The sequence below is a fragment of the Erythrolamprus reginae genome, chromosome Z (assembly GCF_031021105.1).
Source record: "Erythrolamprus reginae isolate rEryReg1 chromosome Z, rEryReg1.hap1, whole genome shotgun sequence".
NCBI classification, from domain to species: Eukaryota; Metazoa; Chordata; class Lepidosauria; order Squamata; family Dipsadidae; genus Erythrolamprus; species Erythrolamprus reginae.
Genome location: NC_091963.1, coordinates 106,064,196 through 106,352,553, shown reverse-complemented (window position 1 = coordinate 106,352,553; position 288,358 = coordinate 106,064,196). Strand labels below are relative to the sequence as shown.

Sequence of the window (288,358 nt, the reverse complement as noted above, 5' to 3'; positions counted from 1 at the left end):
CATCAACCATGCCAAAAATGAGATCTATATTTTGGAGTAGGGAGTCAACACTGTCTGGAAACAGGGCCCAGTGGGTTGAATTATGGAAGCAGCAATCTAAGAAGCTTGCCAGCTCCAATTCAACAGTCTGCTTCATTTTCTGAGGATCTCTAGGATGTATTTTTCTTGATTTTGCTCCATTTATGTTAATCTCTAACCCACTATCTCCTGAACATTTGAATTTTAGAGTGAATCACTGTTGCTGAGGTAGATTTAGGAGAAACATCCTAGGCCTCAGCAGGCATTGTCCAGTTTGTGTCCTCCAACTATGTATACTGTAATCCCAAAACACTTGGAGGGCATCAGGTTGGGGAAGCTGCCAGGACCATATGTCAGATTCAATATCTCTAGGCCCTGTCTAGACCAGTGTTTCCCAACCTTGGCAACTTGAAGATATCTGGACTTCAACTCCCAGAATTCCCCAGCCAGCATCCACTGGCTGGGGAATTCTGGGAGTTGAAGTCCAAATATCTTCAACTTGCCAAGGTTGGGAAACATTGGTCTAGACAACAAATGCTTTCTTAGGATAGTGCAGGGGAGGGGGAACTAAGGTTGAATATAAAGGAAGATAAAATGGACAGGACCTTCTTAATTTGGAAGGGTTGAGGTGCCTCAACACAAATTACTTGTGAGATTCAAGAGGAAAGACCCCCCAAAATGGCAATGCTGACATCTAAATAATAAAAGAAATGAGTGTGTTAAGTCAGCAAATATTAAAATAAACAAGGAGGATGAATTTACACTAAAATCCTGATAATTGTCACAGTCACATGATCATTTTGAGCCCTTTGCTACTTTCTAGTCACACTTTCTCATCTTTTGGAAAGTGACCACTGACCTCACAGGTCATTGCAAGGAAGGTTGTAATTAAGAGAATTTAAACAAGTTTTGTAGATAATGAAATGCATATTTTGTTTTCACTATTGCAAAATACTTAATTTTCAACCATTGTTTGAATTAGGCACTGTTCTGGAGCACAATTAATTATGACTAGGGTAAAGCCCTACATGTCACAGGACCAGATTATCTCCAAGACCACCTTCTGTCGCACGAATCCCAGCAACCGGTGAGGTTCCACAGAATTGGCCTCCTTAGGGTCCCGTCGACCAACCAATGTCAGTTGGCGGGACCTAGGGGAAGAGCCTTCTCTGTGGGAGCCCCAACCCTCTGGAATCAACTCCCCCCAGAGATTCGCACTGCCCCCTCCCTCCTTGCCTTCCGAAAGAGCTTAAAAACTCATCTTTGCCGCCAGACTTGGGATTTTAGATCTTCCCGACCACTGAATGCCTTAAATATGATTGCTGAATGTTTGGTTAATAACGTGGGTTTTTTTAGGTTAATCTTCTCTTTTAGTTGTTTTTAATATTGTAGTACTAATTGGATTATATTACTTTTCTTTTTTTATATATGCCGTGAGCCGCCCCGAGTCCTCGGAGAGGGGCGGCATACAAATCCAATTAAATAAATAAATAACATTAAATAAACTACTCCAGGAAAAAAATATTGAGGAGGATTAAATAGGTATTACTGCCGTGAAGTCCCAATATGGGGTTCCACATGCCATAAGGCAATTCTCCATACCCTAAATTAGCCTTCTCCTTTCTGGGGTAATGAAGAAAATTGTTCCCTTTTCAGTGTTGATGTCAGTTTCTGCCCATGATTTTTGACTCTGACAGCATGATGTCTCGAGATAGCTCTGCAGAACAGACTGGAGAGGTGAAGGCTAAACAGATCACAAAGCTATAGAGATAGCCAATCTGTTGGGAAGACAGAGATTTGGAGAATAATGTGCAGAAAGCAAATCAGATTATAGCAGCAGCAGCAGCTAAGGGCATCATCTTGAAGAGGGCATTTTATGTTACTACAACTTGAGTGTTTTTTTAATAGAGTACCTTGGTTAATTGTTTAATTTAAAATACTTCTCCCTCAACTTTTCAAAATATAGATTCTGTTTTTTTTAAATATAATTTTATAAAATATTTTTTACAAACGAAGATTAAACTCCGAGTCTACGGAGAGGGGCGGCATACAAATCCAATAAATAAATAAATAAAATAAATAAACCAGTACACGCCAACATAAAGAACAAGAAGTAAATGTTAAAAAAGAAAGTTAAAAGTGCAAGAAAGGCAAAAAAGAAAAAGAAAAAAAAGTACAAAAATGATTTCTAGTCTTTGTCACAGCAGTACAATCATAGATTTACCTCTAAATCTATGGCTACAACATAACTGTCTTCTATTTATAATCTGTTCTATCCGATCATCAAAACCATAAATCACACTTTTCTTCTGTTTCATATAAAAAGTCTGTAAGGGCTTTCGAGTCAGCAATAAATGAAGATATTATCTTTTGTCTCATTAAATAAGTCAATTTAGCCATCTCAGCAAGTCCCATCATCTTCAACAACCATTCCTCCATTGTGGAAAGTGCCAAATCTTTCTATCTTCCTGCGTACTATAACCTTGCTATAGTTATCAAATATGCTTGGTTTTTAGCCTTTTTTTCAGTTCAGTCCCAAAAGAAAGAAAAACCTCTGGTTTCAGTTATACATTGTTTAAAAATGTACAAAAGCTAGGAATTTGAATCCATTTTGTAAAAGCTGTTTTACACATCCATGAAGCATGATAAAATGTCCTTTCTTCTTGTTCACATTTCCAACATAAATTTGAGGTGGTTATATATATATTCCAGGCAATTTCTCTGGTGACATATATAAATAATTTTATAAAAAAATATCTGTAAATTTGTAAATTTCAGTGCTTTCAGGCACATATTTTTCCATTGTTCCATCTGTTGTATTGTAATGAAAATTTTCAGCCCACTCTATCATACATTATTTCAGCTGTTCTTCTGTTTCAAATTTCAATAAAGTTTATACAACTTAACAATAATATGTTCATCATTTGTACACAATTCTGTTGAAAGTCGGGTATTACAATGTTCAAAACCATACATTCTTTGGTCTACTTCAAAGGAAGGCTACTCAAAGACTCTAAGTAGTTTGGTACAAAGAGCATAGGGAACAATAAAGTCTTGCAGCAACACAGTAAACCTCAGCTCAAATACCCAGGATGACTAATTGTCCATTAAACAGCTTACCAACAGCTTCAGTGAAGAAAAGCCCTGACACCTCAAAGGTAAAAAAGGGAAACACTACAAAATGTTTCAACAGAAAATGTTCCATAATCAAGGCACTGCCACAGAAAAAAAGCCGTGCCTTATTTTTATCCTTCTCACTTTATGTGGGGGATATACTCAGGACATAACACAGAGCCTTCTCTGTGGCAGCCCCGACCCTCTAGAATCTACTCCCCCCGGAGATCAGGCTGCCCCCACCCTCCTTGCCTTTCGCAAACTCCTTAAAACCCAAAAAATTGATTCCCCTGGGCCGTTCTGTTTTATGTATGGTTTGTCTGGGATGTATGACTGTTTTTATATTAAGGGTTTTAAACTGTTTTTTAATCATTGGATTTGTCTGTGTATTGTTGTTGTGGGCCGCTCTGAATCTCCGGAGAGGGGCGGCATACAAATCTAATTAATAATAATAATAATAATAATAATAATAATAATAACAACAACAACAACAACAACAACAACATCAACGTTGGTTCAGGTTCACCTGAAGAAGGATAGGCAGCTTTAGGGGTGGGTCGCATCCCAGGAGTCTCCACATGGCCCGTTCAACATTCCAGGTTAGTACAGAAACCACATGGAGGGTCTGGGAGAGTGAAAAATGGGCCGCTGGAGATCCCGGAAGTCCAAAAACAGGCCTCGTGAGGGTTTCTAGTGCCTAGGGGAAGCTGTTTTTGCTCTCTAGAGCTTAGAGAGCTTCCAGAGCTTGGAGACAGCGAAAAAAACCACCCCTCCTTCACTCCTGTGGTGCAGGCAGCTGAGAAGGCTACCATGGCCATAGCCATCTAGCAAAAGAGCAGTAAACCCATCGCTATAGGGTCTGACTACTTCAGCTTCAACCACAACAACACAAGAGCACACAACAGATTTAAACTTAATATTAACCGCTCCAAAGTAACCGAGTTGTCGAAACGTGGAACTCATTACCGGACTCCATAGTGTCATCCCCAAACCCCCAACACTTTACCCTTAGATTATCTACAGTTGACCTATCCAGATCCCTAAGAGGTCAGTAAGGGGCGAGTACAGGTGCACTAGAGTGCCTTCCATCCCCTGTCCTATTGCTCTCCTATATCTCCTATACCTTTCTTCTATTCCTATATCTCTTCTTCTATTCTTTCATTGATATGTTCTATTACTATATCTTCTTTTCTATTCTTTCTTAGATATATATTTACTATGAGTATCTCTTCTATAACCTTCATCACATATTTTACTATGTGTATATAGATATATATCCACTAAAACCCTCATTGTGTATTGGACAAAATAAATAAATAAAAATAAATAAATAAAATAAATGAATCCCATCCCTGGCTAAATTGCTTCCAGGAACTTTGAATGGTGTAGATGTAAAGATCAAGATTTGTAGCTTTGTATTGTACCTAGAAAGAATGAGAGAGAAAGTGCCTTTCTTCTCCTAAGACAATCTGTCTTGAAAGGAAGTATCTACAAACGTTCCACTAGGATTTCTTCTTCTCAGAAAGTTGAGTATCTATTGTATGACTTCTCAGAATGATATCTTTTTTGTCTCCTCCACAACTTAGCACCTCCTTCTCCAGATTTCTCTTTAACTTCTTCTATATACATGATGGCGTCACACTTCACAGCATAAGAAGACTGGTTATTAACTCAATTTTAATACTGGATGCAGGATGCCTTGTTCTGCAAAGAAGGCTAGCAAACTAGCCTATATACACAGTTGAGGTCACTGCTTCCCTCAAGTCTCACTTAGGACTGCCCTTGCTTTGACCAGCTAATGCTAATGCTGATCACTTCCAAATCAATCCTTCCACAATAATTGTACCCCCAGTTCAGCTGCCTCTTCATCCAGATCTGTTGTTATCTCCAATGATGGTAGAAACTCTAGATTTATTTAGATCTAAGTACTGTACAGTACTGCATTTTTGGATTATAAGACGCACCGGTGTTTAAGACGCAACAAAATTTCAAAGAGATAAGTAAGGAAAAATAGTTTTTGTCCTCCCTGGTCCCCAGAAGTACTCTGCAAGCCTCCCAAACCTTCTGCAGGCCTGGTTTTACGCAAAAATACAGGTGTTTTTGCCTTCGCCAACCTCTATAGGCTTTCCAAACCCTCTGTGCAACCCCTTTTTTCCCTGTAAAAATAGACCCATTTTTCAGACGTGTTTGTGAAAAATAGAACATTGGTCTGGAAACTCTGCAGAGTGCTCCTGGGAACTGGCGAAAGGCAAAAACGTCCCCATTTTTGCAAATAAAAGGGCCCATTTTACGCCTATTTTGTTTGCAAAAATGGGGTATGCAAAGGGTCTGGGAAGTCTGCAGAGTGTTCCTGGACGCTGGGGGAAGGAAAAAATGCCCCTGTTTTTGCAACCCTCCCCCATTATTTGCCCACTTTTTTCACAAAAATGGTGTGTTTTTGCTTTCCGCCAGCCCCCAGGAGCATTCTGCAGGCTTCCCAAATCCTCTGCACACACACACCCCTTTTTTTGGGGGGCAAAAATAGGTCAATTTTTCACAAAAATGGGATGGGGGACTTTGGGAGGCCAAAAATGCCTGTATTCAGTGTATAAGGTGCACCAACATTTCCACCCTCTTTTAGAAGGGAAAAGGGTGCATCCTATACTCCAAAAATATGGTAAGTGTTGAAAAAAGGATAGCCTTTTCCGGGTCCCGTCGACTAAACAATGTCTTCTGGCGGGACCCAGGGGAAGAACCTTCTCTGTGGCGGCCCCGACCCTCTGGAACCAGCTCCCCCCGGAGATTAGGATTGCCCCCACCCTCCTTGCCTTTCGTAAACTCCTTAAGACCCACCTGTGCCATCAGGCACGGGGGAACTGAGACATCTTCCCCAGGCCTATATAGTTTATGTATGGTATGTTGTGTGTATGTTTTTTTTAAATTATGGGTTTTTAGTTCTTTAAATATTAGATTTATATTTTACATTGTTTTCTACTATCTCATAAGGCTAGTGATTTTCCACTACATTCAGCTATATCTATATATATGTCAATAAATATTCAGTACATAACACCACATATGGTTTTATCATGAGGCTATCTTGACAGAAAAGTCCCAGCCTCTGTGCATTCTGTATTATTGAAAATGATATAGAAAATATTGTTTTAGAATGAAAATAAAACCTTTTATTTTTATGAGAATTGCGGAGAGGAGCGGCATACAAATTAAATAAGTAAATAAATAAATAAATAAATAAATAATAAATAATAAACAAACAAACGAACAAACAAACAAACAAATGTATATTATGTGTCTTCTCCTTCAGTTTTTGCCCCTAATCCCCCTTCTAGTTGATGCAGTTTTGTGCAGGGATTCCCCAGGGCAAAGCCAGTCTCCATAGCAGCCAGAGGGAATGGTGGGATGTGCCAAGCAGTTGGCATACAACCCATTCCCTGAAGAGGCCAGAATCCCGATCTGAACCTGGCATGTATTTCCTTTCCTCCTTGCTCACCTCTTAGTCTGTCAAGCACGTAATGCACACACGTTGGGGACTGTGTACTATTAATAGCCACTAGGGGATGTTATCCGCTTAGGAGTCGACGGAATGTGGCTCAGCCTATGACACACAGAAGAGCAAAAACTTTTGGGTTCTCTCTGTAGAGGAGGGGGGCAAGGGGTGGACATTAAGGGCGACAAGGAATAAATGAACCAGGATTTTGCTACTTCTTTAGAATAGCAGCAGGGAGCTTTAGATACAAATGTCACCCGACAAACAGTCTATCTGGAATATTGAGGACAAACGTACAATTAACAAAGCATTGCTAAAATAGTTTACAGAGAATTGGAAGGCCATGATTACGAGGCACAGCACCCAAGGAAGGAATCTCAGTGTGAAACATCTGGAAGGCAAATCTAGTCTCCTGACTTAGAACGAAAGCTTGCATTTCTGGAATGAAACGATGGTGCAAATGGTGCAAACAACGAAATGTTCCTAGAGCTAGCGAGGCTTTTGTGTCCACTAGTGGGTTTTGATAGGAGGGAGCAGAATCTTACCCCTTCCCCCTCTCCTAGAAAGCAAGGTTTTAAGATGGTCCGAAAAAGGGTCTTATGGATAGCAACTAGTTAACTCTGGGCTGGGAATTCTCCCCCTTCCCCAAGTTTTCCTCCCAATCAGGCTCCAAGCCACAACGTTCACTCACTGCCAAGTTGGACAAAGGTCAGCAAGACAGAGAGGCTAGCTGCCGGGAAGGGAGGGGTGGTGGTGCTGGGGCGCCAGGCCAGGAGAGCTGAGCCTAAGTTTGAGTCCAGGATGACCCGCGGAGGCTGTGGCCACACAGTACAAGCCAACAATGCAACAAAGGAACACTGACGGGACACAATGCCTGAGTCCATGCAACACACTAAACAGATCAACAAAACACAGTTGCTGGGTTCAGATAGCATGCTATGTCCAAACAAATAAATCATATTATGGCCTAATGTAATGGCCAGCTTGTACAACGTACGGAGTCAATGGCTGGGCTGCCTTGATGGACTGAGTCACAGAATTACCTCAACTCTATTTTATCTGAGGCTAACGTTCCAAAATCTACACTAAACTATATTTATTGGAACACAGCAAACTACAGTTTTTTCATTGTTCTAGGCAGTCGTAAACGAAGCAGAAAACTAAAAACAAAAACAAATTTTAAAAAACCAAATATTATTATGACCGCAGGAATACATCTGGCCAACGTTCCTCTTTAAAAAGAAATTGGGGAACTGAGGAGATAATCCATGGATCTACTTTAAAATCCAATTGCATCAGTCTGTCAAATAGATATGCCCACCCCCAAGAATCCCTACCCTAAAACATTCCCTCTTACCCTTAGCAACAGTGGCACCCAGTGGCTATTCTGCCTCATTACAACCCTTTTCACCTTCTTCAGGCTCCTGGCCCTTCACAGATGCTCTCCGTGAAATTAAAAGTTATTTTTAAAAAGTATGGACATAAACTCCTCCAGACTTCAAATACAGTACTGCGGTTAGACAATTTACAACTACGTCGCTTCCTAACAGATTTAACTGTTGTTCATAAGATCATGCACCATAAGGTTGTTCCTGTTAGTGACTACTTCACCTTCAACAACAACAACACAAGAGCATGCAATAGATACAAACTAAATGTAAATCGTTCCAAACATGACTGCAGAAAATATGACTTCAGCAACAGAGTGATCAATGCCTGGAATTCACTACCTGACTCTGTGGTTTCTTCCCCTAACCCCAAAATCTTCAACCTTAAATTATCTACTGTTGACTTCTCCCCTTTTCTAATAGGTCTGTAAGAGGTGTGCATAAGCGCACTATTGTGCCTACCGTCCCTGTCCTTCTGTCCCATTATCCTTTTTATCAATTCTTTATACTTTGTTATGTTAACACAAACTATAATTCTATACTTGTTTGACAAATATATAATAAAATAAAAAAATTAAAATAAAGTCAGAAGTCCAGCCAACATTTCAGTATTCAACCTTTTAGTTTCACATTGCCCATGCCTGCAAGTGCCAGTGTTTGCATTTTCTCTCACCCTGACATTGCAAACACAGAACATAAAGCAAAGAGCAGTAGCTTCTGTGCAGCTTTTTCTCAATATGTGTGCTGGGCAGGCATATTATTTAATAATCAATTGACATTTTGGAGTACATATCTTACAGTCTTAATGTTCCCAGAACTCTATCTGTACTATGAAATCCCCCAACATCTCCTTTTTTTCACAATGTGTTTTCTATAAAGCGTTTGAATTTGATTTGATATAACCTGCCCTTCCCCTTCACAAAATCATAAGAGAGTTGGAAGAAACTGTTCAGGCTTTTGAATCAAATACATACAATGCAAGAATCAAAATTAAAGCATAGAAGTTAACCTCACAACTACACTAATTAAGACAAAGGGGAACACGCCATCTCTTGGTTCATTGTTGATCTACTCTTCCAAGAAACTAGAAAACTAGGAAAGTTTTCTTAAACTTCAAACAAAATTTGCATTCTTATAATTTAAAATAATTATTCCATGTCCTCTCCTCTAGGATGATAAGAAACAATTTTGGACTTCAAACTGCAAGTTCTTCAGGTCTGAGAACTATTCTAAAAGGGGGTAAGAACACATACCTCAACTAGAATAATATTTTAATATTTGACTTGAAACTACATTAACATTTCTAATTGCACCAGACCACTGAGGAATCTGTGTATATGTACCAAGAGTGATAACACTAGTTATTTCTTCTTTTTCTTAAAACAACAGTGACCACAAGTGATTGTGATGGTTCCTACTAGATCAGGGGTGTCAAACTCATGTCATCAAGGTGACATTACATGACATATTGGGATCCCCCCCCTTTGCTAAAGCAGGCACGGGTGTGACCAGCATGTGGCACATCTGGCCATGGGCTAGGAGTTTGACAGCCCTAGCCATTGAATTTAGTACTGTCTTTGGTCAAACACAAGAAAAAATAAATGTGAGGTCTGGAGGAAAATGAGCTTTAATGTTTAAAGTTTTCTAGACAAAGTTCACCTATTGGCCCAGTTAGATAATAGGACATACAGCCCAACACATGTTGAGAACATTTGAGAAGATGACGGCTGAGGTGAGTGGCATAGACATTCAGTTAAGGGTCTGTAATACAGTGACCCCTCATTTATCACGGGTGTTACGTTCCAGGACCACCCGCAATAAATGAAAATCCGCAAACCAGGGACAATAAATACTGTATATATATATACAGTGATCCCCCGATCATTGCGAGGGTTCCGTTCCAGGACCCCTAGCAATTATCGGGTTTTCGCGAAGTAGCGCTGCGGAAGTAAAAACACCATCTGCGCATGCGCAGATGGTGTTTTTACTTCCGCAGCAGCGAGGAGCCGAAGATTGGGGTTTCCCCACCGCCCACGCAAACTCCTCGCTGCCGCTCGCCCGCCCTTCGCCCGCCCACGCCGTTCGCTTGCGCCGCTTCCCAGCTGAGTCCTGAAGGCAATTCGCTTCAGGACTCAGCTGGGAAGCGGCGAGAATGAACAGCGTGGGCGGGCGAAGGGCGGGCGGGGCGCGCGGGCAGGCAGGCGGCGGACAAGCCGTTCGCTTGCGCCGCTCGCTCGCGCCGCTTCCCAGCTGAGTCCTGAAGGCAATTCGCTTCAGGACTCAGCTGGGAAGCGGCGAGAATGAACGTCGTGGGCGGGCGAAGGGCGGGCGGGGCGCGCGGGCAGGCAGGTGGCGGACCAGCCGTTCGCTCGTGCCGCTCGCTCGCGCCGCTTCCCAGCTGAGTCCTGAAGGCAATTCGCTTCAGGACTCAGCTGGGAAGCGGCGAGAATGAACGGCATGGGCGGGCGAAGGGCGGGCGAAGGGCGCGCGGGCAGGCAGGCGGCGGACAAGCCGTTCGCTCGCGCCGCTCGCTCGCGCCGCTTCCCAGCTGAGTCCTGAAGGCAATTCGCTTCAGGACTCAGCTGGGAAGCGGTGAGAATGAACGGCGTGGGCGGGCGAAGGGCGGGCGGGCGGCAGCGAGGAGTTTACGTGGGCGGTGGGGAAACTCCTCGCTGATGCCCGCCGCTCGCCCTCCCGCCAGCAAGAGGGGGAAGACCTAGGGAAGCCGCCCAGCAGCTGATCTGCCCGGTGCCATCTACGCATGCGTGCCCATAGAAAAAAGGGCGCGCATGCGCAGATGGTGTTTTTACTTCCGGGTTGCAAAATCGCCATATAGCCGTTTCGCAATGATCGGGATCGCAATACCCGGGGGATCACTGTATATATATCTCCCACATACATTGTCCCTCTCTGGGGACTAGCCAGCAGCCTATCCCACTTCTTCTGAGCTTATCCTCATGCAGAACTGCACAGCTTCCTGGTTTTACAGCTGGTTTTACAGCAGGATTGACTCTTCTCCTGTGCTCTGTGCTCCGATTCTCTCTGGCTGGGCTCCGCCCCTGAAGCTCCAGTTTCAGCTATCGCTACTGGGACTCCCAAAATGCGCGGGAGGAATGCCCTGCCCATTCCCCACAGCTGCATGCGGGGAATCCTCCTCGCGAGGGGCTCTGCTCTGCACCAGGTTAAGTCTCAGCAGCAACCCGCGATGCACCGAGTACACGAATGGTGAACCGCGAAGTGGCGAGGGATCACTGTAATTACAATATCCAAAACGGAAATTTCATTTTCTCTCTAATTCAGAGAGGGCAAACCATAACCGCCCTGAGTCTCCAGAGAAGTGTGGCATAAAAATCCAACCAAATAAATAAATGAATGAATAAATAAATAAAATAACCAGGGAATCTCTGGAAGCCCCAACTCTTCTTTTTTGGCATTCAGAATAAAATCATGAGGCAAGGGAATAAGTTTGGCGGGACCCAGGAGAAGAGCCTTCTCTGTGGCGGCCCCGACCCTCTGGAACCAGCTCCCCCCAGATATCAGAGTTGCCCCCACCCTCCTTGCCTTTCGCAAGCTCCTTAAAACCCACCTCTGTTGTCAGGCATGGGGGAATTGAAATTTTTTTCTCCCTTCCCCCTAGGCTTATAGAATTTATACATGATATGTTTGTTGGCATGATTGGTCTCTTAAATTGGGTTTTTTTAGATTACTTTTTAATATTAGATTTGTTACATTGTTTTTTATTGTTGTTAGCCGCCCTGAGTCTTCGGAGAGGGGCGGCATACAAATCTAAATAAACTAAACTAAACTAAGTTTCCAGTTAGAGGGGGAGGGACATGAAGGAGAACATAGCTTAATGATAGTGGGACAAAATTAGACCTGGATTTGCAGCTTTGTAACTTTGTAGTCCTTTTTAGATATGTAGACATGGATAAAGACACTAGAAGCTGAGAAGACTTTCAGGGGGGAAAATGGGCTTGCCCTATCTAGAAAGTCAGAGATGTTTGAGGTCCACAATTACTCAAGTACTGAGCCAGAGTTGGCATTCAAAATAGAGGACTCTCACTATAATTCTAGATGATTTTTTTCTTTACTGTTTCACAACAGATGCTCAGTTCCTTACGTTAACATGGAACACTTTCCACACTGAAATCTTTTCTTTGTAAGATGTTCCACAAATTTTTGCACTTGTGTCAGAATACACTTATTTGGCAGAACATCATCTTACAAAAGTTGCTAAAATACATCCCATTATGCCAGTCAACATGGCCTGTTATCAGAGTTTAGATATAGCAACAGCACTTAAACATATATTTACCATAATCTCTGGGCAGTTTACAACAGGCCTGTCAAACTGATGGCCCATAAGCTGGATACGTCACATTCAGGCCACGTCCACAGTAGTGGGGGGGGGGGGGAAGTCATGATACGTCACGTGACATGATCGAGTTTGACACCCATGGTTTACAGCATCAGCATTTTGCCTCCAATAATCTGGGTCTTCATTTTATCAACCTCAGAAGGATGAAAGCCTGAGTCAACCTTGAGCTCTGTCAGGATCGAACTCTAGGCTGTGGGCAGAATTAGCATTCAATACTGCATCATCTGGGAACCCTCACTTGGAAAAGCCTAGCACTGCAATAAACTTTTCCCAGTCTGATAACTTTTTGGGTGGACCAGATGTCTTGTATAAATCCTTGAGTGAGAATTACAACACAACACACCTGGAGGGCACCAGTTGGAGAAGACTATTCTAGCATTTTTGTAGTTTATAATCAAGTGGACAGTAAGTGATCAATCTGTACTCTATGTATTTCTCCTTTTTCCAGATGGCCTCTTCCACCCTCCCTGCTGCCAATTTCTGTCCTTAAAAGCCAACAAAGTGTTTTTCAGCTGTCAGATCTGATTAATTCACACACGAGGATTCAATTGGTCAACTGAAGCCCAGAGACCCAGAAGCAGTGAGTAGGAGGAGAATGGATAAGCCATCCATTCCCTCTTCCTCCACTTGTTCTCCCAAAGTGCCCAAGAGTTTTGACCTTCCATGGAATCGAAATGCTAGCACCCAGGGGAAATCCCACATTCTGCTCAGTACTGGTAGTAAGAACTGAGATGCCCTGCAGAAGAGCGGTCAAGCTTTTTAAAGTCCTTTTTTATTTGCTTTTGAGAAACATGTAGGGATGGGCAGCAGGCAGGATGTGGCCCCCATTTGCCTAGCTACCCAGCCTGAGGCAGGGGGCGACCCAGGAAGGAGAGCACGCAAAATGTGAAGCGAATTGTCACCCCAGAGAGTGACACTGGTGACGTTGTAAATCAAGGACTTAACAGTTCACTTTAACGATAATGATCATTCAAGCCACTCCCACCTGGTCACATGGCCAGCAATCCACTCCTACCCAGTCACATGACCATCAAGCCACCCCACCCCCCAAAAATAAGCCACACCCACAGTATGGCAGTAAAGATTTTGGCTGCCCATTACTGGACACATGTATACAACCTGCTCCACAAGATGGTAATGAGATACAACAATAAAATTATTAAACACATGATGGACTAGAAAGCAGCCATCATCAGAGTTAATTTAATTGATATACGTATAAAGATAAAGTTGATTTTTTGTCCAGAAGAAAAATGATATATCTCTGCTATAGGACATTGCGAGATCTGGATGATAAATTCTGAATAACTGGAATGCTTGCACACTATTTTATTTCATTTTAATACACATGCATACATATCCATCTCTCTCCCAGCTGAGAATGCAGAAGATGGGAGACATTTGATCATTGAGAGGAAGCCTAAAAAATAAAATATTCTAATCAGTTACACCCCGAAATTAGATTCATTTTCAAGATAAATTCCAGCTTATCACTTAATACTAGCACAGTCGGTGTTCTAATGTAGGAATGAGCCACCATAGATATCATAAATTTTTGAACACTGATATGTATTAAAATCATGCTGTTTACACCAAGGTCTGTTGTTCTAGTGGGAAAATGAAGCCGGATGATTGGTTGAGCCATCTGACAGCTCTGTATAAAAGGGAGAGCTGTCAGCCTGACTCTGGTAGAGCTTACTTGTTGCTGAATAAAAGAACTGTGTTTTGCAAGCCTAACAATAAATAAAAATAAATCTCCAGTCCCAGAACTCAATAACTGGCAATGAGGATGGGATACTGAAGAGGAATTTACAAAAAGAGCTGACTAAGTCAACGAGAGAGCCAGCCTGGTGGGAAGAGTGAACCGTGGCCATTTTGCATGAAAAATTCGAACCGCAGCAAAATGAGATGTCAGTGTTCCACCCACCAACTCCCTTCGACCCAGCCAAGGAAACATGGGGGCCCTACATGATGAGATTCTGTTGTTTTCAAGGCTTAGCAGAAAACAGAAAGCAAGCCCTGTTCTTCAGCCACTGTGGGCATGAGGTTTTCGATACTGTTGAATCCCTGGCTGAGCCAACATCAATTGAAACAGACAACTAACTCTACAAAATATGCTACAAACACACTACTCTCCATTACCATCAAAAGTTGTCAGATGCCATTCTAGCAGTGCTTCCAGCATGATGGAGAATCCATAAACCAGTACCTAGCTGCATTATGCAAGGCACCATGCATTGCGATTTCCCAGACATTGATGACATCCTATTAGACCAGCTAATTTGCTAGGTACATGACATTCAACTAGAGAGAAGGGTCTTTGACAAGTCCTATTATTATTATTATTATTATTATTATTATTATTATTATTATTATTATTATTATTATTATTTATTGGATTTGTATGCCGCCCCTCTCCGCAGACTTGGGGCGGCTAACAACAATGATAAAAAATAACATGTAACAATCCAATTTAATAAAACAACTAAAAACCCTTATTATAAAAACCAAACATACACACAAACATACCATACATAACTTGTAATGGCCTGGGGAAGGAATATCCTAACTCCCCCATGCCTGGTGACAAAGGTGGGTCTTGAGTAATTTGCGAAAGACAAGGAGGGTGGGGGCCGTTCTAATCTCTGGGGGGAGTTGATTCCAGAGGCCTGGGGCCGCCAGAGAGAAGGCTCTTCCCCTGGGGCCCGCCAAAGGACCGCACTGGACAAAGCCAGGACCACAGAGTCCTCCCATAAAGCCGCAGAGTCACTCCATCGCCGGAGTATGTTGTTCCCCCGCAAAAAGACAACAGCGGCCCATGACAGCCCTGGGGGTGACTGGAATTAACACCATCTCCAATGGGTGTGCCAATGACCTCTGGGAATTTCAGAATGTTTTCAATCATGGGTTCAGCAAGTATGTGGGCACCACAATTTATTTCAGTCTAGATCCTAGTATAGCTCCGATAAGATTAAAACTAGGTAAAGTCCTTAACTAGCCAAGCCATACTTGGATCTGTCGATTATGTGACGTGGGAAGCACCAATAGTAACTCCAGTCGAAAGCAATGGGTCAATAAGGATATGCGCTGACTATAAATGCATTTTAAATAAAGCCCTCCAGCAGAGTGCATACCTGGTGCCAGTATTTACTACATTACATAGGCCCGGGAGCAGAGAAGAGCTACCAAAATTTTTACTACCACACTGTGAGTGTGGCTTATGCAGGACGCCCTACATTTTCTTTCAACATCTTTCAGTGCAAATTGGGTGCTCCGGGGTGGAGTTGCATTTTTGCTATACCACTGCCTTCCTCTCTGTCCAGGAAGCAGCCCACCCCTACCCGGGAGACATTCCAGGAGGTTCCACAGACAGAGTCAGAGACAACGGACCCCATCTCTCTGTCCAAAGCCAACTCCCCAACTGAACCATGCAGATCTACTGGGGTGTGTACTCGTCCCACCTCCTTATGGGGCTGTGTATGTTAATGGTTGGACCATACCAAAAAGAGAGGGGTATTATGTATTAAGATCCTGCTGTTTACTCCAAGGTCCCCTGTTCTAGTGGTAAAATGAATCCTGATAATTGGTTGAGTCATCTGACAGCTCTGTATAGAAGGGAGAGCTGTCAGCCTGGCTCTTTGCTGGATCTTACTTGTTGCTGAATTAAAGAGCTGTGTTTTTGCAAGCCTGTCTCCTGCCTCTTCAGTCCCAGAACTCAACAAACACAATGCTTTTCACACCTTTTGGTGGGAAGGCAATCAATTTTCTGCTTCAAAATACATCAAGTGGGAAAATTATAGGAAGCACAAAGTACGTTTATCAAACTACTCTGAGCTTTTCTTTCCCTTCTCCCTATATCACAGTTGCTATACCTATAACAACAGAAGAAAGGGTTTCAAAGCAGAGGGTTTATTTTCCTGCACATTTACTATAGCATCTACCCTACCATCAAACATAAATCTTAAGTTTCAAACTATAAGTGTATAATACATTTAATACAATTACAGTGAGCAGATTTGCATTCTATAGCACTGAATTGTAAATTAACTAAATTATATTGATTCATATGATACATTAAACCCAGAGCTGGGTTCCTCCCGTTTGGACCACTTCTTTAGAACCGGTAGCAGGAATTTCCCCCCATTTGCAAACTGGGAGCGATGGCCAGCTGCCCACACCCCTGATCCAACTCTCTCAGCAGCACAATAGGCATTGCCATCTTGTTTTTTGCTTCTGTGCATGTGCAGAAGCTGGTTTTTTTTACTTCTATGCATGTGCAGAAGCCAAATTTTCAGCACTGTGCATATGTGTGTCCAAGCAGCACAGGAGGAAATGAACCGGCAACAAGGTAAGTTATAACCAACCCCTGATTAAACCCAAAATACCCAATCAAGATTACAGATATCCATCCAAGCTTAGTATGTTATGCAAATATATTTATTAAATATTTAACTGATGTGTTAAACATATCCATTGTCAGTGTACCATTTACTTCAAGACAACCAAAAATATATTCATCACAGCTATAGTTTCATCAAAAGTATAGGAATATAATTCCATATGGGGGGAAAAACTTTTTAAAACTAATTCAAAAACATCTAGCCATGATGGATTGAAGAAGTCAACTTTTCCAGTTTGTTCATCTCAAGCTTTAAGAAGAAACCAAGGTTTGAGGCAATCAGAGGCAACATGGGCTTCCGCATTGAAACCTGGTGCAGCACTGAAGCTCAAGCTTTGACCATTAAATCTTTGATCCATTAGGGACCACAGAACCACCTTTCACTCAATCTCAGCTTCTCCAGCAAATTTAATAGCCCAGTTTCCACCTGACAAGAATGCATTATTTTCAATCTGGCAACCAGCCATCCTTGATTACTTATTCCTTTCCTTGTGAGTTAGATAGTTAAGGCACCCCTGCAACAATGTGAAAAGCATCAGATGTCCTCTCCCTCCTACTAGAAAGACTGAAGGGAAAGCATCTGTCCAGCTGGCCCAATAGAAGTGGGCCATATGTGCAGATATTATCCTATATGATGCTAGTGGCACGTGAAGGTAGGACTATGTGACTATATTGACAAATCCCTGAAGTCAGGGGTCCTCAAATTTGGCAACTTTAAGACTTGTGGACTTCAACTCCCAGAATTCATGGCTGGCTGGAGAATTCTGGGAGTTGAAGTCCACAAGTCTTAAAGTTGCCAAGTTTGAAGACCTCTGCCTTAAGTTTTCATATTAGCCAATTGTGCCCTAGGAGAACAGATACTAATGTAAAGAAGGAACTCTTTCATAAATAAGCTATTATTACCATACAAGTTGATGTTTATTTTCCACTAACAATAAAAAAACAAGCACTTCTTTCAACTCTGCTCAGTTTCAGCTCTCTTCTTTGCAAAACCAAGTAATTATGAAGCAATAATGCCACAAAACTAAAACAAAACAAAACCTTTCTACATTGAAGTAAATAATTTAGTGCAGTAAATAACCCAGTGACTACCAATACACTATTTTGGTTCTATTTAACCTCTAGCAAAATGAAACAATTGGTAAGGATTTGGATGAGCAATGATTTTCCTCTAGAAAAGAGTAGCAGAAAAATTGCAGTCAGTTAGCGTGTTAATTATTATTATTATTATTATTATTATTATTATTATTATTATTATTATTATTGGATTTATATACCTTGAGATTCAGTGATAACTTCCCATCATCTTCAGCCAACCAATGCTCTGTCTCACATTTTGTATTGGCAAAAAAAAATCAGAACACAAAATACAAGCTGGATGGATACGATCTCGTAGATGACCCTTACTCTGTCAAGGACCTTGGAGTACTCATCTCTAATTTTATAAGTGCCAGAGTTCACTGTACCAACATTGCCAAAAAGGTATTAAAAACTGTTAACCTAATCTAATCTAGCTTCTTCTCTGGTAAGTGTTAACTAGAGCGTGCAAAACATTTGCTAGACCAATTCTCGAATACAGCTCATCTGTCTGGAACCCACACTAATTATCGGACATTAATACAATTGAGTGAGTTCAGAAACATTTCACACGAACAGTCCTCCACTCCTCTGCTCACAAAAGAATATGTTACACCACAAGGCTTGAAATTTTGGGCTTAGACAATTTAGAACTACACCGCTTTCGGTCTGACCTAAGGGTAGCACACAAAATTATCTGCTAAAATGTCTTACCTGTCAATGACGAGCACACAATAGATATAAAGATTCGAATTGCCCCTACTCTTACCACCTTCCGCAATATGTTGAAGACCTATCTATGTCGCCAGGCATGGGGGGAATAACTATCTCTCCCCCACCACCACCTTTTTTCCTGACTGTAATACATGAGAATGGTGTGATTGTGCAGTAACGATTGCTTTTAATATCTATGAGTTTTAAATTTCGTTTTTTATCTAATATTGGATTTGTACTGTATTGTATTGTTGTTGTTGTGAGCCACCCCCAAGTCTTCGGAGAGGGGCGGCATACAAATCTAATAAATCTTAAATCTTAAATCTTAAATTTAAGATAAACTTCTCCAAACCCAATAGCAGAAAATACTTAAGCAACAAAGTGATCAATGCCTAGAATGCACTAACTGACTCTGTAATTTCATCCCCAAACCAGGAGTGGGGTTCTAACTTACCTCATTGCTGGTTTGCTTCTTCTGGGCCAAGATTAAATGCTAGCATTTGCAGTAACAAATAAAAAAAAAAAATTCACCCTCCCCAAAAACCAAAAACAAGATGGCGGTGCATTATTTAGACTTGTATACTGCCCTTCTCCGGGGACCCGGGACAGAACTCACAACATACAATGCAAACAATAAGTATACAAATCCAATAGTTAAAAATATAGCTAAAACCCCATTAATTAAAAAAATTAATCAGTCAATTTACTCAATCATACCCACACATAACATTAATGGTCAGAACAGAGGGGGGGCATATACTAGTTGCCCCACGCCTGGTGACATAGATGGGTCTTAAGGCTTTTGCAGAAGGCGAGGAGGGTGGTTGCAGTACGAATCTCTGGAGGGAGCTGATTCCAGAGGGCTGGGACCACCACAAAGAAGGCTGTTCCCCTAGGCCCCGCCAAATGACATTGTCTGGTTGACAGGACCTGGATAAGGCCAACTCTGTGGGATTCATGCGGCAGAAGGTGGTTCCTTAAGTAATATGGTCTGATGCCATGTAGGGCTTTATAGGTCATCACCAACACTTTGAATTGTGTTTGGAAACAAATTGGCAGCCAATGCAGGCCGCGGAGTGTTGTAGAAACTTGGGTGTATCTGGGAAGACCCATGACTGCTCGCACGGCCGCATTTTGCACGATTTGCAGTTAAATTATTATTCCCATCATATTGAATGAACATGGCTCATTGAATAGAGCTATAGCCCAGAAAAGACTAGTTAGAAGAGGCTGACCTGTGGACCAAATTCTGGAGAAAAGAAAAATTTGTCAAATGAAGCAAGGTTGAAGACACATGTTTTGCCTACAAATCAAGCAAGGAAGAACTTTAACTCCATTGAGACTAATCATGATTTCTCACCTATCAACAGAAAAAATCTACTTTAAATCCTGTTGGGAACCAATAGAAGTCTATGAGATTGTCTAGGAACAGCATACCTAGTTAGTGGATGATGCCAATTTTGGAAGCACCTCCTTAGAGGTTTGAATGAAATAGCCTGACAATTGAGAGTGAAACATAGCTATAATTCATCCAGCTATTTTCCTAAACAACAACAACCTAACCACTATCCAGATAAATTTTATTGCACAATTTGTTCAGGGTAGCTTAGACATTTGTGCTGTCTTGCAAAATATAAAGAATGCTGGCAAATAAGCAAAGTAGCATCAACAATCTTTTTTTAGAACTGAACTTTGAATCCAGTCTTGACCCAGAAATGCTTCTGGAATTGCACAGGCCTAAAAAAAAAAAATCTGGGTGAGGATACCCTGCCCCACGCAATCAACTTGATGTGCTGCCTTGTCTTGAATTACTACATCTATAAAATTTAAGTAATAAATTTAAACTCTTAAAAAAAAAAACCAAATGTGAAGCCTGCTGTTTCTCAAAGAATATAGAAGAGACATTTATACAATTATCCCATTACAGTATTGAGATTCAGCTTACTGTTGTTGGTCCCAAGTTGTTCTTCATTAAACTCTGACCTCCGCTGCCTGAGCCCATTAGGTTCAACTTCAACCATGCTAACCTATACTCTGCATTTATTTTTTTATTTTTTATTTGCCCTCGGTATCAGCTACTGTAAAAAAGGGGGGAACAAATCCACCCCAAGCCCGTCCCAACTTTGCGAGCCACCTCTAGGCTGGCATCGTCTGATAAATAAGGGGGCTAAGAATCTCCCAGAGAGATTTTACGAGTGTTACACAAACCCGACCGTCCTCTTCCCACGCACAACTTTCCTGGTGGGCAGCGGCGCTTACGTCGGCGGGAGCATCTGCTAGCTGGAAACCCCTGAAGGGAGAGGAAGCGAAGATCAGACGGGGGGAGGGTCTTACTAAACGAAAAGCGGCCAAGGCATTCTCTTTCCATCCGGAGTGTAGATGCTTGTATTTAAATATAGTCTACGTACATGAAGGAGAGAGACGGGGAGAGACGACAGGCTGCTTACCTGGTAAAGGAGACGGGCTGCCAGGGGAGCCGGGACTCTTCAGATCCTCGGGGAAGCCCTTGGTGGAAAACAGGATTCCCCCTCTGTCTCGCTTAGGGTATGGACTGTCTGCCAAGCGGCAAACGAAATCCCGCTCCCACTGGGTCCTAATACCCTTCTACGCCAGTCTTGGCTTTCGCACAGCCGCCACAAAAGCAGGTAATGACCCTGCTCTGGATTTGTTTTGGAACTTTCTTTCCATAGCAAAGGTCACTTGGGAAAAAGAGGGATGCGGCGGGAGGAGAGTACAAAGTTTTCTGCCGCAAATTGGCGTTGGAAATCAATAAACAGGAAGCTTTTATTCTCTTTAACTTTCAAATTGTATTGGACAAAATAAATAAAAATAACCTGATGAAAGCGTTCTGCGACCTATTTCCCAAGCAAGCAGGGGGCGGTTTATTTTAAAAAAAACAAAACTTGGGAGAGGCTCTTGCCCATCACTGAAATCCTCTACTGGTTAAAAAAAAAAACTCCACACGGTTTTTATAGGTCACCCTGCGGTGTTATGACTTCCACCAGAAAATAAAAATTATAGAAATGTAAACACAGGACCTCTTGGATTTTAGCCATCTCAAAGGTGACCCATAAGATGGGTTTAAAGCAAAAAAACGTCTAGGATTGTTATCCATTAATTACATTAACCGGTGTATTTTTTTTCCAACAACTCCTTTGCCTGTAAGCAAAGTAGTTTTGCACATGATTTTACATTGTCTCAGTGGGATGCAATGTTCATGCCGGAAGCTTTTCTTTTTCTCCCCTCTTGTAGAAGAGGGAACATATGTTCAAAAGTAGGGCACATAGCTTTGGAAAGTACTTCTATAAAAATAATTTATTTGGAAATCATACAATTAATGGAATACTTTTGTAATTTATACCATTTTATTATCAAAGAATGGCAGCCAATTTAGCTAACCATGTAAAATTAAACATCATTGCTCCATTCCAACATTTGGTGGCTCAGTGTGCACGCAGTGTATAGAATTGTTACAATTCTATCATCTTCCATACATACCAAATCATGTGGCAGGAATGGCTAAGCTCTATGTTTGAACCATCTGTTCCTGAAAAAATTGGTGGATCTGACAAAGTATTTTCTGATATTTCAGGAAATCTTCTTCATCTTACGAGATTCAACAGCAGGAACGTTTCCAAGAAAAAGGTGTGAAAATCTTGTATCCAAACCTAGCCTGTTGTATAGATCTCACAGTAAATCTAAAGACTGATGCAGCAGCTATGCTATGCTGGCTGGCGAATTCTGGGAGTTGAAGACCACAAGTCTTAAAATTGCCAAGTTTGAAGACCAGTGGATTAAAGGAACAATAAAGTTTAAGCAAGAAGAACCAATAGCTATTTTGCTTAAAGGCGAATATGAGATAATTGTGGGATTTCTTATTTAAGAAATGGGGAGTCATCCATTGCTTTGCTTGTTCCTTAATTTCAGTAATTTTGTGAAACCCAATACCGCTCTATACCTGGTAAGACCTAATATACAACATTCCTACAGACTGAAACTAAACTCATACGAGTTGAAGATTCCCCTACCCTATTTTTGTTTCCATTTACCATCTTTGCGGATGACATGTCAGCAAACTCAGAAGCCTACGTTTTATAGCAGTTTTGAGAGATGTTGTTAGACTCCTCAAATTGAGACAGAGGTTTACAACAAATTGAAGTATGCAAATGGGCAACTACATGGGAACGTGATAGCAAACCCTTGGCACACAGAGACATCTCTGCAGTCACACAAGCAGTCTCCTGTTCTTCCAGCAGTCTTTGCAGGTGCATGCGTGTCAGAAACCATTGGCACACACCAGAAACCAGATCATTTTTCCAGTGCATGCATGCGCACCGGGTGGCTGCTCCTCCCGTTTCTGTCAGACATTCCCATTTTAGCATGCAGTGTCAAAAAGGTTCGCCAACACCGACACAGGGCATCATAATATCCCCTGTATGACCTTGAGTGGATGCATTTGGGGGTAGGAGTTGAGATATTTGAATTGGGTGTTAATGAACAAAATGGGTTCTTTAAGCTTTGCAAAATCTCAAGAATCTCCAAAACCAATATTCTACTGATTTCTGGAGCAAGGATCTCAACCTGACAATCTTAACCACTGGTTCAGCTGGGCTCTTTAGCAGAATGTTTCTTTCAGGAAAAAAAAGTTTTAAATCCTCAGAAACACCCATCTCTAGAAGGTTAAAATTAACTATCAGTAGCAAAGTCCATGTGTCTTTTTCTCCCTGAGCAGTTACTAAACTCCCCATCACTTTAGTTTTTTGGTCTTAAGTGCAATCATGTAGAACTCCCCACAACTCAAATTAATATTGCCATAAACTTGAGAGCTGATTCTTATAGTTTCTTAAAAATAAGATCAAATGAGAAGGATGATTTAAGAATTGCTGTCTTAAAGCAAATGGACAATGGATAAAAAACTTCCCCAATGCACAAAATATAACCAGTGCATCAGACCTGGAATACTTACTGGAAGTATTTTCTTAGGTATAGACCAACATGCACACACACACACACACACCACATGAAGACAATAGATCTACACGCTATTGCAGTGAGTACTAAATCACTTTCAAGGTCCTAGGAGGAAGAAAAATATGATTTAAAATCCAGCTGCCCATCTGCTCCCAATTCTTTCTAAAGTCTGCTTTCTATTAGCTGTGGCTGCTCTAGGCCATTAACTCTTTGAAAGCTGGCTTATATGAGCTGTGTGCTTTGATAATCTTAGAAGTCCAAAGACTAATTTTGGTTCTCCAAATCCTGTAGACAGTAGCGTATCAATTAGAACTTGAGATCTCATAAGTTAACATTTTATTTCGTATTAGCAGGCTCCAACATTTTCCTATTGTCGGATATATTGCAATGGTTAACCACTCACAGTTAGTGGCCAGGAGAGACAACCACAAAATCTCCCTTTGTTTTTATGGGGCTGGGCTGGTTTCTCTTAACACTGTCATGGATTTTTAACATTTGATGCCATTGTGGTTTACAGGAGTCAGCCATCAGGGATGCAGATGGGCAAGTCATCCCATTCTACCATAACTGAACAAGAAGGCCATAAAATGCATATGCAAAAAACCCCACAAGTAACACATCTCTTGCTATGGTCGCTTGAACAGCTTTGTGGAAAATTAGAGAACACTAATTAAACTGAAACACCCCCCCCCCCCACACACACTCTTTTAGGATTCTCAGTAAAATTTAACAATATTATTCACAGAATTACATATGCCGAAAATGATGTAGTAAGTAGTCTTCCAAAGTCCAAGGGAACAATAGTTGCTAAAATATGCATGATGTGAACAAGCTAATATGCATTAGACATATAAATTCCAAGTATATTTAAAACTGAGCATAAGACAAGCCCACAATTAATGGGATATGTATATATCCTCACCAAATCAGAAAGCTGTAACGCAACTCCAACTCTAATGAATATTGCTAAACAGTGTAAATGAATAAATACTGAAACAAACATATATCCTAAACTTCAAAACTGCAAGATTGATTTAATCCTTCAATTAAAACAATAGCAAATAATTGCAACTGTTAAAAACATCTGGTTGTATATATTTCAACAAATCAGAACAATTCTAAGTTAATCAGTGGAGGAAATCACTGCAAGTGATATGTAAATATAAATGGCTTTGCAGTTAAAACAAGTAGATTCCAATTCAGAAATGCACTGTGCTTAGTAAAAAATGTATTCATACAAATCAAGCTATTCAATTAATTCAACTTTTCAAGAGATGGCCCCGAAATAAAATTGACCCTTTGCTCCCGGTCTAAAACTAGTTTTGGTGCTAAGATTGTAGTCATAGTTCAGAAATGTTAAGATGTTCAAGGGCCCTCAGCGGTGTGTGTCTCTGTGTGCGTATGGCTAAGCCTCTTTGTAGCTCTCAAGAGGCTAAGCCTCAGTATGAATGACATCTAGTTCACTGAAGCAGTCCAACTTCAAAAGAACTCAAGCTTCTTATTTTCTATTGCAACATTAATGGCTGCATCTGCAAATGGGCTCTCTTACTGATATCTTTCATCCTTTCTCATCTCTGCTGTTAATAGGTAAATATCACATTGGCAGTTCCATATTTGTAGAGGGAAGGGGCAGCAGAGAAAGGGAAAAATATTTCTGGGATATAAAAATAAATCTCCAAATGAGAAGTAAGAACAATGCATAATCAAAGGATAAAAAGTTTTAAAACCCTTAAAAATAGGACAATTTTTATAACACTGACATTGCTTAAAAATAGTAAAACCAATGGTCCAAATATTTCGCCCGTTGCACTCCTGTGTATGTCTTGATGAAGTCTGTTCCTAAAGTTAATAGACATATGAGGCATTGTATTGTACAAGTGAACAAAGCAACAGTTCTAAAGGCCCCCAGCCAAAATGTTTCCAACCAAGATTCCATCCTTGAGGGCATGTTCCACGTCCTTCTCTTCTATTTTCAGAAAAACCTGGTGGAAGAAAAACAAACATGAATCTGTTTCTTGGACATTACTGAATATCAAGATTAAACTATAGCTATTGGCAATTTCTAACTTTTCCTTTATAAAGAAGAAAAAGTTCTGTATCAACTTGTCACTTAAAAAGTCCAACTTCCAACATACATTGCTTTCCAACTACTTTACAACAGGAACAGAAATATTATGATCGTTACAAGAATCAACAATCTGCCAAACCATTTCCATTGCCAGTTCCCATAGAATTAACATTGAAGGAAGAGGAATAGAATGAAGATTGTATTCAAATGCCTCAAATATCTGAATTTCCCTTTTCTCCAATTGTAAAAATTTAGATGTGTACAAGCAGAAACAAGGAAATGGTGTAGACAGATTAATAAGCAGTTCTTTCAGTTGTACAACTTCTCTATTGTTCAAACTGTACAACATTTCAAATCAATTATATCCTATACAATTCCGAGCATTAGCATGAATTAATTTCCACAATATTGCAGTTACTAGCTTTCTCATCGTAGAGTATTTGCATTCCAGAAAGTCATAGGACTTTGGAAATTTAGGCAAATTTCAAAGAGGTCAGAGCACACTATGACAACTAATCAAATACATTATGATATGTCTGAACTTCTGACAGTTCTTCCAGCATAGGCAAGAATGACTGGTGTTGCACATGTAAGTTCCAACTGCTCTGGTGAGAAAGTAATTCAACTCTATTCTCTCTTTATTGTTTTTACCGTTCTGCAAAGAATAGATCTGAACAGAAAAAGTTCTACCCTGAGGATATTCCACAGGAACACAAGAAATGAGAGCTGGTAAACCTATCATGTCCATATAGCTAAGATGTTTAAGATGTCTGCATCTAAAATTAAAAAAAATCCCCAGGCATAGCAAAGACCTTTCAGGCACCAAAGAACTCTAGATAATACATTTTCCTAGGAAAGCCAGGACAAGAATCACTGGCCAATTTTTATCACTGTTATTTTCATTATTATAATAGAGTAAAAGCTAACCTCTCAAAGGGTTTCCTCTTAAAAGCAGCAGAGAATGGAAAATGTGTACATTAATTTTAGATCTTTCAGATTAGGAAGAGCATGTGATTAATCTAAACTGCCTTCCCAGCCAATATGAAGAAATACCTTAGACAGCCGTGCTTCTTTAGCCTTTTTGAGTCCCACAATGCCCCTGGATTCCAAAAGAGATGAGAGCGAGAGGCATTCCGATTGGTCAACAGATCCTACTTTCTGTTTCTGACAAATTCTGCTGTAGGCTTCATGCAGCTAGAAATAGGGAAGGTTTAATGAGTTCCAGTTATTATTGATTATAATAATCACACAGATTAGCATAAATGACAAAGTTCATCCATTTTAGCTTCATTTTATTCCATTATTGCAGCTTTTGACAAAAATATTTACTTCATAATCATAACCCAAAGTGCAAAAAAAATGCACTTGCTAGCATACTTCTATATTTGATGTAGCTACTATATTTTTACTTCTTAAAGAAAAGGGTAGCCAGGGGAAAAGATTTAGAAATCTCTAAGATGGTATATTGCAAAAAAATCAGAGTTTATGCTAAATCTCACTTACGGTAAGTATAATTTTACTAGAAATAATGGACAAATAATTGCTCTGACTAGTTTTATTTATTTATTAGATTTGTATGCCGCCCCTCTCTGTAGACTCCGTAGTTTAAGCATTTGTTCCTGTGGAATAAAAGAAACACCCAGAATTTGGGAGGAATTTGAAGTATAGGCAACTATATTTACTCTGCTACAAAAATGAGGAATTATTGTATAGAACAAACTATTTTCTCCTCGACTTTTCAAATGCCCTAAGATAATAGGATGAGAATATTAGTAGGTGCTTTATAAATAGTACATGTTCCTTAGAGTTAGTTCTCAACTTACAATCTCTTATTTAAAGTTGCATTGGCACTAACTTACAACCAGTCCTCACGCTTAGACCTATTACAGCAGCGGCCCCCAAACTACGGCCCGCAGGACACATGTGGCCCACTGAGGCCATTTATCCGGCCCGTGGCAGTGCACGAGATTTTACACACGCACGTGGGCAAAACCAATCCCCCGCGCAGCCTTTTCCAAGGCCGCACAACGGAGCCGGGTGTTGGAGTTGGGGGCAGGGAGCGACAAAAGTGCAGAGGCCGGCAAAGATTTTTATTTTGAATGTCCCCATTTTCTTCTCCAGCTCCAATCCGTAGCATCTGTTGCTCCCCATCCCCCTGCCAGTCCGCCTGGGGGGCGGGGAGGCTCAGCACCGGCACATCCGCGGCGGGCAGGGGCGGCCGCGGCTCCCTTTCCTTCTCCCACTGCCTATGTCTACCGCCGGCGCCTTGAGGAACCTGCGGCAACAGCCGCGGGCAGTAGACATAGGCGGTGGGAGAAGGAAAGGGAGCCCTGGCCGCCCCCGCAGATGTACCAGTGCCGAGCCCCCCCGCCCCCCCAGGCGGACTGGCAGGGGGATGGGGAGCAACAGATGCTACGGATTGGAGCTGGAGAAAAAAAGCCTGAACTGGCTGCCAAGAATAAGAACTCTACTCCCCAACGCCGGCAGGTGTGAGCAATGGGTGCTGGTTGCTGGTTTGGTGGCAGAGGTTCAGTATTTGAGATGGGAGCCCCAGGCTACAACTGAGCTGGCCAGTGAGAGTGGCCGGCGGGAAAGGTAGTGCCAAAGACATGGATTGGAATGGATTTGAACATATTGGAGCAGGAGAAGAAAAGCTTGAACTGGAGTCCCAGATTACAACTGAGTCGACCAGTGAGAGTGGCCGACGGGAAGGGTGGTTCCAGAGGAAATTAAAAAGCATTAAAGGGACATTCAGAATAAGAAAAATCTTCGCTGGCCTCCGCAGAGAAGAAAAGAAGAGCAAACAAGAGAGAGAGAGAGGGAGCGAGCAACAAATAGAGAGCAAGACAGAAACAGAGAGGGAGAGAGAAAGTGAGAAAAAGAGAGAGAGAGCAAGAGAGATAGAACAAGAGAAAGAAAGCAAGGGAGAGAGAAAACGAGAGAGTGAGAGAGAAAGAAAGCTAGAGAGAGGGACAGAGAGAAAGAGAGAGAGGGAGAGAGAGAAAAAGAGAGATGAAGGAAGAAAGGAGAGAGAAAGAGAAAACTGGGCAAGGAGTTGGGGACTTGCTCCACTTTGCCTCCTCTTCCTCCTCCCCTAGGGCAGCGTTAAGAAAACCACAGGATTTTCTTTATAGTCTGGCCCTCCAACAGTCTGAGGGACAGTGAACTGGCCCCCTGTGTAAAAAGTTTGGGGACCCCTGTATTACAGAATCTGCAAGGTCACATGACCAAAATTCAGGTCCTTGGCAACTGACATGTACAGTATTTACAACAATTGCAGTATCCCAAGATCACGATTTGCAACCTTGCCAGCCAGCCTCCAACAAGCAGTCAATGGGGAAAAACAGATTTGCTTAATGACTGCATGATTCACTTAACAATGATGGCAAAAACATAGAAACATAGAAGATTGATGGCAGAAAAAGACCTCACGGTCCATCTAGTCTGCCCTCATACTATTTCTTGTATTTTATCTTAGGATGGATATACAGTATGTTCATCCCAGGCATGTTTAAATTCAGTTACTGTGGATTTACCGACCACGTCTGCTGGAAGTTTGTTCCAAGCATCTACTACTCTTTCAGTAAAATAATATTTTCTCACATTACTTCTAATCTTTCCCCCAACTAACCTCAGATTGTGCCCCCCTGTTCTTGTGTTCACTTTCCTATTGAAAACACTTCCCTCCTGAAGCTTATTTAACCCTTTAACATATTTAAATGTTTCGATCATGTCCCCCCTTTCCCTTCTCTGTCTCCAAAAAGGTAGTAAAATCACTCATCTAACAACTGCCTTGTTTAGCAACATAAATTCTGGTCGTAGGTCATGGGCTACCTGTATTGAACATCATACTATGTTTCATGCAATTATCTTTCATTCAGACCAGGGAAGATTGAAGACTTTAGTTCCTAAGTAAACAGATATTTATCCTCAATATCTTCTTTAAAAGATAAGGTACAGGATACGAAGAGCAGAGAGCAGCAATCTTTTGATATCACTTTATTATAGAACTTCCAGAACACAAATTTTCCATAAAAATATTATATTAGCCGATATAAAGATTTTTTCAGATTCATTCCTCATGGGACCCAGGTGAAGAAGAGTGAAGCAGGACTAAATAAAAGTACTATAGGAGAGTGGCAGTGAAGAATCAATACTCACCTTTCCTAGGCTAACTTCTTTGGTATTCTGTTGCTTGGCTAAGAGCAACAGAGAACAGACTAAAATCTTCTGTTGCAGTGGGAAGGAAGAAGAATCACCGTAACTGTTACCAGTTGCCATCCGGTCACCATACACATCGGAGATCACTTGCGAGACGTGACACAGGCCCACTCGTTTGAGCACTGCAGTGTCTGCAGCTGTAGGGCTGGAATCAGCTGGTCAGAAGACAAAAGTATAGCTGAGTGGAAAATCCATTGTTCATATAATAATAATTATAATTATAATTATTATTAATTGGATTTGTATGAAGCCCCTCTCCGTAGTCTCGGGGCGGCTAACAACAATGATAAAAACAGCATGTGACAATCCAATAATAAAACAACTAAAAACCCTTATTATAAAACCAAACATACACACAGACATACCATGCATAACTTGTAATGGCCTAGGGGGAAGGAATATCTCAACTTCCCCATGCCTGGCGGTATAAATGAGTCTTGAGTAGCTTACGAAAGACAGGGAGGGTGGGGGAAATTCTAATCTCCGGGGGGAGTTGGTTCCAGAGGACCAGGGCCGCCACAGAGAAGGCTCTTCCCCTGGGGCCAGCCAAACGACACTGTTTAGTTGACGGGACCCGGAGAAGGCCTACTCTGTGGGACCTTATCCGTCACTGGAATTTGTGCGGTAGCAGGCGGTTCCGGAGGTAGTCTGGTCCAAAGCCATGTAGGGCTTTAAAGGTCATGACCAGCACTTTGAATTGTGACCGGAAACTGATCGGCAGCCAATGCAAGCCACCGAGTGTTGAGGAAACATGGGCGAATCTTGGAAGCCCCACGATGGCTCTCGCGGCTGCATTCTGCACGATCTGAAGTTTCCGAACACTTTTCAAAGGTAGCCCCATGTAGAGAGCGTTGCAGTAATCAAACCTCGAGGTGATGAGGGCATGAGTGACTGTGAGCAGTGACTCCCTGTCCAAATAGAGCCGCAACTGGTGCACCAGGCGAACCTCAGCCCATGTAATTCTTGAAATGTACAAATCACACATTTTGTTTGCTTTCTATCTCAGTTGAAAAAAATTCAGCAAACCATATTTGGTATTCTCAGACAGTGTCCCACTAAAGATGTAGATCTTAGTTTTATCAGCATTGTTGCATCATGTGATTTCAGACCATGCAAACATGCAATTTTTGCACTCTAATTTTGATCCTCCACCGCAGGGAGGGGAGCCGATTAAGTATTTCCGTCCCAGATGCCTAATGGACACCGAAGGGTTCCAGAAGGAGCCTGGGGAAATTCCTGACTCTCTTACCCACAATCTGGCTGAGTCCCTGGAGGTTGCCTTGAATAAGGCATCATTGAGGGCTCTGGACCGGATTGCGCTTTGGCCACCTCTCTGGCAGTGGATCCAGGAGATCTCTTTGGTTTACTGAGGAGCTCTGGGAGATGAAGTGCCAGAAGAGACGTCTAGAGACACTGGACAACCAGTAAATCCGAATCTGACCAAACACTGTTAAGAGTCTTTATTAGGACTTATCAAGTGGCGATATGGGTGGGAAAATGTTAGCATTTTTCCACAATTATTGCGTCTGCAGATTTGACCCCAGCCACCCTTTTAGGGTGACCCAATGTGTTCTTAATTTGGAGGGAGCGGAGAAGCCCTTACAGCAGTGGTCCCCAAACTATAGCCTGTGGGACGCATGAGCCCCGCTGAGGCCATTTATCTGGCCCGCAGAGGGATGAGGGTGGAAGGAGGGAGGAATAAGGTGGAAGAGATCGAGGCTGCGACAAACGCACACAGAGAAAGAGGGGAAAAAAAAGAGGGAAGAGGGTCAGTCATGGTGTTGGCGTGCTCAGGGACGCCCCTCCTCCCCCTCCCCCTCCCCTGGTCTCCTTCACCTGCATGCAACACGCAACCACAACACCGCACCAACAATATCCCACCCATGCCTTCCTCTTAAGAACACGTTTGCCCAAGTTCGCCTGGTGCACCAGTTGCGGCCCTATTTGGACCAGGACTCACTGCTCACAGTCACTCATGCCCTCATCACCTCGAGATTCAACTACTGTAACGCTCTCTACATGGGGCTACCTTTGAAAAGTGTTCGGAAACTTCAATTCGTGCAGAATGCAGCTGCGAGAGCAATCATGGGCTTCCCTAAATATGCCCATGTTACACCAACACTTCGCAGTCTGCATTGGTTGCCGATCAGTTTCCGGTCACAATTCAAAGTGTTGGTAATGACCTTTAAAGCCCTTCATGGCATCGGACCAGAATATCTCCGGGACCGCCTTCTGCCGCACGAATCCCAGCGACCGATTAGGTCCCACAGAGTTGGCCTTCTCCGGGTCCCGTCGACTAAACAATGTCGTTTGGCGGGTCCCAGGGGAAGAGCTTTCTCTGTGGCGGCCCCAACCCTCTGGAACCAGCTCCCCCCTGAGATTAGAACTGCCCCTACCCTCCTTGCCTTTCATAAACTCCTTAAAACCCACCTCTGCTGCCAGGCATGGGGGAATTGAGACACCTCCCCCAGGCCTATACAATTCATGTATGGTATGTTTGTGTGTATGTATGTCTGTTTTAATAACGGGTTTTTAAAAATGTTTTTAAATTATTAGATTTGTCTTGAATTGTTCTATTGTTGTGAGCCGCCCCGAGTCTACGGAGAGGGGCGGCACACAAACCTAATAAACAAACAAACAAACAAATAAATAAATAAACAAACAAATAAACAAACAAGGGATTCCCAGATAGACACACACACACAAAACCAGGAGGGGGGAGGCTTGTATCTTTCTCCCGGGTGGGGGTGAGGGCGCGAAACACCCACCCCCTGCCAGCCCTCTGCAGGGAACCCCCAGCAATGCTGCCAGCAGCTTCTTTCCTGGAGGGAAATCCTGGGTTGGAGGGATGAAAGGGTGGGGACGCACGCTGGGGAAGCCTTTCCTCCCCTTCCCCCTTCCTGCCTTTTCAGCTGGGGAGCGAGAGAAGCAGAGACGGGCAAAAGGTGGGCAAGCATGCTCAGTTCCCTTTGGAAGCTAATGAGCTGCCAGGGCAGCGTCGCATGTGGAAGGAGCCCCCTGGTGGTCAGCCACGACCACAGCAGCCCCCCTTGTGAGCCCGAGGCAAGAGACCTCTTCCTGCTGAGGGAAAGCGAAAGGTTCTGCTGTGTAGAGAAAGGGAGGGAGGATGGAAGAGAGAGAAAGAGAGGGGGGGAAGAAAGAGGGAGAGAGAAAGGGAGGGAAGGAAGGAAAGAGAGAGAGTGAAGTGACTCTTGATTTAAATAATAACAGAGAAAAAAACCCCCAGCCCTCACCTGTTTTTGGAAATGGTTCAAGAGTTCACACACACACATACACACACACAAGGGGGGGAGACAGGGATGGAAAAGGAGAGAAGTGAGAGAGGGAAGGAATGAGAGAAAAAGGGAGGAAGAGGGAGAAATGAGAAACAAATGAGAGAGAAAAGAGGGAGAGACAGGAGAGGTGCCCAGAAATGAGAACAGTGGTAGAAATTTGAGGAGGGATGATTATTAAATATGGATTGACTATGAAATATTGGTAAAAGATATGTTTAGGTGTTGGTTAATATTAGGATGTATTAATTTGTAAAATTAGATTAGAATTTTAGAACTATAGAACTATAGGTAAAATTAATGGAAGATAAACAAGGTTTTTATGATTTTATGAGTTTGCATTATGAATTTAAAATATACTTGGAAATGTAGAAGATTGATGAAAGTTAATAATAGTAAATGCTAAGAGCCTGAAAATTAATTGAGCTTGGAAATATTGAATGAAATTACAGAAAAATATAATTTATGGAAATATATTAATTGATGCATTATTTTTTTATTGGTATTTTACTTTTTCATAGGGTTTTTTTTTCATAGTTTGCTTTTTTTGAGGTTTAGTGAGATAAACAATATCACATTATTCTAAGTAAAATTTCACTCCAGTTCTAAATGAAAGCATTAGCAACTTCACTTTTTGATTTTCTTCTTAATGATTCCGACCCTGTTTTCCCCAAACTAAGACATCCTCTGATAATAAGCCTAATCGGGCTTTTGATTGCATGGCAATACAGCTTATTTCAGGGCTCAAAAAATTAAAGACAGGGTTTTCTTTCCAGGGGAACAAGGTAATATTTGCATTTTCCCATAGTAGCTACAAATCAAACTGCCATTTGCACCAATTGCAAAATGCCTTTCCTCTTCAGTCAAATTGTATACTCAAATAATTACAGCAAATGTTTCAGCAGGATCCCTCAGCAACGTTAAGATGTGTGAACATCATATGCTGGCTGGTAAATTCTGGTAGCTGAAATCCACATCTTAACATTGCTTCAGAAGTGTTGGCCTAAGTTTCAAGATGGGTCAATACAAACCTCTATACACCATCTTCACTGCACACAATCCTTAAGATACACAAATTTTTAGTTTGCATGTAGCTGCTTTGGAAGAGGCATAACTGCAGCTATTTCATACTTGGTTTTCTGCTGTAACCTATATGTAGGATCAGGTATGGAAGAGGGGGAACATGTTCAGCTTCTTCTACAGGGATGCTTTTGTAATGGGGGAGCAGAAAATACATTTGTGTCAGCCAACTTTACCATCATTTTCATTCCCCCAGCTTGGCCTAAACTTAACTTTCTGGAAGAAATGCTCCCAAACTACATCAGGAAAACTCTTAAGGAAACCTAGTATTTTTGCATAAAAGTACATGATCTGCATAAAGTAGAGAATGAGAAAAAATCTACTTACCGGCAGGCATTTGTTTAAGTATAGCTTGAGTCTTCACATCTGACTCCACAATTTCAATGGCTCTCCTAAAGATAAAGGTAGTATTTCAGATCATGGTATTAGAACTTTACCCCCAATATAGTGATGTGCCACTCCAAATTTTCTCACATAATCAATGTGCTACCCATGCTATAACATATGAAGCATTCTGCCAAGATTCAGAAATAACTCCCAGCTGTTTCAACTTAAGCAGAAAACAGATCAGCTGCAACCGGTTGTATTATTTACATTCTTTTAGTTGCCTCCATAGTGTAGGGCACACAGAGAAGATATCTTCAGCTTGTTCTTGCTATCAGATCATACCATCCATTACAGTCACCTTAATATCCCTCCAGTCTTAATTGGGATCTAACAAAGCTAAGAAGAAAAAACTTCCAACCGCAAAGCCAATTAGCAGAAAAAGCTATCTCCCCTTATCTGGAGTATTTATTTTAATTAGAAAAAGTGTAAACTCAATTTCTATTATCTAAAAAAAATGGGGATTTTATACAAATGTGCAAATAGCTTATCAAATGCAACACAAAAAGAGAGTCATGAAGGTCCATCAGCAGAATTAATTAAGCTCAACAACAGAAAAGCTTTCCTGCTGATGACATTTCGTACATCAAGTCATTGTATTGTGATGCCAGTAAAGTGAATATAAATGTTAGGGATTTTCTTTTTCCTTTCTTTATAAACATTGATTGCTTTCTCCAAAGGCTATACCATCTGCAAAGTGCCATTTTTGTTGTGTGTACTGCTTTCAATCAAGTTGCACCAATAGTAGTTTAAAGGAAGAGAACAGAACAAGGTTGCAAAGAGATCTAAGTAAATAGTAGATTAAAGGAAGAGAACAGAACTTAGATCTCCAAGGGATCTAAACAAATTTTTTTTTTTTTTTAAAAAGAATGTTTACTATGTTGGCATCATTTTGGACAGAAGACTGATCTTCATCTAAAGCAATAGCGATGGCATGTCCCAGTCTTCTAGTTTATGTTTATGCATTTAAACATAACATTGCAATAGGATAATTCATCTAGTTCACTGGCCAACTAGAAGAAGGACAAAAAGCTGCAAGGTAATGTCCCATTTTGGCTGTTGTCCTATTCCCTGAGCAAAACTCTTTTAAAGAAGATACACTTACTATATTTTTAGATATATAAACAGGCTCTGCCATTTATATAATAAAAGTGTTTAATAAATTGTATTATTTTATATATTTCTAAACTGTCTATCCTGTAAAGGGGAGAAAAATAAATACTTTATAATCTACATGTAATTTTTGAAATCTTTAATATCAATTCTCTTGACTTCCTTTACAGAAATCTATCTGAAGCATGCAGTAAGAGAAGTCTTTGATTTTCAATAGGGACAATGTTTGTCTCAGTGTTCTATCTGGATTTAGTTTCGTGTGGCAGCACCACCTTGTGGACAAGGAGTTAGTTACAGGGAGGTTCCACAGGGAAATCTAAAAAGTCAAGATAGAAAACTGCAATTATGCAATGAAAATCCCACCCACAAGGGAACACAAAGATGGTCCCAGAACTACCATCTTAATTTCTTAACTACTCAGATGTCCAAAATCAATCATTTTCCACCTCAGGAAATAATTTTATCTATTAAATAAATTGAACTGTCTACTTTTGTGATCTTCATGAAAGCTAGGCAAAACATTTGGCAAGAGTGATACATATTGAGATTCTACTTCAAGAGCAAGTGACTTAAACAAAATGGTTGATTTAGTTGCCTCCAATCCCATTAACAGCAAACTATTCAATTCTTTTTAAATGATTTCTTTTCACCTACTTCCTTTCTGTATCTATGCGTTTCTACACAATTCTACTCCCCTTTCCTATTATACTGTAGTTCCCATTTCAAAAGTATAAGAACAAATACAATTTCAAAAGTATAAGAACAAATACAATTATTGCCATGACAATGCCCACTTTAGCTAATTCATGAATTTATTTTGGACTTGACCCATCAGCTGAAAATCCAGTAAAATGCTATGGCATTTATTATTGGTACAAGAAACCTATACTGGCCTAGCCTTCTCACAGTGAACGTTACTCTACTTATACCAGTTCCTGATTTTGTCTTTTCATCCCAATGCTCTAAAGTAGCTCTAAAGTCACAAGGGAGAAACTATGCTATAATGAAAGAAGATCTAGTATAGCGTGCATGGCCCATTAATGGGATTTCATTACTATCTTGCATGTTAATGAGATGAATGCTCTATTTGTTATATTGGAAGTAGTGCCAGAGGCAGATTTTGACCCTCTGTGCTAACTTATGTCTAATTTGGGCACCACCATAAATGGATGGAATCAGAACTTAATCTATGTACAAGCTGACATTTACTCATAGCTAAACCAAAGCTTAAGTTTCAGATCCAAAAGTTGGTTGGCAATTTTAGAACAAAAGTCATTTTGAAATGGAACCAGGTACGTTTAAAGGCACAAAATAATTTTCATCAATGAATTTGTTTAATAAAATTAAATATTGTTTCTAATAATGTACAATTGTACAGTTAACTAAACAAAATAGTGGTGAAAGAAAAGCCAAAAACAAAACTAAAAAAGCAAATTAAGCAAACAACATCTTTCCTTCAACCACATAAATATTATGTTTCTCTTTCAAGTAACAAGTAAAGCTTTAGAATGATGTACCAAGATTATTTTCAATGTACCGAGATTGCTCTGAAAGCATTCACTTAACTCAAGTGCATAGTGTCAGGGAGATGAGCACCAACTGTCTTTCACTGAATTGGTTTCACATAAACTTTAATTGTATTTCTACTTCTTCTAAAGGCTGTTTTAGGAGCAATTAACTTTTAATGCTGATTTTGCATTAGTATTATTACTGTTATCATTTCTTCCTCTACATCCTATGTGTAAACTCTTTTATGTTTATTTCTGTAGTTCTTAACTAAGAGAAATAAAATATAATCCAGTTAAAGAAAAACTCCTACAATAATCTTCTGCATGAAAATGATGCAACAGGAAATTAAATTGTAAGGGTTTTATAGATTAAAATCTCAAGGATTATAAAGGTAACAGAGTTCAAAATGATTTGCACAGTTCAGGGGCTAGCAAAAGAAAAGAAGGGGCAAGATCAATAGTAATATTTATGTGCCTAGCATATTTCAACAATTTTTCCCGAATGAAAACACAAGCTGTATAATAAGACAAATTTCTTGTGTGTCCAATCACACTTGGCCAATAAAGAATTCTATTCTATTCTGCAGAAAGGTCTATGTAAATTCCTTAAATGACACCAGATTACTTCACATTTTGACTCTTTGTTAGAGGACATTTTACCTATAAAGGTAAGGGAATAACAGCAGACCAATGGCATTCCAGAAGCTTTCCTTATTCAAGTTTTCCTGGTTCTCTTGGAATGGCCCACTATAGCGCACATTCTCTGCTTCGCTTCTTTTCTCGCAGTCTGAATTACTTTGCATGTGGCTTTTGTTTTCGGTTATTAAGTTAACATATATTATGCTTTCTTTTGCTTTTCAAATACTAATAAATATCTAGACCCTAATCAAAGATCTAGATTGGAATCCTCCCGAAGTGACAGCTAGCTTTTCTTTGCCTGTGTGAAATCTCTATTATTGTTTTATGCTGTAAATATCCCCCCTAAGATATACATTGCTCCTACCCTAATAACCTACAATTATTAAGACCTTCAAATTTATTGAAGATCTGACTCTTCTCCTAAATCTAGACCTTGAGATTAGTTGATGGTCAAGCCTCTTCAGGACACAAGATTTTTTTAAAAACTGTAACGCTTTTACTTTTTAAAATGTAAGCCACCCAGAATTAGGACCAATTTCTAAACTGACTGATATAATTAAATGCATGCATTACTGAAGCAGGTGTATTTGCCCTGCATTTGAGTAAACATAAGATCAAGGAAGATGGAAGACAACTCAGATAAACTCTGTGTGGGAAAAGATAACATTTCCAAGCGCCATAAAGATGTCTGCTTGAGAGCTGTTAATGAGAGCCTTTTGCAATCTAAATGTAATTAACCAATCTATAATCGCTGCAGGAGGACCAATTCCTTTCACCCTTCATAGGTAATGGGCTGTAAACATTTCCAGACATTAGCACAGCCAGGAGACACCACCCTCCCCTATCACCACAATGACAGGAAGGTTCTGTCTCCCCCCTCCCCTTCTCAGTCAGGGGCTCCAAACACCATAATGAAGCTTTAAATCATGTTCCCCATCCAGCAATTAGCTTAGAATTTAGTTCACTATATATTTGTCACCTGCAGATGTCCAGTGCTTTACGGGCATCTCCAGAGAAGGCAGAGACTTTTCTAGCACAGAACTGGATAGCAGCATTGTCCAACACTTGCTCCCCTGACACCTAAAGGAATAAAGAAGAGAAAACATGGTAACAAAAGTAATGCCGCCCTACATTTTTGGGGGGGGAGGGAACATGATCTCGGCATGTATAGAAAGCAATTCTTATACTTAGTTCAAAACCTCTCATTTTGCTCACATTAATATCCTTAATCAGTTAACTTCCTACCTTACACTTTGCCATTAGGGATTAGCCCAACAAATTAACTAATTTGTTCTCAGCTGCAAGGAAACTGAAGGAGCTCCTAATGCAAAGCAGAAGATGCTGAGAAATTCAAATTCAAATAACACTTCTCCAAGTGAAATCAAAGATAAATGCAGCTTATTCCTTCTATACCTTGCTTAGGGCCTAGACAATTCATTTTTGAATCAGGCTACTGACGTATTACCTTCTTCAAGCGTTCCTGGAGAATAGAAGCCAGCTGGTCTTTGCTGTATGGGGGAAAGTTTAGTAGCTGTGGCCTGCACAAAGGTCGGGTCTGCAGGCGAGGCAGGATGCGATCGGTGAGATCCAGAGCATTAGCAATACCTGTCAAACAAACAAACCTCATTTATATTATCAAAACATTCCATACCCAAGGTTTCCCTAAGAATTAAAATAACATTTCTTTTAAAAGCTTGGGGCAACTATACTTTTATAGTACTTATCTATATCTGTCATCATGAGCTATGTACAATTCACCTCTAATGCCATTTTTACTTGTTCTAAGTAAATGCACAAGTAAGTTGAAAAGGAATGTATTTCATATTTTCTCAGCAACCCACCTCTTCGGAGAGGGGTGGCATACAAATGTAATAAATTGAATTGAATTGAATCTCTTATTTTGCACAAGGAAATGTTTGTTAAATTTAGGCTTGGGTGAATTGTCCTATATGCTACATAGAGGAGTGGGCTAGTTAGTTCTGATTTCCCTTAGAATGTTATATATCTTTCAGACAAACAATTAATTAAAGATTCTTCTACGTAGCAGATCAGTGGGAACGCACAACTCTAACAGAAAGAGACAGAAAATAATCAAAGATCCACATTCTTTGAAAACTTTCTCTTTCTGCTTCTAACTTAAATATACCTTGCTTTCCCTTCCAGTAGTTGAGAAGGAAGGTGACAAGAACCATAATAGCACAGCTAAGCAACGGTCAACATGGATGAGTAGCAGAAGAAACAAACAAACTGAAATCAACAGTGGGCAAAATTAGACTTTGGAAAATACTCAGAACCCAGATAGGTATTTTCTTGCAAAAGTATATTAAGACTCTTCCTTTTAATCTATCAAGCTTAAGCTTTAACATCTCTGATACTCACCAATGAGAACAAGCCGAGAATTGGGGACAGAAGGCCACTCAAATACTGTATAAAGAACATCTTGTCCCTTGCTATCCAACTGATCCATCTCATCTAATACAACCAAACTGAAAGAATGAAAAACATCAAGATTGAATACTACCTTCCTGGAAAGAAGAATATGCAAATATAACACATAAGCAGAGAATAACATATTTCCCCTTCAAATTAACAAAATATACTTTAGATGCAGGCAGTATCTTTAGATATTGAGTGAACTGAAATAACACTTACAAAATCTCTGACCTTCAGAAGATTGAATAAAATGCTTTAAAAAAAAGAAGAAGCACATAGTTTGGTATGTAAGCCAGTGGTAAAATCTATTATTTTTGCTTTATGTGGATGTGGCTAGGTGAGCATGGCTATGTAGTCATGTGATTTTAACAATGTCCTGCTGAAATAGAATTGAACTAGATGACAGCCAGGTCCCTTCCAGCCATGCATGAAGCTGCCTCTAGTGCCAGGTTTGTAGGCCTATCGTCCTCTCCTTTTTCCCTCCCTCCCTCTTTCTTTCCTTCTCTCCCTTCCCCTTATTTTTGAACTATACCATTTTGACCTATCAGGCTACATGGGAGAAAAAGTTCCAAAGATCAGCTGTGCAGCATGTGATTGTCGGAACTTAAACAAAAAAACTTTGGTTCTACGAACCAGTAGCATTTTTTACAATATGTGGGTGGGGAGATAGAAAACTGCCATGGCTGAGCCCAAATATCCTCCTCTAGAAATAGAACCCTACTCTTTGATTTTCCAATAAATTTGAAGCACTTGCAACTGGCACTGATCCTGAAAGGTCAGACTGTTAGCAATGGTCAAGAATGCTTCTGTCCCATTTTCAATTGTTGCACCATCTGTGCTTTCACTGTGATTTGTTTTAATTAGCTCTTATTTACATCACTTAACACTGTGACCTTCGTAAGTATTCAAAACTGTAGCTGGCATATAATATTGCAGTTAGATTGCTTTCAGAAGTATGTTTTTATAGCATAAACAGTGGAGCAAATGAATTTGTTCCAATCTACTATTGGAGCAAATTCACTGGCTTTCGGTTTTTATGAGTAAAATGTAAGATGCAAATTTTGCCTTGTGAAAGGACAAGATCCTTCCAACAAACACCTGCCCGTTATTTTCATTATTCATTTGGGGACGAAAGAAGCAACAAAAAGCTTTTATGTCACTCCTTGAGTAAAGTTTACTCCTCTGAGTAAAGTAGTAGGAAAAAATATTTTAAGGAATAGTGACTACATTTAGAAATATTCATCACATTTTTTAAAAGGCAGGGCAGAAACCTCTCTTTTAATGACCTGCTAGGCAAACCAACAATGTGATTAAAATGGCAATTTATTTTTAACCCCCATTTAAAAATGCATGATTATAGGTTAAGACCTCTCCAGCATTTGACCCATATTGTGGAAGTCTCTCCTAAGAAAGGTCATATTTTATTTTCTATAACCCCTTTCAGAATCATGGTAAAGATAATTCGTAGATTTTCAATGCTATATAATCCTAGCTATTTAATTGTAAAATCTAAATGTAATTGTGTACTGTATTTTTCAGTTACATCTTTTTCACCCCTAAAAGAGGGTGGAAATGTCAGTGTGTATTATACCCCGAATAAAGCCATTTTTGGCCTCCCAAAGCCCAGTACCAATGTCCCATTTTCGTGAAAAGTGGCACGTGCAAAGGGTTTGGGAAGCCTGCAGGGTGCTCCTGGGGACCGAGGGAAGGCAAAAACACCATTTGGTGGGTGAGGTTTCTCCCCCCCCCCCAAAAACAGGGGCGTTTTTACCTACTTCCAACTTCCAGGAGCACTCTGCAGGCTTCTCAAACCCTGTGAGTGCTGTTTTTCTCAAAAACGAGTGAAAAACAGGCCCATTTTTGGAGAAAAAAAATGGGGTACGCAGAGGGCTTGGGAGACCTATAGAGTGGGAAGGCAAAAACGCACCCATTGTTGTAAAAAACAGCCCCATCTTTGCAAAAGGTTTGCAGGGTGCTCATAGGGGTCAGGGAGGACAAGAACTTTTTTCTTACTTACCTCTTTGAAATCTTGGTGGATCTTATACACCAGTGTCTTACAGTCCAAAAAATATGGTAATTCGTGCTTGTTTCTTAGCTCATGGCATTTTTTAATTGATCTCTTTATGTTATGCCATCTTCAGCATTTTAATACATTCATTTTAGAAGAAATCATTCTCTCAAACTCATAAATTGAGAAGTGTACTTCCAATTATATAGGCAACAATTATTTCTCCCAGTTTGGGATTACACTCTTCAAAACTATTTTAAAAACTGGTCCTAAAAAATCTGGGTCAATATATATTTCAAAATTAACTAGAACAGCAATATATATTTAAAGCATAAGCAAAAATGAAAGTTCTAATTTATCAAGCGGTGCATTTACTCATTTAATGATAATCAAAAACAAATCCCAAAATGATCTGAGTCTTAGTCCTGAGAATTCATAGCACACCTTCAAATGATCTCATCAATATATATACAGTGATCCCTCGATCTTCGCGGTCTCGATGTTCGCTAAACGCTATATCGCGAGTTTTCAACCCGGAAGTAAACTCCATCATCTGCGCATGCGTGCCCTATGCGTAGATGGTGGAGTTTCCCCGCCGGGCAGAGGCTTCCCTGGGTCTTCCCCCTCTTTCTCTATGTTGCTTCTTCCTCTCTCACACTCTCTTCCTCCCTCTCTCATCTTTCTTTCCTTCTCTCTCTTTCTCTATCTCTCCCCCTCTTGCTCTCGAGCGGGCGCCTAGCAGCTGATCTGCTCGGCAGCGCAGCAGCAGCGAGGAGCCGAAGATCTTCGGCTCCTCGCTGGTGCTGCGCTGCCGAGCAGATCAGCTGCTAGGTGGACGAAGGAACCTTCCCTGGGTCTTCCCCGCCGCCTCGGATCCTCGCTGATGCCCGCCCGCCGTTTGCCGCTCGCCCCGTTCGGCGGCCGCACGTCCCGTTCGCCCGCCGCTCGCCTCATTCGCCCGCCGCTCCCCTCGTTCGCCCCCCACTCCCCTCGTTCGCCCGCCGCTCCCCTCGTTCGCCCCCCACTCCCCTCGTTCGCCCGCCGCTCCCCTCGTTCGCCCCCCACTCCCCTCGTTCGCCCGCCGCTCCCCTCGTTCGCCCCCCACTCCCCTCGTTCGCCCGCCGCTCCCCTCGTTCGCCCCCCACTCCCCTCGTTCGCCCGCCGCTCCCCTCGTTCGCCCCCCACTCCCCTCGTTCGCCCCGCCGCTCGCCTCGTTCGCCCCCCACTCCCCTCGTTCGCCCGCCGCTCCCCTCGTTCGCCCCCCACTCCCCTCGTTCGCCCGCCGCTCCCCTCGTTCGCCCCCCACTCCCCTCGTTCGCCCGCCGCTCCCCTCGTTCGCCCCCCACTCCCCTCGTTCGCCCGCCGCTCCCCTCGTTCGCCCCCCACTCCCCTCGTTCGCCCGCCGCTCCCCTCGTTCGCCCCCCACTCCCCTCGTTCGCCCGCCGCTCGCCTCGTTCGCCCCGCCGCTATCGAACTTGCTATCGAGCCTGCTAATGAAATCCAACCCGCAGCAGCCCTTTCCCTCTCCAGGCTGCGGGAGGGGTCCGGAGAACAATGCCTGGCGCCGCGCTCCCGGCTGGGCTTTTTTCCCCCATTTCCCCTCGGGTGGAATTTCAGACCCTCCGCCGGTTGGATTTCATTAGCAGGCTCGATAGCAAGTTCTTCCTCCCTTTATAAAGCCCCGCAGCCTCCTCCGCCCGGCGAGGCCGCCAGCGAGGACCCGCAAAGCCGCCGCCGCCGCAGCGAGGCCAAGCCGCCCGCTCCCACGGCACGGGCTCCCAACACAGCGCCGCTCAGCCCGCCCTCGGCGATGCCTCCGCGGATCTGCAAGCCCAGCCGAGCGACGCCTCTGGTCTGGGCGAAGGCAGTGGGCAGGCCCCGCCGCAGCAGTCCCCGCGGGCACCGCGCGCCAAGGGCCGGCCAGGCCGCCGGCCAACAAAGGGGCTCCCTCGCCTCCCTCGGGCAGGTTTACAAAGGCAGCGCGGCAACTTGGAGCACGGCACGCCCCGCAGCCCTCGCCTCGCCCGCCCCCGCCTGGCCGGCGCTCCGGCTACCCCCGGCTGAGGAAGAACCGAGTAGCCCCCGCCCTCCCCCGCCCGGCTCCCTTCAGCCCCCCGGGGCCAAGCGGGCGGGCGGGACTTCGCCTGTCTCCGCCGCCCGCATCGCCCCTCCGGCGGGCCGGCCTCCCCCGCCCGCCTCTGCTGCAGCCGCCGCCGCCTCCCCGACTGGCACAAAAGGGCCCCGCCCGCCCCGCCCCGAAGCTTACCTTGCGAGTTTTTGGCTGCGGGGGGAGAAGTAGGACTTTCCTAACTCCCTCCCCCCGGTCGCCGTTTGCTGCTCGCCCGTTCACCTGCCCGCCATCAGGACCGCCGCGCACTAACTTGATGAAGGAATCTCCTCAAACTCAAAGCCTGTATCCTGCCGCCCGGTTTACCCAGGACACGAGCGGCGAAGTGACTTGGAGGAATGGAAAGTCCAAACCGCCCGGTTTCAGTGGGGTTTCCCCGTTGCCCAGGGATTCCTTCGCCCGAACGGAGGTGGCTGTGGCTCACTTCGCCGCTCGTGTCCTGGGTAAACCGGGCGGCAGGATACAGGCTTTGAGTTTGAGGAGATTCCTTCATCCGGAGGCGGAAGTGGCCTCACTCCGGCTCCAAGCGTGGGGCATTGGGAGGGCCTCGCCGTCCCCTGGCTGGAGAAGAGCTCCCCTCCCCACGATCTGGGACGGCTTGGCCGTCATCAAGTTAGTGCGCGGCGGTCCTGATGGCGGGCAGGTGAACGGGCGAGCAGCAAACGGCGACCGGGGGGAGGGAGTTAGGAAAGTCCTACTTCTCCCCCCGCAGCCAAAAACTCGCAAGGTAAGCTTCGGGGCGGGGCGGGCGGGGCCCTTTTGTGCCAGTCGGGGAGGCGGCGGCGGCTGCAGCAGAGGCGGGCGGGGGAGGCCGGCCCGCCGGAGGGGCGATGCGGGCGGCGGAGACAGGCGAAGTCCCGCCCGCCCCCCGCCCGCTTGGCCCCGGGGGGCTGAAGGGAGCCGGGCGGGGGAGGGCGGGGGCTACTCGGTTCTTCCTCAGCCGGGGGTAGCCGGAGCGCCGGCCAGGCGGGGGCGGGCGAGGCGAGGGCTGCGGGGCGTGCTGGGCTCCAAGTTGCCGCGCTGCCTTTGTAAACCTGCCCGAGGGAGGCGAGGGAGCCCCTTTGTTGGCCGGCGGCCTGGCCGGCCCTTGGCGCGCGGTGCCCGCGGGGACTGCTGCGGCGGGGCCTGCCCACTGCCTTCGCCCAGACCAGAGGCGTCGCTCGGCTGGGCTTGCAGATCCGCAGAGGCATCGCCGAGGGCGGGCTGTGCGGCGCTGTGTTGGGAGCCCGTGCCGTGGGAGCGGGCGGCTTGGCCTCGCTGCGGCGGCTTTGCGGGTCCTCGCTGGCGGCCTCGCCGGGCGGAGGAGGCTGCGGGGCTTTCTAAAGGGAGGAAGAACTTGCTATCGAGCCTGCTAATGAAATCCAACCGGCGGAGGGTCTGAAATTCCACCCGAGGGGAAATGGGGGAAAAAAGCCCAGCCGGGAGCGCGGCGCCAGGCATTGTTCTCCGGACCCCTCCCGCAGCCTGGAGAGGGAAAGGGCCGCTGCGGGTTGGATTTCATTAGCAGGCTCGATAGCAAGTTCGATAGCGGCGGGCGAACGGGGCGAGCGGTGGGCGAACGGGACGAGCGGCAAACGGCGGGCGGGCATCAGCGAGGATCCGAGGCGGCGGGGAAGACCCAGGGAACGTTCCTTCAGCCGCCCAACAGCTGATCTGCTCGGTAGCGCGGCAGCAGCGAGGAGCCGAAGATGAGGTTTCCCCGTTGCCCAGGCAAAGGGGAAACCCCATCTTCGGCTCCTCGCTGCTGCCGCGCTACCGAGCAGATCAGCTGTTGGGCGGCTGAAGGAACCTTCCCTTGGTCTTCCCCACCGCCCACACGCAAACTTCACCATCTGCGCATGTGCGGCCATGAAAAAATGGCCGCACATGCGCAGATGGTGTTTTTACTTCCGCACCGCTATATCGCGACAAATCGAGTTTCGCGAGGGGTCTTGGAACGGAACCCTCGCGAAACTCGAGGGATCACTGTACCACGGTTTTTCAAAAAATAATAATTTAAAAATAGCCCGCGGTTTTTTTTCTATACCACGGTTTTTCCCGCCCAATGATGTCATACGTCATCACCAAACTTACGTCTGCCATTGCTAATTGGCCGAAATCTCGGCCAATCAGCTTTGCCATCGCAAAAAGTTTGCCCGGCAACGCTGATGCACCGAAATCTCAGCCAATCAGCGTTGTCATTGCAAAAATTTCGCCCGACAATGCTGATGGACAGAAATCTCGGCCAATCAGTGGTGTTAGCCCAGCGTGCTTTGGAACTTTTGCAACTTGTTAAAACTTGTTGGAAGATGGCTCCTAAACGTTGCACGCGGAGCGGAGGCGGCGACACTAAAAAGAGCAGGAAGATGCTGACAATTAAGGAGAAAATTGAACTTTTGGACATGCTAAAAGAGGGACGCTCTTATGCAGGTGTTGGTCGGCATTATGGGATCAATGAATCGAGTGTGCGATACATTCGGAAAGACAAAAAGAAGATAAGGCAAACTTCTCTGATAACATTCAACAAGGCTGCAAAAAGAATGGTGACGCCTAGAAACAAACGCCGTATGAAGATGGAAGCTGCTTTGTCCGTGTGGGTACAAGACTGCGGTAAAAAGAGCATTGCTTTGGATACCAGCACCATACGGACAAAGGCACAGCAACTCTACACCCGTCTTGCAAACACAGAAGGAGGCGATGCAGATGAGGGAAACACAGGTGAGGGCTGGGTTTTTTTATTCTGTCATTATTTTAGTGCTTTTACCATACAGTACTGTATGCTTTCATTCAAGAGTCACTTCTCTCTCCCTTTCCTGTCATTCTCTGCAGATGAAGGTGCTGATGACCCTGAAGACCCCCAGCCATCAACATCTTCTGCTTCTTCGGCCCCATCCACATTCACAGCAAGCAAAGGGTGGTTCGATAAATTTCAACGGCGCTATGGCCTGAAGAGTGTGTCATTGCACGGAGAAGCTGCCTCAGCAGATACAGGTGCAGCCGAGCAGTATGTCCATGGTACGTTTAAAGACCTAATTGAAGAAGGGGACTACCTTCCAGAACAGGTGTTCAACATGGGCGAAACAGGCCTGTTCTGGAAGAGGATGCCTTCACGGACTTTCTTGATGCAGGATGAAGCCAAAGCCCCTGGTTTTAAGGCCCAGAAAGATCGGGTAACTTTGATCATGTGTGGGAATGCAGCAGGCTTCTTGATGAAGCCAGGGCTAATTTATAAATCACAAAATCCAAGAGCCCTCAAGAACAGAAATAAGAATGCATTGCCAGTGTACTGGATGCATAATCCTAAAGCATGGATTACAAAAGCCCTCACGCGGGACTGGTTTCATCAGTGCTTCATCCCACAGGTGAAGGATTATTTGGCTGGCAAAGGACTCAATTTCAAAGTGCTTCTCCTAATGGACAATGCTGGAGGCCATGATGACCTGGCACATGAACATGCTGGGGTGCAAGTCGAATTCTTGCCACCAAACACCACATCTCTTATCCAGCCGATGGATCAAGGTGTTATCCGCGCATTTAAGGCACTGTACACGCGCAATTCCCTTGGAAGCCTCGTGGAAGCAATGGACGCTGATGAAAACTTCACATTGAAGGGCTACTGGCGTCAGTACACGATCGCATCGTGTCTGAAGAACATTCAGAATGCCTTAATGGATATGAAGTCACAGACAATGAATGCCTGTTGGAAGAAATTGTGGCCAGAAGTGGTGCATGATTACAAGGGATTTGTTCCCGAAGAAATTCAACATGCTGCAGTCCAGAAATCTGTGAAGCTGGCACAGGCACTGGGTGGAGAAGGCTTCATTGACATGACACCAGATGAAGTCAATGGTTTGCTTGATGAGCATGGCCTACCGCTGACAGACAAAGATCTGGAGGAGCTGACCAGGTCAGCGAGTGAAGAAGAGGAGGAAGAGGAAGCTGAACAAGCTGAGGAAGAAGAAGATGTTGGCCTAACGCTTGAGCGGCTTGCAGAACTGAACAGAGCTGCTGCACATCTCCAACACATGGTGGAACTTTGGGATCCCAACATGACTCGCTCTATACACTTTAAGGCCTCCCCTGACAACACCATTGCACCATACAGAGCCATGTTAGCCCAGAAAAAGAAACTGCACCAACAACTGCCCATAACTATGTTTGTCACGAAAACCAAGAGGTCTGTCACACCATCACCTGCAGCGTCCATTGTAGAAGTGCCCGATGAAATCGTGATAGAAGAAGATCCCGAGTTATCCTAGTTATGCTAACACACATCCCCAAAAATGTAAATAAATATTGTTATCATTTATAACTATCAGGATGACTAAGTGTCTTATTCAATGTGTACAGTACAGGTACAGGTAGAGGTAATGGGAAGGGGAAATGGTAATTAAGGGGATGGGAAATGGTAATTTATGGGTTAAAAGTGTTGGGACTGACATAGAAGAATGAATGAATGAGTGAGTGAATGATGAATATTGTAAATTCAAACACAGGTGAGGGCTGGGGTTTTTTATTCTGTCATTGTTTAAGTGCTTTTACCATACTGTATGCTTTCATTCTCTTTCCTGTCATTCTCTGCTTCAATCATTTTCTCATTTCTCTCTTTCTCCCTCTCTCCTTTCCATCTCTCTCTCTCTGTTGCTCTCTGTGAGAACGCCTGTCCCGCCTCCTGCAGCCCCCCTCGCTGTCAGCTGGGACGAAAGCGCTCTCAGCCAAGGGACTACAAGAGGGGTGGGGCGGGCATTCTAAAAGCACTCAGAGCGGCCGTAGCCGCCAGCACTGCTGCAAGAGGACTCGTGCCCCAAGAAAGCCGGTGAGAGGGGCGAATCGGGCGGGCGGGGGGTAGCGGCGAGGAGGCCGGAGGCGCTGGGTGGGTGGCCGACATTAAAAGCAATCATTGCCAGCCTTTCGTCGCTCCCCGCCTCCAACTTCAAGCCCTTGCGCAGCCATGGAAAAAGGACGCGCATGCGCAGATGGTGTTTTTACTTCCTCGCCGCTACTTCGCAGAAAATCGATTTTCGTGGGAGGTCTTGGAAAGTAATCCCCGCGAAAATCGAGGGAACACTGTATGTACAATCTGTGGGTTGGATAATTCTTCTCAAGTACCAATCAGCCTTCTTGAGGATAATACTAATACTAACATTATTAGATCAACATTTATTTCTACAATGATTTCTTTAGATAGAAGACAATCGGAAAGATATGTAATTCTCCTGCATAAATTGCTGTAACTCCAGAACATTTCATTCAAATGATTATTAGTTGAATGACTTCATCTCTGGTGAGAAAACGCCACTTACTCACTGGATTTGGCAAGTTACTTTTTTCTATGAAACAGACATGGATTCTGTGATGCTCATATACCGTAAATTATTTACTTATTTATTTTGTCCAATACAAATTGAAAGTTAAAGAGAATAAAAACATGTACAGTAGTAAATATCAGGGAAAGGATAGAAGAAGATATGAGAATAGAATACGTAAATGAAGAATAGAGGAAAGGATATATGAATGGAAGAAAAGATATATAAAATATAGGAGACAATTGGACAGGGGACGGAAGGCACCCTAGTGCACTTATGCTCGCCCCTTACTGATCTCTAAGGCAGTGATTTTCAACCTTTTTTGAGCCGCGGCACATTTTTTACATTTACGAAACCCTGGGGCACATTGAGCGGGGCGGGGAGGGGGTTTAAAAAAGTTTGGACAAAAAAATATCTCTCTCTTCCTCCCTTTCGCTCTATTTCTCCCTCCCACTTTATTTTTCTCTCTCCATCCCTTTCTTTCTCTTCCTTCCTCTTTTTTGCTCTCTTTCTCTCTCCCTCCTTACCTCCCTCTATGTCTTTCTCTCTCTCTCTTGCTTTCTTTCTCTCTTGCTTTCTTTCTCTTGTTCTCTTTCTCTCTTTCTTGCTTTATTTCTCTCTCTCTTGTTCTCTCTCTCGCTCTTTCTCTCTTTTGCTTTCTCTCTCTCTCTCTCTTGCTTTCTTTCTCTTTTCTCTCTCTCTCTTGCTTTCTTTCTCTTTTCTCTCTCTCTCTTGCTTTCTTTCTCTCTCTGAGCTTTGCGGCACACCTGACCATGTCTCACTGGTTGAAAAACACTGCTCTAAGGAACCTGGTGAGGTCAATTGTGGATAGTCTAAGGGAAAATTGTTGGGGGTTGACAGCATGGAGTCCACTAATGAGTTCCACGCTTTGACAACTTGATCGCCAAAGTCATATTTTTTACAGTCAAGTTTGGAGCGGTTGGTATTAAGTTTGAACCTGTTGCATGCTCTTGTGTCATTACGGTTAAAGCTGAAGTAGTCGTTGACAGGCAGGATGTTGCAGCATATGATCTTGTGGGCAATACTTAGATCATGTTTAAGGCGTCGTAGTTCTAGGCTTTCTAGACCCAGGATTGTAAGTCTAGTTTCGTAGGGTATTCTGTTTAGTTAATTTTGGACTATAAGATCCACCAAGATTTCAAAGAGGTAAGTAAGAAAAAAATTAGAGTTCCAAAACAACCAAACATGCTGTTTTTTTCATACATGACATAAATTCATGATTAATCCTATCTTTATTTCCAATGGATGACTTTAAAAAAAAAAAAACACCTCCCGTATGAAATCTACTCACGTCATCGATGCACTTTCTGATGTCAACCGCTTCTCCAGCTTTCTGATGACATCACCGTTGGCCATTTTGGCAGCTCCAGTCAGGCCCAACTGTTTGGCAATTGCTGGGAAGACAGCTTGGGAGTTCCTTAAGGCCATGCAATTTAAGACTGTGATCTGAATCCCTGTGAGTTCTTTCTATAAGGAAGATGTGAAGTTTGATCACTGCTTAGACCAGGGTTCTGGAACCTTAAACTCTCAAATAGCCATTTGGATCTGTTTCCCACATAAAACAAACACAAAGAACCACAAAACCTAGGTGGGCGTGGCCAACTCATCATCACTCACTCCCCAGTCGCATGACCCACCATCACCACACCTACTCTATCACTATACCTACCCAGGTTTAGGGCTCGCAGTGCTTTATTTTATATAGAAAACAGGTATCTCATCTCTCTCTTCATCCACTCTCCTTCTCTCCGTCTATCTATGCTCTCTTGCTCAGCTTCACAGGTCGTGTGAATTCAATCACTTGGGCTGTGGAGTGTTGTGGTTAGATCTGGCCCAGCTCCTGCACCAAGGAATGTGGAGGTGGAGGAGACATCCACATGCCGCAGGCCTGTTTTGCTCCCGATGGAATCTGCCGATGAAGCCTCCTCTGACCAAGGCAGCATGAGTGACAGGTAAGAGGGGAGCACAGGAGGAGATCAATCATCTTTATCATCTTTGGATTCTGAACAAGAATTAATGACACATCCACGCATGCATAGAGTGATGCATAGGAGACAACAACTAAAGGATTATTACAAGAAAAAATGAGGCCACCTGTGGTTGGGTGGGGTTTCAGTAATTAGGGCTGCTGCTATAAATAGCAGCATATGGGTTTGCCCATTGTGGAAGAATATCTGATCGGAGTTCGTCAGGAATCTTGTGTTGCTGGACTTTGTTGCTTTTACACACCTTTGAAACCAAGGCAGAGCAATGTGTGTGTGTGTCTCACTTCGTTGGAAGAAGGGGTGTGAAGTTTCTTCACAGCTGCTAGCTAAGTACTTAATGACTGCTTAAGGGAAATTGTACAGACTACCTGGTTGTTTTGGGAAGAGTGCTCTTTGCAATACAAAAAGAGTGCTTTGTTTATTTTGAATTTTGTGATAAAGAACATTGTTTTGAATTTTCAAACGTATGTGTGTCTGAAATTTGTACCCTTGAATTTTCGGGAGGCTCCTATCAGAGAGCCCGGCAGAACATGGAGGAGGAGTGGAAGCTGGCAGGCAAAGCCAAGCATTGAAGATCCACACAAAATAAGGCAACCCCAACCCGGATCCTGTCAGGGAGACACCCTCCCTTTCCTCTCCCCCATGGCGTGAGCCTGGGAGCCCAAGAGAAGCTCTCTCCTGAAAGGTGGCCAGCAAGCAAACAAGCTGGGAGGAGGCAATGTGGACCTCCACCTCTGGCCAGCAAGGGCAGGGCACGCACCACCATGATGGTTGATCTCTATATGCAGATGTCTTCTTGCTCAGCCCAGGAAATAGTGTATCTGTCAGCACTACTGAATTCTCCACCAACTGGGTGAGGCAGGGGCGTAGTGCCTCCTGTGTGGAGGGGCCAGGTGGTGGCAATGAAAAGCAGGCAGATGCCGGTGGGCTCTGCCATCTGGGTGGAGGTGGGTGCCATGGCAGGTGAGACAGATCTGGGAGGGACACACAAGCCAAATGCTCGGCAGAGCTTGCAAGTGGGCTTGGCTTACTTTAGTGCAGGACGTGAACCCAGAAGGTGGAGGAAATCAAAGCCTTCACTCCCGCTCTGGAATATGAACGAGTCTCCATCCCTCACTGTTTCCCTTACTTTCTCAGGCTAGGTGAGGAGGGGAGGGCAAAGCCAGCCAATAGTAGCATCACATGACAAGAGAACTACAGCAGAGGGATGAAAGAGCTGCATGTGGCTCTGGAGCTGCAGGTTGCCCACATCCAACTTAGACTCTATAAGAGCCCAAAAATAACCTGGAAGGCAGCTCCGAATAGTAGGTCAGGACAGGATACTGCAACTGTCATAGATGCCAATTGCCAAATGTCTGGATTTTGATCATGTGACCCTGGGCATGCTGCAAATGGTCATAAAAACCAGTCATAAATTACTTTTCTCAATGCTGTTGTAACTTTAAATGGTGACAAAACAATGGTGGTAAGTCAACAACTATATTGACTATACCTGTAATCCTGAACTATTGACCAAGGGTCAATGTCTTAATAATGTCTGCTTGCCTACTTATCTACCTATCAATCACACCCACTGAGCATCACATCTAAATGACTCTGGACAATTTAGAATAAAAACATAAAAAGAACTATAAACGCACATAAACAGAAGAGTTAAAATGGAGTTAAGAACAAAGTTAAAATAAACTATTACAAGTTTAAAAAGATAGCGCATCCTCACATTATCAGCCACTCCAGGGTCTCATATCATTTTGATCTCAAGAACATTTAATACCCATGGTCAAATCCAGCAGTTACCTTCAAATCAAGCAAGACTCTGTTGAGGCAAGCAGTTTTCCCAGTGCCTGGGGCTCCAGATATATAAAGACTTCCAGGCTTCTTCTTGCAGACATGTTCCAGGAGGAATCGTTGAAGGACACCTATTTCTTTTTCCCTTGCAAGCAATTGATCTGGAACAGCTGTATGAAGAAGACTCTTTGCCTGTTGATAATAGGTACCTGCATTAAAATGAACAGTTATAAGACAAAAAAATGACTTAATACAGATTACAGCACTATAATTTTAGAAAAAGAAATTATAATAAAGTTTTGCTATTAAATTAGCTGTATATACTGTGTTTCCCTGAAAATAAGACCGTCTCATATTTTTTGGAACCCTGAAATGTGTGTGTCCTTATTGCCATGCACTCAAAAGTCCAATTGGACTTATTGGGGGTGGGGGGTAAGGGAGAGGGACACAGGGTACTTTTAACTGAGTTCTTGTTAATAAAGAAATAGATTGCTGGATTACATGGATTCTTATCAGATTAAGAAAGACAAATATTGCATTTTATCTATTTGGCACTGTGAATATATTATCTTGACTTTCTAACACTGTCTGCAGCAGTAAAATCAATGACATAGATTCTATAAATATGATCAATGAAAAGAAAAATTGGTTGCATTCCAGCAAATTCATTCTAACTTTTGGTGCAGGGAATTTACGGCTTCTGGATACATTATGTATTTTGAGGAACGCTTGTTAAACACCATGGCTACCATGATGACATGGGGGGGGGGGGGGAACAAGTTATTATTACATCAGCACAATGTATTTTTTAGAAAATGTATTAGAAAACAACTAAGAAGATACTTTTATACATTAAACCTTCTTTGCCTTATCAAAATTGAGAGGCAAACTAATTCCTTCAAATAATATCTTCAATTTTTTTTGCAGGAATACTCCATAAATTGGAAGATTAATAGCAAATTGTTTTCTTCCATACACAACCACAGTATCAATACTAATTTAAAACTCTTAAAATTCAATTTCTTTTCTTCTCTTTCACCCTTACTACTTCGTACACATATACAGTGATCCCCCGATTATCGCGAGGGTTCCGTTCCAAGACCCCTTGCGATAATCGTAAACTCGCGATGTAGCGGCACGGAAGTAAAAACACCATCTGCGCATGCGCGTCCTGTTTTCCATGGCCGCACATGCGCAGATGGTGGAGTTTGCGTGTGGGCGGCGGGGAAGACCCCTTTGGCCGCCCAACAGCTGATCTGCTCCGCAGCGCGGCAGCAGTGAGGAGCCGAAGATGGGGTTTCCCCGTTGCCCAGGCAACGGGGAAACCCCAAGATCGCTTGCCGCTTGCCCGTTCGCCCGCCCGGCTGCTCGCTTGCAGCAGCTGAGTCCTGAAGCCAGACGGCAAAGGCGAACTTCCGCGTTTGGCTTCGGGACTCAGCTGGGAAGCGGCGCTGGGGTTTCCCCACCGCCCACGCAAACTCCTCGCTGCCGCTCGCCCGCCCTTCGCCCGCCCACGCCGTTCGCTCGCGCCGCTTCCCAGCTGAGTCCTGAAGCCAGACGGCAAAGGCGAACTTCCGCGTTTGGCTTCGGGACTCAGCTGGGAAGCGGCGCTGGGGTCTTACTGGCCGCCCATGCAAAGGGGAAACCCCGGCTCCTCGCTGATGCCCGCCGCTCACCCTCCCGCCAGCAAGAGGGGGAAGACCCAGGGAAGCCGCCCAGCAGCTGATCTGCCCGGGGAACGCAAACTCCACCATCTACGCATGCGTGGCCATAGAAAAAAGGGGCGCGCATGCGCAGATGGTGTTTTTACTTCCGGGTGGAAAAATCGCGATATAGCGATTAGCAATGATCGAGAGCGCGAAACTCGGGGGATCACTGTATAACCACTTCTAATTAGTCCATCATATGCACAATCGTTTTTCCCTCCTACAACTGCTCCTCACTCGTTTTCTTTTAGTTTTAGTTTGGTGGCTTTCTGGTGTCCTTCAAGCCACCCACTAAAAATATTTTTATGCTCTATTCGCCTACTGTTTTCAATCTTTCAAAGTAATATATCTATTATCACAGTAATTCCTTTCTTTTTATTTTTGATTGAGATACCTGGAAAGTAGAAAACTTTCATCCCCCTTTTTTCTTTTTCTGAAGAATGCTTAGAGCCACACAGGAGTCAGAAAAATATTGAAGAAGGAAAAGCAAAATGATAGATTGGCTACAGGTTAAAAAAATAATCATCATTTTTCAGTCAGCCAAGAAAAAGAATACAATTCAAACAAAATTTAGAAATATCATTTTGGAAGAATCTAATGCTTTGGCAGATGTTAAAGGAAAGTCCCTTAAGAACACATTATTGATGACTAAGGGGTGATAGGCTTTATTTCAAGTCTTCTGAAAAGACAGATTTGAACAATAGGTCCTCCCATTCTTACATACCTTCTGGCTTAAACAGCTGAGTTCGTACTCGCTCTTTTTTAAGAGAGTAACACTTCATGGTAGTGGGTGTTTCTTGGCTCTTTTGTACTGGAGAGTGAACCAAACTGCTGAACTTAGTGGGAGTTTTGGAGCCTGAATGTTCACTGAAGAGTAAAGTTCGGGCCCTTGAGGAAGTTGCTGGAAAGTTGTTTTCTTTTTTACTCTGCTTAGTTGGGGTACAAGGTAACAAGTGGGCAACATTGCAAAGATTATCATCACCTAGAAAAAACAGATAGTATAGGAAATAAATATAAAAATATAAGTGAAATTCAGACATTTACAAAGATACTTCTTTAAAAAGTTGTACTTTTATTCCAAGTCTCATTTTGAGATACTCAATGTTATCTTTTAAAAATAGTACTATCTCAGAGGCTATGGGCAAAGCTCCAATAAAACTTTCTATTGTGAACTTTTTAATGATTCACTCTTATCAGTTCATTACTAGGTCATCTCTTGAAATAGAAAAGTACAAAACACTTGGATTTGTAATTTTAAAAAAGTTGAAACTTAGTTCTCTGTAAATAAGTCTATTTATAGAAATGCCATTAGAACTAAATTTATCCTAGCTAGCCAAAGGAGGAGGCCATTTTGTTGTAATTATTAGGATACTGAACTAGGACATTGGAGATGCTGGTTCAACATACTGTAATCCTCAATCACAAAAATGCACTTAGTATTTTTGGGCTAGTATCCTCTACTCTATCCAGCCTACCTAACAGGGTTGTAAGTCAAGATGAAAGTGGGAGCTATGCATGCAGTCTTAAGCTCCAGGAGGAAAAGTGGAACATAAATCTAACAATTTTTAATAGTTGTAAACATTAATCAGATGATAACATTTAGCGTTTTTATTTGTTATGAGCTTAAATATATACAGAATATGAGACCTAACGCTCCCCACAATAATAACAACTGTGTCTTAGCCTATGCTTTTAAAGAATTAGAATGCCAAGGAATCCAATTGTCAGGCTGAAGCCATTTTATTTGGGATCTTTGACCTGCGACATTTTATATTATTCTACTATGCATTTTGTACTGGAGTAAAATGGGAGGGGGAACCTTAGGCTTGCCTGGATATTTATCATGAAATTGCTTCACCAATCTGTCAGTTTTCACATTTCACATGAATAGGCAAGTTTGTCTAATCTCACTATTTGACTTGATCAAATCATAGTATTTTTTAATAGTCCACTCTGGTTATTTTGGGTTCATATATTTTTGGAAATTTTCTATTTATAAGCCATTCTATTTAGCCCTTGATTTACAATCACAATTGAGCTCAGAAATTATTTTGCTAAGTGAGAAATTTGTTAAGTGAGCTTTGCCCCATTTTACGTCTTTTGTCACTGCAGCCATTAAGTTACCAATCATTGGTAAGTGAATCTGGTTTCCCCATTGAATCTGCTTGTCAAAAGGATACAAAAAGGGATCATATGAGCCTGGGATATTGTAAGCATCATAAATCTGACCTAGTTGTCAAGCATCCAAATGTAAATTACGTGACCATGGGGATGCTGCAAGTCATAAGTGTAAAAAAATTGTTATAAGTCACTTTTTTCACTGCCAGTTACTAAATGATCTGTTGTAAGTTAAGGACTACATGTAGTTTGTCAATCATTTCTATTACTTTTAAAGAAAGTGATCAACTTTATGCTAGGATATTTGGGAGGTATAAGGAAAAACAACTTACCTAGGCGTTTGCGGGGACTGAGAGGTAGGACCTGCTTTGGGGAAGATGAAGAAGAAACTGGCAATGTTGCTGGATCTAGATGGGAACCTTTCTTTTTCTCTAATGATTTCTGAAGTGTCCTGACTGATTTTCGCTTTGGAAAGTCTATAACCTTCTGGCTCTGGGACTGTGACCTGGTACTGGGCATGATGGATATACTAGAACCAAACATAGAAAAATGGTTAGTATTCAAATTAAAACAAAGTGTTCTCTAGAGCAGTGTTTCCCAACCGGTGTGCCGTGGCACACTGGTGTGCCGCGAGACACGGTCAGGTGTGCCGCGAAGAAAAAAGCTCAGCTTCTGGTCTCGCAACTTTTTGCAAAGATCAAAAAGTTGTGAGACCGGAACCTGAGCTTCATTATTTGTGCCTTCCAAGTTTTCCGGCAGCTGCAGCTCCCCGCCCGGCTGGAGCTTTCCTGGCGATGGCAGCAGGTGAGCTTTGGGGCCTGGTGGGAGGGCGGCGCGCAGCGGGAGAGTGATGGCGGGAGCAGCAGGCAGTAGCCGTGTGGCGGCGCCAGGATGGTCAGCTGTGAGGCGGAACTCCGGAACGGAGGCTCCGACCGGCGGCGGCTGGACATGCTGGAATTGCTTGGCTGGTACTTGCCTGCTGGCTGGGCTGGGATGGAGGCTCCAGCCCCACGTCCATGCCCAGCGCAATGCCAGCATGTACGGCGTCTAGCAACATGTCTAGCTGCCGCCGTCTGTGCCTCGGTTCCGGAGCTCCGCCTCACAGCTGATCAGCCTGCTGCCGCTGCTGAGAGAATAACAGAGGGAGAGAGGGGGGAGAGAAAGAGATAGCAAGAGAGAGAGAGAGGGGTTAGCAAGAGAGGGACAGAGAGAAAGAGAGAGGGGGATAGCAACAGAGGGACAGAGAGAGGGAGAGAAAAAGAGAAAGAGATAGCAAGAGAGGGAGAGAGAGAAAGAGAGAGGGAGAGGGGGAGAGAAAGAGATAGCAAGAGAGGGAGAGAGAGAGGGAGAGGGGGGAGAGAAAGAGAGAGAAAGAGATAGCAAGAGAGGGAGAGAGAGAGAGAGGGAGAGAGGGGGTTAGCAAGAGAGGGACAGACAGAAAGAGAGAGGGGGGATAGCAACAGAGGGAGAGAGGAAGAGAGAGGAAGAGAGGGGGGAGAGAAAGAGATAGCAAGAGAGGGAGAGAGAGAAAGAGAGAGGGAGAGAGGGGAGACAGAAAGAGATAGTAAGAGAAGGAGAGAGAGGGAGAGAGAGGGGGGAGAGAAAGAGAGAAAGCCAAAAAAAAAGAGAGAAAGAGAGATAGCAAGAGAGAGAAAGAGAGAGGGAGAGGGGGGAGAGAGAAAGAGAGAAAGACAGCAAGAGAGAGAGAGAGAAAGCAAGAGAGAGAGAGAAAGAGGGGGGAAGGAGGGTGAGGGAAAGACATTGAGGGAGGGAAGGAGGGCAAAAAAGAGGAAGGAAGGGAGAAACAAAGAGAGATGGAGAGAGAGGGGGAAAGAAAGAGGAAGGAAGGGAGAGAGAGAAATAGAGCGAAAGGGAGGAAGAGAGGTATTTTTTTGTCCAAACTTTTCTTTGCCCCCCCCCACCGCTCAATGTTCCCCAGGATTTTGTAAATGTGAATAATGTGCCGCGGCTCAAAAAAGGTTGGGAAACACTGCTCTAGAGATCTCTACAAATAGTCTATAAGCTAGCTAGTATTCTGTCTCTTGCTGATACTTCTTTCCCTACATCAACAAAATCAAAATGAAGCATAGAATATCCCCCCTGCCCCAAACAGGGACAACCAAGGCCTTTCCAGTCAGGGTTAAAGTGCAAGACCTCCATATCAACTGAAAAGTACACATTTCTCTTAATAGTATTCACTAGTAAGTATCCCACTGTATTTTTCAGTCAAATGGCTGTATTAAACAAACATGTCAAACCTGGTAATACTTGAAAGAGAGACCAGAATGAAACCTCAAGACTAGGCTGGGAAATTTAAAACAATCTTTTTTCTGTAGTAGCAACCCATTTATGGAATTTCTTTCTAATAATAGTTCAATTGGCATATTTTTTTTTGCCCCAGATGAAGGCTGGTGCAAAAAAAAAAAAAATCCCCTACACTGCGCCTATATTTTGAATTTTATTGTACACATAAAATGTACAAAAAATAAAACTGCCCGACAACTACATTTTGAAATTACATTATTTTAGTGTTTGGCTGTCGGGCAGTTTTACAATTCGTGCTCTCCGGATCAACCCCCCCCCCCCCCCGCGGGGTTATAGCCAACATGGCCTTTGCCTCGGATGTCGCAACAACGTGCCCTGAAGACATCAAGCTAAGTAAGCGAGGCTGGCTTACATTTCATGCAAGGGGAACGGGCAGCCAGCCTCTTCCTACGCCACGATATCTATATCTGCATCTAATATATTTTGGATTGCCCTCCCCGAATCGCTCCCACTTAGGACTGACCTGCCACGCTTTACCGAGAAAGGTCGAGGCGTCAATGGCGCGGCTTCCTCCGACTTGTGCCTTCCCCGTTCTACCACAACGTCTATATTTTCTGACATAATTACTTCCCACGGCCGGTATTTTAAAAAAAGGAAAATTACTACGACGAAACGGGGACAACCGTCCCATATGTTGGGCGGCACGCAGGGGGAGAGAAGAGACGCCAGCAACACGTTCAGGTTTTCAAATCCTGCCACGGAAAGCAGATTCTTTCCCGCATAACTGAAAGCTCCCCTCCTCGATCGCTATGCTGCCCTTTCCCGAAATCCAGAACCCACCGTAAACCGAATCCGTGGAAGCTTGGGCGACTTAGGACACCGGATCGCGCTCGGTCGCTCACTCACCTCTTTCCCCCTACAAGACTGGCAGGCAAAATTTCTCCGCGCGCGCTCTAAGCCGTTCGGTCCTGCCCATTGGTTAGTCCCGATAGGTGCTGCTCCTTGCCAACCAATCGCCACTCTTCGCGCCGAACGCGTATTCCATTTGGCCCTGCCCCCTCCTTGGCGCTCAACTTGTTTCCCCTCCCTTCTTTTTCACATAGAAAAAGGGGCAGTACAGCCTCCCAGGGAAGACCTTCTTTCCCGGTTAAGATAGCAGAGGTACGCAGCCTTATACTGAATGCAAAATTTGTCATTTAGCAAACGGAACTGCAATTCCCATCGAACCTTGCTGCAAAATAAAGCTTAAAGGAACCAGCTTAGTCAAAAAGAGCGCGCTCTGTGCATTTCCCCCCCCTTCTAGTGGGAAGGCGAATTGTCACAGAAGCCTTCGGAGCTACATTTTTGCGGGTGGTGGATTTTGTAAACTGCAGTGCAAATGTCTGGAAGGTTGCGAAAACTATCGAATGTTTCCACTTGGAAGTTGCAGCAGAGACAATGTTCCATAGATATTTAGAACTATGATTTCCATACAGTATGCGAGCAAATCGTTAATCGTTATTTATGACAGTTGTAATCAGTGATGGCCTCCTACGGGAACGGCCAGGAACGGAACAAAATTCGGAGCTCCACCCCAGGGCACCCAATTGTCACTGAAAGATGTTGAAACAAAATGCATAAGCTACACTCACAGTGTGGTAGTAAAAATTTTGGTAGTCCATCACTGGCTGTAATCTAAAGCACTTGGGAAGAACTAAATTGATGAATCGATTTTTTTACAACATATAGTTCTTGGCTGGTGCATCAGTACATTTATTTCAGCCTTTTATCACATAATTTTTCAATATGTAACCATATCCTGCCATTTTCACCAATTGCCTGATTTGATAGGTGAGTTCCATAGGCTACATAAATCTATTTTCAGTTTCAAATTTTAAAGTAGCAAGTGCTATTGTTTTAATCATACCTGTCCTAGTTTGATATGAAATAAATAGTATTTTTAAAATGTATGTCTTTCTCTTCCAGATGTATCAAAGTGCTCCTGAAAATGTTAAAATACGGGTACCATTGGGAAATTCCTTGTATAGGTAGTCCTCATGTAACAATCATAACTGAAGTCTCATTAAGCAGCACTATTAAGTGAAACATCACATGATCACAATCTATTAACATCAATTTTAATTCAACAATTAAGCAAATCATCTGCAATCATTAAGCATGGTATCCCATCTCCACAACTTGTAACTTCCTGATGACTTCCCTGTTGCCTGCTGGGTGGAATTTGACTGGAAATGTTACCAATGGCAATCAGTTGACCATGGGATGCTTTATTCAGCACCATGATAAAGGTATGGAATGAGGAACTAGTTAATTGAGGAATATTTATACAATAAAGAAAGGGGGCAGGAGGAAAAAGGGAGTCCTATGGCCTATCTGCATTTGGCAATGCAATCAGAAAAATAAAGGAAAATAAAATTAAATATATCAAAGCAGACGTTGTACTGTAAAATAGGATATACAGTGGAACCCCGACATAAGAGCTGCTCTACTTAAGAGCAACTCGAGATAAGAGCTGGGAGGGGAGAAATATTTTTGTTCTACTTACAAGCCCAAATTCGAGATACAAGCGCCAAGGAGCTGTCTCCTGAAGCCAAACGCTAACTTCCGCGTTCGGCTTCAGGAGACAGCTGCGAAGCGGCGCGCGTGTTTTAAAAGGTTGCAGCCGGCCTGGGGGGGGTCGGGGGGGTGCTTGCAGCTTTCTTTCTTGCTCTTTTTCTTTCTCTCTTTTACCTTCCCTTCCTCTATTTCTTCTTTTCTTTCTCCTTCCCACCTTCTTCCCTCCCTCCCTTCACTCATTCCTCTCTTACTCTCCCCTTTCATAAGTTTCCTTGCTTCCTTCCTCTGTTCCTGTCCCTTCCCCCTTTCTTTCTTTCTTTCTTGCTCTTTTTCTTTATCTCTTTTACATTCCCTTCCTCTATTTCTTCTTTTCTTTCTCCTTCCCACCTTCTTCCCTCCCTCCCTCCCTTCACTCATTCCTCTCTTACTCTCCCCTTTCATAAGTTTCCTTGCTTCCTTCCTCTGTTCCTGTCCCTTCCCTCTTTCCTTCCTTCCCACCCTCCGTCCATTCATTCACCCATTCCTCTCTTGATCGCTTAAAGCTGGTCCCTGGTGCAAAAAGGGTTGGGGACCTCTGTCCTACAGGATTGGGTGGCAGAGAAGTTGAACATATGTAAATTTAAAAGTTTAAGAAAGTTTACAAGTTAAGTGAAAGAAACTTCATTATTCATTTATATGTACATGTACATTTCTTCATTAAAAACATGTCTTTCTGCATAATTTAGACTAACTTTGTGAGTTTTTTGAGGGCTGGAACCAATTAAAATTATTTACATTAATTCCTATGGGGAAAAGTCGTTTGAGATAAGAGCTGCTCGACTTAAGAGCCCAGGTCCGGAACGAATTAAACTCGTATCTCGAGGTACCACTGTATTAGAAACTGGTCAATGCAAAAAATTCTTAGTCTACTCTTACTTGTTTCCTCAAAAGTCTCCAAAAGCAGGTTGTGTGAATTTCTTGGAAACCAATTTGTGGAATCTCAAACACCACTAAGCAATAAAATGGAATATAAATAAAGATACTTGACATATTCAGTGTGATATGTGCTTAAACAGAGAACAAAATGCAGAAAACAGTATTTGTATTTGATTAATTTATTAGATCATGGACACATACTCACTTCTGCTACAATTTTAATAAGAGACAGCACCACTTCCAGTGGTTCAGATACAGTGTCTTATGAAGTAGTGAAATATTAAAAGAAGAGGCATTATCAAACATAGCCACTAAAAGTAGTATAATTTTCTCCTCCCCTGAAACCAACCTTTCAGCATATGCTTTTCCCCCAGGCTATTCTCATCTCAACTGTAGGGAACATGATTGAGCTGCATGTTAAAACTAAGATGCTGATTAATAGTATAGAATGAAGAGGAAGAGGGAACAATCTTCCCATTCAGAGCTATATAATTGTATTGTACTGGGAACATTAAGCATTGCCCAAATGAGCAATGACTTCTAACATTGTGAGAAAGTTCTATAGCCATCTCTTCTGTTGATTGATACAGTAATTATTATCCCCTGCAAATGAAAAAGAAAACTGAAAAGCAACTGTTCTTGAAAGATCCCGCTAGGAGAGCAATTTTTAAAAAGGACTGTGTGTGTGTGTGTGTGTGTATACACACACACACACACACACTGTAGGGAGTGTAGGGAAATGATCTGCAGCACTGTTTCTCAATCTTGGCAATTTTAAGATGTATCGATTCCAATTCCAGGCCAGCCAGCCCGCTTTCTGAGAGCTGGAATCCACATATCTTTGCCAAGGTTGAGAAACACATCTCTACAGTATGCTTATCATCATACAGTATGTCACAGTCTTTGGAATTCAGGTGAACATAAAGTATTTTACTGTTTAATGTAAAAATTATCAAAATGACTTAAAAATGAAACTCCTCCTAATGCCATATCAAGAGAGTTCTCAGTTATTTAAGCAGGGCAATAAAATTATGAAATAATATTACATGCAAGCCCCAATAAAAATCCACATGTGCCCTTGCAATGGACTTAGGAATTCTTTTATTGTCAACCACCTAAAGGATTTTACTTGAAACACTTGCAAAGAAAACTCCAAAAGGAAGTTTTCTGTGAAAGGGAAAGATTAGATCTAAAACCAAAGCAGCATATGCAACAGACTCAAATACTAGTTCTTGAAACTACAGGAATTACTCGGTAGTGTTTCTGCAGTAAATTGAAATGAAACTGCTGAGTAGGCAGTGAGAGGAAAGTGTGTGCATGAAGCTGGCAATATCCAAATTTGTGTGCACGCACACAGACAAAAAATTGGGAGCCATTTAAGGGTAAGGCACCATGAATGAAGTTTGAAACATTTGCTGCTAAACAACATAAACATTACACCCCTTATAAAAACCTTTTCCTTGTCATATATATTTGCACAGTTGCAGTGAAATATTGATATATTTCAACGAGAAGGACTGCAAAAGATCTGTTAATTATGGGGAAAATTAAAAAGCTACAAAGGCCTTCTCCTAAAAAACCATCAAAATAAGAGAAAATCACAACTCATGTTCACAACATCTAAAACTTACAATTTCAGGATAGCATGACACAGTTCTTTGCAGTGGTTCCTGTTTTTGTACTGGTAGATGTAATTAGCCTTCACAGCATCACTGTGTATCTCTTATACATATGGAGATTTTCAAATGTATGAGCTTATTTGTTGAAATACAGTATAAAAGTACAGAACTGCCTCAATAAATCAGATAATTTTTTAAAAAATTCTTGGGACAGCTAAAGAAACTAGATATTATTGAACTGATGTTTTGATCATTTTAGAACTTAAGGTCAGATTCACTGTGAAGAAAAAAAAGTATATACTTTGTCCTTTACTATCCTTAAAAACAGAGGTAGGAAAAAAGTGTAAAATATATCCTAATATTCTATTTTAAGTTACACTAAAACAATAACAAATAAGAAAGAAGACTGGGATGAAGACTGACAGGCCACAAATTTAGTTTCCAGATGCAAATAGGAGATTTTCTGAGCAAGTAAGACCGTGTAAGTTCAAAATTGACCTAAGGTAGTCTCCCTTAAGATGGTTCTCACAGACTATAATTGCCATCAGTTTTAACTAACATAATTACCTTGGTTAGAATTATTGGATGTTGCAGCCAACACAAATGGGAGGGAGGGCACTGGATTGGTGAAACTGATTCATAAAATAATTAAGATTTTTATCTTGGTAATGCTAGCTGCAAATACAGTGATCCCTCGAGTATCGCGAGGGTTCCGTTCCAAGACCCCTCGCGATACTCGGTTTTTCGCGATGTAAGGTTGCGGAAGTAAAAACACCATCTGCGCATGCGCGCCCTTTTTTTCATGGCCGCGCACGCGCAGATGGTGGAGTTTGCTGCCGGGCAACTGATCTGCTCCGCAGCGCGGCAGCAGCGAGGAGGCAAAGATGGGGTTTCCCCGTTGCCCACGCAAAGGGGAAACCCCATCTTCGCCTCCTCTCTGCTGCCGCGCTGCGGAGCAGATCAGCTGCCCGGCGGCCAAAGGAACCTTCCCTGGGTGCCGCCCGCCGCCCACGCAAACGGGAAACCCCAAGGCGAACTTCCGCGTTTGGCGTCAGGACTCAGTTGGGAAGCCGCGCAGCTGTTTTAAAAGGTCGCCGCCGGCATGGGGGGCTTCCCAGCAGCCCCCCGAACCCGGGTTGGGGGTTCGGGGGGGTGCTAGGAAGCCCCCCATGCCGGCTGCGCCCTTTTAAAACACCCGCGCCGCTTCCCAGCTGACTCCCGAAGCCAAACGCGGAAGTGTTTTTTTTTAATTAATATTTTTTTAAAAATCGCGATATAGCCGTTTCGCGAAGATTAAGATCGCGAAACTCGAGGGATCACTGTATATAGTTTCTCTGAATGTTTTCAGAATGTATGAAAATTCACCATGTACAAAACTCCTGCCTTAGCAAGAGCAAGGAAAAACAAATACATCTTGTCCACTTACGTAATTAAACCACCAAATAGCCTGGCCCAGGGAGGAGTATGGGCAAGAGGCAACCAGAAGAAATAAAGCAGCACTTTGGACCAGAACATGCAAGTATGACCCTATGCCTCTTGTATTCAGTTTCCATTCGACTGCCATTTCAAGCTTAAGAACCCCCTTCACAGTGCTTCCTAAAGGATATACTTACTGGAAGCCGCCAACATTATACAGAACATAATAATAATAAAAAACAAATACCCTTCCCCAAAATGCACAGTGCATTTAACATCTCTTCCCAGCGAGTTATGCTGGATAAGATTTTAATTTTCTTCCAGAAGAAAAAAAGAAATTCCTCTGACCAAGCATTAGTCCCTCAACATGAGAGACTGCCCAGTCATTAACTTAAAAGCAGACAAATTTCCATCATCATTTAAAAAAAAAGTAGGTGGTAAAGGAATTTTTATAGTATATGGCTAGCAAGCCTACAAACTTTTTACAACATACAAAATATATCAATATTTATCATTATAACACAAATTTTCCAATGCCACATTTTAAAGAGTAAATTACGCACAATAATTATAATAAATCTGGTACCAATCACATAACAGAGCTACTGTATAAGGCAAAACACCAACAAGCAATTTAGGCTTGATGTTACAACCACCTGCAGAACATGAGATAAAATGAGAGGAAACTGTTGCTTCTGTTTCAGTCTGCTTAGTGGTGTGTAATCCAGAACTGGGCATTTCTACTGCTAGAATATGCCTTCTAACAGATTTATATGGAAAGGGAAGAAGAGATGCATCCCCATAGGGGACTCTTCAGCAGTGTAAACTACTGTGTTGAGAAGATGATGTGCAATCCATACTTGGCCTTTTTCTGATACTGGAAAACACCAAATGTAAATACCTCCTTTGATCTCAGAGACAAAGTCAGCACTATCAAATCTCTTATGACACCACTAAGAGACCTAGCCGGAATTAGTGGCACTCTTGCAAAGGACTTAACAAACATCCTAAAAGACACCAAACATAACTGACAACCCCCTACCTCATTAAAATGTCTGTGCAAGAACCACAGAAAACATTGTGTACAAACAGCAAAAAATAAAATATGATGGGATTTCAGCAGTTTCTATCACTTTTACAATTGTTTCCTTGAAGTAGGTACTAACCACTAAAGATCAGCTTTGAGCTAGAACAAAGTGGTGTGTCGTTTAAAAATTGTAACTGGAAGTCTGCCATCAAAGGTATGTTTCCCATTACTAGACTGGAATGTATGCCAATGGGACCTTCAGTCAGTCAGTGATGCTCTTCTTGGGATAAGTAGTAGCCAGGGCCCATCCACTTCTCAGCAAAAAAATAGAATACTTCATTCTTTTGCCATCCCTCAGCAATAGATGGTTACATTCTCAAGACTGATTATGTCTGAAAGATATTCATAGGATAAGACAATGAAGCTGAGCATTTCCGTTAATGAGAGCAAGATGGATCGTCTGAAGACACAGGACATTCAAGCATTAGGAATTCTTCTAACAAGTTGGAACATAATATATACTTTGTTCTATACTGGTGTAGCATCTTCTGTGTATAATCTATGGTCAGCATTGCATTGCAACATTAATCCACTAGTTTGCTATAAACTAGTTCTTTATCTCCCATTAGGATGCTTGTCAGGATATTGTTCTTTTTACCTTAAGGGCTGCTACTACCTCAAAACCAGCCATGCCTTTTTTTTTAATACAACACATATATCAGGGATGGTTATTAGGCTTTATAAACTGTTCAATGCTACAATGGTATCTTTTATTCTCTAGAAACAAAATCCCATTTTGAGAAGCTTCATTTAGGATGCCAGCTATCTTTTGGAGAAACTGACAATCGAAGATTATGGGTCCGGATCTGCAGGACAAGAACTCTGCCAAAAAGCATGGTAACTGCTGTACTTGCCCCTTTTGTTGGTGCGCTTCTATTCTTAAGCAGCTTTATCAATTTTTAAGCTGTCTTTAAGACATGCTATTTAGTTAACCTTTCTCTTCCTGCTTTAAGTTACAAAGTTTAATAATTGAGTATGTAGAGCCTGCAATGAAAAGTGAAGCAGCCATTTCAATTCTGTTCATAGCACAACCCTTAAAACATGAATGTTCCCTAATCCATACAATTTGTGGCCATTTCCATCCTTATGAGAAGCAAGCATCTATAAATAACTGCTTGACCCACAGTTTTGTTGTTCTGTTTGGTTTTCTTTCCTGGGAAACATTCACTCTTCCCTTGTTCTTGAACTGTAGTGTTTATAAACTGAGGGGTTTCCCCTTTCGTGGCAAAGATAGCAGGAAAGGTAGGAAATTAGTATTGATCTGCAGGAATCTCACCTGGCTATGCCCACAGATGCCTTTTTATATCAGGGAATGAAATGCATAGACAAAGTTGAGCAACGATAAGTCCATCCAGGTTCTTGCGATTAAAAAAAAAACCAGGAATGTATTTTTCATGCAGATTTCTGAGGAATGGTTTTTTGGAAGCAGGGAGAGAATTTAAGAACAAGTCTTATTTGTTTTGGTGCCAAGCAAAAATGCTCATTTGTTGTTTTTCACCTAGGGACAGGAGGCAGAGGAGGGGCCCCACGAGTAGCTGAAAAGATAAGAGAGATTGTTAATATACGGGTATTATACATCCAAGTGCATGGCAGTTTGAGAACTGTGGGCATAATGTATATAAGGCTGCACAATTGGCATAATTTGGAACAATCAAGAAACAATCACCAACAGTAATTGGGACTGGTAACTGCATCACTAAGTGACATGGTCATAAAGGGCAATGTCATGTGACTTGTGATGGCTATTTCAGCAGTTCCCGTTTTGCATTGTTAGGCAACTCCTACATAGAGCCTCGGTGGCACAGCGGTTAGAGTACAGTACTGCAAATTACTTCTGCTGATCACTGGCTGCCAGCAATTTAGCAGATCGAATCTCCATAGACTCAAGGTTGACTCAGTCTTCCATCCTTCCAAGGTCGGTAAAATGAGGACCCAGATTATTGGGGCAATATGCTTGCTATCTGTAAATTGCTTATAGAGAGTTGTAAAGCACTATGAAGTGGCATATGTCTAAATGCTATTGCTATGATCACCATTTCTGACCCCTTGACAGTTTCCCATGATTTTGTTTAAAAGCTAGCAGTGAAGGCCAAAAATGCTAAACTTGTGACAGTGGAATGCTGCAGTAGCCAGAAATACAAGAATCTGTTGTAAGTGCACTTAATTCAATTCCATCCTAAATTCAAATAGCCAATGAATGAGTGGACTACTTGCAAACTGTGAGTTCAACATTGTGGTATATTAGATCAGTTTGGTACTTACCTCTGTTAGTTTTGCTGGGATAAATTCTCTGAAAATATTTGAATTCTTCTGGAGCTGGAAAATCTTCAACTGGATGAAAAGAGTATTTTGATTCAAAGTCATCTGCAAAAGATTTTTAAAAATGGTGGGTTTGGGTAGATAAAACTGAATGTCACACCAGTCTGGTCCTGCTGCTTTTATCATTAAGGCTTTGGGAAAATCTTGTGCAAGATGAAAATGGCCAACTAAATATCATAAGGTAGTTAGACCTCACAGATAGAAGATTTGGGGTACAATTCAGCAATTAAATGTACATCATGTTCTTTTCATTTCCAGACAGCTTTTCATCAGCATATCAAAAGCAACATAACACATATAAAATGAACTACTTCTATTTGTATCTCACATATAGAGTAATAGATTGTAGATACTCAACTTCTTAAAATTACTTTATCCTTCTTGCAGATAAAATATGATCAACTTTTATATTCATCGGTAATTAAATTTGATAGGTTCACTGGACTAACATATTAATTTCAAGCAACTAGTGTATATAATTTGATTCCAATATTTAAACATTTACCAATATTTTTGGTAAATTTATCACTTAGGACTGTATGACTGTAACTTGTTGCTTGTATCCTAAGATTTTTATTAATATTGATTGTTTCTTCATTGCTTATTTGACCCCTATGACAATCATTAAGTGTTAATTAATAAAAATCGTAGGATACAAGCATACAGTCATACAGTCCTAAGTGGGAGGAAAGGAATGATAGGAATGATGAGAAAAAACTAGTAGATTATACGTAGATTTATTTATTTATTCCATTTGTATGTCGCCCATCTCTTGAAGGACTCTAGGCGGCTCACAACCAAAAATTAAAACATAATAAAAGTATTAAAACAAGGGAAGGGACTATTAGATGGTCCTCCCTAGGATTTGCGTCTGGTTCGCTGCCTGTGAGTTTGGCCGTTCCTTTTCAGACACAGGGTGTGTTTTTTTACATTGATGTTTGTGTGTCTGTTTAATAGGTCCTTGGCCTTGAAGTGAGGGACGCTGCCTGTATTGAGTTAGAAAGAGGAATTGGAAACAGAGTGTAATTAGCTGAGCAGTTGCACTTTGTCTTTTAAATTTTTTTTTGCTGCTTTGTTTGATTCTGGACTTGTCATGCTCTCTCCTCTGGTTGTATTTATCCATTCCCTGAAGTTTATTTTAATTTAATTTAATTTATTTATTCATTAATTGATGCATTTATTCATTCATTTGAACAAGCATAGGATTGTAGTTTGTATAAGCATAACATAAGTAGTAAATAATGATAAAAGAAGACAGTAGGACAGGGACGGTAGTAGGCACAATGGTGCAGTTATGCACACCAAAATAAATCTATCTATCTATCTATCTATCTATCTATCTATCTATCTATCTATCTATCTATCTATCTATCTACCTACCTACCTACCTACCTACCTATGCATACATACATACATACATACATACATATATACATACTTCTAAGCCGCCCAGACACTATACTTTTCCACCCACACCAAAAAAAAATTAGAGGGAACGCCAAATGGTGTTGGCTGAGAGACCTAGGTGAAAGCCTTTCATGAGGAAGGACATGATCCTATGAATGGAAATACATAAGGGAGAAAGGCCTTCCTGCGTACACCACTGGTGAAATTTAGACCAGGTATGGTTGTAGATCCTATGGGTAGATATTCTTCTAGATTTTAGGATAACTTCTATGGCATCTGGATCATAACCTCGAAGGTCTAAGTCACGCCAGATAACAGCCAAGCAGTGAGGTGGAACCACTCCAGTTCTGGATGGTGAGAGCTGCAACGTATCGTCTGAAATGGGGAGTCGCCAGGGGCCCTGGACGGATAGCCGCTGGAAGCCTGCAAACCAGGGATGGCGAGGCCAGTGAGGGGCTATCACAATCACCTGGGCCTCATCGAGGATGATCTTGTGGATTATGTCTGGTAGAATTGGTATTGGAGGAAATGCGTACAGCAGACCCCAAGGCCAAGGAGTTCTGAGCGCGTTTGTTGCCTCCGCTCCCGGGGACGGGAACCTGGAATAGAACCGAGGGAGATGAGCGTTGGTTGCGATCGCAAACAGGTCTAGCAACAGGTGAACAAATTTGAGACAGATATGGTGGAATACGTCCGGATGGAGACTCCACTCTCCTGGGTCCAAAGTTGACCAGGAGAGCCAGTCTGCCTGAATGTTGAGGACTCCTGAGATGTGGTTGGCCGATAAGGACTGCAGAGCTTAAGAAGAATCATCAGGTTTGTCCTGACCAGCAAGGCCTGTAGCTGCTCTGGCCTTGAATAGAAAGGACTTGAACAGTTGGAAAGGAAATATGGTAGCAGGAGAGGGAATCTTGGAATGGGTCATCTCTGTCCTCTGGATCCTCGTCTTCTTCATTCTCACCTTGTGAAGAGTCAGAGTCTGGTTCTTGGACTGGAACTCTGTAGGTTGAGAAGGAACTCATGGGCCTAGGGGCGCGTGAGGGGGGGGACGAGGTTGAGAGGGAGCATTCATAGCTGAGAGCTTGGCATCAATGGCTTGAGATAAGGCAGAATACATAGTTTGGAGCTCTGGAGGGAGCTTAGTAATAGGAGCAGGCAGTTGAGGAGCTACCTTATGGGCCTGGGCTGGGCCTGGCTTGGGGGAATCTTCCATAAAGATATCTGGCTCACCTGGACCTAAGCCCCATAGATTAGGTTGGAGTCTGTTTAGGTTTGGCTCATCCAGGGAAAGCACAGAGATACCTGAAGGAGGCAGGTCAGAGCCCTCTGGAGGGTCAGGAGGACTAATATGCACTTGGGCCTGCACTCTCAATCGTTTAGCAGAATGCTCGTGAATTTTTTGAAGAGCTTTGTCCTGCCTCTTCTCTGCTCTAGTGGCCCCAGCCATGGGGGGAGCTGCTAATAAGAGGAGGAGGCCTGAGGGATGGTTTCAGTTTCATCACCAGTAGGCCTACCATCCTGGGGACCTTTAGAAGAAGTTCCTCTCTTGGGAATACAAGAAGGCCTGAATAAACTACAGGAACAAGGTCTGAGCCAAGGATGGAGAAGCTACTATGAATAGACAAAAATTTCCAAAAGGATAAGCTCCTAGGCCCAGGAGCGTCTGCAGCTCATAGACAATCTGGACAAATCCAAAGTTCGTGTCAATGAGTACAGATGGGCAAGGCCTCTCTAATTAAACAACCAAGGTATGTTGGTTAAGAGGCCTAGCAAGAGAGTAATAGCCTGAGATTCTCACACCCTACTCCGGGCCATGGGGTGGACTTTATGGCACCAAGCGGCTTGCGCATGGGTGAGCTGCAAGTGCCGGTATTACGGGGCGCTGAGGGCCTCCGAGCCAAGAAAACATTCCAATTTTTTGAATGGAGGAATGACTAAAGTCTAGGAGACGAACAAGACAGCTTGTTATATGTCCCACACTGCCAGAGGAAAAAAAGCCACAAACAACAACACAAACCTCCCAGCCGAGTAGATTTACTTGTAAATGCAATCTGGCAGAGGCGCGAGCAGTGATTGCGAAATTCGCAGCTTTAGCCGCACCGCAGCTTCTCCCTTTTAGCGCCGAGCCCAGTGGAGCTGGCGCAAAGTCTAAGGCTTCAAGGAAGAAATTAATAATAAACTAATTTACTTATCTTGTTGTATTGCAGAGAGAGAGAGAACGAAGAGAGAAGGTGTTTTGAGAGGAGCTGAGCCACCATGCGTCCTGCCGGTAGGAAGACCAAGCGAATTCTGAGGAAGGGGCGGATCCAGCAATCTTTTTAAAGACAAGGCTTGGTCCTATGTGGATTGGACAGCGAGCAACCCACCTGACTGCTGGACCCGCTCCTTCAGTACGGAGAATCTTGAACACTTCCCTATTCAACTTAAATGTTAAAGAATCCTATCAGGGCAATAATAAGCCCCAATGAATAAATATTTTTACTCACCCAAATAAGCCCTAACTGTAGAGATAGAATCCCGATGTCCATTTCTCATTGGTGGGGGAGGAGGGGGTGGTCCAACTGGTGTTCTGGTAGGAGGAGGGGGTGGTTTTCCACGGTTCATAGGATCTGAAGACCCATGTATTCTGTAGGGTGGTGGTGGTGGAGGTGCATCTCTTCCACCATTTCGTATCATCGGTGGTGGTGGTGGTGGAGCTAAACAGAAATTTTCCAGGTCAGATAAGACATGAACTAAACTGCAAAATCATACTTATTTTAGCCATATTTATTGAGTAAGCTACAAAGGCCAGATACAAATACTTAACATTTACCTAAATATAGCAGACGCAGCCCAGTTTTGAAAATACATGTCTGATGAATGTGGATGGTGAAGACCAAGTGGCTGCCCTACAGATTTTCTCTGCAGAGACCTGTATTGTCCAGGCTGCTCCAGGGAGCTCTGCTAAATCCCTACACTCTTCCTGTCTTATAGCTTTTGAAATGTCCCTTTCTAAGGCTTTCTCCCATGAGGGCGTCCTGCTCCTCAACTTTAGAAATCTTTTCCTTTGCAGCTATTTTCTCACTGTCCATCTTGCAGGGCTTCTTTGTTCTATTTCAGGAAGTATTGACCCACCCCTTTTCCCCCCACTCACACGAACCAGCTCATAGCTACATCTGATGCTGTATCTGATGCAGGAGTAGTCTCGATCCTTTGATGTACTGGGGATTTTCCAGACCCTGCTGGGGAGGTGCCAGTATATCCACTGAGGAGAAGCACGCCAACTTTGACTCTTCCAGGAAAGAGTCGGAAATGGCAGCTGGGCTGCGTAACTCTGATTTCCTGCCCCTAATATGATGGCTGGCGACCAGGTCAATTTGCCAGCACTAATATTTCAGCGGTTGTGCCCTGGAAACACACTGTATCTCAATAGCAGGACCAGTCAGACCAATTTAACCTGCTAACTACCGGGTTAGACCGATAGCCAGCTGGTGCCTTCTACCATTGCCTTGCCCTGCCCGTGTGGCAGAGCACTTCCAGGATCTCTCCAGCACCGAACAAGCAAGGTAATCCAAGCCACGTGGGTAAGGTAAAGTCTCCTCTGCGCTATTCAGCTGTTCTTTGGCTTCCCCACTCCATAGCTGACTTCAGAAACAATTTAGATTAATCGCCTCTCTTTCTAACCAGGCGTCTTGGAAGCATTGCTTCCCAGGCTCCTTTTTCCCTCCTGGCTGGCTGTGCTTGTCTTCAAACCCAGAAGGCTGAATCAGACTGCTAGTTATGTCCATTAAACGCCTTTCCTGCTTTGAGAATCCAAAGGATATCTGCTTTCCTTTCAATAGCTCAAAAAACCATTCCCTCGGATGTAAAACTGAATCAAAACTGGTAACCGGAGATGCGTGGCAGAAAACTCAATAGATTGAAATGGAAGAAGAAGACGGAGCAATACCCATACTTTGGATTCTCAAAGTACATCGGAGAAATGCAGAGCAGGAATATATTACCACTCAAGCATCCTTTAAAGCAGCTGTGTCTTTTCCTGGAAGCAGCTGATAACTCTTTACAAATCACCAAATGTTTATGTAATTTATTTCTAAAACATTTTCAACTGCATGTTTCTTTCATTTCAGAAATGAAGCATGATTATAATTAATAATATGAATTATTGTATTTTAAACTAAAGTTTGCACCATGTCAAGAAAGGTACAACATTTGACACTAAGTGGCTCAGATTATTTCTAAACCAGTCACGTAACATTTAGGAATATTTCAGTAATATTGCTCCTGCTGGATGTAAGCTTTTGCAAAATTAAAAGTTGCTTCTTTTTTAACATAATCATAACAGATTCACTATTTGGGGAAACTTGCAGTAAACATTATATATTGGTACCTGGGGATTTGTATTTAGTACAAACAGCTGTTTGGCAGTTGGATCGGCCTCCCAAAATACCAATGATCAACTGTTCCAGGCTGTGAGGATTGCTGCCCATCACCGCATCTGTGCACTCCATTTTTTCTCTCCACGCATCCCACTTTTGGCCTTCCTGCTCCCTGTTGAGCAGTGACAGGTAGTGGCGATCTCCACCACCTGGAATGGGCCAAAAACAGGACGTGTGGAGACCGAAAATGAGGCACACAGAGAGAAAAAATGGCATGCATGGAGCAATAGGTGGCGGTGACCCCCGCAGCTGGGAACAGTTGATCGTCAATATTCTGGGAGGTTGATCCAACTGCCAATCAACTGCTCGTGCTAAATCAGGCTGTACTGAAGATGATCAGGCTGTTTGTTTTTTGCTGCAAGGGAACAAATAGCTGAGAGGCGGAGGCAGAAGGATGGAGGCCAACAGGTGGATGGGACTTTGGCAACATTTGCTTTGTAAGACTCACAGACATTTTCAACCACTGGGGGGGGGGGGAGTGTCTTAAAGTTTGAAAATTACGGCATTTTTAAGTTGAACGGGGCTGTAAAAATCTCTTACCTGCACTTCGGCTTGGTGGCTCACGGGCAGGAGGCGGAGGCCGACAATTTTGTAAGGAAGGAGATGCTGAAGGGGGAGGGGGAGGTGCCATTCCCCGTCCTGGACCAGGAGCCTTTCTATGTAAGGAATTGTGTCTCTGGGGAAGCTCAGGAGCAGATTCATTTATAGGGCTGGCAGGACCATTAGGGACACCAGGGGGCTGTCGGTAAGGTGGGGGAGGGGGTGCCAAGGATTGGTTCTGATTGCTTGGTCCTGACCGGATATTTACTGGGGATGGGGGTGGCTTGATGGGAGGAGGGGCTGGTGGTCCATCACGATTTCCTGGAAGCCTTTGACCTGGAGTTGGTGGCAATGGCTTCTCACGGTTGTAGGAAGGTGCTTTGCTGTTATGCATAGAATGTGGAGCAAGAGGAGCATTGGCTCGCCGTCCAGGAGGTGGTGGTGGTGGGGCTGAAGAGCTATGCTTCATACCAGTGCCACTAGCACTGTTTGGCCGTGAAAGATCTGGCAATGAAGGTCTCTGCATGCGTGGAAGCTCTGGAGGAGAAGCTCGGCTATTGTCAGTATCATCTTGAGGCCGGGTGTTGGTAGCACACACAGGAGGCCGGGGTGCAGCTGATCTACCCCCAGGACCCTGATGTAGTACCTTCCCAGAAGAGTTATCTGGAAAAATAAAATAAAAGTTATAAAAGTTATATAAAACCAGCTAAATGGATCAAAGCCTATACAGATAGTTCTAGTTTGAAAAAGTTATTTTCTTTCTTAAAGAGATAAAGCTCATAGATAAAAATGACAATCCAATTTAATAAAATTTACAGATCTGTTTGAACAGACATGTCTAGAACGATGCTGGAGGGCCAGTAAGTCTGAGTCCAACTGAACACTATTAAGAGCCTATATCAGGACTTATTTAGTGGCAAAAAGGGCAGCAAAATTTGTATATTTTCCCACTCTTATTGCGTCCGCATATTCTCACCCGGCCGCCCTGTTTAGGGTGACCCACTCCCTTCTTAATGTGGAGAAAGCAGAAGATTCCTTGCAGGATAGAGCCGAGGAATTTGTTCAGTTTCTGTCGGACAAAATCGCTCAGATCCGGGTAGACCTAGACTCCAATTGGGCAATGTCAAACGTGGTAAGTGGGGCAAGTCTTAGTCCTGTTGTGTGGGAGGAGTTTGACCCTGTGACCCCTCATGAAGTAGACAAGGCCATAGAGGTGATTAGCGCCTTCACTTGTTTGTTAGACCCGTGTCCCTCTTGGCTGGTCTTGACCAGCTGGGAGGTGACACAAGGCTGGCTCCAGGTGTTAGTCAATGCTTCTTTGAATGAGGGGTCCTTGCTGCAACCTTTGAAAGAAGCGGTTGTGAAGCCCCTCCTCAAGAAGCCTTCCCTGGATCCAGCCTCATTGAGCAATTATCGTCCTGTCCTCAACCTTCCCTTTGTAGGGAAAGTTGCTGAGAAAGTGGTGGCACTCCAACTCCTGCGAACCTTGCCCATTTCAATCTGGCTTCAGACCCGGTTAAGCACGGAAACCGCTTTAGTCATGCTGATGGATGATCTATGGCGGGTTGGGATAGGGGGTATTCCTCTATCCTGGTGCTTCTTGACCTCTCAGCGGCTTTCGATACCATCGGCCATAGTATCCTTCTGCGACTGATGGAGGGGTTGGCAGTGGGAGGCACCATTTTGCGGTGGTTCTCCTACCTCTCTGACTGATCGCAGTGGATATTAATGGGAGGGCAGAGGTCACCCCCTAGGCCCCTCCTCTGTGGGGTTCTTCAGGGGTCGGTCCTTTCTTCTCTCCTATTCAATATCTACCTGAAACTGCTGGATGAGATCAGCCAACGATATGGGGTGATCTACCAACAATATGCTAATGATACTCAGCTGTATATCTCCACCTAGTGTCAGTTCAGTGAAGTGGTAGAAATGATGTGCCAGTGTGTTGAAGCCGTAAGGGTCCAGATGGGGGATAACAGCTTAAAACTCAACCCTGACAAAACTAAGTGGTTGAGGGTCCTTCCTCCTAAACACAATTCCAACTCTCTGTCTTTGGTCTTGGGGGGGAGAAAAACTTTCCCCTTCAGATAAGGCTTGTAACTTGGGTGTCCTCCTAGATCCACAGCTGAGGTTAGAACAAAATATCTCAGCTGTGGCTAGGTGAGCTTTTGCACAAGTTTGTCTTGTCTACCAGTTGCAGTCCTACCTCAACCAGGAGGCGCTCCGCAGTCACTCACGCCCTCATCACCTCTCGGTCTTGACTATTGCAAGGCGCTCTACATGGAGCTACCCTTGAAGAACGTTTGGAGACTTTAGATGGTGCAAAATGCAGTGGCGCGCGCAATAACGGGTGTACCATATTACTTCATCTTTACGCGAGCTGCATTGGTTGCCAGTCAGTCTCCGAACGCAAGTCAAGATGTTGGTTATTACCTGTAAAACCCTAAATGGCTCAGGGCCAGACTATTTATGGGACCACCGCTGACCTCATACTTCATTGCGGCCAGTAAGGGCCCCCAAAGTCAGCTATCACCAGGTCCCGTCTGCCAAGCAATGTCGGTTGGCAGGACCTTGGGGAAGAGTCTTCTCTATGGCCACTCTGACCCTATAGAATCAAATGCCCCCAGAGATCCACACTATCTCCTCCCTACCGGTTTTCTGGAAATCCATTAAGACCTGGCTTTTCTGGCAGGCTTGGAATTAGATTGACTGTAGTGTATGTATGGTTCTTTTAGGATATCGTTTTGTTATATTATTGATTTTATTCTGACTGTTTTTTACTATTTCTCTATTTTACTATTGTTGTATTTATCTTACTTGTTAGCTACTCTGAGTCCGTTTCGGAATGAGCAGCATATAAATACGAATGAAATAAAATAAATAAATATACTAAATGATAAATATATATTCCTAATTACAGATGATTAGCAGATTTAAATGCCTAAATGTTATTACTTCTAATAGAAAATAAAAGGAATACAGATTCAAATATAGGGCACAGTTTCAAACTGCTAAAAAAAGATATTTAAAAAAACATCACCTGAACTCTCTTTTACTCCCATGGGTCGTAGTTTGGGAATACCACCTTGGAAAAGGCCCACCTTTGTTGGTAGGGGAGATGTAGTAGAATTATAGCTGTTGCCACTCTTGGATTCTGAAATAAAAGATTTCCTTATTATTTAACTTGTCAGATTGTGTAACACAAAAAGTTTATTAATTATAGCTATTGCAAGCAAACCCCTAACTGCTAGGTCTACCATCAAATAATAGAATTTGCGATTGCTATTCAAATGTCCAAAGTTTAATATATTTTCCCCTAGAATACTTTAAAGAGATGTTCTCCATAGTGGGTGGAGCTAAACTCCAAGAATGGGACGATACCGTCGTTTGGCCAATGAGGAGTGACAAGTTATAAATCTCTGTCCTTCTGGCCCAATTTCTCCTCTTTGACTCAGGCCTCAGCCATGAAAGGACGCCTGTATTCAGCTCCCGTTCCAGAGGTTAACTCCAAGTCAATGAAAATAGCAAATCGGGAGTTTCTCCCCAGATATTGCCATTCCATCAGTCGATCACTGGGTCAAGAGTGGCAATGGGGTCCAACCGAGGGCCTTCACCTGACACTCGGATTGGCCTTTAGAGCAGCGATTTCTACAATTCTTGCTATTAGAAAGCAGAGCAGCCTGGCCACGAAGCTTGTTACTAACCCTCCAAAAATCAATACTGACAACTAGTCACGAGCCTCATGCTCAGATGACCAATGGTCAGGGTAATTGCACGCTATGCTATGCTCACACAGGAAGAGACACCTTGGAAAACATTGATGGCAGCCGCAGAAGCCTGGAGCTGGAGCACCACTGGTCTCCTCCCTCCAGCAGGGGTTTCTTGATCCCCGGTTCGCCAGTTCAGCTATAAACATCCAACAAGGGCCCTAGTCAACTACATTGCCAGCCTTTCTATCCGCCTGCTCTATCTCCCAACGCACTTGTAGCCACTGCCATTGCCTTTCATTTCACTTTCCACCCTCTATTCGGCTATTTTGAGACTCCGCTGTTACAGGAATGGTCATTTTGGAGATTAGCCTTCATTCCACTCAGCACCAGCTATTTTGTGAGTCATTCACCCACCTTCATAGCAGCAGCAATTTTGAAGGGACTTATTCCCTCACTGAGAGTCAGCCATATTTTGAAATAGCAGCAACTATTAACAGCTCCACCTATTGTTTAATTGCCCCATGGCTGACAGCGCAACCAAGCATGACAAAGGCCAGTCCAACGCCAAGTGTAAGGAGAGGGTGGATCCTGTTCCTGTTCCCAATGATTCCAACCCTGGAGTAGCCAGGCCCTCCTTCAACAGAGAGGGGTCGCCTTATACGCAGCCTCCCTCCATCCCACAAAGATGAAAGTTGTTGGGACAAAGCCATTGACAAGATTTGGGCTAAATCCAGCACAAGGCCACAGGGCACTGGTCAGCTGGTATTTGCCTCAGGGATCCTTGAACGTCTGAGTACCAGCTGATTGGAGGCGGCCTCAAGGCATCCTTTGGGGTCAATGTCTCTGGACAATCTGGATTTAAAGATTACGGATAATGATATCTGGGAGGTCTCTCATGCTGAAGTGGTCAGTCTCCCTCCCATCTGCCACTTTTAAACTTACAACTGCTGGACTCAGAGCCCCTTCTCCACGGGCACAATTTGAACACCCTGATGTCCAGAACATGATTAATGCAGTTATAAGACAAGGCATAGAGGCAGGCATGATGCAAATTGTTAGACCTTCTCAGGCTGACACTGCAGTCATCAGGGTACCAACCCAGATTCCATACTACATCACAGAACCTAGAACCAGTTAGGACAGCTATTACGATGACTACTCCCCTCAACAATCCTTAAGGCTGCAATCAGACTTTGAGGAAGGACAAGCAGACCTGGACCTATCAGAGGATGAAGGAATCATCCCGATTCTCCGGTTTCCTCCAGCCTATTTCACCCGGACCTCTTTAAATTGCTTTTATTTAAAGCAAAAAGTGTGGCCAACTTTCACTCATCTTCCCCTGACCCACAAAGGAATAGTCTCTCAGTAGATCCCTTATTTGAGGAGGCTACCTTGGAGACCAAGATCATCCCAGCCTCACCTCTCTTTGTCAAGGCTATCCTGCGACAATGGCAGTCCCCTGCTTCACGGCCCTTGCCCAATTCTCTGGACAAAAGATATTTTAATGTGGTTGCATATTTGGCTCAACATCTTCCTGTATCCCCAGTGGATGCCCCACTGATGGCGTCATATTCCTTCAACCACATGCTGGGCAACTCAAGGGAACTACTGCAACAAGAGGACTATAGGAGAGAGCAGGCGCTTCGGATATCCCATCCCATGCGAGGGCTTCCACCACAACTTCCTTTTTCTGTCACACATCTCTGAGATGGCTCCAACAGCTCCAGGAGTGTCTCCTGCTTTTAAACGGTGCATACATTGGGGAGTCAGCTGGAGCTCAAGGAACCTGGTCCCAGATGGAGACCCAGTTAAATATCAACAGACTGGATATTGAACTCAAGCCTCTGGTCAGCATGCTCTGGTGCTGACAGACAGTGTGGCTATCAAAGCCCATACAAAACTGGCTGGATGAGGCCAAATCCCTAGGGCTATGGGCAGAATGCAAATCGCTGTCAATTTCAGCAGACTACATCTCTGGGGTAACCAATATGACCTCAGACTGCCTCAGCCACAACTATATTGACCAGGCGGAATGGAGCCTTCAACCTTCCCTTTTCCAGGCCCTGGTGAGTCGCTTTGGTCTTCCCATCTCGCCACCCCAGAAAATGCCAAGCTTCCCAGGTACTTCACACATTGCCAGACCTAGGGTGCGGATGGAGCAGATGCTCTTTGCTGCAATTGACCCCCAGGCCTTCTGTATGAGTTTCCCCCTCTGTCTCTCCTCCCAAGATGATTCACAAGATCTTGGAGGAGAGGACCGAAGTATTAGAACATAAGAATATAAGAAGAGCCATGCTGAATCAGGCCAAAGCCCATCGAGTCAAGCATCCTGTGTCACACAGTGTCCCACCAATTATCCATGGGGGTGTTGCTCCTCGCACCCCTCTTGCCTCAAAGCTTTGGTTTGTGGACCTCAAAGCTCTCTCCATCAGTCCACCATGGAGGAACCCGATAGAATCGTCATTTTCCCAGGGGTCAGTGGTACATCCAGACCCACTGTGGTACCAGTTGACCACCTGGAATTTGAGTGAGGTTTTCTGAGGCATTGTGGGGTCCCGGAGAACATCATCTGGACTCTCATGGTCTCCAGGAGGCCCACTACTATAAGGATTTATTCTGTCACCTGGCAGGCCTTCTCCTGGTGTGTGCAGGCGGAGTATTCCCTGGTTGACTTATCAATCATCAATGCGCTTGAGTTCTTGAAGCAGGGACTTGCCAGGGTGGTCTTTTCCCCAACATGCTTTGATGCCAAATAGCTACTCTTTCTATGGTATTTCCTTGCCATTCTGAACTCCTTGTCCTTTCATCCCTTGTTGTGCAGGTTCCTGAAAGGGGATACCAATTTGTGTCCCCGCCGCTGTCCATTGGTACCCAAGCTGGGACCTCTCAAAGGTTCTCTGATCGCTGACAGATGCCCCCTACAAACCTTTACATATCACTTCGCTTCCTAGTGGTGATTACCTCTGGCCAGAGGACTTCTAAACTGGTGGCCCTCTCAGTAAGTGGGGGGGGCTCTGTATATTTCACTCTGATCGAGTTGTTCTCCCACCAGACCCCACTTTTGTCCCAAAAATAAATTCTTATTTCCACAGCCCAGGAACTTGTCCTTCCCAGTTTTTGCCCCGATCCTTTGCATCATTTGGAGGCAGTGCCACATGCTTGATGTCTGGAGGGTGCTTAAGATCCACCTCAAATACACTTCCTCCCTGCATAGTACAGAGGCACTTCTCATCTCTTTTCAGCCCACTTCTCCGGGGCAAAAGATGTCCTCCTCCATTGTGGGTCATTGGCTGCAGAGAGCATTGCAACAGCTTATGACTAGCTGTCCTTGCCACGACCAACCATGGTGATTGTGTATTCAACCTACAGCACAGCAATGACAGACGAATGGTCCACTGAATGCTTCCAGTCAAGGAGGTCTGCTGGGTGGCCACCTGGTCCTCTCCAACCCCCTTCATCCGCCACTACAAAATAGATGTCTTTGCGTCTGCTGAGATGGCATTGGCCGCAGGGTTTTGAGTGAGGGGTGCCAGAGACTGAGGAAGCCAGCCAGACTTAGTCCTCTCAATGGACAGACTGCTTTGGTATGTCCCATTCTTGGAGGTTAGCTCCACCCACTATGGAGAAGGGGTGTTGGTTTTACCTGATAAACCTCTTCTCGTAGGGTGGACCCAACCCCACCCAAAGTTAATCTGGTTTGGCCTTTGGGACATCAAATTGTTATCTTCTACCTTCTCTTGCTTTTGGAACTACATGCCAAGTCTGTCCATCGTCCTTCATCAAAGAGTGGGAATTAGGCCAGAAGGACAAAGATATGCAATTTGACAGACTCAGTCCTCATTGGCTGAAGGGGAAGTGCCATCCCATTCTTGAAGGTTAGCTCCATCCTACGAGAAGAGGTGTTATTAGGTAAGACCAATGCCTCTTCTCATTATTCTTCAATTTCATATGTAAAATTCAGAAACATGTATTTTTAATGTTTACTACCGTAGTAATGTATAAATGCTTGGACTTTTATCTATATTTTAGACTAAAGACTTCAGGCAGTTTACATTCTGGACTTATTTTGCCCAGCATCGAAAGTTCCCCTTTGGAAAGTCTAAAATAACTTTTAGTATACAAAACAGGTATAGGAAAACACAATAGTGCTGGGTGGAAATTCCAATGGTTAAAATATAATAGTTCAAACTCCACACATTCTTTTCTTCCCTCCTTGCTAAACTAGAACAATTCAATTCAAAACAATCAAGATAAGCACACAATAACAGCAGTACCAATTTGGACACTATGTAACAAGAACTAAGCAGAAGAAAACAAAGTAATTTGTGGTCAGAAATACGGTGAGAGGGCAACAGATTGAATCTCAGTGGCTTAAATAATTATTTAAGGTACTGGACTAAAATTAATTCATCACATAGGTTGATCCAAGGATAATTTTATCGGGCAACAAGTCCTCCCTAATTCGGGATGATGGTCTCAAGTGCCTGGAATTCAATTATTTTACACAAATTATGTTTGCATTGCTGACTTGATTCATACATTATGGGAAATGATGCTCTGCCTAATTATAATTTGCTGAGTAAATTCCAATTTCTGAGTCCATAGCACATGCAAAGCACAAATAGAAATATCTTGTATGTCTAAAGAGCTACAGATTATTCCCCAAAGAAAGGGACAACTGGAGGGAATGTAACCCCTTCCTTTAATCTGACGACAAAAATCTGCTGACAGTTGCTTCATTCACCTACTTACTTTCAAGGATAGGCGCACTGCGATCATTAACTTGAGCCACTTTTTTCAATTGGGCCCCTTTACAAATGTCTTGTAGCAGAGCATTTCTCCCTCGCTGCTCATCTCTGCCCAATTTTGGTGCTTCTGTGTTTGCCTGAAAGGAAATATTGCACCAAAAAAATGAAAAAAATATTTCTTATCCCTTGGCTGCCTGAAGATCACAAAAATCGTTCATTCACAGCACCAAAAAAAAAAAAAAAGGCTGCATGTAATGAACTGAACACTTTTGCACAATTCTATAGCCCAGAGGCTTGTACTTCAACAGCTAAAAATTTCTTATTGTGGCTTAGAAAAAGCTTCCAACGAACCACTTTCACCTCATCTGCAACTCCTACTCTTTCCATTATTTTTATCTATCAACCTACAATAAATATTTCATTCTTTGTATCTGTAGCATTGCAATCAAATCACTCTTGATAGTTAATCTATGAACACCTAATATGTTTAATGTCATCTCGCAGGAACTAGAGCAGTAATGGGATACATCCTGAAGGATCAATATAAAAGGAATATAATCTGTGGTCTTCATACATACAATGCATTCAAAAGTATTCAGAACCCCTTCACTTTTGTCAATTTTGTTATACTGCAGCCTGATTCTATAGTTGTTGAAATTCATTTTTTTCTTATTAATCTACACTCAGTACTCCATATTGATAAAATGAAATACAGTGTTCCCTCGATTTTCGCGGGGGTTACGTTCCAAGACCTCCCGCGAAAGTCGATTTTCCGCGAAGTAGTGGTGCGGAAGTAAAAACACCATTTTTGGCTATGGACAGCCAAAAACTACCCCCACGCACCCTTTTTCAAGGCAGCGCAAGGAGCCGGGCTTGAAATTAGGGCAGGGAGCGACGAAAGTGTGGAGGCCGGCAAAGATTGCTTTGAATGTCGGCTGCCCCCGCCCCCCCAGCGCCTCTAGCCCCCTCGCCGCTACCGCCCGCCCGATCCACCCCTCTCACCGGCTTTCTTGGGACACGGGTCCTCCTGCAGCAGCGCTGGCGGCTACGGCTTCTCATCCTCATTCGGCTGGTAGCCGCTCTGAGCGCTTTGAGAATGCCCGCCCCACCCCTCTCACAGTCCCTTAGCTGAGAGCGCTTTCGTCCTAGCTATCAGCGAGGGGGCTGCAGGAGAGGTGGGGGCAGGCGTTCTCACAGAGAGGGAGAGAGAGGGAGAAAGAGAGAGAGAGCAAGAGGGGGGGAGAGTGGAAGGTAGAGAGAGAGAAAAAAATTATAGAAAAGGGGAGAAAAAAAGAGAAATGAGAAAATGATTGAAGCAGAGAATGACAGGAAAGAAAGAGAAAGAGAAGTGACTCTTGGTGATGACATATGACGTCATCGGGTGGGAAAAACCGTGGTATAGAAAAAAACCCGCAGAGTATTTTTTAATTAATATTATTTGAAAAATCGTGGTATAGCCGTTTCGCGAAGTTTGAACCCGCGAAAATCGAGGGATCACTGTATCACATTGGCATAAGTATTCAAACCCCTCAGTATTTTCCTGAAGCACCTTGGCAGTAATTACAGCCTCAAGTCTTTTGCGGTACAATTCAGCAAGCTTTGCATATCTGGACTGGAAGATGTTTTTTGCCATTCTTCCTTCAGTCAGATTGGTTGTCAGTGGACAACCATTTACAGGTCCCTCCAGAGATCTTCAATAGAGTTCAAGTCAGGGCTCTTGTTGGGCCACTTAAGGACATTCACAAAGTTGTCTCTAAACTACTCCTGTGTTGTCTTGGCTGTCTGTTTAGAATCACTATCTATTGGGACATGAACCTTCGGCCCAGTCTGTGATCCTGAGGGCTACAGAATAGGTGTTCATTGAGGATATCCCTATACTTTGCTCCATTCAGCTTTCACTCAACCCTATTCAGTTTCGCAGTCCCTGCTGCTCAAAAACAATGCCACAACATGATACGACCATCCCCATGCTTCACTGTTGGGATGATATTGGAAAGATGATGAGCGGTGCCTGATTTAAAATTGAGACCAAACAGTTCAATCTTGGTTTCAACAGACCAGAGAATCTTGTTCCTCAAAAATCTGAGAATCCTTCAGGTGCTTTTTTTACAAACTCCAAGGGGGCTTTCATGTGTTTTGCACTGAGATGTTTCTACCTAGCCGCTAAGCCCACATCAGTGGAGCGCTGCAGTGTGGTTTGTCCTTCTAGAATTCTGTCCCATCTCCACATAGGATCTTTGAAACTCAAAGTGACCATTGAGATCTTGGGCACCTGTCTTACTAAGGCCCTTCTCCATCAATTGCTCAGTTTGACTGGGCAACCAGCTTCTGGAAGAGTCCTGGTTGCACAAAACCTCTTCCATTTGTGAATTCTGGAGACCACTGGGCTCTTAGGAACCTTCAGTGCAGCAGAAATTTTATTATGGCCTTCCCCAATCTCTGCTTTGTCTCTGATCTCTGTAGACAGGTCTTTTGACCTCATGGTTTTTACTCTGCTAGTATGCATTGTCAGCTGTGAGACCTTCTATAGAGAGATGTGTGCCTTTCCAAAACATGTCCAATTTAACATAGGTGCACTCCAATCAAGATGTAGAAAAATGTCAGCAACTGTCAAGAGAAATAGGGACCACCTGAGCTAAGTTTCAAGTGTTGGTGCAAAGGATCTAAATGCTTATGCCAATGTGGTATTTCAGATTTTTCTTTTAAATAAATTTAGACTTCTAAAATTCTATTTTCACTTGTCATTATGGGGTTTTGAGTGTAGATTGAGAAAAAATTATTTCAAAAACTGTAGAATCAAGAAGCAGTAACAAAATTGACAAACGTTAAGGGGGTCTGAATACTTTCTGAATGCACTGTATATGAAACTACTGTACACTTTTATGTAACTTGGTATTATTTACTTAACGTACATACATTTTAGGAATAGGTTTTTCTTAGTTACGCTACCTGAGCATAGTGATGTAGAATGAAAACTGGACCTGACTCTCAGGGTTTTGACTTATATCCCCTTAGCAACAACTGAAGCACTCTCCAACTGTATGAATTCCCATTCTCAAAATTCTAAGCCAAAGCCATATTGATTGGGACTTGGGCCAGAAGTCTGCATATTTGGAAGTTAGGCAAACTGACATAATCAGGGGTGAATTTGAAAATTTTTAGCAACTGGTTCGCTGCCTGCTTGCTGGGTGGGCATGGCCATGAGGACGTAGCTACACAGCCTCCTGCACCAAGTTGGGGAGAGGAGGAGTTTTTTCCCTGCCCAGGTTCCAGAAGCTTTCCTTGACCCTCCAGGAGAGTGAAAATGGCCTCCCCTGGCTCCAGAGGCCATTTCTGGACTTCCAGCAGGCCTGTATTTTGCCCTCCCAGAGCCTCTGTAGGGGCCCTGAACTTACCTGTCATCCAAAAGAAGACTGCATAGAGACTCCTGGGAGGGGAGGGGCAGGATGAGCGGGGTCAGCCAGTCCTTGGAACAACTGGCTGAATCCCACCCTTGGACATAATCAGTAGAAGTGAAGATTCTTTGTGGTTAATCTATACCAGAGATAAAACAATACACAGAAGCAGAAGGACTACCTGACTCAAAGTTGGAGGTGGAGGAGGTCCAGGTGGAGGAGGTGGCGGTATTGGCATCTTTGCTCCACTCCCTCCTGGCTTAGTCTAAAAAGAATGTCTGATCACTCGTAAATCTGCAGAGTTAAAGGCAAAAGACAAAGACAAATGATTAGAAGACAGATGCAAACGAAGAAGACTGAACTAAAATATATAGGTAATTCTTGACTTAGGAACACAATTAAGCCCAAGCTTTCTGTTGTTAAGAGAGTTGGTTAAGTGAGTTTTGCTCCGTTTTACAACTTTTCTTGCCACAGTTATTATGTAAATCTGGCTTTCCCTTGCTTGTCATAAGGTTGCAAACAATGATCATATGACCTGGAACATTGCAACAGTCATAAACATGAATCAGTTGCCAAGTGGCTGAATTTTGATCACATGATCCTGGAGATGTTGCAACAGTCATAAGTGTGCAAACTGTCACAAGTCACCTTTTTAGTGTGGTTGTAACTTCAAATGGTCATTAAATGAACTTTTATAAGTCGAGGACTATTTATATTTTACACTGCTTCTACTGGAGCATTACCTACATTGATTACAGTTCCTAATGTAATATCTTCCAAATAGATGATTGACTGGAAGTCCTGGGAATTATTGCTTACACATTTTGAGAACTGGAAATTAATTTATATATTAACTCATTTTACACTGTTTTCATATTAACTCATTTATAAATTGAAAAATTATATATTTACTTTATAACATAATACAGGCATTCAAAATAATTAAAATAATAAAGTAAAAGTTGAAAGTAACGAAAAAATAGGAAAATTTAAATTATTGCAAGCACTTGCTGAACTAAAACCATTACATTACTTTCAATATGTTAATTAAAAGTCAAGGCTATTGGAAATTCTTGGAATTAAAATTCTAATACTGTACATAGGGAGAAGTGTTTAATAAAGAATACAAAAGAATTCAATAAAATAATTTCAAGTAACAAAATAAATAAAATAATTTTCAACTGACAAATTCAAAGCCCCAGAGAAAATATTTTAGGGAACTTTAGCTCCACAAAGTAAGATGAAACTTTATGAAAGTAAAGCATACATGGGTTTGCATTCTATAGTATATTTCTTTACTATCATTTGTAACAATTATTTTACATTGTCCACCTATTCTCCTTCTTTCTTTTTATACAAGGCACATAGAACCAGAAGTCTAAATGGAAGGAAGCTTGTAATACCACCAGATGACAACAAAACGCAAGCTATTGTAAAAATAAGGCAGTTGCTCAAATTATCTGCTTTTAATACTGTATATAAAACTCTCTCACTCCATTAAAAAAAGATTTCTCACAAATATCACTTTCATTACATTTTTGCAATACATTTAAGATACTTGAAATTTTTCAATATCAACAACAATAATAATGATGATAATAATAATAATAATTATTATTATTATTATTATTATTTTAAAAAATTAGATTTGTATGGTACCCCTCTCCAAAGACTTGGTTCCAAGTCCTGTGAGCATACATTTCTGAAGGGGCCACAACACCCTTCATGCTTTTATGACATTACAATTTCCAATGCTCTTTGAAATAAATTTTGATAATCAAAATTAAGTAAGAGTAGAACATCACTCCAGGTCTGAAATCTTGTGTGTTACAAACAGGAGGGCCTTTCCCCCCCTCTTGCACTCTCTTCCATCAATTGTATTTCATATGCTCATCTGCCTTAGAGGTTCAATAACATTGGAGGAACATTCTGGGGTTATTAAGAATATGCTATATGCTTTGTTTTGGCTGAAGAAGGTGTGACCTTTCTTTTCAGAACTAAAACTGAGCAAAATGCCCAAATCCTATTCCAAATACTTATCAAGCTGTTCAGGTGCTGTTTTAGAGAGAGGGAGAGGGAGAGGGAGAGGGAGAGAGAGAGAGAGAGAGAGAGAGAGACAGACAGACAGACAGACAGACAGACAGACAGACAGACAGAATCTGCTAGTTTTATGTTACAGTACTTAGATGCTAGAAATCTTGTTTTTACTACTACTACTACTACTACTACTTTTCAACCTCATGGGAGTTCCACAGCTATTTGCTGTTACCAGACCACTGACAGACAGATCCTCCTTTTGGAATTCCTGTTCTAATTTCTCCTGTTTATTTGTGTACCAAATGTGCAGAAGAGTACCCCTGATCTTAAAAATAAAAGTTAACAGCATACCCACAAGGCCAGAAGGATGGAAGACCGTAATGATTTTAGTTTGTGTATTTCTGACTATCACACTTTGCACACATACTGTAGAATTTGTGGAACTGTACAATTTCAGCTAGCTGCAGAAATCCAAAGAATCAAACTACCTAAGCACTGAATTAACTACAGTGTTGAAAGGAAGAGAACAATGAATCCAAATTCCACCATCTTGTAATTGGCAATAAGAATTTTCAAGATTCCATTCTACATTTCTAGTACAGAAAGTAATTGCATGCCTGTAATTATAGGTAGCTAGACAAATTTAGTCTTAATACAGCAGTACATTAGTTGCCATCCAAACTTGTACAGAGTTTACATAAACAAAGACAAACAGGCACGATTCTTTATCAGATACCACATCACAGCAGAAATGTAGGAAGAACAGGTGTGCAATGGAGGAAGTGTGACTCATCCATGACACTACAGATACTTGTCAAATCCACAAGACCAATGAAACTATTTCAAGCAGGTCAATGAAGATTCTCAGTCAGGGAAGTCTAATAGCACAGGAATGTGTTAAGTTTCAACACTTGCCCAGCAAAGCAAAGAAATAGGTAGCACTTAGGAAACTTTATCAATCTAAGCAGAAATTTGAGATTTTAAGGCAAGCTCTTACTTTACAGAGTCTAAAAGAATTTGTTATGTAGATGGGGAAAATGTACACTTTTCATATTAAAGAGCGTGTTCACAAATAAGTGTACTTGTCAGTTTCTGAAATGTTTTTTATACTCTAAAGATGGGAAGATAGAAGAATACGTTTCTCTATGGTCTGGATTTACTAATATTTTACATCAGGATCCCCAAACAACACACACACACCCCCACGGTCCATGGACTAGCACCGGCCCAGGGCATGACAGAAACCGAGCCGCACAAACAAGCAAAGCCCTATCCACGGGATGCAGGCAACACCTGAAACTACGCCACCTATAGTCCACAAAAAAAGCTCCCTCCACGGAATTAGTTCCTGGTGCCCAAAGGGTTGAGAGTTACTGTTTTATGGGATTGAACTAACTGTATGTGAATACGAATAATTCTTCCCCCCTCTTTTTTTTCCTTTCTCCCTTTTATTTTATGACAGTATTTTTATAATTGAACACTGCTGTACAATATTCAGTGCCCAAAAACCTCAACAGGTTTCTCAGAATTCCATGTGATATCTGTTAAACACCAAGGGAGATACCAAATCTCTCTAAAAGCTACTCAGGAAATAATAGTGGATGCTTCATCACAAGGAATATTTGTGTTGTTCTTTCCATTAACAAAGAGCAAAAGAAGAATTTAGAGGGGGAGGGGAGAGAAAAAACCCTCTCAATACAACATTCTTGCCTAATTAAGAATCCTTAAATGCTGAAATTATAGCTTCCAACATTCATAGTCATTATATGTGAGAATTACAAGAATTACAATCCCAAAATCTGTTGAAGACTATAACTCAACAAACTACTTTTTTCAAATGCCCAAGTTTGAAAAATTAAAAATTAGTTTTAATTCCTCCTTAAACACGACTTACAAATAAATTCTTAAAAATTACTAGAGAAAGATACTTATATATTTAATTATTTATGGTTTAAAAGTGGTGATAGTAAAGCTTCTTAAAAATTGGTAGTCAATCAGTTTGCACTAAAAGACTCTAAAAGTACAATCATCTGACCCTTGACTGGGACTCAGGTAGTCACTTTCCCAAAAGCAAAGGGAGCTAAAGCAAACATTTAATAAATTTGCTTGTATTTACTATCTCCTCCTGTTACATCAGAGGTGCTTAATCTTTTAGTGCCCTAGGTTCCTTCCAGAAACTTATGGGTCTCTTCCAATAAATTAGTAAAGATAAAAATTTTGTCCATCCAAATTTGTGGACCCTCTGAAATCTAACTGAGGATCCAAGGTTAAAAAACCCTGTGTTATATTAAAATTAGAATTCAGTGATATGAACCATACGCAATGCTCAAAACACAGTGGCTTTCCACAGAATATTAAAATCACTGATCAAAGTTATGATTTTCTTGAGCCCAGAATAATGGGGCATAAGAAAACATAGCCAACTATCGCTAACCAAAAACCTTTAAAAGTTTCCTGACATTCTGAAATGGGAAAGAATATTTAAATTTAACAAAGCCAAGGTATAATTCATTTTAAAAAGGCTAATAATTCCCGGAAAATCCTGGCATAAGCTTTTTACATTATAACATTGCCCCCTCAACTGTTTTAAACTATTAAGCACAAGATTTATTTATTTATTTATTGGATTTGTATGCCGATATCATCAAAAGGCTATCTATTTGATTCATGACAACATATACCCATTCTGCCTATTCTCTACCCCACTTAAGAACTAAGTAGATATTAGGATTGTGATTCAATTAAAAGAATATTAATCATGTATATGCCTATTAGAAGGTTCTTTGCCTCCAATCAATCATTTATCATGAAATAATTAAATGTTATCACTTAATCAATAGTTCCATTCATTGTCACATGGTCAACATCCACATATTTTCAGCCGCTGGTGAAATAGAAGGACATTTCCAGTTCCTATCAACTCCCAAACTGTTAGAAAAGCTCCTTTCTCTCCCCGGAATAGCCCTCTTTACTCTGATGCTCAATACAGAAGTAGAACATATTGGATATTTTTATTCGGCACTCAGGCAAAATAATCTATATGTGATTCCAACATTACCAAGAAAAAGATATCTTGCCAAAATCTCACATACGTAGTACTACACAATAACAAGATCTTCACAATAGCTTAAAAGAGAAATACATTTGAGAAGTAGAAACATACCTATCTAGTGGAGAGCTTCCAAGTCGGAAGCAACAGAACAAGCTGAGTAAGATTCATCTACAAGAGTCTGAAGTTAAGCACTACCTCCTTCTCCCATTTCCTTTCCTGCTTTCATTACGAAGACACACCCTTGATTTATGAGCACAAAAGAACATGTGGCCTTGAAGTAATTCAAATTATGAAGGAAGCATCATAGTATGATCACCTGAGGAGGGCCGGAAATGACAAGACATTAGTGATAAGGAAGGAGCCTAAGCCTGGTAAAACACTTATGCAAGATGCATGCTCAGCAAACTTTTCAAATACAGTACTAAGAATCTCTTGATCAATTAGAGATATCCCGATTTAGAATATAGCCTGACCATTAGCTTACTTGCTCCAGTATACACAGATTTTTTTTCTTAAGCACCAATTAAATCAAGTAAATGTAAGTTACTTGCTCATTTCTTCTATTTTATTTTAACACCTCAGGGTTGGGACATAAAGTCTGTTTAATTAAGAATGAATAGTGTTAAGAAAGGGATAGGAACTGGTCATATAGGACACACATCCTCTGGTGGTACCATGCCACAACAAAACAGAATAAAAACTAAGTGCATATGTATTGCAATGCTTCTGGATTTTGCACAACATTGCAGTGCATTTGTTTGCATTTCTTTTCTTCCATCTCCTAAGAATCTGGTTCCTTTTGACGTTTTAACCATGGAGAATGGAGAATTAAAATACATTCTTTCAACATCTATGGAGGTACAGTTCAGATGACATCAATTTTGTAATCACAAAACTCCCCAATTAAATTACAATTTTAGAAAACTTTAATTGTTCAAAATAGCTTTTATAATTCATGTAAGAACACTAAAATCAAATATTTGCCAGCCTTGCATATGGTCTATAATATTTATATATTGAAATACTTTTAGCAATATATTGGTGCCTATAAATATTATCAATTCCTTCCCTCTCCCAAGTTTTTTATTTTTTAGTTTTTTTTTTAACAAAAATGACAATCAATGCATGAACAGAGTGGTACTTGGACATACATTTCAATACAAATGAAATTGATCAAATTTAACATAATTATTACATTCAATCAACTTATATATTTCTAATAGCAATACAGTGTTCCTTCGATTTTCGCGGGTTCGAACTTCGCGAAGTCTACACCAAGGTTTTTCACAAAATATTAATTAAAAAATACTTTGGGTTTTTTTTCTATACCATGGTTTTTCCCGCCCGATGACATCATATGTCATCGCCAAACTAATAATTTTTGCAAATAAATAACCATTTTTTAAAATTGTTAATAAATAATTATGCTTATAAATATCAGGATCACTAAGTGTCTTATTCAATGGTGAGTACCAGTAATAATGGTGAGTAAATGGTTGTTAAGGGAATGGGAAATGGTAATTTAGGGGTTTAAAGTCTTAAGAGAAGGCTTATGATATTGTCCATAGCCAAAAATGGTGTATTTACTTCCGCATCTCTGCTTTGCGGAAATTCGATCCCCCGCGAAAATCAAGGGAACACTGTACACATCTATGTTAAGTTACAATCTTATCATTTAATTATTCCACATTTTCTCATTCTTACTTCTATTTTATAAAACAAAAGAGTAGAGAGGAGGAGAGTTGAAACAACTCAAAATAGCAACAACAAGGGGGGGAGGGGAGAGAAGGAATAATCCCTCCATCGCCTCTTGCCCACTTCATGCTTTAATTGCTATGCTTTAAAAGAGAGAGGAAGAAGGATGGACGAATCAGAACAATAATAAACAAAAAAAATCATCTATCCATCGTCTCTTGTTCAATACTTTAATTGCTATGGGTTTTTTTTAACTTGCCTCCCAAATTATATTTCCATCTATGCCTATTTCTTGGGTGTCCAATCTAGGTATTCTCCCCACTTCTACCCTCTTCCATTGCCTAGTTTCTAAGAGTTCTTATCAGGCCTCTGCTTTCATTTTATACACATCTTCCAACTCCTTGAGTATGTTTAGTATGTTTTCCCTTGGTTTAATTCATCAATCACTATTATTTTCGTTGTTATCTCCTCTTTGTCTTCTCTCTTCTTCATTTCCTCTTGTAATTCCACGAGTCGACGAAGAGGGGCAGCATACAAATCCAATTACCGTAATAAAATAAATAAAATAAATAAATAATTCCTCCCTTTCTTGGGCATCTGGCGGGACCCAGGGGAAGAGCCTTCTCTGTGGCGGCCCCGGCCCTCTGGAACCAACTCCCCCCAGAGATTAGAACTGCCCCCACCCTCCTTGCCTTTCGTAAACAACTTAAAACCCACCTCTGCCGCCAGGCATGGGGGAATTGAGATCCTCTTTCCCCTTAGGCCTTTACAATTCTATGCATGGTATGTATGTATATATGTTTGGTTTTTATATTAATTGATTTTTAATCATCAATACCAAATTACTATTGTACACTGTTTTATTGTCGCTGTTAGCCGCCCCGAGTCTCTGGAGAGGGGCGGCATACAAATCCAATAAATAAATAAATAAATAAATCTCAATTTGTACTCATCATCCCTTTTATTTTCCATAATCTCCTTGAATCCTTTGTCCATAATGTCTTTTGTATTTTGAAAGAGTAAATCCATCTCCTGTGCAACTCCCCTCATTTCTTCCCTTTTAAATATCACATTTTTTAAAATTTATTTTTATCCAACAATCCAAGAACTATTTATTCAGTCTTTGAATTACCATTCAAGGAGTACACAAGGAGTTCTTTATGTCTCATAGGTTAATAATTAGTTTCATTTAAATGGTCCCAGAGGTTTATAAAATACCATGTCCTCTTTATAAATTCAATCCTATAATATAATATTCTAATATCTATTTAATTGAATCAATTCTTCATTTTCATATTTGGATCTTCAGTACTGTAGAACAGAGGTCCCCAACCTTTTTTGCACCAGGGACCGGCTTTCAGCCAGACCTGTTTTCCATGGCCCGGTGGGGGGGGGGGAGCTAGCTCTCAGCGGCGCCGTAAAAGGGGCGATCAAGAGAGGAATGGGTGAATGAATGGACGGAGGGTGGGAAGGAAGGAAGGAAAGAGGGAAGGTACAGGAACAGAAGAAGGGTGCAAAGAAGCAAAGAAAGGTGTGAAAGGGGAGAGTAAGAGAGGAAGGAGTGAAAGAAGGGAATGAGGGAAGGAAAAGGAAAGCAAGAAATGGAGGGAGGAAAGGAAGGGAGGAAAGGAAGGAAGGAAGGAAGGAAGAAGGAAAGAGGGAAGGGACAGGAACAGAGGAAGGAAGCAAGGAAACTTATGAAAGGGGAGAGTAAGAGAGGAAGGACTGGAGGGAGGGAGGGAAGAAGGTAGGAAGGAGAAAGAAAAGAAATAGAGGAAGGAAAGGTAAAAGAGAGAAAGAAAAAGAGCAAGAAAGAAAGAAAGAAAAAGAAAGAAAGAAAGGCAACTTCAAAGAAAGGCTCACTGAGCATCTCTCACTCTCTCTCTCTTTCTATCCCTCTTTCTTTCTTTCTCTTCCTTTCTCTCTCTCCTCTTCCTTTATCTCCTCTTTCTCTCCCCCCTCTCTCCCCCTTTCCCTCTCTCTTTCTCTCTCCCTCTCTTGCTATCTCTCCCCCCTTTCCCTCTTTCTCCCTCTCTTTCTCTCTCTCCCCCTCTCTCTTTCTCTCTCTCTCCCCCTCTTTCTCTCTCTTCTTCTCACTTTCTCTCTCTTGTTTTCTTTCTGTCTCTTTTGCTTTCTCTCTCTCTCACTCTTTCTCTCTTGTTTTGTTTCTCACGCTCTTTCTCTCTCTTGTTCTCTCTCTCTTGCTATCTCTTTCTCTCCCCCCCTTTCTCTCACTCTCTCTTTCTCACTTTCTCTCTATCTTGCTGTCTGTTGCTTTCACTCACTCTCGTTCTCTCTCCGTTCTTCTCAGCGGTGACGCGCGCACGCCCTGCCCGCCTCACATTTGCCGAGAGGACTTTCGCCCCGGGCTCTCAGCAAGGGGGTTTGCATGAGAGGCGGGGCCGGCGGAAGGTGATATTCAATGTCGGGGGCGCACGGGCGGTTTTGCGCGCGCTCCCTATCTCCCTGCTAGCCCACTCGGAATACGTATTCAAAATAAGAAAAGCCTTTGCCGGCAAAGGCTTTTCTTATTTTGAATACAGTATTCCGAGTGGGCTAGCAGGGAGATAGGGAGCGCGCGCAAAACCACCCGTGCGCCCCCGACATTGAATATCACCTTCCGCCGGCCCCGCCTCTCATGCAGCCCCCTTGCTGAGAGCCCGGGGCGAAAGTCCTCTCGGCAAATGTGAGGCGGGCAGGGCGTGCGTTCCGGGTGCGGGAGGAGCTGCGGTGAAAGGCAGGAGGTGGCAGAGGAGCAGAGGGGGCAAATCGGGCGGGCGGTGGGCAGCGCGGAAAGGCCGAGGGGGCCCTGGCGCCGCGGACCGGCTGAAAACCCCCAACGGCCCGGGCCCGGTCCGCGGACCGGCGGTTGGAGACCCCTGCTGTAGAATAGCAAAGGATAATTTCACTTTCACTGTCTTTCCTATAAGTAAAAGGGTTGTATTTTCCCTTTTGTCAACTGGTGGCAATCTCCATTTAAATTTTAGTTTGCTAGTCCATATCATATACATTGGTACCTTGGTACTCGAACGCTTTGGTTCTCGTACATTTCGGATACAGAACAAAATTTTCGGCAAAAATTTGCTTCGGTATCTGAACAAAAATTCGGATACTGAACAGCCACAGAAAATTTTGTTTATTATCCGAAATGAGGGGACGGGGTGAGAAGGAATGGGAGTCGGCATCCGACACACCCATCCTGGCTGCCCACTAAACAGCCTCCCAGTCGTGCTCCAAGCTGTAGGAAGGGGGGGGCAGCTGCAATACCGGCAGTTTCGGGGGGCCTCCTTTCCTCAGTGGTTCGTCTTGTTCCCTTTAAGCAGCTACACCAACTTTCTCCTTCCCAACGGCGGCAGAGGCTTTCCTTCGAGCAGCGCCGGGAACGTCAGCGGCTTCCCTTTCTCATGTCACGTTCCCGGCGCTGCTGCTGCTCTAAGGAAAGCCTCTGCCGCCGTTGGGAAGGAGAAAGTTGGTGTAGCTGCCTACAACTACAAGACGAACCACTGAAACTGCCGGTATTGCAGCTGCCCCCACCCTTCCTACAACTTGGAGCGGAAGGGTGTAGGAAGGGTGGGGGCGGCTACAATACCGGCAGTTTAGGGGGGGGGGGCTCCTTTCCTCAGTGGTTCGTCTTGTTCCCTTTAAGCAGCTACACCAACTTTCTCCTTCCAGACGGCGGCGGCAGCTTTCCTTTGAGCAGCAGCAGCGCCGGGAACGTCAGCGGCTTCCCTTTCTCATGTCACGTTCCCGGTGCTGCTGCTGCTCTAAGGAAAGCCGCCGCCGCCGGGAAGGAGAAAGTTGGTGTAACTGCTTAAAGGGAAGAAGACAAACCACTGAGGAAAGGAGCCCCCCCGAAACTGCCGGTATTGCAGCTGCCCCCACCCTTACTACAGCTTGGAGTGCTTAGACCTCAGATCTTTATCCCATAGGAAATAAGGGAAATAGGGGCTGGAAACCAATTAAACCCATTTCCATTATTTCCTATGGGATAAATTAATTTGATACTCGACCAAATCGGTTCTCGACCACACTTCTGGAACGAATTGTGGTCGAGAACCGAGGTACCACTGTAGTTTGAAAAATACTTGGGAAACCAGAATGAGTTTTGAATAAGTAATTCCAATACTTAAAAATGCCTTCCCAGTGCTGCTTCTTCTCAATTAAGGAGCCCAATTTTCAATTTATTTCAAAGTCTATTAATTATTTTCCTGCACCTTTCATTTCTGGTTAGGTGTTTTTTCAGAGCACCCTTAATTAATTAATTAATTAATTAATTGGATTTGTATGCCGCCCCTCTCCGTAGACTCGGGGCGGCTAACAACAATGATAAAAACAGCATGTAAACAATCCAATCCAATACTAAAATAACTAAAAAAAACCTTATTATAAAAACCAAGCATACATACAGACATGCCATGCGTAAATTGTAAAAGCCTAGGGGGAAAGAATATCTGTTCCCCCATGCCTTACGGCAGAGGTGGGTTTTAAGAAGTTTACGAAAAGCGAGGAGGGTGGGGGCAATTCTAATCTCTGGGGGGAGTTGGTTCCAAAGGGCCGGGGCCGCCACAGACAAGGCTCTTCCCCTGGGTCCTGCCAAACGACATTGTTTAGTTGACGGGACCCGGAGAAGGCCCACTCTGTGGGACCTGACTGGTCGCTGGGATTCGTGCAGCAGAAGGCGGTCCCTGGGGTAATCTGGTCCGGTGCCATGAAGGGCTTTATAGGTCATAACCAACACTTTGAATTGTGATTGGAAACTGATCGGCAACCAATGCAGACTGCAGAGTGTTGGTGTAACATGGGCATATTTGGGGAAGCCCATGATTGCTCTCACAGCTGCATTCTACACGATCTGAAGTTTCCGAACACTTTTCAAAGGTAGCCCCATGTAGAGAGCATTGCAGTAGTCGAGCCTCAAGGTGATGAGGGCATGAGTGACTGTGAGCAGTTACTCCCAGTCCAAATAGGACTGCAACTGGTGCACCAGGCGAACCTGGGCAAACGCCCCTCTCGCCACAGCTGAAAGATGTTTCTCTAATGTGAGCTGTGGATCGAGGAGGACGCCCAACTTGCAGACCCTCTCTGAGGGGGTCAATGACTCCCCCCCCTGGGTGATGGACGGACAGATAGAATTGTCCTTGGGAGGCAAAACCCACAGCCACTCCATCTTATCAGGGTTGAGTTTGAGTCTGTTGACACCCATCCAGACCCCATCAGCCTCCAGGCACCGGCACATCACTTCCACTGCTTCGCTGACTGCTTATATGCCATTTTAACACATAGTTCTGAGCTAATGTTTCTGAATTGTTTCTTGGGGTTGAATTTAAAATGAGATAAAAATCTTGGGGTAATCCCAGCTTTGCAGCAGCCATATTAACCTACTTCTTCTTGCCATGGCTGAGAAGAGGGAAAAAACCCGGGTCAAACAGGTGAGCTATGGCTCTCCCCAACCTCACAGAGTGCCCCTCTTTGCTTCACCACCACCACAGGGTGGCTTTGGCTTCCTTTGGAGCCCACAAACAGGAAGCATTCAGCACAGGGAACGCAGAGACCTGTTCCACTGTATCTGTACCATCACGACATCAACCAGAAGTGCCAAATATGATCAATTCCTGATCCAGGATAACATGTATTATAACAAGTTACTGCCTCTCTACTATGATATTTATTTTCGTTTATTTTCTTATTTTTTTTCTTTGCTGTTCTCTTTTTCCTTGCACTTCTATTTTATTTTCTTTATTTAAATTTGGCTTGTATTAAATTTTACTGTTATAATAAAAAAATTAATGAAATTATATAAAAAAGAGAGATTGAGATATCAATTACCAGTGATAATTTCAAGGCTATATACAAGTTATCCAGGAGGGAAACATTTTGAAATTCCATTGTATTTCTCTGACATTTTCCTGTAACTTGCGATCTAGTTAAGGTGTGGTCATAGATGGCATCATAACAAACGGCTAAGCTATGGAGAAATATCAGTATATGAGGAAGCAAGTTGTTGGCACAGCTATGCTCATTTTTGCTTGACTCTGCCAGGCAGCATGATCCTTTAAAAAAAAAAAAAATTTTTTCCCCCTGACTTTTAAACATTTTAATACAGTTTGGTTTTTACCCCTGGTTTATTGTTTTTTTTTTCACGAATTCCCTGATAATTCCCTGGTTTCCAGGTTTGCTGGATACTCTGTATGTAAATAAACACTGTGCTAAAACATGGGGAAGGTGAGTTTAAAGTTATTTCATTCATTCTCTGGGCTGTTGTCACCCCCCCCCCCCCCGGTCTTGGCTGCCCAGCCTGTTCCCACTGCGTTTGGGCTGCTGCTGCTGCCATCCTGAGCCTCAGCAACTGCCCCCCCTCCCAACCCGCTGTCCGGCACTGCAGAGAGGAGAGAGCTGTGAGGAAGGAGGGATTGTTGCTTTTCTGCGGGAAAATGGAACTAAAAAGGGCGACCCCGATTTGTCCCGCAACGGTGGGTCTCTAAGAGAGCCTTGTTGGTGGGTGCTTTTTTGTCCTGTTCTGTCTCTAAGAGAGCCTTGTTGGTGGGTGCTTTTTTGTCCTGTTCTGTCTCTAAGAGAGCCTTGTTGGTGGGTGCTTTTTTGTCCTGTTCTGTCTCTAAGAGAGCCTTGTTGGTGGGTGCTTTTTTGTCCTGTTCTGTCTCTAAGAGAGCCTTGTTGGTGGGTGCTTTTTTGTCCTGTTCTGTCTCTAAGAGAGCCTTGTTGGTGGGTGCTTTTTTGTCCTGTTCTGTCTCTAAGAGAGCCTTGTTGGTGGGTGCTTTTTTGTCCTGTTCTGTCTCTAAGAGAGCCTTGTTGGTGGGTGCTTTTTTGTCCTGTTCTGTCTCTAAGAGAGCCTTGTTGGTGGGTGCTTTTTTGTCCTGTTCTGTCTCTAAGAGAGCCTTGTTGGTGGGTGCTTTTTTGTCCTGTTCGTTCGAGGCGCTTATCCCCCTCACTCCATGGCTTCCTCCTCTAGGAAACTGGTCACAGATAAAAGGCCGCCCTTTGCCCAGGTCTGACCTGGATGATTGAGAATTTCCACAGACATTAAAAAAAACTTTCCTTAATGCTTCCCTCTTCTCCTTTTCTGTCTTTAGCTCATCTAATGGGCTGAAACAGGGGCTGGACAAGGGCTTAAACTGATGTTTCATCGCCTTACAATCAGGAGGTTGTAAGTTCGATCCTAGATAGAGGCAGATATAGGATCTCCTGCTTGGGCAGGGAGTTGGACAAGATGACCTATAAGGTCTCTTCCAACTCTGTTAATCTGTCTGCTAAAGTTCTGTCTGTCCATTAAATGCCATTGCAGGTTGCCTCATTTTTTTCACAGTGCATGCATCCATTCCCCTTTCCTCTTTGACAGGATAGGAAAGAGTAAGAAAGGTCTCCTTAGATTAGGTTGATTCAGCCTTCCATCTTTCCCAGGTGGGTCAAATGAGGGCCCATATTGTTAGGGCCAATATGCTGATTCTGTAAACAGTTTAGAGAGGGCTGTAAAAGCAGTAGGAAGCAGTATATAAGTCTAAAGGCTATGCAATGCTATGCTATTAGTGCAAGGGGAAAGCTGCTACTGATTATGTTTGGTCTCCTCCTTAGCCATTGAGACCTTGCCTTGAGTACACAGCTTTTCCCGTTCTCTTTCCCTGTGTCTGTAAGAGAGGGCAAGATAAGCTGGCTTGGCGGGAGGTGCCGGCGGTAGACACAGCGGTGAGAGAAGGAGAGGGAGCTGCGGCTGCCCCTGCCTGCTGCTGATGGGCTTCCTGGTTGCGGCTGCTGGGAGACTCTCCGCCTTTAAAGTTTGGGGTGGAACGCTCAGCCTCCCCTCCCCCCCCCGAGGCACATGGCAGGCTGGCAGTGGAACGGGGAGCTCGTGCGCGCAACATTCGGAGGAGGAAAAACCTTTGCCGGCAGAAGACTTCCCCGCACTTTCCTTGCCACCCCACCCCCAATTCCAATGCCTGGCTCCGCTGCGCAGCCTTGGAAAAGGATGCGCGGGGGGTTGTTTTTGTGTGCATGGCTGTGCACCTTAGAGGGAACACTGACACATGCTCAATCATATGACACAATGGTGGGGCATTAGTGAGATAATGAACATATGCAGCAGAATGCACCTACTTTGCAAAACAATTGGTAAGTTAGTAAAAATACAGCTTTTCCAAGAAGGAAAAAACAGGAAAAAAATAGACAACTTTAGTTTAATCCTGAGTTGGTATACCCAATACAGAGCTTCACTGTGCTTAATAAATGGCATTAAATGAGATACCTCAGTAAATCTTACATTGCAGGTTAATAATGCCTTAGAAGATAATTTAGAGAAAATGCCGTATAGAAACTAATTGTGCAACCATTTAGGGACCACAAACAATATGTATGCCGCCCCGAGTCTTTGGAGAGGGGCGGCATACAAATCTAATAAATTAAATTAATTAAATTAAAATCTGAGTCTTGCTGCTCTGATTAAAATGACATCACACCATACTGGCTTGCATATAGACTGATTAGCAATAACTTTTGTTAGCTTTATATGAGGCACAAAGTTACCTATTTTTTTTTTACTCTTCCATGGCTCATCTAAGAATAACCATTAACTTTTACAGCACTTTTTGAATTCTAAAATGATTACTTGCAAGGCAGAAATGGAAAAACATGACAAAACTAGGCATTCTAAATTGCAGCAGAAACTACCTAGAGAATACAGATGGTAAGAGATAGCTTGACTCAGGTGACAGGTTCTCAAGAAAAATTCTTACTAGTCTGAACATGCCCATTAGGGTGTCACCGTGCTTTAAATTAAACCAGATTTTACATAAAGGGATTTCATTGGATTGGCACCTTTGGTGTGGACTAAAAGAGCTATCACACGAATAATCTGATGATAGTTGAATTGCGGTAAGTAAAATAATCAGGCTCTTAAGTTTTCACCAATTTACCATTCAGCATTTCAAGGCCTGCAGCTCCAGACAAGTGCATATGGTCCTCTTCCTGTCATAACTTTCTCCTTCAACCCAATCAACGTACGAGAACAGGGAGGAAAAAACTGGGCCACAGGCGATAACTTGCATCCTAGCATGGACAGCACAGCAATTTAGCTTACCAGTTCCTCTAGGTTCTAGACTCAAGGTGCAAATTAAAACAGTTTATACTAATAAAGTAGCACTAAATTACCGACAAATAACAACTGAGTTACCTATTTTTATATATAAAGATGTGTGCTTCATAAGATTATTGTTCAGTCATTCAAACCTGACCTAATTTCTGAAAAGGAAGTTAACAATTGTTCTCTGTAAAAAATTCTTGTATTCTGAAAAGAAGTAGCTACTACAGCATTCACATTAAATTTTCAATCATTAAAAACAATACATCTTTAAACAGAAATGTATATTCTATTTCGCTTATCAACTTATTTTACTTCCCATATATTCATGTAGTAGTTACACAACAGTTTACTCCTTATACCCACAAAACTAAGAGAGCATTAGCATATGTTGATTTTCTGATGTAGGAAGATGCACTTACATGCCGTGACATATTCACAAGTGATATCACAGCTTTAAGCTATTAAATAATTTTACTCTTTTATGTATAGATTGTTTCAGAGAATCTGTAAATATGTTTCAAAATACAAGGGAAAAGGATTATATGATGAATGCTCCCCCATAACAATTCCATTCCATGGAAAATTCACTTTAAATGAAAACTACTCTCATCATTTAATGCACAGAGTTGCAATGTGATTTTTGATGTTATAGCAAAAGTACAACATATCCACCTACATTTAGAAAAATACTTTAATTCTTCCCCTCTGAATTTAATAAGAATTAAATCAGCTTAGTGCTGTTATACTGAAATACTGATTCAACCCATTTATTATGATTTTATTGGAAAATCAGCATAGGGAAAATGTGACGCCAATTTTGATTCCTAAAGACTAGGAAAAATACATTGATTGAAAGCAATAAAAGCTATAAAATATTTAGTTTTAAATAATATCTGTGTATCAAATCAACTAAGAATATTACATGTCATCAGGAGTGGGTTCTAGCTTACTTTGCTGTCGGTTCGCTTCCTCCTGCACTGCGTGGGCATGTGCATGCAAAATTTTTTTTAAAAATCCAAAACCAAAAAAAGCTGAAAATAGGATGGCGGCTGCATGTACAGTGCCAGAAACTCGGCTTCTATGCATGCTCAGAAGAAAAAGAAATTCAAACAATTTCAAATAATATTTTTTTTAAAAAAAAGATGATGGTGCCCATGGACCCAACTGGTTCTATGACGTTATCATGACATCACCACTGGGTTGCTACCAGTTTGGATGAACCTATCTGAACTGGGAGGAACCCACCCCTGCATGTCATGTACCATTATTTTCTTCAATTACACATACCTTTTTATAGGATGGACTCAGGTTCTGGATTTCCAAGATTAGAGGGCATTTAGGAAATGTAGGAGCTTTTAACACAGTAATGAAAGAATGCAGCAACTTTGAGATGCTTGTTCTGCAAAATAAACTTTGTGATGTTCTTTTCTGATTTGTATATTAAAACTCAGAAAATTGAACCCTAGGACCAAAGAAATGTGCTTATTGTGTTTATCCTCCAGAAGAGTATTCATCTGTCCCGATCCCCAGGGCCCTTAAACATGCTTTTTCCTTCAGATTTTGAGGTACAGTGGCACTGAGTTCTCTGGAAATTTATTTGGAATCTTACTTGATATAATGCATTATAAATAACCCGTATTTGAGTAATTTCATATCGTAGAAAACAAACTACAAGCTGGAGTGTTATATGTGCTCAATCAAATACATACCAGTAAGTCCAAATCAAACAAGAAATAAAAACTACAGGTGACCTTATTGTCTATTTTTTAAAGCTATCTCCTGCAGTCTAGCTACATCCAGTCATCATTTCCCAGAAGTCCCAGTCCATATGGCCGTGACACTAAGAACTCTGCTAGCTGATGTCTTAGCTATCTTATTTGTTCATTTGTTTGCTTGTTTAGCATATGGTAAATACATGGACTTAAAGTGGTTCAAATTTTAATGTCCAGTTCACCCAGCCACTCAAGGAGGGTGGTCTATGTTGAAAAAAATCAGACATTGGGCTGGTGTAAGCTCTTGATGAACATTCCGACACTATATGATAGATATTTTGTCAAGGAGCACAATCACACTGAGAGATAGAGACAATTAGCTATAATTAGACCTCTTAGCTACCTTGAAGACATCAGTTTAGAAAAGGCTATGTTGCCCCAAAATAATTCAGGCATCATTGCTAAATAAACGGTTAAACAAAGAAATGGCAGTAGCAAATAAGAAAAACAACTTAAAATACTAAATATGAATTAATACTCAATATTACTAAGAAATCTAAAGATAAATTAATATATTATTGAAAACAAAGCAATAATTTATTTAGAGATATTAAATAGAGTATTACAGACCATGTTAAAGAACTACCGTATATACTCGAGTATAAGTCGGGTTTTTTTAGCCCAAAAATGGGCTGAAAAACCCGACCTCGACTTATAATCGGGTGACTGACATGTCACCACAAGAGGGCGCAAGCGGCTGAGGGAAAGACAGCCGTCTGCCTTTGCTTCAGCTAGAAAGAAGCGGCAACTGCCCGGTCAAGAAGCAAGAATCCACCTAGCCAAACGGCTTTTTTCTTGTTTAGCGCGGCGTTCAAGTGGTTGGCAGGTTCCTTTGCTTGCACGCAAGAGCCAACCACTCGAACGCCACGCTAAACAAGAAAAAAGCCGTTTGGCTAGGGGGTAGATTCTTGCTTCTTAACCGGGCAGTTGCCCCCTCTCCCAGAACTTCTTTGGAGCTGAAGCAAAGGCAGACGGCTGTCTTTCCCTAAGCCGCTTCCTGGAGACCGCTAAAGATATCGCTCTGGGAGAGGGGGCAACTGCCCGGTTAAGAAGCAAGAATTTCCCCCCCCCCAGCCAAACGGCTTTTTTCTTGTTTAGCGCGGCGTTCGAGTGGTTGGCTCTTGCGTGCAAGCAAAGGAACCTGCCAACCACTCGAACGCCACGCTAAACAAGAAAAAAGCCGTTTTGCTGGGGGGGGGGAATTCTTGCTTCTTAAACCGGGAGCAGTTGCCCCCTCTCCCAAAGCGATGTCCCAAAGCGGTCTCCGGGAAGCGACCGAGGGAAAGGCAATCGTCTGCCTTTCCTTCAGCCCGAAAGAGAAGGCAAATGCCCCGCCTTCCCCCAGCCAGTTAACCGAGCGCTTCAAGTTAACCGGCTGGGGGAAGGCGGGGCATTTGCCTCCTCTTTCGGACTGAAGGAAAGGCAGACGATTGCCTTTCCCTCGGTCGCTTCCCGGAGACCGCTTTGGGACATCGCTTTGGGAGAGGGGGCAACTGCTCCCAGTTAAGAAGCAAGAATCCCTCCCCCCTAGCCAAACGGCTTTTTTCTTGTTTAGCGCGTCGTTCGAGTGGTTGGCTCTTGCGTGCAAACAAAGGAACCTGCCAACCACTCGAACGCCACGCTAAACAAGAAAAAAGCCGTTTCGCTGGGGGGGGGGGATTCTTGCTTCTTAAACCGGGAGGAGTTGCCCCCTCTCCCAAAGCGATGTCCCAAAGCGGTCTCCGGGAAGCGACCGAGGGAAAGGCAATCGTCTGCCTTTCCTTCAGCCCGAAAGAGGAGGCAAATGCCCCGCCTTCCCCCAGCCGGTTAACTTGAAGCGCTCGGTTAACTGGCTGGGGGAAGGCAGGGCATTTGCCTTCTCTTTTGAGCTGAAGGAAAGGCAGACGATTGCCTTTCCCTCGGTCCCTTCCCGGAGACCGCTTTGGGACATCGCTTTGCTTGCGCCTGCCCCTCCTACAGCGGAGAGAGGCGGCAAATGGCCAGCCCTTCCCCCACCCGCTTAGCTGAGCCCTTCGGGAAGGTGCCGCCTGTCTTCGCTGTAGGAAAGGCAGGCACATCCGAAGCGCGTGGGGAAGTGGCTGTGGGAGGCAACGACATTCCTAAGCCGGTGAGGTGTAGGGGGGGGGGGGTGGCGAGAAGATAGAAGCAAGAATCCACCCCCCCAGCTTTTCCCCCCTCTCCCCGCAAGAAAAGGAGCCAGCCAAACACTCCAATGCCGCGCTAGAGGGGGGAAAAGCCGATGAGGTGTGTGTGTGGGGGGGGGTGGATTCTTGCTTGTCTTCTCAACACCCCCTCACCCCACCTCTCGGGAAGAGAGCAACAGGAAAGGACGCGGTTTTCTTCTGCCGGGTCGAGGACAAAGCGGGTGTTGAGGGCGGCGGGCGAGCAACATTTCAGCGGGGAGAAAACCCCAAGCTGAGAGTGCCTTTTAAAATCACTCTCCTCTCAGCCTGGGCAAGCTGCCGAGAAGTGGGGTTTTCGGAGTGGGGAGGCAAAAACGCTCAGAATGTCACCAACGAGGCATTTCTCCAAGGGGCGGGGGTCCCTAAACTTTCCTTTAACCCCAGCGGACACAAAGATGGGAATGCGTGGTCCTTGCCAGCCACCCATCTGCGGGGGCTGCTCCGCGCCAAGGCAGAATTAAATTCAACAACCAAAATATTATATTTTTAAAAAACATACTTTTTTGACAGTTTGTTTGCCTTTTAAGACATCTCTCTGGCTGTGCCTAATGTCAACAATAAAATTTTTTGCCAGGTGAATTTTTTTTTGCCAGATTAGCTATGGATCTCACTGAAGAAATTTTAAAGAATACTCAAAATGATTCTTCATTTGCTTTGTAACCTTAAATAAAAAAACAATACAGTATTGACTCTGTAATTTACCCGGGGAGGGGACAGGAGGGGGGCGCAGACAGACAGGAAAGGAAGACAGACAGACAGACAGATAGAGACCTATGACCACAATTGAGCTCAAAATTTGTTGTTAAGCAAAAGCATTGTTAAGTGAAAATCACCACATTTTACTCAATCCATGACATTTCCTAGCTCTAACAGTGATGTGCAAGCTAGGGAAGTACCGGTACATCTGAAGACATGTGTAATGTTCTAGTTATGGTTAACTGTGTGGCAGAAAGTGGACTCTGGGTTTGTTTTCCTATTACAGTGAGGTTGAATGTACCATATATAATTTTACAAGAGCTCTCTCTCTTTCTCTCTCTGTATATACACATACAGTTTATATAGTAGATAATGTACAGTATATTTTTGTGTGCCTGTGTGTAATATTTATTTACACATATGGCATATATACATAGAATTAAGTATATTTTGGATGTTCAGTAATTGTAAATATAGAGGGAAATTGTATCTCTTTGAGGCAAGGAGAGGTCAAGTATCCTAACCCTAACCCAAACCAGCAGGAGCAGGGGATTAAGGTAAGTACCTAGGTACTTGCAATTTTTTTGCCTATACCTGCCTTGGGGGATATATACCTGTTTACCCTCTTTTAAACTTACAGAGCTAGTTTACTGGCTTTCTTTGAAATAAATATTCTAAAATATTTAATCTACTGATGCCTCAATTGATGTAATTTTATTGGTTTCCATTTTTATAAGTTACCAGTAGCCGCTGCAATTTCCACCCTCGACTTATACAGGGGTTTATAAATTTTCCCAGTTTTTGTGGCAAAAGTAGGCGCCTCGACTTATAGTCGGAGCGACTTATACTCGAGTATATACGGGTACTTGTTTAGTGATGAGCCAAGTATAAAAAACCCTCCAGAAGAAAATAAACTGCTTTCCACATTTACTGAATGCCAATATCTCCTATAAGCATGGATTACATGATATCAGAGCCATCATTTCATACAAAGAAATGTTTGTACTTACCATACATGCATAAATTACACTTGTAAATTAACAGAAAAGCCACAAGAATACACATCACTGAACAAACTTGTAATGGTTGACTTATAACAAAGTTCTGAAGAATACTTATCTGATTCCATTAATATACTTCCTTCTTTCTTTCTTTCATTTGAAAATTTATAAAGCAGCTCATCTCAACCTAGTGATTTGGACAATTAACAATACAAACGCAAAACAACATAAACTTGAAAAACAATAAGTTCATACTTCCTTCAGCTTCACTATAGGGATTTGAATAATATTTGCCTCTCCCAATATGTTGATTATTTACACTACTTATTTTTCAGGATGGTCCTCTACAAACTATGTTATACTGTACAACATACAATGCACATATCCTCACAGCTAGATGTCATGTTTCCCGGAAAATAAAACTCTATCTTATTTTTTTTTAATCCCGAAATAAGTGCTTGGCCTTACTGCTATGAAGTCAAAAGCTCAATTGGGCTTATTATCTTATTTTGGGGGAAACTGGGTAGCCACTCATCTAAGTTCTCTAAAATCTGCCCAAATAATATATAATTGCCTATTCTTTTTCCCAGATGATGTCCAATACATATGACAACTGAAACTGACATTTTAAAATATATTTAATTTAAAATATAGAATTTAAAAGAAATTTTTAAAATCAACAAATTGCAGAGGCTTTTATGCACACTGGTTTATGGTATAATCACAGTAAAACCACATAAGAGAAATGTCAGAACACTTTCAATAATCTGTTTTGAGTTCTCCATCAAAATTCCAAATGGCTATTCTAAAGACTAAATCATTTTTGAGAGACAGAAGGAACAGAAATTATCCCAGTTTAAAATAATCTGGTATTGATAATAAGAACATGATAAACAGTAACATAAAGGTGTTAAACAGTTACTCAATCTATATGCCATGCTAAATGCTTTCTTTTTCTATTTTCTCCTTCTCTTCTCAATTACAAATGAGATTTACTCAGTTACTCAGACAACTTTTCATCATAATGTGTCCAAATAGAAATCAGTCAATCATTTTTTTGGGATGGATTGCTGCACAGAGCAGGGAGTTGGAGTTTATCCCCTAGATCACTCTTTCAGCTCTATTATTCTATAAATATGAATATTACAACAGATTTGGTACCATGATCAAATAGGACTCAAATTAGACAGAAACCAAGTAATATTTTGCAACTGGATGTTAAAAATATGAGACAGCAATCAAAATCATAAACTAAAATATTTAATGAAGACATTTCCTCTACAATAACTTAGATGTAACAAAGTTTACCCCAACAAATATCTGTATAATATAACTTTAGGAAAAACAATTCAAAAACATTCTCTAGTCTTTACTATTGAACTTTATTTCAGAATATTAGCTGACTAGTATTGGCATGGAAATAGCATATAATGAAGTACTTAAAACTGCAAAATAGTTAAAATTATAAATATAACTAAAATGCAGTATGACTATTATTTTTTATTTATATTTAATCTAATTTATAAGATGCCCAACCCAAGGAATCTGGGCAGCTTACAACAAATAAAAACAATATTTAACAATATCCTCAATGAGCAAGTATTCCAAAGTACCAGTAGATATAATTTTTTTTCAGGATCTGTTTTAATGCATCTCCAATCCTACTTAATTGCAGGTATTTCTACCATGATAAGTTATTTCATACCCTTAACACTTAAGTGTGCTGGGAATTTAAAGAACACCATTTAGTGAACAAATACCACAGCCAGGCAAGCACTGATAACTTTCAATTGAGCTCCGCCTCCACAGATTTGAATGCCCAATTCCTTAAGGCGCCTAATGTTCTGGACTGATCACACACACCTTTGAAAAGCGGCCACCATAGTTCCCTCTAAGCTGAGCAGTGAGCAATCGCTCACTTAAAAATCATCATCAACTCAGAGTTTTCCAAACCTGCCCAGAAGCCGAGAGGGGAAGAGTGAGAGGGAAGGAGAGAGAGAGGAAGAGAGAGAAACAGATAGAAAAAAGAGAGGAAGGAAAAGAGAAAGAAAAAGAATGGGAGTAAGGAAGAGAGAAAGAAAATCAAAATCTGGTTTGAAACTAGCTCAACTATATTTAAGTGGCATTTTGATATTGATAGAGTTGCCCTATTATGAGCTCACTGTTATAGACACACAGTACAGTATTTTATTTTGAAATTCTCTTAGGCAAAACAGGATGGGTTTTTTGTTTGTTTGTTTGTTTGTTTATTATTTCTGTGCTGCCCAGTCCCGAAGGGACTGCCGCTCAGACACTATACTTTTCCGCCCACCCCAAAAAAAAATTAGAGGGAACACTGGCGGCCACACCTACAATGTATATTGTGTAACAAATAAGGAAGATGAGAATAAAATCTGGGAAATACCTTGGCTGTAAAGAAAGCAAAAATAACTAGATCAGAAGTTGATAGTAATCGAATTATGGTTAGTATTGAAGATTCCAAGGATATTTAATATATTGAGGGGGGGAACTATTTGATATTCAATAATAAACAAATACAGATGAAGCTCCACTTTATCTTTTACCACCACCACCCCATCTATTTAATGTTTGCATAAAAATTCCTTCCACTCTTAAAATAAGGGAAGAAAAAGCACAGTGCCACAAATATTGTAGGGTTTTTTGCCTCAGTTTCAACCATCCCTATGTAAACATCCCAGAAATCTTATGTCAAGAATACACTTCTATTGAAACAACTTGTCAACCCCACACAACCACCCCAATTGGTGATGATCTAGCTGCACACACTGATTGCTTCTTCTTTCACCCCTATTATCAGCAGCACCATTACTTGTAACCTGACACTCCTTCCTCTGCCCACCTCCCTCATAAGCGCCCGAGCAGCGTTAAAGCCTGTTTTGCCTGTCAAGCTTTTCAGGTGAGCAGCATTTCTCCACCCATGGCCCAGGAAACTTCATCCCTCTAATGAACTACTTTTTTCACCGTTGGGAGACCTGAAATAACAGGTCATGGATGGATCGCCATGGAAAAAAATCTATTTCTGCGTCGCAAGGCGTCGAAAATAACTTGATGGTGCACAATCAACCAATGACATACGCGTAAGAGTTGTAATCGGTTCCCGCACCTACCTGCAAATCACTGTTCTTTGTGTTAAGGCTTTTACTAGATCTCAAGCAGTTTCTGCAGGAACCTTTTCACCCCGCACCCAGGTAAATCTCTAATTCCAGTCCCCGAGAAACCCTTCCCCCGCCCATTCTTACAGGATTCAGGAAAACTTCACGCTAATATCTGGCAAATTACCTGCATCCTTTGAGCGTTACCTCTTAATCGCCCCACGTCTCATTTAACTGCGCTGTTCCCCCTCCTGTGTCTTTCTCGCCTTTTCATACCACCTTTTTTCTAATCCCACCACGCCTCGCTCCTCCGCAGCCCATGACCCTTGACCTCCGGGGTACAGGTCAAATGTCAAACCTCCATCAAAGGACACCGCTCTTTTTTCTGTCGTAAGGATGACCCCTGGAATGTCGCCTTCTCTCCTAGTCTCCCAAGAGCCCACTTCAGATTTCGGTGCCACTTCGCTTACCCACGACGCGCACTCCCCCTTCTCGGGTCCGGTGCCTTCAATCCGGAAACAGACGTATGCCCGCCCGGCGGCCATACAAAATGGCGATGAAGCGCACGCCTCGAATCAGTGCGCACGCGCATGATGGCGCCACCCTCCCCTTCCGGTTTGGTGTCTCGAAAACGGAAGAACGTACGGCTAAGCGGTAGCCATGATAAGGAGGTCAGGGTTGAACGGGAGGGGCTGCGGAAAGAGCATCGTATAATCACAGTGACGCATCGATGTTATTTATTCAGTGAAGTTTTGTCTCTGTGCTGGTGTCTGCATCACTAGACGGAATACAGACAATAGACATAAAAAGTGTTGCCTAAATCTTGCAGGGCGCTTCATTTAATAGGCATATTCCACCAAAATTAAGCAGTTGGGGGTCAGAACTCATGAAAAATCACATAAATAAGCCAATGTTTCTCGTGCTGGCTGGGGAATTCTGGGAATTGAAGTTGCGCTTTTTAAAGTTGTCAATCTTCAGACTGGACGTTGGTCAGTCCACTGCTCTGTGACCACTGTATCTTCTCTGTACTTGTCTGCTCTTCTGCATGCGTTTACTTGAAATAGTCCACTTGTGGTCAATGTTCCCTCTGATTTTTTTTCGAGGTGGGCGGAAAAGTATAGTGTCTGAGCGGCAGTCCCCTTGGGACTGGGCGGCAAAGAAGTTATGTATGTATGTATGTATGTATGTATGTATGTATGAATGTATGTATGTATGTATAAATAAATAATTGATCCCTTCTTTTTTATTAAAAGAAATTAATAATAAAACAAAAACAAAACCTCTTAACTATTAAAACTAAAACAACCAGCAAAACCAAAAACATAACTATTAATAAAAACAGGTGAGGGCTGGGGTTTTTTTTCTCTGTTATTATTTAAGTGCTTTTACCATATGCTTTAAATCAAGAGTCACTTCTCTCTGTGTTTCTCTTTCCTGTCATTCTCTGCCTCAATCATTTTCTCATTTCTCTTTTTTTCTATCATTTCTCTCTCTCTTCCTTCCACTCTTCTCTCTCTCTTGCTTTCTTCCTCTCATTCTCTTCCTTCCTCTCTCTATCTTTCTTGCTCTCTCTCCCTATTTTCTCTCTCTCTCACTCACTTTCTTTCTCCCTCTCCTTTCTTTCTATCTCTCTCTCTCTTGTTCTCTCTCTGATTTTTTCTCTCTCCCATGCTTTCTCTCTTGCTTTCTCACTTTCTCGTTTTCTCTCTCATTCTCTCTCTCTCTTGCTATATCTCTCCCTCTTTCTCATTTTCTCTCTATCTTGCTCTGTCTGTTGCTCTGTCTTGATCTCTCTTTCTCTCTCTTCCTTTCTTCTCTGGGGAGGCCGGTGAAGGTTTTTTTTAGTTTGAATGTTCCGGACAGGCTGGCAGGGGGATGGGGAGCACGCAAATACGCACGCCCAACATTCAAACTAACCTTCGCCGGCCTCCGCTGTGAGAAGAGCGCCTGCCCCACCTCTCCGCTGTGAGAAGAGCGCCGAGATGAAAGCGCTCTCGGCAAAGGGACTGCAAGAGGGGCGGGGCGGGCGTTCCCAAAGTGTTCAGAGTGGCTAGCGGCCAGATCAGGACGATGAGAAGCCGCAGCCACCACCGCCGCTGCAGCTACCGCTGCGGGAGGAGCCGCGTCCCAAGGCGGGAAGTGGAGGAGAAAGAGGGGCGGATTGGGCGGGCAGGTGGGGGGCAGCATCGAGAAGCCAGGGGTGTGAGGGGGCCGGAGGCACTGATGGGGCGGGGCAGCCGCGGCTCCTTGCGCAGCCTTGAAAAAGGGTATTAATGTCTGTTATGCAGTGTGGATTCCATACAGGTGAGCTGTATTCAAGAATTGGTCTGACAAATGTTTTGTATGCTCTGGGTAGTAGATCGGTGCTTCTAGAGAAGAAGCTGCGTAGAATTTAGTTTGTGACTCAGTGCTTTTTTGGCAATGCTATTGCAGTGGGCTCTGACACTTAGGTCATTGGAAATGAGTACTCTAAGATCTTTGACTGAGTAAGGGTCTTTTGTGAGTTTAGGTCCAAGTATGGACAGTATTTAGTATTCAGATTCTTTTTACCAATGTGTAGGACACAGCATTTGTTGGATGAGATTTGCAGTTGCCAGTTGTTAGACCATTCAGGTACATGGTCAAGGTCCTTTTGAAGGGTAGAAGTATTATCAGAGGTATTAAATGGTTTAACATCATCAGCAAAGACAATACTATTGCTTGTAATATTGTCACAGAGATCGTTTATGTAGAGTATAAAGAGAGTAGGTCCTAGGACACTGCCTTGGGGAACACCACTGTTAACTGGAGCAGGATTAGATATGGCATTACCTATTTTGACCACCTGTTGTCTGTTTGACAGGAACACTGATATCCAATTGTGCAGTGGTCCTGAGATGCCATAAGATTTTAGTTTCATAAGACGTTTGTCGTGAACTACTGAATCAAAGGCTTTGCAAAAGTCTATGTAGATTGCATCAATTGATTTACTCTGGTCAATTTGGGTAGTCCATATATTTTTGCAGAGTAAAAGTAGCAAGTTGCAAGATAATTTTTTTCTGAAAATGAATTGTTTGTTGGAAAGCAGGTTATTTGTTTCGAGGTGGAATTTAATGGATTGGTTAATGATGGATTCTATGACTTTGCAAGTGACGCAGGTCAAGGAGATTGGTCTATAATTTTCAACATTGCTAGGATCACCCTTTTTGAAAATAGGGATGACCCTATCTAGAGACCAGAGTTTAGGTAGGGAGCTAGTTGTAGAAGATATTTTGAAAATTATGCTTAGGGGTTCAGCCAGAGTTGAGGAGAGGTTTTTTAAGAAATATGCACATAGTCCGCCAGGTCCTATAGATAGAGATTTTTAAGTTGTGAGGGAACACGCAGTGGTCTGGCCAGATTCGTTTATTAGGAATCCGCAGCTTGCAACAAAGAAAGCATTTTTTAACAACATGTAACAACACGCGGCTCAGGTTTGGGAGGCGCGGCTTTGACAGCCGTTTGTACTTTCCCGTGCGTGGCTTAACCAATTACTTTAAACTATATACAATAGGTAATTTGAATAATAATTGACACCCCCATATCCATGGATACAGAACAGAGAAGGTTTTAGGCTGTGCAGTGATTTCTTAATGTTTCTTCGGTAAAGTCGATTTGTGTTAGATCACTGAAGTTAGTTGGGGTGCGACTAGGAAATGCTGGGCATAAGCCGTTACGATTCACAAAGACAGAGCTGAATAAGTTGTTAAAGAGGTTGGCTTTAATTGTTTCATCAATATACTCTTTGACGTTTGGTCCCATAATTGGTGGGATGAATCTAGAGTCTTTAAGTTTGTTGTTTACAAAGTTATAGAAGGCAAGAGTGGATTTCGTGCGTAGGAGCTTTTCTTTTTGTTTGATATGATAGTTGGTACATTCAGACTTTATTTGATGACATAAATTTTTATAGCAGTTTTTAAAGTTTGCCACATAGCCTGTTTTGTTTTTACGCCAAAGTAATCTTTTTTTGGATTGTAGTTTTCTTATTTTTATGGGTAATTTATTTCTCTTGGTTTTGGTGTATATTAGCGGTACATGTGATTTTATGACTCTTTGGATCTCGAGCAGAAATTTATTGTAATAGTCATCTACAGTGATACAGCTGGAGAGTATTGTGTTCCAATCAAGAGATGAGATGTCAGAGTCTATGTTGTCATAGTTGGCCTTCTTTAAGTTGAAATTGGTTGTTCTGCTTTTGGCATTGTTTAAAAGAGGACGTACGTTTAGACAAAAGTCAATTGTGCTGTGGTCACTGTTAGAAAAGGGTTCTCTTACTTGGAGTCCATAAATTGAGTATAAACTGTTGCAGAAGATGAGGTCTAGGCAGTTGTTGAGTCTGGTGTTGTCAGTAACTAGTTGCACTAGCCCTAGACTAGTGATAGCATTGTAGAGAGTTGAGTGAATGGATTCAGTTGTGCATTCATTTAGGGACCAGTTAATATGTGGTAGGTTTAGATCACCAAGAAATATGAGGGGATGTTGGTAGGAGGTTGCCCACGTTAGCAGTAAGGTTAACTTGTTCGCGTGTGAGATGTCATAGTCAGGGTCTCTATAGCATAGGAGGAAGCGGAGTGTGGTGTCTGAGGTTAGTTCACAGATGATAGTTTCAGGGAGGTAAAGTTCTTGTTTAACTTGGATTTGCTTTATGTTGAGTGATTTCTTGTAGAAGATTGCAACTCCACCTCCGCCTTGCATGATCAGATCGGACAACATGGTAGTCTTTTGTAGTGATAATGGAGTTGGGGAGGGATGTAGTTAACCATGTTTCGCATATAAAAATGATGTCAAATTTGGTGGTTTTTAGTAGGAGATGGAGTTTGGGTATTTTGTTAGCAATTATTTTACATTTAATGCTAGAAGTAGTTGCTGATGAAGGAGTAAGGGGCGTGAATTCCTAGTCTTGGTTGAGTGGGAGTTGGTTTTAGTTGGAGATAGGCAGGTAGTTAGGATGGATTTGAGCAGTAGTTGTTTGAGGGTTGAGGTTTATGGTGCGTTATTCTTGGTTGATGATGAATTGTATGCTGGGATGGTTTTGGATGATGGGGTTTGGAGGGTTGGATGATGGGACGTGGGTCTTTGTTTTGATGCAGCCAGCCCTATTTTCCTCCCAAAAAACTAAGGTGCATCTTATACACTGGTGCGTCTTATACTCCAAAAAATACAGTGTAAACATACCATATGTGTACATACATATTACACACAGGCATACAAAAAGATATAAGTAAAGATTTATAGCCAGTTATCTCCAAGCTATTTGCAATGGAATGTTAATGGCATCATAAAGAGATTAGCTCGCTGCTGATAGAGAAATTCCAGCCATGCTGCTTGCTTGCTTGCTTGCTACTAGAATACATTCCCTGTATATTTGATCTGTTGAAGAAGAATAAAAATATTGATATTTTGAAGATTAAGTCTTTGGAGAATTTGTGGAAAAAGTAGTCGTGTCCAGAACATCTACCCTATATTGTATGTGTCTGTACACACACACACAGCTCTTCTAAAACTACACATTCATCTCATTTACTGCATTTGGAAAAACACACCCTGCAGTAACAAATATTCAAAGAGCCATTTGGGCCCATTTTCCACAGAAAATTCCCACCCAGTCACATAAACCCCCTTCACATCCTTATTCCTTCCTTCCCGCCCTCCTCCTTCCTGATCTTACCTTCATTTCTTTTCTCTTTCCCGCTTCCTCATTTTCTCTCTCTTTCTTTCTTTCTTTCTTTCTTCATCTCTCTCTCCCTCTCTCTTTGTTTCTCTCTCTCTCTCTCTCTCTCTCTCTCACACACACAGACACCCTGCCTGATTGCAGGCAGGCAGCTAGCTCTGTTAAAAAATAGGCTCTAAGTAAAATGTCTACATTAACAAAATGTACAGTGGTACCTCTACTTACAAACGCCTCTACCTATGAACTTTTCGAGATACGAACCATGTGCTCAAGATTTTTTTGCCTCAACTCATGAATCATTTTCTACTTACGAACCCTCACTTCTCCCTCGGCTGCTGGTGGAGCGAGCAGCGGCCAAAACGGCGCGCGTTGGAGGAGCTCTCCGCAGCCGCCCCATATCCTTGCCACATTCTCCTCTAGCCCTCCGCATCCTTTGCTCCCCGCAGCCACCCCATCCCACTGCCAAAATCCTCCTAGCCTACCGCTTTCTTTGCCCCATCTTGCTGCCAAAAATCACCCCTCCAGATGCTTCCTATGCCGTCCCAAATGCCTCCAAAATTGCCTCCAAACGCTTCCTGTGCCACCCCAAATCACTCCCAAAATCACCCTTCCAGATGCTTCCTATGCCACCCAAATTGCCTCCAAAATCACCCCTCCTAAAGCTTCCTATGATGCTCTAAATTGCTCCCAAAATCACCCCTCCAGATGCTTCCTATGCCACCCCAAATCGCTCCAAAATCACTCCTCCAAAAGCTTCCTATGCCACCCCAAATTGAGGTCCTAACGAAGGCAAATGGATTGAAGAAACGCAGCAAGGAGAAACGAGGCAAAAGCTTTCTATGCCACCCCAAATCAAGGTCCTACCGAAGGCAACTGGATTGAAGAAAGGCAGCAAAGAGAAATGAAGCATTTTGAAAGGAGAGATGATTTGGGGAGCGATTTGGGGTGGCATAGGAAGCATCTGGAGGGGTGGTTTTGGGAGGGATTTGGGGCAGCGTAGGAAGTTTTTGGAGGGGTGATTTTGGGAGCGATTTAGGGTAGCATAGGAAGCATCTGGAGGGGTGATTTGGGAGCGATTTGGGGCAGTGTAGGAAGCTTTTGGAGGGGTGATTTTGGGAGCGATTGGGGGGCATTGGAAGCATCTGGAGGAGTGATTCTTGGAGTAATTTGGGGTGGATTAGGAAGCTTTTGGAGGGATGATTTTAGAGGCAATTTGGTGTGGCATAGGAAGCATCTGGAGGGGTGATTTTGGGAGCAATTTGCGGTGGCGTAGGAAGCTTTTGGAGGGGTGATTTTGGAGGCGATTTGGCACAGACTAGGAAGCTTTTGGAGGGGTGATTTTGGAGGCGATTTGGGGTGGTGTAGGAAGCATCTGGAGGGATGATTTTGGGAGTTATTTGGGGCGATGTAGAAAGCTTTTAGAGGGGTGATTTTGGGAGCGATTTGGGGTGGCATAGGAAGCATCTGGAAGGGTGATTTTGGAAGCAATTTGGGGTGGCATAGGAAGCTTTTAGAGGGGTGATTTTGGAGGTGATTTGGAATGGCACAGGAAGCATATGGACGGGTAATTTTGGGAGCGATTTGGGGTGGCATTCGCCTTCGTTAGAACTTCCATTCCTCGCTTTTCCTGGCTGTCTGTTTCCACTCCGTTAGCCTTCACTTTGTCCGCCCGCCACTTTTTCTTTTAAGCCTCAAGGTTTGGATTTTCTTAATGGGTTTGCAGGCATTTTTTTGCTTTTACATTGATTCCTATGGGGGAAAATGCTCCTATTTATGAACTTTTCTACTTATGAACCTGGTCATGGAAGGAATTAAGTTCATAAGTAAAGGTACCACTGTATATCTCAACAACAGAATATAAGAGCAAAAAATCATGACAATAATCTGAGCTATTCTTCTTCCCACCCCCTTGGGCTTCTGCACATGCTCAGAAAGGAAAAAAGGCAAAAAAACCAAGATGGTGACAGCATGCTCAGTGCCGGAAACTCAGCTTCTGCACATGGTCAGAAGAAAAATAAAAAATAAATTAAAAGAAAAGAAAAGAAAAGAAAGCTGAAAATAAGATGGTGACCATGTGCACAGTGCTGGAAACTTGGCTTCTGCACATGCTCAGAAGGATTTATTTAAAAAAATTCAAAAATAAGATGACGGTGCCCATGGACCAGCACCGACTGATCCAGTTCAGTGATCATCATCAGCAGAACTGGTACGAACCAGGAGGAACCTACGCTTGCTTTGTCCGGCAGGAAAAATGTTAATCTCTGTTTCTCAAAAGAAGCAGCCTCAGAAATCTGGCTAGCTCTTGTGTCTATTTGTTCTGGTAATTGGTTTAACAAGCATCAGCCACTGTATTTGTTCCTTTGATTGACTCTAGTGTTAATTGCTTTCTTTGTAGTTAGGTTTATCCAAAGTTCTTTTTCTATATGGCGAGGGAGTCTTTCCTTAGGCTACCTTATGAGGCAAGTGAGACCAGCTGATATCGTTAAGTAGTGCAAATGGATCCAAGAATTGCTTCTCCTGGGTGTGCTCTTTTTAGAAATCTTAAATGACCTCCCTGCTAAAGGGTTTCACTTTATGAGGAAGTTGATAGTTATAATTGTATTTTAACTATTTAAATTCCTCAAGGTGCTCTGGCACCCAACCTGATTTGTAATTCCAGTTTTGAGGCAGTTCTAATCTAATGATTGTCATTCAGGGCAGGTTTTTGCAAGAAAAGAAGCTTTTTATATTTTTGTACAGGTAATCTGACTGACAACACTTCATTTAGTGACCATTCAAAGTTAGAATGGCATTGGAAAAAGCAACTTATGACCATTTTTCACACTTACGACCATTGCAACAGTCCCACGGTCATGAGAGGCCGGGTGAGAAGTGCCCTTGACGTGGGTAATGTTGAGTTGGCCACAGCCATCCAGTCACATGAAGCACCACAGTTGTGAAATGAATGACACTGCTGTTAAGAATGCTGCAAAACACATAAATGATAACCGGTTGTAAGTGCGAGGACCAGTCAAAAGTGCGAGTACAGTTCAGAAATATTTTTTTTCAGTCCTTTGGACAGGGACTACTCAGAAGGCTGAAAAGGTGATTTTTGACCAGTCCTTGTCCTTTTGACTGCTCCTCGTACTTACAACAATCCTCACATTTTACGTTTTTCACCCTATCTTGTCACCATGATGAAAAGAAGAACCGCGGTTGTGAAATGAGTGACACTATTGTTACTAATGCTGCAATGGGCATAAATGTGAGGATGGTCATAAGTGTAAGGATCCATCATAATTCAGATTTTTCAGCTCTCTGAGTAGTCGCTATGCACGTAGCCATACCGACCTGATCACATGACCAGCTAGCCACACCCACAAATAAGCCATGCCCACATAACCAATTGTTTAAAAAATTGAATCCCATCACCTGCCATAATTCAGGAGATTCTGTCGTATCACATCCCATTTTAAATCTTACTTTCAACCAGATTATAAACAGATTATAGCTACTGATTATACATTCTTTTTCATTTAGAAACTATGATAGTACTGTTAATTTTAGTTCAAAAATTCTGAATGAGGTCTCGCTCAGTTGAAGAGAAACCTCCCTTTTAATGCAATTACAGTAATTGCATCACACTACAACTCCTTTCTGAGTTGTCATTTGTAATATTTGCAAGGTTAATTTTATGTTTTTAGATTGACCGTCACTATTGTAAACTGTCCCACAGATGGTATTCATCATATAAACTCCCGGGATTTGGGTTGCTTACAATGTTACACAAATATAATAAACAAACTTTGGGTGAAGGAAGACAACTGTTTATTTATTTGTCAAAGAAGTATAGAATTATAGTTTGTATTAACCTAAGTAGAAAGTAGTGATAGAAAGGATAAAAGGACAATAGGGCAGGGACTGTAGGCACAATGGTACGCTTATGCGCGCCCCTTACATGCCTCCTTAGGTGCACATTGCAGGTTGTCTCAGCTTTCCATCCTTTCAAGATTGGTAAAATGAGGACCAAATGGCTAGAAGTAATATGCTGACATTGTAAACTGCCCAGAGAATGCTTTGAAGCACTACAAGGAAGCATACAAGTTAAACTTTCCTTCCTCAACTGCTTTTCCCCCTTTTTTCTATCTATAATAATGTGAAGTAATTTGTTTTCATAGCTGCAGAATGATAGCCAGGCCTTACAATCAGATTTTCCAGTGTAAACAGATGGTATTCCTTGATTGTGACTTCCAAAATTAATCACAAATATATGAGTGATCTCACTAAATCATTTCATTTTCTACAAAACAGGCACTATTTTTATTGTTGCCATTTTTTCTGGCAAGTCTGTGGTGTCAGATAATATGGTAAACTGGTTAATATGATGTCACAGTGGTGGCATTATCCTGCAGCAGCCATATGGAATGTTGTGTGGTTGCTTGGTAACTGCATAGAATTTTATTGGCTGAAATATTCCAAGACATTTTTCATTTGGGTCAATGATTGAGGAGGGATGAGCACCATGAGGTGTGTTGGCCCTTCTGCGACCCAAATATTCCTGATTGGAATTACATTGTATTTTGGAAGGCTGGATGGATTCATACTGCCATGCCCAGCTACAGATCAAGAGCTTGGAAAAAGGCAAAGAGTAGAAGATTTATTTCTTTTATTCGAAACAAAGAGGCAAACATTTGCAGAAAGCCTTGGAAAACTCCAAGCAGAACCAGGGAAAGCTGCTTCACACACAATGCCTCGACAATGGTGGAAGCCTGCACCACAACAAGCAGGTATGAAGGTTGGGAAGGGGCCACAAGCCACTCGCACAGCTAAAACAACAGGAGAAAAAGAGATGGAGAAAATTCATTTACTGACTCAAAGAGAAATCTCAGGACCTCTATTTCAAACGGTACAGAATGTTAATGAACCTGGAAACCAACCAAGTGAAGAAAGCTTATTTGCTAGGTTCCTAACAAAAAGACGAAGATTTACAAAAACTCCTGGAAGATTTGCAGCAGAATTAGCTTCTCATTCTGTGGCTGAAAAAACAAGGAACCCTATATTAGATCCCCAGCAGGTTTTTTCTGTTAAGAGGCTTCCCCAAACATCATCTCACTCCATAAAGAAGCGCTCCATTTCAGATCTTTCGACTCAGCTGCCTCCTTCGACTTCTCTGGGTGAGAGTGGTGGGGAACAACCTGGTAAAGTAGTCTTCATTTTAGAATCTGGGGACAGTTCAGCACAACCCACCCACATTAAAAACCTTATTATCAGTGGGCCGGCAAAAGAGAAAGATATTCAAAGTGAAAAAATTACAGAGGAGCTTTTAGAGAATGAACTTGAGTCTCAAGAATCAAAAAAAGAAAACCTTCTTAGACATTTAATAATTGGTGGAAGGAATTCTAAAATGAACACTGACAAGTCTGAAACTTTAAATGAACCATTGCCTGATAATACATTGCCCAATGAAACACACTGGGAGTATCAGGAAGAAACCACTTCTGCTCCCCCTTTTTCTGACTTTTTGTCAAGCACTGAAAACTCTTATCTTCAGGGCGAAATCTTTGAAGCTGAGGTGCAAAAACATTTGCCAAAGCTGATATTTAATGAGCATTTGAGGCCCCTATTTGCCCACTTGATCCGCATCATAAACATGGACTGCAAAGAGCTGACTACCCAGAGATCTTGTGGTCTTCTCATCTCTAGAATAGGTCTGGCAATGCAACTCTTTAATAAGAGAAAATACCTCCAGGAACCAGAAAGCAATATAACTACAGAAAGCTCCAGACAAATGAAGAAACCTTCTGAAGAGGTAAAAACAACTTAAGTAAATAATGCTAAGAGATGCATGAATAGGATTATTACAAGATTTGGTTACCCAGATGTGTATTCTTTCCCCTGCCAGAAAGCCCAACTGACATAAACTGTGCATTCATTTCTGTAAAGACAGTTACTTTTTTGAGTAAAAGCCTTATTAGATTGTTTATAGCGATGTGCCTGCACAAAGACCACTTCTCTGTCTAATTCCCATCTATATATACATGTAAAGTTCTTACAAATTGTGTATCAGCATCTGGGGAGAATAGTGTAAACAGTGATGGGCTACCAAAACCTTTACTACCACACTATGAGTGTGGCTTATGCAGGATGCCCTGCATTTTCTTTTAACATCTTTCAGTGCAAATTGGGTGCTCTAGTGTGGAGCTCCATTTTCGCTACCCCACTGCATTTTCCCTCGTCCATGCAGTAGCCCACCCCTGGGTGTATAGCACAAAGCTAAAGTAGCTAAAACATAAAAACAAGGGAGTTCATTAGAATTAAATCAGAAATTTTGGATGTTTTTGAAAGTTTTGAAAGTTAGAATTTTTAAAGATTATTTTTATGTATATTAATTGGATTAATTGTACTATTGTGTCTTGTATATGCTGTGAGCCACCCTGAGTCCTCGGAGAGGGGAGGCATACATATGCAATTAAACTAAAGTAAACTAATTAATAAAACTGGATTGGTAAAACTGCTGTTGTTTTTAAAAAGTAGGTGGGTCCGAATATAATTTTTTTCTAAGGAAAAGAGCTTTTATGTTAAAATATACAAAGGCTTATCTTTCACTTTACCTCTTTCTCTTTAACCTTTGTTTAACCTCTCTTTGTTTAAACTTGCAGATACCAAAGCAGAGTTTTCTACATTATGTCAACTGGAGGGTGGTTTTTGCAGTGACAATGCCGATACTAGTTGTCATTATAGTGATTTGTGGGATGTGGGTAAGTTAAAATATTTTTCTACAGATCCTTATATTTATAGACCATATTACTGCAGCCAGTATTTAATATAATCTCACCACAGTAAAGGGTGGGATTGGTTTTTCTAAAATTATTGCTAAGAGGAATGAACGGGGGTAATTAAATGGGTGCATTAAGCTTGGATTCATTCAATTCTGAGAGGGAACGTCTGGCCGGGAGGCTCTATTTGCTCCATAAGACCTTCTTATGAGATTGACCGAGATCATGTTGGAGATCCCTCACCTTTTTATAAGCAGAAGATTGAGAAAAAGAAGAATTTCTTATTGAGAAACATAGGAAAAACATTGGTCTCTGTGACAGTCATTGATTCTTTTTCCTCACTGTGAAAAATATTTACATTTGTCTGTCACTTCTGTTTTTGTATTCAACAGATCTGTTGTTATCGAACTAAGAAAGTAACAGATGGAATTTCTCCTGTAAAAAGGTAACTCTTAGAGTAATTTTTGCATATTGTTCAACCGTTTGGAATACCCACCATATATTTGACATCAGTGTAATCAAATGGGTTCAGAAGTATCTCATTAGAAAAGTCTTGCACTCTGCTGTACACAATAGAATTCCTAATGCTACTGAACTCAAACTTATTTTTTTTGGATGAGTTAGAAGTGTGTCGCTTGTTGTCAGACCTAGGTATTGCATACAAACTTCTGCATAGTCATGTTTTACCTGTAAATGACTTTTTCTGTTTTAATCGCAATATGTGCATGAACAACTCAATGTAAATCGTTCTAAACTTGACTATATAAAATAGGAATTCTGTAATAGAGTTGACAAAGTCTGGAATGCCCTATCTGATTCAGTTGTCTCAGCTATAAATTTTCACAGTTTCAGTCATAATTTGATTTCTGTGGATCTTAGTCCATACACACTTAAATGGTCAGTAGAAGGGGCATGTATGAATGCACTAACATCACTATTGACCTTATTTTCCCCTCAACTGCCTTTACATGTTGCGAGTGGCAGGCCCTCGGGGACAGGCTCGTTCAGGCTTCGGAATGCCTCCAGCCAAGGGGAAAAGTCTGGCAGGTCCTGGTGGATGGGCTTGTTCAGGCTCCGGAGCACCACCGCCCCCCAAGGAAAGGCGGGCTCCCACCCAACTCTGGGGCTGAGCCGCCAGCCTCCCGCTGGGGGCTGCCAGGTGGCTTCGGCAACATTCGATGTATAAGATGCATCCAATTTTTAAATCACCATTTGGAGGTAAAAATGTGTATCTTATACACTTTGAGACTTTCAATTATTTTCAGTGCTAAATAAACATAAAAGTTCAAAAATTCAGGACGACATTCCTGCCAACTACGCCAAAAATAAGTAAAAGCCTAAAGATCTCACTTTTTTCTCTTTAATTGTTTTCTTTAAGTACAATTCTGGATACACAGAAGGAAGAAACACCTGGAAAACAGGTATGTAAGTGCAGAAGCAACCACTGGTGATCTGACTATATTCAGTTTTCTTTTTGGATCTGATAAAAATGGCTCCACATTCCCATAAGTATTACAGAAAATAATAATAGTAATAACAAGAACAACAAGAACAACAACAACAACACAAAAGTGGGATACCAAATCTCATTATAACCTGGAAAGATAAATCTATTAAATATGGATGACTTTAAAAGATATGCGAAATATATATGGTTAGAAATAGTTAGGCATATAATACATAGATTAGGGAAACGTATAGACTAGGGAAGATTATCACACTGCAGGAATGAATTAAGTAAAAATATAAAAAATGGACTGAAGCACGGCAGCATAATTTAGGTAGAAAAACAGTAAAGAGAAATTTAGATAGCTATAGCATTTTGAATTCAAATGAAAGCGAAAATAATTTATGAAATCCTGATGATAGAATTTGAAAATGACAATAAAAAATTTATACCCCCTCCCCCCAAAAGAAATAGTTAGGCATATTGGAAATAGATAACATCTTGAATGGAAAAGTGAAACAGTCAATGCAAAAGGGACAGCAAAATATTAAAATGAAAGCTGAATGCTGGAAACATAATTAAATCCATTAATACATGGGCAGTTCCCCGAAAAGAATACCTTTTTATTGTTTTGGCCTTATCATGGATGGGGTGCAGGAGGTGGGACGGGGAACGAGACACCTGTCTTACTGGAATCTGGCAGCTCTGTGGCATCCCTCAGTCGATCTGTTTAGTTCCAGCTCCAGCTGGAATAGAATAGAATAGGAAGCTCATTAGCAGAGCAGCTATTGCCCTGGCTGGGGTTTGGAAGCCGCAGGGCTGGAGTTTAGGGTGGTGGGGGAGAGAAAGAGAAAGAAAGAAAAAAAGACAGAGTTTGGGCTGCATGCAAAGAAGCCCGCAGAAGTCTTTCTTTCTTTCTTTCTCTCCCCCACCCCCAAATTCAACTCTGTGGCTTTCAGACCCCCACCCAAGGCAGCAGCTGATCTATGATTGCGCTTCCTGCTCAGGAAGAACCTCCATTCCAGGATTTGGAATTTGAATCTGAGATATAAATAAATGATAATGAACCACAAATATTAAAACCTCTGAAGTTTTATAACTTTTTCACATCTTTTCCTCATGTTTAGATTTCAGAATCTTCTTTCTACAACCGTGATTGGCTTAACGATATGTATCGACCTCCTCCTGATCAACTTCTTAAAAAATTTCATGAAGAATCCTCCGAAGAGGAAATGATATTCAATCGTGAAAGTGCAAGGTATTTTTCTTTTCTTTTTTCCTCACTTGGCACATATCACAAGAAAGAAATTCACAAAACATGATGATAGTGATGATGATGAGGAGGATGCATTTAATCAAGTCCAACCAACTCTTGGCAATTCTATGGACCAGGTCTCGCCACATTTCCTATCTTGCACTACTTCCTTGAGTTTTTGTCTATTCTGGTTGATCTCTGGCTTTGATAGTGTCCAGGCACCATGTTCTTTGATAGCCTGGCTTCCTTTTACTGCTGATTCTTCCAAATGCATTCTCCAGCGAACTCCTCTGCATGAGATGACCAAAGTAAAACTAGAGAGGTAATCATTCCATTCTGAAACCTACAGAACATCTTTATATTTTTCATTACAAAATTGTGGAACAAATTTGGATTTGTTCAACTGAGATCATTACAATCCACTTTATATGGGGCTGACTTTGAAGATCACTTCAACTACCCTTGAAGGCAACTCAGGAGCTACAACCGGCCCCCAAAGTCATAGTACATGCAGCCCTAGGTTGTCAATCTTACAATCACTGTTGTATGAGCTGTGTTGGCTCCCAGTTTTCTTTTGGGGGTAATTCAAGCTCCTGGTTGTCACTTTTAAATCCCTTTGTGACAGGGATCAGAATATTGGTAGGATCACTTCTCCCTGACAGCATCTGCCCTTCCTACCAGATCGGACAGGTAGTTATGCTCCAGGTCCTTTCCTGGAGTCTTGCCATCCAGTGGGAGGTGTGTCTTTTTCTCTGGCTGTCCCTACTTTATGAAGCACTCTTTCCCCAAAAGATTGAGCAAACCCAGGTGCAGGGATAGAAAAGAACATGTGAAGCCGGTGGTGAAACATCTCAAAGGAAGGACTGCAGACCACTGTTCCCTGTAGGCTGCGCGCGTGAACACGCGCGCGCCCCAAAACACCCCCCACGCAGTCCCCATCCCTCTGCCAGCCCACGGGGGTGGGGTGGGGGCGGGAAGGCGCCGGCAGTAGAAGGCGCTGCCCCCCGCCCACCCGATCCGCCCATTCTCCTCTTCTTCCAGCGAAAGAAAAGCGCGGAAGCTGCCTGCTTGAGCCTCGCGTTGCTCCACCCCGCTTCGTCCTGCCTGTCATCCTCCGTTGTGTTTTCAGGGGGGAAGCGGCGGGAAAGCCCTGTGCCGGCCAGGAAAGCCAGCTTTGCTTTCCGTGAAAGCAGCGCACCTTTTAAACATGCTCCTTTCCTGCACCTCTTTCCTGGGGGGGGGAGTGGCCTCCCCCCCCCAGGAAAGAGTTGCAAGAAAGCAGCGTGTTTAAAAGGCGTGCTGCTTTCACGGAAAGCAAAGCCGGCTTTCCTGGCTGGCACAGGGCTTTCCTGCCGCTCTCCCCCGAAAACACAACGGAGGTCCAGGATGACAGACGAAGTTGGGTGGAGCAACGCGAGGCTCAAGCTGGTGGCGGAAGACCTCCGTTGTGTTTTTGGCTGGGGGGGCAGGAGGGCCTTCCTGGCTTTCCCGGGCAGCTGGCTTGAGCCTTGTGCTGGTCAGCAAAGCCGGAGACGTGGAGAGAAAGGAAAGAGAGGGAGGGAAAGAGGAGAGGAAAGAAGGAGGGAGGGAGGTAAGGAAGGGAGAGAAAAGTGAACGAGAGGGAGAGAGAAAGGGAGGAAGAGAGGAAGGCAGGAAGAGATAAATATAAAGGGAGAGAAGGAGAAAAAGAGGGAGGGGAAGGAAGGAAAAGAGAGAGAGAAAGAGAAAAAAGTGGAAGGAAGAGAGAAGGAAAGGAAGGAAGGGAGAGAGAGAGAAAGTGAAAGAGAGAGAAGATAGGAAGGAAGAGAGAGTAAGAGAGAGCAAGAAAGAAAGAGTGAGAGAAGAGAGGAAGGAAGAGAGTGAGAGAGAGGAAGAAAGCAAGAGAGAGAGAGGAGTGGAAGGAAGAGAGAGGGAGAGAGAAATGATAGAAAAAAGGGGAGGAGAAAGAGAAATGAGAAAATGATTGAGGTAGAGAATGACAGGAAAGAGATAGAAACAGAGAGAGAAGTGACTCTTGATTTAAAGCATGTTGTAAAAGCACTTAAATAATAACAGAGAAAAAAAACCCAGCCCTCACCTGGATTTGCTGGTTGTTTTAGTTTTAATAGTAATAGAGTTTGGTTTTGTTTTATTATTAATTTCTTTTAATAGAAAAGTAGGGATTTATTATATTTGTTTATTTATTTATTCATCCATCCATCCATCCATCCATCCATTCATTCATTTATTCATACTTCTATGCCGCCCAGTCCCAAGGGGACTGCCACTCAGACACTATACTTTTCTGCCCACCCCCCAAAAAAATTAGAGGGAACATTACTGCAGACCCTAGTTTCTGTTTTCATTTTATGGTTTATTAATTTTGTTTAAGTTGGACAGCCATACAAATATTTCTTATAGAGGTAAAAGTGTGGCATTCCACAGAAATGCTTACTTTCTTCTTCCATTGAAAAAAGTCACAACATACCTATAAGAATGAAGAAATGTATGCAATTGCAGATGTTTCCCCTGTTGATTGCAAAATTTGGATGCTCTCTTCATATACTGCTTCTGTAGTTTGCTGGGGACACCAATTAGCTTTTCTGACCATTTTTTTCTAGACATGGGCACACACCACTGCAGAGCTAATATATGTAATATTCTTTTGAAAATAGGTTTGTTTAAAAACCATCTGGTACAAGGCTTATATGTGAAGAAAAAACCATACAAGTTGAAAAATTGTTAGATTTTATTGGTGTACAACAGACTATAATTTCTGTGCTTCTTTATTTATCAGATCTCCTCAGCCTTTACCTATGGCAATAACATAAGTTACTACAGTCCATATAGTCCAAACTATTACTAATGTTGTCTTCCTGTTTAAAATTTTGAGCACCACATCAATTCTTCTACATTTTTGTTGAAATGAAATTATTAGAAAATTTTAGAGTACACTATTGAGTAACAGCAGAGTTTAAAACATTGGAAGAATACTTATGATATTAAATTGAAAATTTTATTTTTCAATATATATTTTTATTTATATATACAGTATATTAGACTATTATAGGACATTACCTGCAATTATGTATTTTATTTTTAAATGTAACTATATTTTCGTGATATTTTAGTAATCCAAAAGTAGAAATATAATCACTCAATCAATTAATACTTTAGAAACAGCTACATTTGATAAAGACCCAGTTATTGCAGTGGTTTAGATACCATGCTAGAAACCAAGAGATGATAAGTTCTAGTCTCACCTTGGGCATTAAGCAATGGCAAACCACTTCCGAAATGTTTCCAAAAAAACCACAGGGACAGTCCAGACATTTGCCAGAAGTCAACATTGATATGAAGGCATGCATAAAAACAATGATTGTTAAACAAATAAATGTACAAAAAATATTTATGTAGATCCCTCAAAACTATTTAATACCATCTGAGTGCTGGACCAATTAAACAAACTTGGATTAATTTCTGTTTCTGCTTTATCTTCCTAGAAAGTCAATACCATCAATAGCAACTGGACCTCCACCTCCAACTCCACCTCCAGCTCCACCTTCCACCCCTGTCTCAGCTCCAAAGCCAGGATCAGAACCAGCACCAGCACCAGCTCCACCTCCACCTCCACCTCCACCACCTGTTAAAAAGGCCAGTTCAAAGAAAGTGTGAGTATCTTTAGAATTATATATGTGGGATAGAGTAGAGCCTGTTAAAATGCCAGTGGGATAGAGTAGAGCCTGTTAAAATGCCAATTGAAAGTGAGTATCTGTAGAGTTATATGTGTGGGATAGTATTTATACTTGAAGGTAGATCCACCCATAGATTCTGATTGATTCATTTTATGAAAGAGCCATGGTGGCACAGTGGTTAGAATGCGGTATTGCAGGCTAACTCAATTGCTCAGTGCCAGGAGTTCCTTCCTGACCGGCTCAAGATTGATTCAGCCTTCCATCCTTCCAGTGTCATTAAAATGAAGATTCAGGTTGTTGGGGGCAATAGGTTGACTCTGTAAACTGTTTAGAGAGAGCTCTAAAGCACTGTGAAACAGTATATAAATCTTGGTGCTACGGATATTGAATTTCTTAATCTTATTTATATAAATTGATTATGCTTCATCGTTGCTATGCTAAGGAAGGCCACTCAAAATTCCTAGTCCTATCTATAGGCAAGAAAGTTGACCTGGACTAATATATGGTTTAATTTCTTTAGATTGGAATTCGTGGTAGCCCCGTTCCAGAGGACAATTTATCTACAGCATGTTTCTTAATCACAAAATCTTTAAAATGAGTGGATGCTGTCTCCCAAAATTCCCTAGCCAGCCATGCTTAATATTAACATCTTAAAGCTCTTTGAGAAAATATAAAATCTATATCTAAAGTCTAAAACGTCCTTGCATTTTAAGACATTTGAAAAGGAATGAGCCATTATCCTCCCGAGAAAAATGTATCCCTGGGAAGGATGCAATCTCAATTGTAACAAACTTCTTTTTAACTTCTGTCCTGTTAAAACACCTTTCTCTTTTTTGTCAGGTCTGAAAAAGAGAAACCCACTAGTGAGACATCACCAGCTGAGTGAGTAGTAAAAGTCTCCCAAGGATTGTTATTTAACTTAAAACTTGTTTCCTTCAAGATATTTCCTGGGAAGGAGACAATCTTAGCTGCAGCAGAATTCTTTTTAATTTCTGTTGTGTTAAAACACCTTTCTCTTTTTTGTCAGGTCTGAAAAAGAGGCACCTAGTAGTGAGGAATTACCAACTGAGTAAGTAGTAAATGTATCTCAAGGATTGTTATTTAACTTAACTTTTTCCCTCCAAAATATTTCCTGGGAAGGAGACAATCTTGGCGGTAGCAGAATTCTTTTTAACTTCTGTTAAAACACCGTTCCCTTCTTTGTCAGGTCTGAAAAAGAGGCACCCGAGAGTGAAGCTACACCAAAGACTGAGTGAGTAGTACAGTCTGTCAAGGGCTCTTCTTTAACTTTAACTGGATTTAAGACAGTTGACCTAGTCCTAATGAACCAAGATTGCAAGATATCCCCTAACCTCTCCCATCCCCCAGCTCCCAGTGTGGAGTAGGCAACAAAACAGGGGAAACCTAAAAGGCAGTGTCGCTGCAAAAAAATTATACCCGGTCCCCGAAAGTAAACCAATAGTCACATTGAGATAAGGAGAGGGTGAGCGGGTACCTGCAACACGGCTGACAAATCAGTTCAAAAAGGAGGGGCGAGCGGTGAGCCCATCCCTTATGTAGGACATTTTTTAGTAATTGAACACATTTCAGATTCTAAGAGCATTCTGAATTAAAATTTTAAATTGGGGGAAGCAGAACTAGCAAGCAGAGGATGCCTCCTAGTTCTAGCACTCACTAACCAGGTTGAAACTACAAGGCAAAAAGCAGCATTCTTCCCAGACTGTCCCATTTCCCAAACCCAAATGAGAGTTTCTAGCTGAGTGCAGGAAACTACCCAAAATAATTTGCTGCCCATATTTGAGCATCAGAGAGTGCCTCCTTCCCAGAGAGGCTTCATTTATTTTGGTGCACATTAAGGGAGATTTTATGAAATCTTCTCACACTCTTCAGTGTAGATAAAGGGAGTTAATGATGCTACAAAACTGATTTGCTTGCTGGTACAATAGAGATGGGGAAGTGCCTTGCTCAATGATTTGTGGATTGACCTCTTCTGCCACAAATTTTATTGACCAGCAATCTCTATTCCAACCTGACTGCGAGTTTGATAAAATTCTGAAAGACAGAGAAAGCAAGTCCTAAGCATTAATACTTGGAAGGAAAAGACTAAAATGGTAGCTCTACTGCTTTAGGAACCTATACAAAAAGCAAGCTTTCATACAAGCAATAACGGATGCAGCACAGGCAGTTCTTGAGACTCCTAGAGTGGTCCATGTTATATCACTGCAACTGACAGCTGCCCGGGTTGCTTGTTTGTTTCTGAGTGCAATCAAAAGAGTTGGTTATTACTCTTAAAGCCCCGCATGACATAGGTCCAGGCTATTTGAGGAACGGTCTTGTTCCTCTGAGGTTGGCCCACTCCACTCATGTCATCAGAGGAGGTAAGTGGCAATTAAATCGAATAAATAAACAGATATATAACTAGGGCAAGCTGACCAAGTGATAAAATTTTCAATTGCTGCCAGAAAAATACTTAAATTCTGGTATTTCTTTTACCAGGGCTTCCGAAACAGAGGAAGGAACTGAAGCCACTTCAAAGAAAACGTAAGTAACTTCAGGGTGCAAGTCAGGAGTATTTCTCTTTAAGAATTTTTGAAGTGATTCAGAATACATGATAAGATATTTAATGTCTAAAACATTTCATAATCTTGTCATTTCATTTCACTGTTCAACTGTAGAAAGGAAAAGTATTTTACTCCTAAGTACATTTACATTTAGATGCCAGAATAAGAATTCTACCAAACACGGTTTATTAGGAATAAGCGGTACCGTTTTTTAAAGTTGCACCCATTGTATTCCTCCTATTGAAATACAGTATTTTATTTAGCACAGATGCTTGTTTACAGGGTTACAGAAATAGTCACACATTTAATTTATTCATTAAACAAATGGATATAATTGTCCAACTCACATATACATAATTCCAGTGGCTTATAACATTTATTTAACCCTTTCATTGAAACTTGTCAAAAAAGATAAGCCGTCACACAGCATTTCTTTCCCGAGTCTTTTTGGAAGGCCAATACGAGGCCTCTGGAAATGTACTGCTCATCTTAGGGCTTCATCTCTCCCTTTCCCTAGCCTTACCATAGATAGAAAGTGATGCTGCCAGACCCAAAGTAGCTATTGGGAGAAGATTCTATGGGTGGTTACCGAGGCCTTTTCTCTTAGAGCAAATGATTGTGATGCAGTTCTGAAATACTGAAATTCTTGCTCTTCTCAGAAAAATATTGGCATCTCAATACATGGATATTACTTTAGAAGAATATGAGATTAAGGGTACTGTATCTGAGATTATGTGTACTGTATCTATTATAATAATAGCTGGACAAAAGTTGAACAGACTTATTAGAAGAATATGTACTTTTATAAGTACATCATCTTTTATACCTTTTATATCTACAGAAGTTCAGAAGAGGGGGAGGAAGAAGACGAAGAAGAGGAAGAAGACTAATCCAATTTGTCGAAAACATTGAATATTATTGTATATAGTATTGGATTATTAAATACATTTTACATGCACTTTTTAAATGTTATCTTTATCCTGAGGTTTAAAATCATTTCAGAATAGCTATTCGCCCATTGGGGGCAACTGCAATGTGTTGGGCTAAGATTCTCATTATTCATGTGACCAGTAATGGGCAGCCAAAATTTTTACCATGGGTATGGTTTAATGGTCATGTGACTGGATAGCAGTTGCTTGCAGGCCATGTGATCATGTGGGAATGGCTTGAACGATCAAGTGAACTGTTAAGTCCTCGACTTATAACCTTACCAGTGTTGCTCGCTGGGATGACAATTTGCTTTGTGTTTCCTGCACTCTCCTTCCTGGGTCACCCTTTACCCACCTTAGGCTGGGTACCTAGATGAATGGGTGCTGCCAGAAGCATAAATGCTGCCAGCGCTGCTTCTACCCACTCCTTCTGCTTGCACCTCAGACGGAGGGTGATTTTGGGAGCGATTTGGGATGGCATAAGAAGCATCTGGAGGGGTGATTTTGGGAGCTACTTCGGGTGGCGTAGGAAGCATCTGGAGGGGTGATTTTGGGAACAATTTGGGACGGAGTAGGAAGCTTTTAGAGGGGTGATTTTGGGAGCGATTTGGGGTGGCATAGGAAGTATCTGCAGGGGTGATTTTGGGAGCGATTTGGGGTGGCATAGGAAGCTTTTAGAGGGGGTGATTTTAAAGGCGATTTGCGGCAGCGGAGGAAGCTTTTGGAGGGGTGATTTTGGAGGCAATTTGGAATGGCACAGGATGCATCTGGAGGGGTGATTTTAGGAGCAATTTGGGGTGGTGTTAGCCTTCGTTAAGACCTCCATTCCTTGCTTTTCCTGGCTGTCCGTTTCCACTCCATTAGCCTTCACTTTGCCCGCCCGCCACTTTTTTTTTTAAGCCTTAAGGTTTGGATTTTCTTTCTTTCTTTATTTATTATTTGGATTTGTATGCCGCCCCTCTCCGAAGACTCGGGGCGGCTCACAACAATGGGTTTGCATGCATTTTTTTGCTTTTACATTGATTCCTATGGGAAAAATGCTCCTACTTATGAACCTTTTTACTTATGAACCTGGTCATGGAAGGAATTAAATTCATAAGTAGAGGTACCACTGTATATCTCAACAACTAATATAAGAGCAAAAAATCATTGCAATAATCTGAGCTATTCTTCTTCCCATCCCCTTGGGCTTGTGCACATGCTCAGAAAGGAAAAAACTAAAAAAACAAGATTGCGACAGCATGCTCAGTGCCAGAAACTCAGCTTCTGTACATGGTCAGAAGAAAAATAAAAAATAAATTTAAAAAAATTAAAAGAAAAGAAAGAAAGCTGAAAATAAGATGGTGACCATGTGCACAGTGCTGGAAACTTGGCTTCTGCACATGCTCAGAAAAATTTATTTAAAAAAATTCAAAAATAAGATGATGGTGCCCATGGACCGGCACCGACTGGTCCAGTTCAGTGATGGCATTGTGACATCATCAGCAGAACCGGTATGAACCAGGAGGAACCTATGCTTGCTTTGTCCGGCAGGAAAAATGTTAATCTCTGTTCCTCAAAAGAAGCAGCCTGGCTAGTTCTTGTGTCTATTTGTTCTGATAATTGGTTTAACAAGCATCAGCTACTGTATTTGTTCCTTTGATTCACTCTAGTGTTAATTGCTTTCTTTGTAGTTAGGTTTATCTAAAGTTCTTTTTCTATATGGCGAGGGAGTCTTTCCTTAGGCTATCTTATGGGGCAAGTGAGACCAGCTGATATTTTTAAGTAGTGCAAAAGGATCTAAGGATTGCTCCTCCTGGGCACTGTTCCCTGTAAGCTGCACATGTGAGCACGCGCGCTCCAAAATACCCCCGCGCGCACCCTTTTCCTCAGTCGCGTGCTCCCCATCCCTCTGCCAGCCCATGCTGGGGGTGAGGAGGCGCGGGCAGTAGAAGGGAGCCGCAGCTGCCCCTGCCTTTCCATGGTGCCTCCGGCCCCCTCGCGCTCCTGGCCTCTCAGCCCTGCCCCCCGCCCGCCTGATCGGCCCCCTCTCCTCCTCCTCTGCCCCCTGCCTTGGGGCACGACTTCTCTCGCGGCGGCTGTGGCTGCGGCTTCAGCTCCTCACGACGAAAGCGCTCCCAGCCAGGGGGCTGCGAGAGGGGCGGGGCGGGCTTTCCCAAAATGGATGGAGAAAGCCCTCTCTCGCAGCCCCCTGGCTGGGAGCGCTTTTGCTGCAAGAGAGGGCTTTCCCCGTCCATTTCAGGAATGCCCGCCCCGCCCCTCTCGCAGCCCCTTCGCTGGGAGCGCTTTCATCCCAGACTTCCAGCAAGGGGGCTGCAGTAGAGGCAGGGCAGGCGTTCCTGAAGCCCAGCCGACTTTTCCCTGCTGCCGGAGCCGTTTTTTCTTTATGGCGCAAAGCCACACAGTCCCGGGCGCTGGGGATGTCTGGGAGGGTGAGGGAGTTGATGGTTGCTGCCTCTTAGCTGCAGAGCCGGGCGGAGGCGAAGACAACGGTGCCCTCCACTCTCTCTCCATCTCTCTTTCTCTCTCTCTCTTTCTCTCTGTTGCCGGCGTGGTGAACGAGAGAGAGAGAGAGAGAGAAAAAGGAGGGGAGAGAGAATGAGAGAGAAAGAAAGCAAGAGAGAAAGAGAGGGAAAGAAAGCAAGAGAGAGAGAAAGAGGGGGGAAGGAGGGAGAGGGAAAGACATAGAAAGAGGGAAGGAGGGAGAGAGAAAGAGCAAAAAAGAGAGGAAGGAAAGAAGGAAAAGAGAAAGGAAGAGGGATGGAGAGAGAGAGGGAAAGAAAGATGAAGGAAGGGAGAGAGAGAAAGGGGGAGGGAGAGATAGAAAGGAGGGATAGGGGGTAGTTAGATAGGGAAAGGGAAAAGGAAGTGCTTGGAGAAAGGCAGAGGGAAAGATAGAAAGGAAAGAGGGAGGGAGAGATAAAAAGGAAAGAGGGAGGGAGGAAAGGGAGGGAGAGATAGAAAGGAAAGAGGGAGAAAGGAAAGAGGGAGGAAAGAGGGAGGGAGAGATAGAAAGGAAAGAGGGAGAAAGGAAAGAGGGAGAGAGGAAAGAGGGAGGGAGAGATAGAAAGGAAAGAGGGAGGGAGAAAAGAGGGAGGGAGAGATACAAAGGAAAGAGGAAGGGAGGAAAGAGGGAGGGAGAGATACAAAGGAAAGAGGGAGGGAGAGTTGGAAAGGAGGGAGAGGGGGGTAGTAGCCAGTAGGATAGGGAGAGGGAAAAGGAAGGGCTTGGAGAAAGGCAGGGGGAGAGAAAGATAGAAAGGAAAGAGGGAGGGAGAGATACAAAGGAAAGATGCAGGGAGAGATAGAAAGGAAAGAGGGAGGGAGGAAAGAGGGAGAGAGAGAAAGGAAAGAGGGAGGGAGGAGAGAGGGAGGGAGGAAAGAGGGAGGGAGACATAGAAAGGATAGAATTATGGATGCAAGAACTCGCTCATGTGTGATAGCGCACGCCCACACTTACTTTCTTTCTTTCTTTCTTTCTTTCTTTCTTTCTTTCTTTCTATCTTTATTTATTTATTTATTTATACTTATATGCCGTCCAGTCCCAAAGGGACTGCCGCTCAGACACTATACTTTTCCGCTCACCCCGAAAAAAAATTAGAGGGAACACTGCTCCTGGGTGTGCTCTTTTTTGGAGACCTTAAATGACCTCCCTGCTAAAGAGTTTAACTTTATGAGCAGGTTGATAAGTTATCATTGCATTTTAACTATTTAAATTCCTCAAGGTGCTCTGGAACCCAACCTGATTTGTAATTCCAGTTTTCAGGCAGTTCTAATCTAATGATTGTTATATAGGGCAGCTTTTTGCAAGCAAAGAAGCTTTTTGTATTTTTGTACAGATAATCCTTGACTTACAACACTTCATTTAGTGACCATTCAAAGTTACAATGGCATTGGAAAAAGCAACTTATGACCATTTTTCACACTTATGACCATTGCAACAGCCCCACGGTCATGAGAGGCCGGGTGAGGAGAAGTGCCCCTTGACGTGAGTAATGTTGAGTTGGCCACAGCCATCCAGTCACATGAAGCACCACAGTTGTTAATCACACTGCTGTTAAGAATGCTGCAAAAGACATAAATGATAACCGGTTGTAAGTGCGAGGACCAGTCAAAAGTGCGAGTACTGTTCAGAAATCACTTTTTTCAGTCCTTTAGACAGGGACTACTCAGAGGGCTGAAAAGGTGATTTTTGACCAGTCCTTGTCCTTTTGACTGGTTCTCGTACTTACAACAATCCTCACATTTTACGTTTTTCACCCTATCTCGTCACCATGATGAAAAGAAGAACCACAGTTGTGAAATGAGTGACACTATTGTTAATAATGCTGCAATGGGCATAAATATGAGGATGGTCATAAGTGTAAGGATCCATCATAATTCAGATTTTTCAGCTCTCCGAGTAGTCCCTATGCAAGTAGCTATGCCGACCTGATCACATGACCAGCTAGCCATACCCACAAATAAGCCATGCCCACATAACCAATTGTTTAAAAAATTGAATCCCATCACCTGCCATAATTCAGGAGATTCTGTCACATCACATTTTAAATCTTACTTTCAACCAGATTATAAACAGATTATAGCTACTGATTATACATACTTTTTCATTTAGAAACAATGATAGTACTGTTAATTTTAGTTCAAAAATTCTGAATGAGGTCTCGCTCAGTTGAAGAGAAACCTCCCTTTTAATGCAATTACAGTAATTGCATCCACTACAACTCCTTTCTGAGTTGTCACTTGTAATATCTGCAAGGTTAATTTTATGTTTTTAGATTGACCATGACTATTGTAAACTGTCCCATAGATGGTACTCATCATATAAACTCCCAGGATTTGGGTTGCTTGCAATGTTACACAAATATAATAAACAAACTTTGGGTGAAGGAAGACAACTGTTTATTTATTTGTCAAAGAAGTATAGAATTATAGTTTATATTAACCTAAGTAGAAAGCAGTGATAGAAAGGATAAAAGGACAATAGGGCAGAGACTGTAGGCACAATGGTGCGCTTATGCGCGCCCTTACATGCCTCCTTAGGTGCAAAACTTATCTTCAGTGCAAAATCTTTGAAGCTGAGGTGCAAAAACATTTGCCAAAGCTGATATTTAATGAGCATTTGAGGCCCCTATTTGCCCACTTGATCCGCATCATAAACATGGACTGCAAAGAGCTGACTACCCAGAGATCTTGTGGTCTTCTCATCTCTAGAATAGGTCTGGCAATGCAACTCTTCAATAAGAGAAAATACCTCCAGGAACCAGAAAGCAATATAACTACAGAAAGCTTCAGACAAATAAAGAAACCTTCTGAAGAGGTAAATAATGCTAACAGATGCATGAATAGGAGTATTACAAGATTTGGTTACCCAGATGTGCATTCTTTCCCCTCCCAGAAAGCCCAACTGACATAAATTGTGCATTCATTTCTGTAAAGACAGTTACTTTTTTGAGTAAAAGCCTTATTAGATTGTTTATAGTAATGTGCCTGCACAAAGACCACTTCTCTGTCTAATTCTCATATCTATATACAAGGATAAGAAACATGTAAAGTTCTTACAAAATGTGTATCAGCATCTGGGGAGAATAGTGTATACAGTGATGGGCTACCAAAACCTTTACTACCACACTGTGGGTGTGGCTTATGCAGGATGCCCTGCATTTTCTTTTAACATCTTTCAGTGTAAATTGGGTGCTCTAGTGTGGAGCTCCATTTTCGTTACCTCACTGCATTTTCCCTCATCCATGCAGTAGCCCACCCCTGGGTGTATAGCACAAAGCTAAAGTAGCTAAAACATAAAAACAAGGGAGTTCATTAGAATTAAATCAGAAATTTCGGATATTTTTGAAAGTTTTGAAAGTTAGAATTTTTAAAGATTATTTTATGTATATTAATTGGATTAATTTTACTATTATGTCTTGTATATGCTGTGAGCCACCCTGAGTCCTTGGAGTGGGGAGGCATACATATGCAATTAAACTAAAGTAAACTAATTAATAAAACTGGATTGGTAAAACTGCTGTTGTTTTTAAAAAGTAGGTGGGTCCGAATATAATTTTTTTCTGAGGAAAAGAGCTTTTATGTTAAAATATACAAAGGCTTATCTTTCACTTCACCTCTTTCTGTTTAATCTTTGTTTAACCTCTCTTTGTTTTACCTCTTTTTGTTTAAACTTGCAGATACCAAAGCAGGGTTTTCTACATTATGTCAACTGGAGGTTGGCTTTTTCAGTGACAACGCCTATACTAGTTGTCATTATAGTGATTTGTGGGATGTGGATAAACTAAAATATTTTTCTACAGATCCTTATATTAATAGACCATATTACTGCAGCCAGGATTTAATATATTCTCACTTCAGTAAAGGGTGGGATTGGTTTTTCTAAAATTATTGCTAAGAGGAATGAACGGGGGTAATTAAATGGGTGCATTAAGCTTGGATTCATTCAATTCTGAGAGGGAACGTCTGGCCGGGAGGCTATATTTGCTCCATAAGACCTTCTTATGAGATTGACCCAGACCATGTTGGAGACCCCTCACCTTTTTATAAGCAGAAGATTGAAAAAAAGAAGAATTTCTTATTGAAAAACATAGGAAAAACCATTGGTCTCTGTGACAGTCATTGATCACTGTGAAAAATATTTACATTTATCTGTCACTTCTGTTTTTGTATTCAACAGAGCTGTTGTTATCAAACTAATAAAGTAACAGATGGAACCAATGTTCCCTCTAATTTCTTTTCGGTGTGGGCAGAAAGATATAGTGTCTGAGCGGCAGTCCCTTTGGGATATAGATATAGATATAGATATAGATATGAATAAATAAACAAACGAGAAAAAAAATTCCTTCTTTTTTATTAATAGAAATTAATAATAAAACAAAAGCAAAATCTATTACTATCTTCTCCTCTTTTTCCATCCCTGTCTCCTCCCCCCTTGTGTGTGTGGTGTGTGTGTGTGTGTGTGTGTGAACTCTTGAACCATTTCTAATAACAGGCAGTGTTCCCTCTAATTTTTTGGGGGGGTGGGCGGAAAAGTATAGTGTCTGAGCGGCAGTCCCTTCGGGACTGGGCGGCACAGAAATAATAAATAAATAAATAAATAAATGAATGAATGAATGAATGAATGAATGAATGAATGAATGAATGAATGAATGAACAAACAAATAAAAAACCCACCCTGTTGTGCCTCAGAGAATTTCAAAATAAAATACTGTACTGTGTGTCTATAACAGTGAGCTCATAATAGGGCAACTCTATCAATATCAAAATGCCATTTAAATAGTTGAGCTAGTTTCAAACTAGATTTTGATTTTCTTTCTCTCTTCCTTACTCCCATTCTTTTTCTTTCTCTTTTCCTTCCTCTCTTTTTTCTATCTGTTTCTCTCTCTTCCTCTCTCTCTCCTTCCCTCTCACTCTTTCCCTCTCGGCTTCTGGGCAGGTTTGGAAAACCCTGAGTTGATGATGATTTTTAAGTGAGCGATTGCTCACTGCTCAGCTTAGAGGGAACTATGATAACAGGTGAGCTATTGGAAATGGTTCAAGAGTTCACACACACACACACACACACACAAACAAACAGCTGGGGGTTTTCTTCTCTGTTATTATTTGGGTGCTTTTTACCATATGCTTTAAATCAAGAGTCATTTCTCTCTCTTTCTCTCTCCCCCTCTTTCTCTCTCTTTTTTCCTCACTTTCATTCTCCCTCTCTTTCTATCTCTCTCTTTCTCTCTTGTTTTCTTTCTCTCTATTGCTTTCTTTCTCTCTCACTCTTTCTTTCTATCTCTCTTGCTTTCTTTCTCTTGTTCTCTCTCTTGCTATCTCCCTCTCCCCGCCTTTCTCTCTCTCTCTCTTTCTCACTTACTTTCTCTCTCCCTCTCTCTGTCAGCGAAGGGGCTGTGAGAGAGCGCTTTCTCTGAGCGCTTCGGGAACGCCTGCCCTGCCTCTACTGCAGCCCCATTACTGAAAGTCTGGGACGAAAGCGCTCCCAGTGAGGCGGCTGTGAGAGGGGCGGGCGGGCATTCCTGAAGCGTGTGTAGAAAACCCTCTCTCGCAGCTCCCTGGCTGGGAGCGCAGATGAAAACAAGGAGGAAATGCCGCGGCCACCGCCGCAGGAGAATTCGCGACCCAAGGTAGGAGGCGGAGGAGGAGGAGAGGGGGCGGATCGGGCGGGCAGGGGCAGCGTGGAGAGGCCAGGGGCGTGAGTGGGCCGGAGGCACTGTGGGGAGGCAGGGGCAGCCGCGGCTCCCTTTTCTTCTATTGCCTGCGCCTCCCCGCCCCCGCCCCCCTGCAGGCTGGCAGGGGGATGGGGAGCGCGCACCCGTGGAAAAGGGTGCACAGGGAGTATTTTGGGGCACACGCGCACAGCTTACAGGGAACGCTGGATGGAACCTCTCCTGTAAAAAGGTAACTCTTAGAGTAATTTTTGAATATTGTTCAACCGTTTGGAATCCCTACCGTATATTTGACATCAGTGCAATCAAGTGGGTTCAGAAGTACCTCATTAGAAAAGTCTTGCATTCTGCTGTACACAATAGAATTCCTAATGCTACTGAACTCAGACTTCTTTTTTGGGATAAGTTAGAACTGTGTCGCTTGTTGTCAGACCTAGGTATTGCATACAAAATTATGCATAGTAATGTTTTACGTGTAAATGAATTTTTCTGTATTAATCACAATAACATGTGCATGAACAACTCAATGTAAATTGTTCTAAACCTGACTGTAAAAAAGAGGAATTCTGTAACAAAATCTGGAATGCTCTATCTGTTTCAGTTGTCTCAGCTACAAATTTTCAGTTTCATTCATAATTTGTTTTCTGTGGATCTTAGTTCATACACACTTAAATGGTCAGTAGAAGTGGCGTTTATGAATGCACTAACATGACTATTGACCTTATTTTCCCCTCAGCTGCTTTTCCATGGTGGAAGTGGCAGGCCCTGGGGGACTCGTTTAGGCTTCGGAATGCCTCCAGCCAAGGGGAAACCTTTGGCAGGTCTTGGTGGATGGGCTTGTTCAGGCTCCGGAGCATGGCCGCCCATCATGGAAAGGCAGGCTCCCACCCATCCCTGGGGCTGAGCCGCCAGCCTCCTGCCGTGGGCTGCCAGGCAGCCTCAGCAAAATTCGATGTATAAGATTCACCCAATTTTTCAAGCACCATTTTGAGGTAAAAAGGTGCATTTTATACACTGAAAAATAGAGTAAATAAATTTGCAACTGTATATTGTGGAAAATCATGTTTCTGAGGAACAGTCTCAAGGTTACATGGCAATGCATTTATAAGTTTCACTCTTACAAAAAACAAAATTTAGTTCAGAAAACACTGCATCTAAAAGTTGAAAACACTGAAAAAAAAATTGCTGGATGAATATGTATTGGCTTCCTTCTACTTTCCTCAATTGGTGTCATATCCTTTTTTCCCTTCGCGTCTTGGAAACTTTCAATTATTTTCAGTGCTAAATAAACATAAAAGTTCAAAAATTCAGGATGACATTCATACTAACTAAGCCAAAAATAAGTAAAAGCCGAAAGATCTCACCATTTTTCTCTTTAATTGTTTTCTTGAAGTACAATTCTGGATACACAGAAGGAAGAAACACCTGGAAAACAGGTATGTAAGTGCAGAAGCAACCACTGGTGATCTGACTATATTCAGTTTTCTTATTGGATCTGATAAAAATGGCTCCACATTCCCATAAGTATTACAGAAAATAACAACAACAACAACAACAACACAAAAGTGGGATACCAAATCTCAATATAACCTGGCAAGATAAATCTATTAAATATGGATGACTTTAAAATATATGCGAAAAGCCCCCTGAACTTAGATCAATACTCAACACAGTTCAACTGTTCAGCAGTGAGATCATAACAAACTTTGGACTTGAAAAACGTGCTGTATTATCCATGCAGCGAGGAAAAAAGAAAGAAAGAAGGAATAGAACTGGGAAATGGAACCATAGTGAAAGCATTAGCAAAGGATACTGGTTAGAAATAGTTAGGCATATAATACATAGATTAGGGAAACGTATAGATTAGAGAAGATTATCACACTGCAGGAATGAATTAAGTAAGAATATAAAAAATGGACTGAAGCTCGACGGCATAATTTTGGTAGAAAAACAGTAAAGAGAAATTTCGATAGCTATAGCATTTTGAATGCAAATGAAAGCAAAAAATAATTTCTGAAATCCGGATGATAGAATTTGAAAATGACAATAAAAAATTTATACCCCAACCCCCCAAAAGAAATAGTTAGGCATATTGGAAATAGATAACATCTTGAATGGAAAAATGAAATAGTCAATGCAAAAGGGTCCGCAAAATATTAAAATCAAAGCTCAATGCTGGAAACATAATTAAATCCATTAATACATGGGCAGTTCCAGTGATAAACTACTAAACTGGAATCATCAACGGGACTTCAGCTGAACTGGAAAATCTGGAGAGGAAAACACATAAACCTTTGAATACATCCAGTGAAATCGACAGGTCGCACCTTCCAAGAAAAATAGTGGGCAGAGGGCTGTTGCAAATAAATCAAACTAGAAGAAGAAAAACAAGGTTTGAATGATTATGTGATCCAAAGTACAGAAAAATTGCTGCAGACTGTGAAAAGGGAGAACATTATAAAAACAACAGAAACAAAGGCACAATATAATATCCGGTTCCGGTTGGGGAGCAAGGAGGAGGGGTGGAGTTGCTGCTCCACCGGACTACGGTCTATAACATCAGTAAATACAGAAAATTGTGACTAAATTTCTTTTGGACTTGACATTCTGGAAAGGCTAGCACTTGCTGCCCAGGAGGACCCTCATTCCCTGTTGTTTCTCTGCTTCTTTGCTGCTCCGTGCTCCTTTCTGCCCTCGGAGTGTGTAACCTGATCAGCTGGGCGACCGAGGGAGAGAGCTGAGCCACTTGATATTCGATCCCTGCCGGGAGGACAGAGGGCAGAGGAAAGAGGAAGAGTTTTTGAGTTGGAGTCCTAGGGAAGGTACCCTTTGTGTCCAGTCCGGGAAGATCCCATTACCCCCATTACCCCCCTGTTCCACGGCGTTTTCTGTCTGAGTATCTTTGCCACAGAGACTTTGCTAAACTGGGGGCTTGGAAATGCAGCCGCCTGCTGCTTTCATCTTTCTTCCACTGCTAAGCCATGGTGCCGAGAGACTAAACTAAGTTGGATGGGCTGGAGAACGACTGAGACAGCCGAACTGAGATAGCTAGACTGCTACACTGACCTGAGATGCCGGAACGCTGAATGGTGGGAGTGTTTGGCGTTGGAGGGCCAGTCAGATGGAGGGACTACATGGAGAAACTGAGTTGGCTGCCGAGGAGAGGAAGGAGGAGGGCAATGAATACCAACGGAGTATGCTGTGGTTGCGTGGAGGCTTTAGATACTATTGGGAATACAGAGGACTGGAAATGCTAACTAGTGAGAATGGTGGTCAATGGAGGGTGACCAAGGTAGCCAGCAAGAGCATGGAAAGAAAAGGGGATTCCTGGCTGACGGCAGCAGCTAATAACAAAGTGCTTGACTGGAGTTTTAGACATTCCCATTGGACAATTTTAGAACTTAGCCAATTTAGAACTTGGCATTCTTTTGTTGCTTATTTAATGAATTGTCAACTATTTTCTGTATTTATTCATAATAATTAATATTTATAATTGTATAGCACTAGTTTTATATCTTATATATTATTAATTGTATTTTCCATCTTTACTGTATTATATTTACATTCTATATTTATAAGGAGTTTTTATATTATATATATAAATTATTAAGGGTTGCTATTAATTTTTCTAGAGAATTAATTTTAACTAATTTATAGGGGTTTTTTTTAAGGATGGGTGATTGGAATGGGTGGTGTAATTTTTATATGAATGAGTGGGTTGGATGGGATGGGGATAGTCTGAATGTAGAGTCTAGCCTACCTGGCGGTAGAGAGACAGGAAAGATGGGGATATCGATCTCCGGGGTGACAAAGGGCCAGAATATTCCGGTTGTGCTGGGGAGAGGTAGATATGGCGGGAGTCACGGGGTGAGCCGTTCTGGAGGAAAAAGAGATCGCTGCCTAAAAGCGATCCCTTGTTCCGGCCCCGTGAGCTCAACCCAGGATCCTGGTGACAAGTGTAATCCGGGCCCTGGACTCAAGCTGCTGCTACTCAATGCCAGATCGGTCGTGAATAAAGCTCTCCTCATCCGGGATTTGATCCTGGATGAGCAGGCCGATCTGGCATGTGTTACTGAAACCTGGCTGGGCCCAGAGGGAGGGGTGCCTCTCTTGGAAATATGTCCAGCTGGGTTTCAGATATGGCACCAGCCTCGACCCCAGGGAAGGGGGGGAGGAGTGGCTATTGTAGCCAGGGAGAGCCTCCATTTGCGTAGACTCGTTGCTCCTGAGATCGCGGGTTGTGAGTCACTCCTTGTGAAGTTGGACTTAGGGGTTCAGGTGGGCTTGTTACTCACGTATCTGCCTCCCAGCTGCGTGTCAACAGCCCTGCCTCTGCTGCTCGAAGAGGTGGCCGGGTTGGCGGTGGAATTCCCCGGACTCATTGTCCTGGGGGACTTCAATCTCCCATCGCTCGGCGGTTCCTCAGGATTAGCACAGGAGTTTATGGCCACCATGACAGCCATGGACCTGACTCAAGTAGTTCAGGGTCCGACTCACGAGGGTGGACACATACCCGACATGGTATTTCTCTCGGAGCAATTGAATAGTGGTCTGAGACTAAGGGACTTAGAAGCATTGCCTTTGTCATGGTCAGACCATTTTCTACTGTGGCTTAACTTCCTGGCTTCAATCCTCCCCCGCAGGGAGGCGGAACCGATTAGGAGGTTCCGCCCCAGACGCCTGATGGACCCTGAGGGCTTTCAGAAGGCACTTGGGGTTTTACCAGATTCGCTCATCCACAGCTCGGCAGAGTCTCTTGCTGAGGCCTGGAACAAGGCTGCAGCGGAGGCTCTTGACAGAATTGCGCCACTGCGCCCTCTCTGTGGCACTAGACCCCGTAAAGCCCCATGGTTCAACGAGGAGCTCCGGGAGTTAAAACGGCAGAAGAGACGTCTAGAGAAGCGATGGAGGAAGAGTAAGTCCAAATCCGATCAAACACTTGTAAGAGCTTTTATTAAGACTTACAAAGTGGTGTTCAAGGCGGCAAGATGCGCGTACCATGCCGCCTTGATTGCATCAGTGGAATCCCGCCCGGCTGCTCTGTTTAGAGTGACCTGCTCCCTTCTAAATCAGGGGGGAGTTGCAGGGCAGTGCCGAGGAATTTAACTCATTTTTCGCTGATAAAGTCGCTCGGATCCGAGCGGAACTCGACTCCAATTGCATAGCAGTATCGGCTGACAATGAGTCAGTCGAGGCGACTGGGGCTAAACGTCTTTGTCCATCTGTCTGGGAGGGGTTTGATTTGGTGACACCTGATGAAGTGGACAAGGCCATTGGAGCTATGAGTTCTGCCACCTGTTTACTGGATACGTGTCCCTCTTAGTTGGTTTCGGCCAGTCGAGAAGTGACACGGAGCTGGGTCCAGGAGATCATCCAAGGGCATAGGGTGAGGTATCATAAATATGCGGATGATACCCAGTTGTACATCTCCACCCCATGTCCAGTCAACGAAGCAGAGGAAGTGATGTGCCAGTGCCTGGAGGCTGTTGGGGACTGGATAGGTGTCAACAAACTCAAATTCAACCCAGACAAGACGGAGTGGCTGTGGGAATTGCCTCCCAAGGACAATTCCATCTGTCCGTCCATTACCCTGGGGGGGGGGAACTATTGACCCCCTCAGAGAGGGTGCGCAACTTGGGGGTCCTCTTCGATCCACAGCTGACATTGGAACATCATCTTTCGGCTGTGGCGAGGAGAGCGTTTGCCCAGGCTCGCCTGGTGCACCAGTTGCGGCCCTATTTGGACAGGGAGTCATTTCTCACAGTCACTCATGCCCTTATCACCTCAAGGTTCAATTACTGCAATGCTCTCTACATGAGGCTACCTTTGAAAAGTGTTCGGAAACTCCAGATCGTGCAGAACGCGTGCGTATCTACAACATTCACCCACGTATCTACAACACTCCGTGGCCTGCACTGGCTGCCGATCAGTTTCCGGTCACAATTCAAAGTGTTGGTCATGACCTTTAAAGCCCTACATGGCATTGGACAAGAGTACCTCCGGAACCTCCTGCTACCGCACGAATCCCAGCGAGTTGGCCTTCTCTGGGTCCCGTTGACTAAACAATGTCGTCTGGTGGGCCCCAGGGGAAGAGCCTTCTCTGCGGCGGCCCTGGCCCTCTGGAATCAACTCCCCCCGGAGATTAGAACTGCTCCCACCCTCCTTGTCTTCCGTAAACTACTTAAGACCCACCTATACCGCCAGGCATGGGGGATTTGAGACACCTTTCCCCCAGGCTTATTATAATTTATGTTTGGTATGTATGTGCTGTTTGGTTTTTAATTATGATAGGGTTTTTAGTTTTTTTTAATATTAGATTTGTGCCAGTATAATATTGTTTTTATCGTTGTTCTGAGCCACCCCGAGTCTTCGGAGAGGGGTGGCATACAAATCTAATAAATTATTATTATTATTATTATTATTATTATTATTATTATTATTATTATTATTAGAAAAAACAGCAGGATGACAGATTAAATAGATGGAAAATCAAAGCTTGGCACAGAGAACTCTTGAGAAACATTGCAAGAAAATGTGATGGCAACCTTATATGGCTTAAGATGGGAACTATCCAGTAAAGGGCAGCCATTCGAATGGAATGGTAGAAGGAGATTGTGCAGAGACCCACCCTTCAGTTTTCTGGGCATGCGCAAAATCGTGGCCCGAAGCAGTCCCCGCCCAGGAGAATTTCCACGTTTCCCCGAAAAGAATATCTTTTTATTGTTTTCGCCTTATCATGGTGCAGGAGGTGGGGCGGGGAACGAGACACCTGTCTTACTGGAATCTGGCAGTTCTGTGGCATCCCTCAGTTGGTCTATTTAGTTCCAGCTCCAGCTGCAATAGAATAGAACAGGAAGCTCACTAGCAGAGCGGCTATTGCCCTGGCTGGGGTTTGGAAGCCGCAAGGCTGGAGTTTATGGTGGTGGGGGAGAGAAAGAGAAAGAAAGAAAGAAAAACAGACAGACCTTTGGCTGCATGCAAAGAAGCCCGCAGAAGTCTTTCTTTCTTTCTCTCTCCCACTCCCAAATCTGACTCTGTGGCTTCCAGACCCCCACCCAGGGCAGCAGCTGATCTATGATTGCGCTTCCTACTCAGGAAGAACTTCCATTCCTGGATCTGGAATTTGAATCTGAGTTATAAATGAAATGATAATGAACCACAAATATTAAAACCTCTGAAGTTTTATTATAACTTTTTCACATCTTTTCCTCATGTTTAGATTTCAGAATCTTCTTTCTACAACCGTGCTTGTCTTAACGATATGTATCAACTACCTCCTGATCAACTTCTTAAAAAAATTCGTGAAGAATCCTCTGAAGAGGAAATGATATTCAATCGTGAAAGACCAAGGTAATTTTCTTTTCTTCATTTCCCACTTGGCACATATTACAAGAAAGAAATTAACAAAACAAGAAGATAGTGATGATGATGATGAGGAGGAAGATGCATTTAATCATGTCCAACCAACTCTTGGCAATTCTATGGACCAGGTCTCGTCACATTTCCTATCTTGCACTACTTCCTTGAGTTTTTGTCTGTTCTGGTTGATCCCTGGCTTTGATAGTGTCCAGGCACCATGTTCTTTGATAGCCTGGCTTCCTTTTACTGCTGATTCTTCCAAATGCATTCTCCAGCGAACTCCTCTGCGTGACATGACCAAGGTAAAACTAGAGAGGTAATCATTTCATTCTGAAACCTACAGAACATCTTTATATTTTTCATTACAAAATTGTGGAACAAATTTGGATTTCTTCAACTGGGATCATTATAATGCACCTTACATGGGGCTGACTTTGAAGATCACTTCAACTACCCTTGAAGGCAGCTCAGGAGCTACAACCAGCCCCCAAAGTCATAGTACCTGCAGCCCTAGGTTGTCAATCTTACAATCACTGTTGCATGAGCTGTGTTGGCTCCCAGCTTTCTTTTGGATGTAATTGAAGCTCCTGGTTGTCACTTTTAAATCCCTTCATGACAGGAATCAGAATATTGGCAGAATCACTTCTCCCTGACAGCATCTGCCCTTCCTACCAGATAGTTATGCTCCAGGTCCTTTCCTGAAGTCTTGCCATCCAGTGGGAGGTGTGCCTTTTTCTGTGGCTGTCCCTACTTTATGAAGCACTCTTTCCCCAAAAGATTGAGCAAACCCAGGTGCAGAGATAGAAAAAGAAGCTGGTGGTGAAACATCTCAAAGGAAGGACTGCAGACCCTGGTTTCTGTTTTCATTTTATGGTTTATTATATAGAGTTATATGTGTGGGATAGTGTAGAGCTGTTAAAATGCCAATTGAAAGTGAGTATCTATAGAGTTATATGTGTGGGATAGTATTTATACTTGAAGGTAGATCCACCCATAGATTCTGATTGATTCATTTTATGATAGAGCCATGGTGGCACAGTGGTTAGAATGAGGTATTGCAGGCTAACTCAATTGCTCACTGCCAGGAGTTCATTCCTGACTGGCTCAAGATTGACTCAACCTTCCATCCTTCCAGTGTCATTAAAATGAAGATTCAGGTAGTTGGGGGCAATAGGTTGACTCTGTAAACTGTTTAGAGAGAGCTCTAAAGCACTGTGAAACAGTATATAAGTCTTGGTGCTACGGATATTGAATTTCTTAATCTTATTTATATAAATTGATTGTGTTTCATAGTTGCTATGCTAAGGAAGGCCACTCAAAATTCCTAGTCCTATCTATAGGCAAGCAAGTTGAGCTGGGGTGATATATGGTTTAGTTTGTTTAGATTGGAATTCGTGGTAGCCACCTTCCAGAGGACAATTTATCTACAGCATGTTTCTTAATCAAAATTTTTAAAATGACTGGATGCAATCTCCCAAAATTGCCTAGCCAGCCATGCTTAATATTAACATCTTAAAGCTCTTTGAGAAAATCTAAAATCTATATCTAAAGTCTAAAACGTCCTTGCATTTTAAGAAGTTTGAAAAGAAATGAGCCATTATCCTTCCCAGAATAATGTATCCCTGGGAAGGATGCAATCTCAATTGTAACAAACTTCTTTTTAACTTCTGTCCTGTTAAAACACCTTTCTCTTTTTTGTCAGGTCTGAAAAAAGGAAGCACACTAGTGAGACATCACCAGCTGAGTGAGTAGTAAAAGTCTCCCAAGGATTGTTATTTAACTTAAAACTTTTTTTCCTCCAAGACAATCTTAGCTGCAGCAGAATTCCTTTAAACTTCTGTTGTGTTAAAACACTTTTCTCTTTTTTGTCAGGTCTGAAAAAGAGGCACCCAGTAGTGAGGCATTACCACCTGAGTGAGTAGTAAATGTATCTCAATGATTGTTATTTAACATAACTTTTTTTCTCCAAAATATTTCCTAGGAAGGAGACAATCTTAGCTGTAGGAGAATTCTTTTTAACTTCTGTTAAAACACCTTTCCATTCTTTGTCAGCTCTGAAAAAGAGGCACCCGAGAGTGAAGCTACACCAAAGACTCAGTGAGTAGTACAGTCCGTCAAGGGCTCTTCTTTAACTTAGAATTTGTTTTCCTGCAAGTTATTTCTAAGTAATGCTTTTGTTTAAAGCAACATATATACTGTTTGCAGCGGACACTGCATAAGCACATGGACCACAGAGCTGGGTTTTATGGCTCATTTGAGGAACAGTCTCGTCCCTTTGAGGTTGGTCCACTCCACTGATGTCATCGGAGGAGGTAAGTTTTAGGCCCTGTCGGTCAAGGAATTGTGGCTGCTGGGGTCCAGGAGTAGGACCTTCTCTGCTGTGGCTCCTGCCCTTTGGGATAACTTACCCTTGAGGTGAGATCACGTCCCACCCCTCTGACCTTCCCTAAGGTTAGATCTGAAGACCTGACTCTGCCAGATGGCTTGGGATCCCCAACAAGAGAGAGCATCACACTGTAGGCAGATGGTGAATTAAGAGGCAATCCAACCTCCCACCGCCACATAGAAGCATCTTGCTCCCCACTTTCCCATCTTTTATCTTTTAATTATCTTTTATGTGTTAACTCTGTCTTTGATTATAGCCATTTTTATAATCTTAAAAATATTTATTTTTTTCATGCTGTAAGCCACCCAGGGTTGCTTAGGAATAAGATGGGTGGCAATTAAATCTTTTATTTTTTTATTAATATTTTAATTTATTTTATAATATAAAACACACACACAACATATAACATGTAACATGTGCTGAGTGATCCCACCATGAGACAATCAATCATACCCCACCACCAGTTGGGGGCATTTCTTGTATAAATCATTTAAATCCAAGAGTGAAATATTTCTTTACATATTATAGAGTGATTCCAACTTGTTTCTTATAGCTTGGTCTCGGATCCTACTCGCCATATATCGTCTTACCTTGTCCCATCGCCCCATCAGCTGTTGCAAATCAGTTTCATTAATCAAATGCATCTTTTTATCTATTATCTCGAATTGAATGTGGTCCACCATATACCTATACCAATTTTGCATTGTCCATTTTGCCGTGTCTTCCCACCCCAAGACTATTACCACTTGAGCGCCTCCTATCGCTGCTTGTTTTATTTCTCTGTATTATTCCATCTCACTACTTTTTACTAATGCTGCCATTTCCTTAGTAATCGTAAATCTTATATTTAGTATTCTATTAATATCCTCTTGCACTTTTCCCCAAAAGTTTTGCACCACTCGGCATTCCCACAGCATATGCATAAACACTCCTTTATCTTGGCACCCATGCCAACAGATACCTTTAACGTTCTGCTGAGGTCCCTTTGAGGTTGGTCCACTCCACTCATGTCATCAGAGGAGGTACGTGGCAATTAAATCGAATAAATAAATAGATAAATAACGAGGGCAAGCTGACCAAGTGATGATAAAATTTTCAATTACTGCCAGAAAAATACTTAAATTCTGCTATTTGTTTTATCAGGGCTTCCGAAACAGAGGAAGGAAATGAAGCCACTTCAAAGAAAACGTAAGTAACTTCAGGGTGCAAGTCAGGAGTATTTCTGTTTAAGAATTTTTGAAGTGATTCAGAATGCATGATAAGATATTTAATGTCTAAAACATCTCATAATCTCATCATTTTATTTCACTGTTAAACCGTAGAGAGAAAAAGTGTTTTACTCCTAAGTACATTTACATTTAGATACCACAATAAGAATTCTACCAAACACGGTTTATTAGAAATAAGCGGTACCGTTTTTTAAAGTTGCACCCATTGTATTCCTCCTATTGAAATACAATATTTTATTTAGCACAGATGCTTGTTTACAGGGTTACAGAAATAGTCACACATTTAATTTATTTATTAAACAAATGGATGTAATAGCCCAACACACATATACATAACTACAGTGGCTTACAACATTTATTTAACATTTATTAATTACATTCATTGAAACATGTCAAAAAAGAGAAGCCGTCACCCAGCATTTCTTTCCTGAGTCTTGTTGGAAGGCCAATGCGAGGCCTCTGGAAACGTACTGCTCATCTTAGGGCTTCATTTCTCCCTTTCCCTAGCCTTACCATAGATAGAAAGTGATGCTGCCAGACCCAAAGTAGCTATTGGGAGAAGATCCTATGGGTGGTTACCGAGGCCTTTTCTCTTAGAGCAAATGGCTGTGATGCAGCTCTGAAATACTGAAATTCTTGCTCTTCTCAGAAAAATATTGGCATCTCAATACATGGATATTACTTTAGAAGAATATGAGATTAAGGCTACTGTATCTGAGATTAAGGGTACTGTATCTATTATAATAATAGCTAGACAAAATTTGAACAGACTTATTAGAAGAATATGTAGTTTTATAATTACATCGTCTTTTATTCCTTTTATATCTACAGAAGTTCAGAAGAGGGAGAGGGAGAGGAGGAGGAAGAAGAGGAGGAAGAAGACTAATCCAATTTGTTAAATGAATATTATTGCATATAGTATTGGATTATTGTATATAGTATTGGATTATTATTGGCATATTATTGTATATAGTATTGGATTATTATTGGCATATTATTGTATATAGTATTGGATTATTATTGGCATATTATTGTATATAGTATTGGATTATTATTGGCATATTATTGTATATAGTATTGGATTATTATTGGCATATTATTGTATATAGTTTTGCATTATTATTGGCATATTATTGTATATAGTATTGGATTATTAAACACATTTCAAACACACTTTGTTATTGTTATGTTTATCCTCAGGTTTAAAACCATTTCAGAATAGCTATTCGCCCATTGGGAGCAACTGCAACTGTGTTGGGCTACGGTTCTCATTATTCATGGGACCAGTAATGGGCAGCCAAAATTTTTACCATGGGTATGGTTTAATGGTCATGTGACTGGATAGCAGTGGCTTGCAGGCCATGTGATCAGGTGGGAATGGCTTGAACGATCAAGTGAACTGTTAAGTCGTCGACTTACAACCTTACCAGTGTTGCTCGCTGGGATGACAATTTGCTTTGTGTTTCCTGCACTCTCCTTCCTGGGTCGTCCCTCACCCACCTTAGGCTGGGTAGCTAGGTGAATGGGTGCTGCCAGAATCATAAATGCTGCCAGCGCTGCTTCTACCCACTCCTTCTGCTTGCACCTTAGGTGGAGGGTGATTTTGGGAGTGATTTGGGATGGCATAAGAATCATCTGGACAGGTGATTTTGGGAGCTATTTCGGGCGGCGTAGAAAGCACCTGGAGGGGTGATTTTTGGAGCAATTTGGGGTGGTGTAGGAAGCTTTTGGAGGAGTGATTTTGGGAGCAATTTGGGGTGGCAAGGAAGCATCTGGAGGGGGGATTTGGGGAACAATTTGGGATGGCATTGGAAGCATCTGTAGGGGTTATTGTGGGAGCGATTTGGGGTGGCATAGGAAGCTTTTGTAGGGATGATTTTAGAGGCAATTTGGCATGGCGTACGAAGCCTCTGGAGGGGTGATTTGGGGAGCAATTTGGGGTGGCATAGGAAGCTTTTAGAGGGGTGATTTTGGAGGCGATTTGGGATGGTGTAGGAAGTGTTAAATATTCATGAAGAAGGTTCCAGAGTTCAGATTCTGCATGGAGCCTCCTGAGCCGTCCTGATTGGTTGCTTCGTTTGGTGGGAGACTTGTTACCAGGTCAGATAGTGTTTGTTACATTGTGAACCATATAAATACAAAAGCCGCGGCACTTTCTTTCGAGTGATTTTAACTCTAACCGGTTTGCGTTAACCCGGTCAGCTCTAGCCGAATAAACAACTGCTAATTTTACCAGTTAAATCTCCGAGGATTTTTCAGGAAGCATCTGGAGGGGTGATTTTGGGAGGGATTTGGGCAGCCTTAGCCTTCTTTAGGACCTCCATTCCTCGCTTTTTCTCGCTGTCCGTTTCTACTTCGTTAGCCTTTACTTTGTCCGCCCGCCACTTTTTTAAAGCCTTAAAGTTTGGATTTTCTTAATGGGTTTGCACGCATTTTTTGCTTTCAAATTGATTCCTGTGGGAAAAATTGCTTCTACTTATGAACTTTTCTAATTACGAACATGCTCATGGAACGAATTAAATTCATAAATAAAGGTCCCACTGTATATCTAAACAAGAAAATATAAGAGCAAAAAATCATGGCAATAATCTGAGCTATCCTTCTTTCCAACCCCTTCTCCCTCGCTTCCTTTTGCTTTCTGGGAGGGAAGGAAAACCAAATAAAAATGGGAAGTACAGAATATGGAGCCTGCCTGCAAAATTGGAGAAAGGCATTTTTCAACAGAAAAATGCCCTTCTCCTATTTTGCAGCCATGCATCATTTCTGGGACTGAGAAATTGAGGGGACTCAACCCAAATAGGGATGGGTTCTAATTTACCTCTCTGCTGGCTTGCTTCCTCAAGATGGCGACTGCATGCTCAGTACCAGAAACTTGGCTTCTGTAGACGCTCAGAAGAAGTTTTAAAAAAATATTTAAAAATTAAAAGAAAAGAAAGCTGAAAATAAGGTAGTGGCCATGTGCACAGTGCTGGAAACTTGGCCTCTGCACATGCTCAGAAGATTGTTTTTTAAAAAATTCTGAAATAAGATGACATCCAGTTCAGTGATGGCATCGTGACATCGCCAGCAGGTTGCTACCAGTTCTACAGAAACGATCCGAACCAGGAGGAGACTACACTTGCTTTGTTTGGAAGCACCACAGTAATGAAATGAATGACACTGCTGTTACGAATGGTGCAAGAGACATAAATGATGACGGGTTGTAAGTGCGAGGACCAATCAAAAGTTCGAGTACTGGCCAGAACTCACTTTTTTCAGTCCTTCGGACAGAGACTACTCAGAGGGCTGAAAAGGTGATTTTTGACCAGTCCTTGTCCTTGTGACCGGTCCGCGACTTACAACAATCCTAACATTTTACATTTTGCACCCTATCTTGTCACCATGATGAAAAGAAGCACCACAGTCGTGAAATGAATGACACCGCTGTTACGAATGCTGCAAGAGACATAAATGATGACCGGGTGTAAGTGCGAGGACCAATCAAAAGTGTGAGTACTGGTCAGAAATCTCTTTTTTCAGTGCTTTGGACAGGGACTACTCATTTGGCTGAAAAGGTGATTTTTGACCAGTCCTTGTCCTTGTGACCGGTCCTCGACTTACAACAATCCTAACATTTTACATTTTGCACCCTATCTTGTCACCATCATGAAAAGAAGCACTACAGTAATGAAATAAATGACACTGCTGTTACGAATGCTGCAAGAGACATAAATGATGACCGGTTGTAAGTGCGAGGATCAATCAAAAGTGAGAGTACTGGTCAGAAATAACTTTTTTCAGTCCTTTGCACAGGGACTACTCAGAGGGCGGAAAAGGTGATTTTTGACCAGTCCTTGTCCTTTTGAACGGTCCTCGGCTTACAACAATCCTAACATTTTACGTCTTGCACCCTATCTTGTCACCATGATGAAAAGAAGCACCACAGTAATGAAATGAATGACATCGCTGTTACGAATGGTGCAAGAGACATAAATGATGACTGGTTGTAAGTGCGAGGACCAACCAAATGTGCGAGTACTGGTCAGAAATCACTTTTTTCAGTCCTTTGGACAGGGACTACTCAGAGGGCTGAAAAGGTGATTTTTGACCAGTCCTTGTCCTTTTGACCCGTCCTTGACTTACAACAATCCTAACATTTTACGTTTTCCACCCTATCTTGTCACCATGATGAAAAGAAGCACCATAGTAGTGAAATGAGTGACACTATTGTTAATAATGCTCCAATCGGCATAAATGTGAGAATGGTCATTAGTGTGAGGATCCATCATAATTCAGATTTTTCCGCTGTCTGAGTAGTCCCTATGCATGTAGCCATGCCGACCTGATCACATGACCAGCTAGCCACACCTACAAATAAGCCATGCCCACATAACCAGTTGTTTAAAAAATTGAATCCCATCACCTGCCACAATACAGGAGATTCTCGTATCACATCGCATTTTAAATCTTACTTTCAACAAGATTATAAATTGATTATAGCTACTGATTATATATACTTTTTCACTTTAGAAACAATATGATAGTACCATTAATTTTAGTTTAAAATTTCGGAATGAAATCTCCCTCAGTTGAACAGAAACCTCCCTTTAAATGCAATTAGAGTAATTGCATCCACTGCAACTCTTTTCTGTGTTGTCATTTGTAATATTTATGCAAGGTTAGTTTTATGTTTTTAAATTGACTATGACTATTGTAAATTATCCCACAGATGGTACTCATCATATAAACTCCCAGGATTTCGGTTGCTTGTAATGTGACACAAATATAATAAATAAACGTTGGGTGAAGGAAGACAACTGTTTGTTTGTTTGTTTATTATTTGTCAAAGATGCATAGAATTATAGTTTGTATTAACATAATATAAGTAGAAAGCAGTGACAGAAAGGATAAAAGGACAAGAGGGCAGGGATTGTAGGCGCAATGGTGCGCTTATGTGCGCCCCTTACATGCCTCCTTAGGTTCATATTGCAGGTTGTCTCAACTTTCCACCCTTTCAAGATTGGTAAAATGAGGACCAAACGGCAAGGGGTAATGTGCTGACATTGTAAACTTCCCAGATAATGCTGTGAACCACTACAAGGAAGCCTACAAGTTAAACTTTCCTTCCTCAACTGCTTTTCCCACTTTTTTTTAGCTATAATAATGTGAAGTAATTTGGTTTTTTATTTTTTTTATTTATTATTTAGATTTGTATGCTGTATTTTTTCTTTTTTCATAGTATGTTTTATTAATATCAACTTTATAAATAACAACACTAAAGATTGTGAGATTATAAAATTGATGCCACTTTGGAAACGATTAAAATTTATAGGTTTTAGAAGATCTAGAAAAGCACCTAAGATGTCCACTACTTCGACTATCATAAAAACTTCAAAGAAACAAACTACAACCCCAACTGCTACACCACAAAGCTCCCCCTCACCATCGCCATCTCCCTTACCACAAAGAACAATAACAAGTATGTTGAGCAAGGAGAAAGAAAAGGAAAAAGAAACCCCCCCGGTACAACCAACCTTGCAGACTATTCAAGACACATTGGCCTTGCTTCAAGTCTCTACGAAAGCCAACAGAGGTGATGCACGTGAAGAAGCCCAAAAACATTATGAAGGCATAAAAGCAGAAATGAGTAACTTGAACGTTGAGATGGAAAATGTGAAGGGAAGTGTACAAGCAATGGATGGGAAAATGGAAGCGATGCAGCAAACATTAAAGGAAAATGAACAATGGATGAAGAAGGTTGAAGACAAAATGGATAAAGCCGAAAAGAGAATGGATGAATTTGAGGACCACAGTACAGTGCCAAACAGAGGATTTGACGAAGCCATCACCAACTTAGAATTACAACGAGCCTCACATGGGCTGAGGTTCCAAAATGTGCACAAAGAAAAAAGATGAAAACTTAGGTTCGAAAATGGCAGAAATAGTAGGCAAGATCCTACAGATGGACCCACAGGACGTAATTTAAGAGATTGATGAAATTTACAGAGTCCAAACTAGCTATGCGGAAAACCATAAGAGATGACATCTTGAATTGGTCAAAAGATGAAAGTTTGAAAGCAACAGCGGTCATGAGAGATCGGGTGAGGACAAGTGCCCCTCGACGTGAGTAATGTTGAGTTGGCCACGGCCATCCAGTCACATGAAGCACCACAGTTGTGAAATGAATGACACCGCTATTACGAATGCTGCAAGAGACATAAATGATGATCTGTTGTAAGTGCAAGGACCAATCAAAAGTGCAAAGACTGGTCAGAAATCACTTTTTTCAGTCCTTTGGACAGGGACTACTCAGAGGGTTGAAACGGTTATTTTTGACCAGTCCTTGTCCTTTTGATCGGTCCTAGACTTACAACTATCCTAACATTTTACGTTTTGCACCCTATCTTGTCACCATGATGAAAAGAAGCACCACAGTAATTAAATGAATGACAATGCTATTACGAATGCTGCAAAAGACATAAATGATGACCGGTTGTAAGTGCGAGGACCAACCAAAAGTGTGAGTACTGGTCAGAAATCAATTTTTTCAGTCCTTTGGACAGGGACTACTCAGAGGGCTGAAAATGTGATTTTTGACCAGTCCTTGTCCTTTTGACCGGTCCTCCATTTACAACAATCCTAACGTTTTACGTTTTGCACCCTATCTTGTCACCATGATGAAAAGAAGCACCACAGTAATGAAATGAATGACAATGCTATTATGAATGCTGCAAGAGACATAAATGATGACCGGTTGTAAGTGCGAGGACCAACCAAAAGTGCGAGTACTGGTCAGAAATCCCTTTTTTCAGTCCTTTGAACAGGGACTACTCAGAGGGCTGAAAAGGTGATTTTTGACCAGTCCTTGTCCTTTTGACCGGTCCTCGGCTTACAACAATCCTAACATTTTACATTTTGAACCCTATCTTGTCACCATGGTGAAAAGAAGCGCCACAATTGTGAAATGAGTGACACTATTGTTAATAATGCTGCAATGGGCATAAATGTCAGGATGGTCATTAGTGTAAGGATCCATCATAATTCAGATTTTTCAGCTCTCTGAGTAGTCCCTATGCAAGTAGCCATGCCGACCTGATCACATGACCAGCTAGCCACACCTACAAATAAGCCATGCCCACATAACCAGTTGTTTAAAAAATTGAATCCCATCATCTGCCACAATACAGGAGATTCTCGTATCACATCGCATTTTAAATCTTACTTTCAACAAGATTATAAATTGATTATAGCTACTGATTATACATACCGTATTTTCCAGCGTATAAGACGACTTTTTAACCCCTGAAAATCTTTTCCAAAGTGGGGGGTCGTCTTATACGCCGGATATAGGACAGTGATGGCGAACCTATGACACGCGTGTCAGCACTGACACGCATAGCCATTTTTGGTGACACACGGTGCCGATATTTGCGATGGCTGGGAGGGGCGAGAACACCGCCTCCCAGCTGGGCGCGCCTCAGCGGAGTGCAGGCTCGCCCACACGCTGCCTTTGGCAGCACAAGCATGCCTATCTGGCCGGGGAAGAATCGCCCCGGCCGGACGTCAGTTTCAGCTGGGGGGGGCAGAACACGGCCTCCTAGCTGGGCGCGGCTGCGCAGAGCGCAGGCTCGCCCACACGCTGCCTTTGGCAGCACATGCATGCCTGTCCGGCCAGGGAAGAATCGCCCCGGCCGGACGTCAGTTTCAGCTGGTGGGAGGGCGGCGGCAGCGGGAGGGCGGCACGCAGCGGGAGAGTGATGGCAGCGGGCAGTAGCTGTGTGGCCGCACCAGGGTGGTCAGCTGTGAGGCGGAGCTCCGGAACAGAGGCACCCACGGCGGGGGCTGGACATGCTGGAATTGCATGCCTGGCACTTGCCTGCTGGCTGGGCTGGGACGGAGGCTCCAGCCCCATGTCCATGCCCATCGCAACGCCAGCATGTACGGCGTCTAGCAACATGTCTAGCCGCCGCCGTCGATGCCTCGGTTCCGTAGCTCCGCTTCACAGCTGATCACCCTGCTGCCGCTGCTGAGAGAAAAAGAGAGGGAGAGAGGGGGAGAGAGAAAGAGATAGCAAGAGAGGGAGAGAGAGGGGGGGTTAGCAAGAGAGGGACAGAGAGAAAGAGAGAGGGGGGATAGCAACAGAGGGAGAAAGAGAAGGAGAGAGAGAGAAAGAGAGAGGGAGAGGGAGGGCAGAAAGAGAAAGAAAGAGATAGCAAGAGAGGGAGAGAGAGAAAGAGAGATTGAGAGAGGGGGAGAGAAAGAGATAGCAAGAGAGGGAGAGAGAAAGAGAGGGAGAGGGGGGGAGAGAAAGAGATAGCAAGAGAGGGAGAGAGGGGGTTAGCAAGAGAGGGACAGAGAGAAAGAGAGGGGGAATAGCAACAGAGGGAGAGAGAAAGAGAGAGGGAGAGAGGGGGGAAAGAAAGAGAGAAAGAGATAGCAAGAGAGGGAGAGAGAGAAAGAGAGAGGGGGAGAAAGAGATGGCAAGAGAGGGAGAGAGAGAGGGAGAGAGGGGAGACAGAAAGAGAGAGAAAGAGATAGTAAGAGGAGAGAGAGGGGGAGAGAAAGAGAGAAAGCAAAAAAAAAAGAGAGAAAGAGAGATAGCAAGAGAGAAAGAGAGGGAGAGAGAAGGGGAGAGAGAAAGACTTTGATCATTTCCCCAGGTATTTTTGTACCTACTTGACCAACATTATTAGTGGTTGCAAAATTGAATGTATGAACTTGTTCATTTCAATAAAAAGAGCCAGGGAAATGATTGAATGTTAAACTGGATGCATTTATTTCTGCCTGTTTGTATTTGTTCTTATGTTTAACCATTGAAAATGTACTTTTCCTCCAAAAAGAATCATCTTTCCATATTTCTTAGGCAACATTTTAAAATAACTTTAAAAGCTGAGGTCATATTATTCACCCTGCTCTGTATCATAGCACACTGCACAGTACTGAAAATTGGCAGGGTCACTAATTAAACCCGACAAGTTAAAATCTGTTTAAGTGACATTGCAAGAGGATAAAGACAGAAAGTGCGGAAAGAGTAAAAAATGGATGGGCTGTTTGGATTGCCATATCATGATATCACATACAGATTCTCATTCCATAATAGATTCTCACATAGGTGTCAGCATGCTGCATGTTAGACTGAAAGATACCTACAGAATAGATGGTAGGAGAAAGAAAAATAGCCAGGTTCACCTTTTTGTGTTGACAAATTATGATGAGTTATAATAATAAACTTAATTGTGGTGAGGAGAAATATGAGAGGCAGACAAGACAGATAGACAGAGACATATTGAGAGATAGACAGAAGAGTGCTCCCACTTGGCTCTCTCTCTCTAAATAATTCATTCATAATTTTAACAATAAGATTTTCATCATTAGTAATTAAAATATTGTGTTATCATGTTCAGAAATGATTTTTTTCTCAATGCAAGTACATCATAGACCTAGACTCAGTTTTTGACAGTCAGAAGAGGGGTAGTCTTATACGGCGAGTATATCTCAAATTCTATATTTTAACTGGAAAAGTTAGGGGGTCGTCTTATACACCCAGTCGTCTTATACGCCGGAAAATACGGTACTTACTCACTTTACAAACAATATGATAGCGCTATTAATTTTAGTTTAAAATTCTGAATGAAATCTACCTCAGTTGAACAGAAACCTCCCTTTAAATGCAATTACTGTAATTGCATCCACTACAACTCCTTTCTGAGTTATCATTTGCAATATTTGCAAGGTTAGTTTTATATTTTTAGATTGACTATGACTATTGTAAATTATCCCACAGATGGTACTCATCATATAAACTCCCAGGATTTGAGTTGCTTGCAATGTGACACAAATATAATAAATATTCTTCTATGTTTCTTCTATGTTTCTAAATAAACTTTGAGTAAAGGAAGACAACTGTTTGTTTGTTTGTTTGTTTGTTTGTTTGTTTGTTTGTTTGCTTGCTTGTTTGTTTGTTTGTCAAAGATGTATAGAATTATAGTTTGTATTAACATAATATACGTAGAAATTAGTGATAGAAAGGATAAAAGGACAATAGGTCAGGGACTGTAGGCACAATGGTGCGCTTATGTGCGCCCTTTACATGCCTCCTCAGGTGCAAATTGCAGGTTGTCAAATCTTTCCATCCTTTCAAGATTGGTAAAATGAGGACCAAACAGCTAGGGGTAATATGCTGACATTGTAAACTTTCCAGAGAATGCTGGGAAGCACTACAAGGAAGCCTACAAGTTAAACTTTCCTTCCTCAGTTGCTTTTCCCACTTTTTTCTAGCTATAACAATGTGAAGTAATTTGTTTTTATAGCTGCAGAATGATAGTCAGGCCTTACAATCAGATTTTCAACTGAAAACAGATGGTAATCCTTGATTGTGACCCCCAAAATTAATCACAAATATATGAGTGATCGCACTAAATCATTTGATTTTCTATAAAAGAGACACTATTTTTATTGTTGCCATTTTTTCTGGCAAGTCTGTGGTGTCAGTTAATATGGTAAACTGACATCACGGTGATGGCATCCAGCAGCATCCATATGGAATGTTATGTGGTTGCTTGGTAACTGCGACCAGTGTTATTGGCTGAAATATTTCAAGATATTTTTCAGTTGGGTCAAAGGTTGAGAAGGGATAAGCATCATGAGGTGTGTTGGCCCTTCCGCGACCCAAATTTTCCTGATGGGAATTATACTGTACTTTGGAAGGCTGGATGGATTCATACTGCCATGCCCAGCCACAGATCAAGAGCTTGGAAAAAGGCAAAGAGTGGAAGATTTATTTCCTATATTCCAAACAAAGAGGCCAAAATTTGAAGAAAGCACTGGAAAACTCCAAGTAGAAGAAGGGAAAGCTGCTTCACACACAATGCCTCGACAATGGTGGAAGCCTGCACCACAACAAGCAGCTATGAAGGTCAGGAAGTGGCCACAAGCCACTCGCACAGGAAAAATAACAGGAGAAAAAGAGATGGAGAAAATTCAGATATTTTCTGTTAAGAGGCTTCCTCAGACATCATCTCACTCCTTAAAGAAGCGCTCCATTTTAGCTCTTTCGACTCAGCTGCCTCCTTCGACTTCTCTTGTAGTGGGTGAGAGTGGTGGGGAACAACCTGATAAAGGACTCTTTACTTTAGAATCTGGGGACAGTTCAGCACAACCCACCCACATTAAGCACCTTACTACCAGTGCTGTGGCAAGAGAAGAAAGCAATATAACTCCAGAAAGCTCCAGAAAAACGGAGAAACCTTCTGAAGAGGTAAAAACAACTTAAGTAAATAATGCTAACAGATGCATGAATAGGAGTATTACAAATTTTGGTTACCTAGATGTGTATTCTTTCCCCTGCCAGAAAGCCCAAGTGACATAAATTGTGCATTCGTTTCTGTAAAGACGGTTACTTCTTTGAGTAAAAGCCTTATTAGATTGTTCATAGTAATGTGCCTGCGCAAAGACCACTTCTCTGTCTAATTCCCATCTCTATATACTTGTAAGATTCTTACAAATTTTGTATCAGCATCTGGGGAGAATTGTCTATTCAGTGATGGACTACCAAAACTTTTACTACCACACTGTGGGTGTGGCTTATGCAGGATGCCCTGCATTTTCTTTTAACATCTTTCAGTATAAATTGGGTGCTCTAGTGTAGAGCTCCATTTTTGCTACCCCACTGCATTGGAATTATTAAAGATTGTTTGTATGTATATTAATTGGATTAATTGTACTATTGTGTCTTGTATATGATGTGAGCCACCCTGACTGCTCGGAGAGGGGAGGCATAAATATGCAATTAAACGAAAGTAAACTAATTAATAAAACTGGATTGGTAAAACTGCTGTTGTTTTTAAAATGTAGGTAGGTCCGAATATTTTTTTTTTCTGAGGAAAAGAGCTTTTATGTTAAAATATACGAAGGCTTATCTTTCACTTTACCTCTCTCTGTTTTAGCTTTGTTTAACCTCTCTTTGTTTTACCTCTTTTTGTTTCACCTTGCAGATACCAAAGCCACATAATGCACCTTATGTGAACTGGAAGCTGGCTTTTTCAGTCACAATGGCGATGCTACTTGCCCTAATGATTTGTGGGTTGTTGGTAAGCTAAAATATTTTTCTACAGATCCTTACATTAATAGACCATATTACTGCAGCCAGGATTTAATATAATCTCACCTCAGTAAAGGGTGGGATTGGTTTTTCTAAAATTATTGCTAAGAGGAATGAACGGGGGTAATTAAATGGGTGCATTAAGCTTGGATTCATTCAATTCTGAGAGGGAAGGTCTGGCCGGGAGGCTATATTTGCTCCATAAGACCTTCTTATGAGATTGACCCAGACCATGTTGGAGACCCCTCACCTTTTTATAAGCAGAAGATTGAGAAAAGGAAGAATTTCTTATTGAAAAACATAGGAAAAAACATTGGTCTCTGTGACAGTCATTGATCACTGTGAAAAATATTTACATTTATCTGTCACTTCTGTTTTTGTATTCAACAGATATCTTGTAAAAAAAGTAATCAAGTAAGAGATGGAACCTCTCCTGTAAGAAGGTAACTCCTAGAGTAAATTTTGAATATTGTTCAACTGTTTGGAATCCCCACCATATATTTGACCTCAGTGCAATCAAATGGGTTCAGAAGAACTTCAGGAGAAAAGTCTTGCACTCTGCTGTACACAATAGATTTCCTAATGCTACTGAGCTCAAACGTCTTGCTTTGGGTAAATTAGAATTGTGTCGTTTGTTGTCAGACCTAGGTATTGCATACAAATTTATGCATAGTCATGTTTTACCTGTAAATGACTTTTTCTGTTTTAATCGCAATAACATGTGCATGAACAACTCAATGTAAATCATTCTAAACTTGAATGTAAAACAGGAATTCTGTAATAGAGTTGTCAAAGTCTGGAATGCCCTATCTGATTCAGTTGTTTCAGCTACAAATATTCAGTTTCAGTCATAACTTGATTTCTGTGGACTTTACTTTATACACACTTAAATGGTCAGTAGAAGGGGTGTGTACAAATGCACTAACATGACTATTGACCCTATTTTCCCCTCAGCTGCCTTTCCATGGTGGGAGTGGCAGGCCTTGGGGGACAGGCTCGTTCAGGCTTCGTAATGCCTTCAGCCGAGGGGAAAAGTCTGGCAGGTCTTGGTGGATGGGCTTGTTCAGGCTCCGGAGCATGGCCGCCCATCATGGCCAACCCTCCTACCGTGGGCCAACCCTCCTACCGTGGGCTGCCAGGCGGCCTCGGCAACATTCGATGTATAAGATGCATCCAATTTTTAAAGCACCATTTTGAGATTAAAAAGTACATCTTATATACTGAAAAATAGAGTAAATAAATTTGAAACTGTATACTGTGAAAAATTATGTTTATGAGGAACAGTCTCAAGGTTACATGGCAATGCATTTATAAGTTTCACTCTTTAAAAAAACAAAATTTAATTGAGAAAACACTGCATCTAAAAGTTGAAAACACTGAAAAATTTTTTTGCTGGATGAATATGTATGTTTACATTGGCTTCCTCCTTTCTTGTCTTGTAAACGTTCAATTATTTTCAGTGTTAAATAAACATAAAAGTTCAAAAATTCAGGACGACATTCATACTAACTAAGCCAAAAATAAGTAAAAGCCCAAAGGTCTCACTATTTTTCTCTTTAATTGTTTTCTTTAAGTACAATTCTGGATACACAGAAGGAAGAAACACCTGAAAAACAGGTATGTAAGTGCAGAAGCAACCACTGGTGATCTGACTATATTCAATTTTCTTATTGGATCTGATAAAAATGGCTCCACATTCCCATAAGTATTGCAGAAAATAATAACAACAACAACAACAACACAAAAGTGGGATACCAAATCTCAATATAACCTGGCAAGATAAATCTATTAAATATGGATGACTTTAAAATATATGCGAAAAGCCCCCTGAACTTAGATCAATACTCAACACAGTTCAACTGTTCAGCAGTGAGATCATAGGTGATAGAATTTGAAAATGAGGCAGCATAGGATGAATGATGTGTACCAGAACAAATTGGATCAATAATTAGGAAATTTTGATTAAGAATTTGGCATTTGATATTATATTTTATTATATTTTAATTTGAGATATGTGAATTTGAATCTCTGTAAAGACTTATCATGGATGGGGTGCAGGAGGTGGGGCAGGGAACGAGACACCTGTCTTACTGGAATCTGGCAGCTCTGTGGCATCCCTCAGTCGGTCTCTTTAGTTCCAGCTCTAGCTGGAATAGAATAGAACAGGAAGCTCATTAGCAGAGCGGCTATAGCCCTGGCTGGGGTTTGGAAGCCGCAGGGCTGGAGTTTAGGGTGGTGGGGGAGAGAAAGAGAAAGAAAGAAAAAGAGACAGAGTTTGGGCTGCATGCAAAGAAGCCCGCAGAAGTCTTTCTTTCTTTCTCTCCCCCACCCCCAAATCTGACGTTGTGGCTTCCAGACCCCCACCCAGGGCAGCAGCTGATCTATGATTGCGCTTCCTGCTCAGGAAGAACCTCCATTCCAGGATTTGGAATTTGAATCTGAGATATAAATAAAATGATAATGAACCACTAATAGTAAAACCTCTGAAGTTTTATTATAACTTTTTCACATCTTTTCCTCATGTCTAGAGTTCAGAATCTTCTCTCTACAACCGGCTTAACAATATGTATCAACTACCTCCTGATGAACTTCTAGAAAAACTTCGTGAAGAATCCTTGAAAGAGGAAATTATATTCAATCGTGAAACACCAAGGTATTTTTCTTTTCTTTTTCCCCCACTTGGCACATATCACAAGAAAGAAATTCACAAAACATGATGATAGTGAGGAGGAGGAGGAGGAGGAGGAGGAGGAGGAGGAGGAGGAGGAGCAGGAGGAGGAGGAGGAGGAGGATGCATTTAATCATGTCCAACAAACTCTTGGCAATTCTATGGACCAGATCTCGCCACATTTTCCTATCTTGCACTACTTCCTTGAGTTTTTGTCTGTTCTGGTTGATCTCTGGCTTTGATAGTGTCCAGGCACCATGTTCTTTGATAGCCTGGCTTCCATTTACTGCTGATTCTTCCAAATGCATTCTCCAGCGAACTCCTCTGCATGAGATGACCAAGGTAAAACTAGAGAGGTAATCATTCCATTCTGAAACCTACAGAACATCTTTATATTTTTCATTACAAAATTGTGGAACAAATTTGGATTTCTTCAACTGGGATCATTATAATGCACCTTACATGGGGCTGACTTTGAAGATCACTTCAACTACCCTTGAAGGCAGCTCAGGAGCTACAACTGGCCTCTAAACTACATGCAGCCCTAGGTTGTCAATCTTACAATCACTGTTGTATGAGCTGTGTTGGCTCCCAGTTTTCTTTTGGGTGTAATTCAAGTGCCTGCTTGTCACTTTTAAATCCCATCATGACAGGGATCAGAATATTGGCAGGATCACTTCTCCCTGACAGCATCTGCCCTTCCTACCAGAAGTAGGTAGTTATGCTCCAGGTCCTTTCCTGAAGTCTTGCCATCCAGTGGGAGGTGTGCCTTTTTCTCTGGCTGTCCCTACTTTATGAAGCACTCTTTCCCCAAAAGATTGAGCAAACCCAGGTGCAGAGATAGAAAAAGAAGCTGGTGGTGAAACATCTCAAAGGAAGGACTGCAGACCCTGGTTTCTGTTTTCATTTTATGGTTTATTAATTTTGTTTAAGATGGGCAGCCATACAAATATTTCTTATAGAGGTAAAAGTGTGGCATTGCATAGAAATGCTTACTTTCTTCTTCCATTGAAAAAAGTCACAACATACCTATAAGAATGAAGAAATGTATGCAATTGCAGATGTTTCCCCTGTTGATTGCAAAATTTGGATGCTCTCTTCATATACTGCTTCTGTAGTTTGCTGGGGACACCAATTAGCTTCTCTGACAATGGCTATTTTCTCTAAACATGGGCATACCCCACTGCAGAGCTAATATATATGTAATATTCTTTTGAAAATAGGTTTGTTTAAAAACCATCTGGTACAAGGCTTGTATATGAAGAAGTAACCATACAAGTTGAAAATGTGTTAGATTTTATTGGTGTACAACAAATTATAATTTCTGTGCTTCTTTATTTATCAGATCTCCAGAAATACCTCAGTCTTTACCAATAACATAAGTTACTACAGTTCATATGTGAAAAACTATTAGTAATGTTGTCTTCCTTTTTAAAATTTTGAGCACCACATCAATTCTTCTACATTTTTATTGAAATGAAATTATTAGAAAACTTTAGAGTGCACTATTGAGTAATTAAGCAGAGTTTAAAACATTGGAAGAATACTTATGATATATAATTGAAAATTTTATTTTTCAATATATTTATATATACTGTATATTAGACTATTATAGAACATTCTCTGGAATTATGTATCTTATTTTTAAATATAATTATATTTTCCTGATATTTTAGTAATCCAAAAGCAGAAATATAATCAATCAATTACAGTAATACTTTAGAAACAGCTGCATCTGATAAAGACCCAATTGTTGCAGTGGTTTAGATACCATGCTAGAAATCAAGAGATGATGAGTTCTAGTCTCACCTTGGGCATAAAACAATGGCAAACCACTTCTGAAATCTTTCCAAAAAACCCGCAGGGACAATCCAGACATTTGCCAGAAGTCAACACTGATATGAAGGCATGCATAAAAATAATGATTGTTAAACAAATAAATGTACAAAATGTACAAAAAATATTTATGTAGATCCCTCAAAACTATTTAATACCACCTGAGTGCTGGACCAATTAAACAAACTTGGATTCATTTCTGTTTCTGCTTTATCTCCCTAGGAAGTTAATATCTTTAACAGCAACCAGACCTCCACCTGCAGCTCCACCTTCAACCCCTGTCTCATCTCCAAAGCCAGGACCAGCACCAGCACCACCTCCACCTCCAACACCTGGTAAAAAGGCCAGTTCAAAGAAAATGTGAGTATCTGTAGAATTATATATGTGGGATAGAGTAGAGCCTGTTAAAATGCCAATTGAAAGTATCTGTAGAGTTATATGTGTTGGATAGAATAGAGCTATTAAAATGCCAATTGAAAGTGAGTATCAATAGAGTTATATGTGTGGGGTAGTATTTATACTTGAAGGTAGATCCACCCATAGATTCTGATTGATTCATTTTATGAAAGAGCCATGGCGGCACAGTGGTTAGAATGCGGTATTGCAGGCTGACTCAATTGCTCACTGCCAGGAGTTCATTCCTGACCGGCTCAAGATTGACTCAGCCTTCCATTCTTCCAGTGTCATTAAAATGAAGATTCAGGTTGTTGGGGGCAATAGATTGACTCTGTAAACTGTTTAGAGAGAGCTCTAAAGCACTGTGAAACAGTATATAAATCTCGATGCTAACAGATATGAGTGGGGTGGCGCAGCAGGTAGAGTGCTGTACTGCAGGCCACTGAAGCTGACTTGTAGAACTGAAGGTCAGCAGTTCAAATCTCATCACCGGCTCAAAGTTGACTCAGCCTTCCATCCTTCCGAGGTGGGTAAAATGAGGACCCGGATTCTGGGGGCAATAGCCTTGCTCTTTTAAAAAAGTGCTATTGCTAACATGTTGTAAGCCGCCCTGAGTCTAAGGAGAAGAGCGGCATAAAAATCGAATAAATAAATAAATAGCTGGAGTAATATATGGTTTAATATGTTTAGATTGGAATTTGTGGTAGGCACGTTCCAGAGGACAATTTATCTACAGCATGTTTCTTAATCACAAAATTTTTTTAAATGACTGGGTGCCATCTCCCAAAATTCCCTAGCCAGCCACGCTTAATATTAACATCTTAATGCTCTTCGAGAAAATCTAAAATCTATATCTAAAGTCTAAAACTTTTGCATTTTAAGAAGTTTGAAAAGAAATGAGCCATTATCCTTCCCAGAAAAATGTATCCCTGGGAGGAATGCAATCTTAATTGTAACAAACTTCTTTTTAACTTCTGTTGTGTTAAAACACCTTTCTCTTTTTTGTCAGGTCTGAAAAAGAGGCACCCATTAGTGAGGAATTACCAACTGAGTGAGTAGTAAATGTATCTCAAGGATTGTTATTTAACTTATAACTTTTTTTCCTTCAAAATATTTCCTGGGAAGGAGACAATCTTAGCGGTAGCAGAATTCTTTTTAACTTCTGTTAAAACACCTTTCCGTTCTTTGTCAGGTCTGAAAAAGAGGCACCCGAGAGTGAAGCTACACCAAAGGCTGAGTGAGTAGTACAGTCTGTCAAGGGATCTTTTTTAACTTTAACTGGATTTAAGACAGTTGACCTAGCCCTAATGAACCAAGATTGCAAGACATCCCCTAACCTCTTCCATCCCCCAGCTCCCAGTGTAGAGTAGGCAAAAAAACAGGGGAAACCTAAAAGGCAGTGCCGCTGACAGAAATGTCTATTCGGTCACCGGAAGCAACCAATAGTCACACTGATACAAGGGGAGAGTGGACGGGTACCTGCAACAGGGCTGATGAATCGATTTGAAAAGGAGGGGAGAGTGGTGAGCCCATCCCTTATGTAGGACATTTTTTAGTAATTGAACACATTATAGATTCTAAGAGCATTCTGAATTAAAAATTTAAATTGGGGGAAGCAGAACTAGCAAGCAGAGGATGCCTCCTAGTTCTAGCAGTCACTAACCAGGCTGAAACTACAAGGCAAAAAGCAGCATTCTTTCCAGACTGTCCCATTTAGGAACCTATACAAAAAAGCAAGCTTTCATACAAGCAATAATGGATGCAGCACAGGCAGTTCTTGAGACTCTTAGAGTGGTCCATGTTATATCACTGCAACTGCCATGTTATATCACTGCAAACTCCCACCGCTACCACTGACCATCCTGCTCCCCACTTTCCCATCTTTTATCTTTTCATTATCTTTTATTGGTTAACTCTGTCTTTGATTATAGCCGTTTTTATAATCTTAGAAATATTTATTTTTTTCCTGCTGTAAGCCACCCAGGGGTTGCTTAGGAATAAGATGGGTGGCAATTAAATCGAATGAATTAACAGATAAATAACTAGGGCAAGCTGACCAAGTGATGATAAAATTTTCAATTGCTGCCAGAAAAATACTTAAATTCTGCTATTTCTTTTACCAGGGCTTCCGAAACAGAGGAAGGAACTGAAGCTACTTTAAAGAAAACGTAAGTAGCTTCAGGGTGCAAGTCAGGAGTATTTCTCTTTAAGAATTTTTGAAGTGATTCAGAATACATGATAAGATATTTAATGTCTAAAACATCTCATAATATCGTCATTTTATTTCACTGTTAAACCGTAGAAAGAAAAAGTGTTTTACTCCTAAGTATTTACATTTAGATGCCACAATAAGAATTCTACCAAACACGGTTTATTAGGAATAAGTGGTACCGTTATTTAAAGTTGCACCCATTGTATTCCTCCTATTGAAATACAATATTTTATTTAGCACAGATGCTTGTTTACAGGGTTACAGAAATAGTCACACATTTAATTCATTTATTAAACAAATGGATGTAATTGCCCAACACACATATACATAATTACAGTGGCTTACAACATTTATTTAACATTTATTAATTACATTCATTGAAACATGTCAAAAAAGAGAAGCCGTCACCCAGCATTTCTTTCCTGAGTCTTGTTGGAAGGCCAATGCGATGCCTCTGGAAACGTACTGCTCATCTTAGGGCTTCATTTCTCCCTTTCCCTAGCCTTACCATAGATAGAAAGTGATGCTGCCAGACCCAAAGTAGCTATTGGGAGAAGATTCTATGGGTGGTTACCGAGGCCTTTTCTCTTAGAGCAAATGGCTGTGATGCAGTTCTGAAATACTGAAATTCCTGCTCTTCTCAGAAAAATATTGGCATCTCAATACATGGATATTACTTTAGAAGAATATGAGATTAAGGGTACTGTATCTGAGATTAAGGGTACTGTATCTATTATAATAATAGCTAGACAAAATTTGAACAGACTTATTAGAAGAATATGTAGTTTTATAATTACATTGTCTTTTATTCCTTTTATATCCACAGAAGTTCAGAAGAGGGAGAGAGAGAGGAGGAAGAAGAAAAAGAGGAGAGAGAAGACTAATCCAATTTGTTAAATGAATATTATTGTATATAGTATTGGATTATTGTATATAGTATTGGATTATTATTGGCATATTATTGTATATAGTTTTGCATTATTATTGGCATATTATTGTATATAGTATTGGATTATTAAACACATTTCAAACACACTTTGTTATTGTTATGTTTATCCTGAGGTTTAAAATCATTTCAGAATAGCTATTCGCCCATTGGGAGCAACTGCAACTGTGTTGGGCTACGGTTATCATTATTCATGGCACCAGTAATGGGCAGCCAAAATTTTTACCATGGGTATGGTTTAATGGTCATGTGACTGGATAGCAGTGGCTTGCAGGCCATGTGATCAGTTGGGAATGGCTTGAACGATCAAGTGAAGTGTTAAGTCCTCGACTTACAACTTTACCAGTGTTGCTCGCTGGGATGACAAATTGCTTTGTGTTTCCTGCACTCTACTTCCTGGGTCGCCCCTCACCCACCTTAGGCTGGGTAGCTGGGTGAATGGGTGCTGCCAGAAGCATAAATGCTGCCAGCGCTGCTTCTACCCACTCCTTCTACTTGCACCTCAGGCGAAGGGTGATTTTGGGAGCGATTTGGGATGGCATAAGAATCATCTGGACAGGTGATTTTGGGAGCAATTTGGGATGGCGGAGGAAGCTTTTGGAGGGGTGATTTTGGAGCTGATTTAGGATGGGATAGGAAGTGTTAAAGATTCATGAAGAAGTTACAGAGTTCAGAATCTACATGACATCTCCTGAGCCGTCCTGATTGGTTGCTTTGTTTGGCGAGAGATTTGTTACCATGTCAGATAGAATTTGTTACATTGTGTTCCCTATAAATACAAAAGCTGCGGCACTTCCTTTCGAGCTATTTTAACTGTAATCCGTTTGCATTAACCCTGTCAACTCTAGTCGAATAAACAACTGCTAATTTTACCAGTTAAATCTCCGAGTATTTTTCATTGGCGACGAGGGTGGTTGAACCTCCCTTTCAACCTATCTACCATGGAAACTCCGACTGCCACCTCCGCGGCAAATCCTCCTGCCTTGTTCGACCCAGAACATATGACATGGAAAGCATATATGGCCGAATTTGATATTTTCTTGGAAGCGGCAGAGATGAAAGATGCCGACGATGGCCGAAAAAGAGCAATATTTCTGAACCACCGTGGCACACAGCTCTATGATCTCGCTGAAACCCTGACTGACCTGGCACCAGCTGACCACTAAGCTAGCCAACCACTTCAAGCTGACCAAACCAGCAAGAGTACTGAACCAGCTATACATCTCCATCCCATGTCCAGTCAACGAAGCAGTGGAAGTGATGTGCCGGTGCCTGGAGGCTGTTGGGGCCTGGATGGGTGTCAACAAACTCAAACTCAACCTAGACAAGACGGAATGGCTGTGGGTGTTGCCTCCCAAGTACAGTTCCATCTGTCCGTCCATTACCCTGCGGGGGGGGGAACTACTGACCCCCTCAGAGAGGGTCCGCTACTTGGGCGTCCTCCTCGATCCACAGCTGACATTGGAACATCATCTTTCGGATGTGGCAAGGAGGGCGTTTGCTCAGGTTCGCCTGGTGCACCAGTTGCGGCCCTACCTGGACAGGGAGTCATTGCTCACAGTCACTCATGCCCTCATCACCCCGAGGTTCGATTATTGCAACGCTCTCTACATGGGGCTACCTTTGAAAAGTGTTCGGAAACTTCAGATCGTGCACAATGCGGCCGCGAGAGCCATCGTGGGGCTCCCTAGATTTCCCCACATTTCTGCAACACTCCGTGGCCTGCATTGGCTGCTGATCAGTTTCCGGTCACAATTCAAAGTGCTGGTAATGACCTTTAAAGCCCTACATGGCATTGGGCCAGAATACATCTGGAACCGCCTTCTACCACACGAATCACAGCGGCCGATAAGGTCCCACAGAGTTGGCCTTCTCCGGGTCCTGTCGACCAAACAATGTTGTTTGGCAGGCCCCAGGGGAAGAGCCTTCTCTGTGGCGGCCCCGGCCCTCTGGAATCAACTCCCCCCAGAGATTAGAACAGCCCCCACTCTCCTTGTCTTTCGCAAATTACTCAAGACCCACCTTTATTGCCAGGCATGGTGGAGTTAAGATATTCCTTCCCCCTAGGCCATTACAAGTTATGCATGATATGTTTGTGTGTATGTTTGGTTTTTATAATAAGGGTTTTTAGTTGTTTTATTAATTGGATTGTTACATGTTGTTTTTTTCATTGTTGTTAGCTGCCCCGAGTCTGTGGAGAGGGGCGGCATACAAATCCAATAAATAATAAATAATTATAATAATAACAACGAGTATACCGGCACCAATTCTCTCGGATGGCTCAAACCGACGGGGAGACGATAAACCAATTCGCCACTCGTCTCCGTGCTGTTCTGTCACAGTGCAATTTTTACAACCTGGAAGCGCGCCTAATCAACACGCTAATCTTCGGCATGCGAAATGTCAAAATCAGGAACAAACTCCTGACAGAACACGATCCTTCCCTTCAGGACGTGATCAAAGCGGCTCAAATGATTGAAGTGGCCCAAGCTGCCGCCACCGATCTTAAAAGGAACAATAAAGTTGTGACCGTACATCACCTTGACTACTCCCTGCCACATGACGAGCCACCACCAGATGACAGCGACCTTCTCCACGATCTCCCAGAAGACGCCTGCCTCCAAATCCAAACTCCTGCTACTAGACCTCCACGTCTACAGCCTCAGATCTACTCCTGTCTTGGCTGCCGTGGAAATCACCCACACTCTAGATGCCCGTTCCAGAATGCCTTCTGCCACCGTTGCGACTGCAGAGGCCACGTCGCGGATGCCTGCAGAGCCATCCTGCCCGAGGACCAACCCATCTCTCAAAGGCCACCTCGACTACAAACCCATCTCTCAAAGGCCACCTCGACTACAAACCGCATCCTGGCTAAACCGAGACACCCGAATGCCAAGACCCCAATACAGCGCGCCTGCCAGGTATCCACCGTTTCCACCTCGAAACCAACACCGAGGTAAACTTTGCCCCAGGGAAACCAACAGACTGGAACTTAGTCCAAACAAACTCTTAATTCCTATATTTTTGAACAGGCAGCCCTGCCAGATGGAACTGGACACTGGCTCCAGGTTTTCCATAATGCCTTGGCAGAAGCTAACACTGTACATGCCAGACTTACTGCCTTCCCAGCTAATGCCTGTATCTGCAATTATCAAAGACTTCCAAGGGAACCCCATTTCTATCTTGTGGAAGGCTATTCTACCTGTCACCTTTAAGAGCATTAACTGTAACCTGCCCCTGATCATTGTCCGAGGGGCTAAACCTCATGGGTTTGGAATGGATGGGCTCATTGGGATTGGCTGTGACTGGGCTACATCAACTGAGGGTGGAGGAATCCCCTAATTTTTTTTCTAAATTTCCCAATGTGTTTGACAATTCCCTGGGTTCTTACAAAGGCCCTCCAATTTCCCTTTCCCTAGATCCAGCTGTTCCCCCCATAAGATTGAAACCTCGAAGGGTCCCCTTACCCCTATTTCCAAAGTTGTATCACCAGCTAGACAAACTGATTGCACAGGAAATCTTAGTATCTGTGGAGCACTCCCCCTGGGAAACCCCAGTTGTAACCCCCATGAAACCAGATGGTTCTTTAAGGGTATGTGCTGATTACAAATCAACAATAAATAAGGCACTGCAGCACAACTCCTACCCTATCCCTATTGTACAGCAGCTTTTGCATTCTCTAGGCAATGGCAGATATTTGCAAAGCTGGACCTCGCCCAAGCTTACCAGCAACTGCCGGTCGACGAAGCCACCGCATTGGCACAAACAATTGTAACCCACCGAGGGGCCTATGAATGCACCCGCCTTCAATTCGGGGTCAGTATAGCCCCAGGGTTATTCCAAAGGTTAATGGAATGTTTGTTAACTGGTCTTAAAGGCACCGTGCCTTACTTTGACGATATACTCATCTCAGCCGAATCACAGACCCAATTGCATCAGCAAATCAGGGCAGTCCTCACTGGAATGCAGGTGAAAGGATTGAAATTAAGGGCAGATAAATGTGTGACAGTGTAGAGTTTTTGGGATACAAAATCGACAGTGAAGGCATACACCCCACCTTAGAGAAAATAAGGGCCATCAGAGAAGCCCCTGAACCAAGAAATAAGGCAGAGCTTCAGGCCTTCCTAAGGCTCCTTAACTTCTACTCTATTTTTTTAAAACAGAAGGCTACTGCAGCTGAGCCATTGCACAGACTACTACACAAGGGAGCAGCCTGGAGATGGGAAAGCAGTGAACGTGCAGCTTTCATGAGAATAAAAGACCTTTTAACTTCTCATAGCGTGGTAGTCCAATAAAATAACACCCTACCAGTACGGCTCACATATGATGCCTCCCCTTATGGGGTAGGTGCAGTACTGGCCCATATCTTGCCCAATGGGGTGAGGCTCCCATAGCATACTTCTCTAGAACTCTCTCTAACCCTGAGAGGAATTATAGCCAGCTTGACAGAGAGGCCCTGGCCTTAGTAGCAGGAGTTAGGAAATTCTATAATTACATCTTTGGAAGAGAATTCGAACTGGTGACTGACCATAAACCACTACTAGGCTTACTGGCCAACAACAAACCGACCCCACCGTTCCTATCATCAAGGATGACCAGGTGGTCTATTTTTTAGCTGCTTATCAGTACACACTCCTACATAAGGCATGGTCTCAGATAAACCATGCTGGTGCCCTGAGTCATTGCCTCATAATGCAACCAGTCGAAGACCCTGCACCAGCCAGTGAAGTGCTATTGCTGGAGTTAGTAGACCAGCCCATTGTCATGGCCAAAGACATAGCCACTGAAACCAGGAGAGACCCAGTCTTACATACAGTCGTGCAATACATTCTCAGAGGGTGGCTAGCACTGTTTGCCGTAAGGTGCACGCAAGCGCAACCCCAAAATACCCCCCCATGCACCCTTTTCCAAGGGCGCGCAAGGAGCCGGGCGTTGGAGTGGGGGGCGGTGAGCGATGAAAGTGCTGAGGTGCCGGGCATGCTCCCCGTCCCCCTGACAGCCCATGGGTAGAAGGAAAGGGAGCCGCGGCTGCCCCCACCTCCCCACAGTGCCTCTGGCCCCCTCGTGCCCCTGGCCACTCGCCGCTGCCCTCCACCCACCTGATCCGCCCCCTCTCCTGTTTTCTCTGCCTCCCGCCTTGGGGTGCGACTTCTCCCGCGGCGGCGGTAGCTGCGACTTCTCATCATCATCATCATCCGCGCTCCGAGCCAGGGAGCTGCGAGAGGGTTTTCTCTGCGCATTTTGGGAATGTCCGCCCTGCCCCTCTCGCAGCCCCTTTGCTGGGAGCCCTTTCGTCCCGAGCTTTCAGCAAGGGGGCTGCAGTAGAGGCAGGGCAGGCGTTCCTGAAGCGCTCTGAGAAAGCGCTCTCACAGCCCCCTCGCTGAGAGGGAGAACGAGAAAGAGCAACAGACAGAGCAAGATGGAAAGAGAGAGGGAGAGAGAAAGTTAGTGAGAAAGAGAGAGAGAGAAAGAGGGGGGAGGAGAGAGATAGCAAGAGAGAGAACAAGAGAGAGAAAGAAAACAAGAGAGATAGAAAGAGTGAGAGAGAGAGAAAGCAAGAGAGAGAGAAAGAAAACAAGAAAGAGAGAGAGAAAGAGAGAGAGCAACAGACAGAGCGAGACAGAAAGAGAAGGAGAGAGAAATTGAGAAAAAGAGAGAGAGAGCAAGAGAGGGGGAGAGAAAGAGAAAATTACTCTTGATTTAAAGCATATGGTAAAAAGCACCCAAATAATAACAGAAAAAACCCCCAGCCTCGTGTGTGTGTGTGTGTGTGTGTGTGTGTGTGTGAACTCTTGAACCATTTCCAATAGCCCTCACCTGTTATTGGAAATGTTTCAAGAGTTCACATACACACACACACACAAGGGGGGAGGAGACAGGGATGGAAAAAGAGGAGAAGATAGTAATAATAGTAATAGACTTTGGTTTTGTTTTATTATTAATTTATTTTAATAAAAAAGAAGGGATTTTTTTCTTATTTATTTATTTTATTTATTTTTATTTATACTTCTATGCCGCCCAGTCCCAAAGGGAATGCCGCTCAGACACTATACTTTTCCGCCCACAGCGAAAAAAAATTAGAGGGAATATTGGTGGCCAGGAAAGGGCCAGGACCGTCACCTTAGAGAATTCACAGATAAACAGCAAGAGTTAACCATCATGAGAGATTGTATCCTGTGGGGAGACCGAGTAGTAGTGCCCAAGAGTTTAAGGGGAAAAGTAACGAACATGCTACATAAAGGACACTCTGGAATCGTTAGGATGGAGGCCCTAGCTAGAGGGCACCTATGGTGGCCAGGATTAGACAAGGACATTGAGCAGTGGGTGGCCACCTGCTCCCCCTGCCAGGAGTCTAGGCCTAGCCTTCCTAGAACCAAGCCAACGGATTGGGAACCACCCAGGGGCCACTGGTCATGTGCCCATGTGGATTTTGCTGGGCCAGTAGATTCCCAGTCCTTCCTGGTAATAGTGGATGCTTATTCTGAATGGGTGGACACCATCCTCATGGGAAGTACAACCTCATGCGCCACTTTCAAGGTTTTACGTAGGCTCTTTGCTACCCATGGTTGCCCGGAGATCTTGGTATCAGACAATGGGCCTCAGTTCACCTCAAGACAGATGGAGCTGTTCCTAGCTCAATTAGGGGTCAGGCACGCCCTCAAGTCACCCCATGCCCCTTGTGCTAATGGATTGGCAGAAAGGCTCGTAAGGGTGGCAAAAGAGGCTTTAAAGAGGTCTGAACTAGGCAAATCCAAGAACGTTTGGACACTGTCCTGTTATCACAACACATCACCTCCAATGCAATGACAAAGAAAAGCCCAGCAGAACTTCTGATCGGGAGAAAGTTCCCCATTAGACAAATTACACCCAGAATATGCCAACACCCAAGAAAAATCTCATAGGCCCCTGAAAGGTCATTGGAGTTGGGGCAAAAGGTTTTTCCAAGGAACTTCCATGGGGGAGTTAACTGGGCTAAGGGAACCATCACTGAGAAACTAGCCCCTAAAACATACTCTGTAAAACAAGAAGATGGCTGGACTTGGAGGCATCATATGGATCACATCCAAAGGCGCTTAGAGTCCTCAGCCTTACGAGAACAACATGCTAGCAACTTGTCTAAAAACATTCACTTTTCGCTCCCAACAGGGAGCACAGCCCAACAAACCCACTCACAGTCCTGCTCAGAAAAGTTCAAAATAGCCTTGGACTGACCAGGTCTTCAACGGCATTCCAGCGGTGCAGGATCTCTTCCCCTGGTAGCTGGCGGCATGGCTGCAGACTCCTCGGATGGAGGAGCTCCACAGGCAAGGCATGGAACTCTCAGCAGCAGCTCTGAGGAGCCAACCTTCTCTCAGCCCGCTATGCAAGACTTGAATGATCTGTGCAGGTCTGAGGGTGAAAGTCGCAGACCCAGCAGATTGGATTCATAAGTAGAGGTCCCACAGTATACCTAAACAACAGAATATAAGAACAAAAAGTCATGGCAATAATTTGAGCTATCCTTCTTCCCACCCCCTTCTCCCTCGCTTCCGTTTGCTTTGTGGGAGGGAAGGAAAACCAAATAAAAATGGGAAGCACAGAAAATGGAGCCTGCCTGCAAAATTGGAGAAAGGCATTTTTCAACAGAAAAATGCCCTTGTCCTATTTTGCAGCCATACATCATTTCTGGGACTGTGCTGGAAACATGGCCTCTGCACATGCTCAGAATTTTTTTTTTTTAAAAAATTCAGAAATAAGATGAAGGTGCCCATGGACCAGCAATGACTGATCCAGTTCAGTGATGGCATAGTGACATCACCAGCAGGTCGCTACCAGTTCTATAGAACCGATCCGAACAAAGAGGAGATTACACTTGCTTTGTTTGGAAGGGAAAGAAACAACTTCAGAAATCTGGCTAGTTCTTGTGTCTATCTGTTCTGATAATTGGTTTAACAAGCATCAGCTACTGTATTTGTTCCCTTATTCATTCTAGTGTTAATTGTTTCTTTGTAGTTAGATTTATCTAAAGTTCTTTTTCCATCTGGGATGGGAGTCTTCCTTTACTACTTTAGTGGTTCTTGGCACAGTCCTGTACTTCCAAGGGACAGGATGCAAGCTTTGCACTGATATTTTACTTTTTTGGGGGGGAGAGTGATCTTTCCTTAAATCTGGACGATTTCCTTAGGCTATCTTATGAGGCAAGTGAGACCAGCTGCTATCTTTAAGTAGTGCAAATGGATCGAAGGATTGCTTCTCCTGGGTGTGCTCTTTTTAGAGAGCTTAAATGACCTCCCTGCTAAAGGGTTTCACTTTATGAGCAAGTTGATAGTTATTGTATTTTAACTATTTAAATTCCTCAAGGTGCTCTGGCACCCAACCTGATTTGTAATTCCAGTTTTCAGGCAGTTCTAATCTAATGATTGTTATTTAGGGCAGCTTTTTGCAAGCAAAGAAGCTTTTTTTATTTTTGTTTAGGTAATCTTTGACTTACAACATTTCATTTAGTGACCATTCAAAGTTACAATGGCATTGGAAAAAGCAACTTATGACCATTTTTCACACTTACGATTCTTTTTGCAAGACAATTTAGTAATATCATTCATAATTTACCATATATTTCAGAATTACTTTAACAATGATGTAATCATTTGCCTATCATCTTTACTTCTTCTGACCCCCATACCCTTCCCTTCTCACCCCTTTTTTTAAATATGAAATTTAATAAACTATTTTTTAAAAAAAAAAAAGAATACTGCAATAGACATAAATGATGACCAGTTGTAAGTGTGAGGACCAGTCAAAAGTGCGAGTACTGGTCAGAAATTTGTTTTTTCAGTCCTTTGGACAGGGACTACTAAGAGGGCTGAAAAAGTGATTTTTGACCAGTCTTTGTCCTTTTGACCGGTCCTCGACTTACAATAATCCTAACATTTTACGTTTTGCACCCTATCTTGTCATCATGATGAAAAGAAGCACCACAGTTGTGAAATGAGTGACACTATTGTTAATAATGCTGCAATGGGCATAAATGTGAGGATGGTCATTAGTGTAAGGATCCATCATAATTCAGATTTTTCAGCTGTCTGAGTAGTCCCTATGTAAATACCCATGCCGACCTGATCACATGACCAGCTAGCCACACCTACAAATAAGCCATGCCCACATAACCAGTTGTTTAAAAAATTGAATCCCATCACCTGCCACAATACAGGAGATTCTGTCGTATCACATCGCATTTTAAATCTTACTTTCAACCAGATTATAAATTGATTATAGCTACTGATTATACATACTTTTTCACTTTAGAAACAATATGATAGTACTATTAATTTTAGTCTAAAATTCTGAATGAAATCTCCCTCAGTTGAACCGAAACCTCCCTTTTAATGTAATTACAGTAATTGCATCCACTACAACTCCTTTCTGAGTTGTCATTTGTAATATTTGCAAGGTTAGTTTTATGTTTTTAGATTGACTATGACTATTGTAAATTATCCCACAGATCGTACTCATCATATAAACTCCCAAGATTTGGGTTGCTTGCAATGTGACACATATATAATAAATAAACTTTGGGTAAAGGAAGACAACTGTTTGTTTGTTTGTTTGTTTGTTTGTCAAAGATGTATAGAATTATAGTTTGTATTAACATAATGTAAGTAGAAAGTAGTGATAGAAAGGATAAAAGGACAATAGGTCAGGGACTGTAGGCACAATGGTGCACTTATGCGCGCCCCTTACATGCCTCCTTAGGTGCATATTGCAGGTTGTCTCAGCTTTCCATCCTTTCAAGATTGGTAAAATGAAGACCAGACAGCTAGGGGTAATATGCTGACATTGTAAACTTCCCAGAGAATGCTATGAAGCACTACAAGGAAGCCTACAAGTTAAACTCTCCTTCTTCAACTGCTTTCCCCCTTTTTTCTAGCTATAACAATGTGAAGTAATTTGTTTTTATAGCTGCAGAATGATAGTCAGGCTCTACAATCAGATTTTCCAGTGAAAACAGATGGTATTCCTTGATTGTGACCCCCAAAATTAATCACAAATATATGAGTCATCTCACTAAATCATTTTATTTTCTATAAAAAAGGCACTATTTTTATTGTTGCCATTTTTTCTGGTAATTCTGTGGTGTCGGTTAATATGGTAAACTGACGTCACCTTGATGGCATCCGGCAGCATCCATGTTGAATGTTATGTGGTTGTTTGGTAACTGCAACAAGTATTATTGGTTGAAATATTTCAAGATACTGTATTCTTCATTTGGGTCAATGATTGAGATGGGGTGAGCATCATGAGGTGTGTTTGCCATTCTGCGACCTAAATTTTCCTGATTGGAATTATATTGTACTTTGGAAGGCTGGATGGATTCATACCGCCATGCCCAGCTCAGACCTTATTTGCAAAAAGTATACCAATTATCCTAATGAGGACATTAAGGAGATACTTGGAAATACCATTGAATTTTTTAGGTCATCGGTTTTAAAATTATGGAGTAGATTCATACTGCCATGCTTGGTAACTAGGTACATCAAATCCTCCTGAATATTTGGATGAAACAAGATCACATGTTAATCTGAAAATGGTGTACAAATCATTATCCGTGATAGTTGGAGTCAGCCTTTAGATAGGGTTTTCCTTGTCCAATCACATTGAGGACTGAGCCTGTCAATCAAAACAGTATGATATACATATCCGGCCACCATGTAATATCTCCAGTTTGAGACTCAGTCCTCCATGAGGAATGATGTGGAATTCCTATCTGACTGCTGATTAATAGGTAGCCACAAGAAAGGAAAATTTAACACTACAAGAGTTTGTTTTGCTGTTATCTCATCACAATTGACTGTCTTTTTAACTCGGCTGCAATATTTTACCACAGCAACCGGACCGCTTGTCACAGGCTGTACTTCTCAAAGTCAGCTCAGGACAGCAATCCAGCCATACTGATCACAAAGGGCTTGCCCGATCATTTTATATTATCTCCTGGCTGTTATTTGGTGATTACCGGAGCTTGCTCCAATCATCAGATTTTAAATCTCCTGCTCATGCCCATAGCTTCAGATTGTGTTATCCAGCCTGTCAGCAGATTCTCTCACTTACTGGGCTGAGGAGAATCTCTATGGAGAATTCACAGCAAATTTCCCAGCAGCTGATGCCATGCAAGGAGAACAAAACAAAACAACAACAACAAAAGCAAAGGCATCACATTCTGAGCGGAAGGCTTCTTTGCCTGTTGAAATGCCTCAGTCATTCAGAGCGGGAGAGCGAAGTGACAAAAAGTGTGAGCGAGCACACAAACCTGGCAATAAAGTGGAAAAGCAGTCATCTTTACCTCACTATTCCTCAACTTCATCAAGCAAGGTCAGTCAGCTTTGGATTATGACAGGGTGTCTCTAATTAACACAAATGTGTGGGGGGAGGCAGGTTTTAAAGCCCCAGCTCAGCAAGTGCCTCCCCCCTCAGGTGGCTTTAGCCTTTGGATCCAATAGCCCACACATAGCAACTGCTTCACAGTTACTACTGCTAGTTAGTAATATAACAGCCTTGCCTACTATACCTGGCATTCAGGTAGAGCAACAACCAAGCACTTGCCAAACAGCTCAGTCATCAATATTGGATCCTAACAACATTTAAAATATTATGGCCAATACTATACAACAGTGCATGGCTGGTTTTCAGCAAATGGCTCTTTTTCCACTCTACATGGTGATTACCCACAAAACCAGGCCCAGCCTCTGCTGAACCAGCCTCCTTTGCAACACAAATCCTTTGGAGGATTAGAGGGTCATAATTATTCAGATACCTCAGATAATGCCAATCCTCTGCATTGGAGGAGGCAGACTGTCAGGATGAGGCCCTCTCTGCTGATGAGGCTTTACCAATAGAGCAGCCTACTCCTGCAGGCCTTTGTCCACCAGCCTTATTTAAATCACTTCTCCAGAAGGCTAGGACTGCTTCAAGCCTGGCCACGCCTCCTATCATAGGAACTGGAAACAAAGCTTCTACTTCCCATTCCATATGTATTGCTGAACAAGTCCAAGCAGTGGCCCTTATTTCATTCCCTCAGCTGTTCACTGATAACATTCAGAAGCAGTTCACTGTTACTGTGGCAGGCTCAATACCTTCAACTTTTGACAAGTAGCATTTCATTTTTTTAAAAAAACAATTTTTATTGGTTTTTCTTTAAGACAAACAAGACAGACAACATTTAACATTTAAAGGAGCTACCATTGTTCCACTAAGCATAGAAGTCTTGCTAATACAAAAAAAGGCTAATTATAATTCAGATCAATACAGAAAGATAATTCTTAATATACTACACTAATCTAACATCTACATCAGTATTTCCATTTTAACATTGTGATTAAGATAATTAAAATCAATTAACAAATCTAAAAACGTATCCCTAAGATTTCTTAATATACTGTACTACTATAATATAATATCCACTTCAACATTTGTGTTATAACATTGTGGTTAAGATAATTGAAATCAATTAATAAGATTAAAAACCTTTCCATAAAATTTCATTTATTCGATTTAATAAATTTAAATTTTCTAAAAAAAAATTTTTAATGTATTGTTAATACTCCTTTTTCACATTCCACCAGTTACATACTTTCTCCCACGTTTTATAAAACTCTGTTTCCATTTGATTATTTAACCGTCTCGTCATCATATCTAATTCTGCACATTCTATGATTTTCTTAAAAACATCTTCGTCTTTTGGAATTTCGTTTTCTTTCCATTTTTATGCAAATGTAATTCTTGGTGCTACTAATATATGAATTATTAAATAATATATTTCTTTTATGTTTGGTATCAGTGATGCCTAGAAGGAAGAATTCCAGGGTCTTTTTAATCTCCTTATTTGTTATTTCCTTTAACCATTTTTCTACCTTATTCCAATAGATCTTAGCTTTGGGGTAGGTCCACCATGTGTGAAAATATGTACCAATTTCTTTTTTACATTTCCAACAAATAGGAGAGGTATTTGGGAACATTTTTGAAACCCTATATGGTGGAAGGTGCCATCTATAAAATATCTTAACTTGGTTTTCTTTAAAAGAAATTGATTTAGTTATTTTCCAATTGTATACCCATACCTTTTCCTATGTACCTAGATTTATTTCTTTTCCAAAATTTTTACACCAACTGATCATGTTGTCTTTCAATATCCAACATATCGTTTTATAGTTTATTAGATATTTATATAACTTCCCAATTAATTTCTCTTGATTTTGAATTAATAATTTCCCAAGTATGTTATTGTCTTTCTTAAAAATAAAAGTTCTTAACTGCCCCCACACACCTTGTCTTTCGTAAATTACTCAAAACCCATCTATACCGCCAGGCTGTTGAGGGCCTAGATAATTGGCTTCTTCCAAGGACCGCTGGATCTGGAGCACCACTACCTTCTCAACAACCTTCCCCATAAAGGGAAGGTTGGAGACTGGGTGATAGTTATTGAGGATGGCTGGGTCCAGGGAAGGTTTCTTGAAGAGGGGGCGCACAAGTGCCTCCTTGTAGGGATCCGGAAAGAACCCCCTCCCCAAAGAAGCATTGACAATCTCCTGGACGCAGCTCTGTGTCACCTCCCTGCTGGTCGAAACCAGACAGGAGGGACACGGATCCAATAAGCAGGTGGCGGAACTCACAGCTCCAATGTCCTTGTCCACTTCATCAGGTGTCACCAGATCAAACTCTTCCCAGACAGATGGACAAGTACAGGCCCCAGTCACCTCGACTGACTCATTGTCAGTCGACTCTGTTTTCCAATCGGAGTCGAGGTCTGCTCGGATCTGAGCGATTTTATCAGCGAAAAACATGTTAAAATCCTCGGCACTACTATGCAAGGGCTCCCCAACTCCCCCCTGGTTAAGAAGGGAACGGGTCACCCTAAACAGAGCGGCTGGGCAGGATTCCACTGATGCAATCAAAGTGGTATGATACACGCATCTTGCCGCCTTGAGCGCCACTTTGTAAGTCTTAACATGAGCTCTTACAAGTGTTCGATCAGATTCGGACTTACTCTTCCTCCATCACTTCTCTAGACGTCTCTTCTGGCATTTCAACTCCCAGAGCTCCTCATTGAACCATGGAGCTCTATGGGGTCTTGTGCCGCAGAGAGGTCGCAACGGCGCAATTCGGTCAAGAGCCTCTGCTGCAGCCTTGTTCCAGGCTTCAGCCAGAGACTCTGCTGAACTGTGGTTGAGTGTATCTGGAATAACCCCAAGCGCCTTCTGAAAACCCTCTGGATCCATCAGGTGTTTGGGGCAGAACAACCTAATCGGTTCCATCTCCCTGCGGGGAAGGATTGGAGCCAGGAAGTCAAGCCGCAGTAGAAAATGGTCTGACCATGACAAAGGCAACACTTCTAAGCCCCTTAGTCTCAGACCATTGCTCAATTGCTCAGAGTAGAATACCATGTCGAGTGCATGTCCCCCCTCGTGAGTCAGGGACATGCACTGTATTACTTGAGTCAGGTCCATGGCTGTCATGGTGGCCATGAACTCCTGTGCCAGTCCAGAGGTTTCGCCGAGTGACAGCAGGTTAAAGTCCCCCAAGACAATAAGTCTGGGGAACCCCACTGCCAACCCGGCTACCTCCTCGAGTAGCACAGGCAGGGCTTTTGACACGCAGCTGGGAGGCAGGTACATGAGAAACAAGCCCACCTGAACTCCTAAGTCCAACTTCACCAAGAGGGACTCACAACCCGCAATCTCTGGAGCAATGCGTCTAGGTAGGCAAAGGCTCTCCCTGGCTATAATAGCCACTCCTCCCCCCCTTTCCTGGGGTCGAGGTTGGTGCCATATCTGAAACCCAGCTGGGCAAATTTCAGAGAGAGGAACTCCTCCCTCTGGGCCCAGCCAGGTTTCAGTTATACATACCAGGTCAGCCTCCTCATCCAGGATCAAATCCCGGATGAGGAGCTTTATTTACCACTGACCTGGCATTGAGTAGCAGCAACCTGAGCCCAGGGCCAGAATTACATTCATCACCAGTGCCCAGGGTTGAACTCATGGAGCCACAACAAGGGATCGTTATTAAGCAGCGATCCCTTGTTCTCCTGGAATGGCTAGCTCCGTGGCCCCCGCCATATCTGCCTCTCCCCAGCAACACTGGGATATTCCGACCCTCGGTCACTCCAGAGATCAGTGCCCCCTCACCTCCTGCCTCTCCAGTGTCAGGTAGGTTAATTAAGTCATTCATACCATTTCCATACGTTTCATCCATACCAAAATCCCACCCAGCCCACCCATAGCAAACATTCATTTCATACATATTATTGCATCCACCCCAATCATCCATCAAATTTAACCTCCCCCAATTTACTCTAAAATCTACTCTAGGATTAATTGATATTACAATATATAAATTAATTATTAAAAATTAAAACTAGAATATAAAATATTAAATTAAAATATAGAATTAAATATAGAATTAAAAATACAGATTAATACTAATTAATTAATACTAATAAATACCAATTACTCCAAAATTAGTACTAATAATAAATAGCAAGGATATAGATAAAATCAATTAACTTAATTTACACTAAAAACTTACACTAAAAACAGTTCATTAAAAAATACAATACATTTTGTCGTAGTCCGGTGGGAGCAGCGTCTCCCAGCTGCCTCCTGCTGCCCCACCGGAACCGGAACCGGAATTAGACAGAGAAGTGGTCTTTGCGCAGGCATATTACTATAAACAATCTAATAAGGCTTTTACTCAAAAAAGTAACTGTCTTTAGAGAAATGAATGCACAATTTATGTCAGCTGGGCTTTCTGGGAGGGTAAAGAATACACATCTAAGTAACCAAATCTTGTAATCTTGTACGATTTGAATATGCAAAGGAGAAGCTGGGTAATGCTATTATGGTCTTTTCAAAAAAACAAAACTACATCATATTTTGACACTTGTACAGAGAAGATCTGAAGCGGGAGTTGGTTATTTTACATTTTACCTTCTAAATTATATTAAATGCATACACAGTAATATCTCACCGTATGTTTAATAGATATGATAACATCCTAGGAAAAGAAGAATAAAGAATAAAGAGAAAAAAAGGTGTTGCTCTTAGAGCCACGGACATGCTATTTGTTAAGAGACATTATACATTACACATTTAAAAGCTTAAATATATTAAGTTATGGAACTCAGTAGCAGGTACATGTATGAGAAAAAAAATCTTGGATTTTTTGCACATTTGCTTCATAATGTGGATTTGATGATACATGAGGGTATGTTCTTTTTTATAAAGCAATTTTAAAATTTTGCAAACTTTGGAAAATGCTATAAGGAGATAGGTGGAGAGGTTAATGAGAAGAAGAGGGAAGGGTTTTTTGCTCTTCCCTCCTCTTTCTCTTCTTTTTTCTTGCACTGTGCTTTTTACACCTATGGTGGAGTTTACGTATAGTTTTAAACATTATTGCGTATAATTTATCTTCTGGTTACCTGTTATTTATTGGTATTATTGTGAAAACAAATATTTTTCTAGTGTGATGCAGGAGTATTTTGTCTTTATCCTTTGTGCCATCTTATTGCTGCTTTTAATACTGTTGGTGGCAAAATTATTTGCACTGTTCTGGTTATTTATTTATTTATATGTATGTAATATGTATTTATATGTATGTAATATGTTGATGTCACTTGAATATATTTTCTGCATTATTAACATATTATTAATCTGTCAAACAAGTGTACCTTGTTGTAGTGGCAGGATTTAAACATTTTTTTTCAAGGTAAATTTAATACATATTTGGTATGTCGCAAAATAAAGTAGTTTTAAAATGGGGGGGGGGGGCAGACACTTCGGCTGTATGGGGCCCCAAAATTCCTGATGGCGGCCCTGCTTGGCCCAATACAATTGCAGTTGTTCCCAATGGGTGAATAGCTATTCTGAAATGATTTTAAACCTCAGGGAAAAAAAGATAACAATAAAAAAGTGCATGTAAAATGTATTTAATAATCCAATACTATATACAATAATATGCATTTAGACAAATTGGATTAGTCATTCCCACCTGATCACATGGCCTGCAAGCCACTGCTATCCAGTCACATGACCATTAAACCATACCCATGGTAAAAATTTTGGCTGCCCATTACTGGTCCCATGAATAATGATGGCGGCCCTGCTTGGCCCAACACAGTTGCAGTTGCTCCCAATGGGCGAATAGCTATTCTGAAATGATTTTAAACCTCAGGATAAACATAACAATAACAAAGTATGTTTGAAATGTGTTTAATAATACAATACTATATACTATAATATGCCAATAATAATGCAAAACTATATACAATAATATGCCAATAATAATCCAATACTATATACAATAATAATCATTTAACAAATTGGATTAGTCTTCTTCCTCCTCTTCTTCTTCTTCCTCCTCTCCCTCTCCCTCTTCTGAACATCTGTAGATATAAAAGGAATAAAAGACGATGTAATTATAAAACTACATATTCTTCTAATAAGTCTGTTCAAATTTTGTCTAGCTATTATTATAATAGATACAGTACCCTTAATCTCAGATACAGTACCCTTAATCTCATATTCTTCTAAAGTAATATCCATGTATTGAGATGCCAATATTTTTCTGAGAAGAGCAAGAATTTCAGTATTTCAGAACTGCATCACAGCCATTTGCTCTAAGAGAAAAGGCCTCGGTAACCACCCATAGAATCTTCTCCCAATAGCTACTTTGGGTCTGGCAGCATCACTTTCTATCTATGGTAAGGCTAGGGAAAGGGAGAAATGAAGCCCTAAGATGAGCAGTACATTTCCAGAGGCCTCGCATTGGCCTTCCAACAAGACTCAGGAAAGAAATGCTGGGTGACGGCTTCTCTTTTTTGACATGTTTCAATGAATGTAATTAATAAATGTTAAATAAATGTTGTAAGCCACTGGAATTGTGTATATATGAGTTGGGCAATTATATCCATTTGTTTAATAAATAAATTAAATGTGTGACTATTTCTGTATCCCTGTAAACAAGCATCTGTGCTAAATAAAATACAGTAGTCCCTCACCTATCGCTGGTGTTATGTTCCAGACCTGGCCGCGATAGGTGAAATCCGCGATGGGGAATTTATCGACTGATAGTACTTATTTAAGTATTTATATTGTAATTGTTTGGTAAGTTTTCATTGTTTTAAGTGTTTATAAACCCTTCCCACACAGTATTTATTTTAGATACAGTATTTAAATACAGTATTTACAATTTTAGATTTATTTATTTTTTGAAAAACCTGCCGATCGAGTTCGGCGGGCTGTTTAAATTTGCCGATCGACTTCCTCAGAAACCCACGATGAAGTGAAGCCGCAGTAGGTGAAGCGCGGTATAGCGAGGGACTACTGTACTGTATTTCAATAGGAGGAATACAATGGGTGCAACTTTAAAAAACGGTACCGCTTATTCCTAATAAACCGTGTTTGGTAGAATTCTTATTGTGGCATCTAAATGTAAATGTACTTAGGAGTAAAACACTTTTCCTTTCTACAGTTGAACAGTGAAATAAAATGGCAATATTATGAGATGTTTTACACCTTAAATATCTTATCATGCATTCTGAATCACTTCAAAAATTCTTAAAGAGAAATACTCCTGACTTGCACCCTGAAGCTACTTACGTTTTCTTTGAAGTGGCTTCAGTTCCTTCCTCTGTTTCGGAAGCACTGGTAAAAGAAATAGCAGAATTTAAGTATTTTTCTGGCAGCAATTGAAAATGTTATCATCACTCGGTTAGCTTGTCCTAGTTATATATCTGTTAATTCATTCGATTTAATTGCCACTTACCTCCTCTGGTGACATGAGTGCAGTGGACCAACCTCAAAGGGAAGAGACTGTTCCTCAAATAGCCTGGACCTATATCATGCAGGGCTTTAAGGGTACTAACCAACTCTTTCGATTGAAATCAGAAACAAACAAGCAACCTGGGCAGCTGTCAGTTACAGTGATATAACATGGGCCAATTTAGGAGTCTCAAGAACTGCCTGTGCTGCATCCGTTATTGCTTGTATGAAAAATACTTTATTTACATTAAAAAAAATATGGAATAAACAAGACCGGGGGAGTAACAACATACATATATACACTCAAGACGGAATAAAGCATTGTGCTTTATACATGGGTAATTTTGGTATCAGAGCTTAATATTTACATCTGCTAAATTGCAGGCTAATTGTTCTTTGCAGCATATTCATTCATAACAATATTTTTCCCCTCTTGTTTATTATTACACATATATCTTTTTAATTTATTCATTAACGTATCCATTTCTATGTGATTGCTTTCATATCCTCTATATTTTTCCATGGTATAATAGTGCCTTGCAATGGTAATATTTCTTCTTAACAATGGTTTAGTTTTTCTCTCTTAGATTAGTAGCTTTAATAACGTTGTAATTATTCTCTTTATTCTTTTCTTTTCTTTTCTTTTTATTAATCCAGATATACCACCTGTCCCAAGTATTGTGAAATTCCTTAATATCTTTATCCTGTAGTTCATATGTAAGCTTTGTCATTTCTACTACCTCATATATTTTTGTTATTAAATTAAGCAATGTCGGAACGGTTTCCTGTTGCCAGGTTTGGGCATATATGATTCTTGCCACGGTCGTTATGTGTAGAATCAGATGTCAGTCATTTATTGTAACTTTATGCCTAATTATTCCAAGAAAAAATAGTTCCGGTTTTAGTGGTATTTATTCTCCTATACATTTAGTTTTCTTCCAGAATTTCTTAACTAGTGGATACGTCCACCACATGTGGTAGCATTGCTTGTATGAAAGCTTGCTTTTTTGCATAGGTTCCTCAAGCAGTAGAGCTACCATTTTAGTCTTTTCCTTCCAAGTATTAATGCTTAGAACTTGCTTTCTCTGTCTTTCCACATTTTATCCAACTCACAGTCAGGTTGGAATAGAGATTGATGGTCAATAAAATTTGTGGCAGAAGAGGTCAATCCACAAATCATTGAGCGAGGCACTTCTCCATCTCTATTGTACCAGCAATCAAATCAGTTTTATAGCATCCTTAACTCCCTTTAGCTACATTGAAGAGTGTGAGAAGATTTCATAAAATCTTCCTTAATGTGCACCAAAATAAATGAAGCCTCTCTGGGAAGGAGGCACTCTCTGATGCTCAAATTTGGACAGCAAATTATTTTGGGTAGTTTCCTGCACTCGGCTAGAAACTCTCATTTGGGTTTGGGAAATGGGACAGTCTGGGAAGGATGCTGCTTTTTGCCTTGTAGTTTCAACCTGGTTAGTGAGTGCTAGAACTAGGAGGCATCCTCTGCTTCCTAGTTCTACTTCCCCCAATTTAAATTTTTAATTCAGAATGGTTTTAGAATCTGAAAAGTGTTCAATTACTAAAAAATGTCCTAGATACGGGATGGGCTCACCACTCTCCCCTCCTTTTCGAATCAATTTCTCAGCCCTGTTGTAGGTACCCGCTCACCTTCTCCTTATCTCAATGGGGCTATTGGTTTACTTTCGGGGGCCAGGTATAATTTTTTTGTGGCGGCACCGCATTTTAGGTTTCCCCTGTTTTTTCGCCTACTCCAGACTGGGAGCTGGGTGATGGGAGAGGCTAGCGGATTTCTTGCGGTCTTGGATCATTAGGGCTAGGTCAACTGGCTTAAATCCCTTTGGTCACTGGGGATGCCAGTGTGGGGTGGATAGAAGGGGTAACAGCAACTGTGTGATCTCCTTTAGTGCAACTTTTGGAAAGTGATGGGCTGCCCTTCCCCAGAAGTTCTGGGCTGATCCAGACTGGATGTTAGGGAGGGGTGCCCTTGGGATTCACCTGCCACAGGCCTACAGGTGACAAGCTGGGGGTGAGCCTTCCCACATGCCTTGGGCATGGCGGAGAGCAAGGGGAGGTCAAGGCCAAGGCCAAGTTCAAGGGCAACCTTCCCTTGCTCAGCAAGGAGCTTTCACCCATAGTTGCCCAATAATGTTTGGAATGGAAGTTCCACCCCATTGGTTTTACCTCTGCAGGTCCACATTTAAACGAATAAAATGACCCATAAAACCAAGCTCTTTGGTCCATGTGCTTATGCAGCGTCCGCCGCAAACAGTATATATGTTGTTTTAAACAAAAGCATTACTTAGAAATAACTCGCAGGGAAACAAATTCTAAGTTAAAGAAGAGCCCTTGACAGACTGTACTACTCACTCAGTCTCTGGTGTAGCTTCACTCTCGGGTGCCTCTTTTTCAGACCTGACAAAGAAGGGAAAGGTGTTTTAACAGAAGTTAAAAAGAATTCTCCTACAGCTAAGACTGTCTCCTTCCTAGGAAATATTTTGGAGGGAGAAAAGTTATAAGCTAAATGTTGGATCCTTGCAAGAATGAAGGACTGCAAACTTGGAGTAAGTAACGGTTCTATTTATTAGAACAGAAGGTAACGGTTTACAGAATGAAACAAGACAACAACAAAACATGGCCATGCCTGGCAGCTATATATACCCCGGGCTGCCAGGCTCAGCCAACCAATCACGTTATCGTATTTTCCCGCCCCAGGAATATGGGGCGGGTACAAGGCCTAACTGTCCTCTGGACACAACACCCCTTCCCACCTGGTTGGTGCACACAAAGTCCTCTAATTATGCGGGACGCTTGTGTGGCCTTGATGAGTGGCGGGGTTCGGCCTCTGGTAGGGGCAATGATGAATCTGTTTCTCTAGACAATGGTTGTGGTTGAACTTGTGTGTATTTCCTGGTGTAATGGCTGCGGTATCGGTCTTTGGTATTGGTCGTCCAGGGAAGAAGTGATCTCTGTATATTCAGATGGTGTGGTGCAGGATGGCTGGACGGATGGTGCTTGTGACTTCGGTGTGGCAGCTTCTAAGGTTCGGCGGCGTAGTTGATCTATGTGCCGGTGCCAGGTCCACCAGCACCTAGTTGGACCCTATAAGAACAAAGGCTGATTACTTCAGAGACCCAACCTGGCTCCCAACGGTGTTCTCCCCATCCATAATTTCAGGTGTATACCGGATCTCCTTGAACAAATGCTCTCGTTACTTTTGGTGTTTCCCTGTCTGTATTAGGAGTATATGTGGGGTGAATCCGGTCTAACCTAGTGCGCAGGCGTCGGCCCATAAGTGCCTCTGCTGGGCTCTTGCCGGTGGTGGGGCAGGGGGTTGAATATTGAGTTATCAAATAGAGATTCACCTTTTTCCTCCAGTCCAATCCCTTGAGATGGCCGAGGGCCTCTTTTGTCGATCTCACGGCCCTTTCCGCCCGGCCGTTGCTACTAGGGTGCCAAGGGGCTGTTAAAATTTGTCTAATTCCTAAGGTGGCTAAAAATACTTGGAATTGTGAGGATGTGAACTGGGGTCCATTGTCGGTTATCAACTGGTCGGGCAACCGGTGTGTAGAGAAATGTCGGGATAGAGCATTAATTACACTCTCCGATGTCATGGACTGTAGGATGCCTACTTCTACCCAGCCTGAGTAAGCATCTACTAATACCATGAACTGGTATCCATGGAAAGGCCCGGCCAGGTCAAGGTGGACTCTGGACCATGGTCCTCTAGGTATTTCCCACTGTCTTGGGCGTGCTTCGGGTGGCATGGGCCTGGAGTTTTGACACTCCGGACAGCGATCTACCCCGGTCTGGATGGTTTGGTCTAAACCCGGCCACCAGACATAGCTGCGAGCCAAGGCTTTCATCCGAACAATGCCTGGGTGGCACTCATGGAGGAGGCGCAAGACTGCGTCCTGTAGAGAAGGGGGAACAATGACTCCTGATCCCCACAGTAAACACCCTCTATGCATAGATAACTCATTCTGCCTTGTCTGGAATGGGGTAAACTCGCTGGATAAAACTCCTGTGGACCACTCCCTTTTAACCCAGTCAATGACTTGGGAAATGGTGTTATCGGTGGAGGAGTGGGCAGCTATGTCAGATGCAGACAATGAGTTGATAAGTTCCTCTACGAGGAGGACCTGTGATGTAGGTGAGGGATCTATGACCAGTACTGGCAGGGGACAGAGGCTAAGGGCATCTGTGTGTGCCATATTACTAAATAACAATCATTGATATACATTTACTACTCACTCAGTTGGTAGTGCCTCACTACTGGGTGCCTCTGTTTCAGACCTGACAAAAAAGAGAAAAGTGTTTTAACACAACAAAAGTTAAAAAGAATTCTGCTGCAGCTAAGATTGTCTCCTTCCCAGGAAACTGGTTTTATATTAATTGATTCTATTTATATAATTGTCTCAGATTAATTTTATAACTGACTAGTTAACCTTTTTAATTAATTAACTATTTTTTAATTTTTATACATTTTTTAACTAATTTATTGGGGGGTAATTTTAGTGATGGATATTTGGGATCAGATGGAAGGTATATATGAAATGAATCGAATGAATGGTGGGACTAACTTGCAGGATGGGTGGGGTATGGATGAGGTAAATGGTAATTGCAATTTTTATAATATGAATGGGTGGGGTGAGTGGGACGGTATGTATGGGAACAATAGGGTCAGTATGAATGCAGAATTTAGCCTACCTGGCGGTAGAGAGACAGGAGGGATGGGGGTATCTTTCTCTGGGGTGGCAGAGGGCCAGAATATTCCGGTCCTGCTGGGGAGAGGTAGAGGGAGTCACGGGGCTAGCCGTTCTGGAGGAAAAAGAGATCGCTGCTTAATAGCGATCCCTTGTTCCGGTCCCATGAGCTCAAACCGGAGCCCTGGTGGCGAGTGTAATCCGGGCCCTGGGCTCAAGCTGCTGCTACTCAATGCCAGATCGGTCGTGAATAAAGCTCTCCTCATCCGGGATCTGAACCTGGATGAGGAGGCCGATCTGGCATGTGTTACTGAAACCTGGCTGGGCCCAGAGGGAGGGGTGCCTCTCTCGGAAATATGTCCAGCCGGGTTTCAGATATGGCACCAGCCTCGACCCCAGGGAAGGGGGGGAGGAGTGGCTATTGTAGCCAGGGAGAGCCTCCATCTGCGTAGACTCGTTGCTCCTGAGATCGCGGGTTGTGAGTCACTCCTTGTGAAGTTGGAGTTAGGGGTTCAGGTGGGCTTGTTACTCACGTACCTGCCTCCCAGCTGCGTGTCAACAGCCCTGCCTGTGCTGCTCGAAGAGGTGGCCGGGCTGGCGGTGGAGTTCCCCGGACTCATTGTCCTGGGGGACTTCAATCTGCCGTCGCTCGGCGGTTCCTCAGGATTAGCACAGGAGTTCATGGCCACCATGACAGCCATGGACCTGACTCAAGTAGTTCAGGGTCCGACTCACGAGGGTGGACACACACCCGACATGGTATTCCTCTCGGAGCAATTGAATAGTGGTCTGAGACTAAGGGGCTTAGAAGCATTGCCTTTGTCATGGTCAGACCATTTTCTACTGCGGCTCAACTTCCTGGCTCCAATCCTCCCCCGCAGGGAGGCGGAACCGATTAGGAGGTTCCGCCCCAGACGCCTGATGGACCCTGAGGGCTTTCCGAAGGCGCTTGGGGTTTTACCAGATTCGCTTGTCCACAGCTCGGCAGAGTCTCTTGCTGAGGCCTGGAACAAGGCTGCAGCGGAGGCTCTTGACCGAATTGCGCCACTGCGACCTCTCTGTGGCACTAGACCCCGTAGAGCTCCATGGTTCAACGAGGAGCTCCGGGAGTTGAAACGCCAGAAGAGACGTCTAGAGAAGCAATGGAGGAAGAGTAAGTCCGAATCCGACCGAACACTTGTAAGAGCTTTTATTAAGACTTACAAAGTGGCGCTAAAGGCGGCAAGATGCGTGTACCATGTCGCCTTGATTGCATCAGCGGAATCCCGCCCGGCTGCTCTGTTTAGGGTGACCCGCTCCCTTCTTAATCAGGGGGGAGTTGGGGAACCCTTGCAGGGCAGTGCTGAGGAATTTAACTCGTTTTTCGCTGATAAAGTCGCTCGGATCCGAGCGGAACTCGACTCCAATTGCATAGCAGTATCGGCTGACAATGAGTCAGTCGAGGTGACTGGGGCTAAACGTCTTTGTCCATCTGTCTGGGAGGAGTTTGACTTGGTGAAGTGGACAAGGCCATTGGAGCTGTGAGTTCTGCCACCTGCTTACTGGATCCGTGTCCCTCTTGGTTGGTTTCGGCCGGTCGAGAGGTGACACGGAGCTGGGTCCAGGAGATTGTCACCGCCTCCTTGGGGAGGGGGTCCTTCCCGGCTCCTTATAAGGAGGCACTTGTGCACCCCCCCCTCAAGAAGCTTTCCCTGGACCCAGCCATGCTTAATAACTACCGTCCAGTCTCCAACCTTCCCTTTATGGGGAAGGTTGTTGAGAAGGTGGTGGCGCTCCAACTCCAGCGGTCCTTGGAAGAAGCTGATTATCTAGGGTCTCAACAGTCGGGTTTCAGGCCCGGCTACAGCACGGAAACTGCTTTGGTCGCGTTGATGGATGATCTCTGGCGGGCCCGGGACCTCTCAGCGGCTTTCGATACCATCGACCATGGTATCCTTTTGCGCCGACTGGAGGGGTTGGGAGTGGGAGGCACTGTTCTCCAGTGGTTCTCCTCCTACCTCTCCGGTCGGTCGCAGTCGGTGTTAGTGGGGGGTCAGAGGTTGACCTCTAGGTTTCTCCCTTGTGGGGTACCTCAGGGGTCGGTCCTCTCCCCCCTGCTATTTAATATCTACATGAAACCGCTGGGTGAGATCATCCAAGGGCATGGGGTGAGGTATCATCAATATGCGGATGATACCCAGTTGTACATCTCCACCCCATGTCCAGTCAGCGAAGCAGTGGAAGTGATGTGCCGGTGCCTGGAGGCTGTTGGGGACTGGATGGGTGTCAACAAACTCAAACTCAATCCAGACAAGACGGAGTGGCTGTGGGTGTTGCCTCCCAAGGACAATTCCATCTGTCCGTCCATTACCCTGGGGGGGAACTACTGACCCCCACAGAGAGGGTGCGCAACTTGGGCGTCCTCCTCGACCCACAGCTGACATTGGAACATCATCTTTCGGCTGTGGCGAGGAGGGTGTTTGCCCAGGCTCACCTGGTGCACCAGTTGCGGCCCTATTTGGACAGGGAGTCATTGCTCACAGTCACTCATGCCCTTATCACCTCGAGGTTCGATTACTGCAACGCTCTCTACATGGGGCTACCTCTGAAAAGTGTTCGGAAACTTCAGATCGTGCAGAACGCAGCCGCGAGAGCCATCGTGGGGCTTCCCAGATTCGCCCACGTTTCTACAACACTGCGTGGCCTGCATTGGCTGCCGATCAGTTTCCGGTCACAATTCAAAGTGTTGGTCATGACCTTTAAAGCCCTACATGGCATTGGACCAGAATACCTCCGGAACCGCCTACTACCGCACGAATCCCAGCGGCCGATAAGGTCCCACAGAGTTGGCCTTCTCCGGGTCCCGTCGACTAAACAATGTCATCTGGCGGGCCCCAGGGGAAGAGCCTTCTCTGTGGCGGCCCCGGCCCTCTGGAATCAACTCCCCCCGGAGATTAGAACTGCTCCCACCCTCCTTGTCTTCCGTAAACTACTTAAGACCCATCTATACCGCCAGGCATAGGGGATTTGAGACACCTTTCCCCCAGGCTTATTATAATTTATGTTTGGTATGTATGTGCTGTTTGGTGTTTTAAATTGATAGGGTTTTTAGTTTTTTTCTTAATATTAGATTTGTGCCTGTACAATATTGTTTTATCACTTGTTCTGAGCCGCCCCGAGTCTTCGGAGAGGGGCGGCATACAAATCTAATAAATTATTATTATTATTATTATTATTATTATTATTATTATTATTAAATATCTTGGAGGACAAAAAGTTTTAAGTTAATTTACAATCCTTGTGAGACTTTTACTATTCACTCAGCTGGTGATGTCTCACTAGTGGGTTTCCCTTTTTCAGACCTGACAAAAAAGAGAAAGGTGTTGTCAGGCTGAAGTCTTCATGTGGGGTTAGAGAGTTCAGACTGACACAACACAAGGGCGGATGGGAGGGGTAGTGAGTAGTCAGAGGGGAAAGTTACTAGACACAACCAAAGATTCCTTTCTCCAAGCCAAGGCCACCATTTTTTCTGCCTCAACTGAAGAGAAGAGGAATTTTATAAGCCCCTGCACACAGATTGGCTCTCGTGATGAACTTGTGGGTGTGGGGGATGTAAGATGAACTTTAACCTAGATGGGATTCTGGGAAGTACTCAGAATCGGAATGACAATAGCGTAGTTAACATGGTTCTGTTAATAAATCAAGCTCTGATTGAGAGAATTGGACTGGAACTTGGTTTATTTCTCAGATGCTATTTACAATGCTGACAGGTGTTTTAACAGGACAGAAGTTAAAAAGAAGTTTGTTACAATTGAGATTGCATCTTTCCCAGGGATACATTATTCTGGGAAGGATAATGGCTCATTTCTTTTCAAACTTCTTGAAATGCAAGGACGTTTTAGACTTTAGATATAGATTTTAGATTTTCTCAAAAGGCTTTAAGATGTTAATATTAAGCATGGCTGGCTAGGGAATTTTGGGAGATGGCATCCACTCATTTAAAACATTTTGTGATTAAGAAACATGTTGTAGATAAATTGTCCTCTGGAAGGTGGCTACCACGAATTCCAATTTAAACCATCACCCCAGCTCAACTTGCTTTCCTATAGATAGGACTAGGAATTTTGAGTGCCCTTCCTTAGCATAGCAACTATGAAACACAATCAATTTATATAAATAACATTAAGAAATTCAATATCCGTAGCACCGAGATTTATATACTGTTTCACAGTGCTTTAGAGCTCTCTCTAAACAGTTTACAGAGTCAACCTATTGCCCCCAACAACCTGAATCTTCATTTTAATGACACTGGAAGAATGGAAGGGTGAGTCAATCTTGAGCCAGTCAGGAATGAACTCCTGGCAGTGAGCAACTGAGTTAGCCTGCAATACCTCATTCTAACCACTGTGCCACCATGGCTCTTTCATAAAATGAAACAATCAGAATCTATGGGTGGATCTACCTTCAAGTATAAATACTATCCCACACATATAACTCTACAGATACTCACATTCAATTGGCATTTTAACGGGCTCTACTCTATCCCACTAGCATTTTAACAGGCTCTACTCTATCCCACATATATAATTCTACATATACTCACATTTTCTTTGAACTGGCCTTTATAATAGGTGTTGGAGGTGGAGGTGGAGATAGAGGTGGAGCTGGTGCTGGTCCTGACTTTGGAGCTGAAACAGGGGTTGGAGGTGGAGCTGGAGGTCCAGTTGCTAACTTCCTAGAAAGATAAAGCAGAAACACAAATTAATCCAAGTTTCTTTAATTGGTCTAGCACTCAGATGGTATTAAATATTTTTGAGGGATCTACATAAATATTTTTGTACATTTTGTACATTTCTTTCTTTAACAATCATTGTTTTTATGCATGCCTTCGTATCAATGTTGACTTCTGGCAAATGTCTGGACTGTCCCTGCGGTTTTTTGGAAAGATTTCAGAAGTGGTTTGCCATTGCTTAATGCCCAATGTGAGACTAGAACTCATCATCTCTTGGTTTCTAGCATGGTATCCATCCATCAAGGCCCTGCCAGACTTTTCCCCTCGGCTGCCTTTCCATGGTGGGAGTGGCGGTAGAGGCATTCCGGAGCCTGAACAAGCCCGTCCCCCAAGGCCTGCCACTCCCACCATGGAAAGGCAGCTGAGGGGAAAATAGGGTCAATAGTCATGTTAGTGCATTTGTACACACCCCTTCTACTGACCATTTAAGTGTGTATGAAGTAAAGTCCACAGAAATCAAATTATGACTGAAACTGTGCATATTTGTAGCTGAGACAACTGAATCAGATAGGGCATTCCAGAGTTTGACAACTCTATTACAGAATTCCTGTTTCACATTCAAGTTTAAAATGATTTACATTGAGTTGTTCATGCACATGTTATTGTGATTAAAACAGAAAATGTCATTTACAGGTAAAACATGACTTCATAAATTTGTATGCAATACCTAGGTCTGACAACAAGTGACACAGTTCTAATTTATCTAAAGCAAGAAGTTTGAGATCAGTAGAATTATGAAATCTGAAATAAATCTCGGAAAACGGTGCCTTTTTAAAGGATTTATTTCTGACAGGAACGCTATGGATGAACGGATACTATTAACAATACTATACACGAGAGCGCTTGAATACAGTGTCTCTCGGTATTTATAGTATTTATCCCCAGCAACAGGCAACTTAGACAGGGATACAATCTGCCGGACCCCTGGTGGCCTCCTCGAAAGTTGGTTCCCCAACGCTGGAGCACTGTCGGCAATTTGGTAAGTCCCAATCTATTTCCCATTGCCCGGGTCGCGTTTGGGCGCGGGTTTTCCAGTAAGAACTCTCTGTGGGGAGTAAAGATTCAGAGTCCCTGTTAGTTTGCAGGGAAGTTTCTTGTCAGAGGCTGGTTGTCTCCAGCCGCCTCTTTAAGTGGTCAATGTGCCTTTTCCAAAGGCGGCCATCCTCTAAGAGGACATGGTATGTTTTTGGGGCAGTTTGCTCTGTTATGCTTCCCTTCTCCCAATTTAGGCCCCCGTCAAAATTTTTTGCAAAAACCATTTGTCCCACGTTAAAAGATCTTTCCAGAGAATCGCAGCTGTAATCTTTGGTTTCTAAATAGGAGGGGTGCAATCTATCCAAGGGTGACCTGAGTTTCCTGCCCATTAACATTTCAGCAGGGCTTTTGTTTGTTACGGAGCTTGGTGTTATGTGCTGCATTAAAAGGAAGGGGTCCTAGCGTTCCTATATATTGTCAGGTTCTGTTCTCTTCAGGGCTTCTTTGGCCACGCGAACAAACCTCTCTGCCATACCATTAGCCCAAGCTGCATGAGGCGATACCAGGGCATGTCTGATGCCCAGTTGTGCCAGGAAAAGTTCTAATTGTCTAGAAGTAAATTGTGGTCCTTTATCAGAAACCAACACATCAGGGCACCCATGGATGGCAAATAACCTACGAAGGGCTCATATGACCGCACCGGACGTGGTAGCTCCCATCGCTATTATTTCAACCCTCTTTGAGTATATGGCCCACCTAGTCATTCTGGGGGAGACAAAAGGTGGTGTAGGTTTGTTTTCTGCAAGCAGACCCAGCAAAGGCTTGTGGTCTGTCACCTATTCGAAATGTCTGCCAAAGATATAATGGTGAAATTTCTTAACGCCCACCACCAGGGCTAACGCCTCTCTGTCTATTTGAGCATAGTTCCTCTCAGTGGTGGACAGGGTTCTGGAGAAATATGCTACTGGAGCCTCATGGCCATTGGGCAGTATATGGGCCAGGACAGCTCTTACCCCATATGGGGAAGCATCGCATGTGAGCCTCAGTGGCAATGTGGTATTATACTGCACCACTACGCTTTGAGAAGTCATAAGGTCCTTTATTTTGAGGAATGCTGCTTGCTCAGTGTCTCCCCATCTCCAGGTCGCTCCCTTGTGGAGAAGCTGGTGTAACAGTTCAGCTGCGGAGGCCTTCTGTTTTAGGAAAACAGAGTAAAATTTTAATAGGCCTAAAAATGCCTGCAGCTCAGCTTTTGTAGTTGGTGCTGGGGCTTCCCTGATTGCTCTGACCTTATCTAGGGTGGGGTGAATCCCCTCCCCATCTATCCTAAATCCTAAAAAATCAACAGTAGAAGTGCCCCACACACACTTGTCAGGCCTTAGCTTGGGGCCATTCTCTTGCAACCTGGAGAGTACTTCCCTTATTCTGTGGTGCAATTGAGCATAGGTTTCCCCTGATATGAAGATATCATCAAAATAGTGCTCCACCCCTTTTATTCCCTTAAGCAAGCATTCCATAAGGTGATGGAAGATTCCTGGAGCCACACTGATTCCAAACTTGAGTCTGTTGCACTTGAAGGCTCCCGTATGAGTGACTATGGTCTGTGCGTGGGCGGTGGGCTCATCGACAGGTAGCTGCTGATATGCATGTGCTAAATCTAATTTTGCAAAGACATTGCCTGTACCTAAGGAATGTAGCAATTGTTGCACCACTGGTATTGGGTACAAATTGTGTTGCAGGGCCTTATTGATTGTAGACTTATAATCCGCACATACTCTGAGTGACCCGTCAGGCTTCATCAGGGTAACTATAGGTGTCTCCCATGGGCATGGTCCACAGGGACCAGTATACCTTGCACAATCAGCTTGTCTAGCTGTTGATCCAGTTTAGGGAGGATTGGCAAGGGAACCCATCGAGTTTTAAATGCAAGGGGGGAACAGAGAGGTACAAGGAAAAGGATATGGGGGGGGGGCCTTATAAGTACCCAGTGCAGAATCAAACACAGTAGGGAACTCCTTGACAAAATTGGGTACAGTAGTGTGTGACACCTTATTCAGGCCTGTGAGAGCCAAACCCAAAGGTGCGATCCAATCAAGCCCCAGAAGGGAGTGATTAGCCCCTTCAACAATTATTAGTGGAAGATGGCACTTAATGTTTTTAAAAGTGATAGGTACCCACGTTCTTCCCAAAACCTGAATAGGGTTCCCCTGAAAGTCTTTAATGGCAGTCTCAATGGGTTGCAGTCGAGCCAAAGACGGAAGGAATATATAGCTTTAACTTGTGCCAGGGCAAATTTTTACCCCGTGTCCAGTTCCATTTGGCAAGGTCTATTATTGAGGAGTAATGGAACCACAAGCTTAGTAGGGGCATATGGGTGGCAGTTGGTTACTCTGGAGGGAGTTTTACCTTGATTTCCATCACGGAAGAAATTTCCTGTCGGGCGGCGGCTCCCTCTGAAAGATGGACAGAAGAGACGGTATTCTCGTTGTTGAGCCGGTGAAGGGTGTTGTTGTTGGAAGCTTTGGGACATCGGGAGGTCATCCGGCAGCAGAAGGCATCTCTAAATGGGCAGCGAGAGCGGGGATGATTACCCCGACAACCGGCGCAGGGGGTGGGAGGCAGCGCTGCTCGGGAGGGTCTCAGCGGTGGAGATTATAGTTGGCAGCAGTAGTCATCGTAGACCTCGGAGTCTGGGTAGTTGTAGTCGGCCTGAGGGATGGTTGCTGAAGAGGAGTCAGCTACCTTGAAAACTGTGGAGTACTTGTCATTGTTTTTAAGATCCGCTGCAGCTGCTTCTGCGACTTCAATAGTTTGAGCTGCTTTTATCACGTCCTGTAGAGAGGAGTCTTCTTCCATTAAAAGTTTATTTCTAATAGTTACGTTCTGCATGCAAATTATTAAGGCATCTGTCAGTCGAGCCTCTGGGTTGTCAAATTGACACTTAGAGAGGACAGTTCAGAGACGAGTGACAAACTGGTTTATGGATTCCAGCTCAGCATGAGCCATGCGGGAGAATTGGTGGTGAAAAACCTGTGCCAGTTTTGTCGGTTTGAAGTGCGACGCTAATTTTGAAGAGAGAGTTTCCCAGGAAACAGAGTTAGCCGATTCTGGGTCTGTCAGAGTTTCGGCAAGGTCAAAAAATAATTGCAAGTCGCAGTAGTTAAAGAACAGTGCCCATTTGCTGTCGCTGTTAGCGTGCCAGCCACTTCTAAAAAAATTGTCAAACTTAGCCATATAGGCTTTCCATGTCATTTTTTCTGGGTCAAAAAACTCAGGCGGCTGGACAGCAGAAAGAGCAGCCATGGTTATTCAGCGGAGGTTTGGTAACCCTCGTCGCCAGTGAAATAACTCTCGGAAAACGGTGCCTTTTTAAAGGATTTATTTCTGACAGGAACGCTATGGATGAATGGATACTATTAACAATACTATACGCGAGAGCGCTTGAATACAGTGTCTTTCGGTATTTATACTATTTAGACCCAGCAATAGGCAACTTAGACAGGGATACAATTTCAGCGCCAAAAAGCCAATACCAAATCAGAACAAGACATGCAAATATCAGCTTTGTTTAATCTCCCCAGTAATTCTGCTCATACTTAACAAAATCTACTGTGTACAGCAGAGCGCAAGACTTTTCTCCTGAAGTACTTCTGAACCCACTTGATTGCACTGATGTCAAATATATGGTGGGGATTCCAAACAGTTGAACAATATTCAAAAATTACTCTAGGAGTTACCTTCTTACAGAAGAAGTTCCATCTGTTACTTGATTACTTTTTTTACAAGATATCTGTTGAATACAAAAACAGAAGTGACAGATAAATGTAAATATTTTTCACAGTGATCAATGACTGTCACAGAGACCAATGTTTTTTCCTATGTTTTTCAATAAGAAATTCTTCTTTTTCTCAATCTTCTGCTTATAAAAAGGTGAGGGGTCTCCAACATGGTCTGGGTCAATCTCATAAGAAGGTCTTATGGAGCAAATATAGCCTCCCGGCCAGACCTTCCCTCTCAGAATTGAATGAATCCAAGCTTAATGCACCCATTTAATTACCCCCGTTCATTCCTCTTAGCAATAATTTTAGAAAAACCCATCCCACCCTTTACTGAGGTGAGATTATATTAAATCCTGGCTGCAGTAATATGGTCTATTAATGTAAGGATCTATAGAAAAATATTTTAGCTTACCAACATCCCACAAAACATTAGGGCAAGTAGCATCGCCATTGTCACTGAAAAAGCCAGCTTCCAGTTGACATAAGGTGCATTACGCGGCTTTGGTATCTGCAAGGTGAAACAAAAAGAGGTAAAACAAAGAGAGGTTAAACAAAGGTTAAACAGAGAGAGGTAAAGTGAAAGATAAGCCTTTGTGTGTTTCAACATAAAAGCTCTTTTCCTCAGAAAAAATAGTATATTCGTACCCACCTACTTTTTAAAAACAACAGCAGTTTTACCAATCCAGTTTTATTAATTAGTTTAGTTTAATTGGATTTGTATGCCGCCCCTCTCCGAGGACTCGGGGCAGCTCACAGCATACACAAGACACGATAGTACAATTAATACAATGAATATACATAAAAATAATCTTTAAAAATTCTAACTTTAAAAACTTTCAAAAATATCCAAAATTTCTGATTTAATTCTAATGAACTCACTTGTTTTCATGTTTTAATTACTTTAGCTTTGTGCTATGCACCGAGGTTTTGGTAGCTCATCATTATATACACTACTGTCCCCAGATACTGATACACATTTTGTAAGAACTTTACATGTTGCTTATCCTTGTATATAGATATGAGAATTAGACAGAGAAGTGGTCTTTGCGCAGGCACATTACTATAAACAATCTAATAAGGCTTTTACTCAAAAAACTAACTGTCTTTACAGAAATGAATGCACAATTTATGTCAGTTGGGCTTTCTGGGAGGGGAAAGAATACACATCTAGGTAACCAAATCTTGTAATACTCCTATTCATGCATCTGTTAGCATTATGTATGAACTGATAAAATATAAAATAAGTTATGAAGCCGTTTTACAAACCACTGGCAAAGGAATCTTAAAGAACCAAGTTTTTAATATTTTCCTAAAAGGCAGCAACCTCAAAGACATAGCAGAAAAGGAATGCTGTTCCTAATAGTAGGATCAGTGGCAGAGGATCCATACTTGTCAAGTCTAATGACACCATTTAGTAGATGGGACTAGACTGTGCCATCTTTATCAGTTCTTTTAAGACAGGAACAAGTTATTGGATAGAGTTAACCTTCTACATATCCAAACCCTGAACTGTGACAAACAGTATAATGCATTTTTTTTAAAATCAGTATTTATTAAGCATAAATACTATTAAATACAGAGAGTCCTATACAAAAATGCATACACTTGTACTGTATGCTGTATGTGCGTTGGTATCCCATTATGATGTGTTCGACCCAGATGGATTATATGTGTTTAGTATAGATGCATCAAAGTAATTGCTGAAATTAAATGGAAATGCTACGATGGAAAGAGTCTTAATGGGGGAAACAATTGCAAAATGAAGAAGCGAGTTATCTTCCTTGAAACTATAAATGTCCTCATGGCTAACATTTTACACATGCAAGTCACTGGTTTGTGGCACTTCTAATTCTCATATGGAAACTCTTTTCTGTTATCTTTAGACTCTAATGTCAAGACTTGATTTTGTCACCAGGTGTAGTGGTCAAGAGATGAAGCTGAGACCATATGTTGATTGTGTTAACTTTTGATTATGCTAACTTGCGACTGATAGATCTGTTTTACCCCACATGATTTATATGTTATGATTTTCTGGGTATTTTTTATTTATACTTTTATGTTTTAACGTTTTAATTTATCATCTATTGTAGGTAAGAGTTGCACATTTGGAAGGTTGCACCTTTCATGTTTGTTAGCATTCATAAATATGCAGTTGAAGCAAGATTCAGCACATTCAGTAACTATAGGATTTGACTTATTTCTACAATGGTAGATGCAGGCAGAGACGTACAGGTTATATTATATGATGTTTTCATATACAGTAATACCTCATGATACCAACTTAATTGGTGAAAGGAGGAGGTTCGTAAGGTGAAAAGTTCGTAACACGAAACAAAGTTTCCCATAGGAATCAATGGAAAAGTGATTAATCCGTGCAAGCCCAAAATTCACCCCTTTTGCCTCATTTCCGCCAGCATTCGGATTTTGTTCAGGTGTGGGTGGAGGGGGGGGAGACGGGGGGAGACAGCGCAGGCTGCCCGGAGGTAGCCTCGTGAGTGGATTAACGGAAAAGTCAACAGTTACTGTCCGGCTTGCAATGACTGGAAGGGAAGGGAGGGAAACGCACGGGCGGTTTGTACGTGCGTCTTCTCTGATTTCCTCCCTCCCTCCTTCTCCCTCTCCCTCCTGGCCTCCCTCCTCCTCCTCCTCCTGTATTCCGCCTCCCTCCCAGCCTCCGAGCCACATTCTCCGCGCCGCTGGCCGGCTGTCATCTTCTAAAGAAGCAAGAAGAGGAGGAGGAGCTGGGAGCCTTCCTCCACCACCACCAGCGCCCAGCTCCTCCTCCTCTTCTTGCTTCTTTAGAAGATGACAGCCAACCGGCGGTGCGGAGGGTGGGGATAGTGTGCGTGTGTGGAAAGGGTCAGCGGGAGAACTGGGGGGAGCCGTGGCCACTGCCCCGTGGAAGGGACCCGGCTGGGAAGCTCCCGAAGGAGCTGGGGCCTTTCCGGGAGAGCAAGCAGCAGGCGTGGGCTGGGGTCCCCCCAGTTCTCCCGCGGACCTCTTCCACACATCCCGACTCCTGCAGCCTCCGCGTTTTTCTTTCGGCCTCGGGCTGGAAAGGGGGAGCTAAGCCAGCCCAGCAGCTTTTTACATTGGGGAGATGTTACCAGCCCAGCGGCATTGATTCCTCCCACCGCTTAGCTCCTCCCATCCACCCAGAAGCCGAAAGTTCTGGCCTTTGTTCACCAGCCTCCACGTTTTTCATGTTTGCATCCTGGGCGGGCGGGCGAGGAGGCGCAACCGACCGGCTCAGGCTCCGGCTAGGACGGGGCGGGCAGCAGCTGGGCGCAGCGGCGAGGGTGCGTCCGACTCGGGGCTGGCGACGCCCGACGCACCGGGGAACACCAGTTCAGCGGATCAAGCCCGGCTCCTTTCGGCCCAGCATCCCGGGCCAAGCGGCTGCCTTCCGTCACTGAGCCTGGCTCGCCCGGAAGATCGTAGCGCGCGCTGGCTGCTGCCGGCTTGGCTTCCCTCGCCGGCGCAGCCAACGCGCGCTACGATCTTCCGGGCGAGCCAGGCTCAGTGACGGAAGGCAGCCGCTTGGCCCGGGATGCTGGGCCGAAAGGAGCCGGGCTTGATCCGCTGAGCCTGGCCGGCTTGGCTTCCCTCGCCGGCCAGGCTTAGCGGATCAAGCCCGGCTCCTTTCGGCCCAGCATCCCGGGCCAAGCGGCTGCCTTCCGTCACTGAGCCTGGCTCGCCCGGAAGATCGCAGCGCGCGTTGGCTGCGGTGGCGAGGGCTTGCGATGGAGGGTAGAGGAAGCGGCCATGGGAGGGCAAGCTGCCTCAGGGAGGAGGATCGGGCGGGACCAGGTGGGGGCTGGAATTTCTCCGCTGGGAAGAAGCGGCGATGGATCATCCGCCGAGCACGCCTTCCGCCCTTTCATCCTCACCCCCGTGGCCCGGAGCAGCCGACAGAGGTAGATGGAGGATCCATCGCCGCTTCTTCCCAGCGGAGAAATTCCAGCCCCCACGTCGTCCCGCCCGATCCTCCTCCTCCCTGAGGCAGCTCGCCCTCCCATGGCCGCTTCCGGGAGCGGCCCGGAGCAGCCGACAATGTTGCCCGCTGCGTCGGGCGCCACCAGCCCCGAGTCGGACACAGCATCGCTGCCCCCGCCGCCCCCAGTTGCTACCCGCCCCGTCTCGCTGCCCACCCCGTCTCGCTCGGCCGCGCCTCCTCGCCCGCTGCCCGCCCAGGATGCAGACCTGCTGCCTCGCCTCACGCCCGCCGCCGGCCCGATCCTGCGACTCCTGCTCCCCCCCAGCCAAAAATACAAAGGAGGTCTGCCGCCTCCCGCGGAGCAATGGGAAGCTGAAGCCGCCGGCGGTTTCAGACTCCCTTTGCTCCAGGCTGCTCCGCCCTGCCTGTCATGCGGCGGCAGACCGTCTTTGTGGTTTTTCGCTGGGGGGGGAGCAGGAGGACCTTCCCGACTCCCTCCCCCAGCGCCGGACCTCCTGCCCTCCCTCCCAGACAAAAACCCAAAGTGGCCTCCCGAACGCAAACGTTTTCTGTCTTACCAACCTGCCACCGCCGCCGAGAAGCCCCGCCGCCCGGCTGTCACCTTTTAAAACAGCCGGGGGGCTTCCCAGCAGCCTCCCGAAGCCGAACGCCAAACCTGAACATCCGGGTTCGGCTTTGGGAGGCTGCTGGGAAGCCCCCCGGCTGTTTTAAAAGGTGACAGCCGGGCGAACGCCGAACCCGGAAGTTCGGGTTTGGCGTTCGTAACATGAAAAAAGTTCGTAAGAAGAGGCAAAAATTTTAAGAACCCCGGGTTCGTATCTCGGGTTGTTCGTAAGATGAGGGGTTCGTATCTTGAGGTACCACTGTATAGGTTTTTCATGACTTCCACAAACATACCATAGGATAGCAATAGCAATAGCCAATTTGTATACCAAAGTTTGCTACTTAAGTTCTAGTCAGATAATAAATCGTCAATTTATTACAGTATTTTAGAATTAACTTTCAGGAATCCTTAAGAAGCAGGGTTAAGATCCAGTTGGCAATTTTATGAAGTAAGACTAAAACCTAGCTGGAAATGTTATGTTCGATAAAGTGGGTTTTGTGAAATTGTTTTAGGAGAATACAACATGCAATAAAATCTCTTTTTTGTGTAAATAGAAAAAAGAAATGATTCTGTAAATTGTAAGGCACACTAACACACTAGTCTACAAATGACCCATATAATATAAAACTCAAATTATTGCACCTCTAGAAATTCAGAAAATGAAAAATCAGCTTTCTTGAACACTGAAAACACAATACAAACATTTATTTGGCCTTTTTGTCTGGATTTTTAACTACCTTGCCCAATTTTCTAAAAGTCTGCATCCTATTTTGTTAACTAAGTTATTGAAATGTTGGCCTTAAGATGGGTAAGAATTATTTCATATAGTTTAGGTTTCTGTTTAGAGATACTGCTTATAATTAGAAAAGCAGAAGTGAAAGGAAGTGAATTGTGCAGAGAATATTTCAATGACCTAGGTACTAGATTGGTGGCAGCAGGTGATAAAATAAATAATATGGATATAATGGTCTTTGCTGCACTTTAAAAAGTGTTCCATACTTTTTAAAGTGAGTATTTTATTCCATTCTTAAAGTGAATAAATTTCCTCTCAGTACATGCTGACCTTTCTCATTTCTGAGATGGACGCTTCAAATCCAGGAAACCTCCACTGGCACTTGCACATCTGCCCAACAACTTTAACATCAGTTCCCAAAGGAAAGCCAAATGGTTGCTAGATGTAGGAAAATATATAAATGACCCATAAAAACAGTGGCAAGCTTTGAATACCACATGAGCAATGGACAATCCTGAATATAATTTGCACCACAAGATCTGCTGGGATTCTGTACAAATGGGGCAGTATCCCTTCCCCCAAGATGACTCAGGATCTCATGTCAAACTGTAGATGACACTGGCTGTAATAGCAAGAGCATTTAGACTTATATATATATATCACTTCATAATGCTTTCACAGCCTTCTCTAAATGGTTTACAGCAGTGGTCCCCAACCTTTTTTCCACCAGGGACCAGTTTCACCAAGACAATTTTTCTATGGCCCGGTGGGGGCAGAAAGGGGTGTGGTTGGGGGACGGGATTAAGCATGGGGGTGTAGCTTATCGTTCCACTGCCTCTCTTTCCTCCCCCCCTTTTAATTTTGCAGGGGAGCCGAGGTGACAGAGGGAGGAAGGCTAGGAGGGTATGGTTTCCTTTCCCCTCCCGTTCACTCAGGACCGCCGTTTGCCTCCAGCCGAGGCGGTCCACCTGAGGGAGAAAACTTTTGCTTGCTTGCTTCGTTCTTTCCATCAGTTTCAGAGGAAACCCCCCCCCCACTGCCTGCTCCGGCTGGGTTTGCAGCAAATAATCCCAGAGGTGGGGGAGGTGCCTCCACGGACACAGTTGCCTTCCTTTGCAATCGCTGCCTGCTTGGAGCGCCCACCACTGCCAGGTCCGGTAATTTTCTTGAAGTAAGGAATCCTTCCAAAAGAAAATTACCAGAGCTGGTGGTGGGGGCTTCATGGCCACACGCACACCCCTGGCTTCGCTCCCACCCAGGCCCCCGGGAAAGCCTAGCAAAAAAAGAGCTGCACAATGCCAACGCCTTTCCGTCTGAGCTGCAGGCAGAGCGAGGGCTTTGCGAGGAGGAAATAGACCACTTTCGACGAGGGAAGAAAGACAGGAAAGGAAGGAAGCAAGCAAGCAAAAGTTTTCTCGGCCCGAGGCAAACAGCGGTCCCGAGTGAACGGGAGGGGAAAGAGACAGGAACAGCTTGGCACTCGCCAGCTCCACAGCAGCTGCTAACTCTGCGGACCGGTGCAACATGCCCCACGGCCCAGTACTGGTCCACGGCCCAGCGGTTGGGGACCTTAGTTATAGAGGATATAGTAGAGAAGATATAGGAGAGACTATAGGACAGGGGACGGAAGGCACTCTAGTGCGCTTATGTACGCCCCTATTTAAGTATGTAAAAAACTCTAATCCAAGATTATTAAAGAAGTCTTTTTCAGTAGTGTCCCATCTCCAGGTTTGTCTACCCTATATAACTTCTAATTTACAATATTTTGGCCAAGAGAAAAAATTACTACTGTTTACAGTCTACAAACACATAGTTGGAATAGTTCTTTGCCATTTTTTAAATCAGAGTTTATTGCAAAAATTAAAACCAGAACCACACAGATAACTGATTCAGCAAACAGGTGCAGCAGAGCAGGATGCTTGGCCGATACTTATTTGATGTGGCTGGACATCCTTCCCCAGAAGGTATGGCGACATGCCAAGGACCCCAAGGCCGTGAACAAGGGTAGGAAGCGGGTCAACAAAGCAGTGTGCAAGATAGTCCTGGACCTGGGTGGGAAAGTGATTCATCATCTGGATATCCAGATATCCAAACAGGGTCTCTATAGAGACGGCGCACATTTGTCAGATGAAGGCAACATCATCTTTCTCTCAGACCTGCAAAGGTGCCTGCAGGATCTGGTGCATGCTGGGGGAGTCAGCGGGCCAAAATAGAGATTTGACCTGGTGCTGTGGCAGAAAGGGGCAGAAATGGGTGTTAGTAGCAATGCGTGTTCTCATTTATTTATTATTCTTTTGGAAGGTGATGGGCTGCCCCTCGCCAGAAGCTCCAGGCACATCTGGTCTGAGTGAAGGAGAGGGGGTGCCCTGGGGGTTCACATGTGCCAGTCCTTCAGCAAGTAGCTTCGCCCATAGGTGCCTTGGAAGATTATTAAGAAATTCCGCCCCATTTGGTTGCCTTTACAGGTCTTAAATAATACATTAAATAAAGTGATCCATAATACCCAGCTCTGGGTGATAGCTGGAGGGTGTGGGTGGGTGGCACAGCCTTGTGGTATGTGGGAGACTTCCTCCCCAGGGCCCCTTTCAGCTGAGAAAATGTGGAGAGTTGCTGGGAGGAGAGGGATGATGGGTGGAACGAAGGGTAGGGCTGAACCCCGCCACCCCATGGGCCAAACATATGGGATCAATGGGCCAGATCCGCCCCACAGGCCATAGCTTGAGGAACTATACAGTATATTTTCCATGCTCTGCTTTCTGTGGCTAGGAAAGGCACAGAGGAAGCAAGATCCAGCTGTGGCAGAGAAGGGATTTTTTTCTCAAGCGTATTTACACACAGAGAGAGACACATACTCTCTTTCACTTCCTGGGTTTTTAAATTTAAAATTTAAAGGTACTTGCCTTCTTTCCAAGTAGCCTTTGAGCTCAACACTCAAAGCCTTTAAAACCCTTGTTCCAAATGGCCAAGGTTCAGGAAAACTCACGCATAGGCTCAATGGGTCTGGTGCCAGCAAGGGAGGCTCACCTGAACCAGGTCCATTGGTCTGATTAGCTTGGAGTACCATCACAAATGGTGTTAAATGGGTTGTGGGGGTGGGGGGTCAGGTGAGGGTTGCCGCTCCTGTTGCTACAGGTGCACTGCATGTGCAGCATCTGCCAGGCGCATGCATGCGCCCAGTGGGATCTTGCTTATGTGCATGTGCAGGAAATCTTGTGAGGGGAAGTGTGTGTGTGTATGAGATTTTGGTGATTTTTTGCATGCGCAGAAGCCAAAACCTCGTGTGTGTGTGCATCCTCTCACAAGATTTTGTTTCCTGCACATGCGCAGAAGTAAAATCCCACTGGGAGGTGCGCGTGCCCACAAGTCACCCAAAGCTGTGCATGCAGCTCCAGTTTTGCTACTGGTACAATGGCATCAACCGTACTGGTAGCAACCTGCTACTGGTGTGGTGTCTATGTTGAGTCATTTCTAAGACCTCTAATAATAATAAACAAAATTACAAGATCTCATTTTTAAAAAGAATTAGAAAATGGAGCTCATTTGGCTTGTGAAAAAGCTTCCTGAAAATATTAGTAATAATGATTGTTTTGCCTAAAGGAAGCATTATTGAAATATAAGCAGGGGTGGGCTACTGCCCGGACAGGGGGGAACACAGTGCGGTAGTGAAAATGGAGCTCCACCCCAGAGCACCCAATTTGCACTGAAAGATGTTGAAAGAAAATGCAGGGCGTCCTGCATAAGCCATGCTTGTGGTAGTAAACATTTTGGTAGCCCTTCACTGAGTATAAGTATGTAAAATCATTTATACAGGAAGTCTGAATACAGTGAATATGTTTGAGCATATTAAAGATTAGATGCCTGGTGTGGATGCAAGCGCTGACAAACCCGTTTCAGCCCATTTTTGAGCCTGAAGAAAACCTCTAAAAATTGCCCCAAAAAAGGCTTAATACAGGCCAAAAAAAGGCTTGAATGGCTGAAAAAAAGCCTTGAAAATGTGCAGAAAAAAGACTTTAACAATAGGCATAAGAGGGTGCACAGTAAAAAATGTTTAAAAAAATTGTTTTCCTCTTCAAAATTTAGGTGCAATTTATAATCTGAAAATATGGTACACTGCTTTACTCCCAAAAGGTTACAGTCAATGAAGGGCTACCAAAATGTTTACTACCACAACTGTGGTGGTTCACAAATATAAAAAAGCAATTAATTACAATAAAATCAATAAACAATAAAGATAAAATATGGTCTCATTCTACCATGCCTATGCTCTGTGTAAAGAGCACACAACTGTTCACAGCAGTTCTGACTTCTGTTAGTGTTCATCTTTATACATATGGTAGCTAAGGTGCTGCTTTTAATTAAAAGTCCTAATTCTTTGCTGCCAGATAGAAATGGAGAAATATGAGATTTTTTTCATACCTTGAACAGTAATCCTAATGCCATAATATATGAGATTGGGGCAGAGGAGACAAGGAACGGGCAGGATGCCTTTGTATATTGATGTTGCTTCAGTGAAATCACATTCACCATCATCAGGCTGAAGTTGTTAGCTTCGTGCTGCTTTGAATATAGTTTGTTTGCAACTGACACTTGTTCCTTATAAATAGTGTGTGGGGGAGTGGAGATTTGGTTTAAATGTTGCAAGTAGATAGGGTGACTGTGTTTTAATGATCTGATTGGTTGGTGGAATCACATTTAGTTAAATGATTAGCATGGAGAATATTGTGATATGTTTTTTTTTTGCTTAGGGCTGGCTCCCAAATTTCTGGTAGGCGGGACATGTCCTCATGTTTATTCATACTGAAGGGTTTTTTTTAAAATTTCTTTAGCTTCCATGAATATTCTTTTATATAGGTGTTCTGTTTTGGAGAGTAATTTAGTTTTTTCGAAGTCAATTTCGTGTCCTGATTTTTTAATGTGCTGGAAAAGGGAGGAAGTTCTTTCTTCTTTTTTTGACTGCATTTTTATGCTGTGCAATGTGTGCGTTTATTGTTCTATTAGTTTGTCCAATGTATGTGGCTGCACATGTTTTGTATGGTATTTCATAGATTCCTTGGTTTTCAAGTTGGGTTTTGTCTTTTGGGTTTCTTAAGATGTTGAATATTTTCTGATTAGTGACAAATGATGTTTTGATATTTTGCTAATTTTGTCTGTGGTGCCTTTTAATGTAAGGGAGGAGGGTGGTGCCCTTATCTTGTTCTTTGTCTTGGTTTTTGGGGGGTGCCTTTGATTATTAGGTTTGTAATTGTTTTTCTTTCAAATCCATTGGAAATTAAAACGTTTTTGAGTTTGTTTAATTCTGTTTTCAGATGGTCTTGGTCAGCTAGGCGTTTGGTTCTGGAGATGAGGGTTTTGACTACTGAGGTGATCTGTGCAGGGTGGTGGTGGGAATATGGTCATTGGCTTCTATTTCCACAGTGAATTGTATTTTGGGGTGTAGGCTATTGAGATGTGTGAAGAAATTATCTAGTTTTTCTTTTCCATTTGGCCAAATACATTAAAGGCACCACAGACAAAATTATTCCTAATAGTAGGATCAGTGGCAGAGGATCCATACTCGTCAAGTCTAATGACACCATTTAGTAGATGGGACTAGACTGTGCCATCATTCCCAGTTCTTTTAAGACAGGAACAAGTTATTGGATAGAGTTAACCTTCTACATATCCAAACCCTGAACTGTGACAAGCAGTATAATGCATTTTTTAAAAATATCAGTATTTATTAAGTATAAATACTATTAAATACAGAGAGTCCTATACAAAAATGCATACACTTGTACTGTATGTTGTATGTGCGTTGGTATCCCATTATGATGTGTTCAACCCAGATGGATTATATGTTTTTAGTATAGATGCATCAAAGTAATTGCTGAAATTAAATGGAAATGCCACGATGGAAAGAGTCTTAATGGAGGAAGCAATTGCAAAATGAAGAAGCGAGTTATCTTCCTTGAAACTATAAGTGTCCTCATGGCTAAGATTTTACATATGCAAGTCACTGGTTTGTGGCACTTCTAATTCTCATATGGAAACTCTTTTCTGTTGTCTTTAGACTCTAATGTGAAGACTTGATTTTGTCACCAGGTGTGGTGGTCAAGAGATGAAGCTGAGACCATATGTTGATTGTGTTAACTTTTGATTATGCTAACCTGTGACTGATAGATTTGTTTTGCCCCACATGATTTATATGTTATCATTTTCTGGGTATTTTTAATTTACACTTTTATGTTTTAACGTTTTAATTTAGCATCTATTAGATCCTAGCCCCCTGGCCAATGAATGTAGAATGTTTTGTTGTGTAAATGGCAATGAATGATTTTAAACCTTACTAGGGTTTTTAAAAGTTTTGTAGTTATATTAATTGGATTTTTTAATATATATATATGATATAAGAGTTGCACATTTTGGAAGATTGCACATTCCATGTTTGTTAGCATTCATAAATATGCAGTTGAAGCAAGATTCAGCTCATTCAGTAACTATAGAATTTGACTTATTTCTACAATGGTAGATGCAGGCAGAGACATACAGGTTATATTATATCATGTTTTCCTATACTGTATAGGTTTTTCATGACTTCCACAAACATACCATAGGATAGCAATAACAATAGCCAATTTTTATACCAAAGTTTGCTACTTAAGTTCTAGTCAGATCATAAATCGTCAACCCTACAGTATTTTAGAATTAACTTCAAGGAATCCTTAAGAAGCAGGGTTAAGATCCAGTTGGCAACATTTAAACCAAATCTCCACCCCCCCTCCCCACTATTTATAAGGAACAAGTGGCAGTTGCAAACAAACTATATTCAAAGCAGCACGAAGCTAATGACTTCAGCCTGATGATGGTGAATGTGATTTCAATGAAACGTTCCTGGATTACTTTCTTTTTGTGATGAAGGGGCTTGCATAGCTCAATGAAGCTGTGAGCTTTCTCAGGCAGGACAAGATGGATAGGTGATAGCAGAGAGCTCTAACAAATTGTGATCCACTGGGGAAGGAAATGGCAATCCACTCCAGTATTTCTGCTATGAAAACTCCACGGACAGTATCAAAAGGCAAAAAGATATGATGCTTGAATATGAGCTCCTGAGGTCAAAAGGTGTCCAATATTTATTAATTTTTATTTTATTAATTGGATTTGTATGCCGCCCCTCTCTAAGGACTCAGGGTGGCTCACAACATGTCAAAAACAATATATCATATGTATATCTAAAAATCCAATTAATATAACTACAAAACTTTTAAAAACCCTAGTAAGGTTTAAAATCATTCATTGCCATTTACACAACAAAACATTCTACATTCATCGGCCAAGGGCCTAGGATCTAATGGCCCCAGGCCTGGCGGCATAAATAGGTGTTTAAGCTTTTGCAGAAGGTGTAATATGCTACTGGGGAAGAGCAGGGATTTAATACTAGTAGTGCCACGAAAAAGGACACTCGGTTGTGGACGTATCTGATGGTAAAAGGAAAATGTGATGCTAAAAAGATCTACACTCTATAACAGTGAAGGTGAACATTTTTTTGGTTTGCGTGCCAAAAGGGCGTGCATGCATGTGCTAGCATGTACACATTTGCCCACACCCATTCTCTCCCCTACACACATGCACACCCTCCCACATTGCCCATGCATATGCATACAATCCCCATGTCTCCGCCTGGGATGGTGAAAAAATGGCCAAACTGGCAAAAACAGAGTTGTTGTTTGTCCATTGTGCTGTTTTTTTAGGAAAGCTTCCTGACGCCCCGGAGTGCAAAAAATATCTCAACAAGCAAACTGTGGCATGGGCTTCTTCCAGGACAACCTTGAAATCTGCTTCCTGTTTCATTAGCAGCTTCTTTTGTAAAGTTAGGTCTCTCACTCCCAAAATTATCCGTTCCTTCATCATCTTCTTAGGGTTATTGAATTCGCACTCAAGGGTGAGCGTTCTCAAACTTGCAACAATGTCATTAATTGGCTCACCTTCTCTTTGGCTTCTGTGGTAAAATTTGTTTCATCTCATCATTAGTGAACATAAGAACATAAGAAGAGCCATGCTGAATCAAGCCAAAGCCCATCGAGTCCAGCATTCTGTGTCACACAGTCGCCCACCAATTGCACATGGAGATTTTGAGCAAAAAGAGAAGACAAAACCCTCCCTTTCCCTTGACCCCCAACAAATGCCTGCCTCAACCAACATAAAGGCGGCACATGGATATCCGTTCCAATAATCACCAATACACTTGGCATCCATGAATCTGTCTAATCCTGCCTTGAAGCGACCAAGGCTGACAGTTGTCATGATCTCTTCTGGAAGTGAATTCCATAAATCAACGACCCTCTGGGTGAAGAAATATTTCCCTTTATTTGTCCCCACTTTCTTACCTATGAGCTTAAGGAGTGCCCCCTCCTCCTAGTATTGTGTGATAGAGAAAATATTTTTTCTCTATCCACTTTTTCTATCCCATGCATGATTTTATACACTTCAATCAAATCACCCCTTAAACACCATCTTTCAAGACTGACGAGACCAAGGCATTGCAACCTGGTTTCATAATGCTCCATTTTCTTGATCATATTTGTTGCCATTTTTTGCACCTTTTCCAGTTCCATCTATCCTTGTGAGGTGACCAGAACTGTACACAGTTCTCCAAGTATGGTCTCACCATTGATTTGTACAGAGGCAACACAACACTTACAGACTTATTTTTGATTCCCTTCCTAATCATGCCAAGCATGAAATTTGCTTTTTTTACTGCTGCTGCGCACTGAGTTGACATCTTCATTAAAACTGAACCTTGGAGTACGCCACTTCTCACTTCTTTCGATCCAGAGAATTGTCCATTTATTGCCACCCTTTGTTTCCTACAATTTAGCCAGTTACTAATCCAGGAGAAGACCTGTCCTCTAAGTCCATGGCTGAAGACCTTTTTTAGGAGCCTTTGGTGGGGGACTTTGTCAAAAGCCTTCTTTTGTGAAGGAAAAGTTGTGTATTTTATAAGTTTCCCCATGATATGATTTCTATGTCCGTTGGAGTGGCCAGTAGTTTGGCCATCTTAAAAAAATTTGGCTTAGGAAAAGTACATGTTTCCTGTTGTTTGATAGATCTTGATAGTTGTTCGCTTCCTGGTACATCCAAAAACAGGACATACAGGAGGACCATTCTTCATTAACTAGATCAGTGATGGCGAACCTACAGCACGGGTGTCACAGGTGGCATGCAGAGCTATATCTACTGGCACATGAACCATTGTCCTAGCTCAGCTCCAATTTGCATGTGTGTGCTGGCCAGCTGGTTTTTGGCTCACCCAGAGGTTCTGAGAGGGCATTTTTGGCTTCCAGAGAGCCTCCAGGGAGATGAGGGAGGGCATTTTTACCCTCCCCTGGTTCCAGGGAAGCCTTTGGAGCCTGGAAAGGATGAAACACAAGCCTACTTGGACCAACAGAAGTTGTGAAAGAGGCCATTTCTGGCCTCCAGAGGACCTCTGGGTTGCAGGAGAAGCTGTTTTCGCCCTCTCCAGGCATTGAATTATGGGTATGGGCACTTGCGCATGTGCAATACCGCGCACACAGACTTTTTTGGCACCCAAGGACAAAAAGGTTAGCCATTACTGATCTAGATCAAAATGAACGAGGCGGGTGTAGTGTGGGTGGCCATCTCTGTTTTTTTCTAATGCAAAAGTCCTTTCTCTGCAAAAATGACTGCTGATTCCATGTGCTGCTAGTCTGGTCGGCATAGTTCCCTCTAAGCTGAGCAGTGAGCAATCGCTCACTTAAAAATCATCATCAACTCAGAGTTTTCCAAACCTGCCCAGAAGCCGAGAGGGAAAGAGTGAGAGGGAAGGAGAGAGAGAGAAAGAGAGGAAGAGAGAGAAACAGGTAGAAAAAAGAGAGGAAGGAAAAGAGAAAGAAAAAGAATGGGAGTAAGGAAGAGAGAAAGAAAATCAAAATCTAGTTTGAAACTAGCTCAACTATTTAAGTGGCATTTTGATATTGATCGAGTTGCCCTAATATGAGCTCACTGTTATAGACACACAGTACAGTATTTTATTTTGAAATTCTCTGAGGCAAAACAGGGTGGGGTTTTTATTTGTTTGTTTGTTTGTTTGTTTGTTTATTATCTCTGTGCCGCCCAGTCCCAAAGGGACTGCCGCTCAGACACTATACTTTTCCGCCCACCCCCCCAAAAAATTAGAGGGAACACTGCTGGTCGGTTGTCCTTTGTTCTCTCTAGAATTCCACTTTTATGGCCAATGTAAAATGGGGGTTGACTAAGAGACAGGGTGCTTCTTACAGGCAACTGTTTATTTACAAGCCAGAAAACAAAGATGAAGAAAATCCCAGCAGCTGTCTCTTTTAAAGGGAGCTGTCTGGCACTTTCAGCCACTGTGATTACTCCAATCCAGTGGAGAAATCTAAAAATTATTTTGGACTCAGTATTAGTCATAGGTTCTCTCTCTCTCTCTCTCTCTCTGTCCTTTTCTTCCTCTCTCTTTCTCTTTCTCTTTTTTCTTTCCTTTTCTTTCTTTTTCTTTCTTCTCTCTCTCTCAGTGGCAGGAGAAGGAAGAAAGTGCTCTGGGGGGGGGCAGGAGGGCTGGCCTGACAGCGGGACATTTTCCATCAGGGGCTGGATGTGGGGAGCGGAACCCAAGGCAGAGGGGAAGGCATCCGGTGTAGCTGAAGTCTGAGACAATTAGTATTCTTTTGAATTAAAACATTTTTTTAAAAAACCATTACTTATGTTGTGAAACACATATTGCTCATAAAAAGCAGCTGCCTTGATGAAATATAAACATCAATCTTTACCAAAAGAAATAGACATGAAAAATGATGGATTTAACACAGATTGGTTAAAAAAACTCTCCCTAACCATAAAAGCAACTCAGCAGTCCAACCAATTAACAAAAGAAGTGATGGGAACATTCTCATTGGAGATAATAAACTAGTTGTTTTGTTAGTTGAAAAGTTGTGTCCGACCTATTGCGGCTCCATGGACAATATTCTAGGCCTACGGTCCTCTACCATCTTCTGGAGTCCATTGACACTCCTGCCTCCTGCTTCAGTGACTCCATCCAGCCACCTCATTCTCTGTTGTGTCCTTCTTCTTTTGCCCTCAATCTTTCCCAGCATTAAGCTCTCCTCCAGTGAGTCCTTCCTTCTCATTAGATGGCTGAAGTATTTGAGTTTCATCTTCATAATGTGGCCTTCTAAAGAGCAGTCAGGGTTGATAGAGAGTAAGGAGAGTGAGCACAGCAGCCGCAGCCTCAAGAAGGAAGTAACCGCAGCCAGGCAGCTTCTCAAGGAAGTGGGGATTGGCTGGCTTTACTGTGGGGTCCTGGGTACCCCAGAAGCTTGAGGCATGGTCTGGCCATTTTCCCTCTGCTGCTTTAAAATATATGCTATGTTTTGATTGGCTGTAGTATTGCAAGTTGCCATAAGAGAGAGCTAGAGATCATGGCTTATTCTCTCTATTGTTTCATTCTGTTTGACTTTGATAGTGATCTGTGTGTTATGTCCAGATATTCTGATGTGTTTGTAAGCCGTAATATCTTTGTTGAATGTATACGACAAAGAAAAATTGGTAAGATTATTTACTTCTAGAGATTGACTGATCTGAACATATATAAGCTGGACTGTTTATTTGGACTGTGCTATTTCTTAAATTAAACACTATATGCACTTAAATGTATCTCTGTGTGTGACTAGATAGTTATATTTACTGCAATATTCCATTTCTGTGTGCATGTCCTTTATAAGGGTTGCTCTGTGCACACCTTAACATGCACCACTGCCTGGTGGCCACGTGGCCTGAGAGGGACGATGAGGCACCTATGGTGGACAAAGTTTTGGTACTTGCCTGGTCTCGCCTTCCTCCACTGGAGACAATGGATCCCCCCAGCCCTGCCTGGGTCACAACAGGTATTCCCCCCCATGTGAGCAATGTTGAGCTGGGCATACCCGCTGGCCACAACCATCCAGTCCCCTGAAGCCAACCACAACCTTGATGCAGCCCTCAATGAAATCAAGTTTCATGTCCCTGGATGTCACGTGCCGGGGAGGGCAGCAGGCAGGACGGTGTGGAAACGAAGATGTGTGCACAACTCCAGCTGATTGGTGGCTGCCACTTCCTGGATTACTGGTCTCAGTTCAGGTCTCATTTTTTCCCCTGCTGCTGCATCTGCGCTCCTTGTTTTTTCCTCTTTCTTCTTCCGGGCCTCAGATGAGCTTCCCTCTCTCCTGCCCAGCTCCCCTCCAGCCTCACACTGCCCCCTCCCACCTGAGATGCAAGCAGAAGGCGTGGGTGGAAGCACCCATTCGCCTAGTTACCGAGCCTACGGGGCGACCCATGAAGGGGAGCGCAGGAAACGTAAATTGTCATCCCAGCGAGCAACACTGGTAAAGTTGCAAGTCGTGGACTTAACAGTTCACTTGTTCGTTCAAGCCATTCAGGTGGGAATCACATGGCCGACAAACCACTCCTATCCAGGGACATGACCATTAAAGCAAAACCATACTAAAAATTTTGGCTGCCCATTACTGGTCAGATAAATAATGAGAATCTTAGCCCATAACATTTGCAGTTGCTCCCAATGGGCAAATAGTTATTCAGAAATGATTTTAAATCTCAGGATAAAGATAACAATAAAAATGCATGTAAAATGTATTTAATAATCCAATACTATATACAATAATATTCAATGCTTTATACAAATTTCAATTAATCTTCTTCCTCTTCTTCTTCTTCCTCCTCTCCCTTTCCCTCTTCTGAACATCTGTAGATATAAAAAGTATAAAAGATGATGTACTTATAAAACTACATATTCTTCTAATAAGTCTGTTCAACTTTTGTCCAGCTATTATTATAATAATACAGTACCCTTAATCTCATATTCTTCTAAAGTAATATCCATGTATTGAGATGCCAATATTTTTCTGAGAAGAGCAAGAATTTTAGTATTTCAGAACTGCATCACAGCCATTTGCTCTAAGAGAAAAGGCCTCGTTAAGCACCCATAGAATCTTCTCTCAATAGCTACTTTGGGTCTGGCAGCATCACTTTCTATCTATGGTAAGGCTAGGGAAAGGGAGAAATGAAGCCCTAAGATGAGCAGTACGTTTCCAGAGGCCTCGCATTGGCCTTCCAACAAGACTCAGGAAAGAAATCCTGGGTGACGGCTTCTCTTTTTTGACATGTTTCAATGAAAGTAATTAATAAATGTTAAATAAATGTTGTACGCCACTGTAATTATGTATATGTGTGTTTAATAAATAAATTAAATGTGTGACTATTTCTGTATCCCTGTAAACAAGCATCTGTGCTAAATAAAATACTGTATTTCAGTAGGAGGAATACAATGGGTGCAACTTTAAAAAACGGTACTATATTTAGGAATAAAACACTTTTTCTTTCTACAGTTGAACAGTGAAATAAAATGATGAGATTATGGGATGTTTTACACATTAAATATCTTATCATGCATTCTGAATCACTTCAAAAATTCTTAAAGAGAAATACTCCTGACTTGCACCCTGAAGTTACTTACGTTTTCTTTGAAGTAGCTTCAGTTCCTTCCTCTGTTTCGGAAGCACTGGTAAAAGAAATAGCAGAATTTAAGTATTTTTCTGGCAGTAATTGAAAATTTTATCATCACTTGGTGAGCTTGTCCTACTTATATATCTGTTTATTTATTCGATTTAATGGCCACTTACCTCCTCTGATGACATGAGTGGCGTGGACCAAGCTCAAAGGAACGAGACTATTCCTCAAATAGCCTGACCTATGTCATGCAGGGCTTTTAGGGTAATAACCAATTCTTTTGATTGAAATTAGAAACAAACAAGCAACCCAAGCAGCTGTCAATTACAGTGATATAACATGGACCATTCTAGGAGTCACAAGAACTGCCTGTGCTGCATCCGTTATTGCTTGTATGAAAGCTTGCTTTTTTGTATAGGTTCCTCAAGCAGTAGAGCTAACATTTTAGTCTTTTCCTTCCAAGTATTAATGCTTAGGACTTGCTTTCTCTGTCTTTCCGAATTTTATCAAACTCACAGTCAGGTTGGAATAGAGATTGCTGGTCAATAAAATTTGTGGAAGAAGTGGTCAATCCACAAAAGCATTGAGCAAGGCACTTCTCCATCTCTATTGTACCAGCAAGCAAATCAGTTTTATAGCATCATTAACTCCCTTTATCTACACTGAAGAGTGTGAGAAGATTTCATAAAATCTTCCTTAATGTGCACCAAAATAAATTAAGCCTCTCTGGGAAGGAGGCACTCTCTGATGCTCAAATATGGGCAGCAAATTATTTTGGGTAGTTTCCTGCACTCAGCTAGAAAATCTCATTTGGGTTTGGGAAATGGGGCAGTCTGGGAAGAATGCTGCTTTTTGCCTTGTAGTTTCAACCTGGTTAGTGAGTGCTAGAACTAGGAGGCATCCTCTGCTTCCTAGTTCTGCTTCCCCCAATTTAAATTTTTAATTCAGAATGCTCTTAGAATCTGAAATGTGTTCAATTACTAAAAAATGTCCCACATAAGGGATGGGCTGACCGCTCGCCCCTCCTTTTCGAATCCATTCATCAGCCCTGTTGCAGGTACCCACCCACTCTCCCCTTGTCTCAGTGTGACTATTGGTTACTTTAGGGGACCGAGTAGACATTTTTTGCAATGGCACTGCCTTTTAGGTTTCCTCTGTTTTTTTTGCCTACTCCACACTGGGAGCTGGGGGATGGGAGAGGTTAGGGGATGTCTTGCAATCTTGGTTCATTAGGACTAGGTCAACTGTCTTAAATCCAGTTAAAGTTAAAAAAGATCCCTTGACAAACTGTACTACTCACTCAGTCTTTGGTGTAGCTTCACTCTCGGGTGCCTCTTTTGCAGACCTTACAAAGAAGGGAAAGGTGTTTTAACAGAAGTTAAAAAGAATTCTGCTACCGCTAAGATTGTCTCCTTCCTAGAAAATATTTTGGAGGAAAAAATGTTATAAGTTAAATAACAATCCTTGAGATACATTTACTACTCACTCAGTTGGTAATCCCTCACTACTGGGTGCCTCTTTTTCAGACCTGACAAAAAAGACAAAAGGTGTTTTAACAGGACAGAAGTTAAAAAGAAATTTGTTACAATTGAGATTGCCTCCTTCCCAGGGATACTTTATTCTGGGAACCATAATGGGTCATTTTTTTTTCAAAATTCTTAAAATGCAAGGATGTTTTAGACTTTATATATAGATTTTAGATTTTCTCAAAGAGCTTTAAGATATTAATATTAAGCATGGCTTAATATTAACATTTTTAAAATGTTGTGATTAAGAAACATGCTGTAGATAAATTGTCCTCTGGAAGGTGCCTACCACGAATTCCACTCTAAACAAATTAAACCATATATTACTCCAGCTCAAGTTGATTCCCTTTAAATAGGACTAGGAATTTTGAGTTGCCTTCCTTGGCATAGCAACTATGAAACACAATCAATTTATATAAATAAGATTAAGAAATTCAATATCCGTAGCATCGAGATTTATACATACTGTTTCACAGTGCTTTAGAGCTCTCTCTAAACAGTTTACAGAGTCAACCTATTGCCCCCAACAACCTGAATCTTCATTTTAATGACACTGGAAGAATGGAAGGCTGAGTCAATCTTGAGCCAGTCAGGAATGAACTCCTGGCAGTGAGCAATTGAGTTAGCCTGCAATACCGCATTCTAACCACTGTGCCACCATGGCTGTATCATAAAATGAATCAATCAGAATCTACGGGTGGATCTACCTTCAAATATAAATACTATCCCACACATATAACTCTACAGATACTTTCAACTGGCATTTTAACAGGCTCTACTCTATCCCACATATATAATTCTACAGATACTCACATTTTCTTTGAACTGGCCTTTTTACCAGGTATTGGAGGTGGAGCTGGTGCTGGTGCTGGTCCTGGCTTTGGAGATGAGACAGGGGTTGAAGGTGGAGCTGGAGGTGGAGGTCCGGTTGCTATTGATGCTATTAAGGTCCTAGGAAGATAAAGCAGATACAGAAATTAATCCAAGTTTGTTTAATTGGTCCAGCACTCAGATGGTATTAAATAGTTTTGAGGGATCTACATAAATATTTTTTGTACATTTTGTACATTTATTTGTTTAACAATAATTGTTTTTATGCATGCCTTCATATGAATGTTGACTTCTGGCAAAGGTCTGCACTGTCCCTGTGGGTTTTTTGGAAAGATTTTGGAAGTGGTTTGTCATTGCTTAATGCCCAAGATGAGACTAGAACTCATCATCTGTTGGTTTCTAGCATGGCACCTTCATAAAATGAATCAATCAAAATTTATGGGTGCATCTACCTTCAAGTATAAATACTATCCCACATATATAATTCTACAGATACTCACATTTTCTTTGAACTGGCCTTTTTAACAAGAGTTGGAGGTGAAGGTGGAGCTGGTGCTGGTCCTGGCTTTGGAGATGAGACAGGAGTTGAAGGTGGAGCTGGAGGTGGAGGTCCAGTTGCTATTGATGGTATTAACGTCCTAGGAAGATAAAGCAGAAACAGAAATTAATCCAAGTTTGTTTAATTGGTCCAGCACTCAGGTGGTATTAAATAGTTTTGAGGGATCTACATAAATATCTTTTGTACATTTTGTACATTTATTTGTTTAACAATCATTGTTTTTATGCATGCCTTCATATCAATGTTGACATCTGGCAAAGGTCTGGACTGTCTCTGCGGGTTTTTTGGAAAGATTTCGGAATTGATTTGCCATTGTTTTATGCCCAAGGGGAGACTAGAACTCATCATCTTTTGATTTCTAGCATGGTATCTAAACCACTGCAACAATTGGGTCTTTATCAAATGTAGCTGTTTCTAAAGTATTAATTGATTGATTGATTATATTTCTGCTTTTGGATTACTAAAATATCAGGAAAATATAGTTACATTTAAAAATAAAATACATAATTGCAGAGAATGTTCTATAATAGTCTAGTATACAGTATATATAAATATATTGAAAAATAAAATTTTCAATTATATATCATAAGTATTCTTCCAATGTTTTAAACTCCTGTTAATTACTCAATAGTGTAGTTTTCTAATAATTTCATTTCAACAAAAATGTAGAAGAATTGATGTTGTGCTCAAAATTTTAAAAAGGAAGACAACGTAATAGTTTTGTACCATATGAACTGTAGTAACTTATGTTATTGCCATAGGTAAAGGCTGAAGTATTTCTGGAGATCTGATAAATTAAGAAACACAGAAATTATAATTTGTTGTACACCAATAAAATCTAACAATTTTTCAACTTGTATGGTTTCTTCTTCACATATAAGCCTTGTATAAGATGGTTTCTAAACAAAGCTATTTTCAAAAGTATATTAAATATATTAACTCTGCAGTGGTGTATGCCCATGTTTAGAGAAAATAGCCATTATCAGAAAAGCTAATTTATTTATTTATTATTTATTTATTTATTTATTTATTGGATTTATATGCCGCCCTTCTCCGTGGACTCGGGGCGGCATATAAATCCATATAATCCATATAATTGGTGTCCCGAGCAAACTACAGAAGCAGTATATGAAGAGAGCATCCAAATTTTGCAATCAACATGGGAGACATCGGCAATTGCATACATTTCTTCATTCTTATAGGTATATTGTGACTTTTTTCAATGGAAGAAAACTGGGAGCCAACACAGTTCATACAACAGTGATTGTAAGATTGACAATCTAGGGCTGCATGTACTATGACTTTAGAGGCCAGTTGTAGCTCCTGAGCTGCCTTCAAGGGTAGTTGAAGTGATCTTCAAAGTCAGCCCCATGTAAAGTGCATTGTAATAATACCAGTTGAAAAAATCCAAATTTGTTCCACAATTTTGTAATGAAAAGTATAAACATGTTCTGTAGGTTTCAGAATGGAATGATTACCGGTACCTCTCTAGTTTTACCTTGGTCATGTCACGCAGATGAGTTCGCTGGAGGATGAATCTGGAAGAATCAGCAGGAAAGGAAGCCAGGCTATCAAAGAACATGGTGCCTGGACACTATCAAAGCCAGAGATCAACCAGAACAGACAAAAACTCAAGAAAGTAGTGCAAGATAAGAAAATGTGGCGGAACCTGGTCCGTAGAATTGCCAAGAGTTTGTTGGACATGATTAAATGCATCCTCTTCCTCCTCATCCTCATCACTATCATCATTTTTTGTGAATTTCTTTCTTGTGATATGTGCCAAGTGGGGGGAAAAGAAAAGAAAAATACCTTGGTCTTTCACGATTGAATATCATTTCCTCTTTGAAGGATTCTTGACGAAATTTTTCTAGAAGTTGATCAGGAGGAGGTTGATACATATTGTTAAGACAAGCACGGTTGTAGAAAGAAGATTCTGAACTCTAGACATGAGGAAAAGATGTGAAAAAGTTATAATAAAACTTCAGAGGTTTTACTATTAGTGGTTCATTATCATTTTATTTATATCTCAGATTCAAATTCCAAATCCTGGAATGAAGGTTCTTCCTGAGCAGGAAGCACAATCATAATTCAGCTGCTGCCCTGGGTGGGGGTCTGGAAGCCACAGAGCCAGATTTGGGGGTGGGAGAGAGAAACAAACAAAAACTTCTGTGGGCTTCTTTGCCTGCAGCCCAAAGTCTGTCTGTTTTTCTTTCTCTTTCTCTCCCCCACCACCCTAAACTCCAGCCCTGCGGCTTCCAAACCCCAGCCAGGGCTATAGCCGCTCTGCTAGTGAGCTTCCTGTTCTATTCTATTCCAGCTGGAGCTGGAACTAAACAGACCGACTGAGGGATGCCACAGAGCTGCCAGATTCCAGTAAGACAGGTGTCTCTTTCCCCGCCCCACCTCCTGCACCATGATAAGGCTAAAACAATAAAAAGGTATTCTTTTCAGGTAAACGTGGAAATGCTCCTGCCGGGGACTGCTTCGGGCCACGATTTTGTGAATACCCAACTGAAGGGTGGGTGCGTGCACACTCTACCCCCACCATTCCAGTAGGGCCGCGAATGGCTGCCCTTTACTGGATAGTTCCCATCTTAAGCCACGCCCATCACATTTTCTTGCAATGTTTCTCAAGTGTTCTCTGTGCCAAGCTTTGATTTTCCATCTATTTAATCTGTCATCCTGCTGTTTTTTCTTATATTGTGCCTTTCTTTCTGTTGTTTTTATAATGTTCTCCGTTTCCACAGCCTGCAGCAATTTTTCTGTACTTTGGATCACATAATCATTCAAACCTTGTTTTTGTTCTTCTACACTTTATTTGTAATAGCCTTCTGACCCCTATTTTTCTTGGAAATGCAACCTGTCGATTTCACTGGATGTATTCAAAGGTTTGTGTGTTTTGCTCTCCAGATTGTCCAGTTCAGCTGAAGTCCAGTTGATGATTCAAGTTTAGTAGTTTATCACTGGAACTGCCCTTGTATTAATGGATTCAGTTATGTTTCCAGCATTCAGCTTTGATTTTAATATTTTGCAGACCTTTTGCATTGACTCTTTCATTTTTCCAATCAAGATGTTATCTATTTCCAATATGCCTCACTATTTCTTTTGTGGGGTGGGGGTGTAAATTTTTTGTTGTTTTTCCAGTCTTTATAGAGATTCAAATTCACATACCTCAAATTAAAATACAACACAATATAATATCAAGTGCCAAATTCTTAATCAAAATATCCTTATTATTTATCCAATTTGTTCTGGTACACATCATTCATCCTATGCAACCTAATTTTCAAATTCTATCACCCGGATTTAAGAAATTATTTTCGCTTTCATTTGAATTCAAAATGCTATAGCTATCTAAATTTCTCTTTATTGTTTTTCTACCAAAATTATGCTGTCGTGCTTCCGTTCATTTTTTATATTCTTACTTAATTCATTCCTGCAGTGTGATAATCTTCCCTAATCTATACGTTTCCCTAATCTATGTATTATATGCCTAACTATTTCTAACCAGTATCCTTTGCTAATGCTTTCACTATGGTTCCATTTCCCAGTTCTATTCCTTCTTTCTTTCTTTTTTCCTCGCTGCATGGATAATATAGCACATTTTTCAAGTCCAAAGTTCATTATGATCTCACTGCTGAACAGTTGAACTGTGTTGAGTATTGATCTAAGTTCAGGGGGCTTTTCGCATATATTTTAAAGTCATCCATATTAAATAGATTTATCTTGCCAGGTTATATTGAGATTTGGTATCCCACTTTTGTGTTGTTGTTGTTGTTGTTGTTGTTGTTATTTTCTGTAATACTTATGGGAATGTGGAGCCATTTTCATCAGATCCAATAAGAAAACTGAATATAGTCAGATCACCAGTGGTTGCTTCTGCACTTACATACCTGTTTTCCAGGTGTTTCTTCCTTCTGTGTATCCAGAATTGTACTTAAAGAAAAAAATTAAAGAAAAAATAGTGATATCTTTGGGCTTTTACTTATTTTTGGCTTAGTTAGCATGAATGTCTTCCTGAATTTTTGAACTTTTATGTTTATTTAACACTGAAAATAATTGAAAGTTTACAAGACAAGAAGGGAAAAAAGGATATGACCACCAAATGAGGAAAGTAGAAGGAAGCCAATGTAAACATACATATTCATCCAGGAATAATTTTTTCCAGTGTTTTCAACTTTTAGATGCAGTGTTCCTATTTTTTACATTCAAGTTTAGAATGATTTACATTGAGTTGTTCATGCACATATTATTGCGATTAAAACAGAAAAAGTCATTTACAGGTAAAACATTACTATGCATAGTTTTGGTCTGACAACGAGTGACACAGCTCTAACTTATCCCAAAAAAGAAGTTTGAGTTCAGTAGAATTAGGAATTCTATTGTGTACAGCAGAGTACAAGACTTTTCTAATGAGGTGCTTCTGAACCCAGCTGATTGCACTGATGTCAAATATGTGGTGGGGATTCCAAACGGTTGAACAATATGCAAAAATTACTCTAAGAGTTACCTTTTTACAGGAGAAGTTCCATCTCTTACTTTATTAGTTCGATAACAACATATCTGTTGAATACAACAACAGAAGTGACAGATAAATGTAAATATTTTTCACAGTGATCAATGACTGTCACAAAGGCCAATGTTTTTTCCTACGTTTCACAATAAGAAATTCTTCTTTTTCTCAATCTTCTGCTTATAAAAAGGTGAGGGGTCTCCAACATGGACTGGGTAAATCTCATAAGAAGGTCTTATGGAGCAAATATAGCCTCCCGGCCAGACGTTCCCTCTCAGAATTGAATGAATCCAAGCTTAATGCACCCATTTAATTACCCCTGTTCATTCCTCTTAGCAATAATTTTAGAAAAACCAATCCCACCCTTTAATGAGGTGAGAATATATTAAATCCTGGCTGCAGTAATATGATCTATTAATATAAGGATCAGTAGAAAAATATTTTAGCTTACCAACATCCCAGAAATCACCATAATGACAACTAGTACCGACACATTCACTGTAAAAATCAGCTTCCAATTGACATAATGTAGAACATCCTGCTTTGGTATCTGCAAGTTTAAACAAAAAGAGGTAAAACAAAGAGAGGTTAAACAAAGGTTAAACAGAGAGAGGTAAAGTGAAAGATAAGCCTTCGTATATTTTAACTTAAGAGCTCTTTTCCTCAGAAAAAAGTTATATTCGGACCCACCTACTTTTTAAAAACAACAGCAGTTTTACCAATCCAGATCTATTAATTAGTTTACTTTAGTTTAATTGCATATGTATCCCTCACCTCTCCGAGGACTTAGGGTGCCTCATAGCACATACAAGACACAATAGTACAATTAATCCAATTAATATACATAAAAATAATCTTTAAAAATTCTAACTTTCAAAATTTTCAAAAATATCCAAAATTTCTGATTTAATTCTAATGAACTGCCTTGTTTTCATGTTTTAGCTACTTTAGCTTTGTGCTAAACACCCAGGGGTGGGCTACTGCATGGACGGAGGAAAATGCTGTGGAGTAGCGAAAATGGAGCTCCATACTAGAGCACCCAATTTGCACTGAAAGATGTTAAAAGAAAATGCAGGGCATCCTGCATAAGCCACACCCACAGTGCGGTAGTAAAATTTTGCTGATACAAAATTTGTAAGGACTTTACATGTATATAAAGATGGCAATTAGACAGATAAGTGGTCTTTGCGCAGGCACCTTACTATAAACAATCTAATAAGGCTTTTACTCAAAAAAGTAACTGTTTACAGAAACGAATGCACAATTTATGTCACTTGGGCTTTCTGGGAGGGGAAAGAATACACATCTAGGTAACCAAATCTTGTAATACTCCTATTCATGCATCTGTTAGCATTATTTACTTAAGTTGTTTTTACCTCTTCAGAAGGTTTCTTCATATTTCTGAAGCTTTCTGTAGTTATATTGCTTTCTGGTTCCTATCTTGCCGGAGCACTGGTAGTAAGGTGCTTAACGTGGGTGGGTTGTGCTGAACTGTCCCCAGATTCTAAAGTAAAAACTCCTTTACCAGGTTGTTCCCCACCACTCTCACCCACCACAAGAGAAGTCGAAGGAGGCAGCTGAGTCGAAAGAGCTAAAATGGAGCGCTTCTTTATGGAGTGAGATGATGTTTGAGGAAGCCTCTTAACAGAAAATATCTGAATTTTCTCCATCTCTTTTTCTCCTGTTATTTTTGCTGTGCGAGTGGCTTGTGGCCACTTCCTAACCTTCATAGCTGCTTGTTGTGGTGCAGGCTTCCACCATTGTCGAGGCATTGTGTGTGAAGCAGCTTTCCCTTGTTCTGTTTGGAGTTTTCCAAGGCTTTCTGCAAGTTTTTGCCTCTTTGTTAGGAATATAACAAATAAATCTTCCACTCTTTGCCTTTTTCCAAGCTCTTGATCTGTGGCTGGGCATGGCAGTATGAATCCATCCAGCCTTCCAAAGTACAGTATAATTCCAATCAGGAAAATTTGGGTCGCAGAAGGGCCAACACACCTCATGGTGCTCATCCCTCCTCAATCATTGACCCAAATGAAGAATGTCTTGGAATATTTCAGCCAATAAAATTCTATGCAGTTATAAAGCAACCACATAACATTCCATATGGCTGCTGCAGGATAATGCCACCACTGTGACATCAGTTTACCATATTAACTGACACCACAGACTTGCCAGAAAAAATGGCAACAATAAAAATATTTCCTCTTTTACAGAAAATGAAATGATTTAGTGAGATCACTCATATATTTGTGATTAATTTGGGGGGTCACAATCAAGGAATACCATCTGTTTTCACTGGAAAATCTGATTGTAAGGCCTAACTATCATTCTGCAGCTATAAAACCAAATTACTTCACATTGTTATAGCTAGAAAAAAGGGGGGAAAGCAGTTGAGGAAGGAAGGTTATCTTGTAGGCTTCCTTGTAGTGCTTCACAGCATTCTCTGGGAAGTTTACAATGTCAGCATATTTCCCCTAGCTGTTTGGTCCTCATTTTACCCATCTTGAAAGGATGGAAAGCTGGGAAAACCTGCAATATGCACCTAAGGAGGCATGTAAGGGGCGCGCATAAGCGTACCATTGTGCCTACAGTCCCTGCCCTATTGTCCTTTTATCCTTTCTATCACTACTTTCTACTTATGTTTATCTAAAAACATAAAATTATGGTCAATCTAAAAACATAAAATTAACCTTGCAAATATACAAATGACAACTCAAAAAGGAGTTGTAGTGGATGCAATTACTGTAATTGCATTAAAAGGGAGGTTTCTGTTCAACTGAGTAAGACCTCATTCAGAATTATTTTACTAAAATTAATAGTACTATCATATTGTTTCTAAAGTGAAAATGTATGTATAATCAGTAGCTATAATCTGATTATAATCTGGTTGAAAGTAAGATTTAAAATGTGATGTGATACGACAGAATCTCCTGTATTGTGGCAAATTATTTTGGGTAGCTTCCTGCACTCAGCTAGAAACTCTCATTTGGGTTTGGGAAATGGGACAGTCTGGGAAGAATGCTGCTTTTTGCCTTGTAGTTTCAACCTGGTTAGTGAGTGCTAGAACTAGGAGGCCTCCTCTGCTTCCTAGTTCTGCTTCGCCCAATTTAAATTTTTAATTCAGAATGCTCTTAGAATCTGAAATGTGTTCAATTACTAAAAAATATCCTACATAAGGGATAGGCTCACCGCTCGCCCCTCCTTTACAAATTGATTTGTCAGCCCTGTTGCAGGTACCCGCTCACACTCCCCTTGTATCAGTGTGACTATTGGTTGCTTTAGGGGGCCGGGTAGGAATTTTTTGTGGCGGCACCGCATTTTAGGTTTCTCCTGTTTTTTCGCCTACTCCACACTGGGAGCTGGGTGATGGGAGAGGCTAGTGGATTTCTTGCAGTCTTGGTTCATTAGGGCTAGGTCAACTGGCTCAAATCCCTTTGGCCTTTTTAACAGGAGGTGGAGGTGGAGATGGAGATGGTGCTGGTCCTGACTTTGGAAGATACAGGGGTTGAAGGTGGAGCTGGAGCTGGAGGTCCAGTTGCTAACTTCCTAGGAAGATAAAGCAGAAACACAAATTAATCCAAGTTTGTTTAATTGGTCCAGCACTCAGATGGTATTAAATAGTTTTGAGGGATCTACATAAATATTTTAACAGGCTCTATTCTATCTCACATATATAATTCTACAGATACTCCCATTTTCTTTGAACTGGCCTTTTTAACAAGTGTTGGAGGTGGAGCTGGAGCTGGAGCTGGTGCTGGTCCTGACTTTGGAGCTGATACAGGGGTTGGAGGTGGAGCTGGAGGTCCAGCACTCAGATGTTATTAAATAGTTCTGAGGGATCCACATAAATATTTTTGAACATTTTGTACATTTATTTGTTTAACAATCATTGTTTTTATGCATGCCTTCATATCAATGTTGACTTCTGGCAAATGTCTGGACTGTCCCTGCGGTTTTTTGGAAAGATTTCAGAAGTGGTTTGCCATTGCTTAATGCCCAAGGTGAGACTAGAACTCATCATCTCTTGGTTTCTAGCATGGTATCCATCCATCAAGGCTCTGCCAGACTTTTCCCCTCGGCTGTCTTTCCATGGTGGGAGTGGCAGTAGAGGCATTCCGGAGCGTGAACAAGCCCGTCCCCCAAGGCCGCCACTCCCACCATGGAAAGGCAGCTGAGGGGAAAATAGGGTCAATAGTCATGTTAGTGCATTTGTACATGCCCCTTCTACTGACCATTTAAGTGTGTATGAAGTAAGGTCCAGAGAAATCAAATGACTGAAACTGTGAATATTTGTAGCTGAGACAACTGAATCAGATAGGGCATTCCAGACTTTGACAACTCTATTACAGAATTCCTATTTTTTACATTTCGCCCTGAAGAGTTTCCAATGCTTTCAGAGCGCTTCTGTAAGGAGTGAACTGATGTTTGAGGAATTACAAATTCAGGAATTTTTGCTTTATTTCCTCTTATGTTTTCTTTGAAAGTCGCCTTCTGCCATCTCTTACCTTTCAAAGCAGTTATTTTGGATTTGGGTGCCATTTGCAGGACGTTGAAAGGGCGTTGACTTACCTGAACGCCCCTTCTTGTAAGTTGGAGTCAGCCTTCAGATAGGGTTTTCCTGATCCAATCACAATGAAGACTGAGCCTGTCAATCAAAACAGCATGATATACATATTCGGCCACCATGTAATATCTCCAGCTTGAGATGAAGCCAGAAAGACAGACTCGACGTGGAAGATTTCTGTGGAAAAAGTTACTGAAATAACTCATACTAAGGATATGATAAATGATGCCCTGACTGCTGAATAATGAGCAAAAAACTCTGGTTTTTCATTGAATAAAAATACAGAAAATGAACGTGGAGTGGTAAGAGTAACACAATTCCTCATAATAACACAGGGTGGGACTGAAGGCTGACTCCAACTTACGAGAAGGGGCGTTCAGGTGATAGTTGGAGTCAGCTTTCAGATAGGGACATACCAAAGCTAGTATAAAGTCCCTAGGGTGGGAGAATGTTTATCCCGCTGGACCTCTAGGAGGTATGTGATTGTTCCACCTGTTGCAGAACCCGGTGACCAAATGCCAAATCTGCTGAACTAAAGGTGTCAATTTTGTAATGACAAATAAATTAATTTGGGGAGGCCCAGGGAGCTGCAGATCTCCTCTAGGGAGGCCTGAGTGGACCAAGTGGAAGTGCTATGAGTGGAATGAGACGTGAGGTTGAAAGGGCTGCCCTTTAAGGTGAATGCATGATTTATGGTAGCTGTTATCCATCTGCTAATGTTAGAAGCTGAAGCCTTCAGACCTCTAGATTGTGGACCATACATAATAAACAAGGCCTCTGTTTTCCGAAAAGGAGCTGTCCTGTCCAAGTGCACCTTAATGGCTCTTCTAAAGAGTCTAAAGAGTGCCACTTCTTTTCTAATTGGTTTGTGGGATTCGCACAAAAAGAAGGTAACACTAGCTCTTGAGAGTGGGGAAAAATTGAATTAATTTTGGGAGTAAATGAAGGGTCCAAATGAAAAACTACCTATCAGAGTGGGAAATACATAAATCCTGCCTAATGGAAAGGGAGGCCAACTCTGATACATGCCTAGCGGAGTTAATAGCCACCAAAAATACAATCTTGTGTATTAAGAGTGACAAGGAAGTCTCGTGTAAGGGCTCATCAGGCGGCCCTGTGAGAGACTCAAACACAAATGGCAAATCCCGGGTGGAAAATGGTGGATAACGGGAGCTTGATATTAAATGCCTCTTTATGGAAATGAGAAACTGTGGGACAATGTGCTGAGGATTTAAAGTGTTCGCAAGACAACACTGAAGATAACACCGCCACTTGTTGCTGAAGGGTCCGTGGCGATAGTCCCTTGTCTAACCCAAGTTTAAGAAAAAGGAGTAGTTTTGGTATAGGTATGCAAAAGGGCAAGACATCCTCAGACAGACACCAATTTGAAAAAACCTTTCATGGGGCATGGTAGTGGAAGGGCATCCTGGATGCTTGAATGATGTCGACTATGTCTCTGTCATACTGTTGGTATAGAAGGACCTCCCGCTCAACTGCCAAGCGGCTAGCTGTAACCAGTGAATCTCTGGATAAAGAATCTCCCCCTGGCTGAGAAGATCCTGCACATTTGTTTGTTTGTTTGTTTGTTTGTTTGTTTACTTACTTACTTACTTACTTACTTACTTACTTACTTACTTACTTACTGATTTGATTTGTATGCTGCCCCTCTCCGTAGACTCGGGGCGGCTAACAACAATAATAAAACAGCATATAAGAAATCTAATATTTAAAATAACTAAAAATCCCTTATTAAAAACCAAACAAGCACACACACAAACATACCATGTATAAATTGTATAGGCCTAGGGGGAAAGGATATCTCAGTTTATTTATTTATTTATTTATTTATTTATTTATTTATTTATTTATTTATTTATTTATTTATTGGATTTGTATGCCGCCCCTGTCCGGAGACTGCTAACAGCAACAATAAAGCAGTGTACAATAGTAGTCTGATGTTAGAAATAATTAAAAGCCCATTAATATAAAAAACCAAACATACATACATACATACCATGTATAGAGTTGTAAAGGCCTAGGGGGAAGAGGGTCTCAATTCCCCCATGCCTGACGGCAGAGGTGGGTTTTAAGCAGCTTACGAAAGGCGAGGAGGGTTGGGGCAATTCTGATCTCTTGGGGGAGCTGGTTCCAGAGGGCCAGGGCCACCACAGAGAAGGCTTTTCTCCGGGGTCCCGCCAATTGACATTGTTTTGTCGATGGAACACGGAGAAGGCCAACTCTGTGGGACCTGACTGGTTGCTGGGATTCTTGTGACAGAAGGCGGTCCCTGAGATAATCTGGTCCGGTGCCATGAAGTGCTTTATAGATCATAACCAACACTTTGAATTGTGATCGGAAACTGATCGGCAACCAATTCAGACTGCGGAGTGTTGGTGTAACATAGGCATATTTGGGAAAGCCCATGATTGCTCTCGCAGCTGCATTCTGCACGATCTGAAGTTTCCGAACATTTTTCAAAGGTAGCCCCATGTAGAGAGCGTTACCGTAGTCGAGTTTCGAGGTGATGAGCACATGAGTGACTGTGAGCAGTGACTTCCGGTCCAAGTAGGGTCGCAACTGGTGCACAAGGTGAACCTGGGCAAACGCCCCCCTCGCCACAGCTGAAAGATGTTTCTCTAATGTGAGCTGTGGATCGAGGAGGACGCCCAAGTTGTGAACCTTCTCTGAGGGGGCCAGTGATTCTCCCCCTAGGGTAATGGACGGACAGATGGAATTGTCCCTGGGAGGTAAGACCTACAGCCACTCTGTCTTGTCTGGGTTGAGCTTGAGTTTGTTGACACTCATCCAGGCCCCAACATCCTCCAGGCACCGGCACATGACTTCCACGTTGGTAGTCCGAGTGGCGGCATACGTGACAGAGACATAAGGTCTGCGAACCACACCCTGCGCGACCAATTTGGAGCTATCAAAATAAGTTTGGAGGCATGGAGAATCACCTTGCAAACTACCTTAGACAACAAAGGGAAGGAGGGAAGGGTGGAGAAGTACTGGCAGCCATGATGTTTGAAGGGCGCTGGTCGCTTCTGCTCACTTTGAAGGAAAGCGAGAATAGAAATGTGGCAGCTGGTTGTTCTGTGGGATGTTAATCAAGTTCACTAGTGATTGTCCAATCTACATGCTACCCACCTGAAGACCTCTGGATGTGAACGCCATTCCGTTTGGTCTGCCTCTTGGTGGCTTAACCAATCTGCCTTAGTGGTATCTTCCCCTGAAATGTGGTCAGCCTAAATAGATAGAAGATATTTGTCTGGCCGAAACCTAGCTGAAGCGTCTCATGCCACAAGAATTTTGATTGTGTTCCTCTCAGCTTGTTAACATGCGCCTTAGCCGCTATGTTGTCAGTGAGCACAAGGACATGTTGTCCTCTCAGCTGACTGGCAAAATATTTGCGGGCAAGGAAAATAGCTCTTGGTTCCAGGAAGTTGATGAGGCAGTTGTTAACTTCGGGACCCCAGCGATCCTGGGCAATATTCCCTTCTATGTGGGCTTCCCATCTAGGCAGACTGGCGTTTGTAGTGACTATAAGTCTATTTGGAGGCAATAAGATGGAACCAACCAAAGTGGCTGGAGAAGCTCATCAGTGTAAAAAATGCTTTACCTTTGATGGAAGTGACGCCTTTAGCTTGGAAGATCCTTGCCCAGCTTTTTGATGTGGGAATAAGAACCATTTTAGTTCCCTGGAGTGTAACCGTGCCCATGGAACAATATCTAAGCAAGATATCATTTCACTCAAGAGAGATGAAAGAATGTCCAGGGAAACTGAAGGATTATGGAGAATCCATGAAACTAACTCTCTAATACTGGACTGTGTCTCTTGGGAAAGGGACACTGTACACTTCTGGGAATCAATGACTGTATCAAAATGTTGAATAACATAATAATAATAATAATAATAATAATAATAATAATAATAATAATAATAATTTATTAGATTTGTATGCCGCCCCTCTCTCCAAAGACTTGGAGAATGGATCGAGATGGAACCAAACATCTCTTTTCCATATTAATAGCAAAACTGTGCTATTGGAAAGTAAATGCTACCAATTGTAGATGATGAAGGGCTGACGTATAAGACGAACCCTGTACCAAAATGTTGTCTAAATAGCACTGGAGGTGTATAGCCTTAAACCTAAGATGTGTGGCTAGGACCTTGATAAATGTTCTAGGGGCTGATGACAACCCAAATGGTATCGCTTTTACTGAAAATGGTGGCCTGCAAAACAAAACCGGAGATATTGTCTGTGCAGAGGAAAATAGAAATATGAAAGTATGCTTCTGACAAATGCAAGGAAGCTAAAAAATCACCCTTGTGAATATTGGTTATAATAGATCTCAGGCAGTGCATTTTGAACTGTTTGTATTTAATAAGCCGCTTCAAATCAAGAATGGAGCGCCAATCCCCTGATATTTTGGGAACAAGGAATAATATAGTGTAAAACTGGAACCTCTCTGTTCATTAGGAACAAGTTCAATAGCTTGAACATCAAGAAGATGTTCCATCTTCCATTGAGTTTCTTTTAACTGGATCGTTGGATACTGAACATTGCAAGGAGCAAGGAGGGGGAAAAGATATAAATTCCAACATAATTCCGAACTTTACAGTCAACTTAACTCATAAATCTTGATTGGTTGAATCCCAAATGTAGGAGAAAAAGGATAAATGCCCTCCAATGGGATTATCCCCGAAAGAATTATTTGTATCTTCTGGTAAATTTGAAATTTGAATTACTTCCTTTTGCTGGGCATCTGCTTGGTTTTCTCCTGGTAGATGTATCATTAAAGAAAGATCTGGAGGAATACTGACCAGAGGACTGGGGGAAATTAGACCCCTGGTCAGCCTAGCAAAAGGGCCATTTATTATAAAAAGTAAATCTGGAATTCACTTTTTTTTTTGGTAAAGGAAGGCATGATCTTCTTTGGTCTCTATGACAATAGGGTCCAAAATATCTCCAAACAATGCCTGTCCTTTAATAGGCTGCAAACTTTGAAATTGTGGAGCCAAACATCTGAGGTAGGTATTCATGGCACCGGACCAGATTACCTCAGGGACCGCCTTCTGCTGCACGAATCCCAGCGACCGGTTAGGTCTCACAGATTGGGTCTTCTCTGGGTCCTGTCAACCAAACAATGTCGCTTGGCGGGACCCAGGGGAAGAGCCTTCTCTGTGGCGGCCCCGACTCTCTGGAACCAACTGCCCCCAGAGATTAGAATTGCCCCCACCCTCCTTGCCTTTCGTAAGCTGCTTAAAACCCACCTCTGCCGCCAGGCATGGGGGAATTGAGATACACCTTCCCCCAGGCCTTTACAATTTTATGCAAGGTATGTCTGTATGTATGATTGGTTTTTATATAATGGGTTTTTAACTGTTTTTAGTATTGGATTATTGTCATATACTGTTTTATTACTGTTGTTATCCGCCCTGAGTCTGCGGAGAGGGGCGGCATACAAATGCAATAAATAAATAAATAAATAAATAAATAAATAAATAAATAAATAAATAAATAAATAAATAAACAAACAAACAAACAAACAAGCAAGCAAGCAAACAAACAAACAAACAAACAAATAAACAAACAAACAAATAAATAAATTTGTTCCTGGAGTTGGCGGAGCCAAATTAATGATGCTCTGGCAAAGAACAAAGATGAGGAAGATGCTCGAACCGCCCAAACTGAACTATGCTGTGTCTTAAGCAATAGTTGTTCTAAACGTCTGTCCTCTGGATTCAGCAACTCCTCCACTTCCCCAGGTATGGAATTTTGGGAATGGAGTGCAGCCACAGGAGGATCTACAGTTAGGGGCTTGAGCAAGTTTGCTAGCTCAGGAGCTACATTGAAATGCTACTTGTCAAAAGTTGAAGGTATTGAGCCTGCCACAGGAACAGTGAACTGCTTCTGAATGTTATCAATGAACAGCTGAGGAGCTGGAATTAGGGCCACTGCCTGGACTTGTTCAGCAATACAGTGATCCCTCGCTCGTTGCGAGGGTTCCGTTCCAGGACCCCCCGCAACGAGCGGGTTTTCGCGAAGTAGCGCTGCGGAAGTAAAAACACCATCTGCGCATGTGCAGATGGTGTTTTTACTTCCGCAGCGCTAGCGAGGAGCCGAAGATTGGGGCCGGCGCGGCTGTTTTAAAATGTCGCCGCCGACATGGGGGGCTTGCTAGCACCCCCCCTAACCCGGGTTGGGGGTTCGGGGGGGTGCTAGCGAGCCCCCCATGTCGGCGGCGACGTTTTAAAACACCCGCGCGGCTTTCCAATGAGTCCCGAAGACAAACGTCAAACTTCCGCGTTTGTCTTCGGGACTCATTGGAAAGCCGTGCGTGTGTTTTAAAACGTCGCCGCCGACATGGGGGGCTCGCTAGCACCCCCCCGAACCCCCAACCCGGGTTTGGGGGGGTGCTAGCGAGCCCCCCATGTCGGCGGCGACGTTTTAAAACACCCGCGCGCCTTCCCAACTGAGCCCTCAAGCCAAACAGACCCGGGTGGCTGGGCGAGCAGCGAGCGAACAGCGGGTGGCCAGGCGAAGGGCGGGCGAGCGGGTGCTGGGGAGGGCTTCTCGCTCTCCTGCCAGCAAGAGGGGGAGCGAACGGCGTGGGCAGGCTGCGGACAAGCCGTTCGCTCGGGCCGCTTCCCAGCTGAGTACTCAGCTGGGAAGCGGCCCGAGCGAAGCGGCAGCAGCGAGGAGTTTGCGTGGGCGTTGGGGAAACTCCTCGCTGATGCCCGCCAAGAGGGGGAAGACCTAGGGAAGCCGCCCAGCAGCTGATCTGCCCGGCGCCATCTACGCATGCGTGCCCATAGAAAAAAAAGGGCACGCATGCGCAGATGGTGTTCTGACTTCCGGGTTCAAAAATCGCAAATTAGCCTGTTCGCAATGGTCGGGGACGCAATAACCGGGGGATCACTGTATATGGAATGGGAAGTAGAAGCTTTGTTTCCAGTTCCTATGATAGGAGGCGTGGCCAGGCCTGAAGCAGTCCTAGCCTTCTGGAGAAGTGATTTAAATAAGGCTGGTGGAAAAAGGCCTGCAGGAGTAGGCTGCTCTATTGGTAAAGCCTCATAAGCAGAGAGGGCCTCATCCTGACATTCTGCCTACTCCAATGCTGAGGATTGGCATTATCTGAGGTATCTGAATAATTATGACTCTCTAATTCTCCAAAGGATTTGTGTTGCAAAGGAGGCTGGTTCAGCAGAGGCTGGGCCTAGTTTTGTGGGTGACTGGAGCAAGCTCTGGTAATCACCATGTAGAGTGGAAAAACAGCCATTGTGGGTTATTGGATCCAAAGGGTGAAGCCACCTGAGGGGGGAGGCACTTGCTGAGCTGGGACTTTAAAACCTGCCTCCCCCCACACATTTGTGTTAATTAGAGACACCCTCTCATAATCCAAAGCTGACTGACCTTGCTTGATGAAGTTGAGGAAAAGTGAGGTGCCTTCCATTGAGGACCTGTATACTGCACGGGTCAAAAAGAGGGCGGGGAAATTATTTACTGATCCCTCACATCCTGGACACAAATTGTTTCAACTCCTACCCTCAAAACGTAGCTACAGAGCACTGCACACCAAGACAACTAGACACAAGAACAATTTTTTTCCGAACGCCATCACTCTACTAAACAAATAATTCCCTCAACACTGTCAGACTTTCTACTAAATCTGCACTTTTATTCTACTAGTTTTTCTCATCATTCCTTTCACCCATTTCCTCCCATGTTGACTGTATGACTGTAACTTGTTACTTATATCCTAAGATTTTTATTAATATTGCTTCTTCATTGCTTATTTGACCCCTATGACAATCATTGTTGTACCACATGATTCTTGACAAATGTATATTTTATTTTATGTACGCTGAGAGCATATGCACCAAGACAAATTCCTTGTGTGTCCAATCACACTTGGCCAATAAAACTTCTATTCTATTCTATTCTAAAGATGACCTCTTTTCCACTTTATTGCCAGGTTTGTGTGCTCGCTCACACTTTTTGTCACTTCGCTCTCCCGCTCTGACTGACTGAGGCATTTCAACAGGCAAAGAAGCCTTCCGCTCAGAATGTGATGCCTTTGCTTTTGTTGTTGTTGTTTTGTTTTGTTCTCCTTGCATGGCATCAGCTGCTGGGAAATTTGCTGTGAATTTTTTAAACAATTGGTTATGTGGGCATGGCTTATTTGTAGGTGTGGCTAGCTGGTCATGTGATCAGGTTGGCATGGCTACATGCATAGGGACTACTAACAGAGGTGAAAAATCTGAATTATGATGGATCCTTACGCTAATGACCATCCTCACATTTATGCCCATTACAGTATTATTAACAATAGTGTCACTCATTTCACATCTGTGGTGCTTCTTTTCATCATGGTGATAAGATAGGGTCCAAAAGGTAAAATGTGAGGATTGTTGTAAGTACGAGGACGGGCCAAAAAAACAAGGACTGGTCAAAAATCACCTTTTCAGCCCTCTGAGTGTTCCCTGTCCAAAGGACTGAAAAAAATGATTTCTGACCAGTCCTCGCACTTTTGATTGGTCCTCGCACTTACAACCGGTCATCATTTATGTCTCTTGCAGCATTCGTAACAGCAGTGTCATTCATTTCACGACTGTGGTGCTTCATATGACTGGATGGGTGTGGCCAACTCAACATTACTCGCCCGGCCTCTCATGACCGTGGGGCTGTTGCAATGGTCATAGGTTTGAAAATTGATTATAAGTTGCTTTTTCCAATGCCATTGTAACTTTGAATGGTCACTAAATGAAGTGTTGTCAGTCAAAGATTACCTAAACAAAAATAAAAAAAGCTTCTTTGCTTGCAAAAAGCTGCCCTAAATAACAATCATTAGATTAGAACTGCCTGAAAACTGGAATTACAAATAAGGTTGGGTGCCAGAGCACCTTGAGGAATTTAAATTGTTAAAATGCAGTGACAACTATCAACTTGCTCATAAAGTGAAACCCTTTAGCAGGGAGGTTATTTAAGCTCTCTAAAAAGAGCACACCCATGAGAAGCAATCCTTGGATCCATTTGCACTACTTAAAGATAGCAGCTGGTCTCACTTGCCTCATAAGATAGCCTAAGGCAGTGTTTTTCAACCAGTGTGCCGTAGCACGCTAGTGTGCCGCGAGACATGGTCAGGTGTGCCGCAAAGCTCAGAGAGAGAAAGAAAGTGAGAGAGAGAGAGAGAAAGAAAGAAAGAGAGAGAGAAAGAGAACAAGAAAAAGAAAGCAAGAGAGAAAGAAAGAAAGCAAGAGAGAAAGAGAAAGAGAGGGAAGGAAGGAGAGAGAGAAAGACAAAGAGGGAGGTAAGGAGGGAGAGAGAAAGAGAGCAAAAAAGAGAGAAGGAAGAGAAAGAAAGATGGATGGAGAGAGAAAGAAAGATGAAGGGAGAGAAAGAGGGAGGGAGAGAGAAATAGAGCGAAAGGGAGGAAGAGAGAGAGGGAAACTTTTTTGTCCAAACTTTTTTTTAGCCCCCCCCCGCTCAATGTGCCCCAGGGTTTCGTAAATGTAAAAAATGTGCCGCGGCTCAAGAAAGGTTGAAAATCACTGGCCTAAGGAAATCGTCCAGATTTAAGGAAAGATCACTCCCCCCCCCCCCCCAAAAAAAAGTAAAATATCAGTGCAAAGCTTGCATCCTGTCCCTTGGAAGTACAGGACTGTGCCAAGAACCACTAAAGTAGTAAAGGAAGACTCCCACCCCAGATGGAAAAAGAACTTTAGATAAACCTAACTACAAAGAAAGCAATTAACACTAGAATGAATAAGGGAACAAATACAGTAGCTGATGCTTGTTAAACCAATTATCAGAACAAATAGACACAAGAACTAGCCAGATTTCTGAAGTTGTTTCTTTCCCTTCCAAACAAAGCAAGTGTAATCTCCTCTTTGTTCGGATCGGTTCTATAGAACTGGTAGCGACCTGCTGGTGATGTCACGATGCCATCACTGAACTGGATCAGTCATGCCTGGTCCATGGGCACCGTCATCTTATTTCTGAATTTTTTTAAAAAAAATTCTTCTGAGCATGTGCAGAGGCCATGCTTCCAGCAAAGTCCCAGAAATGATGTATGGCTGCAAAATAGGAGAAGGGCATTTTTCTGTTGAAAAATGCCTTTCTCCAATTTTGCAGACAGGCTCCATTTTCTGTGCTTCCCATTTTTATTTGGTTTTCCTTCCCTCCCAGAAAGCAAAAGGAAGCAAGGGAGAAGGGGGTGGGAAGAAGGATAGCTCAAATTATTGCCATGATTTTTTGTTCTTATATTCTGTTGTTTAGGTATACTGTTGGACCTCTACTTATGAATCCAATCTGCTGGGTCTGCAACTTTCACCCTCAGACCTGTGCAGATCATTCAACTCTTGCATAGCGGGCTGAGAGAAGGTCGGCTCCTCAGAGCTGCTGCTGAGAGCTCCAGGCCTTGCCTGTGGAGCTCCTCCATCCGAGGAGTCGGCAGCCATGCCGCCAGCTACCAGGGGAAGAGATCCTGCACCGCTGGAACGCCGTTGAAGACCTGGTAAGTCCAAGGCTATTTTGAACTTTTCTGAGCAGGACTGTGAGTGGGTTTGTTGGGCTGTGCTCCCTGTTGGGAGCGAAAAGTGAATGTTTTTAGACAAGTTGCTAGGATGTTGTTCTCGTAAGGCTGAGGACTCTAAGCGCCTTTGGATGTGATCTATATGACGCCTCCAAGTCCAGCCATCTTCTAGTTTTACAGAGTATGTTTTAGGGGCTAGTTTCTCAGTGATGGTTCCCTTAGCCCAGTTAACTCCCCCATGGAAGTTCCTTGGAAAAACCTTTTGCCCCAACTCCAATGACCTTTCAGGGGCCTATGAGTTTTTTCTTGGGTGTTGGCATATTCTGGGTGTAATCTGTCTAATGGGGAACTTTCTCCCGATCAGAAGTTCTGCTGGGCTTTTCTTTGTCATTGCATTGAGGGTGATGTGTTGTGATAATAGCACAGTGTCCAAACGTTCTTGGATTTGTCCAGTTCAGACCTCTTTAAAGCCTCTTTTGCCATCTGTCTTGAGGTGAACTGTCTGATACCAAGATCTCCGGGCAACCAAGGGTAGCAAAGAGCATCCACTATTACCAGGAAGGACTGGGAATCTACTGGCCCAGCAAAATCCACATGGACACATGACCAATGGCCCCTGGGTGGTTCCCAATCCGTTGGCTTGGTTCTAGGAGGGCTAGGACTAGACTCCTGGCAGGGGGAGCAGGTGGCCACCCACTGCTCAATGTCCTTGTCTAATCCTGGCCACCATAGGTGCCCTCTAGCTAGGGCCTCCATCCTAACGAGTCCAGAGTGTCCTTTATGCAGCATGTTCATTACTTTTCCCCTACTACTCGGTCTCCCCACAGGATACAATCCCTCATGATGGTTAACTTTTGCTGTTTATCTGTGAATTCTCTAAGGTGACGGTCCTGGCCCTTTCTTGGCCACCAATGTTTTCTCTAATTTTTTTGTCGCTGTGGACAGAAAAGTATAGTGTCTGAGCGGCATTCCCTTTGGGACTGGGCGGCATAGAAGTATAAAAATAAATAAATAAATAAATAAATAAATAAATAAATAAATAAATAAGGAAAAAATCCCTTCTTTTTTATTAAAAGAAATTAATAATAAAACAAAACCAAAGTCTATTACTATTATTACTATCTTCTCCTCTTTTTCCATCCCTGTCTCCTCCCCCTTTGTGTGTGTGTGTGTATGTCAACTCTTGAAACATTTCCAATAACAGGTGAGGGCTATTGGAAATGGTTCAAGAGTTCACACACACACACACACACACACACGAGGTTGGTTTTTTTTCCTCTGTTATTATTTGGTTGCTTTTTACCATATGCTTTAAATCAAGAGTCATTTTTCTCTTTCTCTCTCCCTCTCTTGCTCTCTCTCTCTTTTTCTCACTTTCTCTCTCCTCTTTCTGTCTCGCTCTGTCTCTTGCTCTCTCTCTTTCTCTCTCCCTCACTCTTTCTTGTTTTCTTTCTCTCTCTATTGCTTTCTATCTCTCTCACTCTTTCTATCTCTCTTGCTTTCTTTCTCTCTCTTGTTCTCTCTATTGCTATCTCTCTCTCCCCCCCTCTTTCTCTCTCTCTCTATTTCTCACTTACTTTCTCTCTCCCTCTCTCTTTCCATTTTGCTCTGTCTGTTGGTCTCTCTCTTTCTCTCTCTCAGCGAGGGGGCTGCGAGAGCGCTTTCTCAGAGCGCTTCAGGAACGCTGCCCTGCCTCTCCTGCAGCCCCCTTGCTGAAAGCTCGGGACGAAAGGGCTCCCAGTGAAGGGGCTGCAAGAGGGGCGGGGCGGGCATCTCCCAAAATGTGCAGAGAAAACCCTCTCGCAGCTCCCTGGCTCAGAGCACGGATGAGGAGGAGGAGAAGTCGCAGCTACCACAGCCGCAGGAGAAGTCGCACCCCAAGGTGGAAGGCAGAGAAAGCAGGAGAGGGGGCGGATCAGATGGGTGGAGGGCAGCGGCGAGAGGCCAGGGGCACGAGGGGGCCAGAGGCACTGTGGGGAGGTGGGGGCAGCCGCGGCTCCCTTTCCTTCTACCCATGGGCTGTCAGGGGGATGGGGAGCATGCCCGGCACCTCAGCACTTTCGTCGCTCACCGCCCCCTACTCCAACGCCCGGCTCCTTGCGCGCCCTTGGAAAAGGGTGCACAGGGGGGTATTTTGGGGGGTGTGCGTGCGCGCACCTTACGGCAAACAGTGCTGGCCACCCTCTGAGAATGTATTGCACAACTGTATGTAAGACTGGGTCTCTTCTGGTTTCAGTGGCTATGTCTTTGGCCATGACAATGGGCTGGTCTACTAACTCCAGCAATAGCACTTCACTGGCAGGTGCAGGGTCTTCGACTGGTTGCGTTATGAGGCAATGACTCAGGGCACCAGCATGGTTTATCTGAGACCATGCCTTAGGCTCAGACCATGTCTGAGGCTGTAGACGTGAAGGTCTAGTAGCAGGAGTTTGGATTTGGAGGCAGGCGTCTTCTGGGAGATCGTGGAGAAGGTCGCTGTCATCTGGTGGTGGCGCGTCAAGGGGCAGGGAGTTGTCAAGGTGATGTACGGTCACAACTTTATCGTTCCTTTTAAGATCGGTGGTGGCAGCTTCAGCCACTTCAATCATTTGAGCCGCTTTGATCACGTCCTGAAGGGAAGGATCGTATTCTGTCAGGAGTTTGTTCCTGATTTTGACATTTCGCATGCCGAAGATTAGCGTGTCGACTAGGCGTGGTTCCGGGTTGTCAAAATTGCACTGTGACAGAACAGTACAGAGACGAGTGGCGAATTGGTTTATCGTCTCCCCATCGGTTTGAGCCATCCGAGAGAATTGGTGCCGGTAGGGTGGGGGCTGTTCTAATCTCTGGGGGGAGTTGATTCCAGAGGGCCGGGGCCGCCACAGAGAAGGCTCTTCCCCTGGGGCCCGCCAAACGACATTGTTTGGTCGATGGGACCCGGAGAAGGCCAACTCTGTGGGACCTTATCGGCCGCTGGGATTCGTGCGATAGAAGGCGGTTCCGGATGTATTCTGGCCCAATGCCATGTAGGCTTCAAAGGTCATTACCAACACTTTGAATTGTGACCGGAAATTGATCGGCAGCCAGTGCAGGCCATGGAGTGTTGCAGAAACGTGGGCGAATCTAGGAAGCCCCACGATGGCTCTCGCGTCCGCATTCTGCACGATCTGAAGTTTCCAAACACTTTTTAAAGGTAGCCCCATGTAGAGAGCGTTGCAGTCATCGAACCTCGAGGTGATGAGGGCATGAGTGACTGTGAGCAATGACTCCCTGTCCTGGTAGGGCCGCAACTGGTGCACCAGGCGAACCTGAGCAAACGCCCTCCTCGCCACAGCCGAAAGATGATGTTCCAATGTCAGCTGTGGATCGAGGAGGACGCCCAAGTAACGGACCCTCTCTGAGGGGGTCAGTAGTTCCCCGCCCCCCAGGATAATGGACGGACAGATGGAACTGTACTTGGGAGGCAACACCCACAGCCACTCCGTCTTGTCTAGGTTGAGTTTGAGTTTGTTGACACCCATCCAGGCCCCAACAGCCTCCAGGCACCGGCACATCACTTCCACTGCTTCGTTGACTGGACATGGGGTGGAGATGTATAGCTGGTTCAGTACTCTTGCTGGTTTGGTCGGCTTGAAGTGGTTGGCTAGCTTAGTGGTCAGCTGGTGCCAGGTCAGTCAGGGTTTCAGCGAGATCATAGAGCTGTGTGCCACGGTGGTTCAAAAATATTGCTCTTTTTCGGCCATCGTCGGCATCTTTCATCTCTGCCGCTTCCAAGAAAATACCAAATTCGGCCATATATGCTTTCCATGTGATATGTTCTGGGTCGAACAAGGCAGGAGGATTTGCCGCGGAGGTGGCAGTCAGAGTTTCCATGGTAGATAGGTTGAAAGGGAGGTTCAACCACCCTCGTCGCCAATGAAAAATACTCGGAGATTTAACTGGTAAAATTAGCAGTTGTTTATTCGACTAGAGTTGACAGGGTTAATGCAAACGGATTACAGTTAAAATAGCTCGAAAGGAAGTGCCGCAGCTTTTGTATTTATAGGGACCACAATGTAACAAACTCTATCTGACATGGTAACAAGTCTCTCGCCAAACAAAGCAACCAATCAGGATGGCTTAGGAGGTGTCATGCAGATTCTGAACTCTGTAACTTCTTCATGAATGTTTAACACTTCCTATCCCATCCCAAATCAGCTCCAAAATCACCCCTCCAAAAGCTTTCTACGCCACCCGAAATAGCTCCCAAAATCACCTGTCCAGATGATTCTTATGCCATCCCAAATCACCCTCCACCTAAGGTGCAAGCAGAAGGAGTGGGAAGAAGCAGCGCTGGCAGCATTTATGCTTCTGGCAGCACCCATTCACCTACCTACCCAGCCTAAGGTGGGTGAGGGGCGACCCAGGAAGGAGAGTGCAGGAAACACAAAGCAAATTGTCATCCCAGCGAGCAACACTGGTAAGGTTGTAAGTCGAGGACCAGTACTTTCACTTTTGATTGATCCTCGCACTTACAACCGGTCATCATTTATGTCTCTGGCAGCATTCGTAACAGCAGTGTCATTCATTTCATTACTGTGGTGCTTCTTTTCATGATGTTGACAAGATAGGGTGCAAAACGCAAAATGTTAGGATAGTTGTAAGTCGAGGACCGGTCAAAAGGACAAGGACTGGTCAGAAATCACCTTTTCAGTCAAATGAGTAGTCCCTGTCCAAAGGACTGAAAAAAGTAATTTCTGACCAGTATTCACACTTTTGATTGGTCCTCGCACTTACAACCGGTGATCATTTATGTCTCTTGCAGCATTCGTAACCGCAGTGTCATTCATTTCATTACTGTGCTGCTTCCAAACAAAGCAAGTGTAGTCTCCTCCTGGTTCGGATCGTTTCTGTAGAACTGGTAGTGACCTGCTGGCGATGTCACGATGCCATCACTGAACTGGATCAGTCATTGCTGCTCCATGGGCACCGTCATCTTATTTCAGAATTTTTTAAAAAACAATCTTCTGAGCATGTGCAGAGGCCAAGTTTCCAGCACTGTGCACATGGTCACTACCTTATTTTCAGCTTTCTTTCTTTTCTTTTAATTTTTAAATATTTTTTTAAAACTTCTTCTGAGCGTCTGCAGAAGCCAAGTTTCTGGTACTGAGCATGCAGTCACCATCTTGAGGAAGCAAGCCAGCAGAGAGGTAAATTCGAACCCATCCCTATTTGGGTTGAGTCCCCTCAATTTCTCAGTCCCAGAAATGATGCATGGCTGCAAAATAGGAGAAGGGCATTTTTCTGTTGAATTTTGCAGGCAGGCTCCATATTCTGTACTTCCCGTTTTTATTTGGTTTTCCTTCCCTCCCAGAAAGCAAAAGGAAGCGAGGGGGAAGGGGTTGGAAAGAAGGATAGCTCAGATTATTGCCATGATTTTTTGCTCTTATATTTTCTTGTTTAGATATACAGTGGGACCTTTATTTACGAATTTAATTCGTTCCATGAGCATGTTCGTAAGTAGAAAAGTTCATAAGTAGAAGCAATTTTTCCCATAGGAATCAATTTGAAAGTAAAAAATGCGTGCAAACCCATTAAGAAAATCCAAACTTTAAGGCTTAAAAAAAGTGGCGGTTGGACAAACTAAAGGCTAATGGAGGGGAAACAGACAGCGAGGAAAAGCGAGGAATGGAGATCCTAAAGAAGGCTAAGGCCACCCAAATCCCTCCCAAAATCACCCCTCCAGATGCTTCCTGAAAAATACTGGGAGATTTAACTGGTAAAATTAGCAGGGTTTTTTGGGCTAGAGCTGACCGGGTTAACGCAAACCGGTTACAGTTAAAATCACTCAAAAGAAAGTGCCGCGGCTTTTGTATTTATATGGTTCACAATGTAACAAACTCTATCTGACATGGTAACAAGTCTCCCTCCAAATGAAGCAACCAATCATGACGGCTCAGGAGGCTCCATGCAGATTCTGAACTCTGGAATCTTCTTCATGAATATTTAACACTTCCTATGCCATCCCAAATCGCCTCCAAAATCAGCCCTCCAAAATCAGCCCTCCAAAAGCTTCCTATGCCAAGCCAAATTGCTCCCCAAATCACCCCTCCAGATGCTTCCTACGCCATGCCAAATTGCTCCCCAAATCACCCCTCCAGATGCTTCCTACGCCACCCCAAATTGCTCCCCAAATCACCCCTCCAGATGCTTCCTACGCCTCGCCAAATTGCCTCTAAAATCATCCCTACAAAAGCTTCCTATGCCACCCCAAATCGCTCCCAGAATAACCCCTAAAGATGCTTCCAATGCCATCCCAAATTGCGCCCCAAATCACCCCTCCAGATACTTCCTACTCCACCACAAATCGCTCCCAAAACCATCCCTCTGAAAGCTTCCCACTCCGCCCCAAATTGCTCCCAAAATCACCCCTCCAAAAGCTTCCTACTCTGCCCCAAATTGCTCCCAAAATCACCCCTCTAAAAGCTTCCTACTCTGCCCCAAATTGCTCCCAAAATCACCCCTCCAAAAGCTTCCTACTCTGCCCCAAATTGCTCCCAAAATCACCCCTCCAAAAGCTTCCTACTCTGCCCCAAATTGCTCCCAAAATCACCCCTCCAAAAGCTTCCTACTCTGCCCCAAATTGCTCCCAAAATCACCCCTCCAAAAGCTTCCTACTCTGCCCCAAATTGCTCCCAAAATCACCCCTCCAAAAGCTTCCTACTCTGCCCCAAATTGCTCCCAAAATCACCCCTCCAAAAGCTTCCCACTCCGCCCCAAATTGCTCCCAAAATCACCCCTCTAAAAGCTTCCTACTCTGCCCCAAATTGCTCCCAAAATCAGCCCTCTAAAAGCTTCCTACCCCACCCCAAATTGCTCCAAAAATCACCCCTCCAGATGCTTTCTACGCCGCCCGAAATAGCTCCCAAAATCACCTGTCCAGATGATTCTTATGCCATCCCAAATCGCTCCAAAAAACACCCTCCACCTCAGGTGCAAGCAGAAGGAGTGGGTAGAAGCAGCACTGGCAGCATTTATGATTCTGGCAGCACCCATTCGCCTAGCTACCCAGCCTAAGGTGGGTGAGGGGCGACCCAGGAAGGAGAGTGCAGGAAACACAAAGCAAATTGTCATCCCAGCGAGCAACACTGGTAAGGTTGTAAGTCGAGGACTTAACAGTTCACTTGATCGTTCAAGCCATTCCCACCTGATCACATGGCCTTCAAGCCACTGCTATCCAGTCGCATGACCATTAAACCATGCCCATGGTAAAAATTTTGGCTGCCCATTACTGGTCCCATGAATAATGAGAACCACAGCCCAACACAGTTGCAGTTGCTCCCAATGGGCGAATAGCTATTCTGAAATGATTTTAAACCTCAGGATAAACATAACAATAACAAAGTGTGTGTGAAATGTGTTTAATAATCCAATACTATATACTATAATATGCCAATAATAATGCAAAACTATATACAATAACATGTCAATAATAATCCAATACTATATACAATAATCCAATACTATATACAATAATAATCATTTAACAAATTGGATTAGTCTTCTTCCTCCTCTCTCTCTCACTCTTCTGAACTTCTGTAGATATAAAAGGAATAAAAGACGGTGTAATTATAAAACTACATATTCTTCTAATAAGTCTGTTCAAATTTTGTCCAGCTATTATTATAATAGATACAGTAGCCTTAATCTTAGATACAGTAGCCTTAATCTCATATTCTTCTAAAGTAATATCCATGTATTGAGATACCAATATTTTTCTGAGAAGAGCAAGAATTTCAGTATTTCAGAACTGCATCACAGCCATTTGCTCTAAGAGAAAAGGCCTCGGTAACCACCCATAGAATCTTCTCCCAATAGCTACTTTGGGTCTGGCAGCATCACTTTCTATCTATGGTAAGGCTAGGGAAAGGGAGAAATGAAGCCCTAAGATGAGCAGTACATTTACAGAGGCCTCGCATTGACCTTCCAACAAGACTGAGGAAAGAAATGCTGGGTGACGGCTTCTCTTTTTTTATGTGTTTCAATGAAAGTAATTAATAAATGTTAAATAAATGTTGTAAGCCACTGTAATTATGTATATGTGTGTTGGGCTATTACATCCATTTGTTTAATAAATAAATTAAATGTGTGACTATTTCTGTAACCCTGTAAACAAGCATCTGGGCTAAATAAAATACTGTATTGTATTTCAATAGGAGGAATACAATGGGTGCAACTTTAAAAAACGGTACCGCTTATTTCTAATAAACCGTGTTTGGTAGAATTCTTATTGTGGCATCTAAATGTAAATACTTAGGAGTAAAACACTTTTTCTTTCTACGGTTTAACAGTGAAATAAAATGACGATATTATGAGATGTTTTACACATTAAATATTTTATCATGCATTCTGAATCACTTCAAAAATTCTTAAAGAGAAATACTCCTGACTTGCACCCTGAAGTTACTTACGTTTTCTTTGAAGTAGCTTCAGTTCCTTCCTCTGTTTCGGAAGCCCTGGTAAAAGAAATAGCAGAATTTAAGTATTTTTCTGGCAGCAATTGAAAATGTTATCATCACTGGGTCAGCTTGCCCTAGTTATTTATCTGTTAATTCATTCGATTTAATTGCCACCCATCTTATTCCCAAGCAACCCTGAGTGACTTACAGCAGGAAAAAAATAAATATTTCTAAGATTATAAAAACGGCTACAATCAAAGACAGCGTTAACAAATAAAAGATAATTAAAAGATAAAAGATGGGAAAGTGGGGAGCAGGATGGTCAGTGGTGGCGGTGGGAGTTTGCAGTGATATAACATGGCAGTTGCAGTGATATAACATGGATCATTGTAGGAGTCTAAAGAACTGCCTGTGCTGCATCCATTATTGCTTGTATGAAAGCTTGCTTTTTTGTATAGGTTCCTAACGCAGTAGAGCTACCATTTTAGTCTTTTCCTTCCAAGTATAAATGCTTAGGACTTGCTTTCTCTGTGTTTCCAAATTTTATCAAACTCACAGTCAGGTTGGAATAGAGAATGCTGGTCAATAAAATTTGTGGTAGAAGAGGTCAATCCACAAATCATTGAGCAAGGCACTTCTCCATCTCTATTGTACCAGCAAGCAAATCAGTTTTATAGCTTCATTAACTCCCTTTAGCTACACTGAAGAGTGTGAGAAGATTTCATAAAATCTTCCTTAATGTGCACCAAAATAAATGAAGCCTCTCTGGGAAGGAGGCACTCTCTGGTGCTCAAATATGGGCAGCAAATTATTTTGGGTAGTTTCCTGCACTCAGCTAGAAACTCTCATTTGGGTTTGGGAAATGGGACAGTCTGGGAAGAATGCTGCTTTTTGCCTTGTAGTTTCAACCTGGTTAGTGAGTGCTGGAACTAGGAGGCATCCTCTGCTTCCCAGTTCTGCTTCCCCGAATTTAAATTTTTAATTCAGAATGCTCTTAGAATCTGTAAAGTGTTCAATTTATTTATTTGTTAGATTTGTATGCCGCCCCTTTCCGTAGACTCGGGGCGGCTCACAACATAATAAAACAATTCTTAACAAATCTAATAATTTACAATTTAAAATTTAAAGTAGTTAACAAAACCCCATTTTTAAGCAGACATACCTACAAACATACCAAACATAAATTATATAGGCCCGGGGGAGATATCTCAATTCCCCCATGCCTGACGACAAAGGTGGGTTTTGAGGAGTTTACGAAAGGCAAGGAGGGTAGGGGCAGTTCTAATCTCTGGGAGGAGCTGGTTCCAGAGAGTCGGGGCCGCCACAGAGAAGGCTCTTCCTCTGGGGCCTGCCAACCGACATTGTTTAGTTGACGGGACCCGGAGAAGGCCGACTCTGTGGGCTAATCGGTCGCTGGGATTCGTGCAGCAGAAGGCGGTCTCGGAGATATTCTGGTCCTAAGCATTAATACTTGGAAGGAAAAGACTAAAATGGTAGCTCTACTGCATTAGGAACCTATACAAAAAAGCAAGCTTTCATACATTAGTAAAAAATGTCCTAGATATGGGAGGGACTCACCACTCGCCCCTCCTTTTCGAATCGATTTGTCAGCCCTGTTGTAGGTACCCCGCTCACCCTCTCCTTATCTCAATGGGGCTATTGGTTTACTTTCGGGGGCTGGGTATAAATTTTTTGTAGCGGCACCGCGTTTTAGGTTTCCCCTGTTTTTTCGCCTACTCCAGACTGGGAGCTGGGTGATGGGAGAGGCTAGCGGATTTCTTGCAGTCTTGGTTCATTAGGGCTAGGTCAACTGGCTTAAATCCCTTTGGTCACTGGGGATGCCAGTGTGGGGTGGATAGAAGGGGTAACAGCAACTGTGTGATCTCCTTTAGTGCACCTTTTGGAAGGGGATGGGCTGCCCTTCCCCAGAAGCTCCGGGCTGATCCGGGCTGGATGTTAGGGAGGGGTGCCCTTGGGATTCACCTGCCACAGGCCAACAGGTGACAAACTGGGGGTGAGCCTTCCCACATGCCTTGGGCATGGCGGAAAGCAAGGGGAGGTCAAGGCCAAGGCCATGTTCAAGGGCAATCTTCCCTTGCTCAGCAAGGAGCTTTCACCCATATTTGCCCTAGAATGTTTGGAATGGAAGTTCCACCCCATTGGTTTTACCTCTGCAGGTCCAGATTTAAACAAATAAAATGACCCATAAAACCCAGATCTGTGGTCCATGTACTTATGCAGCGTCCGCCGCAAACAGTATATATGTTGTTTTAAACAAAAGCATTACTTAGAAATAACTTGCAGGAAAACAAATTTTAAAGTTAAAGAAGAGCCCTTGACGGACTATACTACTCACTCAGTCTTTGGTGTAGCTTCACTCTCGGGTGCCTCTGTTTCAGACCTGACAAAGAAGGGAAAGGTGTTTTAACAGAAGTTAAAAAGAATTATCCTACAGCTAAGACTGTCTCCTTCCTAGGAAATATTTTGGAGGGGAAAAAGTTATAAGTTAAATAACAATCCTTGAGATACATTTACTACTCACTCAGTTGATAATGCCTCACTACTGGGTGCCTCTGTTTCAGACCTGACAAAAAAGAGAAAAGTGTTTTAACACAACAGAAGTTAAAAGGAATTCTGCTGCAGCTAAGATTGTCTTGGAGGGAAAAAAAGTTTTAAGTTAAATAACAATTCTTGGGAGACTTTTACTATTCACTCAGCTGGTGATGTCTCTCTAGTGTGTTTCCTTTTTTCGGACCTGACAAAAAAGAGAAAGGTGTTTTAACAGGACAGAAGTTAAAAAGAGGTTTGTTACAATTGAGATTGCATCCTTCCCAGGGATACATTTTTCTGGGAAGGATAATGGTTCATTTCTTTTCAAACTTCTTAAAATGCAAGGACGTTTTAGACTTTAGATATAGATTTTAGATTTTCTCAAAAAGCTTTAAGATATTAATATTAAGTGTGGCTGGCTAGGGCATTTTGGAAGATAGCATCCACTCATTTTTTTAAAATTTTGATTAAGAAACATGCTGTAGATAAATTGTCCTCTGGAAGGTGGCTACCACGAATTCCAATCTAAACAAACTAAACCATATATCACCCCAGCTCAACTTGCTTGCCTATAGATAGGACTAGGAATTTTGAGTGTCCTTCCTTAGCATAGCAACTATGAAACACAATCAATTTATATAAATAAGATTAAGAAATTCAATATCCGTAGCACCGAGATTTATATACTGTTTCACAGTGCTTTAGAGCTCTCTCTAAACAGTTTACAGAGTCAACCTATTGCCCCCAACTACCTGAATCTTCATTTTAATGGCACTGGAAGGATGGAAGGTTGAGTCAATCTTGAGCCAGTCAGGAATGAACTCCTGGCAGTGAGCAATTGAGTTTGCCTGCAATACCGCATTCTAACCACTGTGCCATCATGGCTCTATCATAAAATGAATCAATCAGAATCTATGGGTGAATCTACCTTCAAGTATAAATACTATCCCACACATATAACTCTACAGATACTCACTTTCAATTGGCATTTTAAAGGCTCTACTCTATCCCACATATATAATTCTACAGATACTCACATTTTCTTTGAACTAGCCTTTATAACAGGTGATGGAGGTGGAGATGGAGATGGAGATGATACAGGGGTTGGAGGTGGAGCTGGAGGTGGAGGTCCAGTTGCTAACGTCCTAGGAAGATAAAGCAGAAACAGAAATTAATCCAAGTTTGTTTAATTGGTCCAGCACTCAGATGGTATTAAATGGTTCTGAGGGATCTACATAAATATTTTTGTACATTTTGTACATTTATTTGTTTAACAATCATTGTTTTTATGCATGCCTTCATATCAATGTTGACTTCTGGCAAATGTCTGGACTGTCCCTGCGGTTTTATGGAAAGATTTCAGAAGTGGTTTGCCATTGCTTAGTGCCCAATGTGAGACTAGAACTCATCATCTCTTGGTTTCTAGCATGGCATCCATCCATCAAGGCCCTGCCAGACTTTTCCCCTCGGCTGTCTTTCCATATTGGGAGTGGCGGTAGAGGCATTCCGGAGCCTGAACAAGCCTGTCCCCCAAGGCCTGCCACTCCCACCATGGAAAGGCAGCTGAGGGGAAAATAGGGTCAATAGTCATGTTAGTGCATTTGTACATGCCCCTTCTACTGACCATTTAAGTGTGTATGAAGTAAGGTCCACAGAAATCAAATTATGACTGAAACTGTGAATATTTGTAGCTGAGACAACTGAATCAGATAGGGCATTCCAGACTTTGACAACTCTATTACAGAATTCCTGTTTTACATTCAAGTTTAGAATGATTTGCATTGAGTTGTTCATGCACATGTTATTGCGATTAAAACAGAAAAAGTCATTTACAGGTAAAACATGACTATGCATAAATTTGTATGCAATACCTAGGTCTGACAACAAACGACACAATTCTAATTTACCCAAAGCAAGACGTTTGAGTTCAGTAGCATTAGGAAATCTATTGTGTACAGCAGAGTGCAAGACTTTTCTCCTGAAGTTCTTCTGAACCCACTTGATTGCACTGAGGTCAAATATATGGTGGGGATTCCAAACAGTTGAACAATATTCAAAAATTACTCTAGGAGTTACCTTCTTACAGGAGAAGTTCCATCTGATACTTGGTTACTTTTTTTACAAGATATCTGTTGAATACAAAAACAGAAGTGACAGATAAATGTAAATATTTTTCACAGTGATCAATGACTGTCACAGAGACCAATGTTTTTTCCTATGTTTTTCAATAAGAAATTCTTCTTTTTCTCAATCTTCTGCTTATAAAAAGGTGAGGGGTATCCAACATGGTCTGGGTCAATCTCATAAGAAGGTCTTATGGAGCAAATATAGCCTCCCGGCCAGACCTTCCCTCTCAGAATTGAATGAATCCAAGCTTAATGCACCCATTTAATTACCCCCGTTCATTCCTCTTAGCAATAATTTTAGAAAAACCAATCCCACCCTTTACTGAGGTGAGATTATATTAAATCCTGGCTGCAGTAATATGGTCTATTAATGTAAGGATCTGTAGAAAAATATTTTAGCTTACCAACAACCCACAAATCATTAGGGCAAGTAGCATCGCCATTGTGACTGAAAAAGCCAGCTTCCAGTTCACATAAGGTGCATTATGCGGCTTTGGTATCTGCAAGGTGAAACAAAAAGAGGTAAAACAAAGAGAGGTTAAACAAAGGTAAAACAGAGAGAGGTAAAGTGAAAGATAAGCCTTCGTATATTTTAACATAAAAGCTCTTTTCCTCAGAAAAAAAAAATATTCGGACCTACCTACATTTTAAAAACAACAGCAGTTTTACCAATCCAGTTTTATTAATTAGTTTACTTTAGTTTAATTGCATATTTATGCCTCCCCTCTCCGAGCACTCAGGGTGGCTCACATCATATACAAGACACAATAGTACAATTAATCCAATTAATATACATACAAACAATCTTTAATAATTCCAATGCAGTGGGGTAGCAAAAATGGAGCTCTACACTAGAGCACCCAATTTATACTGAAAGATGTTAAAAGAAAATGCAGGGCATCCTGCAGAAGCCACACCCACAGTGTGGTAGTAAAAGTTTTGGTAGTCCATCACTGAATAGACAATTCTCCCCAGATGCTGATACAAAATTTGTAAGAACTTTACATGTATATAAAGATGGCAATTAGACAGAGAAGTGGTCTTTGTGCAGGCACATTACTATGAACAATCTAATAAGGCTTTTACTCAAAGAAGTAACCGTCTTTACAGAAACGAATGCACAATTTATGTCACTTGGGCTTTCTGGCAGGGGAAAGAATACACATCTAGGTAACCAAAATTTGTAATACTCCTATTCATGCATCTGTTAGCATTATTTACTTAAGTTGTTTTTACCTCTTCAGAAGGTTTCTCCGTTTTTCTGGAGCCTTCTGGAGTTATATTGCTTTCTTCTCTTGCCACAGCACTGGTAGTAAGGTGCTTAATGTGGGTGGGTTGTGCTGAACTGTCCCCAGATTCTAAAGTAAAGACTCCTTTACCAGGTTGTTCCCCACCACTCTCACCCACTACAAGAGAAGTCGAAGGAGGCAGCTGAGTCGAAAGAGCTAAAATGGAGCGCTTCTTTATGGAGTGAGATGATGTCTGAGGAAGCCTCTTAACAGAAAATATCTGAATTTTCTCCATCTCGTTTTCTCCTGTTATTTTTCCTGTGCGAGTGGCTTGTGGCCACTTCCTGACCTTCATAGCTGCTTGTTGTGGTGCAGGCTTCCACCATTGTCGAGGCATTGTGTGTGAAGCAGCTTTCCCTTCTTCTACTTGGAGTTTTCCAGTGCTTTCTTCAAATTTTGGCCTCTTTGTTTGGAATATGGGAAATAAATCTTCCACTCTTTGCCTTTTTCCAAGCTCTTGATCTGTGGCTGGGCATGGCAGTATGAATCCATCCAGCCTTCCAAAGTACAGTATGAATCCAATCAGGAAAATTTGGGTCGCGGAAGGGCCAACACACCTCATGATGCTTATCCCTTCTCAACCTTTGACCCAACTGAAAAATATCTTGAAATATTTCAGCCAATAACACTGGTCGCAGTTACCAAGCAACCACATAACATTCCATATGGATGCTGCTGGATGCCATCACCGTGATGTCAGTTTACCATATTAACTGACACCACAGACTTGCCAGAAAAAATGGCAACAATAAAAATAGTGCCTCTTTTATAGAAAATCAAATGATTTAGTGCGATCACTCATATATTTGTGATTAATTTTGGGGGTCACAATCAAGGATTACCATCTGTTTTCAGTTGAAAATCTGATTGTAAGGCCTGACTATCATTCTGCAGCGATAAAAACAAATTCTTCACATTGTTATAGCTAGAAAAAAGTGGGAAAAGCAACTGAGGAAGGAAAGTTTAACTTGTAGGCTTCCTTGTAGTGCTTCCCAGCATTCTCTGGAAAGTTTACAATGTCAGCATATTACCCCTAGCTGTTTGGTCCTCATTTTACCAATCTTGAAAGGATGGAAAGCTTTGACAACCTGCAATTTGCACCTGAGGAGGCATGTAAAGGGCGCACATAAGCGCACCATTGTGCCTACAGTCCCTGACCTATTGTCCTTTTATCCTTTCTATCACTAATTTCTACGTATATTATGTTAATACAAACTATAATTCTATACATCTTTGACAAACAAACAAGCAAGCAAGCAAGCAAGCAAGCAAACAAACAAACAAACAGTTGTCTTCCTTTACCCAAAGTTTATTTAGAAACATAGAAGAAACATAGAAGAATATTTATTATATTTGTGTCACATTGCAAGCAACTCAAATCCTGGGAGTTTATATGATGAGTACCATCTGTGGGATAATTTACAATAGTCATAGTCAATCTAAAAATATAAAACTAACCTTGCAAATATTGCAAATGACAACTCAGAAAGGAGTTGTAGTGGATGCAATTACTGTAATTGCATTAAAAGGGAGGTTTCTGTTCAACTGAGGTAGATTTCATTCAGAATTTTAAACTAAAATTAATAGAGCTATCATATTGTTTCTAAAGTGAATAAGTACCGTATTTTCCGGCTTATAAGACGACTGGGTGTATAAGACGACCCCCTAACTTTTCCAGTTAAAATATAGAATTTGAGATATACTCGCCGTATAAGACTACCCCTCTTCTGACTGTCAAAAACTGAGTCTAGGTCTATGATGTACTTGCATTGAGAAAAAAATCATTTCTGAACATGATAACACAATATTTTAATTACTAATGATGAAGATCTTATTGTTAAAATTATGAATGAATTATTTAGAGAGAGAGAGCCAAGTGGGAGCACTCTTCTGTCTATCTCTCCATATGTCTCTGTCTATCTGTCTTGTCTGCCTCTCATATTTCTCCTCACCACAATTAAGTTTATTATTATAACTCATGATAATTTGTCAACACAAAAAGGTGAACCTGGCTATTTTTCTTTCTCATACCATCTATTCTGTAGGTATCTTTCAGTCTAACATGCAGCATGCTGACACCTATGTGAGAATCTATTATGGAATGAGAATCTGTATGTGATATCATGATATGGCAATCCAAACAGCCCATCCATTTTTTCCTCTTTCCGCACTTTCTGTCTTTATCCTCTTGCAATGTCACTTAAACAGATTTTAACTTGTCGGGTTTACTTAGTGACCCTGCCAATTTTCAGTACTGTGCAGTGTGCTATGATACAGAGCAGGGTGAATAATATGACCTCAGCTTTTAAAGTTATTTTAAAATGTTGCCTAAGAAATATGGAAAGATGATTCTTTTTGGAGGAAAAGTACATTTTCAATGGTTAAACATAAGAACAAATACAAACAGGCAGAAATAAATGCATCCAGTTTAACATTCAATCATTTCCCTGGCTCTTTTTATTGAAATGAACAAGTTCATACATTCAATTTTGCAACCACTAATAATGTTGGTCAAGTAGGTACAAAAATACCTGGGGAAATGATCAAAGTCTTTCTCTCTCCCCCTCTCTCTCCCTCTCTTTCTCTCTTGCTATCTCTCTTTCTCTCTTTTTTTTTGCTTTCTCTCCCCCTCTCTCTCCTTCTCTTACTATCTCTTTCTCTCTCTTTCTGTCTCCCCTCTCTCCCTCTCTCTCTCCCTCTCTTGCCATCTCTTTCTCTCCCTCTGTCTTTCTCTCTCTCCCTCTCTTGCTGTCTCTTTCTCTTTTTCTTTCCCCCCTCTCTCCCTCTCTCTTTCTCTCTCTCCCTCTGTTGCTATTCCCCCTCTCTTTCTCTCTCTCCCTCTCTTGCTAACCCCATCTCTCCCTCTCTTGCTATCTCTTTCTCTCCCCCCTCTCCCTCTCTTTCTCTCTCCCTCTCTTGCTATCTCTTTCTTTCTCTTTCTGCCCTCCCTCTCCCTCTCTCTTTCTCTCTCTCTCCTTCTCTTTCTCCCTCTGTTGCTATCCACCCTCTCTCTTTCTCTCTGTCCCTCTCTTGCTAACCCCCCCCTCTCTCTCCCTCTCTTGCTATCTCTTTCTCTCTGCCCCTCTCTCCCTCTCTTTTTCTCTCAGCAGCGGCAGCAGGGTGATCAGCTGTGAGGCGGAGCTACGGAACCGAGGCACCGACGGCGGCGGCTAGACATGTTGCTAGACACCGTACATGCTGGCGTTGCAATGGGCATGGACGTGGGGCTGGAGCCTCCGTCCCAGCCCAGCCAGCAGGCAAGTGCCAGGCATGCAATTCCAGCATGTCCAGCCCCCGCCGTGGGTGCCTCTGTTCCGGAGCTCCGCCTCACAGCTGACCACCCTGACGCGGCCACACAGCTACTGCCCGCTGCCATCACTCTCCCGCTGCGCGCCGCCCTCCCGCTGCCGCCGCCCTCCCACCAGCTGAAACTGACGTCCGGCCGGGGCGATTCTTTCCCTGGCCGGACAGGCATGCATGTGCTGCCAAAGGCAGCGTGTGGGCGAGCCTGCGCTCTGCGCAGCCGCGCCCAGCTAGGAGGCGGTGTTCTGCCCCCCCCCCCAGCTGAAACTGACGTCCGGCCGGGGCGATTCTTCCCCGACCGGACAGGCACGCTTATGCTGCCAAAGGCACCGTGTGGGAGAGCCTGCGCTCCGCTCAGGCGCGCCCAGCTGGGAGGCGGTGTTCTCGCCCCTCCCAGCCATCGCAAATATCAGCGCCGTGTGTCACCGAAAATGGCTACGCGTGTCAGTGCTGACACGCGTGTCATAGGTTCGCCTTCACTGTCCTATATCCGGCGTATAAGACGACCCCCCACTTTGGAAAAGATTTTCAGGGATTAAAAAGTCGTCTTATACGCCGGAAAATACGGTATGTATAATCAGTAGCTATAATCAATTTATAATCTTGTTGAAAGTAAGATTTAAAATGCAATGTGATACGACAGAATCTCCTGTATTGTGGCAGGTGATGGGATTCAATTTTTTAAACAACTGATTATGTGGGCATGGCTTATTTGTAGGTGTGGCTAGCTGGTCATGTGATCAGGTCGGCATGGCTACTTGCATAGGGACTACTCAGAGAGCTGAAAAATCTGAATTATGATGGATCCTTACACTAATGACCATCCTCACATTTATGCCCATTGCAGCATTATTAACAATAGTGTCACTCATTTCACAATTGTGGTGCTTCTTTTCATCATGGTGACAAGAGAGGGTGCAAAACGTAAAATGTTAGGATTGTTGTAAGCCGAGGACCGGTCAAAAGGTCAAGGACTGGTCAAAAATCACCTTTTCAGCCCTCTGAGTAGTCCCTGTTCAAAGGACTGAAAAAAGTGATTTCTGACCAGTACTCTCACTTTTGGTTGGTCCTTGCACTTACAACCGGTCATCATTTATGTCTCTTGCAGCATTCATAATAGCATTGTCATTCATTTCATTACTGTGGTGCTTCTTTTCATCATGGTGACAAGATAGGGTGCAAAACCTAAAATGTTAGGATTGTTGTAAGTGGAGGACCGGTCAAAAGGACAAGGACTGGTCAAAAATCACATTTTCAGCCCTCTGAGTAGTCCCTGTCCAAAGGACTGAAAAAAGTGATTTCTGACCAGTACTCACACTTTTGGTTGGTCCTCGCACTTACAACCGGTCATCATTTATGTCTCTTGCAGCATTCGTAATAGCATTGTCATTCATTTAATTACTGTGGTGCTTCTTTTCATCATGGTGACAAGATAGGGTGCAAAACGTAAAATGTTAGGATAGTTGTAAGTCTAGGACCGATCAAAAGGACAAGGACTGGTCAAAAATAACCGTTTCAATCCTCTGAGTAGTCCCTGTCCAAAGGACTGAAAAAAGTGATTTCTGACCAGTCTTTCCACTTTTGATTGGTCCTCGCACTTACAACAGATCATCATTTATGTCTCTTGCAGCATTCGTAATAGCGGTGTCATTCATTTCACAACTGTGGTGCTTCATGTGACTGGATGGCCGTGGCCAACTCAACATTACTCACGTCGAGGGGCACTTGTCCTCACCCGATCTCTCATGACCGCTGTTGCTTTCAAACTTTCATCTTTTGACCAATTCAAGATGTCATCTCTTATGGTTTTCCGCATAGCTAGTTTGGACTCTGTAAATTTCATCAATCTCTTAAATTACGTCCTGTGGGTCCATCTGTAGGATCTTGCCTACTATTTCTGCCATTTTCGAACCTAAGTTTTCATCTTTTTTCTTTGTGCACATTTTGGAACCTCAGCCCATGTGAGGCTCGTTGTAATTCTAAGTTGGTGATGGCTTCGTCAAATCCTCTGTTTGGCACTGTACTGTGGTCCTCAAATTCATCCGTTCTCTTTTCGGCTTTATCCATTTTGTCTTCAACCTTCTTCATCCATTGTTCATTTTCCTTTAATGTTTGCTGCATCGCTTCCATTTTCCCATCCATTGCTTGTACACTTCCCTTCACATTTTCCATCTCAACGTTCAAGTTACTCATTTCTGCTTTTATAATGTTTCATAATGTTTTTGGGCTTCTTCACGTGCATCACCTCTGTTGGCTTTCGTAGAGACTTGAAGCAAGGCCAATGTGTCTTGAATAGTCTGCAAGGTTGGTTGTACCGTGGGGGTTTCTTTTTCCTTTTCTTTCTCCTTGCTCAACATACTTGTTATTGTTCTTTGTGGTAAGGGAGATGGCGATGGTGAGGGGGAGCTTTGTGGTGTAGCAGTTGGGGTTGTAGTTTGTTTCTTTGAAGTTTTTATGATAGTCGAAGTAGTGGACATCTTAGGTGCTTTTCTAGATCTTCTAAAACCTATAAATTTTAATCGTTTCCAAAGTGGCATCAATTTTATAATCTCACAATCTTTAGTATTGTTATTTATAAAGTTGATATTAATAAAACATACTATGAAAAAAGAAAAAATACAGCTAAAAATCAATAAAGGCAGGGAAACACAAGAGTTGAAAGAAGGTAAAGGAGAAAATATATCAACAATATATCAATATATCAACAATGCTTAGACAACTTATATATATAAAAAGATACTTCCAATACTATGCAAACTTAATTTTCAGTTGAAAAATATAATATTATAATATCAAATAATTCCAAATCACATCAGATACACGTACAATTAGCACAGGTGCCCCCCAAGGCTGTGTACTCTCACCACTTCTCTCTATACACTAATGACTGCATCTCAAACGATCCATCTGTTAAACTACTGAAGTTTGCAGATGATACAACAGTGATCGGACTCATTCGAGAGAATGATGAATCTGCATACAGACAGGAAGTTGAACAACTACCCTTGTGGTGTGACCAGAACAATCTAGAACTGAACACACTCAAAAATAGAAATGGTGGTAGACTTTAGGAGAAACCCTTCCACCTCTCACAATACTAGACAACACAGTATCAACAGTAGAGACCTTTAAATTTCTAGGTTCTATCATATCTCAAGACCTAAAATGGTCACCTAACATCAAAAACATCATCAATAAAGCACAACAAAGAATGTTCTTTCTGCGCCCACTCAGGAAGCTCAAACTGCCCAAGGAGCTGCTAATACAGTCCTACAGAGGAATCATTGAGTCTGTCATTTGCACCTCTATAACTGTCTGGTTTGGTGCTGCAACCCAACAGGACCGACACAGATCTCAGAGGACAATCAGAACTGCAGAAAAAGCAATTGCTGCCAACCTGCCTTCCATTGAGGACCTGTATACTGCACAAGTCAAAAAGAGGGCGGAGAAAATATTTACTGACCCCTCGCATCCTGGACACAAACTGTTTCAACTCCTACCCTCAAAACGTCGCTACAGAGCACTGCACACCAAGACAACTAGACACAAGAACAGGTTTTTTTCCGAACACCATCACTCTACTAAACAAATAATTCCCTCAATACTGTCAGACTTTCTACTAAATCTGCACTTCTATTCTAATAGTTTTTCTCATCATTCCTATCACCCTTTTCCTCCCATGTTGACTGTATGACTGTAACTTGTTGCTTATATCCTAAGATTTTTATTAATATTGCTTCTTCATTGCTTATTTGACCCCTATGACAATCATTAAGTGTCGTATCACATGATTCTTGACAAATGTATATTTTACTTTATGTACGCTGAGAGCATATGCACCAAGACAAATTCCTTGTGTGTCCAATCACACTTGGCCAATAAATTTCTATTCTATTCTATCACCAGATCGTTGATTCAAATAATGTAGTTATTATTATTAGACACTCAGTTAAAAACTGTTGAAATAAGAATAGTTGAAAGAAAAAGTCAGAAAAAAGAGGAGAAGGGGGAAAAAAAGCAATTCTATATAAATCTACTTTAAAACATTTCTATATATTCTATAAATCTAAACAATCCTAGAACATAAGAAAGAGACACTTGGGATCAAACTATACATGAAGAGGGGATAAAGGAGTGCAGGGAGCCACCAGACTAACGGGGGGTGGAGAGGAAATATTTAGCAATTCATTTATAAAGTTAAAAAAGACTCAAAAATGTTTTTAAATTGTTCTTCTCATGATTAGAATAAAACAGTTCAATCTTATATTTTTTTCTCAAAATCCAGGCGAAAAGTAAGTTTAAAATAAATAAGTGTTCAATGTTCCAATTTTATTTAATTCATTTGGTATTTTTAACTCCAGTGTTTAAGTCAATAAAATACTCTTATTATTGTTGTTCTTCAAAGAAAAAAGAAAATCAGGTTAATTCCAAATGGTCCAAATAATAGTCCAAATAGTCCAAATGATAGTACAAATAATCCAAGTAAAACTTTAATCTCAAAAACAAAAAAATTATGTCTTCATTAACAATGTTTTTCCAAAAAGAACAACAAAAAAGAGTCAAGAAGAAATGAACTATAGTCCAAACAAAGTATGATGTTCACAAAAGAAAATAATAAAAGCAAAAAAAAAGGCAGCTTAACGTATCCAAATCAAATCAAGTCAGCTTCTTTGTTCTTGTAAATATTAATCCTCCATCTTGTATATTGGATTTTTTTCCCCAAAACTTTATTCAAATGCTACAAACGTCTCATGCACAATCCACTTTCAAGGCAAGGAGTAAAAAAGGCTATCGAATGTTTTACATACAGTTTAAACAGTTCTTATTCTTATTCCCTCGATTTCGATGTGCTAAGTAACCTTCCAGGAATAACGTTGAAAAAAAGTTTTTATAGCTAGAAAAAAGGGGGGAAAGCAGTTGAGGAAGGAAAGTTTAACTTGTAGGCTTCCTTGTAGTGGTTCACAGCATTATCTGGGAAGTTTACAATGTCAGCACATTACCCCTAGCCATTTGGTCCTCATTTTACCAATCTTGAAAGGGTGGAAAGTTGAGACAACCTACAATATGAACCTAAGGAGGCATGTAAGGGGCGCGCATAAGCGCACCATTGCGCCTACATTCCCTGCCCTATTGTCCTTTTATCCTTTCTATCACTACTTTCTACTTATATTATGTTAATACAAACTATAATTCTATACATCTTTGACAAATAACTAACTAGCTAGATAGATAGATAGAGAGAGAGAGAGAGAGAGAGAGACAGACAGACAGACAGACAGACAGACAGACAGACAGACAGACAGACAGACAGACAGACAAACAGTTGTCTTCCTTCACCCAACGTTTATTTATTATATTTGTGTCACATTACAAGCGACCCAAATCCTGGAGTTTATATGATGAGTACCATCTGTGGGATAATTTACAATAGTCATAGTCAATCTAAAAACATAAAACTAACCTTGCAAATATTACAAATGACAACACAGAAAAGAGTTGCAGTGGGTGCAATTAATGTAATTGCATTTAAAGGGAGGTTTCTGTTCAACTGAAAGAGATTTCATTCGGAAATTTTAAAGTAAAATTAATAGTACTATCATATTGTTTCTAAAGTGAAAAAGTATATATAATCAGTAGCTATAATCAATTTATAATCTTGTTGAAAGTAAGATTTAAAATGCGATGTGATACGACAGAATCTCCTGTATTGTGGCAGGTGATGGGATTCAATTTTTTAAACAACTGGTTATGTGGGCATGGCTTATTTGTAGGTGTGGCTGGTCATGTGATCAGGTCGGCATGGCTACTTGCATAGGGACTAATCAGGCAGCTGAAAAATCTGAATTATGATGGATCCTTACACTAATGACCATCCTCACATTTATGCCCATTGCAGCATTATTAACAATAGTGTCACTCATTTCACAATTGTGGTGCTTCTTTTCATCATGGTGACAAGATAGGGTGCAAAACGTAAAATGTTAGGATTGTTGTAAGTCGAGGACCGGTCAAAAGGACAAGGACTGGTCAAAAATCACCTTTTCAGCCCTCTGAGTAGTCCCTGTCCAAAGGACTGAAAAAAAGTTATTTCTGACCAGTACCCGCACTTTTGATTGGTCCTCGCACTTACAACCGGTCATCATTTATATCTCTTGCAGCATTCGTAACAGCAGTGTCATTCATTTCATTACTGTGGTGCTTCTTTTCATGATGGTGACAAGATAGGGTGCAAAACGTAAAATGTTAGGATTGTTGTAAGTCGAGGACCGGTCAAAAGGACAAGAACTGGTCATAAATCACCTTTTCAGCCCTCTGAGTAGTCCCTGTCCAAAGGACTGAAAAAAGTGATTTCTGACCAGTACTCGCACTTTTGATTGGTCCTCGCACTTACAACCGGTGATCATTTATGTCTCTTGCAGCATTCGTAACCGCAGTATCATTCATTTCATTACTGTGGTGCTTCCAAACAAAGCAAGTGTAGTCTCCTCCTGGTTCGGATCGTTTTTGTAGAACTGGTAGTGACCTGCTGGCGATGTCACGATACCATCACTGAACTGGATCAGTCATTGCTGGTCCACGGGCACCGTCATCTTATTTCAGAATTTTTTAAAAAACAATCTTCTGAGCATGTGCAGAGGCCAAGTTTCCAGCACTGTGCACATGGTCACTACCTTATTTTCAGCTTTCTTTCTTTTCTTTTAATTTTTAAATATTTTTTTAAAATTTTCTTCTGAGCGTCTGCAGAAGCCAAGTTTCTGGTACTGAGCATGCAGTCACCATCTTGAGGAAGCAAGCCAGCAGAGAGGTAAGTTAGAACCCATCCCTATTTGGGTTCAGTCCCTTCAATTTCTCAGTCCCAGAAATGATGCTTGGCTGCAAAATAGGAGAAGGGCATTTTTCTGTTGAATTTTGCAGGCACGCTCCATATTCTGTACTTCCCATTTTTATTTGGTTTTCCTTCCCTCACAGAAAGCAAAAGGAAGCGAGGGAGAAGGGGTTGGAAAGAAGGATAGCTCAGATTATTGCCATGATTTTTTGCTCTTATATTTTCTTGTTTAGATATACAGTGAGACCTTTATTTACGAATTTAATTCGTTCCATGAGCATGTTCGTAAGTAGAAAAGTTCATAAGTAGAAGCAATTTTTCCCATAGGAATCAATTTGAAAGTAAAAAATGCGTGCAAACCCATTAAGAAAATCCAAACTTTAAGGCTTTAAAAAAGTGGCGGTTGGACAAACTAAAGGCTAATGGAGTGGAAACGGACAGCGAGGAAAAGCGAGGAATGGAGGTCCTAAAGAAGGCTAAGGCTGCCCAAATCCCTCCCAAAATCACCCCTCCAGATGCTTCCTGAAAAATACTGGGAGATTTAACTGGTAAAATTAGCAGGTTTTTTTCGGCTAGAGCTGACCGGGTTAACGCAAACCGGTTACAGTTAAAATCACTCAAAAGAAAGTGCCGGGGCTATTGTATTTATATGGTTCACAATGTAACAAACTCTATCTGACATGGTAACAAGTCTCCCACCAAACAAAGCAACCAATCAGGACGGCTCAGGAGGCTCCATGCAGATTCTGAACTCTGGAACCTTCTTCATGAATATTTAACACTTCCTACGCCATCCCAAATCGCCTCCAAAATCAGCCCTCCAAAAGTTTCCTATGCCACGCCAAATTGCTCCCCAAATCACCCCTCCAGATGCTTCCTACGCCACGCCAAATTACTCCCCAAATCACCCCTCCAGATGCTTCCTACGCCACGCCAAATTGCTCCCCAAATCACCCCTCCAGATGCTTTCTACGCCACGCCAAATTGCCTCTAAAATCATCCCTACAAAAGCTTCCTACTCCGCCCCAAATTGCTCCCAAAATCACCCCTCTAAAAGCTTCCTACCCCACCCCAAATTGCTCCAAAAATCACCCCTCCAGATGCTTTCTACGCCGCCCGAAATAGTTCCCAAAATCACCTGTCCAGACGATTCTTATGCCATTCCAAATCGCTCCCAAAATCACCCTCCACCTCAGGTGCAAGCAGAAGGAGTGGGTAGAAGCAGCGCTGGCAGCATTTATGCTTCTGGCAGCACCCATTCGCCTAGCTACCCAGCCTAAGGTGGGTGAGGGGCGACCCAGGAAGTAGAGTGCAGGAAACACAAAGCAAATTGTCATCCCAGCGAGCAACACTGGTAAGGTTGTAAGTCAAGGACTTAATAGTTCACTTGATCGTTCAAGCCATTCCCACCTGATCACATGGCCTGCAAGCCACTGCTATCCAGTCACATGACCATTAAACCATACCCATGGTAAAAATTTTGGCTGCCCATTACTGGTCCGATGAATAATGAGAACCACAGCCCAACACAGTTGCAGTTGCTCCCAATGGGCGAATAGCTATTCTGAAATGATTTTAAACCTCAGGATAAACATAACAATAACAAAGTGTGTTTGAAATGTGTTTAATAATCCAATACTATATACTATAATATGCCAATAATAATGCAAAACTATATACAATAATATGCCAATAATAATCCAATACTATATACAATAATAATCATTTAACAAATTGCATTAGTCTTCTTCCTCCTCTCTCTCTCCCTCTTCTGAACTTCTGTAGATATAAAAGGAATAAAAGACGATGTAATTATAAAACTACATATTCTTCTAATAAGTCTGTTCAAATTTTGTCCAGCTATTATTATAATAGATACAGTACCCTTACTCTCAGATACAGTAGCCTTAATCTCATATTCTTCTAAAGTAATATCCATGTATTGAGATGCCAATATTTTTCTGAGAAGAGCAAGAATTTCAGTATTTCAGAACTGCATCACAGCCATTTGCTCTAAGACAAAAGGCCTCGGTAACCACCCATAGAAACTTCTCCCTATAGCTACTTTGGGTCTGGCAGCATCACTTTCTATCTATGGTAAGGCTAGGGAAAGGGAGAAATGAAGCCCTAAGATGAGGAGTGCGTTTCCAGAGGCCTCGCATTGGCCTTCCAACAAGACTCAGGAAAGAAATGCTGGGTGACGGCTTCTCTTTTTTGACATGTTTCAATGAAAGTAATTAATAAATGTTAAATAAATGTTGTAAGCCACTGTAATTATGTATATGTGTGTTGGGCTATTACATCCATTTGTTTAATAAATAAATTAAATGTGTGACTATTTCTGTAACCCTGTAAACAAGCATCTGGGCTAAATAAAATATTGTATTTCAATAGGAGGAATACAATGGGTGCAACTTTAAAAAACGGTACCGCTTATTTCTAATAAACCGTGTTTGGTAGAATTCTTATTGTGGCATCTAAATGTAAATACTTAGGAGTTAAACACTTTTTCTTTCTATGGTTTAACAGTGAAATAAAATGACGATATTATGAGATGTTTTACACATTAAATATCTTATCATGCATTCTGAATCACTTCAAAAATTCTTAAAGAGAAATACTCCTGACTTGCACCCTGAAGCTACTTATGTTTTCTTTGAAGTAGCTTCAGTTCCTTCCTCTGTTTCGGAAGCCCTGGTAAAAGAAATAGCAGAATTTAAGTATTTTTCTGGCAGCAATTGAAAATGTTATCATCACTCGGTCAGCTTGCCCTAGTTATTTATCTGTTAATTCATTTGATTTAATGGCCACCCATCTTATTCCCAAGCAACCCTGGGTGGTTTACAGCAGGAAAAAAATAAATATTTCTAATATTATAAAAACGGCTACAATCAAAGACAGCGTTAACAAATAAAAGATAATTAAAAGATAAAAGATGGGAAAGTAGGGAGCAGGATGGTCAGTGGTGGCGGTGGGAGTTTGCAGTGATATAACATGGCAGTTGCAGTGATATAACATGGACCATTCTAGGAGTCTCAAGAACTGCCTGTGCTGCATCCATTATTGCTTGTATGAAAGCTTGCTTTTTTGTATAGGTTCCTAAATGGGACAGTCTGGGAAGAATGCTGCTTTTTGCCTTGTAGTTTCAACCTGGTTAGTGAGTGCTAGAACTAGGAGGCATCCTCTGCTTCCTAGTTCTGCTTCCCCGAATTTAAATTTTTAATTCAGAATGCTTTTAGAATCTGAAAAGTGTTCAATTTATTTATTTATTCATTTATTAGATTTGTATGCCGCCCCTTTCCGTAGACTCGGGGCGGCTCACAACATAATAAAACAATTAATAACAAATCTAATAATTTACAATTTAAAATTTAAGGTAGTTAACAAAACCCCATTTTTAAGCAGACATACCTACAAACATACCAAACATAAATTATATAGGCCCGGGGGAGATATCTCAATTCCCCCATGCCTGACGACAAAGGTGGGTTTTGAGGAGTTTACGAAAGGCAAGGAGGGTAGGGGCAGTTCTAATCTCTGGGAGGAGCTGGTTCCAGAGAGTCGGGGCCGCCACAGAGAAGGCTCTTCCCCTGGGGCCTGCCAACCGACATTGTTTAGTTGACGGGACCCGGAGAAGGCCGACTCTGTGGGACCTAATCGGTCGCTGGGATTCGTGCAGCAGAAGACGGTCTCGGAGATATTCTGGTCCTAAGCATTAATACTTGGAAGGAAAAGACTAAAATGGTAGCTCTACTGCTTTAGGAACCTATACAAAAAAGCAAGCTTTCATACATTACTAAAAAATGTCCTAGATATGGGATGGACTCACCACTCGCCCCTCCTTTTCGAATCGATTTGTCAGCCCTGTTGTAGGTACCCGCTCACCCTCTCCTTATCTCAATGGGGCTATTGGTTTACTTTCAGGGGCCGGGTATAAATTTTTTGTAGCGGCACCGCGTTTTAGGTTTCCCCTGTTTTTTCGCCTACTCCAGACTGGGAGCTGGGTGATGGGAGAGGCTTTTGGATTTCTTGCAGTCTTGGTTCATTAGGGCTAGGTCAACTGGCTTAAATCCCTTTGGTCACTGGGGATGCTAGTATGGGGTGGATAGAAGGGGTAACAGCAACTGTGTGATCTCCTTTAGTGCACCTTTTGAAAGGTGATGGGCTGCCCTTCCCCAGAAGCTCCGGGCTGATCCGGGCTGGATGTTAGGGAGGGGTGCCCTTGGGATTCACCTGCCACAGGCCTACAGGTGACAAACTGGGGGTCAGACTTCCCACATGCCTTGGGCATGGTGGAGAGCAAGGGGAGGTCAAGGCCAAGGCCATGTTCAAGGGCAACATTCCCTTGCTCAGCAAGGAGTTTTCACCCATAGTTGCCCTAGAATGTTTGGAACGGAAGTTCCACCCTATTGGTTTTACCTCTGCAGGTCCAGATTTAAACGAATAAAATGACCCATAAAACCCAGATCTGTGGTCCATGTACTTATGCAGCGTCCGCCGCAAACAGTATATATGTTGTTTTAAACAAAAGCATTACTTAGAAATAAGTTGCAGGAAAACAAATTTTAAAGTTAAAGAAGAGCCCTTGATGGACTGTACTACTCACTCAGTCTTTGGTGTAGCTTCACTCTCGGGTGCCTCTGTTTCAGACCTGACAAAGAAGGGAAAGGTGTTTTAACAGAAGTTAAAAAGAATTATCCTACAGCTAAGACTGTCTCTTTCCTAGGAAATATTTTGGAGGGGAAAAAGTTATAAGTTAAATAAAAATCATTGAGATACATTTACTACTCACTCAGTTGATAATGTCTCACTACTGGGTGCCTCTGTTTCAGACCTGACAAAAAAGAGAAAAGTGTTTTAACACAACAGAAGTTAAAAAGAATTCTGCTGCAGCTAAGATTGTCTTGGAGGAAAACAAGTTTTAAGTTAAATAACAATTCTTGGGAGACTTTTACTATTCACTCAGCTAGTGATGTCTCTCTAGTGTGTTTCCTTTTTTCGGACCTGACAAAAAAGAGAAAGGTGTTTTAAGTTAAAAAGAAGTTTGTTACAATTGAGATTGCATCCTTCCCAGGGATACATTATTCTGGGAGGCATAATGGCTCATTTCTTTTCAAACCTCTTAAAATGCAAGGACGTTTTAGACTTTAGATATAGATTTTAGATTTTCTCAAAAAGCTTTAAGATATTAATATTAAGTGTGGCTGGCTAGGGAATTTTGGAAGATAGCATCCACTCATTTTTTAAAAATTTTGATTAAGAAACATGCTGTAGATAAATTGTCCTCTGGAAGGCGGCTACCACGAATTCCAATCTAAACAAACTAAACCATATATCACCCCAGCTCAACTTGCTTGCCTATAGATAGGACTAGGAATTTTGAGTGTCCTTCCTTAGCATAGCAACTATGAAACACAATCAATTTATATAAATAAGATTAAGAAATTCAATATCCGTAGCACCGAGATTTATATACTGTTTCACAGTGCTTCAGAGCTCTCTCTAAACAGTTTACAGAGTCAACCTACTGCCCCCAACAACCTGAATCTTCATTTTAATGACACTGGAAGAATGGAAGGCTGAGTCAATCTTGAGCCAGTCAGGAATGAACTCCTGGCAGTGAGCAACTGAGTTAGCCTGCAATACCGCATTCTAACCACTGTGACACCATGGCTCTTTCATAAAATGAATCAATCAGAATCTATGGGTGGATCTACCTTCAAGTATAAATACTATCCCACACATATAACTCTACAGATACTCACTTTCAATTAGCATTTTAACAGGCTCTAATCTATCCCACATATATAATTCTACAGATACTCACCTTTTCTTTGAACTGGCCTTTTTAAGAGGTATTGGAGGTGGAGGTGGAGCTGGTGCTGGTCCTGACTTTGGAGCTGATACAGGGGTTGAAGGGGGATCTGGAGGTGGAGGTCCAGTTGCTATTGATGGTATTAACATCCTAGGAAGATAAAGCAGAAACAGAAATTAATCCAAGTTTGTTTAATTGGTCCAGCACTCAGATGGTATTAAATGGTTCTGAGGGATCCACATAAATATTTTTGAACATTTTGTACTTTTATTTGTTTAACAATCATTGTTTTTATGCATGCCTTCATATCAATGTTGACTTCTGGCAAATGTCTGGACTGTCCCTGCGGTTTTATGGAAAGATTTCAGAAATGGTTTGCCATTGCTTAATGTCCAAGGTGAGACTAGAACTCATCATCTCTTGATTTCTAGCATGGTATCCATCCATCAATGCCCTGCCAGACTTTTCCCCTCGGCTGCCCTTCCATGGTGGGAGTGGCGGTAGAGGCATTCCGGAGCCTGAACGAGCCTGTCCCCCAAGGCCTGCCACTCCCACCATGGAAAGGCAGCTGAGGGGAAAATAGGGTCAATAGTCATGTTAGTGCATTTGTACACGCCCCTTCTACTGACCATTTAAGTGTGTATGAAGTAAGGTCCACAGAAATCAAATTATGACTGAAACTGTGAATATTTGTAGCTGAGACAACTGAATCAGATACGGCATTCCAGACTTTGACAACTCTATTACAGAATTCCTGTTTTACATTCAAGTTTAGAATGATTTGCATTGAATTGTTCATGCACATGTTATTGCGATTAAAACAGAAAAAGTCATTTACAGGTAAAACATGACTATGCATAAATTTGTATGCAATACCTAGGTCTGACAACAAGCGACACAATTCTAATTTACCCAAAGCAAGACGTTTGAGTTCAGTAGCATTAGGAATTCTACTGTGTACAGCAGAGTGGAAGACTTTTCTCCTGAAGTACTTCTGAACCCACTTGATTGCACTGAGGTCAAATATATGGTGGGGATTCCAAACAGTTGAACAATATTCAAAAATCACTCTAGGAGTTACCTTTTTACAGGAGAGGTTCCATCTCTTACTTGATTAGTTTGAATACAAGAGAACTGTTGAATACAAAAACAGAAGTGACAGATAACTAAAGGTGAACTAAAGGTGTCAATTTTGTAATGACAAATAAATTGAGTTGGGGAGGCCCAGGGAGCTGCAGATCTCCTCTAGGGAGGCCTGAGTGGACCAAGCTGCTGAAGTGGAAGTGCTATGAGTGGAGTGAGACGTGAGGTTGAAAGGAAGAGGGCATGATTTATGGTAGCTGTTATCTATCTGCTAATGTTAGACGCTGAAGCCTTCAGACCTTTAGATTGTGGACCATACATAATAAACAAAGCCTCTGTTTCCCAAAAAGGAGCTGTCCTGTCCAAGTACACCTTAATGGCTCTTCTAAAGAGTCTAAAGAGTGCCACTTCTTTTCTAATTGGTTTGTGGGATTCGCACAAAAAGAAGGTAACACTAGCTATTGAGAGCGGTGAAAAATTGAATTAATTTTGGGAGTAAATGAAGGGTCCAAATGAAGAATTACCTATCAGAGTGGGAAATACAGTGATCCCTCGAGTTTTGCGATCTCGATCTTCGCGAAACGCTATATCGCGATTTTTCCACCCGATGATGTCACTCTCTTCCTTCCTTTCTCATCTTTCTTTCTCTCTCTCTTTCTCTATCTCTACCCCTCTTGCTGGCGGGCGGCGGGCGGCGGGCGGGCGAGCGGGGGCATCAGCGAGGAGCCGGGGTTTCCCCTTTGCGTGGGCGGCTGGGAAACCCCGATCTTCGTCTGCTCACTGCTGCTGCGCCGAGCAGATCAGCTGCTGGGCGGCCGAAGGAACCTTCCCTGGGTCTTCCCCCTCTTGCTGGCGGGCGGGGCGAGCGGCGGGCATCAGCGAGGAGCCGGGGTTTCCCCTTTGCGTGGGCAGCCGGGAAGACCCAGGGAAGTTTCCTTTGGCCGCCCAGCAGCTGATCTGCTCTGTAGCGCAGCAGCAGCGAGGAGCCGAATCAGGTTTCCCCTTTGCGTGGACGGCGGGGAACGCAAACTCCACCATCTACGCATGCGCGGCCATAGAAAAAAAGGGCGCACATCCGCATATGGTGTTTTTACTTCCGCAACCCTACATCGCGAAAAATCGATTATCACGAGGGGTCTTGGAACGGATCCCTCATGATAATAGAGGGATCACTGTACATAAATTCTGCCTAATGGAAAGGGAGGCCAACTCTGATACATGCCTAGCGGAGTTAATAGCCACCAAAAATACAATCTTGTGTGTTAAGAGTGACAAGGAAGCCTCGTGTAAGGGCTCATAAGGCGGCCCTGTGAGAGACTCAAACACAAATGACAAATCCCAGGTGGAAAATGGTGGATAACGGGGGCTTGATATTAAATGCCCTTTTAAGGAAACGGGAAACTGTGGGGTAATGTGCTGAGGATTTAAAGTGTTCGCAAGACAACACTGAAGATAACACCGCCATTTGTCGCTGAAGGGTCCGTGGCGATAGTCCCTTGTTTAAGAAAAAAGAGTAGTTTTGGTATAGGTATGCAAAAGGGCAAGAGACCCTTAGACAGACACCAATTTGAAAAAACCTTCCATGTGGCATGGTAGTGGAAGGGCATCCTGGATGCTTCGATGATGTCCACTATGTCTCTGTCATACTGTTGGTATAGAAGAACCGTTGAACTTACCTGAACGGTCTTCTCCATGTCCTGGAAGGAGAGTCCAGCATGGGATTTAGCTCAAGTCTTATTGGTAGGGACTGAGTTTAAAATTAATATAATTAACATATTAAGTAGGTACCACCCCCTTGCTGCCCCAGTACCTCAGTTTTAAAAAACGAATTCAAGTGGTAAACAGAATTTATTAAACAACTAACAACAACCATTAACTGAAGCGCAACCACTGTCCATGGTTCAATGGGAGGGTTTGGACTCTCCTTCCAGGACATGGAGAAGACCGTTCAGGTAAGTTCAACGGTTCTTCTCCCATGCCTCTGGAAGGAGAGTCCAGCATGGGATATACCCAAGTTCCAGTGTTCAAGGGAGGGATATCACTGAATCATGACCCTGTAGTGTCACACACTCGTTGCAATACTCTCCTCCCGAAGGCCGCCTCGGCCGAAGCAAATGTGTCCAGTTTATAGTGCCTTGTAAAGGTGGTAGGGGTGGCCCACGTGGGCGCCCTACAGATGTCCTCTATCGATGCCTGTGTGGCCCATGCCGCTGAAGTAGCGGCACTACGAGTTGAATGAGCCGTGATTCCACTAGGCAATGTCTGGGAACCTGCTTTGTATGCTTCTACTATACAAAGCTTCAACCATTGACTAATCGTCTGTGAGGACACTTTGAGACCTAGTCGATGTTGACCAAAGGAGACAAACAAGGCCTCAGTCCTACGGAAAGGAGCCGTGCGCCTGATATAGAGTTTCAGAGCTCTGCGCACGTCCACCTTATGCCACTTAAGTTCCAAAGGATGTGATCCATGAACGCAGAAATCCGGCAAGACAAGTTCCTGTGTCCGGTGAAAGTGGGTGTTGACTTTAGGTATGAACGTTGGGTCCAAACGGAGGATCACCCTATTAGGTTGAAATGTACAAAGGTCAGGTCTTACTGACAAGGCCGACAGCTCCGACACCCGCCGTGCCGATGTAATGGCCACTAAGAACGCTGTCTTAAGGGATAACATCCTTAAAGGTACAGTTCTCAGCGGTTCGAACGGAGGAGCTGTGAGTGCTTGCAGTACCACGGAAAGATCCCAAGTAGGGAATCGTCGTATCGGTGGAGGATGCTTATTGGTAGCTCCTTTCAAAAAGTCTTTAATCAACGAATGGTGGGACAATGACCCACCATCCTCAGATCGAATAATCGTTGCCAAAGCCGCTACCTGTCTTCTTAAGGTGTTGGGAGCCAATCCCTTCTCCAGACCGGATTGTAAAAACTCCAACACCAAGACTACCATAGCATCCTGTGGCCGCTGATGTCTGACCATGCAAAAAGTGGTGAATGCGGCCCAAGTAGCCTGGTAAATCCTAGTCGTTGAAGGCCTCCTGGCCGACTGGATCGTAGCGATGACATTCTCAGGAATATCCCAGGTTCTCAATCTGTCCCCCTCAAGCGCCAAGCGGTCAGGTGGAACCACTGAGGGTACGGATGGAATATCGCTCCCTGAGTGAGGGTGATTTGGTTGTCTGGAATCCTCCAGGGCTGGACAATTGAGAGCCCCATCAGGTCGGCGAACCAAGCCCGCCACGGCCAACGCGGTGCTATCAGGATGACCTCCGCCTGTTCCACTAGGATCTTCTCGACGACCCTTGGAATAAGTGGTGTTGGTGGAAAGGCGTATAGCAGTTCCTTGGGCCACGGGAGGTACAGGGCATTGGTCCCCTCGGCTCCTGGTGTGGGAAATCTAGAATAAAACCTCGGGAGCTGGGCATTGTGCGGAGTCGCGAATAAGTCTACCGTCGGGTTGCCAAACCTTTCGGTCACTTGCTGGAACAGTTGAGGGGTCAGACTCCACTCCGCTGGATCCACTGCTTGCCGACTGAGCCAATCCGCTTGAATATTGGCCTCCCCCACAATGTGCTCTGCGCGGAGTGACGCAAGATGGACCTCCGCCCAGTCGAAGAGGAGTTGTGTTTCCTCCATCAACCTGAGAGATCTGGTCCCTCCTTGGTGGTTGAGGTGCGCCCTGGTCGCAACATTGTCCGTACGAACCAACACATGCTTGCCCTGGAAAAGTGGTGTGAAGGTTAGCAGGGCAAGGCGCACAGCTTTTACCTCCAGGAAATTGATATTCACTGGAGCCAAGTCCTGAGGAAGCCACAACCCGAGTTACGTGATGGTCCACATGGGCTCCCCAACCCAGGAGGCTAGCATCCGTAGTCACAATGATGTGTTGTAGGTGGCCAAAGGGTGACCCTTGATATATCACCCGGGACTTCCACCATTTTAGGGAGCCTCGCAGGCCTCGTCCTACCGTAATTAATCTGTGTGTGTGACTCACACGTCGCTTTTGGTATGGAAGCAATGTCCATTGTAGCATGCGGAAATAATACCGTGCCCAGGGAACGATGTCCACGCATGACACTAGAGTCCCTAGGACCTTGGATAAAAAGGCCAGCGGTACCATCCTCTGATGTTGTAATTTGGTGACTAAGTCCTGAACATTGCGCTGTCTCTCCGGAGATAGGTAAACCCTCATGGCGATGGTGTCTATAACAGAGCCGAGATGGGTGATAGTGGTGGTGGGCGAAAAATGACTTTTTGCCCCGTTTATTGTAAAGCCATGTTCCTGCAATAGCGCTACCGTCTCCCGCAGATCCTGCCGCGCGGTCGCCAGATCCCTGGACAGTACGAGGATGTCATCCAAGTAAGCTAAAAGTCTTATTGACTGGGACCGTAAGGAGGCGATTAGCGAATCCAGGAGCTTGGTGAAGGTACGCGGTGCGGAAGAGAGGCCAAAAGGCATCGCCTGGTACTGATAGTGCTTCCCCTGGACATAAAAGCGGAGGTATCTCCGGTGCTCCGGATGAATGGGCACGTGTAAATACGCCTCCTTCAGGTCGATGGACGACATGAGATCTCGAGGCTGGATTGACGCCAGGATAGTGCGAAGGGAGGCCATCTTGAATCTGCGGTATAACACGTACCTGTTTAGGTGCTTCAGATTCAAAATGAGCCTGCAACCTCCCGATGCCTTGGGTACTATGAAGACCCTGGAGTAGAACCCCAGGCCCTCCATCTGGGCTGGCACCCTCTCGATGGCATGGATCTCTAGGAGATGCGCAATCTCTTGTTCCAGTAGTGTCCGTTTGATAACGTCTTTGGGCACTGGACATGACACAAAATGGGTAGGCGGAATATGAAGGAATTCCAGGCGTAGGCCCCGGGTCACTGTGTCCAAGACCCAAGCGTCGAAGGATGTGGTCCTACAGGCGGTACAAAACCTTTGGAGTTTCCCCCCCAAGGGGACCTGCCCAATGCAGTCACTTGGCTCGACAGAAGCCTCGCTGATTGGAACCCCGAAAGGGACGCCTCCCCTGCTGGTACCCTCTGCCCCGGTCTTGGAAGTAGGTCCTATCACCCCGGTACGAATAGGACTGACCATATTGACCTTGTGAATACGGTCTGGAGGTCTGGGTGGTTCCGGAGGCTGGGTCCCATCGAAAGGGCTGTCAGCGTCGATACGGGGCATTACTGCGATCGTGACGTCGAGAGGATCTGGGAAGGATCTTCCTCTTGTCCTTGTCCTCCACAAGGACCGATTCCAAAACCTCCCCGAACAATTTCGTGCCCTGGAAAGGAGCAGATGACAGGCGCCATTTCGACTTGGCATCCGCCTGTCAATGTCAGAGCCAAAGGAGGTGCCGAGAAGAAATAGTGGAAGCCATGCCCCTTGCGGAAAACTTCGCCGCGTGCAAGGTGGCATCTGCGGAGAATTCGGCCGCTGCCAGGAGCTTGTTCAGATCCTGCTTTAGACGAGAATCCTCAGGCCCCATCCTAGCCTGTACCTCCTGAATCCACATCAGGGATGCCCTATTGAAGATGGATGCAGTAGATGCAGCCCTCAGGGCCCATGCTGCCATCTGGTGGGCCTTCTTCAGGAGTGTTTCAGCCCGTCTCTCATCTGGCTTGAGGCTGTCCGCAGTCTCAGAAGGGATGACAGCATTGGACACCAGCGTGGCCACCGGCTTGTCCACTGGCGGGAACTGTAATAGGTTCTCCATTTCATCGTCGAATGTATAGAAGCGGCGCTCCAAGTTGGAGGGACCCTGTGCCGCTGCTGGGTGCTGCCAGGTGCGCTTTATATTCTCAAGGAATATTTCCATGGCAGGTACGTTGTCAGACTCCTTGGGCGGCTCCTTACATAGGGAAGCTGAAGTTCTAACTCCATCCCCTGCCTCAGGAGGAGCCGTGGCACCTGGCACATCCAAGGCTTGCTTTACCTTGTGCAAAAGCACCCTGAATAATGCCGGTTTGAACAATCCTGCGGGCGCTGGTTGTTCTGGAACATTATACTCATCATCAGACAGTTCATTGTCCCCCTGTTCACTGTCACCTTCCAGAAAACCTGTTTCTCCCGCAAGTGAGTCCAGCCCAGGAGGGGGCGGTGGTGCTGACCAAAGATCCCTGGGCTGATACGGGTGTGATGATGAAGGCGCTGTACGCTGGGCTCTAACCACCATTCCCTGCGCATAAGCGTTAGCAATAAGGTCCTGCAGGGATGGAGGGAAGGCCTGCCAGGAATCAGCTTGGGATCTAAGCCCTGCAGCCGTTGGCGTGAACGTTGCTGTTGGGGCACACGCCTGTGTCCCTGCAGAGAACCCATAGGTAGGATGGCTTATTGAAGCAGGCCTAGTGAGAGGCGAAGGTGGAGGTGGACCTGATAAAGCTTGTCTGTCAGGAGACCAGTCCCTCTCACTTGCAGTGCCCATGGCTCCCAGAGACAATCCAGGTGATGATGTCCTTGATGAGGGGAGTGGCTGAAATGGGGGTATGGTCAGAACCCCTGCAGCAGGGGGTGCCAAGGCCGCTTCTAGCCTTTGTTCCAAGGCTTTAATCTTCCTCTCAGCCTCTTTAATGGAGGATGAAGACTGGGAAGATTTTGATTTGGCCTTGCCAGAAGCCTTCTCCTTATTTTTATTGGGCACTGGAGTTGGCTGGGGCTGTTCCTCCCCACGAGTACCCAGTTGATCAGCCATCCTTTATTTGGTGATAAGGGGCAGCGTACTCACAACAACTATTTTTAAACTTTGGAAACGATCAAACAGCAACCTCTGTAGTCTCCGCTCACGAGCAGTGGCTATGGAAGCTGTCACAGCTTTTCTGCTGTCCCTGCCTGATGATCACTCATCACGTGATCAGGCGACCGCCAATCAGAGGCAGTAGCTTGGCAGATTAGGCTCAAAGGGTTCCTGGCACACAGCCCAGCTTTCCCATATCGTTTGCCGATTGTAACGGCTTTTCACGCCTTTTTCCCAGCCAAAATGGCGGGCGCGACTCTCTCCGGCAAGCCGAAGCCAATGGCCACCTCTTTTCGCGCCCTTTTCCAAGTGAAAATGGCGGGCGCTATCCTCTCCAGCGAGCCCCGGCATGGAGAGCCCTGCTCAGCAGGTGAGGTGTTTGCGCCTACGAGCGCTCATTTGATGCCTTTTTCGGCCGTATAAACTTTCGCGGCTGTTTAAACGCCGCCGCTCGGCTTCCCGGCTACCAGCTGATAGGCGCTGCTGTCAGATCGGCGCCTGTCATTTCTAGTGCTGCGCTGCCCCCGTCAATGGAGAGGGGCGGACCCTCCCATCTGGGGTGTAGGGCTAGGTCTGACCACGGAGGACAGTGACCTGTAGCCCAGTCTTTCCTCTTCAGGGCAGTACTCGCGGGGAGAAGAGGCCCCATGAGGAGAATGATGGGGGTGCTGCCCGCGGAGGGCAGAGACCCCAAGCCTTCCAATACCTGTTAGAAGACAAAAACAACAACATTAATATAGAATAAACAGGTAAAACCTTAAAGTACACATTTTTATTGAATTTCCCTCAGAGGAAAAAAACTCAGAGTCCCTATTCTAGACTGAGTTTTTTAAAACTGAGGTACTGGGGCAGCAAGGGGGCGGTACCTACTTAATATGTTAATTATATTAATTTAAAAACCCTGCTGTTCTGTTCGGGTATGTGAGACCCGAAATCAAGGTTTGAGACCCTGTAAAAGATTTCCCTGCATATCTGAAACTTGAAATTTCATGACTTTTCATCATTTCAGGGGTTCTCTCTATGAGAATTTTTTTGGGGGGGTGGGAGGTTTCTTTCTTGCTGAAAAAAAAAACCTCCCTAATGTTATGTTCCCGGGTCACCCTGACCCGGACCGAAAACTCTTCATTTGCAGTGCTTATGTTTGGTCTTTTTGAAAGCTTTTTTCACTTGGAAAGTAGTCTGAACATTTCTTCACACAATGGAATGAAAATTGAACTGAAAAAATTAATCCTTATTGGTTTATTTTGCCCATAAATGTGCCTCCCCCCCCGTTTTTGTGAAAGTTTTTTCAATTTATGGATAGTTTTGCTTGCAAAATGCAGTCTATTTTACTGGAGTTGGTGTGGGAATGGTACCTTGAACATTTCTGAATATAAGAAAAATATAAAGGAACTGAAAAAAATGATTCTTACTGGTTTTTTAACATCAGAAATAAGGCCTCCCTCCCCCCCTCGTCTGCTTGCAACCATTTTCACTTTATATTTACGCAGGCTTCAAATCCAAAATATTTTTAATATCTTAGGCATTCATTTACTCAATTTAACAATGCTGATCATCAAAAAAATATTTGTGGGGGTGGGGAAAAATTTTTTTTTCTGGGCAAAAAAAAAGTCACGTTTAGTCTGTTCGGGTCATATAGACCCGGACCAAAATGATTTTTTTTAGGTACTTGAATTTGGTATTTTTGAAAACTTTTTCAACTGGAAAACTAGTTTGAACATTTATGAACATAATGATATGAAAATTGAACTGGAAAAATTGAGACTTATATTTTTATTTTGATCAAAAAGCCCCTCCCCCCATCCTTTCTGAATTTCGTGTCAATTTCTATTTTTTAAGGCTACAAATCCCTAAGGAATTTTCCCCCAAAAGGTTTGATATACTAAATTGAACATTTC

The 288,358-nt window shown here is 42.6% G+C and overlaps 5 protein-coding genes across 19 annotated transcripts in view; 2 read left to right on the top strand and 3 right to left on the bottom strand.

The window, feature by feature from the left end:
- Positions 1 to 21,189, bottom strand: part of RARA (retinoic acid receptor alpha) — a 278,000-nt gene extending 256,811 nt beyond the window's left edge. The window contains exon 1 of the mRNA XM_070729251.1: positions 21,023 to 21,189. The gene's annotated coding sequence lies outside the window, so the exon portion shown is untranslated. The remainder of the gene's footprint in view (positions 1 to 21,022) is intronic.
- Positions 21,190 to 24,550: 3,361 nt separating this feature from the next.
- On the bottom strand, positions 24,551 to 60,734 carry CDC6 (cell division cycle 6). Of its 3 annotated transcripts, none has more exons than XM_070730057.1 (12): positions 60,496 to 60,734; positions 57,657 to 57,853; positions 55,931 to 56,188; positions 53,510 to 53,709; positions 51,019 to 51,194; positions 40,232 to 40,338; positions 39,318 to 39,457; positions 38,832 to 38,932; positions 34,536 to 34,600; positions 29,776 to 29,990; positions 26,668 to 26,808; positions 24,551 to 25,528 (listed from the first exon to the last, which is right to left on the bottom strand). In XM_070730057.1, the coding sequence occupies exons 2-12, from the start codon at positions 57,841 to 57,843 to the stop codon at positions 25,442 to 25,444; spliced, it is 1,677 nt and encodes a 558-aa protein (XP_070586158.1). In that variant the 5' UTR covers positions 57,844 to 57,853; positions 60,496 to 60,734; the 3' UTR covers positions 24,551 to 25,441. The 3 variants fall into 3 exon arrangements, with proteins under 3 accessions (XP_070586158.1, XP_070586156.1, XP_070586157.1); XM_070730055.1 differs by having other exon boundaries at positions 60,113 to 60,515; XM_070730056.1 differs by having other exon boundaries at positions 60,430 to 60,515.
- A 5,792-nt stretch (positions 60,735 to 66,526) lies between these two features.
- Positions 66,527 to 185,834, bottom strand: WIPF2 (WAS/WASL interacting protein family member 2). Of its 9 annotated transcripts, none has more exons than XR_011560565.1 (9): positions 112,824 to 112,959; positions 87,898 to 88,010; positions 84,326 to 84,458; positions 78,904 to 79,017; positions 75,867 to 76,529; positions 73,395 to 73,604; positions 69,445 to 69,546; positions 68,459 to 68,717; positions 66,527 to 67,514 (listed from the first exon to the last, which is right to left on the bottom strand). XR_011560565.1 is itself a non-coding variant. In XM_070767010.1 (9 exons), the coding sequence occupies exons 3-9, from the start codon at positions 87,952 to 87,954 to the stop codon at positions 68,677 to 68,679; spliced, it is 1,320 nt and encodes a 439-aa protein (XP_070623111.1). In that variant the 5' UTR covers positions 87,955 to 88,010; positions 181,161 to 181,398; positions 185,737 to 185,834; the 3' UTR covers positions 66,527 to 68,676. The 9 variants fall into 9 exon arrangements, 8 of the variants coding, with proteins under 8 accessions (XP_070623111.1, XP_070623109.1, XP_070623110.1 ...); XM_070767010.1 differs by lacking the exon at positions 112,824 to 112,959 and adding exons at positions 181,161 to 181,398; positions 185,737 to 185,834 and having other exon boundaries at positions 66,527 to 68,717; XM_070767008.1 differs by having other exon boundaries at positions 66,527 to 68,717.
- On the top strand, positions 123,781 to 134,682 carry LOC139175755 (proline-, glutamic acid- and leucine-rich protein 1-like). The gene is made up of 11 exons (XM_070767017.1): positions 123,781 to 123,830; positions 124,681 to 124,779; positions 125,190 to 125,242; positions 126,176 to 126,218; positions 127,372 to 127,502; positions 130,982 to 131,149; positions 132,014 to 132,055; positions 132,201 to 132,242; positions 132,381 to 132,425; positions 133,670 to 133,714; positions 134,576 to 134,682. Exons 1-11 carry the CDS (start codon positions 123,810 to 123,812, stop codon positions 134,622 to 134,624), a joined length of 738 nt encoding a protein of 245 aa, XP_070623118.1. The 5' UTR covers positions 123,781 to 123,809; the 3' UTR covers positions 134,625 to 134,682.
- Positions 145,335 to 174,823, top strand: LOC139175756 (uncharacterized). Of its 5 annotated transcripts, none has more exons than XR_011560566.1 (8): positions 145,344 to 146,129; positions 150,057 to 150,187; positions 151,899 to 151,940; positions 152,069 to 152,110; positions 152,249 to 152,293; positions 152,402 to 152,508; positions 153,540 to 153,770; positions 154,643 to 154,672. XR_011560566.1 is itself a non-coding variant. In XM_070767020.1 (8 exons), exons 2-8 carry the CDS (start codon positions 150,099 to 150,101, stop codon positions 154,708 to 154,710), a joined length of 438 nt encoding a protein of 145 aa, XP_070623121.1. In that variant the 5' UTR covers positions 145,344 to 145,659; positions 150,057 to 150,098; the 3' UTR covers positions 154,711 to 154,980. The 5 variants fall into 5 exon arrangements, 4 of the variants coding, with proteins under 4 accessions (XP_070623122.1, XP_070623121.1, XP_070623120.1 ...); XM_070767020.1 differs by having other exon boundaries at positions 145,344 to 145,659; positions 153,726 to 153,770; positions 154,643 to 154,980; XM_070767019.1 differs by having other exon boundaries at positions 145,344 to 146,031; positions 153,726 to 153,770; positions 154,643 to 154,980.
- Positions 185,835 to 288,358: the final 102,524 nt, after the last annotated feature.

Coding starts and splice junctions, on each gene's coding strand:
- CDC6 (XM_070730055.1), bottom strand. CDS start 60,210: ATGTCAGAAAATATAGACGTTGTGGTAGAACGGGGAAGGCACAAGTCG. Junction 34,601..38,831: donor AAAGCACTGGACATCTGCAG/GTGACAAATATA, acceptor CTTTATCTTTAG/GAGAGCCATTGAAATTGTGG. Junction 29,991..34,535: donor ACTTAAACAAATGCCTGCCG/GTAAGTAGATTT, acceptor TCTTCTGACCAG/CTGATTCCAGCCCTACAGCT.
- WIPF2 (XM_070767010.1), bottom strand. CDS start 87,954: ATGCCAATACCGCCACCTCCTCCACCTGGACCTCCTCCACCTCCAACT. Junction 84,459..87,897: donor CACCTCCAACTTTGAGTCAG/GTAGTCCTTCTG, acceptor ATTTCCTTTCAG/GCAAACACAGAAGCACCAAA. Junction 69,547..73,394: donor TACAGTTAGGGCTTATTTGG/GTGAGTAAAAAT, acceptor AATCTTTTGCAG/ATGACTTTGAATCAAAATAC.
- LOC139175755 (XM_070767017.1), top strand. CDS start 123,810: ATGAAGAAACCTTCTGAAGAG. Junction 126,219..127,371: donor AAGAAACACCTGGAAAACAG/GTATGTAAGTGC, acceptor CCTCATGTTTAG/ATTTCAGAATCTTCTTTCTA. Junction 133,715..134,575: donor GAAGCCACTTCAAAGAAAAC/GTAAGTAACTTC, acceptor TTATATCTACAG/AAGTTCAGAAGAGGGGGAGG.
- LOC139175756 (XM_070767018.1), top strand. CDS start 145,959: ATGGAGGGACTACATGGAGAAACTGAGTTGGCTGCCGAGGAGAGGAAG. Junction 146,130..150,056: donor GTCAATGGAGGGTGACCAAG/GTAGCCAGCAAG, acceptor CCTCATGTTTAG/ATTTCAGAATCTTCTTTCTA. Junction 152,509..153,725: donor CACTGATGTCATCGGAGGAG/GTAAGTTTTAGG, acceptor TTGTTTTATCAG/GGCTTCCGAAACAGAGGAAG.